The following is a 204659-nucleotide window of genomic DNA, read 5'->3' as shown; positions in this document are numbered from 1 at the left end:
TTCTCACCAGGCCAATCTGCCTCCAGTTCTCAATAGAGTCGTTGTGCCTGAGACTGAAGCAGTCTCGTCCCTGCCATGGTCTCCAGTGGGCCAGCCCAGAGGATCCCCAGTCACCCTGGCAGTCAGCTCCTCAGTCACTTCAGTCTGCTCTGTTAACAACGTGTGTCTTCCGGCCTGGAGGTCAGACTTCTTACATGGAAGCCCCAGCTGGTGAGAGGAGCTGGAATGATGAGGCCTGAAAATTCTTCACTCTTTGTTCTTCTGATGGGTGACAGGATAATTAGTCCAAATGAGAGGCTGCCTCTCCCAGACTATATTTAGTCTAATTGCAGAGCTTTCTTTCCCCTAAAGGAGACTGGGACTCCTCCCTAGGAGACGGCAGTATCAGAAGGGGAATGATATCGAGCAGGCCGCCACTGCCAAGGCAGGCCGTTCTCTCCTCTTTACAGAAGCAGGGCACTGGTGCAGCTGGTGTCCAGGAAACAGGGTTCCTCCCCCAGCTCTGCCACACAGACTCTGCTGACTGAGGACCTTTATTCCCTTTGATTCTCAGATTTTTGTATGTTAAATAAACATGGTAACCTCTTTCTCACAGGACAGTGATGAAGATGAAATGGGATAAATCTTGTTAGCACTTTATGAATTATAGATGTGTGAAACAGATGGAGGAACTGCCATAAATAAGAGAAGCACCCAAATTTCCCCCGTTATAGAGGGCCAGAGCCGCTTAACTCTGACCTGTGAGGTTCTGTCACTCTTATGGAGTATGTCATCATGTTCTTTCTCCTCCATCTCTCTGACCACTGTTTCTCTCAGTCCTCAAGCACATGGTTAATGCTCAATAGGTATTTGATCGCAAATATTACTATTTTCAATATAATGTTAAAATAAAGAAAAATTGATTCAATAAAGAAAAAGATACACTGAATATCTAATTGTCTAAAATATGTATTTGCAAATAATTGGGGAGAAGTGATGTTTAAAGAGCATTTTAAAAATTCCCAACAAGTATACTTAAAAGAGTATATCCTATTGATCTGCCTTTACTTATCCCTTCAACTTTTAAAATTTAGGATAGTTTGACATCAATTTTTTAATATAATTTGAAATTAAAGTATTTAACTCTTCCCTTTTTTCTGATAAGACTTTAAAAAAAACTTCTTTGCCCTTATTTTATTTCTCTCACAAGTGTAAAAGAAATTTTAAAAATTGCAAATTAAGATTTCTACCTAATTCAACATAGATATACTGAACTCCTACCATGCACAAAGAAGTTATAGCTCAGCTTTCTGCTTCAAGCTAGCCTTTTTTTTTTTTTTAAGTTCATTACATCAAACTAAACGGAGAAGGCAATGGCATCCCACTCCAGTACTCTTGCCTGGAAAATCCCATGGACGGAGGAGCCTGGTGGGCTGCAGTCCATGGGGTCGCTAAGAGTCGGATACGACTGAGTGACTTCACTTTCACTTTTCACTTTCCTGCACTGGAGAAGGAAATGGCAACCCACTCCAGTGTTCTTGCCTGGAGAATCCCAGGGACGGGGGAGCCTGGTGGGTTGATGTCTGTGGGGTCACACAGAGTCGGACATGACTGAAGCGACTTAGCAGCAGCAGCAGCAGCACATCAAACTAAAAAGCTTCTGCACAGCAAAGGAAATCATCAACAAAATTAAAAGGCAACTTACTAAGTAGTTGAAAATATTTGTAAATCTTATATCTGATAAGGGGTTAATATCTAAAATATGTAAAAAATTCATACAACTTAATAGCAAGAAAACAATCAGGGTAATTAAAAACTGGGCAGAAGTTCTGAATAGACATTTTTCCAAAGAAGACATACAGATGGGCAAGAGGTGCAGGAAAAGATGCTCAGCATCACTCAGCCTCAGGGAGCTGCAAGTCAAAACGTGAGATATCACCTTACACCTGTTAGAAGAGCTGTTATCAGAAAGGCAAGAGATAACAAATGATGGTGAGGCATGCACTGCTGGCAGGAGTGTAAACTGGTGCAGCCGCTGCAGAAAACAGTATGGAAGTTCCTCAAAAATTAAAAAAATAGACCAACATATGATCTAGCGATTCCAATTCTTGTTATTCATCCAAAGAAAACAAAAACACTAGCTTGAACACATGCACCTCAAAGATCACTTCAGCATCATTTATAATAGCCAACACGTGGAAGCACCTCAGTGTCCATCGATGGATGAATGGTTAAAGTTAAGTTTTATAAAAGACATGCAGAAATCTTAAATGCATATTACTGAAAGAAGGCAATCTGAAAAGTTTATGTACAGTATGATTTCAATACATGACATTCTAGAAAAGGCAAAATAATGGAGTCAATGAAAAGATTAGGGTTTGCCAGGTGTTGAGGGTAGGGAAAGGGATGAATAGGTGGAGCACACAGGATTTTTAGGGCAGTGAAATCACTTTGTACCTCATTTTAATGGTGGATAAATGTCATTATCCATTTGTCAAAACCCATAGAAGGTACAACACTAATGTAAACTATGAACTTTGAGTGATGATGATGTGCCAGTGGATTTTAACAAATACACAGCTCTGTTGTGGGAGGTTGGTAGTCAGGAAGTTTGTGGGAGTATGTTAATGCTCCATACCTTCCCTTCAATTTTGCTGTAACCTCTGAAAGTGCTCTAAAAAAAGTTTATTAAAAATTCACAAATCAAAAGCTGAAAGAATTACAAAGAGAGAGGAATCTACCACTGTAGTTGAAAATTTCCATATTCCTTTCTCAATAACTGATATAGAGCAAGTAGACAGAAAAATCAATAAAAATATGGACAAATTTATCAACCACATTGACTTAACTGACATTTATGGTACATAATGCAGCAGACCACACACTTTTCTTTTCAAACATACTCAATGTTATGAGCCATAAAACAAGTCAATAGATTTAGAAGAATTCAAGTCACACAAAATGTGTTCTCTGCTCTGCTCAATGTTATATGGCAGCCTGGGTGGGAGGGGAATTTGGAGGAGAATGGATACATGGACATGCAGGGCTGAATCCTTTTGCTGTCCACCTGAAACTATCACAACATTGTTAATCAGCTATAGACTCTAATATAAAATAAAAAGCTTTTAAAAACTAAGTTCTCTGGCTATAATGAAATTAAAATAGAAATCTGTAAGAGATTGATATCTGAAAATTCTTCAAATACTTTGAAACTAGGTAACACATCTCTAAATTACCATGGGTCAAAGAAGATATCAAAATCAAAGTTAGAATGTATCTTGAACTGCAGAGAAATGAAGCAACAGCATATCGAAATTGTTGGCATGCTACTGAAGGAGTAATTAGGGGGAAATTTATAAGTACTAAACATTATAAAAAATTAAATTATTAAATTAATGACATCTCTTGTTAAATTAATGACATCAGCTTCTAGATTAAGACATTAGACAAAAAAGAACAAATTAAGCCTAAAATAAGCAAAAGAAATGAAACCTAATAATAAGTATTAGAGCAGGAATCAATGAAAAAACTCAGAAAAACCGATAGAGAAAATCAATGAATACAAAGTTGGTTTAATATTCTGAAGCCAATCAACATAATTCATAATATTAATAAAATGAAAAAGAAAACCCGTATCAAATCAATGGATGCAGAAAACGCACTTGACAAAATCCAATTTCCACTCCTGATTAAAAAGAAAAAACAAAACCCAATTCTCAGCAGGTACAGAAGGGAACATCCTCAGCCTGATGAAGGGCATCTAGGAAAAACTTTTAGCTACCATCAAACTTAATACTCTGTGTGTGCGTGTGCTCAGTTGTGTCTGACTCTTTGTGATCCCATGGACTGCAGCACACCAGACTTCCCTGTCCTTCACTACCTCCTAGAGTTTGCTCAAACTCATGTCCATTGAGTTGGTGATGCCATCCAAGCATCTCATCCTCTGTTGTCCCCTTCTCTTCCTGCCCTCCATCTTCCAGCATCAGGGGCTTTTTTAATGAGTCGGCTCTTCGCATCACATAACCAAAGTACTGGAGCTTTGGCTTCAGCTTCAGTCCTTCCAGTGAGTATTCAGGGCTGATTTTCTTTAGGATTGACTGGTTTGATCTCCTGGCTGTCCAAGGGACTCTCAAGAGTCTTCTCTATCACCACAGTTTGAAAGCATCAATTATTTGGTGCTCAGCCTTCTTTATGGTCCAACTCTCACATCTGTACATGACTACCAGAAAAACCATAGCTTTGACTAGATGGACCTTTGTTGGCAAAGTGATGTCTTTGCTTTTTAATATGCTGTCTAGGTTTGTCATAGCTTTTCTTCCAAGGAGCAAGTGTCTTTTAATTTCATGGCTGCAGTCACCATCTGGAGTGATTTTGGAGCCCAAGAAAATAAAGTCTGCCACTATTTCCATTGTTTCCCCATCTATTTTCCGGGAGGTGATGGGACTGGATGCCACATGATCTTAGTTTTTTGAATGTTGAGTTTTAAGCCAATTTTTCACTCTCCTTTTTCACCTTCATCAAGAGGCTCTTTATTTCCTCTTCACTTTCTCCCATTAGGGTGGTGTCATCTGCCTGTCTGAGGTTATTGGTATTTCTCCCAGCAATCTTGATTCCACTTGTAACTCATCCAGCCTGGCATTTCACATGATGTACTCTCGCATAAGAGTTAAATAGCAGGGTTCCCGGTTGTACTTGGTTCTATTCTCAGCTTAGGTCCGAGGATACTTTTCTGAGCTGTTGCACAGGGTGGTCTCCAAAAGTTTTGCTTCCTCAAAGATACATGGCTTCTTCTAAGATCATCACTAGTTTCTCTAGTGCTATAGAGTTTTTCTTAACTCCATGGGTGGAACTTACGCTATTTCCTTAAAATCTTTCAAATTAATCTTCTCTTTGCTCAGATAAGAAAATGTCACACGTTTAATTTCTCTTTCAGTTTTCTTTTGCTTTTGTTTCCATTGTGGTAAAATAAACATAAAATATACCATTTTAACCATTTTCAAGAGTACAGTTTCAAGTGTACCGTTGGTATTGAGTACATTCACACCATTACGCAACTATTGCTACCATTCATCTCTAGAACTTTAAACACTAACTCCTCATCCCCCTCTAACCTTACTCCCTGGCAACCACAATTCTACTTTGTAGGAGTTTTGACTATTCTATTCCACCTCATATAAATGGAATCCCACAGTATTTGTCCTTTTATGTCTGGCTTATTTAACTTAGCATAATGTCCTCAAGGCTCATCCATGTTGTAGTATGTGTCAGGATTTCATTCCTTTTTTAAGACTGAATAATATCCCATCATATGTATATGCTACATTAGATATTCATTCATTTGAGTCATTCCAACTTTTAGCTACTGTGAATAATGTTGCTTTGAACATTAGTTTACAAATACCTGTTTCTGCCTTTATTTCTTTTTGGTGTACATTCAGAAATTGCTGGACCATTGGGTACTTCCATTTATTTTTTTGAGAAAAATTTTTTTCCATAGTTGGTTTACCTATTTATATTTCCACCACCAATGCACAAGGATTCAATTTTTCTATATTCTTGCCAACAGTTTTACTTTTTGACAGTACATATATCCTTGTACGTGTGAAGTTGTATCTCATTGTAGTTTTGACTTGTATTTCCTTAGTGATTAGTGAGGTTGAGCACATTTTCATTTGCTTCTTGGCTACGTGTACATTTTTTGGAGACCTGTTGTACAGAAGACAGGGATCAAGACCATCCCCATGGAAAAGAAATGCAAAAAAGCAAAATGGCTGTCTGGGGAGGCCTTACAAATAGCTGTGACAAGAAGAAAAGCAAAAAGCAAAGGAGAAAAGGAAAGATATAAACATCTGAATGCAGAGTTTCAAGGAATAGCAAGGAGAGATAAGAAAGCCTTCCTCAGCGATCAATGTAAAGAAATAGAGGAAAACAACAGAATGGGAAAGACTAGAGATCTCTTCAAGAAAATTAGAGATACCAAGGGAACATTTCATGCAAAGATGGGCTCGATAAAGGACAAAAATGGTATGGGCCTAACAGAAGCAGAAGATATTAAGAAGAGATGGCAAGAATACACAAAAGAACTGTACAAAAAAGATCTTCACGACCAAGATAATTACGATGGTGTGATCACTCACCTAGGGCCAGACATCCTGGAATGTGAAGTCAAGTGGGCCTTAGAAAGCATCACTATGAACAAAGCTAGTGGAGATGATGGAATTCAGTTGAGCTATTTCAAATCCTGAAAGATGATGCTGTGAAAGTGCTGCACTCAATATGCCAGCAAATTTGGAAAACTCAGCAGTGGCCACAGGACTGTAAAGGTCAGTTTTCATTCCAATCCCAAAGGCAATGCCAAAGAATGCTCAAACTACCACACAATTGCACTCATCTCACACACTAGTCAAGTAATGCTCAAAACTCTCCAAGCCAGGCTTAAGCAATATGTGAACCGTGAACTTTCAGGTGTTCAAGCTGGTTTTAGAAAAGGCAGAGGAACCGGAGATCAAATTGCCAACATCCACTGGATCATGGAAAAAGCAAGAGAGTTCCAGAAAAACATCTATTTCTGCTTTATTGACTATGCCAAAGCCTTTTGGACCACAATAAACTGGAAAATTCTTCAAGAGATGGGAATACCAGACCACCTGACCTGCCTCTTGAGAAACCTGTATGCAAGTCAGGAAGCAACAGTTAGGACTGGACATGGAACAACAGACTGGTTCCAAATAGGAAAAGGAGTACGCCAAGGCTGTATATTGCCACCCTGTTTATTTAAGTTATATGCAGAGTACATCATGAGAAACGCTGGGCTGGATGAAGCACAAGCTGGAGTCAAGACTGTTGGGAGAAATATCAATAACCTCAGATATGCAGATGACACCATCCTTATGGCAGAAAGTGAAGAGGAACTCAAAAGCCTCTTGATGAAAGTGAAAGAGGAGAGTGAAAATGTTGGCTTAAAGCTCAACATTCAGAAAACGAAGATCATGGCATCTGGTCCCATCACTTCATGGGAAATAGATGGGGAAACAGTGGAAACAGTGTCAGACTTTATTTTTTGGGTCTCCAAAATCACTGCTGATGGTAATTGCAGCCATGAAATTAAAAGACACTTACTCCTTGGAAGGAAAGTTATGACCAACCTAGATAGCATATTCAAAAGCAGAGACGTTACTTTGCCAACAAAGGTCTGTCTAGTCAAGGCTATGGTTTTTCCAGTGGTCATGTATGGATGTGAGAGTTGGACTGTGAAGAAAGCTGAGCGCCGAAGAATTGATGCTTTTGCACTGTAGTGTTGGAGAAGACTCTTGAGAGTCCCTTGGACTGCAAGGAGATCCAACCAGTCCATCCTAAAGGAGATCAGCCTTGGGGGTTCATTGGAAGGACTGATGCTAAAGCTGAAACTCCAATATTTTGGCCACCTCATGCAAAGAGTTGACTCATTGGAAAAGACCCTGATGCTGGGAGGGATTGGGGGCAGGAGGAGAAGGGACGACAGAGGATGAGATGGCTGGATGGTATCACCGACTCAATGGACGTGAGTTTGAGTGAACTCCAGGAGTTGGTGACGGATAGGGAGCCCTGGCGTGCTGCGATTCATGGGGTCGCAGTAGGACACAACTGAGCGACTGAACTGAACTGATACAAGTCCTTTACTCGAGTCCTTTATTCAAGTACTTTTTAAATTGATTATGTTTTGGAATTTCTTATATACTCTGAATATTGACTTAATATGATTTGTTAATATTTTCTCCCATTCTGTGGGCTGTCTTCTCACTGTTGATAATGCCCTTTGATTCACGTTTTTAATTTTTAATGAAACCCAATTTATCTTTTTTCACCTGTGCTTTTGGCATCCTATCCAAGAAATCATTGTCAAATCCAATTATGATTTTTCTTGTTTTTTTTTTTTTTGAAGTTTTAGCTATGTTTAGGTCTTTCATTCATTTAAGTTTTTATGTATAATGTAGAGGAAAGGTCTGATTTTATTTTCTTGCACATGGATATCAAATTTCCCAACATTTACTGAAAGATTGCCCTTTCTCATTGATTTGTCTTGGCACCATTATAAAAAATTACTTGACCACATATTTGAAGGTTCATTTCTGGGCTCTCTATTCCATTTGTTCCCATTTCTGTCATTATGCCAATACCACTGTATCTTTGTAATATGGGTTTCCTTTTAATTTTTGAAATACATTCACTCTTTATGGCTCATGTTGAGTTCTCTGCCTGGCACTCTCTGTAGTACCCAAATTTAGCTAGGACCCAGGAACAACTGTGCAGTCAGGTAGAGGGGAAGGGGAAACAAACAGCTGAGTCATTCAGTATGGTGTCTGGTTTCTTTGGAAAAGAAAAGGCACAGTCACTAGAGTAAAACTGTATGCCTTTATTCAACATAAAATGAGTCATTAAGATAAAATACAGTTTGCCCATGTGCAGAAACAATACTATACATTCAATCCTGAAGGTAGTTTTATACGACCAATAAGAGGAACAGTCTAAAAGTAGGAAGAATAAAGATAAGAGTGAGGAGGAACTAAAAGGCAGGGCTTTATCTGTCAAGGTGCTAAGGCCTATGCGTACAAAAATTTTAAAGTAAGACCAGCTAAGGTCATTTCTTCTATTCTGATTTCTCTTGGTGCTGGTGAAAGTCTTAGGGTATGATGCAATGAGTCACAGAATTAATATGGGTTTAAAAAAAATAGGTCATAGCACTTATGGTTAAGTTTTTAATTTCTAGAGTTTCATTTATCATGTACTCTAGATCTTTCATGGGTTCTAAAAATTTCATAACAAACTTTCTAATAACAAACTTGCTCTTCAATAAGTTTATTATCAGAGTAAAGCTGTCAGGTCCTTTTCAGCACAGATTCTGTCTCTGTATACAACGAACAGGAAACCAATTTTGAGACTCTTAAGTTTCATTAATTTAAAGCTTGTTCAGAATGGTTACATATGGGTTCAGCTGGGTTCCTTTCAAACCACTGTCTGAAAACTTAAAATGAAAACAATGGCTGACATGGAGTTCAAGTCCAACTCCAGTGTTTCTAAGCTCTGAAAACATTAGACACTGGTTTTTTAAAAGAATTGACCCAAGAAATATAAGATTTTACATACCACACTTTCCATAGGAAGGACATAGACTGTGTGTATAGTAATAGTTCTAAAGTATCTTCAGGTATTTTAATAGCATTTAGTGCATTGCTTTCTTATTGGGTTAATCTGAATATTAAATATTTACAAAGAGGATCCAAGTGCTCTAATTGGTTTAATATAGAATTTGTCTGAACCAATGTCTGCATCACTTAGCCACAGGTGCACAACCTTAAATGCTGAGCAGTGGCAAAAGCTGTCACTAGATAATATGGTTCAATAGAAAACCATCACTTAGCCCACAAAATGCCTCACATCAAATTCCATGTTCCACTCATGGCAATTCAGTACATTATTAGGAATCCAAAACCTTAAAAAAGTTTCAGTAAAAGGATAAAAATAATTTTAAGTTTTATTAAGTCCAATCTTGGGTTTATCTTTCTTCTTCCCTAGGCACTCACTAAGCTTTGCAGCCAAGATGAAAATCAGGATTTTCCCTTCAGTTTCTTTTGAGCTTGAAGAACCAGGAAAGCTCAATTTGCAGTTATTCTTCATGAGTGCCGGTTATCTAGCCACAGCCCACCTCAACAGCTCATCAGCTCTCTCTTCCAAGTTTAGTCTGTGACAAGGAAATCTTGGTAGGCATGCCCTTTTTAGGTTAAGACTGAGAGATACACAGTGGTACAGAGATTCCTTAGCTTATACAGTCCTTATAAAAGGAACCCAATCTTCTGTTTAAGGTCATGAAGTATAAGGAAAATACAGGGTATCTAACCTCTTACTTCCTGGAGAGACTTGAGACTGTATTACATGGTGGATACACCTAATACCTTTTTGACTGAAAGGTGAACATGGATATTTTGGAATACAGAAATTCAAGCTTCAAACCCATAATCCAGGTAAACAAAGTCTAAAGATAAGCACTGAGAAAATAAATCTATCCTTTTAAAATCTTTCTACTGGAAAGTCATAAAGAATTAGGATTTAGGCCACTTTATAAGGGCAAGTGTCCTGCTGAAGCCTCTTTTAATTCAAGTTCTGTGTAGAAAGGGGGTGGAAAAAGTCAATTCTACAATACTAGAATGAAAAGAACATTAATTTTATCCATAATGGAGGGGGAAAGGGGATGAAAATATCTTAAGTTTTAAATGAATACACTTCCTTCTCACCAGTCTACAAGATGGAAATCAAACTCTTTTATTTCCTTTAGCTTATTTTGACAGGAAAGCTGATTTACCAAACTGTTAGTTGAGTAAGTTGAAAATAAGAAGTATCTTTACTGACATACTGAACAGAATGACTTTCTCAATCTTGGTATTACCAAGAGATTTCTTGAAATTTCTATTAATCTCTAGATCTTCAAATGATAGTTGTCAAAGGAGGTAAATTTTATCAACCTGGCTCACTTACACACTGAATTCTCATGTAGGGGCAATGCCCCTTTTCTTTCTTCCTGTTTTGCCACTGTGCTTTGCTCAGTGCCTCAAAGACCTCTATTTCATAGTTCATTTACTCTTATTAAATTTCATATATTACTCCTTGAGCTCTGAACTAGACACATGCTATATGGTTACTCCTTTAGGAAAGCCTTTTACATGACTGCTTTTACCTTTGCTTAACTAGAACTTTAGCACAGTGCTTCGCACACAGGTGTTCAGAAGATACTCGAACATCATGATTTATGTACACAAACAACTAGAAAACTGTGAAATTTGACTTGTGGAGACCACTCTTGGTTAACTAGTGGTAAAAAGCAATGAACACAGGTTTCTAAGACTCTGTGATGTAAATAAAGGAAAGCTGGGGATCCAATTTGAAGCTGTGTTCTGGTGTACTGCTTTCTCAGTCAACTGCAGTCCTGTGATGTAAATAAAGGAAAGCTGGGGATCCAATTTGAAGCTGTGTTCTGGTGTATTGCTTTCTCAGTCAACTGCAGTCCTTGAGGTCCTATGTCACTACCTGAATATGAATTTTACTTCCCGTGAGGTAGGTAGGAATAACACTAACTATGCATTAGAAATTGGGGGGGGGGGGGAGGGGCATGGCAATTTTTATAAATGGTTATCATGAATTGGTTCACACACTTGGAAATATTTCACCTTCATTCTTATCTACCAAATATGGGAATTATGAGGCAGCACATGTTCCCTGAGAATTTTTTCCTTTAGAAATAGTGTTTTTTCAGCATAAGATTTAGTGCTGTTCTCTTAGGCGTCTATTTCAACATGTTTGGGCAACCCTATGTATGAGTTTCCAATTTTTTTTAAAATAATAAGGCTATTAGGAGAACATTCTCAGGACTTCCCTGGTGATCCAGTGGTTAAGACTCTGCACCCTGAATGCAGGGAGCATGCGCTTTATTCCTGGTCGGGAAGGTAAGTATGCCCAAAGCGGCATACTCCTTTAAGTATTTTATGTATCTTAATTTCCAAAAATTGCAATTTTTCACCACAGCATTTATGGGGAGAACTAGTAAACTACAATTAAGTGTTTCATAGGTCATTAAGATATATTCTTCAAACTCTGACCTTACTTCCTTTCAGGTCACCAATAAAGCTATATATTATTCATTTTTAAAGAATGGGCTATATATCTTTATTTCCAACGACTGACTAGGTATCCTCCTGCTCCTCAGTCATATCCTAGAACTTAGTATTTACAATCTCAAAATGACTTCTGGAGAGCAGGACTCCAGGTTATCTCTAGGTATGTGGTTAACCTCCCCTCTAATATTTGGCTCAGTCCTCATTTCCATAAACATATTTCTTGGCATTAGGAAGAGCAACATTCAAGTTTTCTTAGCCCTTCTTTCTCCAGATCAATTGGAAAAGACATGAAACTGGCTATGAAATTCACTTCTCAAAGAAGGAAAACAGAATGATTTCTATTATCTTCACAAGATTATTTCTTCATGTAAACCCTATGGCTTGAAGGTGGTAGCAGAGAATGTTAATGAATTATTACCACTGTGGAAAAACAAAAACCTACTTCCCCCTTTACAGGTCTTTTCTTACCATTCTTTGTCTTAGAAGCATACTACATAAAAAAGAATGCACTGTGTTTCGACTTTCCCAGCAGTAGGTGGTTAGGAGAGAAAACAAATTCAAGGGTGAGAGCACAGAGACAGACAGACTGGGAGGACTTAACGTTTAGTAATTCACTAGAGTTCTGAAAGAAACACACTACCCTGATTTATCACAAATTTCTCACTTGACTCTCTTCTGTGCAGTCTGTTGGTAATCTTCCAATAGTAGTATAAGGCAACACCTGAGGGCCCTCACCCACACCACGTTCACATGGATGTCAGACCTCAAGATGCATCAAAAACTCCACGGGTGTTCATTTTCACTTTAATTATCTTTTACTTAATAATAAAATGAAAAATAAGAATATATGAATACATACAATCTATATACATATATTTATTGCAAATACTTAAAATTCTCATGTAAAATGATTTTTCTATACTTGTGAAAAAATATGTTTTTAAATGGTGTTGACACCAACTTCTCTGTACATACCCTCAATTCCAATGTTAACAATTCCTTTAAAAAGGCAAGACACAAAAGTTTAGCATTTACCAAACCAGTCTCTACAAACCTTTAAGCCAGAAGGAAAAAAAATAGCTTGTGGTAAATAAGTCAATTTTCTTTTAAAATAAAAAATAAACTCCAAAACTTCCCCTTATTGCATTTTTTTTTGGGGGAAATAATCTGAGTATCTTTGAGTAACTTTCTTCGAAATAATTTGTGCCTTAACAGTGAGGTCCTACATTAAACATACCTTATATGAGAAATTCAAAGTCTTCCACTGTCACTTTTTACATAGATATTAAAATATATATTACTTAAAATATATTACTGGAAAGCTATTTTTTTAAATTGATCTTTAATAGTTGTATCAAATGTAAAGCATTAAAAAAAATAAAGTAACCAAGAATCTATGAAGCTCTTCAACTTTAGGAACTGTTTTACCTATTGTTCTCGAAATTTCAATAGGTTACGTAGGTATTGAAACACGGTAGGAAAGATCCCTGCTTATTACCATATTTCTCAGAGTCTCTTTGGACTATTCTACGAATTGAGCTGAAAGCTACCCTTGGCCAAGTTTTTTTTTTTTTTACTTAGCATATTGTTGTAATGAAATAGGGAGACTTCTCTCCTTGCTGTGAATTGAAATCCCTAGGTCACAGAGAAAACCCTAGTACTGCTTACTGACAGAGCTCTAAACAGTGATGTCATGACCAGAGAAGACCCCCTCATTTTAACAAATAATTTCACCCAAGAGGCCTTCAGGACTCTTAGGTGAAGAAAGGCAGTAAGAAATCAGGATGGTAAACTACCCGATTATGAATGAGTTTATGCCTTCACCCGGAAGGCAGTAAGGTCTTCTTCTGTTTAAATTTGTGATATCTACACTGTGTGCCTTCCCAGCCCATATAAGTATGCTTCCCCGCCGCAAGAAAAATGTCCTGTCTGCCAGGTCCAATATTTAAAAAATGTTACATGGGGTACTACAGACAGCTTCAGTATCTTCAACATGGGTTATTATGTAGGGCAAACAACTTCAGGTTATTTGGCTTTTTGTTTAATAGGAGGAAGAATTTTAATAAAAAAATCTTTAAGATTCAGGGAGCCTTCTCTACTAGACAACTTAAGAATATTCGTCAGTGAGAATGAGATGATAGATACATCATTAATGCCATCTCCCCAAGGTGACCCACCAAAGTGGAAGGTTATCTGAAGGCAGAGAAGATACCCTGGAGGCATCAGCATCAGGCAGCATGCCTGACTAGTCTCTGGAAATAGTGCAACTTAATACCATAAAAATAAGCTGAGCAGCTTATTAGACACATTCCAGACTGAACTGAAAGGTAAAGTAACTGAAAACCTAAGATTAAAAACTGCTTGAAAGGTACTGGGATATGATATTCTAGTAATTTAAAGATTTTCTTGTTCCTACTGCTTCGTTTTTGAAACAGCCAGATTCTACTTTTTGTTCTTTCAGCTCAGTCAGCATTGTAAGATGACCTTCTACCTGACACCACTGTTTTGAAACAAACTGATAAACAGACTGCATTCAATTTTGTACCAATCTAACAGAATCTATTTTCTCATTTAGCCAAGATTGAGGCAGTACACTTAGCTGATGATTACTATTTTATTAGCTGGGGATTATTTGTAAAGAGAATCTGGTGAACAGTACTGCTTAGGGCCTCTCTTCAAGGGCCTGGGTCAAGATGAATAGGCACGATATGGTTTGCTCTCTAAATGGACCTGAAAATCCCTGATGCCTTTCCTCCTTTCCTGGTTAGTCTGTCCATCCTTTGATGAAGAGAACCATGGAGGAGAGACTATGGTAGGAAAGGCGTGAAGAAAAAAAATCCAAATTGATTGTTACAAGTTCACCGTAGGGTCAGTTCTCAAACAGTCAACCACTGCAGGCAGGCAGGCTATCCCTCAGTCCTGCCACTAAAGTGGGTAGTGAGAAAGCTGGGAATAGAGAGTTTTAACTATCATCAGGTCTTTTAAACACCCCTTGGGATTACCCAGGGCACTGACAATTTGAGAACAGAACCATGGTTTTTGATTTCTACTGGTTACTGGCTGGAGAACTTGCTCCTTATCCCTGGATCCTTGCAGATTTCTTATCTGTTAGCTATGTGTGTGCTGGAATAAAAAGGGAAGTTAGAAGAACATTAAATTGTCTTGGCTGAAATAGAACACAGATACTAATCTTCTATTTGCTTTGAACCATAAAAAACTCAGAAACAAACAAACAAAAAACAGAAGTAAATAGTTTCTTGTGGGGTTTTAAAGTACTGAGTGTATGTGTAATTTGAGAGGTGAGATAGGGAGGGGTGGGTAGTACAATGGGGGCAAAGCTAAGATTATTACTGTCTACTTTCCCCTATTTGGAATGTGACTTCATTAAGGAGTTTAAGCTGTTCTGCATTTTGTATATATCACATCCTGAATATTAAGCACGATGACTGTGCTAGGTGGCACAGATACATGTCCTTTACACACATGAAATCAGGAGATTTGAAATCAATATGCAAACGATGCACACTGACAATCCCCAACTTTTTAATACCAAATTCTGATAAATTGTATATTTATTTTCATGTTCTTTAACCATGACTTAAACACATGTATTCAAAAATTCTTCATTTACGAGAGACAGGATTCAACAAAAAGGAAACAAAAAAAAAGAACAAACAAAAATTTGGAGCTGATTTCTCTTCCTTTCTAGACGTTCCCTTAGTCATTCACTAAAGACCCTTTATATTAGAAACTTCTAATGTGTAGACAGCAGTAATCCAAAACAGGGGACATGTTTTCCAAAATAGGAGAATAGGAAAAAGTGTCTGACTTTTACAATGTGTATGCCACACATATATGTTCAAAGTAATATAATTAAGATGATTTCCATGCTCCTCAAATGCCTGGAGGTCAAAACAGATAAAACAGCATGGGGCAAATGTGGTTTAATGAGTTTTTCTACCTGTAGATACAGCTGACTGTAGAACATTAGGTAACAGGCTGGAGAGAATAGGGGGAGAGAGAGGGGCTACTTTGTTTCTAGTGTTAAAACTGTCTTCCAAAGTTCCTTAAATTCAGTTCAAAAATTTCTGCACCTTAACTCCGCTTACCCAACAAAACACCCTATCACTGACACTTCTCTGTTAATTTTCTACTAGTATTTCAAACTTGTTTGTAAGCTCCCATGAATGACTGAATCCTCAGAGATTATTGCTGGAATCACTGCCCTGCACAGGGGATGGTGACCTGAGGGGTCTAGTGAGGCAACTCTCTCTTCAGGGCAAGAAGTGGGAGTAGGGAATGGCAGGGCCTCACAGACCGCAAGCAGAATGCCTGGCAACAGGACTGGGCTGTGGAAACCAAGAACCAACGCAGAACTTTCAGAGTCAGAAACACTATGAAATTAATGCCTTATCAAAAATAACAACTGGAGCAGGTTCCACCTAGGTAAAGGGAGTGAGTAAACCCTCAATCTAAATTCTGCAAAGGCTTAAGAATCTATATGTAAAGCCTGCAGTCAGACTGTCAAGACATAATCAACATGAACAGTCATTTCCTCAGACCATTCCTCCACTCCTTCCTTTTCCTAGCCTCTTAGGAAAGGGCAGAAGGGAAATCACTGCCTTTTACCAGGTGTGGCATTAAACTTTTCAGTCACATGAAGTGGAACAGCAATCTGAAGTCAAAGTAATACATCATTACCTAAACACCTGGAAAAATGTTAAAACAAGATGTGACATATTTACATGATTTTGTAAGTGCAAACTTGTCACAAATTCACAAAGTCTTGCTTGACTTGGACTTACTATACAAGGTGCTCTTTTTCTAAAATGTAAGATCTGTACTCTGTGTTCCTGATTAAGCAACACTTGTCTCTTAAGACAACTGAAACTGAAACCTAGTTTATTTCTATGATTCCAAAAGAACGGCAAAAACCACATCTGTCAACCCTTCCCCATTCCTGTCTCCTTTACAGAGAGCTCTCCTTCTGATCTCATTACCGAACAACAAGGCAGGAGACACAGAGTTTGGAGGGGCCAATGCAATCGTCGTGGCAGAAGGCTCCGCAGCCCTTGCACATGATCATGGCTTTCAACCGGCAGTAACACTTGGAAGGAGTGTCCTCTACGCTGCTCTCCTCAGGGAAGGCCTGAACAGGAATGGTCTGGCCGCGGCTGCCGGCATTCACGGCCTGGCTGGCAGGGATGGCTGTGACAGTCACTGAAAAGGACATGACATCACCAACATTGCTAGACACCTGACTACAGTCGGGCATCCCCGGGACAGAGGAGTTATGGTCCATGTCTGATGAGGTGGAGACGTTGATCATGCCTCTGTAGCTTGGCCCGATCTGTGTGGGGCTCCCGTACAGCTTTGGGGTTTGCAGTGGTGGGAGGAGGAGAGATTGATGGGTAGGACTGTCTGCAGGCAGAGGAAGAGACGTAGAATTGAAAAGCTCTGGGCTGCTCCGCATGGTCTTACCTCTCACTGCATGAGCCATCTGCTTCTGTGCTGCCTGAATAAAATCTCTGGCTAGGGTCTTCTCGTCAAAGGTTTGGCCTCGAGTGAACAGGTAATTCTCCTTACTTAAAGGGGTTTGCTCAGGCACTGGTGTCTCTGCCTTCACATTCTTTTTAGCGGAACAGTCACTGGTGGACAGGGTTTCTCTACTGTGGGGTCCTAAACTTGCATCACACTTGCCAGAACTCTGAGAAGCCTGTGGCTCCTCCTTTACCGGGACAGATTCTTGCTCATCACCAGTACTTTCCTCGTCAGTATCATCTTCCTTCCCGCTGCTACTATCTCCTGCTGCATTTTTACAGTCTGTGTATCCCATTTTCAAGGCCTCAGTGGGGCTACTCAGACAAAATCGGTCTTCGGGGTTCACAGAATGGGTCCTCCTAAAGCTCTCTGTACCCCGGCCATAGGTGGAAATATTAAGTAAGTAGTGACCTGCCATCGCAGGCTTGGATGTCCTTCTGCCAGCAAAACCTAGCATGAACCTCTGGCTTGTGGAAATGTCCTCTAACGGGAAACCTGAGTGAGTAAAGTTGAACTGTGAGGGCTGCACAAATGAGAGAATGTTCTGCCTCCGAACCCTCTGGCTGAGAGTCTGAAGAATCTGATCTTGGGTGGCCTTACTGAGTCCTTCTTGGTACTGGTGTGTGTCAATGCCAGAGTCCCTTAGATCCTTACCTGAAAAGAGCTGCAGGGGTCTTGGAACCTGGGGGAGCTGCTTACTTTGCAAAGTTTTACCCAGGTGCTGTGCAGCTGGATGGGACTGTCTCTCATGAACTTCCTCTCTGGTGCTGTTCTCTGTCACGCTGGTACCTATGAGTGCTCCTACTCCCTTCTCCTCTTTTGTAGTGAGTGGAACAGTTTTCATTTCAACTTTGGTAAGAGGTTTAGGCAGAATTTGCTCCATGGGAACATCTTTGCCCTGCAGCAGCTGAGTTACCAAAGGATTATTAGCAGGGATACTAGAGCTTGGCCTTGAAATGGGTCCATTCATATGTGAAGAAGTTCCCGGAGTTTTAAGGCTAGAGGCTGCCGGCAAAGTGCTCAAGGATGGAGCTGATCCAGTAGGCGTTGTGGTTACGCTGACCTGCGGCACAGGGAGCTTCTCTAAAGTGGCTGTTGTTAACAGAGATGTTAAAGGGGAGGCAGTTGTATCCACTGAGGCGCTAGCACTTATCTCTGCTGAGGCCGGAGGATTGGGGGCATTCTTACTAGAACCTGCTTTAGGCTCCACTGCGCCAGCAGCTGCAAAATGAACAGGCGAGGCACCCATGATCAGAGCAGGATCTGCTGGAGCTGGAGGTGCTTTCTCCTGCCTACCATTACTGGGCCCTTGGGGTTGGCTGAGAGAGGCCACCGTGCCTGTTACCCTGGGGGGATTTAGTTTTTCATTACTTAATTTTCCTAAAGCTGGCGGGAGTGCATGAATGTGGGCTGGGGAGGGGACACCTGCACATGCTCCACCGACGGCAGATGCGGGAGGCACTGAGGGGGTTTGCTGTAGTTGTGCTCCAGGGCCACTAAGAGGCTGTGGCTGGCCTGCGGTCCTGGTCTCAGACTGGGGCTGAGTGTCTGGCCCAGCGGGTAAAAGCTCTCTCGTACCTCCCCTGCTTCCAGTTCCTGCCAGTTCCAGTGCGGGGCCCTTGCTGGGCTCACTGACTTTGTCTGAGTCAGGATCCCCTCCTCTAGCAGTTCTCCTTTCACCCCCCTCCCCTGGACCCTGTCCACCGCCTGGGCCAGGTCCTGGAATGGTCCCTCCAACTGAGGCGGCAGCAGCGGCTGCGGCGGCGGCGGCGGCGGCAGCCCTCTGTGCTTTGACAAGCTGGGCTTTTGCTTTGATGTCTGCAAGGGTTCTGGCTCCTGTTCTGTTAGGACTAGTGATGGAGATTGGAAAACGAGCCCTGGGAGAGACCTGCGATGTAGGAAACGGCATGGGAGAGATTCTGGAGACCGGGATCTGAAAGAATTAAGGGGAAAAAAAACAACAGAGCTTAGCTTTCTTTTATGAGAGTAACAAAACTTAATTAACACAAATTCTGAGAATAGGGTGAACACTATCACAAGGACGGGAGGCCTGTGGCTAAGAGACCAATCCATGGAGACAGCCACACAGGTCCGTCTCTAGGGTCTTTTCACCCCCTCTACTGGTGCCAAAGACTCTCCTCTGTTGACATTCACTCCCACCCAGTCACAAAGCTCTTTTCTCAACACAATTCTGTCTTAATGTCACTACTACTCACAACAGCTGATCATTTAAGATACAGACCTGTCTATGATATCTGTATTTTAAAATATGCGTAAAAGCAAGAAAAAAGAAACAGAAAAAATAAAGTAGCACACTATTGTTGCTGTTTAGCCATGAAGTCATGTCCATCTCTTTGCAACCCCATGGACTGCAGCCCACCAGGCTCCTCTGTCCATGGGATTTCCCAGGCAAGAATACTGGAGTAGGTCGCCATTTTCTTCTCCAGGGGGGTCTTCCCAATCCTGGGATCAAATCTGTGTCCCCATTTGCAGGAGGATTCTTTACCACTGAGCCACCTGGGAAGCCTGTCTTTCATTTCTTGGCTTTACACGAGGTCCAGGGAAAATTTCTTGTTCTCTTTTACACACTCACACATGTACAGCTAAGCATACAGGCTGAATTATCTCAAATTACAGAGGCCTCTGGATAGCACCAGAAGAAAGACCATGTGTAACCCACCCCACCCACTCAAGAGGGAGTACGTACATATTGTCTATACTGTGAACCGAAGTCATTCTCACCGCCTGCTGGCATTATATTTATTTGTGGAGCTTTAAAAAAATATATGTGCTCTAAGTCCTATCCCTAAAATTAAACATGAGAACTCCCAAAGAAAAAATGCATTTCTAAAAACCTTGTGAGGAGATTCTGAATGTTAGGTCTGAAACCACTGATTTTCATATCATAAAATATATTTGAAAAGACTCTGACTTCTGTTCAAAACAACACTTTGAAATCTATTGGAATGCATCAGAATGCACCAATCTTAAACCTTCTAATAGTTGGTAAAGTTAAAAACAGAAAATAATGGTTACAGATGTTCTAGGGCATTTAACTAAAAAAATTAAGCCACAGAGCCCAAAGATAATGCATCTTTCTGGAACTCCTTAATTGAGAATAATAAAGTCACTAAGGATTTTGCATTACTGGCAATACTCATTTCTGAAAAGGTCAGCAGTCCTGAAAAATTCTCTCTCATTCAGAAGTTAGACCTATGGGATTATGTAACACTTGTCATAAAGCCCATATATTTCTCATCTGGAGATATACTGAACCTCTATCTCAAAGTTCCATCTATTTTACATCCAACTGCACACAGTATTTTATAAGCTGCCCAGAGTAAAGTCATTATTACCCCTTAGTAATACCATCTGGAACAGACAATTAATAGGGAGAAAAAACAGATGAAACTAGAAAATTAAAAACAAGAAAGTAAAAAGCACAGGTGTTTAGAGGAATCATATATAGGATTAGAAACAAACCATCTTACATCAGAATAACCTTGAGAATAACATATCCAGCACAATAAATATCTATCATAATGACTGAAAATCAATAACATGTTGATGAAATAAGGATAATCCTTCAAAGTGGTTAAAATAAAAATTCTTAATGCTTAAAAATAATTTCAGTTATTTATGTAATTAGTCCTACTACCTGTTTATGTAGAATAAATGACATGTAATACTTTTTTTTTTTTAATTATGGAAACCACACAAGGTTTCTAGGTGTTGATAACAATTCCAACAACTTAACTTACTGAGAAGCCCTCTCCTTGTATAGAAAAAGAATAAAGGAATTAGATTCTTTCTGTTATAACTGTATACTGAATGGAAAATATACAATGTATGTCTGAGTTTTCTATCTCTCTCTGTAGATATATATATATATATGTATATATTTTATATTATATATATGTAGGATAGATACATGTGCATATATAATTTTATACAATAAGACATTCATAATAAAATTCAAATTTTGTTTTTCTACTTAAGTTTTGTTTAAAGGATTTGTTCTAAATTACATTAAGCTTTGTCTCAGAAAGAGGGATTTGGATAAGGTCTAAGGTAAGAGAGTTATAATACTAAAGTCACTTCTGCTAGAAAGCTTCGAAATGAGGAAGGAGTAAAAAAAAAAAGGAAAACAGTTAAGTAACATAAATTTGGTTGCAAAAGATTTAAGTTTTCATTGCACAGTCTCTTTGGATTAGCAGATAAGATGTGGAAAGAGTAATGATGGTTCTTACCCAGTGTCATTTATATAAAGTAAAACCTAAACTGTAACTCAGCTCTCAGGTCTAGAGATAAGATAAGCTTTAAAGAAAGGCTTCTCATATTTTTAAAGAAGAATAGTAAGTGATTATTATAAAATGAAAATCTCCAGCAAAGCATGAGAGTGTATGCTAATGGTAGAAAAATATCAAAAAAAGGAAAAGGAAATTCCGGAGTGCTGAAACCACAAAATTTAAAATTAAGAACAGCATAGTATTAGTAAAAAGAAGCAAAATGGAGAGGAGTCTTATAGTGCATGAAACAGGTCAAGTACTTCTAACGGAGTATTTCAAGGGTTATTTCCAGTAGGACTTCAGTTCACCTAAGTTAAATTTAAAACGGGAAAAAAGTATTTCTATTTGGCTTATTTTTAAACTTATATTCCAATGTGAATGAATAATATCCAGTGCCAGAATTCATGCAGACACAATAATACTTATAAATACTATTAATAAAAAAATTAAATCAATAAATATGATTAATGAAGAATGAACTGAAAACTGATGCTAGGCACAAGACCAAGTACACACGAAGGTAGTGACACTGCTACAGAAATTTAAAAGATCTTGATACACAGCAATGTATGGCTGAAGCACAAGTTAATCACATATCCAAAGCAGCAGAGCTTAGTAAGGCTATACCATCTTATAATCCCTCAAGTGACCAGTGGAGATTCATGGCAGCCACACACATTTCCTATAAAAGGACAGAACTAAAAGGGAGTTCAGACCCTCAAAACATCAAATCAGTTATGGCAGCAAGAAAAGGGTCAAGGTACACTTAAACATCATGGCTCTTGATAAAAAGATACATGATCTCTTACATCAATGACCTCCTCCTGTTTACTATTATACTTACAGAATACATTCCATAATTGTCTTAAAATACAAGAGTAGCCAGCAGGGAGGGTGGGTGGAAGTGGATTACATTAGATTTTCAGATATTTGAATAAGTATTCAAATCCCAATAAAGATTTGTAAGGATGCACTTCTAAATGCCTGTTTCTTAATAATTTTACTCATATATGACCATGGTTACACACATATCAAATACATACCACTGCTTCCACATTAAGAAACATCACAAACACTTGAAATTTAGTAGGCAAAACCAAAAACTTGTTCAGACCATCTCTCTTCTTCAATTCTTCCTGCTTTCTTACCTTGAGAGGTGGTACTCTCCGCACCTGGAACCTGTCCCCTCTACTGAGAAAGGGCTGTGGGGAGACTTGAAATGGCTGCTGGTGCTGGCGATGCTCAGTGACACGCGGCCTTTTCTCCCAGCTTGTTGGGGCCTCTTCTTGGGTGAGAGAAGATTTCCTCTTGAGGCTTTCTGGGCTGTGATCAGCCAGAGTTGATGGAGGCTCTTTCATAGTTGTCTCCTGTGGACTTGCTTCTACTGTGGGCTTCATTACTGTTGTTTCTACCCCAGGACTCTTGGGTTTGCTCAGGGAAGTAACTAAAGCTTCCTGGCTTTCATTTTTATTATAATTTGAAGCTGTAGTGAGATGATTCTTTTTCTCAGATTCCTGTTCAGCAGAGGCAACTGGCTTTTGCTCCACAAGAGCCTCATCCTTCGGGCACTTGATGGGAGGAATGCTGCTAAGCTCATTTGTATTGGTAGCTGGGGAAAGAAGGGGCTCTGTGGAGTGTGGCTGCGTCTTATCTTGGCTTTCATGCTCTTCTTTTCTGACTGGTGATGGCATCTGCAGTACTTCCTCTTTAGATTCTAACTGGGGAATTACTGGGACTACACTGACAGGCGAGGCCTCTGAAGGAAGCGTAGATTTTGGTTGCTCAGCTGGGGTTTTCTTTACTTTGGGATCATTGGGTGAAGCTGTCAATTTCTTTGAATCTTCAAGACTCAGGCCAGAACTAAAGGGTGGAAGAAAAAAATTCTGTAGTTGAGAAATCGCCTATGTTATTGAATATATTATGAGATAATGTATATGGCAATATCTGGAAGAACCTGTGATACTTAGTCAGTAATCTTCATATATTAACATCACTATTATTAATATTAGTGAAAGGTCTGGAGCTAGAGCACCTAGATTCAAATCCTGGCTCTGATACCTACTATCCATGTGATATTAAGTAAGTGAGTAGCCTCTCTGTCTCAGTTTCTTTAGCAGTGTTGTTGTTGAGTCACTAAGTCATGTTTGTCTCTTTGCGACCCCATGGACTGCAGTATGTCAGGCTTCCCAGTCCTTCACTATCTCCCAGAGTTTGCTCAAATTCTTGTTCATTGAATCGGTCATACTATCCAACCACCTCATTTCTTTAATAGTACATTGAGGCTAATCACTTCACAGTGTTGCTAGGATGAGTAACTAATGTATGTAAAGTACTTAGAACAGTGTACCGAGGACATAATAAATCCTCAATGTAATGTTAATTATTATTATTATTACTTCTGCTTACAAAGGAGCTACATTGTCTAGAGGCATGCACCACAGACTTCCCACAGAGAAGTGAAAGAAGCCAAAGACCCATGTCCCCTAGGATTGTGGGTTTGGACTGTAATCAGCTTGGACAGTAAGGAGATCAAACCAGTCCAGTCCATCCTAAAGGAAATCAGTCCTGAATATTCACTGGAAGGACTGATGCTGAAGCTGAAGCTCCAATACTTGGCCACCTAATGCGAAGAACTGACTCACTGGTAAAGCCCCCGATGCTGGGAAAGACTGAAGGCAGGAGGAGGAGGGGACAACAGAGGATGAGATGGTTGGATGGCATCACCGACTCAATGGACATGAGTTTGAGTAAGCTCTGGGAGTTGGTGATGGACAGGGAAGCCTGGTGTGCTGCAGTCCATGGGGCTGTAGAGTCAGACACGACTGAGCGATTGAACTGAACAGCTTTGTTCTGAAGTACCCGTAGAAAGGCTGGCCCAAGAAATCTAAGGAAACCAGAGGAAACAGTAGGAGAGCTGACTCATCTCCAGAGGTTGAAAATGAAAACTGAATTTTTGGAAAATCTGTTTAAATTTCACTTGGTATAGCTCTAAAATTCTGAGATTAAATGCCTCTGAGCTATCCTGGGAATGAAGGCCAAGTAGGACTTCCTGGCTAACAGCTAGACTACACTGGAGGGTTCACTACAGATTTCCCCTAATGTCTCAGAATACTGTACAAGTAAAAGTAAGATAGTCCTCTTTGGTGACTTCAAATAATCAGTCCTGTACCCCTGAGATGGAATGGCTAAGGACAAATTTGTACAGTAATCAAATGTAGTCCTCCCCAAAAAGCTGGCAGAAAGTAACAGCTAAAAACATAAAGACCCAAGAATGGCTGTAACGCTTGGAATGAACAATATTTATAGAATAACTGCCACCTGTGATCATGGTCTAAATGTATTCACTTTGATTTCTGTAGAACAGCTCAAAGCTCACACCAAGAAGGTAAAAAAATCAGTGTACTGGGCTCTTCATTTCATTAAGAATCACTTCTGAAATGACCACAGAGAGGATAAGGACTGGGAGATAAGGAAAAGAGCCGTTTGTTCTCAAGCTGTGATTATGGAGTATCCTTAAAGGTTGCCATTAGGTACACATAAGGAAGGAAGAGAAACTAACAGACAATTAAGACTCTGGGTATTCAATTCTATTTCAAACAATACAGCTCCATTGTTATCTATTAAGTGTTCCCATTAAGTTTTTTTTTTTTCTGGGGGGTGGGGGGCGGATGCTTTGTGGCTTGTGGGATCTTAGATCCCCAATCAGGGCTTGAACTTGTGTCATCGCAGTAAAAGTGCTGAGTGCTAACCACTGGACTGCTAGGGAATTCCTCCCATTAAGATTCTGTTAAGGAAAAAACAAGACTCAGACTACAGTGCCTTGAGAAAAGGGTCTGTATCTTGATTACGCTATGTGTATCTCCCAGAGTGTCTTTTAGAGAAGAAAGGCTGTTTAATTACATGTTGAATATCATGGCATGTATTATAGGATTCTTAGTGATTCTGGATAAGTCATCCTATTGTGGGATAACTGCCTACAGTTAAAAAAAAAAAAAGAAGTATAGAACTTCTGTATTCTTATATATTAAAAAGTTACTGGAAAAAAAGCCAATCTATCCAAAGAAAGGACTCGAATTCAAGAAAATAAAATCTTTTCTTTTTTTTAAGAAACCATACCATCTATAATGGCAATGTGTTAAGAGTTCAAGGTTATGAGAAATCCAATTCTGTGTACCTAAGGATTATAAGAAGAAAAAATATTCTTGGTAAAAAAAATGAAGAAAATTGCAGACTAGATTTTCTGGGAAGGTAGTTAGATGAAGTAACACATGACATATATATAGGAATTAACAGATTTGGTTTATAAAACCTGTCTTGATATTACCTCTGACCATAGTAGCTTTCAAAGAATTGTTCTTTCCACGGCTCTACTTTCTTCTCCTTCTCAATCTCTTGTCGAATTCTCACCTGCATCTCCGGTGTAAACTCACCTACAATGTACCAGAAAAAAGAGATGTTCAATAGGAATGTGTTGTTTGCAGCTTTCCACTACTGGCAAATCATGATAGAATCATGAAGGAGTAATATTATCATGTGAAAGTAACAGAAATCTCCCCAAATTCCTCACTGTAAGGGAGAACTCCGTAAGTGCCATAAGTTGAAACATACACACTTGCATCCCACCCCATGTAGTTTCCAGTACTCAGCTGAGTTTAAGTGGGCTTTTTCTCTGGATTTTCCTTGTATCATTCCCTTCCAGCTCCTAATATTCCCTATAGATTTTTTATAAACTTTTTTTCCCACTGGAAAAAAGAGTCATATGCTTTTGGTAAACAATGACACTGAACATTTTATTATTTGAGTTTTATTTAATGTAGGAGACCTGGGTTGGGAAGATCCCCTCGAGAAGGAAAAGGCTACCCACTCCAGTATTCTGGCCTGGAGAATTCCATGGACTGTGCAGTCCATAGGTCGCAGACAGTCGGACACAAATGAACGACTTTCGCTTTCACTTTCTCTGAGACAACTTGTATTTTAGGCCTTTTAGCTTTAACAGCATAATGAACACCTATGGCCCTGCTTAAAGACATTTTGAGGTTCCAGTGAAAAGGTAGAGAGCTATTTTTGGAGTTGTCAGTTTTCTAATTGTTCCAGAAACTGTATGAGTCTAGTGCCCTAGCAACAAGACACTCATTATGCCAAAGACTCAGCTGCTCTGAATATGCCATTTATTTTCATATACTACCAATCACATCTCAATCTTTCCCACTCCATCAGTACAGAACAATGAATGTGCTTGGTAGGCCATCTTAAAACCTGTTCCTGAGACAGACTGCTGCTAAGTCACTTCAGTCATGCTGTTTCCTGTTAATTCTCTAATACCCAGGACATCAAAGAATAAGTGGAAAGAGTATATTTGAAGTATTAGACCTCTTAGGTCTTAGAAGTATAAGAAGAGGGGAAGGAAAAGTGTTAGAGGGCATCTAATACTTACCACTGCTGCTGCTGCTAAGTCACTTCAGTCATGTCTGACTCTGTGACTCTATAGACGGCAGCCTACCAGGCTCCCCTGTCCCTGGGATTCTCCAGGCAAGAACACTGGAGTGGGCTGCCATTTCCTTCTCCAATGTATAAAAGTGAAAAGTGAAAGTGAAGTCGCTCAGTCGTGTCCGACTCCTAGTGACCCCATGGACTGCAGCCCACCAGGCTCCTCCGTCCATGGGATTTTCCAGGCAAGAGTACTGGAGTGGGGTGCCATTGCCTTCTCCGAACACTTATCACAGTCTTGGGCATATGAGTGGAAGAAGAGGGATTTAACCATCAGAATCCACCTAGAACTTCTGCTTTTTGGTTGTGTCTACTGGGCTTAATAAAAAGAGGGATAAATAATACTGAACTCTGTTCACATGTGTACAGTGTTCCAAGTTTTTGCTACTCATAAAATATGATAGCATGTATAGGTATAGCAGTGACTGCTCATATTTTTAAAAAAAGTAACATAATAATAGAGGTAGCACTGTTTATAATATCTACTTTAAAAAGTTGGGGAGTAGGGAACATAAATCTAAATTATTCTTAAAAAAAAAAAAAAAAAGTACTGGTAACAGATATGTTTTAAAGTGCTCATGTGATTCTGACTCCTTCAAAAAAATGGGGTCTCTGTTCATAGAAATCTTCAAGAGAAAGGTCAAAAGTAATCAGTAAGTGATCCCTTCTACACAGTTGTAGTGATCACTTCTATAACAACTATAATGAAAAATACAGATATTAATTAGCTGGTCAATTAGCTCCATCAGTGATCTGACAAAAAATGAGCAATGAATAGCATTCCCAGTGCTCCCCTTATAACTGTATGTATTTTAAAGCTGCTCACACTTGTTTTCACAAAGCTAATTCCTTGGCACAACCTCCCATAATTTTCAAGTGTTATTTTGTATTCTATGTGTACTGACACAGTGACACATACAGTATTTGAAATAAAAATTATACAGTCACATACTACAAAACTACAGTCATCAAAACAGTATGGTACTGGCACAAAAATAGAAACACAGATCAATAGAACAGGATAGAAAACCCAGAAATAAGCCCATGCTGTGCTATGCTTAGCTGCTTAGTCATGTCTGACTCTTGCGACCCCAAAGACTGTAGCCTGTCAGGCTCCTGTGTCCATGGGATTCTCCAGGCAAGAATATTGGAGTGGGTTGCCATTTCCTTTTCCAAAGCTTATGATGCTACTGCTAAGTTGCTTCAGTTGTGTCCGACTCTGTGCGACCCCAGAGACGACAGCCCACCAGGCTCCCCCATCCCTCGGATTTTCTAGGCAAGAACACTGGAGTGGGTTGCCATTTCCTTCTCCAAAAGCTCATGCACCTATGATCAATTAATCTATGACAAAGAAAGCAAGATTCCACAATGTTGGAAAGACAGCCTCTTAAACAAATGGTGCTGGGAGAACTCAACAGTTACATGTTATATGTGGAACCCAAAAAGAAATGATATAAATGAACTTAGAAACAGATTCACAAACTTTGAGAACCAGCTTGATTGCCAGGGGGAAGGGACAGTTAGGGACTTTGGGAAGGTCATATACACTCTGCTATATTTAAAATGGATAACCAACAAGGACCTATTGTATAGCATACGGAACTCAATGTTATGTGGCAGACTGTATGAGAGGGGAGTTTGGGGGAGAATGGATATGTGTATATGTATGGCTAAGTCCTTTCACTGTTCAGCTGAAACTAACATAACATTGTTTGAGTCCTTTCACTGTTTAGCTGAAACTAACATAATATTGTTTGAGTCCTTTCACTGTTTAGCTGAAACTAACACAACATTGTTTGTTTATCAGCTATACCCCAAAACAAAATAAAAAGTTAAAAAAAAAATAGTCAGTGGCTTTAATAATGGCTGAACATTAGAATCACTTGGGGAAAAAATCAAAAAAAAAACCCCCACTGAAACTCCACGCAAAACAAAAACTGAGAGTGAGGCCCAGATGTCAGTATAAAAAAAATACCACAAGTGAGTATAATGAGCAGTCAGGCTTAAGAACTGCTAATAGTGACTGATAATTATACACTATGCAAACACAGTCAATTACTCTTTTTATGCTTTATAATTTACCCTCTGTAAAACCGTTAGATCAGAATTAGAAACATGGCAAACCAATGACCACAGTTAGCAATTCTTGGTTGTAATTTGTATTTATTAAAGCACTCTAGCTGCCACTGAACTGTACACCTCAAATGGGTGAATTTTATAGTACATAAAACATTTCTCAATAAAGTAGATTTTTTAAAAGTTCTTAGTAATTCTTTTTACTGTTAGTTTCATTGATATGGGGCAGTGAGAAAGAAGTTATCTCATTGTTTACCAAACCATGATTCATAATGCCATGAAATAACTCACTCTATCAACTGCCAAGCATGAAGCTAGAAATAATGAAACAGAATCTTTAGAAATAGGGCCTAAAAATCTGTGTATTTTCAGCTTCCCAGGAAAGTTTAAATCCTTGAACAAACATCTTGCTGAACTCCATCTGGAGCCAAACTTGGTTATGGGCTCTAGATAAAAGTCTAGCAATGTATTTCACTAGTTCTTCCCTATGAAATGTTCTGTCCTTTGCCTTCCCAAACTGGGCAAACACCTATTGAGGCTCAGAGCTGCCAATATGCCCTCCCCATGCATACACATTCTAGGAGACACATAAAGTTAACAGTTACCTTCTGAAAGTCTTTCCTTCCAGCCTTGGGCTGCTGAAGTGAAGAACTCATTATTAAGGGCTGAGCCATTTAACTTCATCAGACCATCTGGACCAACCTGGGTCAAAGAATAAGCCACAGAAAGCTCAGGAAGACAACCAAATGTTAACATGTGGAATTTGATGTTCCTGTCTTTTTTAGAAAAGAATGTGTGTACATTAAATTTTACAGAAACAAGACTAAATCATACCATGCTGATTATGGATACTTTGAATATTTTATAATGTAATACTGTTTTGTTTTGTTTTTTCTAAAAAATTTCTTTCCTGTTCATCTCTTTCTTCCTCTCAATTCTATTTCTTATTAATTATACTTAAAGAATCTTCTGCAAATAAATACATATATAAGAGGATTTTTCTAAAAGGTTGTTTGTTTTCTAAAACTGTGACAAATTACACACTACTCTGAAACTTATTTTTCTTACATAATACAATGTCAAAGTGTCTCAACTGGCATAGTTTTAGTTCCACTATAATAGCTGCAGATTATTTCATTGTATGAATGTCCCTCAATTCATGTACCAATTTCCTAATCATAAACATACACTTTGTTTCCAGTGTCTTCCCATAATCAACAAAGCTGCAATAAGCATTCCAGTAAAGATGAATATACTAGTTCTTTTTATCTATGGGACAGGTTTTGAAAGCAAAGAAATATCTGTGTGTGTATAAAACTAAAGACTGTTAGATTATTTTCTAAAAAGGCTAAAACAATTCACATTTCTACTAGAAATATACGAGCATACTCCTTATCTTGTCAACAAGAGATATTAACACACTATTTAACTTCTACCTATTAATGAGTTTGAAATGATAAAAATTTCCTTTATCCTGACTACTAGTTTTATCTGTCTTTCTGGTTGTTTACTGACTACTTAGATTTGCCATCTAGTGAAAGGCTAATTCCTATCATCTGCTCATTATTCAATAAGGCTCCTTATCTTTATTTTGTGAGAATCTTTTTCATGTTTACTTTTGCACAGTAAAACAGCCACATAATTTGAAGGTATTTCCTTCATTTGTCTACTGACCTGATTTGTGATGTCATGCCAAAAGGTTTTAAGATTCTTCTTTACACTTGCAATGTTATTAACCGCCATTCTCTCAAAGGTAACATCTAGATTCCTACCAGAACCCCTATGCAGATTCTTCATTAATAAAATGATTTTAAAATTTATATGGAAAACTGAGAGGGGAACTGCCTAAGTACTAAACATACCACACAAAGTCACTACAATCAAAACACTTATTACTAGCATTAGAGTGAGCAAAGAAATAACTGAAGGAGAAGACTGCCTATAAATACATACTGCATGTAAATAGAAGAATATATAACAAAGATGGTAATTCAAACTGAGAGGAAAAGGATGGTTATATAAACATGTAGTGCTGGAATAGCTGGCCATCTAGTCAGTAGAAAATAAAGCTGAACCACAATTTCAGAGCAACATAAAAAATATTCTTGATGGATTAACAGTTTAAAGTCACAAAGTTTTGAAGAAAATTTAGGTAACTATTGGGACATCTTAGGGATTAAGGAACTCAATTCACTTTACTTTCTAAATCTATCTGGGCCAGGATGATATTCCTCTGGCTCTAGAGCAGAAACTTTTTCTGTTAAAGACAGATAGGTCATATGGTCTCTGCTGCAACAGCTTAACTCTGTTGTAGCTATAGATAATATGCAGAAACTAACTGAAATGTCTGAATACCAATAAAACTTTATTTACAAAAACAGGCAGTGGGCTGAAATTGGCCTGCATGCTAAGAAGCTTGCTGACTGATGTTTTGTATTCTATAGATTTGGCAGAGGAGTAACTGACTTTCCTATGAGAACAGGTCATTCAACATCTCCTTGAACATTCCAGTGTTGAGCAAGTTACTCCAAAACAAGTCAGTCCATTCTACAGTTTAAGAGCTCTATTTTTTTTTAAGGTTATTTTGACTCCAAATTTGTTTCCTGGAGAAACGAAGTTTACCTCTTCCATAGACAGACCTTCAAATATATCTGAAGAGAGGTGTTTTAATCCACACTCCTTCCTTATTCTTTCCTCTGGTCTACATAATGCTTTCCCTACTGTTCATTGTTGGGTACTCCATACACTGAAATATGGTGTCCAATGTTTCATGCTAATAATAACCAGAATTTTGGATAAACTCCAAATTTCATCGGACAATGAGGCAGAATCACTAAAACATTCACTAATAATTTCATTAATAAATTCCATACTCCCTGTTCTCAGATTACCGTGCCTTCCCACCACAGTAACTGAAAACGACAGTCAAGCAGCCTCCTATTAAGCATACACAACAGGACTGCACTCAACAGAAAGCCTGTAAGTTCTAAGGTGCCTTTTAATTTCAAAACTGAAGATAGCAAGATCCCCTCTAACAGAGGACAAGGACCATTAGTCATAAGACAGTTCATTTTAGTCATAAGACAGTTTAAAGAAACCCACAATAAAGTTCTACAGATAGACCTTCTCTATTAGGTCTTGTGTTATTAGCCCCAACCTACAAACTTGAGTCTTTAAAAATGATGAGAGCAATACCAGGCAATAAGAGAAGTTCTTTAAAAACTCTCCCAAAACTTCAGTCTCCTTACTCGTTCTAACCAAGAACTGGGGATCCCCAAATCTGCAATTTCTCCAAGAAATGTTAAGGCAGGGAGAGCAATAGCTGGGAAGGATCCATTTTACTTCCTTTCCCTACTGCTGGTAGTATACTGACTTATCTGACTCCCCAGAAATGGAATCTGACCTTTCACACGTGCTAATTCATAGCAATATAAAAACTGGTATCAATATAGTTTAGTAGAAAGATGATTTTCAGAATAAGAAAGAATTTAGTTTTGACTTTATAGTCAAATAGCTATAATGATCTGTATAGCTTACTTATAATCTCTTACTACAAACTAGAGGACATATCTAGTTCTCTTACTATAATACAGGTAAAACAAATCTCTACCATCCTGTTTTTAAATGATTAGAAAAAAGTGAAATGCCTTACAGATTGCTTAGAACATAGTACATACTTGGAAATAATCATTAATCTTTTAAAGAAACCACAGAATTGAAAAAAACTTTACAAAATCATAATGAACCTTTTGCAGAAGAGGAAACAGAAGATCAAAAAGGAGAATGACTTGCTAGTCACTCCTCCTTCCTCGATGAAAGCCTAGGTCTTGAACCTATGCCTTATTCCTGACCAACTTAAATTTCTCTGGTCCCTGCCAAGATTCTTCCAAACCTTTAGTGTTTCTACTAGGTACCATTTAGTTTTATTAAGGAGTACAAACTATTTTGGATTTTGTTGTTGTTCAGTCACTAAGTCGCGTCCAACTCTTTGTGAACCCATGGACTGCAGCACACCAGGCCTCCCTGTCCCTCACTATCTCCTGGAGTTTGCCCAAGTTCATGTCCACTGAATCACTGATTCTATCCAAACAACTCATCCTCTGCCACCCTCTTCTCCTTTTGCCTTCAACCTCTCCCAGCATCAGGGTCTATTTCAATGAGTCAGTTCTTCACATTAGGTGGCCAAAGTATTGGAGCTTCGGCTTCAGCAACAATCCTTCCAATGAATATTCAGGGTTGATTTCCTTTAGGATATCTAGTTTGATCTCCCTGATGTCCAAGGGACTCTCAAAGAGTCTTCGCCAGCACCACAGTTTGAAAGCACCAATTCTTTGGTGGTCAGCCTTCTTTAGGGTTCAACTCTCACATCCGTACATGACTACTGGAAAAACCACAGCTTTGACTAGACGGACCTTTGTCAGCAAAGTGATGTCTTTGCTGTTTAATATGCTGTCTTAAGTTTGTCATAGCTTTCCTTTCAAGAAGCAAACGTCTTCTAATTTCATGGCTGCAGTCACCATCCACAGTAATTCTAGAGCCCAAGAAGAGAAATCTGCCATTGCTTCCATTTTTTCGCCTTCTATTTGCCATGAAGTGATGAGACCAGATGCCATGATCTTAAGTTTGTTTAATGCTGAGTTTTAGGCGAGCTTTTTCAATCTCCTCTTTCACCCTCATCAAGAGGTTCTTTAGTTCCTCTTCGCTTTCTGCTATTAGTGGTATTATCTGCATATGAGGTTCTTGGTATTTCTCTTAGCAATCCTGATTCCAGCTTGTAACTCATCCAGCCCAGTAATTCTCATGATTTACTCTGCATATAAATTAAACAAACAGGAAGACAATATACAGCCTTGTTGTACTCTATTCCCAATTTGGAACCAGTCTGTTGTTCCATGTAAGGTTCTAACTGTGCTTCTTGACCCATATACAGGTTTCTCAGGAGACAGATAAGATAGTCTGGTATTTCCATCTCTTTAAGAATTTTCCAGTCTTTTGTGATCCACACAGTCAAAGGTGTTCACGTAGACAATGAAACAGAAGTATATGTTTTTCTGGAATTCCCTTGCTTTCTCTATGATCCAACGAATGCTGGCAACTTACTTTGTACATCTGGAAATTCTTGATCCAAGTCTAAAGCCTAGCTTGAAGGATTTTGAGCATAGCCTTGCTAGCATGGGAAGTGAGCACAAATGGCTGGTAGTTTGAACATTCTTTAGCACTGCCCTTCTTTGGAACTGTGATGGAAAACTGACATTTTCCAGTCCTGTGGCCACAGCTGGGTTTTCCAAATTTGCTGACATCATAAGTGTATTATTAAAGCAAAAAGTGTTTTAGAAAAGTTTAACAAAAAATGAAAATAACATTCTTAATCTCATCAAAAGATCCATTGAAACACCCCATGTAATGTCTTAAGACAATTCTTCCTTCTGAATTATACTCTGTGCATGTCTACATCCTAATATGATAGCTAGACAAATTTTATTCCAAATCCTGACATTTCTGATAAGAGGGTTCTTTTTCTTTATAAGCCTTACAGGGCCACCCAATTAAGAACACTTACAAGAAATATTGTTTTTCTTATTAATACCTTTGATATCACTTCTTTACACGTACACACAAAAACCATTTTAAAAATCTTAAGGAGTTCTAAAGGTGATGGCTGAAAGAAGCCCCAGAAGGGTTAGAAAACTGCTGATATGCTTGAAAGAACATACCTGTCGATCCACCTCTGGAAGTAGTAAAAGCAATCGCTGTTGGCAGTCTCCAGGAAGGACTGAAAAGGTGTGTTTGTTGATTAGCGCTCGTAGGTTTGTATTAACCAGAATGGAATCTGGCGTCTCAACATCAATCTCAGCACATTTAGTTCTCTTCATTTGCCCTGTAAAAACATGGAGAAGAATCACCTGGGCCTTCTTCACATTCCTGTTTCTTTCTAAACTATACCTTGCTCTGCAGTGCAAAAATGTCATGGCTGTCATTACTTTAAAATATCACACTATGAAGAAGATAACACTTAAGGTTCTTAGAATAAACAAAGCAAATTTTGTTCATTCATAAGGGATAAAAAAAAAATATGTTATCTCCCCTGCAAAACTGGAATAAACTGTAAAAGTGAATCTTTTGTCATACTAAAAAATGCATTTTATGTTTGAGATTTGATCATTTCACTAATGGAATTGAGAAGTTTATAACACATACATAGAATGACTGAAAAGTAGAAAATTCAAATATCTCTATAAATTACACCGAGGCTCTTTTTCTCTTCCCATAATTATTTTCATCAATTTTCTCTGCATTAGCTAAAAATGTTACGATTGAACAGCTTAGCAGTTACAGAAAGTCTGTTCACAACAGGAAGGTTTCAGTCTTTCTAGACACTGATAGAGTTGAGAACACAGTTTAAAACATAAATGGAATCTGTGGCTTTCAATTCTACAGAATTTTCTCACATTATTTTTCCTGTATTCTTGCATTATTGCCCCCCTTTCAATTTCTGGCCTTTCTGACATTCCCACTATTTAAGACATTGGACAGGCTAGACTCACATTCCCACTTTACCTTCTCTTTTTCAATCTCTCCTTTGACCTATGTACTAGGAAATTTTTCCACCTCTAACTTTAAGTACTTCTACTAGAATTTTTTATCTCTGCTCCCATAGTATCTAATATCCTGGAACTCTTTATTTTCTGATTTTTAAAAACAGTATTATTCTGTTCTTTCATGGATGTGATATCATCTTTTATGTCTTTCTGTGAATACCATAGCTTTTAAAGTTACTTAACATTTTCTCCTTCCTGATTTATCTCTACTTTTGTGAGTCTATATTTCAGATCCTCTCATGATGGAGGTTTTCTTCAAAGGTAATCACAAGCAAAAACAGGTCCTAGAAGACTGACTGAAAATTCTGGTGCCCGGGTGTGTCTTGCAGACTGACGAGCTGCACAGAAGTAGCTTCCAGATGATCTCTTTTAGCTGGCAATCAATACATTTGCCAGCGCAGTTGTTTTTTTTTTTTAGGCTATTCAATTTCTTTGAGTACCAATCCCTCAATCTCCTGCTGAAGCTTAGGTGGGGAGGAAGAACAAAGTAACGGAGATAGAAACATGCCCCACTACTAACATTCTGGACACCAAGCAAGCAGGAGGATCTATTCTATATTTGTGTTTTATTTCATTTCCCTGATTTCAGTATACTGCCTCCTTATCTGTCCTCAGTTATGTATGGTGTCTCTAAACTTAAAGTCTGTAAGATTTAATTTCACCTCAAAATAAACCTCTTGTCTCCTGCTAGGCTAAGGCATCAAACTGCTTCTTATTAACTTTTAAAGAAGGTTCTTCTTTTCAACCCAATGCTTCATCTTCTCTAAGACATGGTATTTCCAATTCTTAAACCCTTCTGGAGTTCTACAGGCTCAGCTGGCTTGCTTCCTACTGGCACCTGCTCCTCAGCTCTGTGAAAAACTCTATCCAGTTTTTATCTTTCAAAATTTGGTGATATTGCCTGTCCATCTGTTATCTTCTTGTTTTCTTTACTCTTAAGGGTTTAATATGGTTTTTCCATATTCTTGCTTTAGTGGGACTTGGAGCAGAAAAGGTGGTTCAGTTTGCCATGTTCAATTATAAGCCCTTCTATGTATACAAAGATAAAATATAAATAATGCTGGATAAAGAAACCCCTTGTCAGAAAGAAAAATTAACCACAAAAACGCTGATAACAGATCTTATTCTGAAATGAAGTTTGATACGCAGGAAAGGAAGAACATGAAAATAGTCAAGTGCTCAAAGGTGAACAGGAAGCAGCAATTAAGCCTCGCAGGTAACAAATTTCAAACACAGAGTTGACAATTTAATGTCTGAGAACTGAGTCCTTAGTAAAGCAACTTACTTGTGTGGAGCCTGTCAGACCTCTGGAATGACTTCTTCCCCAGGCCCAGCAAATGATTTTCCACTTTAACCGAAGAAGAAGAAAAGCTAGAGTTTGAGTTCTGAGGGCTGCTTGACTGTCCATCAGATTGCTTTCCTTCCCATATCGCTAGGGGAAAAAAATATATAACCCTGAAGTTATAGATAGAAACTAATCAATCAAAAGAACAATTAAATTATACAATGCTAACCAAAAGGTTATCAAGGAAATCAAACCAGTCAATCCTAAAGGAAATCAATCCTAAATATTTATTAGATGCACTTATGCTTAAGCTAAAGCTCCAATACTTTGGCCACCTGATGCGAAGAAATGAGTCATTAGAAGACACCCTGATGCTGGGAAAGATTGAAGGCAGGAGGAGAAGGGGATAAAAGACGATGAGATGGCTGGATGGCATCACTGACTTGAGCAAGCTCCAGGAGATGGTGAAGGAGATGGCATGCTGCAGTCAGTCCATGGAGCTGCAAACAGTCGGATGTGACTGAGCAACTGAACAACAACAAACCAAAAGGAGTTATGTTTGAGGCAATGTGACCCTGCAGATGTGCTCTGAGTCTGAGAATTAGGAGTCAAAAGTGAATAAAATCCCTTTTTTCCTCCCAGCACATTTGCTTCTAGTGGTAAATTTCCTTTCTAACAAAAATGCAAAGTTCTACAAGACATGGTTTAAATCTGGCAAACCCATAAATAAGCTGGCATTGAATTGAACTGTGTAATAAAAAAGCCTATAGCTCAACCAGTTTAAATTGAAAAGAAAATAAGCAACAGTAACAAAAAATCCAAAGGCCCGTGGATATGTCCAATGGAAACTCAAAGGTATTATGTACTCTTAGGAAGGATTTATATTTTTAAAGGAGAGAACTTGTAGAGTTCAGCTTGAGCAACTTGGAAACATCAGCTTTATAAGGTTACTAATCGGAGGCTTCCAAATATTATTGTTAGACATTTGGGGAATGAGTCACTGATCTTATTCTAACGTGCAAATCCCAATGATGTACTTTAAAATAACTGTATGATTACACTGCATAAATTTCTCCATTTACCCTAAAAGGATTTATACTGAGCATCTGGCAGTATAAGGATTATGTAAATAAATACAATAATTGAAAAATAAATAACAGACTATATGGGTTTTATATACAAAAATACTGGAAAAGAAACTTTCGCTGAAAAGACACTTGGTCTGCCTACCAGGTTTGGCAGGTACAGGGTCACTGGATGCTTTGACAGTCTTCAGAGAGAGGTGCTGGTTGGAGGAGATGGACATGCTTGGCCTGCATTGCTGCTGCTGCTGTTTCTTCTGTTGTTGCTGTTTTAGTGCCTAGAAAGAGAAAACTGACTGTGAGAAACAAATCAGTTTTTAGTAATAACAAATCATAAATGTCTTCTTTTAAGTGGTAAGGACCATGCTGACTATACAATTTCTGTGAAATCTATCCAAGTAAACAAAAATCTCAATTAAACTAATTAAATACAGGCCTAAATGAGCCTTAAAATTTGGATTTTTTTCCTTCACCAATATTCTCCTGTACATAAATCTGAGAAACTGTCATTAACATTTTTTTAGAACTTAAAAATCACCAATAAGCCAGGGATTTCTCAAACTTGTAGTAACAGAGAATTAGATACGATCATTCTGAAACAGAATTCTAAGCCCTGAACCAAGAACAGTTCTCATTTGTATCAACTTTATCTAGAAATATAAATATTTGCCTTATGTATGCTTCAGAGGTGCTGCAGTTGAACAAAAAGTAGTAAATAACTACTTGAATTTGATCTTGTGTAAGAGCAGTAAGATTTGGCCCAATGATCAAATGAATCTCAGCGATTTATACCAATGTGGTAAACTGAAGGGAGGGAAGATTAGAAAACACTGGTTCTATTAATAAGAAGTGTGGTTCCTTCTGGTTACTTCAGAATATTTTAATTTCTATAATGTTCTTATAGAATATACTAAACTAGAACGAACAGAAAAATAAAGAGCTCCCGAGGTTTTAATCATGAAGATACATAAAGGCAACTGTTTAATTCAAGAGCTTAAAAAAAAAAAAAAAAGACAAACTAAAACTACATTTCAGGAAAAGGCTGAACATCTATGACCTCACTAAAATGTCAGTTGAAGCTTTAACTTTCAAGACCATCATGTAGAAAAGTGTGGAATAACCAACTGCCTACTTGTTTCAGATTCTTTCTTCACAATACGGTTTTCTCCTACTTCACATTCACATGTAGTTCTGGCTATGCCATATAGGCACAGTGGCAACACTTGATTTCCTTGATCTAAGCTGTCAGTGAAGAAAAGAATACTCAGAGTCTCTCATATCTGGCTTACCTTTCACTTATAACATTTATAATAGGTGAGGCAGAAACATAATGTCAGTTTTGTCTGATCATTGATGACAGCTTATTTCTCATTCTTTGCAATCAGAATACAAAATGTTTGTAGGCTTCCTGTGTGGCAGCCACTAGTATTTCTTTCTTTCTATTCGCAGTATGTAGGTCATTCTAGGTTAATGCAAAATTTAATAGAGCTACTTGATCTTATCTGTTTCTGCTATGATCACATAAATTCAGATATAAAATAAAAACGAAACAACTTACAGCTTCTCTGTTTTAAGAACTGCATTCAGTTTCCCCCTCCCTCAGTAGGATACAAACCCTGTGCCTAATTTTAAAATTTAAAAAACAAACAATAAAAACAAATTTCACTGTGGTAAAGGATAACTTATACTGAAATGTTTTCTCACCTAATAATATGAAAAACATACACAGGAGGCAAAAATTTTACTTTACATATCAACAATCTAATTTACCTAATTTCCCATATTGATATTCTTTAAAGAAAATACAGTATCTGACTCCTGAGATTACAAGAAAATAATACAGAGTAGTTTTTATGTCATGAATAAGGTAACAAGTTATAGTCATCAACTTATTGTTCCTTACTGAGTTTCTTCTACACTTACATTATATGTGTGTGTTGGTGCATATATACATATTCATGTTTCCATGAATTATTGTTCTGGGTATGTATGTCAGATATGTGTATGTTTTTAATGAGTGCTGTAACACATCTTGATTTTAACTATTAAACATTATAGTGTGGTGATGTTTATATGTGCAGAATAATTTCATTACAAAGTAAACTTTTAATCCTATATAACTGTCTAATGTATGGATATGCCACTCTTAATGAAGCAACTCATGTATGTATCTCTACTTAAACATTTTTCCTATTATAAACTTTAATCCAAACATTTTTCTGTGTGTGAATGTATGAATACATGCATTTTTCTAAGATAAGTTTCCAAATATTTAACTGCTTAGTCATAGGGTATGTGCACTTAAAATTTTAATAAATATTATAAAATTTTTCTCCAAAACAGCTATGATAATTTATATTCTACCAGCAAACTACAAGGAGTCATTCTCCCATGTACTTGACAGTGCTTTATGTTATAATTAAGCTCTATTATATATACCAATCTAAGGGTAGAAGTGGAGAAGGCAATGGCACCCCACTCCAGGACTCTTGCCTGGAAAATCCCATGGACGGAGGAGCCTGGTGGGGTGCAGTCCATGGGGTCGCTAAGAGTCAGACACGACTGAGCGACTTCACTCTCACTTTTCACTTTCCTGCATTGGAGAAGGAAATGGCAACCCACTCCAGTACTCTTGCCTGGAGAATCCCAGGGACGGGGGAGCCTGGTGGGTTGACGTCTGTGGGGTCACACAGAGTCGGACACGACTGAAGTGACTTAGCAACAGCAACAAAAGGATAGAAGTGGTCTGTGTTCTTAATCATTAGTCAAATTTATACATATTGATAAGCTGCATTTCAAAAAAATGAAAAGCTAGTTCCTTGAAAAGCCCAGTAAAATAGTCAGCAAGTAACACTGAGAAAAGATACATTATAAACAAAGTACACTGAGGAACAAAACACACACATACAAAAATACTATGTACAACTTTATACCAATATTTGACAAAAAAAAAATCAAGTGAACTAGACCATTTTTTAAGAAAAATAAATTTCCAAAAAGAATCAGAAATCAAGAGTAGTACTAAATGAAATTGAAACACCCTAGCAGTAAAAGGTAAGATCTGCAAGACTAATTTTTATTATTTTTTCCAAAAATCTAGAAAAATATAGAGAGCTACAGAACTTAATAGATGCTAAGAACAATCCTGATTCCAAAGCTGTACAAGAAAATAACAAAATCTAAGCTAAACTCATAAAAAAGAAAATTCCACTCATATATTAAAAATGATGTAACAAACATAATAGGGCTTATTTCAGAGAGTTAACTACAGATTAACATTAGAAAATCTAGCCCTGGAATTCTGCATACTGGCTGACTTAAAAAGTTACCTGATGACTTAATAAATGCTGAAAAAATTCAACCTGAAAAAATTCAATACCTACTTGTAACACACACATACACACACACACACCCCTCATAGCAAATTGGAAACCAATGAGGAACTTTTGAAGTGTGATATAAAGAGTATCTACGACAAAGCTATAACGCAGAGATGCATAAATTATTAAAAACAAACTGGGAAACTGTATAAAATTTTTCCTTAAAAGGACTTAATGTCCTTTCAAGAAACTCATTGATTGCCAGAAGCATGCATTTTTAATATACGAGAGTATACTTCTGTACACAGAATAGCATGATTACCTGCTTTAGTGCCTTCTTGCTGTGCTTCTGTGATGAAGAAATGACTTTACCTGCTGGAATGGTAGGAGATGGGCAGCCCGAATGAGGAGAAGATGGCTGTGACAGCCTAGATGATACTAGGGGGAGAAAAATGACAATTCCAAGTTTTGTTATCAGAGGCGATATCAAGCACCATTCCTTTCCCAATCATATAGTGCTACCTGTATTAAGAACTGTGACCAAACACTTTTGAGAAGGATCTTCTTTTTGGAGTTCTACTGCAAACAGCCTCCCCTTTCAGTTTATTTCCTCAGAAAGCTCTAGTGAAGGATGACAGGATGGGGAAGGGATGAATGTTAGTATTCATCACTTCTCATTCTTTAATTTTTTCAATAGAATTGACTGAAGAAGCAGGAAGCAGAATATAAACCATGAGTCATCAACTAAGGTAAAGTTTAGAAAAGATTCTAGAACCCACTGGAACCTACTGTTACCTCTAGTAACAACATGGTATTGTGGAAGAGCCCTGGGTTGATAGAACGGGTTCCAGTTTCCCTTATCTTTAAAATGAAGGCAATAAGGTCATTCCACCTCAAACACTACTGTTCTCTAATTCTTATATTCCTTCAACTCTGATACCCATGTGAAAGGGTGCTTTAGGACTTCTGATGAAATCAGTGTAGGGATACATGGGATGGAACCACTCTCTACTTCATCACTAGCTGTTTTATCAGACTCGGCCAAACCTCAGTATTGCGTGAAGAGTTTTCCCCAGAAAGGGTCTATACTTCTTATAATAAACACAATTAAGATCTTCATGTTCTCTAAAGTTCGACAGTGTATAATTTATGATACAAGATAATAAAGAAATTGCTGACCCAGACTCAAAAATAAAAATGAAGACAACAGTAGACAATATTAAGAAGACTCATCATACTTAACTTCAGCTTTGTATCCCAGCCCTAACTGGGGGTTTATATATGGGAAAGAAAGTGTGGTGTTAAAAAAAAAAAAGTTAATTGTAACATATAAAACAAAAAATGGAGTTGGATAATTCTTGAGATGGTTAAGCAACAAAAAGAAACTAAATTCTTAGTGCTGTTATTTTAAAAAATTGGTCAGCATCTGAGTGCACTAACAGTTTCACTGAGATACAATTCCTATACCATACAATTCACCTGAAGTGTAAAATTTAATGGCTTGTAAAATATTTGCAAAGTTGTGCAACCATCATCAGAATCACTGTACTGGTTAGCTGTCATTCTTCTTTCCCCCTAACTGACTTCCCTCTTTAGTGATGGGCTTTTTTTTTAAAATTAGTGTTTTAAAGATTCATCTATGTTTCAGCATGTATCAATACTTTATTTTTTTTATCACCAAATAACATTCTATTGTATGCATATACCACATTTTGTTATTCATGAGCCGACAGACATTTGGGCTGTTTTCACTTTTTGGCCATTATGAACACTCATTAGCAGGATTTTGTGTTGGACATATGTTTTCAACCCTCCTGGGTTCATATCTAAAAGTGAAATTGCTGGGTTTTTCAGTAACTCTATGTTTAAACTTTTTAAGGAAGTCCTAAACTGACTTCTGAAATGGCTGCACCATTTTTACAGTTCCGTCAGAAATGTGTGAGTATTCCAATTTTTCCACACTCTTGTCAACACTTGCTATTGTCTGTCTTCTTGATTTGACCAATGTTTTTAATGGACATTATGAAAATAAAGCTAAAAAACTATTAAGACTTAACTATATTTACTTTCTTTTTAATAGTTTGCGGAAATCTGAGAATATACATGTCCTCAACTGCCCCAATATCTAAAAATTAACAAAAATCAAACCAACCAAAATGACCCCATTAAAGAATGCAATAATTCTAACTGTGGCCTGGAAAACACACAATAAAGCTATCTGTGATTACCAGGGCAAACCTTTGGAATGTTTCCCTTTAAGGCAAAAGCCCTTTCTAGCAAATGAATCCATAAACATATCTTGAAGCCAACTAAAATAAATCAAGAAAATCTCCCAGAGTTGACTTAATGCCAAATACCGGTCTCACAACTTTAATGAAACTTTCAAATATTAAAGGTTCAGAACTACAAAGAGCAAGCACGATTTAAACACGTTGATAAACTCATCTCTTTTAATCCTTCTAGTGCCTACATTATCTCTAAGACACATTAACTTTATTAGAGTAACCAAGAATTAAACATCATCTATGCGCCTAATGCTGTGCTAGGTTCATTTGAACAGAATTTCACTGAACTCTTACAACCATCCTCTAACGCGAAACTCCGACTCATTGGAAAAGATTGTAATGCTGGGAAAGACTGAGGGCAAGAAAAGAGGATGAGATGGTTGGATGGCATCACCAACTAAATGGACATGAATCTAAGCAAACTGGGAGACAGTGAACTCTGGCATGCTGCATTTCATGGGGCTGCAAACAGTTGGACACGACTTGGCGACTTGAACAATAAGGTAGGTACAACTTCTCTTTCTATTCCCACCCAATCTCCTCCAATTCTACCCTCTGAGATAACTAAATAATATAGTTGGATTGGTATCCTTGTTGACATTTTTCTATGCAAATAAAAATATGAAAAAATTTCAAGGATGTGTATTTATATATAAATATTAAATGTAAACACCTGCATATTGTGATGGTATTATCTAAATTTTCCTTATCTAGAAATTTAATTAGCCTGCAAAAGGACTCAGGTAGTAAGGAGCACAACCAACATTTGAACTTTGCACAGTTTCAGAAGACTGAGTACTTGCAGTGCATTAAGTGGTGTCCACTAAAAGTGTCCATGTCCTAACCCCCAGAAATGTTATACTATTTGGAAAAGGAGACTTGGCAGATATAATTGATTTTGAGACAAGGAAATAATCTTGGATGAGCCCAGTGGGTCTTAAAATCAAATGATGAGTCACCTTAAACACAAGACAAACACAGAGGAGAAGTCCATGTCTTCACAGAGGCAGAGACTGAAGGATCATCGTCCTTTCAATAGCTACATAAAATTCCATTGTGCAGATGTATCATAATTTCTTCAACTGGACTCTGATGAGTAGTTTAGTAATTTCTAGTCTTTTGCTCTTATTATTACACTGTTTTAAACACTGGTTTCTAAGGTATTGTACCAAGAATGATACCATTATTATCTACAAAATGCAAATTACTGAATCCCAACCCAACTCTACTGAACAAGAAACTGTGAAGGTAGGGCCCAGGAATCTGTCTTAATGAGCTCTCCCAGTGATTCTGATGCATGTTCAACTATAATACACCGAGAAACCAGCTTTCCAAAGTGATTTAGAACTTGAGGCTCATCAAAACCAGTTTTACTTATATAGTTTACTGAAGTAGTTTCAGCTCATTGGATCCATCTGTACCATCCACTAGGTATAAGCTCAGAAGGCACCACTTTTCACTATAGCATTGGGAATTTTCCATTTCAACAAATGATTATCATATGGAACAAGGTCCAAAGGGTAATGGACTATTCATATTAAATGCACTTGAATTAAAAGAATTAGTAAATAATCTCTTAGTATTTTATTTTTTCTCCTGAAGATATTCAGTGAGACCCTCTGAAGTATTAGAGGGACTATCAGAAATAATGGAGCAGTAATACCAAAATTGAAACTGAGCTTTATACAGTTAAAGGATTAATCGTTGAAAGACTGATAACAATTTAAGTTCCCCAAATCGTCTTCATGGTCAAAAGGAGCAATACTTCTCTTAAGGGAGAGTTTTAATTTTCACAAATTAATAACAAAAATAATTTTATTATTAAAAATATATAAAGACAATAATAATAAATAATTTTATCAGAAGATAAAAACAATAATACATGTAGATATTTCATGCTGCAATATCATATTTCAGGGAAAAGGCAGACTTCACTTAGATACGATCCTACCCAAAAAGCAACAGAAAAAGTTGATTTTAATCATTTTTCTAGTGTTATTCCATCTTACCTTGACTTGGAATTCCATAAAGCTCTTCTCTGAACATTGTTTCCTGTCTGGAAATTAGGAACCAAAACTACAAACTTCTAAGTTCTTCCACCTTACACAGAAATCAATAAACTAGTTTTAACATTTGACTGAATTTCAAGGTTCTACTCTCTGTTCCTATCTGGCTGAAAGGTATACCTATTTCAAGAGAGTCTCTATCGATTTCCAACTAGAAGTATCAGTTTTGCTGTCAGAGCTCTTTATTTTTGTACATAAAAGGAAGTGGGTTTCGATACTATCTCAGTGTTCTTCCTGTCTTACAATGCATTTGAAATAAAGTGATGTCAGATTGAGAGTAAAAGCTCTAAATAAGAAAACGGAATAGACACATTTGTTTCACCTTTATTAATAACTGCAATTGACTTAGAATTGTTCTGCAGCATGCTACTACTATCACTGCTATCTATAAGTTTTCCACTTTAATTTGCACTTGACTACAAAAATACTCATATGTATACAACAGAAAATTAAAACTACACTTCTATGCCTATGCCATATGCATGACTCAAGAATGAGAGAAGTACATCCTATGAGAGACTAAATCATTCTTCATTATTGCTAGCTTAGCATTTATCCATTTCTTAAGATATCAGAGCTGCCAGAGTCGATGTGAATTCCATATGACATCACATACACTTCTCATCTCCACCTTTCAAACACCACATGACGTTCATCCTAGTCTCAGTTTAACAGGCTACAATCAGAAAAGATCTTAAGATCTCAACATAAACTGAGGCTAAGTAGTTAATACTGTGACAATTTCAAGAAGAATGCATCAGAGGCAGTTAGAAAATAATTTATGTTGACTACAATTTTGAATTTGCTATAACCTTGATGTTAATATTTTCTATTATTATGCCAAGTGTGGGGCACGGTTGTAATATTTTAATCTAGCCATTAAGCTACTGAGAGGAGGAGAAGGGGACAGAGGATGAGATGGTTGGATGGCATCACCAACTCAATGGGTCTGAGTAAACTCCAGGAGTTGGTGATGGACAGGGAAGCCTGGAGTGCTTCAGTCCACGGGGTCACAAAGAGTTGGACATGACTGAGCGACTGAACTGAAGCTACTGAGAATGGGGTTCAACTGTTATTTCTTAAATCCTCCTGTAATCACAACACATTTACCTCATAGATAGCCTTTCACAACCATGTAACAATCACTACCTAAAACAGCTATTCCAGCCTATGAGCTACCAAAAAGCAAAGACCTACACAACCGTGACTTTGTTCCCAGTTTACTGACCATCTTTAATGCTGATTTCCCTGTTTCCAGCCACATCCAGAAATTATGAATCTGTTTCTCTTGCTTGATGACCTGGTTTGGTTTCTAATCCTAGATCAACAATTCCCAAACTTAAAAAGAAAAATGTAAACTGGGGGGAAGCAGAGGAGAGAAAGAGGCCTAAATACTTTTGGCTCCATCTTCCAAAAAAAGAACAGAAAAAAAAAAGGCAGGGGGGGTCCTTTAGTATAATCTGAGAAACATTAAGACACTGGACACACCTCTCTTCACTACTGACTGGGATTACTTTTAAAAAATACGTATCAAGAACACTGAGTATTTCCCTGGTGGTCCAGTGGTTGAGAATCTGCCTTGCAATGCAGGGGACGTGGGTTCAGTGCCTGATCAGGGAACTAAGCCTGTGCACTCTGGAACCCATGCGCCACAAATGGAGTTTATACACTGCAGCAGAGATCTTGTGTACCACAACTAGGAAAGACCCTACACAGCCAAACAAATAAATCTTTTTTTTTTTTTTTTTTTAAGAATGTTGGTCACAGGTCCCAATCTTGCCTTGCCTTTATTCCATTTGTTCATAACACTTAGGGTCTGGGCTGTTCTCTAAGTGGTTGTGATCTTAAAGCTAAGACCCCCTGGTTTCAAAATTTGTCCAAATAACATGTGTAGCAGCTGCTATGAGAGAACTCAGATAACACAACCAGTTATCTAAATTTTCTCCAAGAGTAATCCACACATTAACACAGAAATGGTAATAAACCTGATGACTTTTCTGATACAGTTCAAAAATCAATAGCTCTACTAGCACTCAACATTGAGTCAATTATTCTAATAAGTGTAACTCTAAATTCTAGATTCAAAGACAACTCACCTACAACTGAAACCTGAGAGGATATCCAAGCTAGGGAAATTCTTGGATGTCTATTTTGCTCTGGCATATCACTACATCAGTCCTTATAAAGTAACCAGCATGAGCTGGCTTAAAATCTGTCCTGCCATATATGGCTCAATTTACCAATACTGGGGTAAAAATGATTTTGCCTCTTCAAAAAGACTGTTGAAAAAGAAGCTACAGATAATTAGCAAGACTAGGTAATAAAATGTATCTCTAAGTGGAAAATTCATCCCAGGGAAGCTGCAGCAACAAAGATGTTATTCTCTAAAAAAACAGTTTGGGGTAAACTATAAAGCAGAAACCAAGCAGGAGATGAGGGCAAAGACTAGCAGACTAAATTTAGTCTTTGCTAGTAGAAATGAAAAGCATTCTTTTCCTAGTAAGGAGTGAGCTGTTAAAGCAATTAAGTCCTCAAATTTTAGAAGAGAGTATTAAAGAGGTAAATAACATAATAGCATCCTAAGAAGGGTTACAGGTAGCCAAGAGCTGAAAATAAACCCAGGTAAAAACCTAGAGTTGTCCAATGTGATGGCGACTAGCCACATGTGGCTATTTAAATTCAGGTTAACATAAAGTGAAAATTCAGTTCCTCTGTCACACTAGCTATATTTCAAGTGCTCAAAAGACGCATGGTGCTAGTGACTACTTTGTTGAGTTGTACAATATAGATGTAGAACACTTCCATCACTGCAGGGAATTCCATGGGACAGTACTGATCTAACTAGTAAAGGAAAGGGAATAACCGAGCCGGGGTCTAGAAGAAGAACTATTAACCAGGGCGTTTATCCTACGGCATTCAGTCCTGTATTGAGGGGTCAGGTGGATTTACCTTTCCTTTTCCACCTGCTCTTTTTTCCCTCCTTGTTGCTGCCACCATCACTGCTGCTGCTGCTGTTCTCAGAACTCTGGGAATCTGACTGACCATCACTGCTTTCTTCTGAACCTTCTGAAAGCTCTTTCACCCCATCCGGCACATCTTTCTGAAAATGTAGGCATCCAATTAGGATTAATCATTACCATTTCAGCAAACAGGAATTAAATTTCTGATATGCATTATTGTGACTTGCAATTGTGCTGATTATTTTTTAGGATTGTAAGATTCAGTAGCAGAACCAGCAATTTCTGATTCCTGTCACCTCTCTTCTTTGTGTAGAATTAGCTACTGTTTGCTTCTATACTCAAAGATAAAAATTATACATGACAATCTTATGCACGTACAACACAGAGCCTTAGACAAAAACTTGCTATATATAAGTCCAGGTAAATGATGAAATGAAATCTATAAAAGGTACACAATAACAATTTTTAAAAATGTAAGCATACCCATCATTCATATAATGTATATATATTTGTGTGTATATAAGTGCCATTATGTATTACAAATTCAATTAAGAGTCTGGACAGCAAGAAAGAGATGGCAATTATTTGAATCTATCTGGTTCCAAAAATTCGCTAGTGTAAGTAGCAAGAGTCAAATATAAAAGGAATCATTTAAAAAAAAAAAAATCGTTGAATCTTTGGTTTCTGCACTGCATAGTGAGAATGCTAATCACAAACGATTCCTGTGTCAGCCACAGTATGATAGATATAACAGGGAAGCTGTAAAATTAAGAATCTAGGGTTTGAATTTTGGCCTTATCTTCTCCTAATGATGCAGCTCTGGGCAAAGTCTTAAACGCTCATGCCTCAGCTTCCCTGTAAGATGAGGTAATAGTACCTACCTTAAAAGATCATTCTGAAATTAAATGAGTTAATAAATGTAAAATGCTTAGTATAGTGCCTAGCATATGATAAGGTTCAATAAATATTAGCTGGCTGCTATGTATTTATATAGTATATAAAATATAAATACATTAGTGAATGTTAAGTTATAAAACTAGGAATGATTCTTTTTTCCTCTGAATATATTTTCTGTTTTCCCACATAATTTATTTTTATTATCAGATCAAAAATAATTTTGACACATGACCATTCTACCTACAACTGGCACTCACAACATTATAATCAAGGCAGTAATCTCTGGGGGCTTCCCTTTTGGTTCAGTGGTTAAGACTCTGAGCTTGCACCAGAGGGGGCATGGATTTGATTACTGATGGGGGAACTAAGATCCCACATGCCGCAGGGTGTGGTCAACAACAAAAAAAAGAAGACAGCAACCTCTGATCTGGTAAGGAATTGTTTTTTCTCACTTATGTTTATACTCCAGTGCCATTTCACATGTTATACATTTTCTAAAAATACATATCCCTTATTTTTCTATTCTTTCTTTCAAAATGCAGGAAACTTTTACAGATTAGTTGCCAAAGAGACCTCTTGATCCATAAGTTCAACAAATACTTTAGTACAAATATAACTATGTTCCTAAACTTGTGATCCCTCCAGGATCAACTCACACCCCACATCTTAGAATCACTGCATCCGTTCATTTACTCCCAAGAGTTCACATTTTATTTCTCTAATGTTCCTTGCCTCCATCTTTTAGCAGTCTCATGAAAAATGTTAGTCGCTCAGTCGTGTCTGACTCTTTGCGACCCCATGGACTATAACCTGCCAGGCTTCTCTATCCATGGAATTCTTCAGGCAAGAATACTAGAGTGGGTAGCCATTCCCTTCTCCAGGGGATCTTTCTGACCCAAGGATCAAACCCTGGTCTCCCACATTGCAGGCAGATTCTTTACCTCTGAGCCACCAGAGAAGCCCCAATCACTCTCATAGTACAGCCCAGTTACCACTTCTAAACAATCATAACCATCTTTTTGACAAGTTTCCCTGCTTAATTCTTAAGTGTATCCTAACTGAATTATCTTCCTAAACATGGATTTGATCATGCTATTCTCCTGAAAGCCTCTGCCACTTCCTCAACACATGACTACTCTCCCTCCTCCTCTCTCCAACTCCTCAGTCAGGTTTTCAAAAGCCTCCAAAGTGTGTTCTTCACCTAACATTTACCCCACCCCGACTCCTTACCACACCAGCCCACACACAGATTATGGTCTAACCACTCCAATTTACTCCCAAGTCCATTCTGAATCCTTTTATCTGTGCCTCTGCTTAACCTATCCCCTTGTCCTGGAAGGCCCTTCCTCCCATTACCAAAGTTCAACTCAAATTTTACAACTTTAAAATAGCAAAAATAAAAACAAAAACTTCTAAATTCCTTTACTCAAGATGAATCTTTATTTCTCTACACTGTAACAGCACTTTATAGCACAGTACATTCTGTCACTAATTATTTTAGTAACTATGTGAGATTTAAGAGATCAGGAACCTTAATTTATCCTTCTTTATAGCCTCTATGTGTCCAGTACAGAGTAGGCATTTAATAAATATTTTTAACAATATGGGAGGTCTACAACAGCTCAAACCTAAAAGAAACATAGAAAGCTCCATGTGGGCTAGATCCCTGTAACCCCAAGAAGTTGAACAAGGTGTTTTAAAAGAAGGTATTAAAGGTGAGTTAGATCTTTTAAAAATTAGCATGCTACACACAACCACCAAGCACAGTGATGACTACAGCCAAAGCTAAAAAGGTAAGAGGGGAAAAGAGTTGCACACACATGTGGACATGTCACTGATGATAAATTTCCTTTGAGAAATAACGCTCTCCTCAATCCATCTGGATAGAGAGGGCTTAACCACACCTTCATATCAAGGGTGATCATGAACCTAAGGGCAGCCATCAGAAGATTCAATACATTTGGCAAAGGTGATTGTTTAGGTACAGGCACTTGCGCCAAGCCATACCAATTAAGCTACAACATAACTAACTAAAAGGGCTCCTGCTTCAGTTTGTGAGACTCTTTCCCCTCAGGCTTACAGCATGCAGAATGGGGCTTGGGAGTGAAGTCATGTAGATGAGAAGGCCTGCCTTAGAATGAAGCCAAAAGAAAGCGGAGAGACCCATTTCTGATGACAATCATTTGAGCTCCTGAATTCAGGCCGAGTTTCCCTAAAACTTTGAGCTACATGAACTAATAAATTCTCTGTTTTCCTCAAGTTCATTTGAGTTGGCTTTTCTGTTTATAACTGTAAGGACAATAATAAGTCAAGATCCCTTTTTAGTGCAGGAATTAGAAATTAGCAAGCTTGTTATGGTAAAAGAAAATGGAAATTCAGTCAGATGTGAGTTCATATTCTGGCTCTAATACTATCTGGCTAACACTGGGCAAGAAAATCCAATCTTCTGAACTTCGGCTTTCTCCATTATAATAAAGAAATAATAATCACAATTCTGAATTGTAACGGAGAATTAAATGAGAAAGTAGTATAAAGCATTAAAGCTATATGCTCCACGGTAACACTCATTATTATTTAAATGATGTGAGGCCCTTTAAAGTCACTGGAAATAATTTTCAGTTCATCCTTTCAAAATAATATTGTGGCAGAGAATGAAGTGAAGTTACTTCTCCAATCTATCTACACATGGCTACAGATTAATTAAAGAAAAAAGTACTGGACATTGGATTGAAATTTTTACTTCTTCTTGAAAGTAAGCTCTTCAAGAACAGAATTCTGTCTCTACGATTCAAGTATTATTTATATACAGTCACTTCCTGTTTTCACTTTTAAAATGACTCCCTAACAAAAATATTTACCTTCAAAGTATATACTCCCATTCTACCTGGAACCTTATAGAAGATGCCTTCTTCACCTCGGGAGTTTGTGTGCAGCATGGCATTCAGACATGCAAGAGGGGAAGTTCCACTGTCAAAAAAACAAAACAAAATGAACACAATGATTAGTTTCTAATTAAGATAAAATTAATGGATCAACACTCATTTGACAAAACACATTTTTAAGTCGCTTCAGTCGTGTCCGACTCTGTGCAACCCCAGAGACGGCAGCCCACCAGGCTCCCCTGTCCCTGGGATTCTCCAGGCAAGAATACTGGAGTGGGTTGCCATTTCCTTCTCCAATAAACTATAAAAAGTCTATAAATCTAGAGAGGTGACCATGGAGAAAATGGATGTAAAATTAATTCCCAGATATCTAAAGAAAAAATAATTTTATAATTTTCTTAATCCCAAGTCAGCATCTAACATTTAAGTCAAGAAAAATTTCTCTCACAGAAGTATCACAAAAGCATTCTGTAAAGATTTTATTTTACCTACAATTTTATTTGTTAACACACTTCAATAAAGCTGAAAAAAAAATTTTTTAATATACTTCGCTTAGCACAAGCCTGTTCAGAAGTAAACAGGGAGGAAAAAGAAAACACAAAGAGAAATAAACAATATTAATCTCCTTCCATACTGCTGTACCAGAATGAACGTTAGTCATGGAAAGAACATATTTCCATGGCCTTTTTTAAACCAAGATATAATTGACATAAAATATTACATTAGTGTCAAATGTGTAACATAATGATTCCATATTTATCTATATTATAATGGTTTCTTATATTTAGACCTATCATAAGATCACTTAAAAAGACATAAAACAGGCTTTGGAATATTCATCTTCTATGTAGAAACTTGATTAAAAGTTTACTAATATGTTGTTGTCTATTCACTAAGTTGTGTGGGACTCTTTTAAAAGCAACCCATGGACTGCAGACTGCCAGGCTCCTCTGTTCACGAGAATTTCCAGGCAAGAATACTGGAATGAGTTGCCATTTCCTTCTCCAGGGATTCTTCCCAACCCAGGGCTCAAACTCACGTCTCCTGCATTACAGGCAGATTCTTTACCACCGAGCCACCAGGGAAGTTAATATACATTTATCATATTTTCTGGAGTTTTAGCTATATAATAAATTATCTGTAGAAAAGTTATATATAACATTTTCCTTTCTAATTGCAATCAATTCATTTTCCTAAATGGAAATGTGTGGCATCCTACAGGATAGAGCAAACTTTTGACATAAGAGAGAAAACTCCAACACCACAAAAGAAAACCTTAATAACTAAATAAAAAATAAATATTTCTGTATAGCAAAGTAATATCATCAACAAAATTACACAAAACATACAAAGCTAGAATAAGTAACTGCAAAACAAATGGCAGACAAAATAATGAATAATCCTAAGAGAGCTTCTTTTAGGAAAACACAAACAACCAATTAGAAAAAAATGGATTAAGGATATGAACGTGCAGTAAAAACGGCCAAGAGAATACATGAAAAGCTGCCCAAACCTAACAGTGGTTAAACAAAAACAAATGAAACTGAGACACCACTGGTCAGACTTGGAGAAATCAAATATAGTCAAGTCTCTGTTGGCAGTACTGTACTAGCGTCCGTTTCCTGGCTTTGATATCATACTACAGCTATATTTAAGAGGCTACTACTGGAGGAAGCAGGGTGAGGTACACACGGGACTATTCTTATAATTTCCCATAAGCTTATTATTTCATTTTAAAAAGTGAACTGATAAAACCCATTGCTGGTAAGATTACAGGAAAATGAGCACTCTTAAAGACTGCTGGTGGGACTGAAAACTGCCACCCCCTATTCCCCACCTCAATTCCGTTCTAGGAAAGTAACATGGAAGTATCCACTAAAATTAAAACCATTAGGGGCTACTGATTCAACAACCCCACTTCAATCAATCCCCCCAAAATAAGACCACAAAGACCTACAAACATACATGCAAGGATTAACTTCAGCATTGTTAAAAGTGTCAAAGCACTGAAAATGACTTCAAAGTCAATAAAAGAATGGCTGACCATATGTTAGTAAGGTAACCAACAGGATATGAATCAATAACAGCTACGTTAACAGCAAAAACAGTGCTAAATTCCAGGAAGCATTCTGGTTAGACCTCACAACAATCCTTTGAGGTAAGCAAAATTATTACACCATTTTTACAAATGAACAAACGAATATACTGAGGTGTTAATAAGTAAGCTGGTTCAAGATCACATAGTGCTTTGTAAGTGGTGAAGACAAAATTTCAGTAAGAAGAAAGAAGCAGAAGAGGAAAGAAACTGCTTAAAAAGAACATATAACTAAGTAAAAAGAAAACATGCTATAATCTGTAGCTCAATAACCTATCTAGTAAAAGGTTTGCCCTAATTTTTGGTATTCAATTTCAGTATTAAGTACCCACTCTGTTTAGTACTGTTTACTAAGTATTCAATAAACTAGGGTCTGTGGCTCCAAGGAGGAAAGCTTTCTTGTTCAAAGTTTATCAGGACTGTTAGACAAGGGAACAAACGGCCACGGCACACTGCAACCAGTGCTGCCAATACAGATGCAAGTGCACGATCCCTGACCCCAAAAACTTAAGGCCAATTGCTTCAGACATAAAAATCTGGATTTTTGAAAGGCAACATGATATGTCATATACTATGTAACATCACCAGAGAGATCGGGGGCAGCAATCCTATAACCAAATACAGTAAAATACATGAATATTCACAGGAAGCAGGAAAAACAGTTGAAGAGAATTGTTGACAAAGGGAAGTTTGGTACCAAAAGACTGAAAAACCTTTTTCAAGCATTTTGGATTTTGGCATTATGGAATGGAGATTGGAGGCTTGTACACAGAGCACTTTAGGTCTGAGAGAAAGTAACATATAGTCTCATCTAGAGCTTAGTACCTAGAACCTAAAACAAAACAAACAAAAAAACACCAAAAAACAAACAAAAAACCCCAAGCCAACCAAACCAAAACAAAAAAATCTCTTACGGTAAAACCCATAAAATGAAAGTAAATGGCACACACATCTGGTGAAAAGATGTAACAGATACAGACACCATCATATTTTCCTCACAAATCTGGTGTAATTTTCCTTTGAAGGAAATATGAAAGTTTCAAAAACCCACAAGATATACAGAACACTAACACTGTTTAAAACAAAAATTTAGATCTGATTTCAGGAAAATATAAAAAACCAGAGAACCCTTGAAAAATTCATTTTTATGAATAATGAAGCAATGGCAGAGAAGTAAAATAGGCTACACTGCCCACGATGGCAGGAATATATCTTCAAGGGAAGTAACTCCAGAATGACGTAACTAAATAAAAATAACTGAGTAACTTGAAGGAACAGACAGCCCCTGCATGAGTGATAAAACCCTGGTACAGAGGAAATTAATACTGATGTCAAGTCAAGTAAGTATAATACGGGTTTGAAGCAGCTGAAGCAAGAATACCTCAAAAGATTACATAACTATCATGAGATAATTTAGTTTCTAATTTTTTTGGTCCATGTTTAAGAGATTGGGGTTGGAGTAGGGGTTGGGGGTTGGAGGGTGGGGAGCATTTCTCAAGGAAAGGAGTAAGTGTAGTGCTATAATTTTATGCTGATACACTTCATGAAGGAAATATACCAAGATGCTTCATACACAAGGCCTAAGAACAGAAGTAACTTCAGTCATACTGCCAATAGCCTTATTTGATTCTCTCTGCAGTACAGGGGGTTAACAGTAGCCAGCAGGGCTGAAAGACCTGAGGCCTATAATTAACACTGCTCAGAGGAAACAAACATAGCAACTCATGAAAAGAGACCACTGTGTGGCCTAAGGAGCCAGATTTATATATTCAGACCAATCTTAGAGTTCAGATCTGAGTATATCATGGGCAAGTCAGTAAATATCCTTAATCTGCTCATCTGTGAAATAGAAGAAACACTATCTGCTTCATAATCTGTACAGAATCTTAATTACATATAGCAAGTATATGCAACAGAGAAGTGACTGAGTAACTGTGGTATTTACCTTCACTTATTTCCCACCCCAGTGTCATAATATTCCAGTGTTCCCTACCTATCTTAAGTGACAATAACTTCACTCACCCTCATCAATTCTCCATTCTGAAGCCAGTGACCTTTTAAAAATATGTATGATTGTGCCATCTCTGCCCAGCTGAAAATTGATCCATAATATCACAATGTGCTTAAAATAAAGCCCAGAATTATCAAAATAATCTGACCCCTGCAACACCCTCTCTGCTCTGGCCTACTCTAGTTTTCTTTTCATTTTGTAACTTACAATTCTTCTGACTTCTTGGCCTTTGTACTAGTTAATGCTCCTGCTTGCAATGATAACCCTCACCTTTTCTCTTAGTAGCTCCAATTAATTCACTCTTCAGATTTCAGCCTTAAGTACCTTGTTTATGGAAGCCATCTCAATGTATAGAATCAATACTTCTCCTAAATATATTTCATTTATAACTACACATATTGTCATGAAAAAGTTTTAATTTAACATGTGGCTCTACTGTAGATCAGCCAGATTCAATAGCATGTGATTTTCACTGAAGCTCTGGGAAGCAGATTCTCTCTTTTCTTCTATAGTCAAACCCCAAAGCATACAGGCTCCACCTGCAACTATGATGGATGAACCTGGTGAAAATGGAGCAAAAAGGAAGGAAGTAGAGCCAAAATTCTGATCAAACTGCCAGAGCACCTGGATCAAGTTTTGCCAGGTATTTTCACTTTTATCACATGATTAATTTCCTTTAATGTTTAAGCCAGTTTACATTGCATTTCCTGTTATTTACAAATGAAAATATCGTAACTGACAAAGCATCTAGATCAAAAGCATTCATACTGACAGAGATATGAAAAGGATAAAGAAGAAAAATATAGGAGAATATTCAAAGGTGACAACTCCCTCCTATCAATGAGAAAACATTATGTGTATGAATCAACAGTGTATATTGAACGATGGAAGGAGAGGCAACATGCTACTCAACATGCACAGCCTAACTGACCCAAGATACTCCAAAATATTTATCTTAATTTTTTTCCAAATCTTGAACTTCAAGGATTAAGAATCAAGCTGAAATCTAGGCATGAAAAACAAAAGTGGGCAGAGTACATTACTGTTTTTAGGTAATCATTCACTCCCTCTATCAGGCCACCTTACAGTAAATAAAATGTATTTATTCCCTTGCCCCTCTTGGGCTTGGCCATAAGACTTGATCAATACAATGGTAACATAAATGTCAGAACCAGAGGCTAGCAGCTGCTTGCACAGTTTGACTTCCTCCTGATTGCCATGAGAGCAGGCCACTGATTTCAGAACCCACAGCAGAGAGCCAAGCCTAGGCAATAACTAATCTCCAGCTCTTCTAAAGACATGAAGAAGAAAAGGAACTATCTGTTGTTATAAACCACTGAAACCAAGACAGTTATGCAGCAAAAACTGACTGATAAGCCCAGTATAATGCAGGGAACATCTGCCTTCTTACCAATACTCAATGCCAGACAGTAAAAAAAAAAAAAAAAAAATATATATATATATATCTAGCTAGCTAGCTAGCTAGCTAGCTAGCTAAGATATCACTCAAACAAAGAAGTAATAAAAAAATATTAAGTCCATGAGAACTCAGGGAAAAGATCATCCATTAACTTAAATCTAGCCAAGAAAGAAACTCAGGAGTGGAGAAACATTTAGAGGGGGAAAAAAAAGTTGGAATTATGGTGATAAAAGAGAAATGTAAATACTTTCTATTTTTTTTAGCACGTGATAATGCACATTCAGAATTTTTCTATTCTTTTTCCTCAACTTCAGAGATCATTTAGAAATTAATACCCTAAATGAAGTATATTACTAATCTTCATGGAAAAAATTAGTACAGCAATTATCTTAGTTTCTTCAGTTAAATGTGGTAATCAACCAGTGGTAATTCCTGGTTACTGAATTTCAGGTATTTTCCAGTGTTTATTTTTTCATTACTGATTGACCTGGTTTTGGCTATTATGAACCATTTTTACAAAAATTTTATAGTAAATACTCTAAAATAAATGAATAAATTTTAAAACAATGTAACTTCTAAAAGAGAATAAGGCTCTTTTTCAAAATCACTTCCTTTGTTAACAGCATGCTAGTTAAAAGGAAAACTAGAACAGCAGGTAAAGGGGCATAGAGACTATACACAGATTAAAGTGAGAGACGTCCAAAGAGAAAAGACACATTGACTAGCAAGGTATTTGTTCACTGAGTACTAGAAGAGACACACTCAAAAACAGTCATTGATGCTCACAAATGCAAAGAGTGGGGATGTCTATGCGTAGCATTTAAAGATCAAGAGACAAGCCCAAGGTGAAGAAGCTGGGTGGGAGGATCCAGTGGTTTCAGAATGAGTGTGTTTAGTTCATTATCATCAAAACATTTAATCATTTCAATTATAGGATAGTTATATTTAGGGAGAAAATTAGCGATTCCCTTGAATATTAATATAAAAGCAATGACATTTTGATAACAACTTGAAAAGTTTGTTAAGTCAAAATACATTTTCAATTTTCAAATGTCTATTTTGATAAATGACTCATTATATCACCAACCTGTTTAGGCACCCATGCAAAAGACTTCTCCTACCTGTTTGTGTAGGGAGGGATTAAACTGCTACCTACTACTCAAGCAACAAAATAAAGAAATACAGTAGAAAATAACCCAGAGAATAAACGAACAATCTATGGAGTTCATGCATGAACTCATAAGTGCTAAGTCGCTTCAGTCATGTCCAACTCTTTGCAACCCTATGGACTGTAGCCCACCAGGCTCCTCTGTCCATGGGATTCTCCAGGCAAGAATACTGGAGTGGGTTGCCATTTCCTTCTCCAGGGAATCTTCCTGACCTAGGATAGAACCCGCGTCTCCTACGTCTCCTGCATTGGCAGGGGGGTTCTTCACTACCAGCACCACCTGGGAAGCTCCAGTGAGTTCATACTAGTGTAAATAAAAGAACAAATCAATGAATGGGGGAGAATTCATTGCCATATAATTCTAACAAAAAAGAAATGATAGAATTAGAAAACCACCATGTGTGGCCACGACACTGCAGACAAGTATTATCAGTGGACATTCTGGTGGATATACTCTTAAAGGACCCCTAATTATCACCACTTCTACTCACCTCCTGTGTAACTCCCTCCCCATGATGTAGGCAGGACCTGTGACTTGCTTCTAACCAGCAGAATACAGCAGAGGGGGCAGAGCAGTAACTACATTACGAAAGACTGCAGTATTCTTGCAAGGTGACTCTCCCCTTGCTGGCTTTGGGGAAGCATATTAGGTTGGGGGGGCCCAGGTGGCAAAGAACTCAGGGCAGCCTTAGCCAGCAGCCAGGTGGAAACTGAGGCACTCCATTTTGATAAATATAAAGGATCTGAATCCTGCTAGCAACCACACAGCTTAGAAGTGGTTCCTTCTCCAATCCTTCTCTTATTCTCAAATAAGAACCAAGCCCTGGTCAACACCTTGGCTAGTCTTGCAGAGAACCCAATGAAGCCATGCCCAGACTGCTGACACATACAAACTGAGATAATAAATGTGTGTTGTTTTAAGCTCCTAAATCTATGAATACGCTTAAGCAGCAATAGATAAATAACAATGAGATGCTAAAACTAGTGAGCAAAGACATAATGAGAAGCAAGGTATTTACACAGTCTCAAAGTATCTCCCCTCTGCACAAAAGATACTAATTACAAAGGGGAAAAAATTACACCTTTTTAATGGAAAACCACAGCAGACATCACATAAACTGAGGGACTGGAGTAATCAATCCAATATCCCAATAATGGGATAAGCTGAAATCACATACTTTTGGATATGATGTAGTGAAAATGACATATTTCTCTGACATTCTTGTCAAAAATGTACAACCTGAATCTAATCATGAATAAACATCAGACATACCTAAATTGCAGGACAGTCTACAAAACAGCTGTTCTGAACTCTAAAAAATGTAAAGGTCATAAAAGACAAAGACTAAAAGAATGTTCTTACATTAAAGGAGACTATAAAGATACATAAAAGCTAAAAGGAAATGCAATGTGTGATCGTGGATTGGGACATAAGCAGAAGAATTGTCAAATTTAAATAAAGTCTGTTGCTTAGAAAGTATTATATTAATATCTTGATTTTGACAATTACACTGTGGTTACATAAGAATATATTGCCTTTAGAAAGTATACTCTTGAAGTGTTTAAATGTAAATGGGGCAGCACGTCTACAATTTACTCTTACGCATTTCAGAAACATCAACTAGACAGATAAAGTATATAAAATGCTTACATTCGTGCAACCTAGGTAAAGTAACAAAAATTTTTATATACTGCTTTTTTAATTTTATTGTTTTTGCAACTTTTCTTAAGTCTGAAATTCAAATAAAAAGCTAAAAAATATGCATCATATATAGAAATCTATAAAAACAATATGCACCAATGAAAAAGTATGAAGTGCTGATAAATGCTACAATATGGTGACGGTTGTTGTTTAGTCACCAAGTCATGTCCGACTCTTTGCGACACCATGAACTGCAGCACACCAGGCTTCCCTGTCCCTCATCGCTCAGAGTTTGCCCAAGTTCATGTCCACTGCACCAGTGATGCCATTCAACCATCTCATCATATAATTTATGGTCTTTTGAGGTTAATCCACATGCTACAATATGGATTAACAGCAAAAGACCATAAATTATATGATTCTATTTGAAATGAAATGAAATGAAATGTCTAGAAATGGCTAACCAACAGAGACAGAAAGGAAATTAGAGGATGGCAGTGGAAACTGGTACTAACTGTATACAAGTATGAAAAATCTTATTGGGGACTACAGTGATAGTTGCACAACTCAGAGTCAAAATAGGTGAAATTTATGGCATGCATAATATACCTCAATAAAAGTTTTTTAGAAAAAGATGATGTGGAAAAGAAACTAACTTGATTTCTCATTCACTGAACATCTACCAAATAGTTACCATGTAACTGCACAGCAGTAAGTGCTGGTGATATAAAAAATAAAGTGGAAGTTTCCTAAGTACACATTCTTACCTTTTAATGTAAAAATAAATGAACTGGGACTGAGTGAAGCCAAATGATATGATCTCCTTATTTCCCAATGTGCACTCATACACACACACACTATAGTTATCATTTAATTTATGATTAATTAAGATTTCCCTCCCACCAGGGAGATGAGGAAAGTTGGTACACATTTCCCATGTCCAGTAATGTAAAAAATTTAGCCACAATTGCAATTTTGCTATCAACTTAAGAACTGAACAGAATCAGAAACTTAGGTTTAGATTTTACTAAAGATCTCTTCTAAAAATTAACTGATAATTTTTCCCATAACTAATCATGCCAAATTTCTCCACTGAAAGTCTGGACATTTTCACTATTGCTTTCTTTCATTTTCCGTTTCTTTCTGGAGCTTGAAGATACAAATAAAACTGTAAGTGAAGTCTGCAAAAGTATTCATAAATATATAAGGCCCATCAACTCTCAGTAAAAATCTTTAGCTTTTTTAATCTTGTCTGTAACTCTCCTAATTCTGAAGACCCTTATAGCACTCTTACCACTTGTTATACTGATTCTGTATCATCACACTGTAGGCAGAAATTTTTTTTAATTCACTCATATTTTTCTACAACCTTCTATCACTGCCTATATTTTAAATTTGACAGGGAAAAATTACCGTCTATAAAAGTTTAAAGAAGTAACCTCTGCTCATCCCCTCTCTACCTCAGCCATTTGTCTTCTTTCCTACAGTGGTTGTTTCTCCCACATTATATAAAAATGTACCCCACTCAAATTACAACAAAATCCTACAACTTTATTGTGGCAAAATATGACCCAGATGGTAAAGAATTTGCCTGCAATTCGGGAGATCTGGGTTCGATCCCTGGGTTGGGAAGATCCTCTGGAGAAGGGAATGGCAAGCCAATCCATTATCTTGTCTGGAGAATCACCATGGACAGAAGAGCCTGGCAGGCTATAGTCCTTGGGATCTCAAAGAATCAGACACGACTTAACGACTAACACTTCTGCAGTTTCATAGATAACATAAAATTTACCATCTCAACCACTTCTAAGTGTACAATTCACTTCCACTTAAGTTCATTCACATTTTTACAACACCAGGCTCCAGAACTCTTCTCACCTTACAAAACTACTCCCTATTTTCCCCCTACACCAGCCCCTGGCAACCACCTTCCTATTAATCCTTTCTGTCTCTATATAACTTATACTCTAGGTCTCTCATGGAAGTGAAATTATATGGTATTTTCCCTCTTCTGTCTGGTTTATTTCATTTAGTATAATATCTCTGAAGTTCATTTCATGTTGTAGAATGTTAGAATTTCCTTCTTTTTAAGGCTGAAAAATATTCCATTGACTGTACATGCCACATTTTATTTATCCATTTGTCAATAAACATGAGTTGTTTCCACCTTTTGCCTACTGTGAATAATGCTGCTATAAACACTGGTGTAAAACGATCTATTCAAGTCCTTGCTTTTGATTTTTTTGTGTGTATTCAGAGAAGTGGAACTGCTGGGTCAAATAAAATCCTACAACTTTTAATCATCCTTTACCTTACTTTCACTTTACAAAACCATCTCTCAGGTGCAAACATCTACAGACAAGAATCAGGTAAAATCCATAGGCTGACAAGGAGCTTCACAGGTCATGAAGCCCATTTTCCTACACATGTTATATCCCCTCCTAAAACATCCTAAACAGTCTTTTGCACAAGCTTATAATGTGCTGGTGGAGTCTCTCTGCGTTTGTAATTATTCATAAATTCTTCCTTAAGTTAAGCCAAATGCATCTTCCTCTAACTCCATTTATCAGTCCTGATTTTATGATGTAAATCAGTGGTAATCATGGTGGAAAATTTAGGAGATTCTTTTCTTTCCTCTATGTGATTTTCTCTACTGTTTGAATTTGCTTAAATGACCTTGTAATAAACCATCTTTATAAGTGGAGAGGAAAAGAAATTATTTCTTCATTAATTCAGATGACAGCCCTTCAAGCACTTTAATAAGACTCTTCATGAAGCCCTGAAGTCTACTTTTTCAGATTTTTGGCCTCTTTTTTCCTCACTGGCATCCTCTCTCCAGCAACTAAGCTAAAGAAATCTAATATAATAAACTTCTACAATTCATCCTCAAAATTCACCAGTGTCTTCCAACATTTATTATCCCCAGTTCAAGCCCTTGGCAAAGAGCTTTAAATGACTCCAGTCTTATTTACTTATTCCTAGATACTCCACTTTGCAACAGACCACCCTGCCTTATCTCAACTTAAATCCTAATCTCTTGTTTATTTTTCTGTACTCCTTTCTACAGAATGGCCTTGTCAAAACTAGGACATAATCAGCTTACCTATCTCTCACTCAACTATTACACACTCTATATTTTTCCTTCAAAGTTTAATATCCTGAATCTCAACAGGATTAAATAATAGACTCCTGAGTTTCAAAGTTAAAAGAGGTGTAAAATTATCTAGTTCCCCAAACAGATGCTTGAATAAACCCTATTTCAGGTCAATATTCGAAGAAGGAAATGGCAACCCACTCCAGTACTCTTGCCTGGAAAATCCCAAGAACAGAGGAGCCTGGTAGGCTGTAGTCCATGGGGTTGCTAGGAGTCAGACATGACTGAGCGACTTCACTTTCATACATTGGAGAAGGAAATGGCAACCCACTGCAGTGCTCTTGCCTGGAGAATCCCAGGGACAGGGGAGCCTGGTGGGCTGCCGTCTATGGGGTCGCACAGACTTGGACACGACTGAAGTGACTTAGCAGCAAGCAGCAGGTCAATATTAAATGTGAAAAAACAATAAACTCGTAAGAATCTTTCACTCACATAATATACATACACACACACACTCATTACCCACATACTAACAAAAAAAATCAGCACTACATAACTTTAAAATCAACAGCTGATCTGTGGCATGCTTACCCTGACAGAGCACACAAAGCAAATTGAACACAACAGTGTCCTTATGATGGAAAATGGTGTGTTTAGAAATCATTAAATTAATAGTTTCAGTAGGCTTTAAATTCACTGAAACATTGTGTATGTACTCTTACAAACTCTTTCATTAAAACCTCTTGCTTGCTTTCCCTTGGTCATATTACCTGCAATTCTTCCAATGAGAAGTTCATCTGGGTGAACTACTAATCTACTTCTTAAAAAGAAATAAATGTAGGTTTTAAATGTAAGAAGTAGCATCTACTCATCTATTCTCTAGAGAACTAGTTTCTTCAAACTATTTTCCTTCCCAAACATGTTGTTAAATAAATGGAAATAAAACCCCTGGAGAGAGGGTAAGAGGGTATGCAGATAAACTTTTACACAGGCATGCTGGGAGGAGGAGGCCCAGTTGGGACCACAAAATGAGAAGTCTGAAAAGGGCAGCAAAGGGCACAAAATAAATAAGAGAGCAATCTAGGAATAGCATAGAGAGGGAGGCCATAGAAACAAAAAGATCCTTCAGAAACTGTGTTTATACACTCTCTCTATCCTTTCAATACTTCACTGTAAATCTTCAGTCTCTTCACCTTCCGATTGTTGTCTTTTTTCCCACTATTGCTTTTTAAAAAGTGTAGCTTGTCCATTACCAGTAAGATATGAGCAAAATCATTTCAAAAGGCGGGGGGCTGGGGGGAAGAGTCCAGTGTTTCTGTGCTTTATTTTAAAGTAAATATACGGAATATAATAAAGTGCTTGACTCCTATCAGTCCACAGCCATTTCCTCTACTGGTTTCACTACAACAAGTTGCTTAAAAAGGTCACTCTAACAGCTACATATATAAAAGTATCAACTGCCTTTATTTCAGCTCATCAAGATACTAACATTTCTTAACTGGCTGGGTCAAGTTTCAAAAAAGCAGTATGTTTCTGAACTAAAGAAGTACAGACAGTCACATGTGAGTATATATTACTTGAGGTAAAAGAATTAGTATGGATAACAGAAACTGGAAACAAAATACTGGTCAACATAAGTTACGGAAACAGTCCTGAAAGAAATGAGCTAGAGAAGAATAAAATTTTATCAGGTTTGATTAAGTACATCAGAAAGTAAGAATCTGTTGTAATTTTCTATCTCTGTTCTATTTGGTATTCTTGTTCATTTAACAGTAAAGATTACACACCTAAATGGGCTTCCCTGGTGGCTCAGTAAAGAATCTGCCTGCAATGTAGGAAACCCAAGTTTGATACCTAGGTCAGGAAGATCCCCTGGAGAAGGGAATGGCTACCTACTCCAGTATTTTTACCTGGAGAATTCCATGGACAGAGGAGACTTGTGGGCTACAATCCATGGGGTCGCAAAGAATCAGACACAACTGGGCAACTTTTACTTTAATTACCTAAATAGCTAAAGCTACTGATTACCATTATTCTCTGCTTTTAAACAAGAACTGTCACTCTTGACACTCATTCATATCGAGCTCTAGAGTTCTGAAACAGTAAACTGAAATACGTGAATTGTACCAATTCTTGGCATTTTCCAACTCACAGAAGTAACTTAGAGTTATGGTAAAGCTCATATAGGAAAATGTGGATACGTGATAAATCACATGTGTATACTGTAATACCCAGAGCAAACACTAAGAAAATTATGCAGAGACACAAAGAAATGCAGTATAAACAAGCTAATACAGAATCCTAAAAATAACCCATGGCAAGGCAAGAAAAGAAAAACAGAACCAAGAAGCAGAAGAAACAAATGGAAAAACAACAGAATGGTAAGCATAAACTCTAAAATATCAATAATTATCTTAAATATGGCATAAATATACAAATTAAAAGGCAAAGATAGGCAGAGTGAATTAAAACACATATATACACACACACACACATGCACACCTACATACATAAATGAATATAAATAAAGCCAGGTAGATTGTATCAAAAGCAATATACTCCTGTGATACTGTACTATGGTGATGCACAATGTTACCACTGGGAGAATCTGTATAAACAGACAGTTCTTAAAATTGTTGGGGCTTAAGTTTTTCTGTTGTACTCTTATCTTCTACAGTAAGCCATGTCGTGGACATTTGTTGTCTCTGCCTAGTCAATATATTCTCTCTTCCTCCGGAAAAGAACATGCAATCTTGCTTTGAGGAACTATGCCCTACCCCACTGGAAATAGTCTTTGTAGGACTGTCCATTAAGATGTCTCACCATCCCTGGACACTAGGCCAGTCTTCCTTGAATTTTTAACCTCGAGCAAAGTAGACATAGACTAATTCATCCCAGCTGGAGGGCCCTGATGAGCCCATCCTTCAAGTGTCAGCTGCCTGATCTAACTTAGTTCTCTAAATTCCAGAGCCTGTTTCTTTCCTCTGAAACTGTTAGCTACCCCATATTCAAATAAATCTCATTTTGATAAAGTTATTCACATTTGGTTCCTATTATTCATACCAAAAGAATTTAACCAAGTATAAGACCCCCTCAAAAAAACAAAATTTTTTCTTGCCTATTTAAAATTTTTTAAAATTATAATTTTAACTGTTTGTATGACCTGAAATAAGGTTTCCTCCATAAACTAAAATTCAAAAATGAATAATTTCTTATAAACAAAATTAATGGAATAGAAATTAAACTGGAATTAAAAAGATCTACTAAGCTCTAACTAAAAGCCAAACATGCCATGTCCTAGTGAAATGAAAACACTTGGATGTGGTTCCTACTGTCAAGTGTCGCAGGCATATAACTCCTCTAACATGGGAACTGTTGTAACAGAGGTGTATCTAAAATGGGAGACAAAAAGCCAATTCAGTGAAGACTCAGACTAAGAATTTTAACCTGTTTTGGGCCTGGTTTAAGTGTCATTCCTTTAAAGGATTTACCAATCAGTTCAGTCATGTCCGACTCTCTGTGATCCCATGGACTACAGCACGCCAGGCTTACCTGTCCATCACCAACTCCTGGAGCCTACTCAAACACATGTCCATCGCATCGGTGATGGTGAATTTTAACCTGTTTTGGGCCTGGTTTTAAATAAGTGTTATTCCTTTAAAGGATTTACCAATACTCTCTCTAAATCAGTAAGAGCATAAACATACATTTTTAATCTTACAGCCATACAGAAAGTGTTAGCTCACACATTTCCAACCTCTTAAATATTTTCATTATTAGTCTGTAGAATTTTAGGTATTCCAATGCTAGAAAGTCAAATAATCATCTTGAAACTAAATGTAGACTGAGTTTTTAAAAGTATAACCAATGATTATTACAAATTATAAAGAACAACAAAAAGGCATATACAACCAATATTTACACATTAATATCACTCTTAGTTACTAGACTAATTAGTTTTATAAAGTAAACATCATGCATCCAAAAGTAAGTTCAATTAAACTTGTAAAAAAAGAGTGCTTTATAACTGTATAATACTTCTTTAGAATAAAGTAATTCTTACCTTCTGGAGTTGGAATGCACCCCAAGAAAATCAAAGAAGGAAAAAAAAAAACAAAGAGCTTTTAATTTTTCTTTATAAAGCAACAATTAAGCCAAAAAAATAAATTCTCCCTTCCCTTCCCAACAATATCCGTAATTCTTCAAATTAGTACTCTCCCCCATACTTTGCTATATAAAACATTAATTTCTTTAGAATTTACAAGTTTAGTCTCAAATATCAGCGTCTAAAATACATCAGTTAAAGAGTTTAAATCATTTATAACAATTGCAGTACCTCAATTATGTGGCAGAGTAAAACTATTACAGCAACTTAAAGTTAAATGTGGATACACTGAATATACCCCATTCTTTGACATCCTTCCCATGCATTTCAAATTTCAAGGAACCATCATAAAGCAATCAGTTATAGACTTTAAGGTTTATTAGCATCCCTTTGTTCCATAATGTAACTAACTCATTATGAAGCTAAATAATAATAGATAAAAATACTCTTTTAATATCCAAGTTTTTTGTGTTTTATTAGTTTTTTTCATAATTAATCCTTCTGACATCCCTACAAGGTATGTGGGCTTGGAAGCAGACTAAAATTAGGAGGTAAAGAAAATACAGGCTGAACTCAAAGGTATCAGCTAACCTTAGATAAATACGGTATCAATTTAACTAATAATAATCTTTATTCTTAAACTGAGCTTCTTCTAGTGAAATCATCTCAAGGCAATTCAGTTTCACAGTCAAATTATCTGCTCTGTGGCGATGATTTCTGCCGCAAAGTAGTAGAGAATCTTCATTTCCCTTGCTATACACTTTTATATAAGAGGTGAGAAAAAAATTTAGGTAATTGGATTAGTTTTTGGTGTGAAGTGAACTAAAACATATTTAAATACCACATGAGGAAGAGTATTTTGCACATAAATAAATGAATTCAATACTAATCAGATACAATCAGGACTCCTCCCAAGAGGTAACATTTTAATCTGGAAGATGTTTATTAAGCATAATTTTTGCTAGATGGTTCCCAGAGAGCTTTACAGTTCTAACTCTGAAAGGGCTTGATTGGGATACAAGACTGAAACACAAGAAAAAACTCCCTGTAGGTAACAATTTTGAGCTCTGTAAGATAACACTATAAAGATCTGTTTAAATGTTCCTATAGGAAAAGTTCTTTAAAAATGTACTGGCCCTATGAGGAGAAGGGATAGTCACAGAGTCGGGATCAACAAGTACACACTGCTCTATTAAAATGGATAACCAACAAGGTCCTACTGCATAGCACAGGGAACTTTGCTCAATGTTATGTGGCAGCCTGGATGAAAGAGGAGTTTGGAGAAGAATGGATACATGCATATATACGGCTGAGTCCCTGTGCTGTCCACCAGAAACTATCACAACATTGTTAATCAGCTATACTCCAACATAAAATAAAAATTTAAAAAAACCTACTGGCCCTATGAGAAGACAAGTTATTATAATGGCTGGAGTTTTTACTTCAAATTCTTCCCGAGACCAACTTACAGTTAGATAGCCACTAACCTAATGTTCTATGATAGCACATGGTATAAGTTTTATTTGAAAAACAATAAAGCAAATATACTAGTCAGAGGGAAGGGAGAATGATAGATGAAGAGGCAGTATATACTTAAAAAAAAAAAAGAACAAAAGTCAGCAGTAAGCTTGACTTTTTGTTTCACTGAGGCTAATTGTGCTACCCTGGCCAAGTCTCAATCTCCATGGGCCTTAATTCTTCAATAATAAAATGAGATACAACTGTAATATCCTAATTATCTTTTCCAGCTGTATCATTCTATGACTGAAATCATATGACTGTTTTTGGGAAAGAGGTTGGGAGGGGGAGAAGAGGATGAGGAATGCAAAAGAGAGTACCCCTTCAAGAGTATTATTAATCAGAGGCATAAAGCTGTAAAATAGAACTAGACAGACTCCTTTTGTAAGGAATGCACATCTAAGTAACTAACACTTAAGTCTTCCTTTCCAGTCTTCCTCCATAAAGAATCAATGCTTTTAAATACTTCCCAACTTGTTTCAGAGGCAGCAAATCAGCAATGATCAACCTAATTTAAAAGCTAGGCAGTTGGCTATGCTCATTTATTAGCTGTACAATTTACCCACTCACACCAATTTTACAGTGTAAAAGATTCAAATTCATACAGGCCTCACCAAAATTACTATTATATATCATGAACCCTTGGGCTCACTTGGGACCACTCATAAATGGTCTCAGAAAACACTAAATCTGTGGATAAAAAAATTCATGAATACCCAGAATCTTTTAAATTTCTCTTTCCTCTTCTACTCATGAATGGAAAGACCAAAAAGCAAACAACCAAAAACTAGTAAAAAGAACGGGTCTCAGGAAATGAATACTATTTTCTTCTTTCCTAAAAACTCTTTCTTTACTAGGTGATATATTGATAAAAAAGAGTCAAGATAATACAGCCAACAGAATGAGCAAAGCTGGTAAAAGAATTCGGGGGTGGAGGGGCAGTTATTAAAAGCAATGGCTACTTTAGAAGGAAGGCTTGAAATCCTAAATTCACCGCTGTAAAAGCACATTTGTAAATAATAATGGCAGCCACAGGTGATAGGCAAAGAAAATTTGTACAAAAGACTAAGGATAGAAGTAGTAAAAAATGGTAACATTTTAAGGGTTAGCCAGAATGTTCTCAAAGTATACATAAGCACTTGATTTATGTACTATGTACTATTCTGTATGTTTTATCAATAGTATGTATGCATAATGTCCATGTTTAGTTGGTCTGTTTTTAAAAACAAAACAGAATATCCAATAGCACATAGTCTCTCAAGTTCCTATGTGTTAAGTACATACTGGAAGTAATAAAATATCTGAAATTAACCCTGAAACAGCCTGTGGTGAAGGAACTATTTATAATTTATGTGGTAGATACACACTTTTTAGTGTGGAATTTTCCAAAAGTAAAAATATACATTAAAAAACTGTCTTCAGTACCTAACTTATAAACCTAGACTTGAAAAAGAATTTATTTTTAGATTCTATAACATACCTGGAACTATTTATTCAACAACATCCAAAAAACAGATACCTACTCTACAGCTCCAGTCATCACTACCTTTTTTTTAAACTGCTGTCTTAACACGTATAACAAATCACTCCCCACACTTGAACATTTCTCCTCACCCCTCATAATGTTCAAAACTTTTTTTCTGAATCCACTAAATATGCTCACTGGATTCTTTACTAATTAACCCCCTTCACTTTCCCAGTTTATTCCTCTGTTCTTCCTCCCTATGGTAAATGGCAGCTGTACAATCAAGGAATCCTAGAAATAATTTTTCATTTCTCCCTTCCTTATACCTCCCATATCTAATCCATTAGCAAGTCCTGAAACATGATCTCAAATCTGTCTGTTCTCTTCACCCTAATCTAAACCACACCATATCTTGCATAATCTAGTAAAAGTCCTCTTTGTCTCCTCAATCCCTTCAACTCTCAAAATGCTGCAGCACACCCTTCATAAATTATATCTAAATATCAGACTACATGTCTTGTAATTTTCAGATGTAAATGTTTCAGGGTAGGCTTAGTATTTCCATTTGGACGGAGCCATGCTTAACCATGCCAATGGACTCACACTGGTTTACTGTGTTCTATTCACATCCACTTACTTATTTGGTTTTGGAAAAGCCAGGCTCCAATTATAGAACTAGTTGACACTGAGGTTCCAAACACCTAGTCATAAAACACCTGTGTTAAATGGCCTACACCACACTGTGACAATCCCCCTTACTGCAATTTAAAAATGACTGGAAAACAAAGGTTACACCAAAATCTAGAATTCCATTCAAAGCCAAAGAAAAACACCAGGATTCTCCAACTCAAAATTTGTGGTTCACCATGGAAGATTCCATGAATTTAAAGCTCAATCCAATTTCACGATTTAAAATTGACCAGGACTTCTGGTACTGGTGAAGACAAAGCAGGCCCACAACAGCCAGCCTATCTGCCTGTTACACCAAAAGACTGTAGACAAAAATATAAAAAGCAACTTTTACAAAAAAACTTGTACATGAGTACAAGTAACATTATTACTTGTTCACAGTAACATTATTCATAATAGCCAAAAAGTAGAAACAACCAAATATCCATCAACAGATGAATGGGTAAATAAAATCTGGCATATGTATATAATGGAATATTATTTGGCAACAAAGGAATGAAGTACTGATAAATGCTACCATATGAATGAGCCTTCAAATTCATTATATATGAAAGAAGCCAGTCATAGAAGACCACATATTATATAACTTCATCACACAAAATATCCAAAATTGGCAAATCCATGGAGACAAAAAGCACATTACTAATTGCCTAGGGCTGGGACAGGGGGAGAGTTGCAGGGGACAAGGAAGGGGAGTGGCAGCTTATGAGTACAGGGCTTCTTTCCAGGGTGATGAAAGTGTTTTGGGTAAGTAAACTTTAAAAAAAAAAAAAAACACCTGAGCTGTATGTTCTAAAATGTAGACCACAATGGTATGTGAACTATATGTCAATTTTTAAAATTATCTCAACAAAATGATAAAGTATAGCAGAGATGTAAATGTAAACTCCCAACATTTGAGTTTTTAAAGTTAATCACACAGTGGTGTCTTGGGTTGTGCCCTGAGACAGGTAAAAAGGCCATTTGAAAAAAAAAAAAAAAAAGGCAAAGTCTGAATAAAGTCTAGAGACTAAAAAAAAAAAAAAAAGCAACTACTTAAAACACTGAAAATTAAGATAGCTGGCATGCTGGGAAGTCAAACCTAATTCACATGAGATCATACAGTATAAAATTTACCATTACCCACAGAAGGGTGGCCTTGCCCTTGGCTTAAGAAATAATATCACTAGGCCCTATGACGGAGAAGGCAATGGCACCCCACTCCAGTACTTTTGCCTGGAAATTCCCATGGACGGAGGAGCCTGGTAGGCTGCAGTCCATGGGGTCGTGAAGAGTTGGACACGACTGAGCAACTTCACTTTCACTTTTCACTTTCATGCATCAGAGAAGGAAATGGCAACCCACTCCAGTGCCTGGACTGACACGACTGAAGCGACTTAGTAGCAACAGCAGGCCCTATGAGGGCCAGCCACATAGAAACACTGCAATCTGGATATGTATCAAAACCCTGCTTTGATACATACCAACAATGTGATTTAAGGCGGGGGCTTGGGTCACATGGATTCTATCAGCTGACCACTAGAGGGGCTGGACACTGAAAACTGAATAATGCCTATATGATGGACCCCCAATAAATAAAAACTCTGGACACCAAGGCTTAAGTGAACTTCCCTGGTTGACAATACTCTGCTTACTGTCACACACTGATGCTGACAATTAACACTATCCTAAGTCATGGGGAGAGGATGACTGGAAGCTCTGCGCTGGGTACTGCACCCTGACTCTGTGTGTCTCTTCCCCTGACAAATCTTAATATGTATCCTTCCAAAACCAAATGCTTAACAATTTTCAGTGTTACACAAGTACTTTCAGCAAATTATCAAGCCTTGAGAGTCGTCAAATCTGTGAGGACTTCCCTGGTGGTCCCTGGTGGTCCACTGGTTAAGAATCCGTCTGCCAATGTAGGGGACACAGGTTCAATCCTTGTTCTGGGAAGATTCCACATTCTGCAGAGCAACTAAGCCCATGCACCACAATATTGAGCCCACATGCTGAGAGCCCATGCTCCACAGTGAGAGAAGGTACCGCAATGAGAAGCCCGTGCACCGCAACTAAAGAGTAGCCCCCATTCACCGTAACTAGAGAAACCCTGCATGCAGCAACAAAGACTCAGTGCAGCCAAAAATAAAATAAATACAGACTTTTTTTTTAAAAAAAGGAAATCTGTGAACTACGTAGTTGGTCTAATAAAGTGAGGGTAGTCATGTGGACTATACTCTAACTTCAGTTGGCTAAACTCTCAGAGAGTGAGTTTTCTGGGGTTTATTTCTCACCACTTTGACTAAAAAGCATGACCTAGCTGAGGAGATGTCCTACTGTAGAGGATAGGTAAAATTCTAAGAATGGGTTGTGGGGTATGGAATTCCTAAGAGAAAAGAACCAGAGAAGGGACTCCCCTAATTCCCTCACAAGGCCTGGGCTCATCTCTAAGCTGGCACACAAGACATTTCCCATCAACACAGCAAAGGCTTTTTAGAACTGAATCCCTGTTCACATCTCAGACTAACAAGGAACAGATCCAAAAGAGCAAAGCAAAGGCTTTAAAAGATGAAGTGATTATCAAACACAGAAGAGAGAACATGTAGTCTGTGAATAATTGAGCTATTTACTTTAAAAAAAGAAAAGAAATCAGCATTCTACGGAAGTTTTTAGAAGAAAAACAGAACATAAAACAATGTATTATTCAAAATGTCCAGAATACTACCTTAAATTTCTCAATAATCTAAGGTTCAGGAAAATGTGACAGATTCTCAAGGAAAAAAACAATCAACAGTTGCTAATCCTAAGATTACCCAGATGCTGGACTTAACAGTCAGAAACTTTAAAGCATTATTACTATATCCATGTGGCAAAGATAACTTGAAATTAATGGGAAGACAGAAGTTTTCAGCAAAGAAACAAAAACTATTAAAAAAAAAAAACACACACACACAAATTTTGGAATTAAAGGATATAATATCAGAAATTTTAAAAATATCACTGGATGGGCTCAGTGGCTGAATGCAGAACAATGAGAGAAGTGTCAGAAGATATGACAAAGGAGCAACAGAAATCATCCCATCTGAAATACAGACAGAAAAAGATTGAGGAAAAATGAGCAGACTCATGACACTGGAAGAAGACAAAGAATGTAGTGAAGAAAAAATATCTGAAGAATGGCTGAAAATCTGCCAAATTTGGCAAAATATATAAAGCTACAGATTCAAGAAGCTCAGTGAATGCTAAAGAGATTTAAACACAAAGAAATCCACACCTAGATATGTTTTTAAAAAAATCTAACTGCTGTAAACTAAGCAAAAAGAAATGATCTTGAAAGCAACCAGAGAAAACAGTGTATCAGTATTACTTACAGGAGGGCAATAATTGAAACAAGCATGCATTTCTCACCAAAAACCATAGAGGTCAGAAGGCAGTAGAGCAACATTTTTAAAGTACTGAAATACAAGAGCTATCAATATCAAATTCTGTACCCAACAAAAAAATTCTTCAAAATGAAAGCCTCCCCTACTCTACCCCTCCCAAAGGACATTCTCAAATAAAGGAAAACTAAGAATTCATCACCAGCAGAGCAGTTCTTAAAGAAATACTGAAAAGGAAGTGCTTCAGGCTAAAGGGAGGATGATACTGGAGGGAAATGTGGAACTTAAGGGAAGAATGAAGAGCACATGAAATGGTAAACATCTGGATAAAAATAGTCTTTCAGCTCTTTAGGGCCAGAAAGCAAATAATAACATTGTCTGGTGGGGAAGTCCATGTATGAGATGTAACCACTTCCCTGCTGGCTCAGAGGTTAAAGCATCTGCCTGCAATACGAGAGACCTGGGTTCAATCCCCGGTTTGGGAAGATCCCCTGGAGAAGGAAATGGCGACCCACTCCAGTATTCTTGCCTGGAAAATCCCATGGACAGAGGAGCCTGGTGGGCTACAGTCCATTGGGTAGCAAAGAGTCGGACACAACTGAGCAACTTCACTTTCCACCCCCAAACCAGGAGAAAACATATACACAGGCTTTTCAAGCATGTATGGAACATTTAAAATCCCAACAGAGACCATATCCTCACCATAGTCATAAAATGATTTTTTAAATGGAAAAACAATGACAAAACAATAGAGAAAAAGCAAAGAAACAAAACTCTGGTCGCTTTAAAAAAAAAAAACAAAAAAAACAAAAAAATTAACATATCTCTAGCAAGACTGACAAAGACAAAAGGGAAAATAAAAATCACCAACATCAGGAACAAAACAGGAGACTTTCCTCGAGGTTTGATCCCTGATCGAGAACTAAGATCCTGCATGCCAAATCTTTAAAAAAGAAAAATATTGAGAGAGGAAGATATGTTGAACTGAAGAGGAAAAAGGCACCAGCTTTGTGGAGGTAATATCTCAGTTGACTTTGAAAGATTTCAAGATTCTTTCATAAGAGATGAGGATAAATGATGGCTTAATGTCTTGAGTACAGATAAGAAATTTCAGATCCTAAACAGTCAACAGCACTGTACCAGTTTAGCTGGGGTACAGATGGAAAGAAATCAACTAAACAAAAGTGGTACATGGGACCAGTCAATGACCTGTTACTCAGGAAAAATTACTGACGCTTTCTGTGCCAGTTATCGATTTATTGAGTTTTAGCTCCAAATCCAACCTTCTTTGCCCTTCTCTGTGATAATGAAGTTGGATTCTAGAAACATTTCTCCTTTGCCAGCTGGCTCAGTGTTAAAATTTTGTCAGTAGAGTGCTGGGAGGACACTGCAAAAATAAACAATGGGGTCTCTCCTTTCTGGTTTTAGTGTACTCTAGCTTGCTTCTTCTTGAGCTTGCAGCACCCAACAATATGAGGGACACTCCATAGTGGCTCACCCTTCAGCAATGTTCAGCAGAAAGCCTAAGGGTACCTCCCCAGAAAATTCTGCTGGTGGCTCAGCTGGCTCCCCAGCTGAACACCCAGCAGGAGGCTTTCCAGCAAGTTCTTTTAGTACCCAGAAGGTGGCTTCCGATGTGCCACCTCAGGCTATGGCACCAGTGAACTCTGTCATCCACTGAACCAGAGCCCCACCTTCTCCACGGAGAGCTGAATCTGGGAACGTGAAAGTTATTCTTTCCTAGGGCACACTGCCTTAGTCCTACAGTTGCTTCCCAAGTCTGTAATTACTGTATTCTTCTACGTTATCTTTACCTTTTAATAGTTAATTCTTGGTTACTAGTTAATATTGATCAGTTAATCACCAGTTAACTTCGTAACTTCCCTGTTAAACCATGTATTGGTAGCTTCCGTCTGCTGACTGGACCCTGAGAACTACAGAACTATAACTCAAAGATAGGGATCTTTCACACACCTAATTTTAAAAGATTTTAAAGAATGCCCCAAGTCCCAGAAACAGCTCCAAGAAGCTGTATGAGTATATTCAGGAGGCTGGAGTTTGAATTACCTCTGGGGTTTGTATGCATGCCTGATGGGATACTTTGCAATCACAGGAAGAAATAATGACTCAAGTGAGGAGAAAAGAGGAATAGAGGCGAGGGGAGTACTGAGTTAGCCTTCCTGTAAACTGGAAAATCTACATCATCAGACAAAAAGGAAACATGTTAAGTGTTTGAAAGACTATTTTAAATACTGATGGCTAAGGACAGCCATTTGCTATACAAGTTACACTGGTTCAAGATAAAATAAAACCCTGAATAATTTCTCTTAGAAACTAAAGTAGTCAAATGGTATCATGTCTCTCAAATGGATACATGTCTCTCCAAATCCTTGATTTCATTTGTAGTGTCTTGAGAGGAAAACAAAAATAGCTATCCTTTCAATATTTAGAGTCACCTAAATGTATAGCATGATCTAGAATCAATAACCCATCAGCTAAAGTGAGAATGGGGGTTTTTCAACCAAGTCAACCCAATAAATAAAATCTTTACCCAGTGAACAATACTAACTGTAAAAAGGAAACGATATAGGTAAAAATAAATGATTAAAAGCTTACAGAATTTTTTGTAAAGGTTCTGACAGAACTTCAACTTTGGAACAAGCAATTCTGTGTCAAAGAGCTCAAGACTAGGGAACTATTGCCCAGTTATCATTCCTATGTAAGTTAAGAGAAAAAACAATTAGGCTGTATTTTAGGCATGAAAAATTTAACAAGGAAGTGAGAAGTCACAACAAATTTTTAAAAGCCATTTATAATTTTCTGAAATAACTATTTATTGGCAAACAGTACAGAAACTTTTTTTTAAACATATGACCAAATATCACAGAGCATCTATCTAAATTACCAATAACTGTTACAACCTAAAAGTTCCAAATTCTTCTTTTAAAAAAAATTTTTATCTTTTCTTCTTCCCAAAGGTTATTCCAACTCTTTTCACATCTTCTCATCTGTTCTCAACAGAACTAAGCTACTTTTAGAACACTCCAAAATGTTCTTTTCACCTGAAACAACAAAATCCATATCTTCTTTCTTCCCTGGGACTTCCTTGGGAAACTCTATCTTTAAAAGGGATTCACTTAGGAATTAAAAGCAAACAAACATAATGGAATGCCTGAAATCATAAGTTATTGTGAGGGGGAAAATTCATGGACCTTCTTTTTCTCTGTTTTTTAAAATGCTGGTATGCTTTATAGTTTTAAGGAGCTTTTAATTCAAATGTTATAATATTCTAAGAATACTGTACATGTTTCTAATTAATTCATTCAAAATTCCATACTTTGGGTAAATGATTTTCAATCTTACCACCTAACTTCTCAAAGGGACTACAATCTTCCTCAACCAGGAGCCAATCACTTCATTTTTAATACTTCTTTTTGTTGACTGGTTCTGGCAAAATATATACATAATATACAAGTTACCATTTTAACCATTTTAAGTGTACTATTCAGTGGCATTAAGCGGATTTGCAATGTTGTGCAACCATTACCACTATCTACTTCTAGGACTTTTTCATCATCCCAGAGAGAAACTCTGTACCAATTAAACAGTAAGTCCCTATTCTCCCTACTCTCAGCCGCTGGTAACCTCTATGCCATCTCCTGTCTCTCTGAGTTTGCCTATTCTAGGTATCTCATGTCAGTGGAACTGTACAATATTTGCCTTTTTCTGTCTGCTTATTTCACTCACCATGTGTTTTTTAAAATACATAGGTATCTATCTATATACACATTCTCTTTCATATTCTTTTTTAAAATTTTTGTTGTATTATAGTTGATTTACAATGTTGTGTTACTTTCCATGTATACAGTACAGTGATTCAATTATACATATACTTACTTAGTGTGTTTTTAAGGTTCATCTATGTAGCATATATCAGAATCTCACTCCTTAAAGCTGAACAATATTCCACAGACTGTATATACCACATTTTATTTATCCATTCATCTGCTGACAGACATTGGAGCAGCTTCCATTTTAACATATTTTAAAATGAAACAATATAGTAGGAAATAACTAAAATTAAGCAAGATTCTTCAAAATAGGAGGAACAGAGAAAATGGAAAAAGTGGAAAAACTTGTATTAAGGATTAAGGAATGAAAGTAAAACTGTAAAAAGGAGCACAGCTTCAATAAGCAAAGTATCTATTTCATCTCATAACCTACCTAAAAGTCTAAAGATTGTAAGACTACCATGTGACACGTCATGCAGCAAGAAGGTAAGCTATAACTACTTGTGAATATGACCTTCCAATCACTGATACTTCATATACTCATTAACAAGTAGGTGAGCAATGTCTACTACGTGCCAAGCCTGGGGGGAAAGGGGGAGGGGAAGGAGAATGCCAAGTGGATGGAGATTATGTCCTGCCTTCATGGAGCTACTAGCTTAATGTAAGCTATAGAGAAGATACGTGATTTTAAGACCAAAACAATATGCAATTTCAAATCTTAAGTCCTATGAAAAAAGAACACAGAACACTATTAAGAAACTAAAAATGGAAAATGTGATCTATTAATAGATCAGGAAGTCAAAGATCTCTGAAAAAGACATACTCAAGTTGACACCCAAAAAAAATAAGAGTTAACTAAGTAAAGGGGTCAGCATGTACAAAGGCTAGGTGGGAATGCCCATCCCTACAAAACTGGGAACTAACAAAAGTGACCCCCCCCCACCCCCGACAAAGTTACGGGAATGGACAAAATTGCACTTGAGTTGGAGAGAAGATAATGAACAAAAGAACTGAGAGGAAAAGTTCACAGAGGAAGAAAGAAAATTAGAATATCTGTGGACACTTCAAGTAAGGAAACATTTCAAGAAGGAAGTATTAATAGCAGTCATCTGTGTTAAATAATGCTGAGTGGTAAGACAGGCAAAACTATAAGTTCTGTAAGGTAACAAAATGGAAGTCACTGGAGACTTAAAAAGTACTGCTTTGTGGTCACATAACTGTATTACCACAATAGCTTAATCAAGAACAGCTATTTGTAAGTTGTCACTAAGTGAAGCCAGAAGCTATTTTTGATGACTCCACCATCTTGCTACATTTTTTTAAGTTCTTCCTTTTTTTCCCCTTCTGTTCTTATTTAGTATTCTTTCTTATTCACTGTTCCTGCCTACTCTCTAGAAATAATAATGACAAGTTTACAGCCACAGAGCCTTACTATGTTAGAGATGGATGATCCTGCAATTGTCATTTAGACCTAGGGCATTGTTAAGAGTTTGATCTCTTTATACAGGTTTCCTGGTCTATTTCCTCAGTGTGTATCAAAAGTCTAATTTTATGAAAAGAATTGAAATCTCTTGCTTATTCCTATTCTAGAAAATTCTATTGTGTCACAAAAAAGATATTAAAATGCCTTAGCATAATTTGTTCCTCAAAGTAACTAAAATCACTATCATTTTCTCCTGTAGCCTATACAGATATCTAGGATTAGAGGATTATGCTTTACTCTAGTAAGTCTAGCCAAACTCAAATAAAAATTTTGAATAATGTCATTGATAAATTAAGAGTGATTAATCTTTTAATAATTTACAAGAAATATGTTTAAGACTCATTCTTCACACATTTTAATGGTTTAATTTACAAATGATCACATATTTTTTAGGACATATTAATTATACAGAGATAAACTTTTACTTCATATTTAATATTAACAGAGCAAAGCTAATTTGTCCCCAACCTACTGACATTTGGCCACATATCAAAGTTTTTAACTGTATTACTAAAAAAGAGCCAACTTAAAAAATCTGGAATTTCATGTTAAAGAAAATAAAAATTAAAAAATCTCAAATGTGCAATGGCTATTCATCAAAAAATATACAATCCATCTACAAATATTCCAATATAGCTCACTATTTCTCAACAGCAACACCACTGGCGTCTGAGCTGAGCAGTTCTTCCCTGTGAAGGGCTGTCCAGCACAATGTGCATGGAAGACATTTAGCACCCTTGTTCTATTCCCGTTATCACCACAGTGCTCCCTCCTTTCTAGTCATGGTGATAATCAAAATCTAGTCATGGTCCCCCAAAATTCTGAACACTTTCCCTATGGCTGTTACACAAATTTCACCCCTGACTGAGAACAACTAGTAGCACAGCAACCTCTTTCTCTTAATGAAAATGTCTCTAATGCAGACACCCAGATTTCTGCCTTAACATATAAAGTATATTGAACATAACTTTGGTATTTCTTGATGACAGAGGGTCTTGACTATGAACAGTGACCATTATGTCCTGTTGTAATATAATAAAGCTCTTAAAAATTAAAGTGTGTTTTATCTTTGGTCCTATAATAATTGACCCTGGCTATTTTATTTGAACATAAGACTATTACTTAAAACACATACTGCTTTATATATTTTTTCCACAATTCTTTTTGGCCAAGGTTATTTTTTCCTAGACTACATCAACCATTCTCTGAACTGTTTAGAGTATTTTTTATTTGCTAATGATCAAGCTTATTACATCAAAAGATGTGGATGAAAATGGCTCCAGGCCTCCTAAGAATTAAAGTGCATGGGTGTGGCAATAGCTATCTTATAAGAAATTTTTTCTAACTTACTTTTGGTTTTTTACCTGTGCTATGACTGAAAACTCCAAAGATCTGAATTCAACAAATCATAAATTAATAAAGCAATTATTACTAAATAATCTTTGAAGACTGCTATATACTACAAAATATTCTAATCGAGTATTATAATTATTACAAATAACACTTAAATAACTCACCTGATTTCTTTTAGTCCTTCTCTCTGGATAACTTGAAGAATTTCTTTATGACTCATGGGTGTATTGGGATATTTTTCTAAGACCTGAGAAACAAGTATATAGTAACAAATTATTTACTTAAATTCTTATAATTATGCATGTAAACTATATTTCTTATTCTTATTATAGCTATGTATTAATTTCATCCAGCACATACAAATCCAGAGACCTTTCATCCCTTAAATTTTGGGATAATAAATGAAAAATTAATGGACAGTCTTTAAATAGGACATTCTTTTCTTCAGTCACAAACCATACATCAAATCCCAAAGCAGAAATGAGTCAAAAAAGATTACTAATTATTATGAATGCATAATATGAAATTATGCTTACTTTCTGCCTCCAACACCACATAACATAACTACTTGTAGACTTACTGGAAATAGCTTAAGGAGTATCCACCTTAACATTTCCAAACAAAGTCTAGTACATTTTGGATGCTCAGTAATTTCCTAACCAAAATAAATGAACAATATAATGAAATTAAACAGTATCTGTGTTCTGGTAAAGAGGATATAAGCAAAGTTTATCCTGTCTCTCCTCTTGAATACGACTAAAAACCTGGACAGAGTACACAGAGCAGCTAGTTTTCTGAGGACTCTGAAAATGGAAGCAGTTGGTTTTGAGGAGGAAACCAAAACCAGAAGTACTACTCACCCAGCAGTGAGTTTCCTGGTTTTATTTCCCCTAGGATCACTCAGTCCAGACTTCAAAGCAGCCCCAAATCAGAACTGCACAGTAAGTGCAGACAGAAATGGCTTCAAAAGAAGTCTTCCTTTTTTCTGTCTGAAAAGCAGTCAAGGGGGCCCCAAAAGGGGAGGAAGATCCTCTTGGTTTTTTCCCTTTCTCTCAGACCCCGCTCCCAAGCAATTCAAAGGCAGCAGCTGTGGCAGTGATGATACCAGCAGTGGCTGGACAAGGACCTAAAACTTCAAGAAAGCGGGTTCCGTCCAATCCTATGAATGTGGTGGGAATTCCTAAGGTTTATATCCTTTTTCTACCATCCTGTCGCTTGGCATCAAAGGCAGATGCAGCTGTGGAAGTGTGTAGCAAAACGCTGAGATGAAAACATGAGTTATTTAGCCATAGGACTAGGAAGAAAGTTCTCTAGGAGTCAGAAAGTGTCAGGAAACTTGCAAAGAGAAAGGAACTCAAAAAGTGACACCAAGAAGTTCGACAAACACTCCTGGGGTCACCCAAGAACTAAGCATATGTGGACACAACCCCAAACACACTATCCGGTTCCCAAAGTTAGCACTCAGTGGTGCACATGCAGGACAGATAGAAACAAGTTTTAAAAACTAGACGCTAGAATTTTAGTGCACAGAAGATAGGCCGAAACTTGGGACCTGAACCTAAAAGGCCAAATGCCTGCTTAAAAAGCACCCCCAATCCCTCAAAATAAAGTACCAACAACATTCTCCATAGGACTCAAATGAGACAGTATCAAAGTTTTACTGCAACAGAAATGTCACAAAAGGAAAAAAATGTCTAATACACAAACCCAAATCACTTGACATATGAAGAAAAATCTCAGTAACTCAACAAAGGAAAAGACAACCTACAGACAACAAACTTGAGATGACACAAATGCTGGAATTTTCAGGTAAAGATTTTAAGGCAGCTATTATAACCATGCTGCAAGAAGAGGAAAAAAAAAAAGAAGCGAGAAGACTATTCTTGGGGGGGAAAAAACAGAAGTATTAGCAAAGAAGTAAGGTTGATTATACCATTGTGTGTGTACCTGTGTGGTGCAGAAAACAAAATTAAAATAAAAGACTAAAAACTACAATCCAAAGTAAAATCCAAAATTCTCTAGAGGGGCTCAACTGCAGAATGGAGGTAACAGGGGAAGAGAGTCAGTGAACCGGAAGATTGAGCAACAGAAACTATTCAATTTGACAAACAGAAAAGTTACAGGGGGAGAAAACAAAAAAACAGATGAACAGAGTCAATGGGCATGTCACTAGAGTCCCAAAATGAGAAAATAAAGAGTAGCATGCACAAAACATAATGTAAAGGAATAGCAGCAAAAGCTTAGCAAATTTGGTGACAGATACACACCTACAATTTCAGGAGAACCAATGAATCTCAAACAACAAAATTCAAGGAAATCTATACCTAGATATATCACAACCAAATTACTGAAAACCAAAGAAAATTTTAAAATCTTGAAAGCAGCCAAGGATAAACAGTATTTCACTTAGGAGAACAACAATTCAAGTGACTCAAGTGGGTTTCTCATCAGAAACCATGAAAGGCAGAAACAGTGAAGTACATTTTTGAGTGCTGAAAGACAAGGACTGTAATTAAAACACTCCTGTCCAGCAAAAATATCCTCTAAGAATGAAGAAGAAATTAAGACATTCTTAAAGGAAAATGAAGGATATTTTCCACTAACAGACTTGCTTTAAATTGCTTTCTTGTAAGTCAATTTTGTACTCCTCCTTTTCTTTTTATACAAATTTTAGGCAGAAACTCTTTACCTGAATCATTTTCCATTCTAAACCTGGAACCCTTGGCAATTAGTGGATGAAAGTGAAAGCTAAAATTGAACCAATCTACATTATACTATCAAAGGAGTTATCAATTAGCACAGCAACTGTATCACAAACAATAGATACAAGATTTATGTAATAGATACCACTTGAAGTCAGATATCTCAGATCAGCCACTAAGGTATCAAGATGTGATATCAGCAACTATCATTTATAAAGAAGACACAAACAAGTGCTAATCATTCTCTCAGTTAAATGTCTCCGCAACCTTAAAAGGGAAGCATCATTACTCCCATTTAAGAAGTGGGATAACTAACCCTCAGGATAGTTATCTATTGTTATAGATAACAAATCGTAAATTTGCTAATAGCTAAGCAAATTTCCAAACATAATGCAGCAAGGTAAGTGGGAGTCATAATTCAAACTCAGGTCTACCTTGCAGCTTACAGCGCACTGTGTCCTGTGTCTGCATCTCTTTCCTCATTTGCTTAACCATAAAATCCAACAAATAAACTTGTTTACATCTTCCATGACCTCTCTGCTACATCAGATGTTATTAACCTTTCCCTCTTAAGATACTGCTCTCTCCAGACTCTTTTTTTCCAATATGTTTCTCCGTAGTCTTTTCGTTGTTCTTCAGTTGCTAGACCATGTCTGACTTGAGATTCTATGGACCACATAGCCTGCCAGGCTTCTCTGTCCAACACATTTCCCCGGCAAGAATACTGGAGTGGGTTGCCATTTCCTTCTCCAGTCTTTTTCTATGGCCACCCCCTAAATATTTCACAAGCATCATTTTAGAGCTTTTCCTTTTCACTCCAACTCTCCCTGAATAAAATCATCCATTCCCAAGACTTCATCAATCACTCCCATTTTGATAAATGAAAAGCAGCAGCACAGTCTGTTTATAACTGCTTTTAAACATCAACCTTGTATGTTTCATCTCAAAATTAACATGCCCCAAATTTAACTTACTACCTTTATCCAACTTAAGGCCTATAACAGAAAACTGGACCTGTATTTACTATCTATATATTAAAATCATATAAAGTTACTAAAAATGGAGAAAAATACATCATGGACACAGATAGCTCATAAAATAATTAAAACAACTGAACAGAAAACATAAAGTAACATTTGCATACTGAAATACTTACAGATAAAATTATATGATGTTGGAGATTTGCTTCAAAGTTATAAAGAGAAAATTTAGATAGAGATTAAGTATTGCAAGGCAGGCTATAAGTCAATAATTATAGAAACTATAAGATGGTACAAAAATATTCATTATATTACTGTTGACTTTTATGTACACATTCAATATCCTATAATAAAAATTTATGGAAGAAACAACAAAGAATGCTTGATTTCACAAACGATCAAATGCAAAAAAAAAAAAGTCACATTTCAATGGTTTTTTCCCTGCTACTCTGGACAGCAAAAACATGGCAATAATAAAACAACACCATGAAATGGATATGTACACATAATCCAGTGTACAAATTCAACTTTATTCAACATTCAACTTTAAACTATTGATAATATAAGAAAATATTCATTGTTACTCAATAAAGAAAAAAGTTTAAAGGTTTCTTATCTAATAAAAATATATTAAGAAAACCAGTATATTTACACAATTGAATATTATATAGCTACAGATGAAAAGAAAACACGCACTTAAATCTAGGTGTGGAATCCAAGTACCGGACAACACAATGTGGGGCGGAGTGACTTCAACAACTCAGATTTTCAAAAGTCAGGGACACATCCCTCTTTGGCCCTTCCTTAACCCCGTCTTGAAAATGAAAAAGACAAGTCATTCTGAACCATACAGACAAGGACACACCCTAAGAATGGTGTAAAGTCAGCCACTGTTTCCACCGTTTCCCCATCTATTTCCCATGAAGTGATGGGACCGGATGCCATGATCTTCGTTTTCTGAATGTTGAGCTTTAAGCCAACTTTTCCATTCTTGTCTTTCACTTTCATCAAGAGGCTGTTTAGTTCTTCTTCACTTTCTGCCATAAGGGTGGTGTCATTGCATATCTGAGGTTATTGATATTTCTCCCAGTAATCTTGATCCCAGCTTGTGCTTCATCCAGTCCAGCGTTTCTCATGATGTACTGTGCATATAAGTTAAATAAGCAGGGTGACAATATACAGCCTTGACATACTCCTTTTCCTACTTGGAACCAGTCTGTTGTTCCATGTCCAGTTCTAACTGTTGCTTCCTGACCTGCCTACAGATTTCTCAAGAGGATATGCAGCCAAAGCCATATCTAACTATTAGGTTGGTACAAAAGTAACTGCAGTTTCAGCCACGAATTTTAAATCATAACTCAAACACATCTTTATTAAGCAAAACAGGAACCATTACAATCAACACATTTTTGTCAACAAGAAGTAAGTTTATTATTCCTGTAGCATAAATCCATGCTTCAGGATTTGAGGAACTCTTGGAAAGACTTTTCTGCCTCCTGCTGGTTGTGGAAGCATTTTGCCTGCAAAAAGTTGTCAAGATGCTTGAAGAACTGGTAGTCGGTTGGCGAGGGGTCAGGTGAATAATGCTGGATGAGGAAAACTTCATAGCCCAATTCGTTCAACTTTTGAAGCGTTGGTTGAGCCATATGAGGATGGACATTGTCGAGGAAAAGAACTGGGCCCTTTCTATTGACCGTTGCCAACTGCAGACACTGCAGTTTTCGGTTCATCTCATCTATTTAATGAGCATATGTAATGGTTTTACCAGGATTCGGAAAGCTATTAGGGGATCAAATGGGCAGCAGACCACCAAATAGTGACCACCTTTTTTTGATGAAAATTTGACTTTGGGAAGTGCTTTGGAGCTTCTCGGTCCAACAACTGAGCTGGTTGTCACCAGTTGTCATAAAATCCACTTTTCGTCGCACATCGCAATCTGAGAAATGGTTCGTTGTACAGTAAGAGAAGACAACATTTCAAAACGATGGTTTTTCTGATTTGCAGTCAGCTCATGAGGCACTCACTTATCAACTTTTTTCACCTTTCCAATTTGCTTCAAATGCCAAATGACCATAGAACGGTCAACTTCTACTGTAGTTTTCACAGGATCAGCTTTCGTGACTGCACTCAACTGGTCGTTGTTAACTTCCAATGGCCAGCCACTGTGCTCATCTTCAAGGCTCTTACCTCCTTTGCAAAACTTCTTGAAGCACTTCTGCACTGTACATTAGCTAGCAGTTCCTGGGCCAGATGTTATTGTTGATGCTGCAAGTCGTTCTCCACTACTTTATGACTCATTTTAAACTCAAATAAAAATCACTTAAATTTGCTTTTTGTTTGGCATCATTTCTATAGTCCAACATAAAATAAACAGCAAGTAATAAGTATTAGCTAAAAAATGAAAAATGTGCATTAAAATGATGTATAACATAACTACATTTAAGAATGTATTCCAATATGAAACAGCAAATTTCAACAATGTAAAACCGCAATTTCTTCTACACCAGCCTAAATGAGTCATCAGTCTATTCACATGACAGTTAAGTAATCTTCCTAAAACTTAAATTACATATTCCTCTGATTTTTAACCCATCACTTTTTAAAATGTTAAAATCAAAACAAATCTGAATTCCTAATAGAGTCTAAGAAATTCTACATGAAACTCTCATCTCACTTTTCTCACATTACCCTCTTGCCCTTTCTCAAACATAACCAGTTCATTCCTAATTCAGGGCCTCTGTTCTTGCTCCCTCCTCTTACAATACTTTTCCTCAGGAATTCATGGACTCTCTCCCTCACTTCACTTCTTCAGAGATATTCCTGACCACTCTAAAATACACTCAGACACTCACAAGCAACACCATCCCTACAGACACACAATTTTATTACTTTAGCCAGATTTTCCCCCTACCTTTACTGAAATATAACTGACAACACACTGTGTAAGTTAAGGTGTACAATGTGATGACTTGATACATGTATATATTGTTAAATGACTGCCACACATTAAGGCTAACTTAACACATTCACTGTCTCACATAGGCACCTTTTTGGGTGTGTGGTAAGAACATTTCAGATATGCTCTCTAAGCAAATTTCAAGTTTATAATACAGTATTGTTAATCACAGTAACCATGCTGAACATTATACCCCAGAATGCATTTATCTTAAAACTGCTAATTTGTATCCTCTGACCAATATAGCCCAATTTCCTCTACCACTCAACCCCTGGTAACCATTCATCTACACTCTGTTCCTATGAGTTCAACTTTTTTGGATTTCATATATAAATGAGATGATGCAATATTTGTCTTTCTCTGTCTGGCTTATTTCAATGCCCTAGACTGCCAATAATACTAAACATTAGGCAAGAACTAAACTTTACAAAAATACGAAGCAACATTAAGTTAAATCCCAAGACTTCACTCCCTATAAAGTCACTTATATGTTGTATTAATATTTACATTATAAATATTCAAATGAAAAAAAGACAAAATAGTAAGCTATTCTGCAAGAAAAGCAAGGGTAAAATATCACAGAATAAGCCCCATTCATATGTAAGAATACTTTGGTTAATTAATCATAATGAGGCAGAATATCAGAGTCCAAATCCCAACTCTACCAGAAAGTAGTGATGAGCAAACTGGAGGATGTGGTTGCCCTACTGTTCATGTGAACCAGCGGCTTTCTGTCCAAGGAGCTATGAAGTGGAAATTAATAAAAATTTCTTTGGAATATCAAATCTTAACTGAAAGGTAACAATTAATCCACTATCAGAATGAAACGAACTCTATTTAGAATTTAAAACTTTTATATTATCCATGGTAATGGTAATAATAAAAGTATTTTCTAATTTATTATCCAGAGCAAGGAATTACTTTAATATGGTTGAACTTTACTATTTATATATAAATACTTAATATGCTGACAAGACATTAAGCTACTGGAAATGGAGACCTGAAATTTCTGTGTTTTTTTTTTTTAATTTTATTTTTAATTGGAGGATAATTACTTTATTGTGATGGTTTCTTCCATACATCAACACAAATTAGCCATAAGTATACATATGTCTCCTCACTCTTCAACCTCCCTCCCACTTCCCTCCCCACCCCACCCCTCTAGGTTGTCACAGAGCACCAGCTTTGGGTTCCCTGTGTCATACAGTCTGTGTTCTTTCTTAATGAAAATTATTTTCATTGATTTTCTAGGTGTACTGTTTTTTAATGAAATAAAATAGAGGAAGCCAATTAGTTAAAACTGCTTAAGAGATGTTTACTTTCCTTTAAAAAAATAAAAGTTTATGACCAATACCTTACTAAGCATTTTAAATTAATCTTAATTTAGAAATTTATGCTAAATTTTCTCAATATTTAGAACTATATATCATTTAGTCTGATGGAAAAAAAGAAATGTTGATAAATTAAATACAAGGACTCTATTAACTTTTTTTGGAGGGGGGAGTTGGGGGGCTTCCCAGCGGCACTGTTGGTAAAGAATCTGCTTGCCAGTGCATAAGACACACAAGAGATGCAGGTTCCATCCCTGGGTTGGGAAGATCCTGTGGAGTAGGAAAATGGCACCACTCCAGTATTCTTGCCTGGAAAATTCCATGGACAAAGGAGCCTGGTGTGCTACAGTCCACAGGGGTTGCAAAGTTGGACATGACTGAGTATGCACGCACTTCACTTCATTAACTTTTAAGTATGACCATTTTAAAACATACACAAATTCAGAGAGAACACTACAATCAACAATTGTCAACACATGGCTTATTTTGTTTCAGCCATACCTGCAGCCACGCCCAAGAATACTGGAGGGGGTAGGCTATCCCTTCTCCAACAATCTTCCCAACCCAGGAATCAAACCAGGGTCTCCTGGTGGATTGCAGGTGGATCCTTGTATGTGGGTGGGAAGCATACAAAGTGGATTATCCTGAAACAAATCTCAACATTTCATCCAAAAATACTTACTATAGATTTCTTAAAAAGGATAAGGACTGAAAAAAAAAAAAAAGGATAAAGACTATTTTTAAAAATAAAAAATACCACTTTACTCCTCAGAATGTAACTATAGTTCCTTAATTATCAAATTATTTAGACAATGTCCTCAATTTTCATGGGGAAGAGAAAACTATGTTTATTTATGGATTTCTCCCTTTTTATCTTCCAATTTATTTACTGAAAAAAAAAAAAACCAAACAAACAAGAAAACTATAATTTCCCACATTCTGTATTTTGCTAACTGTATGTACTCTGAACATATTTCCTGAAAATTAGAATTACCTAGAGGGCTGCACAGATCCAGATTTTATTTTACCGAAAGAACATCACAGTGTTGTTTACTCTGCCCCCTCCAAGCCACCCCCGCCACACACACACACGAGAATACACAGGATAGCTATGGTCTCTTTTCTGAGATGTCAAGATGAATCAGGAGGACAACTCATATAGAAAAAAGCAGGATAACTGTTTGAATCTATCCTTCTATTTATTATCAGAATAATTAGCTAGTTTTTCTAGTATACTCCAACAGTGACTGGTGAGTATGGCTTTTTTCTTTGACATACCATTAGGAATATTATGAATACAATTTTATGTAATGCCATTATGAATTTTAATATATTTTACACTTTAATTACTGTGTTTTCTCATTTAACCTATAAACTGGTTATTCACAACCACTATCCCTTGTGTATATACCATTTGTATGAGCTCTCATTTTCATATTAAATATATTAAAACTTCTATTGTCACATTTACTGCAAATACTTTTTCCAGTTTATTCTTCATCTTTTCATTACTGTTGTTTTTCCATGGAGGCTTTTATTGGTTTCACATATTATAGCTCATTAGTCTTTTCTTTTGATTTCTTTTAGCACATCTATGTTTATTCTCCCTTCAATAGCTTAATATTTTTCAATATTTGCATTTAACTTTTAATTCCCTTAATTTTTAATAAGAAAATGTACATAAACAGAAAAATGTACAGACACACTAGAGAAACCCAAATGGGAAAGATGAAGAGGAAAATAAAATGCCCACGTCTATTTGTTAGCAAAAATACCATACTCCATTACATTATTACTACAATACTATTACTGTAGAGCTATTACTATTACATTATTTTACCACGAATTAATTTTAATTGGAAAGACTGCTTGTTTCACAAAACATTTAGTTTACTTTAACCACAGGAGGGCAGTGTTTATCAAACAAAAAATCATTCTATTGGAATTGTTCATGAACTTACAAAACAATTTTTAGAAACTATTTTATAACAAACTGAGTAACTGTTGAGAAGAATTAAAATCAACACTACACAGAATTAAAGTATAAATTTGTTTTTTAAAGTGTACTTAGTCCATCTACTTCTTTACTTGCAGATTCTCACATCCAGCTAATACAAGGATATAAAATTTATACTTTTCAATATTCAAGAATTATATAAACAGGTCCTAAATTTGGGTTTGATTCTCACCTAATTAAAAGCAGTATTTCAATTACTGCTGCATTTCTGAGTTCATTACAAATAGGAGCAGATATGTAGAGCCTGAATTTTGTGGTATCTAGAAAATTTTACTTTACATTTAAAATATACATATGAAAACATGCTAATCTTTACAGATTTACATCAGTGCCCTGTGGCTTATTCACTATCCAAAAGCTTTAATTTAATGTGACAGTAGTGAATGAAGTCCACCAGGAAACATGCAGAATGAGAAGTGGTAAGAGCCAATGATAAAGGGTAAGAGAAGAAAAACTAGCAAATAAACAAAGGAGTAGCCAAAGAAATAGGAAGGAATACAGAAGAATACATTGCCTCAGAAAAGACAGAAGCATTTTAAAAAGGATAAAGTGATCAGCAATGTCAAAACCCCCCTAGAGGTTGAGATGGCAACTTCAAAGTCTTCTGTATTTAGCAACAAGAAGTTCTCAGCTTTACAAGTTCAGATTCCACTTAATCACGAGGGAAGAAATCAAGCTTGAGGAGGTTTAGCACTGAATGGGAGGTCCAGGAGTAGCAACAAGGAGTTAAAGCAACTCTTCTTAAACAGTGAAGGAAAACATGGAATCAAGGAATAACTGTTTTGTCAAATGGACCTGAACAAGTTCCACTGAACAGGATAAGTAAGGAACAGAGGCATCCCTTAGCCATACCAACTCTTCCCATGCCAATTTGAGAGGCAAATGCTTTGGAGAGTTTGACAAATTTCTCTTTTCCCAAACCTGTGCTATTTACAATGTGACACTCAGAAACAAATGAAGTCAGAGGATGCAGTATTCCTCACCTACCAAACTCACTATACAAACACTATGAGTTCATGAGCTGAAAAGATAATATGGAAATATGGAATTAAGGCAGAAGGAATAGCTGATAGAGCCAAACATCTTACCTGCCTACTGAACAGTATCTGTTGATCACTCTGTCCTGAGATGCACTCCTCTGTTCAGCTTCTTTGACACCAGACTCTCCTTGCTTCCCTCCTATCTCTCCACTAGCAACTTTTCGTTCTCCACAAAGTTGATCTTTCTCAAAATTCTCTTATCCCCAGTTTCTACTCTCCTTGGACATTTTCATCCTCCCATAGCTTCCAAATACTGCTTTTAATTAGGTGAGAATCAAACCCAAATATAGGACCTGTTTATATAATTCTTGAATATTGGAAAGTATAAATTTTATATCCTTGTATTAGCTGGATGTGAGAATCTGCAAGTAAAGAAGTAGATGGACTAAGGACTCCATACACATCTGCAGTGTTTATCACACTGTATTTATTATAACTGCATCTTAAATCATCTGTCTTGCCCACTGGTTTAGGCTTCACAAGGGCTGCAATGCCAAAGAATGCTCAAACTACCACACAATTGTACTCATCTCACACGCTAGTAAAGGAATGCTCAAAATTCTCCAAGCCAGCCTTCAGCAATATGTGAACCGTGAACTTCCTGATGGTCAAGCTGGTTTTAGAAAAGGCAGAGGAACCAGAGATCAAATTGCCAACATCCGCTGGATCATGGAAAAAGCAAGAGAGTTCCAGAAAAACATCTATTTCTGCTTTATTGACTATGCCAAAGCCTTTGACTGTGTGGATCACAATAAACTGTGGAAAATTCTGAGAGATGGGAATACCAGACCACCTGATCTGCCTCTTGAGAAATTTGTATGCAGGTCAGGAAGCAACAGTTAGAACTGGACATGGAACAACAGACTGGTTCCAAACAGGAAAAGGAGCTCGTCAAGGCTGTATATTGTCACCCTGTTTGTTTAACTTATACCCAGAGTACATCATGAGAAACTCTGGACTGGAAGAAACACAAGCTGGAATCAAGATTGCTGGGAGAAATATCAACCTCAGATATGCAGATGACACCACCCCTATGGCAGAAAGTGAAGAGGAACTCAAAAGCCTCTTGATGAAAGTGAAAGTGGAGAGTGAAAAAGTTGGCTTCAAGCTCAACATTCAGTAAACAAAGATCATGGCATCCGGTCCCACCACTTCATGGGAAATAGATGGGGAAACAGTGGAAACAGTGGCAGACTTTATTTTTCGGGGCTCCAAAATCACTACAGATGGTGACTGCAGCCATGAAATTAAAAGCCGCTTACTCCTTCGAAGGAAAGTTATGACCAACCTAGATAGCATATTCAAAAGCAGAGACATTACTTTGCCAACAAAGGTCCGTCTAGTCAAGGCTATGGTTTTTCCTGTGGTCATGTATGGATGTGAGAGTTGGACTGTGAAGAAGGCTAAGAGCCGAAGAATTGATGCTTCTGAACTGTGGTGTTGGACAAGGCTCTTGAGAGTCCCTTGGACTGCAAGCAGATCAGCCCTGGGATTTCTTTGGAAGGAATGATGCTAAAGCTGAAACTCCAGTACTTTGGCCATCTCATGCAAAGAGTTGACTCATTGGAAAAGACTCTGATGCTGGGAAGGACTGGGGGCAGGAGGAGAAGGGGAATGACAGAGGATGAGATGGCTGGATGGCATCACTGACTCGATGGATGTGAGTCTCAGTGAACTCTGGGAGTTGGTGATGGACAGGGAGGCCTGGCGTGCTGCGATTCATGGAGTCACAAAGAGTCGGACACGACTGAGCGACTGATCTATCTGATCTGATCTGATGGAAGACAAGTTTCCTTGCTCTTAAGCATTAAGCTATACAGTCTCTCAATCAGTTATACATCCACACTACTCCTAACACTAACTCTTAACAAACATTTACTAAGTGCTTCTTAAGTGCCAAAAACTGGATATACAAAAATGAGTAAGAATCAAGCCCTGTAGTTCACTGCTAGGGTAGAGACTGAGTAGGGGAAAAGAGAGATGGACATTTACAATACAAGAGATGAAACACTGATAACATCTATAAAGAACTATGGAAACAAAGGTAAAGAACATTAATTCTTCCTATAAAAATTATGCAGTATTTCAAATGCAGAGTAAACGACAAAATAATAAAACACTGAAGTATCAACTAACAAGCTTTGTCAAATCCACAAAGGGAAATGAACAGAAATATTTTATACCTTGATTAGGGTGGTGGTTACACCAGTAACCAGAGAACTCAACTTACTCATACCTGAACATGAAACTGTTTTAATACCTAAAATGATCAAAGCAAGAGGAAGTGAACTGATACCCAATAAAGAGGGTTGGGGATGGTAGGCAGGGCAAGTGAGAAGAAAAGATGTAAGTTCTCTGCTTGATAAGTAAATAAATCTTTAGGGTAAAAGATATCACATCCATGTATACACAAACAAAAATAAAAATGGGATGCCAAAAAATGTTGGACAATATACAGCAAGTCCTTACTTTTAAGGAAGTGAGTATTCCTTTTTTTGGGGTGGGGGGTTGGTCATGTGGCATACAGGAACTTTAGTTCCTTGACCAGGGATCAAACCCATGCCCAGTACTGGAAGCATGGAGTTTTAACCACTGGGCCAGCAGGAAGTCCCCAGAAGTTAGTATTCTAATGGTAGAAACACACAATAAATACGTAAGCAAAAAAAAATTTTTTCAGATAGTGATAAATACAATGAACAAAATAAAAGTGATAAGTACAGTAATTTTTTTAATTTTCAGATAGTAGTTAAGTGCAATAAAATAAAACAGGGCGATGAGTTTAATGAGACAATTTTAATGGGAAGAGAGAGAGCTGAGTAGTCAGGATCAATGACCACCCAACATTCAAGCTGACAAATGAGTGACAAGTTGCCAGGCATGGGAATATTTAATATGTATTTGATTAGTTCAAAGGCCATGAGAAGTTTTAGTTTATAGTCACATGGAAAATAAAATTCAAACTAATAATAAACATTTCATCATTTGTAAGAGGTTTCACTTACAAAACAAACAAAAACCAGGTAACATTTTTTAAACAAGCATTAAAGAAAATGTTTCATCTCTCATCTTTCTTTCTTTCCCATTCTTTCCTAGCTCCTCCCCCATGTCCCATCTCCCTCCCATTCTCACCCATCCTCTCCTCCTCAGATACTTACTAGCATCAAAGCAACCATAAACAAGCAAAAAAAATTTTCTCACTTTTACAAACAAAAGGCAACAAGTTATATACAATATTCAATACATGACCTTTTTCACTGAATATATCTTGAAGGTCCTTATGGTATATTGAAAGCTTTTTTTCCCTTACAGCTGCATTATATTCCACTATGTGGATATACCACAACTTATTTAACCAGTCTCCTAATGATGGACTAGATAACTGCTTCCCTTCTTTTGCATTAGTATCCAGCAGAAACAACTGCTGCCCTGTATCACATCTCTTCAGCCCACGGATGAACTCGGCCTCATTTGCTGTAGGCAGTTCCCACTTAACACTTTCTGTCCATTCCACTTCACGCTGATAGTGGCCTATCTCAAGGTTCCATGAGTCTCTCCACTTCTCTGCCTCAGGAACTTCTCTTACCCAAAGGGAGCCCAAACAGCAGCACGGCAGCCCAGTTCAGAACAGCAGGGGAATAAGCATTCTTACCAGAGTTAGCAATTCCAAACCAACTGCTGGGGAGTCAGTATAGCCTTCTTCTCTCAAAACTGACATAGCTTAGCTTCTGCTGCTGCTGGGTATCCAAAACTAGTCATCAGCAAAGGCAAACCCTGAGCCTCCAATTTGGTACAACCGCTCAAAGAGATGAGCTAAACACTGGATGGCAACTTGACAACACTGGGCATCCTCCACCCTCAAAAGGCAGCAATCTGCCCTCACTGCCACTGACAATGATTCTGATAAGTCTGCCCTCCCTGCCTTCAGTGCCTCAGCCAGCACCATTATCCAAAAGTACCTAGTTGTAACAACACGGGGTATAAGACTACCTCAGACCACATGACTCGTGCTTACATTGAGGAAAATTTAACCACGGGCACTGAGCACTCATATCACATATGCTATGCGACCAAGACACAGTAAGCCTTTTAGGGTACACTGCAGTAAGTGCATCCTGAAAGTACAATCCAGTGGTATGAACAGAAATAGGATTGTTCCTAGAACCCTAGTGAGCAAAAAAAAAAAGAACCTGTTTCCCATTCCTGCAACTTTAGGCTCTGCTAAAATCAGAGATCTTTATTCCCATGGGCCAACATTTTTAATCAGAGGACTTTGAATCTGAAGTTAACAACTGTCAGTCACTTTGGGCTCCTCATGCTGATGGACTAAGAGGCAAAAAAAAAGGAGTTATAATGTTGGGGCAACTAACATTACTAGTTAGGTGGTTTTCAATGCTTACAAGGGTGGTAATAACAGGCAACAGCAGCACAAGGCAAAGGCATGATAAGAGAAAGGCAAACAGGGGTTCAGCCCCTTCAGGAACGATAGTCTGGGTCACACTACCAGGCAAGGATCTCAGATTAGCTGAAGTCTGGCCAAGGGTGAAGGAAATCCAGAATAGATGGAATTGGAGGGAAATGAATATATGGTTTTAGAACCTGCTGCTGTCACACAGACCACAGCTTAATCTGTTAACCACCCTGTATTAAGTCATTTTTAGAGACTCCCGTCAGCCTCTATCTTGAGAAACTGGTAACAAGAGTGGGTTTAATACAGAGTGCTAGCTGTGTAAGAAATAAACTGTAACAGAGTCTTCCAATGTCCTGCAACACTCACAATGCTGACGTCCCACCTCTCACAGTGCAGCTCTCTGTACCTGACATAACTTCCTACTCCTTTCTATGTCTGAAAGTTTATCTGTCATCTAACAAAACAGCAAAAATGTCCAAAACTGGTAATAATCAATCCTTCAAGGGTTAAGTAAGAAAGGCACCAACACATTACATACCTGAGAAAGTAAACTGACATACCTTTCTGGAAAGCAATTTAGTGAACATGTAACTTTAAGGGCCTTCCAAAGGCGGACATCCTCTTACCCAGCAACTTTTCTTCTAACGATTACAAAAGCAACAACAGAAATATACAGGAGAGCTAGGCACAAAGGTGATCCCTGTAGTACTATTTGTAACAATGGTAAAAATAAACCATCTTAACTTCCAACATTAAGATAATAAAGTGAATCAATTTAACTCTCCTCATAAAGAGATCTTTAGTTCAAGAGCAAAGCAGAAACCACAAGCCGTTTTATCTTTATGGCCCTCCAATTAGACAATACTTGAAACATAGTGAAAGTGTTAGTCACTCAGTCATGTCTGACTCTTTGTGATCCCTGACTGTAGCCCACCAGACTCCTCCATCCATGAAATTCTCCAGGCAAGAATACTGGAGTGGGTTGCCATTTCCTCTTCCAGGGGATCTTCCTATCCCAGAGATTGAACCCAGGTCTCCTGCAACGCAGGCAGGTTCTTTACTGACCGAGCCACCAGGGAGGAAATCAATAAATTATTTCTACATTGAAAACAATGGTATGTCATCATCAAAGATTTCTTTAACCAGAGCTTTTGATGATTAGGAAATGCTTATGATATACAAAAACTACAAGCAAAACTGGTTACAACATAAGATTTCAGCTAATGTCAAAATGTTGATAGTATTATCTTAGATCAGAGTTATTAACTTACAGTCTAGGCCGATAGAACACAAGTTGGCTTCAGGATTACATGAACTCCTTTGGAGTCTTGTATAGTATTTAGTGTCTGTATCTTTTTCTGAAGAGAAGAACCACAGCTTTCATTAAATTCCAAAGGGGAACTTTGACCCTGAAACGACTAAGAATATGTCTCTTTACACTTTTGTTTTTAAACTTTCCACAAGGCACACTGCTAGCCAGATAATCAAGGGGAAAAAAGGGGAAATTAGTTAAAAGTGTCCACAGTTCACAAAAATAAATAATGAATCCCTAACAAAAAATTAAAGGACCTGCATATTGAGACATTTCCTTAAAATACTTCTATCAGCTCAAGATGTATAATTTTCCTTTGTTTATATTTCTAATTTGCCCAACTCTTGTCCACATTGGAGGAACAAGATTTCATACAGGGTTCAGCCAACAAAGAATAAGGAACCAGAGGAGGAAACCAATGTGGGTAATATCACTCTGCAAATATAATGTATTACTATCACAGAAGAATTTCAGTAAAAGGACTGTATCTCAGCTAAAAAGCAAGTTCCAAATTCTAGGGTTGTTAGGCCATCCTTCAAAAAAATGTCCAATAAAATGAAGTGGCCTAAACCATTCACTAAAAAATGGAATTTGGATAGCAATCATAGATCCTGATTAAAGTTAGGGTGCCTCTCTTATCCCAACCTTCCATCTACTACAGCTCTCATTTATGATTATAAGACAGAAATAGAAGTATATGAATAATAAAGCCAGTAAGGGTGAATTCAAAGATATATCAGACTCTTCAAAAGTTCTTTTTCTCCCATTCACTAATGGAACTGTTAGAAAAATTGCTTATTTATTAGGAAACATCATTAATTACAAAAACCATAAAGAGTTCAGGGTTTCCCAGGTGGCACTAGTGGTAAAGAACTCACCTGCCAATGTAGGAGAATCAGGTTTGATCTCTGGGTTGGGTAGATCCCCCTGCAGGAGGAGATAGCAACCCACTCCGGTGTTGCCTGGAGAATTCCATAGACAAAGACCCTGGCGGGCTACAGTCCAAAGGATTGCAAAGAGTTGGACACAACTGAAGTGACTTAGTATGCACGAAGAGTTCAAACATTTTCTTACTGTTATACAATAAAATCATACATCAGAAAAACTAAAATAATAAAATTCCCTAGTGGTTCAATGGCAAGAAGTTGGTGCTTTCACTACCAGAGCACAGGTTCAATCCCTGGTCAGAGAACTAAGATCCCACAAGCCACCAGGTATAACAACAAAACACACACACACACACACAAAACAAAATAAATAAATAAAGCTCTGGTTCAAAGGATTAAAATACCCTTTTTCTGCCTTTGCACAGTGTAAAAGAAAAAAAAACCCAGAGGCACTATGAAACGAGAACTTTACTAAATAGTGAAGGAAAGTTGTACAATAGAGGAGAAAGAAACTGTAACTTGTAGTCACTTTTATATAAACAGATGTCTGACTCTCACCATGATGACCTTCTAACACCAACACTCCCTGCTCTAGCTTCTGCCCTTCCTAACTCCTTACTACTCAAAAGGAGGTCTAGTGAACTGTGCTAGAGTTCAAGCAAGAAATAAGAGGCAGATCTCCATTCCTCCACAATCAATGAGTGGAGTGTTATCCCCCCAAGGTCAGTGACCAAGTTACAAACCAATGACTCTCCACAAACTGAAACGAGGTTAAGTAGGGGAAAAAAATGGAAAAAAATTAAGCTGAAATATCAATGGTAACTGCCACTGGACTGTGGGTAATTTCTTTTTTCCTTTTTACCCTCCCCATATTTTCTATCATGTACAAGTATTATTCTGATCCAGAAAGGTTTTCTCATTTTTATGTGGTAAAATCTTGTCTTTTATGGATTCTGCTTTTGTTAAGTATGCTTTTCAAAGAATGACACAAAACCCAGAACAATATGAGAAAAAAATCTTACCAAATGGGCTTACATTATATAAAATGAAAAACTTGGTACTGCCTGTACACACATGCACACATAAGCACACACACAAACCTATAAGCAGAGTCTAAAGTTATGACCAACCTAGACAGCATATTAAAAAGCAGAGACATTACTTTGCCAACAAAGGTCCATCTAGTCAAAGCTTTGGTTTTTCCAGTAGTCATGTATGGATGTGAGAGTTGGACCATAAAGAAAGCTGAGCGCCGAAGAATTGATGCTTTTGAACTGTGGTGCTGGAGAACACTCTTGAGAGTCCCTTGGACTGCAAGGAGATCCAACCGATCAATCCTAAAGGAAATCAGTCCTGAATCTCCATTGGAAGGACTGACACTGAAGCATCATTGGTTTGTAACACGGTCACTGACTGACCCTGGGAGGCTAACACTCTACTTTGGCCACCTGATGTGAAGAGTTGACTCATTGGAAAAGCCTCTGATGCTGGGAAAGATTGAAGGCAGGAGGAGAAGGGCACGACAGAGGATGAGATGGTTGGATGGCATCACCGACTCAGTGGACATGAAGGTGAGTAAACTCCGGGAGTCGGTGATGGACAGGGAAGCCCGGTGTGCTGCAGTCCATGGGGTCGCAAAGAGTCAGACATGATTTGAGTGACTGAACTGAACTCAAAGGAAAACTAGTTGAAAAAATTGGGAAACACACCATATACAGAGGAAGATGTTATAAATCAAGGAGAAAAACACCAATTCAAAGAAAAAAAACTGGCAATGAAGACAGTTTAGAGAAACAGAAATACACGTGGTTAGTAAATACCTAAAAAGATGTTCAACCACAGCCATACAACTCTAAATATAGAAATTGAAATCAAAACCATATTTTTTTCACCCACTAAATAGGCAAAGATGAAAAGGACTGAAAGTTCAGCATGGGACAGGGTGTAGGGAGGAGGCACTGTCAGCCAGTGCTGTAAAAAGGAACAACTCTTCAAGAATAATACGGCACTCTCTAGGCTTGGCTGGCTACACCTTTGTCCTGACAATTCCCAGATACAAAAATTAATTTGAAGATTATATTCTTACAAGTACATAAATATGAACAACAATATTTACTAGAAAGCCATGTCTGTAATATCATGAAGCTAAAAATTACCTAAATTCCAATAAGTAATAAAATAGATTGCTAAGTAGCCAAATAATCGTCTATGCCACCATCAAAGAAAAGCAATGTGGACATCAAAAGCACAGCCAACAAACATAGGGAAGGTGAACGACATCAAAACTTAAAACTCTTCTGTATCTAGGGAGACAATCAACACTGAAAGGCACTCTTCAGAATGGGAGAAAATAGCTGGCGAATCGTAAGGCGTTAGTATTCAGTATATAAAGAACTCCTACAACTCAATAGAAAAAACAAATTAAAAATGGGCAAAGGACCTGAATAAAACATTCCTCCAAAGAAGATATACTAATGGCCAAGAAGCATATAAAAATAATTACTAATCATTAGGGAAATGCAAGTCAAAATCACAATAAGAAGTCATCACACCCACTAAGATGGCTGGTATGAAAAAACACACACACACACAACAGGAAATAACAACTGTTCGCAAGGATGTCGAGAAATCTGAACTCTTGTGCTTTGCTAATGGGAATGTAAGATGGTGCAGCGGCTATGGAAAACAGTATGGTGGTTCCTCTCAAAAGACTAAATACAGAATTATTATCTATGATCTGGCAATATCACTTGTGGTTATATATCCAGAACAATCAAATGCAGGATCTCAAAGAGATCTGTGTATACTCATGTGCACAGCAGTATTACAAAATAGCTAAAAGGCGGAAACAAACCAACTGTCCATCAACAAATGAATGGATTTTAAACTGTGGTATACACATACAATGCAATTACTCAGCCTTAAAATGGAAATTCTGAAACATGCTGTAACACGATGAACCTTGAGGACATTATGCTAAATGAAATAAGCCAGTCATAAAAAGACAAACACTGCATGATGCCACTTATATGAGGTAAGACAAAGAAATTCAAGGTAGAATAGTGAAGAACCCCTGGAGAAGGGAAAGGCAACCCACTCAGTACTCTTGCCTGGAGAATTCCATGGAGGAGAGGAGTCTGGTGGGCTATAGTCCACGGAGTCACAAAGAATCGACAAGACTGAGTGACTAACACAACACATTTGTCAGGAACTGTGGGAAGGGGAGCGTTGGTAAGTTGTTTAAGTTTTGCAAGATGAAAATGTTCTACAGTCTATGGACAACAGGCACATACTTAACAGTGTACAGTTTAAAACCATCAAAATGGTAAATTTTATGTGCATTTTACCACATTTTTAAAAGGAGCAATGTGGATAGATAATGTTAGTGAGTAGAATCTAGGTGGTAGGTATACGGTGGGTAAAATTCATTCAAATTTGCTGTGTGTTTTAATTTTTTCTTAATGAAATAATGTAAAGAAAAAGAATAATGCAGCACTCTATGTGCAGACATGCATAGACATTTAGACATCATCAAGTGAACAATGCAAGTTGCAGAATTGTAAATGTCATTTAACTCCTTATGGAGGGGGGTGTTATACATATGTGAAGAAAGTTATCTTAAACCATTATCACTGTTTTCTACTGGTAAGAGAGTTAGATATGTAAATTCTTTGTACCCTTAAGCACCCATTAATTGTACTGTATACATATACATTAATACAGCCCTGTAGATGTGACACTGTACAGGAGACAGGGATCAAGACCATTCCCATGGAAAAGAAATGCAAAAAAGCAAAATGGCTGTCTGGGGAGGCCTTACAAATAGCTGTGAAAAGAAGAGAAGCGAAAAGCAAAGGAGAAAAGGAAAGATATAAACATCTGAATGCAGAGTTCCAAAGAATAGCAAGAAGAGATAAGAAAGCCTTCTTCAGCAATCAATGCAAAGAAATAGAGGAAAACAACAGAATGGGTAAGACTAGAGATCTCTTCAAGAAAATTAGAGATACCAAGGGAACATTTCATGCAAAGATGGGCTCGATAAAGGACAGAAATGGTATGGACCTAACAGAAGCAGAAGATATTAAGAAGAGATGGCAAGAATACACAGAAGAACTGTACAAAAAAGACCTTCACAACCCAGATAATCACGATGGTGTGATCACTGACCTAGAGCCAGATATCCTGGAATGTGAAGTCAAGGGGGCCTTAGAAAGCATCACTACGAACAAAGCTAGTGGAGGTGATGGAATTCCAGTTGAGCTATTCCAAATCCTGAAAGATGATGCTGTGAAAGTGCTGCACTCAATATGCCAGCCAATTTGGAAAACTCAGCAGTGGCCACAGGACTGCAAAAGGTCAGTTTTCATTCCAATCCCAAAGAAAGGCAATGCCAAAGAATGCTCAAACTACCGCACAATTGCACTCATCTCACACGCTAGTAAAGTAATGCTCAAAATTCTCCAAGCCAGGCTTCAGCAATACGTGAACCGTGAACTTCCTGACGTTCAAGCTGGTTTTAGAAAAGGCAGAGGAACCAGAAACCAAACTGCCAACATCTGCTGGATCACGGAAAAAGCAAGAGAGTTTCAGAAAAACATCTACTTCTGCTTTATTGACTATGCCAAAGCCTTTGACTGTGTGGATCACAATCAACTGCGGAAAATTCTGAGAGATGGGAATACCAGAATACCTGATCTGCCTCTTGAGAAATTTGTATGCAGGTCAGGAAGCAACAGTTAGAACTGGACATGGAACAACAGACTGGTTCCAAATAGGAAAAGGAGTACGTCAAGGCTGTATATTGTCACCCTGTTTGTTTAACTTATACCTAGAGTACATCATGAGAAACGCTGGACTGGAAGAAACACAAGCTGGAATCAAGATTGCAAGGAGAAATCTCAATAACCTCAGATATGCAGATGACACCACCCTTATGGCAGAAAGTGAAGAGGAACTCAAAAGCCTCTTGATGAAGATGAAAGAGGAGAGTGAAAAAGTTGGGTTAAAACTCAACATTCAGAAAACAAAGATCATGGCACCTGGTCCCACCACTTCATGGGAAATAGATGGGGAAACAGTGGAAACAGTGGCAGACTTTATTTTGGGGGGCTCCAAAATCACTACAGATGGTGACTGAAGCCATGAAATTAAAAGCCGCTTACTCCTTGGAAGGAAAGTTATGACCAACCTAGATAGCATATTCAAAAGCAGAGACATTACTTTGCCAACAAAGGTTCGTCTAGTCAAGGCTATGGTTTTCCCTGTGGTCATGTATGGATGTGAGAGTTGGACTGTGAATAAAGCTGAGCGCCGAAGAATTGATGCTTTTGAACTGTGGTGTTGGAGAAGACTTTGAGAGTCCCCTGGACTGCAAGGAGATCCAACCAGTCCATTCTGAAGGAGATCAGCCCTGGAATTTCTTTGGAAGGAATGATGCTAAAGCTGAAACTCCAGTACTTTGGCCACCTCATGCGAAGAGTTGACTCATTGGAAAAGACTGTGATGCTGGGAGGGATTGGGGGCAGGAGGAGAAGGGGACGACAGAGGATGAGATGGCTGGATGGCATCACTGACTCGATGGACGTGAGTCTGAGTGAACTCCGGGAGTTGGTGATGGACAGGGAGGCCTGGCGTGCTGCGATTCTTGGGGTCGCAAAGAGTCAGACACGACTGAGTGACTGAACTGAACACTTCTTTAAAAAAAATGTATTCTTAGTCTAACCCAGGTGAGGTTTGATTTGTTTTGTCAGAGTGGAATTGCTTTAAATTTATAAATTTACTTGACAAGAATTAAAATCTCTTTATTATATTGATTCTTCAAATATAGGTGCAACGTCACTCTCTCTGATTTTCCAAGTCTATTCTCCATCCTCTCCCAGGATTTTGTATTTTCTTCACCTAGACTCTATACACTCCTTATTCAACTTTGTGTGTGCATGCATAGACAATAGACACTTCAGTTGTGTCTGAGTCTTCGCAAGCCTATGAACTGAAGCCTGCCAGGCTCGCCTGTACATGGGATTCTCCAGACAAGAATATTAGAGTTGGTTGCCATTTCCTTCTCCAGGGGATCTTGTTGATCTAAGGATCAAAACAGCACTTTTCATCTCTTGCATTGCCAGCCAGGTTCTTTACCACTTAGCGCCACCTGGGAAGCCAAATTATTGGGATATAGGTACTCTATTTATATATTTACTTTAACAATCATCTTTTTAAACTCTTACCTAGATTTTTTTAGTTGATACTTTGGGGATTTCTAATAAATAAGCAGTCACAGTATCTGCAAATAGCAACTTTTTTCTTCTTTTAATGTTTGCACCTCATTTATTTTTCATGCCTAACTACAGTGGCTACAATAACTAAAACAATGTTAAATAAAATAATGAAAGCAAATTTTCTTGTCATTCTTTTCATATGTTTATCTCTAGTGTTTCACTATCATTGTGATGTTGGCTACTAGGCTGAAATTTTCTTTATGTTATAAAAATATCTTTCTGCCCAAACTCAAAAAACAACAACAAAAAAAAACAAAAGCAGTCAGGTAATGGAAGTTTGGGTATGTCCTTCTTTTTTTAAAGGACAATATGCTGAGTTTTATTTCCGCTATTCCCAAGACTGCTATTTTAGAAGGAAAATAAATTTAAATAAGCCAAACACAGAGTCAGTTATATTTAAGTCATCCATACACAGAAAGAAATTCTAATTAAGTTTACCTTCCTGGGTATGTGTATGTATAATCAAAAGGTTTTGAACAGACACTGAATTTAAATAACTGCTTTTTTAACATGTGAGATAATCATATAGCTCATACCTGTGAGGTAACACTAGGTGCTATAACCAAATCCCAAAATTTCATTAGCGTAACACAATACAAGTTATTATTACATTATAAACAGTTATTGAGCTGTGAACATATTATTAACAGTTCAGTGCACCTGATTCCTACTCAGTGGGCACACCCTGCTCTTAAATACCTTGACCCAGAAGTGACACATTATTTCTGCTCACATTTCCCTGCAAAAACAGTCACTTGGCACCACCTAGATAAGGGGGTCTAAAAAATAAAATCCCTGCCTAGGGAGCTGGGCAAGTACCATCTCTACATACAGTTGCTCATTTTTAACCTAATAATTTGATGAATTAATAATTTCCTAATAACAAAAGGAACTTTCATTCCTGGAATACATTCTGATTAATCATGGTGTGTTGTTTTACTATATTGCTGTATTTATAATTTACATACACGATTGCTTAGTAAAATTAGCTTATTTTCCTTTTCTTTTTAGCCTGTTTGTTAAAATATGAGTTTCAATATGAGCACAGAAGAACTGTACAAAAAAGATCTCCACGACCCAGATAATCACGATGGTGTGATCAAAGACCTAGAGCCAGACATCCTGGACTGTGAAGTCAAGTGGGCCTTAGAAAGCATCACTACAAACAAAGCTAGTGGAGGTGACAGAATTCCAGTTGAACTATTCCAAATCCTGAAAGATGATGCTGTGAAAGTACTGCACTTAATATGCCAGCAAATTTGCAAAACTCAGCAGTGGCCACAGGACTGGAAAAGGTCAGCTTTCATTCCAATCCCAAAGAAAGGCAATGCCAAAGAATGTTCAAACTACTGCACAATTGCACTCACCTCACACGCTAGTAAAGTAATGCTCAAAATTCTCCAAGCCAGGCTTCAGCAATATGTGAACCATGAAATTCCTGATGTTCAAGCTGGTTTTAGAAAAGGCAGAGGAACCAGAGATCAAATTGCCAACATCCGCTGGATCACAGAAAAAGAGATTCATGGGGTCGCAAAGAGTCGGACACGACTGAGCAACTGATCTGATCTGATGAGTTAGTTAGCTTATTTCTATTATATACATGGTAGGTGTTCAATATTTTAACAGTAAAAGCACTATCCTGTCAGAAGGGAATTTGAGACAACAAATTCAACAATACCTAATCCAACAGATATACAGATCCTAGTTGCCATTATACAGACAGAAGTAATTTACTATAGAAATAAAGCATAAAGAACACCGAAAAAACCAGGAAGCTGATATATCCTGAATAATGTCAGTATTAAAACTTTTTTTTAAAAAAGTCATAATTTTCTGAAAACCTCTGAAGGACTTTACAGTTTTTATTGAAACCTTGGCCATCACCTGTCACAGAGAAGGATGTTACCTTCCACAGGCCAATGCCAATCCAAAAGTACTCCAGAGGACATTTGGTATGAGAGGAGTTGGACAGTAAACTGGAACAAGAAGACAGGAAAATCTACCCTGAATTCTAGGAAATGGGAGTATAGCCCGAATAATGAACATGCTGCCTCCCAATTCAACTCCTATATCTCTCTTCCTTAGTCACATTACTTCAGCTACACTGGCCTCCTCAGAGTTGCTAGACCAAGATGGCACACTCCTGCCTCAGAGTCCTCATAACGCCTGCTCCCCCTCTGTAGAGGGCTCTCTGCCCGATTATCTGCAAAGCTTGCTCCTTTATCTCTTTCAAATGTTTGGTCAAAAGTCAGCTTCCAGGGGATTCTCTGATGGCTCAGTGGTAAAGAATCCACCTGTCAACCCAGGAGACTCAGGTTCGATCCCTGATCTGGAAAGATCCCACATGCTGCAGAACAACTAAGCCCACGAGTCACAGCTAATGAGCCTATGCTCTACAGCCTGCGTCCCACAACTACTGAAGCCTGTGTGCCTAGAGCCTGTGCTCCACAACAGAAGAAGCCCTCGCAACAGAAGAAGCCACAACAGAAGCAGCAGCCCTCGCGGTAAGAAGCCAGCGCACCGCAACTGGAAAGCAGCCCCTGCTTGCCACAACTAGAGAAAAGCCTGCATAGCAATGAAGATCCAGCACAGTCAAAAATTAATGCAATAGAAGTTAAAATACTTAAAAAAAAAAAACAACTGTGTGCTAAAGGACAAGAAAGTAAAGGGCCTTTCCTGGTGGTCCAGTGGCTGAGACTCTTGAGCTCCTAATGCAGGGATCCTGGTTAGGGAACTAGATCCCACATGCCCCAATGAAGAGTTTACGTGTCGCAACTAAAGATCCTGCATTGCCTAACCAGGACCCAGTGTAGTCTAATTAATTAAGTGATTGATTAAAATATTTTTAAAGACCATTTCTAAAAAAAGTGAAAGAACCTACAAAGACAATATTGTGTGTCTGATAAGGTACATGTATGCAGTATAATCAAAGCTATGGTTTTTCCTGTAATCATGCATGGATGTGAGAGTTGACCATAAAGAAGGCTGGGTGAGTGCCAAAGAATTGATGCTTTTGAACCTGGTGTTGGAGAAGACTCTTAAGAGTCCCTTGGACTGAAAGGAGACCAAACCAGGCAATCCTAAAGGAAATCAATCCTGAATATTCATTGGAAGGACTGATGCTGAAGCTCCAGTACTTTGGCCACCTGATGTGAAAAGCCAACTCACAGGAAAGACATCTGATGCTGGGAAAAACTGAAGGCAGGAGGAAAAGGGGACAACAAAGGATGAGATGGTTGGATGGCATCACTGACACTCAATGGACATGAGTTTGAGCAAGCTCTGGGAGATACTGAAGGACAGGGAAGTCTGGCATGCTGCGGTCCATGGGGTCGCAAAGAGTTGGACACGACTGAGCAACTGAACTGATGCAGTATATGAAGAATTCTTAGAAATCAACAAAAAGACAAATAATTCAATTCCTCAAAAAGTTAAACAGAGTTAACACATGGCCTAGCAATTCCCCTCCTACATACCAGAAAGAATTAAACATTCGTTAACACAAAAAGTTGTACACAAAATATTCACTGCAGCATTATTCATAATAGCCAAAAGTATAAACAATCCAAATACCCATCAACTGATAAACAGATAAATAAAAGGTGGTATAGCCATGAGGGAATTTATTCAGCCACAAAAAAGGATACACACTATAATATGGATGAACTTTGAAAACATTATGCTAAAGTGAAAAAAATGAAACACAAAAGGCCACATGTTGTAGGACTCCATGTATATGGACTGTCCAGAACAGGCAAACCCAAGACACAGAAGGATTAATGGTTACCAGAGGCTAGTGGGGCGGGGGGCGGGGGGGGGGGGGTGGAGTATGAAAAATGACTACTACTAATAATAAAGATAATGAATATCAGTGAGACTGAAAACAAAAAGAGAAAGATTAATGAAACCAAAAGTTGGTTCTTTCAATTGATTTTTAAAAATTGATAAATCTCTAGCCAAAAAAAAAAAAGGGAAAAGACAAATAACCAGTATCAAGAATAAAGAGGGGATATATTACTACAGACTGCAAACAATAAGAGAACACTACCAACAACTCTACAGACATAAACTCAACAACTTAAATGAAATGGACCAATTCCTGGAAAACTGCAAACTACTAAAACTTACACAAGAAGTCTGAATAGTTCTATAATTATACTAGAAATTGAATTCGTAGTTAAAATGCTCCCACCAAGGAAATCTCTAGACCCCAGAATGCTTCAATGGTTAATTCCATCAAACATTTAAAGAAGAAATAACACCAGTTCTATACACAGTCCATTCTCATTATTCACAATAGTTATGCTCTATAAAGTCACCATGAATGTTAAATTAGCAAATACTGATCCACTGCTCCTAAGTGAAATACAAAGTTCCTACAAGCCTCTGGTCATGTTTTTGTCAACGTGACCTTGTTTTACGTGCTTCTGTTTGGAGGTATCTTATTTAATACATGTTACTGACTCACTGACTTTGAACTCATGGCCAAAAGGACTGTAACTCACACCTAAACACAGCTTATCTAACACAGGTATTTTCTCCATGAGGCACAGTTTCCTTGCATTTAAGAATGAATGCTAGACAGCACTTCAGTACTACACTTGGGAGCCATTTTAAATAGTGAGAGCCTAACAAAAAGCACAAAAATGCGCACACCATGACATTAAATAGACCGCCAAAAGGCACGTTTTTCACTATGAGAGCTGTAACAAGAAGGCACAGCATCACCTTGTGTGACTTCAGCAGAGATCTCAGCGTCAGGTGACAAATGTTTTGCCACTCAGCCAATGTCCATGAATAGACCAAAGTGCCACGTACTGATTTTGGGATGAGGAGTAAATTTTAGCAAGCAGGTAAATCCACAAATACAGCTGACCCTCAAACAATACAGGTTTAACTGCATGGGTCCACCTATACAAGGAATTTTTTTCAACAGTAAAAACTACAGTATTCCACAATTCAAGGTTGGTTCAATCTATGGATGAGGAGCCACAGATATGGAGGGCTGCCTACAGGTCACTTGAAGATTTTCGACTGTACAGAGAGGGTTGGCATCCCTAACACCCAAGATGTTCAAGGGTCAACTGTATTGAATCCACGAATAGTGAAGATCAATTGTAATCTCTCTCAGGAAACAGAGTAGGAAGGAAGACTTCCTTTTTTATGAGGTCAACACTATCCTGATACCAAAGCCAGTCATAAACAACACAAAAAAACTACAGATTAATATCCCTTATGAACATAGCTATAAATGTCCTCAACAAACCCAGCAATATATATAGAGTATAATACACAACCAAGTAAGGTTTCTTTCCCCAGGAAAGCAAGGCCAATTCAAAATTTGAAATATCAATGTAATCCACCATATTAAAAAGTCTAAAAAGTAAAGTGTTCACAAAAAACCACACAGCTAACACGTTCATCAAACCTCTGTCATTTGCTACCACCTCTGTCTGCAGGAAACAGACTTGGGAAATACATATGAAGCAAATCCAATACTAAAAAGACTGGAAAAGCTGCCCTTCTTGCTGCCCACCCATCTGTTCTCAAGGTGTGACTTTTCTATCACAAACCTATAATTGTTTTTCTCCTAGCAAAAATATTCTAAATTTGATCAGAAATAAATATACCAGTTGGACACAACTGAGCGACTGTACTGAACTGAAATATCCCAGTATTTTTTCAATTCTTTTATTTTTGGCTGCGCGGGGTCTTCACTGCTGCTCGTGGGCTTTCTTAGTTGCGGTGCATGAGCTTCTCCTTGCCATGGCTTCTCTCGCTGAGGAGCACTGGCTCCAGGTGCGTGGGCTCAGTAGTGCAGCACCCAGGCTTAACTGCTTCACAGCATGTGGAATCTTCCCGGGCCAGGGATCAAACCCATGTCCCCTGCATTGGCAGGCAGACTCCTATCCACTGCACCACCAGGGAAGTCCAAATAAATTAATGTTTAATGATGTTTTCACAAAAAGCATCATGGAACCCAGAGTCACTGTGATACACAACTCTAGAAAGCAATATTCACATAAAATACAATATGTGAATATGAATGGCTCCCCCTGGAGTTGTGCAACACAGACTCCTGATTGATTCTACCACCTCAACAACCCAGAAGACCAGCGGCACAGAGGAGAGCGGAACAGGAAGAACAGCGGCATAAGAATTCAGAGAAAAGAAAAATCAACATGAGCTAGAATGAAGTGGGAAAAGAGTTTGCTTTCTTTTTTCCCTCTCAAAAATCATACAATTCAGTTGTGTTGAAAAACATGCCAGAACCTCCTATTAGGTGAAGATTTCAGGAGACTGGCAGATCTTAAGCATAGGCTTCTGTTGGAGACCTGTAAGCATGAGAGGTGTACGTGGAATGGGTATAAAATAAGAAACACTGAATGATGGGGGGAAAAAATGTATACCCCTAGGCATCCTTTTAATTCAAGAGCCCTACTCTAACCCTGATAACCTCTCTGTAGCTAGACTTTTCAGCTCTCTACAATACACCCCACAAATGGCCCCAAACACAGACAATGATGTTGTCACCTGCAGAAAAACATTACAACTACTAAAATAAAAATATCTGTCAGTTCAACTTCTACAACTCTCCACATTTGGATCCTAGATTGTCTTTTCTGGCCTTATCTTTTACTATACTTCATAAGACTCAAAGGTAAATCAGCATGCATAAAACATACGCTGCATTTTTTCAGCCTTCCTTCTGCCTGGAATACCCTTATCCATATTCACCCCTGAATATCCAGGCCAAACCCTCTCTGAGACCAACCTTTCCATGTTCCTTCCTCCACTAGATTTTAATATTACTTTTAGTTTGCTATTATACAACCCCAACAACTCAAATTTATGGTATGATTATGGTTTATGATGAACTTAGGTGAACCCAATACCAAGTTATCTAATAGTTCTGTGCAGGATTCTGGCCATGGCTTAAGAGGGTCTTCTGCTGAGGGTCTCACAGAGCTGGAACAGAAGTGACAGCTGGGACTGTGAACTTATCTGAGGCTTGGGATTCTTTTCCAGGCTTACCATGAACCTTACTTGTTGGCAGGTTTCAGTCCCTTACTGTTTTATTGCTGACTTTTTGCCAGGAGTCACTCAGAAACTTGAGGCTGCTTGCTCATTGCTTGCTACGTGCTTTCTCCATAGCGGTTCACAAAGTCTAAGTCAAGAGAGTGGGATCTGGCACACAATCTCCTAAAGCACGATATAGAGCTTCCACTGCGTTCCCAAACTTGTCTACAGCTTGTTCAGGTCTCTGTCATTCATTCCACACTGACCTTGGGAAACAAGTGGCAAATGGGGTCCCTGAGACTAGAAAGCTTTTCATTAGAACTGTTTCAAACCTCTACACCTGATAAGAAATAACATCTGTACAATATTCAGTTTTCTCATTCAGAAACATAAGATGATCTACATTTATTAATTTTTCAGTAACATTAACAAACCATGCTTACAACACTTGCAACCCCTTGGACTATACCTGGCTAAGCTTCTCTGTCCATGGGATTTCCCAAACAAGAATACAGGAGTAGGTTTCCCAAACACGAATACAGGAGTAGGTTGCCATTTCCTTCTCCAGCTTCCCAACCCAGGGAGCGAACCTGCATCTCCTCCATTAATAAATGGGTTCTCTACCACTGAGCCACCAGGAAAGTCAACAACATACCATGTATCGTCAAAGAATTTTTCACATGTTCTAGCCTAATCATCGGAGAAGGCAATGGCACCCCACCCCAGTACTCTTGGAAAATCCCATGGACAGAGCAGCCTGGTGGGCTGCAGTCCATGGAGTTGTGAAGAGTCGGACAAGACTGAAGCGACTTAGGGTAAATTCTATTATCTCTATCTTAAAGTTGGGGGAAATTGAGAACAGTTAGTCTAAAGTCCCTACAACTCCCAAAGTGGTCCTTATACCAAAGCACCAGCATCACCTGTGAACTTATTGCAAATGCAGAATCTCTGGCTACACTGCAGACCTACTGAATAATCATCTACATCATAATAAGCTTCCCAGATGATTCTTATACACACTAGTGTTTGAGCACTGATTTAAATGACTTGTCCAAGCTGACACAATAGGCTCAGTAAATTAAACAACCAAAATCAGATCCAGATTGTTAAGGTTATTCCCAAGCTGCTAATAAAAATAGTCTTGGGACTTCCCTGGAGGTCCAATGATTAAGACCTTGGGCTCCCAATGCAGGGGATATGAGTTCAATTTCTGGTCGGGGAACTAAGATCCTGCATATTGCTCGGGAGATGCCAAAAAAAAAAAAAATATATATATATATACACACATATAAATATATATATATGTATATATAGACCTATATTCCTCTTTACATCTTTCATAGGTGTTTAATGATATACATGAAAAGTGTTCATTATCTTTATCTTTATCTTGTAATCCATCTTTTTGACATCTTCTTTCTCCTTCTCTCCCCTCTCCACCACTCTCACACACACACAAACACAATGTCAAAGAGAAAACCTTTCCAAAAATATCAATTTCGTGGGTACCATCCATTTAAACTTACAAAATTTGCCAGAACCACTCAAATTATATAGGAAACTATAAAATCAATAGCAATACATTAAAATTTTTATGTTACTCTTTAGAATAAGTCACTAACATCGTTAAGCACTTTATTTGAAACTGAATATGGCTAAACCAACTACTAAATAATTCAGACATCAGTGGGTTAAAGATTCAAGATGATGTGGGCCACCCCAAGCTATTGAAAGTCCATTCTAAATGCAGTATCAATGATGTTTGCTGCTAAACATCAGCAGCAAAAGAATTTTCAAATGACAAGTGTTTCACAACATAATTTTTACTAAAAGAGCAAATTACCGAGAAGATGCAGTAATTAATTAGGTTTACAGTGTCCCTTGATGTTCAGGACTCAGTACATGTGTTTTTACAATTAACCAATTTTAGTTTTGCCAAGCAAGGTCAGAAGTAAAATTACCACAGAAATATCCAAATGTAATTCAAAAGGGTCTTGGAAGGCAAATACCATGGTGTGTCTTGAAATAACTTTCTTTCACAAACAAGAGAGAGGTACTGAACCAGTTTTCCTGGCAAACAATACTTAATATAGTTGACTAATTTTACTCAAATTGTGCTCTCTTTAAAGTGACAACAGTGTCTTATCGCCAATAAAAAAGGTGAAAAACAACAACAAAGATTTAGCACTCATTTCTGCAGGTAGAAACATTTAAAAGAAAAGTCTCTGCCATCAAGAAGCACAGTCTTACTGATACATATGAACTGAATTTCTTCCTACTTGTTCGTAACAAAATATGCATTTTATGTGGGGAATATACACCTTTACAGCTAAACATTTTTTTAAAGCACTCATTTATAATCTTTGAGAATGTTGTTCTTAATAGGACGTAAAACCTAGAAAAACACAAAAGGTAAAGATTGGCAAATTTATTTATTAATATATTAACATAAAAAAATGTCTGGGCAGAAAAAAAAAATGCATAAATCAGTCAAAGCCAAAATTGGGAAACAGATCTGTGACATGTATCACAAAGGGCCAGTTTTCTTCATCTACACTGCACTCTTAGAAACTAGAATAAAAAAGACCAGGAAGCAAAAAAAAAAAAAAAAAAAAGAGTTTACTGAAAAATACAGAGAAAGTCAATAAGCACAGAAAGTTATTCTATAACAGCCACTAAACAAACGTAGGTATTTAAGCTTAATTAATATTAAGTAAAATTCAAAATTCAGTTCCTTAGTCCCACTAGTCACATTTGAAGTGCTGAATGGCCACACGTAACTAGTAGCTAGTGTACTGGACAGCACAGATACAGATCATTTCCATCAAGTTCTACTGAACAAAGCAACTAAAGAAATGCTCTGTTAATGTACCAAAATGGCAAAGACAACAGATCCAGCAGGGCGTGGCAACCCAATTCAGTATTCTTGCCTGAAGAATCTCCATGGACAGAGGAGCCTAGAGGGCTACATCCATGGGGTCGCAAAGAGTCAGACACAACTGAGTGACTAAGCACGTTAATTTCAGTTTGGTAACTAAATTATTTTCAATATTTGCATATGCATTTAATTCCTATTTTCAGTATAGTGACTCATCCAAGACTCTCTATATACTGCCGTTCTACTTTTTTAAAAATAATGAGTCTAGGACTTCCCTGGTGATACAGTGGGTAAGAATTCGCCTGCGAATGCAGGGGACATGGGTTCAATCCTTGATCCAAGAAAATTCCACATGCCAAGGAGCAACTAAGCCTATGCGCCACAACTACTGAGCCCGCACTTTAGAGCAGGAGATCCGAAACTAACGCGCCCATGTGCTGCGACTACTGAAGCCCATGTGCTTGGAGCCTGTGCTCCGCAAGGAGAAAAACCACCGAACAAAAAGTAGCTCCTGCTCTCCGCAACCTGAGAAAGCCTACAGGCAGCAAGGAAAAGGCCCTCCACACAACCAAATATAAATGAATGAATGAATGAGTTATTTTTTAAAAGAGCCTATATAACTGTAATAGAAAACTAACACTATTGTTTTTAAGTCTTATCTAAAGAATTCGAAACTTAAGTACGCTCAAAAACCTTTTAAAAACATGATAAATCAAACTGTACTAAAAGTACTAAATCGCGTAATACTACAACACTATAAACTATGAGGATGGCCTCTATGAGATATGGAAAGAAAGAAAACAGAACTGGTGGAGCATTCCAAGTCTTCTGGCTTCCCAGGTGGCCCTAATGGTAAAGAACCCGCCTGCCAATGCAGGACTCATAAAAGATGCAGCTTTGATCCCTGGGTCAGGAAGAACCCCTGGAGGAGGGCATGGCAACACACTCCAGTATTCTTGCCCGGGGAATCCCATGGACAGAGCAGTCTGGCGGGCTACAGTCCATAGGGTCACAAAGAGTAGGACATGACTGTAGCGACTTAGTATGCATGCATATATTAATAAAAAGGATAAAGACAGCAGACAAACCTTACTTATCAGGTTCCTGTAGTTCTATCTTCCACACAACTGGCCTCCTTCCAGATAGCTTTTGTAGTGAAAACATAATGCCCTTTCACTGACAGCAAAATTGCACAGTCTTTTAAAAGTAGATAACAGATTTTGTGGATGAGGAAAGAGTAAGGACTTCTGCAAATTTGACATCATTTTCTCAGCTCCTGTCATAATTCTAGGAGATGCAGCAGCAGCACTTTCCACAGAAATTTTTAACTTATATGTTCAAAAAAGATTTTTTTCCTTCCTTTTTCCTTAGTTTGTGGCCTTTCAAGACAGGAACATGAGAAGAGGAGAGAAGGAAGGATGAACTGAAAATAATAATACAAAATATAAGGGCAAAATACAAGGGAACTTTACTTCGGTATTAAAGCAAAAATGAAGATCTCTCAAGCAAAGAATGCCCTAGCACAAACAGACCTGCAGATGGAAATCTCATAAACGTATCTAATATCTTATAATTTTATGTCAATTATACCTCAAAAAAAACTGGTTAATTTTGAAAAGTATGGGTTAGAGCAGTTTCTCAGTTTTTCACCCACGCTCTTCACAATCTTTCTCATTCTATTTTTAACATATTCCAGGAAGATTTTGTCCAGTTTTACCTTCTATAAAACAATATTACAAAAACAATATATTTCTTTAGTATGGTTTTCCAAGATGCACACTCTCCTGGAGATTCTAACATTTACAAGTACAAACATAAGACAAACACAGACATAAAAAGACTCTGGCCAACCAATACAGGTCCAAGGAGATATCCCCAGGCCTGGCCATACTCCTAGCAGAAGATAATTACTTATGGTCAAGATTAAGAGAACTGAAACTTTTAAAGTTAATACATCTGTTTTTTCTAAAGTATATTTTAAGACTTTTTTCTTTCTAATCATTACATGTACTTTATCATTTTACTTTTAAGTAATTCTTTTCTATTTTCAATACTTCCTACAGAAAGGTAATTAGCTTATGAGAGTTATTCCTTTAATACAAATTTTCTTCCACTCTATTCCCTAAAGTTAAGTAACTTTAGGCAAGTGTGGTAAGTCGCTTCAGTCGTATCTGACTCTTTGCAACCCTATGGACTGTAGCCCACCAGGCTCTTCTGTCCATGGGGATTCTCCAGGCAAGAATACTGGAGTGTGTTGCCATAACCTCCTCCAGGGGATCTTCCCACCCCAGGGCTAGAACCTGTGGCTCCTGTACTGCAGGCAGATTCTTTACCACTGAGCCACCAGGGAAGCCCAAATGACTTTAGGTAAATAACATAAATTTTAAAACCTATGTACCTTCCAAACAGTATTAACCACTAAGTGAAGTCTAGATACAAAAAAAAAACACTTTTCCTTCTGTCTAGACATCACATGCTAAAGATCTACACTCGCCTGCTATTCTCCTCACCTCTAACACCCATCCTTCACTTACACTCTGACCACTTCACTCCTCAAAGATAACCTAATGCAGTCTCTAAGGTCTGCTGCTCTCTTTCACCTACAATCACAACAAACTTGTCCAAAAAAGACATTTTTCCCTTTTGATGTGTCCCCAGTTGTGGTGGGTGACAAGGGAAAACGTCAAAAAAAAAAAAAGTATCACCAAAATTATACTCTTTTGAAAGTTCTATTTTGTAAAAACAGCTAAATTCCTCAGGGATGTCACCTAATGTGTACATGATACAATGCTTTGTTTTGCTTAAAAAAAAAAAAAAAAAAATGAGCGGAACTTCGAACACAGTTCTAAAGTCAATGTAAAGATTTTCATTATCTCTGGCTTACTACAAATTTTTCTGTTTTAATTGCACCAAATACTATCCTGCAGGTCTCTCATCCAAATCACATCATCACCACTATCACTGCTACCTTTAAAATTTAAAACACGTATAAGAAGTATAATAAATTAGTATTATTAAATTAGATGATGATCATGAACTCAGCTAAAAGAAAAAAAAGTCAAGTCTAGAATCTTCACTGAAAAGATTTCAATATATAAAAATATAAGCCAACTTTTCTCCTTTTTCAATCCAGAGACTGAAGCATTTCCTCTTAGAAAAATGAATAAATAGAAGTAAATGGTGGAAAAAAAAAAAAAATTTAAAACACATAATGGGAGTTCCCCGGTGGCCCAGGGGTTAGTATTCCAGTCTTGCCATGGCCTGGGTTCTGCCATGGCCTAGGTTCAGTCCCTGGTAGGGGAACTGAGATCCTGCAAGCCACAGGGTGCAGCCAATAAATAAATAAATTTAAAATGTAATAGGGTTAACTAAATACTTGAATAATGCTTTTTATAACTAGTGTATTTATGAGACAAATATAAGATCAGTAGGGACACAATCCAGTGTTGTGAATGAGCATTCAAGTTCAACTGAATCTTAATTCCATTATTTCTCTGTGGGATGTCTTCAGTTATTGGAACTCATCTATTCTCTACATTTAAGCAGACTTTGGCATAATCTCATGATTATATAATAATTATGAATCACATTATTTTTCCTTTTTCAGGTTGTTCACAGCAATCCTGTATCAATTTGTGTAGCTCTCTCACATACACACAAAACCCCAAATCACAAACATATGTGATATAAATACATATATACGTGAGTAATTTTATCTATTGCTCTATTATTGGTCAGGAACACAACCCCATTTTAATAACGTTCTCTAAAACAGGATAGCTCTACAATGTAGGTACCAAGAACATAATAAAATATGAATTAGACATTGCCTATACTCAATGAATAATTTTAATATATCCTTTCTGAAACTCTGTTCATAGAACATTTGGCCTTAATGCCTATGAGGTAAGTTTAAGACTTGCTTCTCCTGGTTCTCTTAATCTTATAAAATATACAGTTTCCTAATTTAGGTCAAAGTTATCTCTGTCAAACCACTAACTTTCTGATCTCATTACTCTGCATCTGAAAATATTAAAGATTTACTTTTGTTTATTCTTCTCACATTTACTTCTACCTATTTCTCCTGTAAACAGAAACCTTTGACCACTGAGGTTTAAATACTTTATAGATGATAAAAAAGAGTAGAGTGTTTTCTAGATTTTGGATACTAGAAAAAAGAAGTTTTAGTGTTACCATTCTCTTTCTAAAATTCATTTTTATTTAGTCTGAGCTCTTATATATTTGCCAGAATCAAATAAAAATACCAAACCACTAATACACCAATCGCTTCAGGAACTCACTCAAAGATCTACTGATTAGCTCCAGTCTTTACATCTTCTAAATATTACTTGCACATAACTAGCTAAGGCTTGAAATGTTTGTTATAAATGAGCAAACATAATTATTTACTATAGGAAAATAGACTGTAGATGCAAATTTTTCCTGTCACAGTCTCCCAAAGATTAGACTGTTTTATCCAAAGAGATAATTCATAAAGTACTCATGAAATTCTAGAGACTTAAAATTAATTAACACAATGAAGACTGGGATCTGGTTACTTATGAATAAAATTTACTATCCTTTAAAAGAGGTCTTGAGGTAGTGTTGATCAAGTAGAACAATTCCTCCTTCACTCCTTTTGTGAAGGAGGAATTTCCCCACCACCCAACAAAATTATTTCTAGAGTTTTTTCTTTGGAGGGAAACGACCAGCAATTACAGTTATGAAGGTACACTGTAAATGAAAGCACTCAACAAATAAAATGTGCTTTTATTTATTCACTAACTTTTACACATTTCCTACTAACCCAGACAAACAAGTTTAAGATTCATGAATCCTCTAAAACATACCATTTACAAAACAAATGCACAAGATTTACAAAGCAAATGTGCAAGAATGAATAAACAAAAATACCCAGATTTGGGGAAATAAAAAAGACGGGGCGGTAATATATCAAATGTTAACAGAGCTTGGTTAAATGCATGACTTATTTCCTTCTTTATACTAAAATACTATAATTTCCCTAACTTTCCCACAGTGAACATTTGTTACTTCAGAAAACTCCCCTTTAAAAAATAAAACATACAACACACCATAAAGAGGGGCTTCATTCAGAGGGGCTCTCCAGGTTGTACAAGTATTACTGTCATGATTCACCATTAAAAATAATGCTTCCATCCTTCTCGCCTCCCAACACTAAAATGCTGCTGTCTCACGTCCTATTACTTTTCTGCTGCACCCTCAGAAGATGGAATGAACCTGACTTTCTCCAAACCTTTCATTTCTAAATATATATACATGGACGCTTTTAACTTTTTCATTAAAAAACATAAAAGTTCTCACTCATCCTCAATACTCTGTTTTTTAAACCTACTTCTAAATTTCGTTAAGATAAATTTAGAAGGAAAAAAAGGATGGTTTTATCCACTAATCACAACTTCGTGAGGCCATCACCACTTTAGCTACGGAAAAATCAAGGCCGGGTAAAACTACAGGTCCCACCATGCATTGCTGCCTTGTTCTGAGTAGGTCTCTACGGAAACAGGAAAAAAAAAAAAATTCTACAAGTCCCACCTGTTACTTCGTTTCTAAACACCTCCTGCACTTTCGGCTCCAACAGCAAACATAAAACAAGAGCCTCGTGACCTCCGGCCGGATCCAGGAGCCCAGACAAGCAGGGGCCCCGGAGTCGAGCGGTGTGCCTGCTACAGCGGGTCAATTCTACCCAGTTCCACCGCTCCCCTCTTCTTTCTGGGGCTGGGTGCATGCACAAGCCTTCTCCTATCCGCATCCAATGGGGGCTCCTCAGCCGCACAAGGGAGAAGAACCGGTTACTGTGCAAGCACAACAGACTTCCCCATGCTGGGGCAGGGGCTACCACAGAGTGGGGGTGAGAGCGCAGTGACTCCAACAGGCAGCTTCAAAACACCATAGAGGAACCACCGCAGACGCGGGGAGAAGCCACAGCCCCGCGGCGACCCTCTTCCGCTAGGCGCCTCCATTCCCACAGGGACCACAAGCCCGACACAAACCGCCGCCCTCGCCGCGCGGTTTTGTGCCCCCCTTAGCCGGGTCGCAGTGCCACTGACCTCCCTTCCCCTGCGACCGAGGGAGGGCGGCGAGGGAACGAAATCCTCCCAGCCTTCCCGTCCGCTCCCTCCGCCTTACCGTCTTGGCGGCCTCCGCCCAGGTCCTGCCCTTCTTCCTACGGCCCTTTTCCCTCATGTCGGGTCTTGAACTGACTGGGAGGCTCCCGTGTCCGGGCTCCGGCCGCCCTCCCTGCCTGCTCTGCTCTGCGCTGTTCTTCCCGCGGTGCCGGGAAAGGTGGGAGAAAGGGGAAGTCAGGCCGGAGGAGCACCGGAGCAGAGGAAGCGACGGGGGTGGTGCGCTGGGGGCGGTCTATGGGGCGGCCGGTCCTCCTGCTGCCGTTACCACTGCTACCGCCGCTGCCATATTGGGTCCTTACTGTACAGGCAGCCGCTACGGTCATGTGACCGCTCCCGCGCGGCCGTCACTACTGTACGCAGCCGGCCGCGCGAACGAGCGTGTGCGCGCCCCCGCCTCCCGCGCGGGGCCACAGGGAGAGCGAGCCGGCCGGCCGCGGCGTCTGGCCACACCCCCGTCCTTCCGTTCTCAGCCTCTCCTCCAGAGCATGCGCAATGGGGAGGTCCGACGCTACGTTGCGTCTGGCGTCCTTCGCTCACGCCTATAGCGAAAACCTGCCTGCGGAAGCGGAACTTGATCCGTCCGGGAAGGTTTATTGGGCGGTTTGTGACCGCGTGCGGGGCGCGGAGGTGTCCGCAGAGCCTGGGAAGAGTTAGGCTCTTCCCTTTGGGGGTGACTCTCTCAGCTGTCATTTTCAATAAGCCTGTAACTTGCCTTTTCTGTTTGTCCATGTTAATTTTTTTAAAGGTTATCTTTTTGAAAATTTGCCACAGTTCTCATCTACTTATTTGCCGCACTTGATAGATGAGGCAATCTGAGATTGAGTGATGCCACACTAGAATGAGGTGAAGCCAAAAATCAAATCACAAACTCAGAGTCCTTTCCGTCACCTCAGAATGCCTCTCAGTCTTAGGTAACCTTTATTTTCAGGCCACCAATAACTACATTCATGCTTTTTCATGTGAATGTCTCATCAAGGACACAAATGGTGTCTTTTTTATCTTGGTGAGCTCATTGCCTGGCTCAGTGCCTGTACATATCAGGCGCCCAGTAAATATTTGCTGAATGATTCAGCTGGATCTGTGGTCAGAAACCATTATTTGTAGTGACCATAACGACCTCCTGAAAGATCCAGAATGTGGCATCTTCCGTCGCATTGTTCATGTCTATATACTTTGCAAAGTAAATAGAATGTATAGTAATGCCTAGTAATCTCCCAAACCCACCTGCTTCCAGAACCTGCTTCTGATCTACTAAATTGGAAAAGACTCTGATGCTGGGAGGGATTAGGGGTAGGAGGAGAAGGGGACGACAGAGGATGAGATGGCTGGATGGCATCACTGACTCGATGGACGTGAGTCTGAGTGAACTCCGGGAGTAGGTGATGGACAGGGAGGCCTGGCATGCTGCGATTCATGGGGTCGCAAAGAGTCGGACACGACTGAGCGACTGAACTGAACTGAAACTTACTATATTCTAAAATAGGACTGAGGGACTTCGCTGGTGGTCCACTGGCTAAGACTCCACTCCCAATGCAGCAGACCAGGGTTCGATTCTTGGTTGGGAACTAGATCCCACATGCCACAACTAAAGATGTAGTGCAGCTATGTAAATATTTTTTAAAAATAAAATAGGACTGAGAGTTGGGCTGACTCTTGGGAGAAAACATAGCTGAGAACAGTCCTTATCTTGGAGTCCAGAATAGATTTCAGAAGTATGTGGCCCCCTGAAATTATGAAAAATATTTTGTGTGTATTAGCTGTGCATTTTCTGAGAAAAGAATTTATAACCTTTCCTCAGTTTTTAAAAGGGATCAGGGGATTTACCAGGTACTACTACTACTACTACTACTACTAAGTCGCTTCAGTCGTGTCCGACTCTGTGCGACCCCAGAGACGGCAGCCCACCAGGCTCCCCCGTCCCTGGGATTCTCCAGGCAAGAACACTGGAGCGGGTTGCCATTTCCTTCTCCAATGCATGAAAGTGAAAAGTGAAAGCGAAGTCGCTCAGTCGTGTCCGACCCTCAGCGACCCCATGGACTGCAGCCTTCCAGGCTCCTCCGTCCATGGGATCCTCCAGGCAAGAGTACCGGAGTGGGGTGCCATTGTGGTAAAGACTTGGTGCTCCCAATGCAGCAATCATGAGTTTGATCCCTGTTCAGGGAATTAAGATCCTGGTTGGTGGGAGGTACAGCCAAAAGAAATAAAAGGAGTCTGTTACACACTAGCAGACAAAGTCTTAATAGGGAGTATGAGAGGCCATCTAGATACTTCCTTATTTTTCTACTTCAGTCATTGAGCAAACAACCCCATAGCAGCAACTGGTAAGAAATATATTTTCACAAATTCCTTTAATAACTCATAACACTCTCTGTAACACTCTAGGTATGTACCATGTCACTCTAAAGCCTAGGTCAGTTCAAGAAGCCTATCTCCATTCCCAGTTGTTGACTGGGATTTGCCATCTAGCCCAAATTTTAAGATTTTTTTTTTCTATTTCTGTGAAAAATGCCATTGAAATTTTGATACAGATTACATAGACTTTGTAGATCACTATGTGCAGTATGGACATTTTAACAGCATTAATCCTTCCAACCATAAGCGTAGAATATCTCCTTTTATTTGTGTTTTCTTCAGTTTCTTTCATCAATGTCTTACAGGGTATAGATCTTTTACCTCCTTGGTTAAATTTATTCCTAAGTATTTCATTCTTTTTGATGCTATTGTCAATGGGATTGTTTTCTTAATTTCTCTTTCTGATAGTTGTTAGTGTATTAAAATACAACAGGGGGATTCCCTGGTGGTCCTATGGTTGGGATGTGGGCTTTCACTGCCATGGACTTGGGTTTGATCCCTGGTTGGGGAGCTAATATCCCACAAGCCACATGGTATGGCAAAAAAAAAAAAACCCAAAAACAAAAATTAATGCAACAGATGTTTGTATTGATTTTGTACCCTGCAACTTTACTGAATTTGTTTATTTGTTTTAATAGTTTTTGGTGGAGTCTTTAGGATTTTCAATTAACATATATAAAATCCTGTCAACCGCAAATAGTGACTGTTTTGTCTCTGCCTTTGTAATTTAGATGTCTTCATGTCTTTTTCTTCCTAATTTTTCTGGCTAGGACTTCAATACCATGTTGAATAAAAATGCCAAGAGTGGCATCCTTGTCTTGTTCCTATTCTTAGAAGAAAAGCATTCAGCTTTCCTCCATTGAGAATGATAGCTGTGGGCTTATCAAATATGGCCTTTATTTTGTTGGGGTACATTCCCTGTATACCAATTTATTGACAATTTTTATCTTAAAAAGGATGTTGAATTTTTTCCAGTGCTTTTTCTGTACCTATTGAAATGATCATATGTTTTTATCCTTCGTTTTGTTAAATGTGTTGTAGTGTAACAATGATTTGTGGATATTGAACCACCCTTGCATCCCTAGAATAAATCCCACTTGATCATGGTATATGATCCTTGTAATATACCATGAAATTAGTTTACTAATATGTTGTTGAGGATTTTTGCATGGGTGTTCCTCAGAGATACTGGTCTCTAATTTTCTTTTGTTGTCGTGTCCTTGTCTGGTTTAGGTTGGCCTCGTATAATGATTTTGGAAGAGTTCCCTCCTCTTCCATTTGCTGTAAAAGCTTGAGAAGGCTTGGTATTAATTCTTCCTTAAATGTTTGGTAGAATTCACCATGAAGGCATCTGGTCCTGGACATTTCTTTTTTTTTTTTTTTTTTTTGTCCTCTGAGGCATTTTATTTGTATGTATTACATCCCTAGAAAAAGAATCCAAGGATTTTCCCTCCTGTATGTTTTCGTCTTGCTTCTTCATGGTCCATGATGCCAGCTGAGGTTGTCAGTATAATGAAACCAAACTGACGGGATGGGAGCAGGTTATTCTGCCATTTTTCTAGATCTTTGAGTTGCACATCAAATCTAGGGCTGATCACTCCACACTTATTTAGCCTGCCTGTAAGGTTCACAACAATTTTCCCAGCCCTGTGATCATCAATGATTTCAAATTCGCCAATGTAACCATGCTTCATCATCACTGTTAGAAACCTGACGATGACTTTGGAGCATGGCCTAATAAGGACCTGGCCGTTTGCCTCTCTTTTCGGCATTGTTGATACTCTTGAGAGCATCGGCCAGGACATTCAAGCGCACCATTCTGGCGGCAGGGAAAGATGGCGGAAAGAGCTGGACATTTCTTTGTTGGGAGGTTTTTGACTACTGATTCAATCTCCTTACTAGTAGTAAGTCTATTCAGATTTCTATCTCTTCATGATTCAGTCTTGGTAGGCTATCTGTTTCTAGGAATTTATTCATTTCTTCTAGGATGTCCAAAATGTTGGCATATAATTATTCATGTTGTTCAGTTACTCAGTAGTGTCTGACTCTTTGCATCCCCATGAACTGCAGCACACCAGGCTTCCCTGTCCTTCACCATCTACTGGAGCTTGCTCAAACTCATGTCCATTGAGTAGGTGTTGCCATCCAACCATCTTGTCCCCTGTCGTCCCCTTCTCCTCCTGCCTTCAGTCTTCCCTAGCATCAGGGTCTTTTCTAATGAGTCGGCTCTTTGCATCAGGTGGCCAAAGTATTGGAGCTTTAGCTTCAGCATCAGCCCTTCCAATGATCCTCAGGATTGATTAATTATTCATAGTTGTCTCATGATTCATTATATTTCTGTAGTATCAGTTGTAATGTCTCCTCTTTCATTTATAACTTTATTTGAGTCCTCTTTCTTTTTTCTTGGTTAGTCTAGCTAAAGGTTTGTGTATTTTGTTTATCTTCTTAAAAAACTGTTCTTCATTTCATTGATCTTTTCTACTGTCTGCTAAGTCTCTATTTCATTCATTTCTACTCTGATCTCTGTTATTTTCTTCTTTCTACTGACTTTGAGCTTAGTTTGTTCTTCCTTTTCTAGTTCCTTGAGATGTAAAGTTAGGTTGTCTATTTGAGATCTTTCTTTTTTCTTTTCTTTTTTTGCCATGCATGCAGCTTATGAAATTTTAGTTCCCCAAATAGGAATTGAACCTAAAGTCCCCAGCAATGAGAATGCCAAGTCCTAACCACTGGACTGCCAGGGAATTCTGAGAGCTTTCTTTTTTCCTTAATGCAAGAGTTTATTTCTGTAGCCTTCCCTCTTGAAACTGCTTCTGCTGCATCCCAGAAGTTTTATTATGTTGTATTTCCATTTTCAGTTGTCTCAAGGTTTTTTTTAATTTCCCTTTTGATTTATTTGACCCATTGTTTGTTCAGGAGGATGTTGTTTAGTCTCAGCATAGTTGTGAATTTTTCAGTTTTCTTCTTTTAATTGATTTCTAGTTTCATATCATTATGGTTGGAAAATATGCTTGATAGAATTTCAGTTTTCTTGAATGTACTAAGATTTGTTTTTGTGGCCAAACATATAATCTATCCTGGAAAATGTTCCATGTACACACGAGAAGAATGTATATTCTGCTGCTGTTAGATGGAATGTTCAGTAAGTGTCTGTTAAGTCCATCTAGTCTAACATGGCATTAAGTCCAAAGTTTCTTTATTGACTTTTCTTTCTGGATGGCCTATTCATTGTTGAAAATCGTATTTTTAAGTCTTCTACTATTATTGTAATGCTGTATATTTCTCCCTTAAAATCTGTTAATATTTGCTTTATATATTTAGGTGCTCCTGTGTTGAGTATGCAAATATTTAAAAATGTTATACTCTTGGTAAATCAATCCTTTTATGATTATATAATGACCTTCTTTGTATCTTGCTATAGTTTTTGGCTTAATGTCTGTTTTGTGTGCAAATAACAAGATTATAGAGATAGAGAATAAATTATTGGTTGTGAGAGTTTGGAGATAGTGGAGGGAGGGAAATAGGTATGACTGTAAAGGGGTAACATGAAAAACCATTGTCCATCAGCTGGTGAACAGGTGAACAAAGTCTGCTTTATGCATGCAATGGAATACTACTGAGCAAGCAAAAGGAATAAAATATTAATACATCCAACAACATAGATGAGTCTTAAATCATAATCAGTGAAAAAAGTCAGATAAATCTCATCACAAGGAAAAAGTTTTAGTTTTATTTTATCTATATGAGGTGGTGGATGTTAATCCATTGTGGTAATCATTTCACAATATATATAATTCAAACAGTCATGCTGTATGCCTTAAACCTATACAGTGATGTATGCCAACTATTTCTCAATAAAAATAGGGGGAAATAGGTAAAACAGTAAGGGGAAAAAAGTCTATTTTGTGTGATATAAGTATAGCCTCTGCTCCTTTTGGCTTTCATTTGTGTGAAAGTGGAGTATCTTTCTCCATCCCTTCACTTTCAGTCTGTGCGTGCCTCTAAAGCTGAAGTGAGCCTCTTGTGACAGCATATAATTGGGTCTTATTATCTATTCAGCAACTCTATATCTTTTGATTGGGGAAGGAAAAAATATCTTAAAGTTACTTTTGTTCATATGTTAAAAAGATAATTAGATATTCTTTGTACCTATGTTTTATGTTTCAGTTTGAGTGTAGATTAGGTAAATAATGCACATGGTAATCAGAATTCATTATAATTAACTGTAGAAACTACCGCACAATTGCACTCATCTTACACTCTAGTAAAGTAATGCAATGCTCAAAATTCTCCAAGCCAGCCTTCAGCAATACGTGAACTGTGAACTTCCATATATTCGAGCTGGTTTTAGAAAAGGCAGAGGAACCAGACATCAAATTGACAACATCCGCTGGATCATCGAAAAAGCAAGAGAGTTCCAGAAAAACATCTATTTCTGCTTTATTGACTATGCAAAAGCCTTTGAATGTGTGGATCACAATAAACTGTGGAAAATTCTGAAAGAGATGGGAATACCAGACCACCTGACCTGCTTCTTGAGAAACCTATATGCAGGTCAGGAAGCAACAGTTAGAACTGGACATGGAACAACAGACTGGTTCCAAATAGGAAAAGGAGTTCGTCAGGGCTGTATATTGTCACCCTGCTTATTTAACTTATATGCAGAGTGCATCATGAGAAACGCTGGGCTGGAGGAAGCACAAGCTGGAATCAAGATTGCCGGGAGAAATAATAACCTCAGATATGCAGATGACACCACCCTTATGGCAGAAAGTGAAGAACTAAAGAGCCTCTTGATGAAAGTGAAAGAGGAGAGTGAAAAAGTTGGCTTAAAGCTCAACATTCAGAAAACTAAGATCGTGGCATCCGGTCCCACCACTTCATGCCAAATAGATGAGGAGACAGTGGAAACTGGCTGATTTTATTCTGGGGGGCTCCAAAATCACTGCGGATGGTGATTGCAGCCATGAAACTAAAAGACTCTTGCTCCTTGGAAGGAAAGTTATGACCAACCTAGACAGCATATTAAAAAGCAGAGACATTATTTTGCCAACAAAGGTCCGTCTAGTCAAGGCTATGGTTTTTCCAGTAGTCATGTATGGATGTGAGAGTTGGACTATAAAGAAAGCTGAGCACTGAAGAATTGATGCTTTTGAACTGTGGTGTTGGAGAAGACTTTTGAGAGTCCCTTGGACTGCAAGGAGATCCAACCAGTCCATCCTAAAGGAGATCAGTCCTGGATGTTCATTGGGAGGACTGATGTTGAAGCTGAAACTTCAATACTTTGGCCACCTGATGCAGAGAACTGACTCATTTGAAAAGACCCTGATGCTGGGAAAGATTGAAGGAAGGAGGAGAAGGGGACGACAGAGGATGAGATGGTTGGATGGCATCACCAACACAATGGACATGGGTTTGAGTGGACTCCAGGAGTTGGTGATGGACAGGGAGGCCTGGTGTGCTGCGGTTCATGGAGTTGCAGAGTCAGACACAACTGAGCGATTGAACTGAATTGAACTGAACTGTAGAAAAATGCCCCAGCTTGGTACAATTATTCAGTTCTGTCTAATGGTAATCCAAGGACATTTCCTTTTTAAGAAAAATTTTCCTGTAGCCTCACAAGTGGTAGAACCTAGATTAATTTCAGGGAGAAACAGTTGTTTTAAAAAGACAATAGTGGATTTCCATGGTGGCCCAGTGATTAAGAATCCACCTGCCAATGCAGGAGACACTGGTTCAGTCCCTGGAATGGGAAAATCCCACGTGTTAATGAGCAACTAAGCCCGTGCGCCACAACTACTGAAGCCTGCACACTCTAGGGCCCGCAAGCTGCAACAAGAGAAGTCACTGCAGTCGAAAGCCTGCACATCACAACGAAAAGTAGCCCCCACTGGCAGCAACTAGAGAAAAGCCCGCACCCAGCAATGAAGACCCAGCAAAGCCAAAAATAAATGAATAAACATTTTTAAAAGATAATATTGAATAAACAGTGTAGCAAGAATGCACCAGAGCATAGGTCTTCTGAAGCCCTTGTTAGCTCTACCCTAGCCATAGACTTCAGCCTTAATCACTTTGTCATTTCAAACATGCTTACCTTGACTTAGGTCATGACCAGGATGCAGGCTGTTAGTGGATCCTGTTCAAAGTCCTTGCCTCTGACCCTACATTGGTCAACAGCAGTGGCTACACAAAGAAAGAGGTGCCAGACTCTGACTGGGCTAGAATTCCTCCACCTAAGTACGTTCTGCCTATCAGAAGTTGGGCAAGTCACTTATACTTTTTAAGCCTCAGTTCTCTCTATTAGATCTGAGTGAAGTATTAGATGTAAAAAGGGCTTCAAATAGCACCTGGTATGTTGTAAGCCATCAACAAATGTTAGCTATTGTATCTTGTATTTGTTTCTGGCTTACAATGTAACGGGTGCTATTGAAGCGCTTTACATCTTTTACTCATTCAGGCCTAATAGAACTGTATGTTACAAGTGATTCCCTGGTAGTGCTTCCCTGGTAGTTCCCTGGTAGTTCAGTAAAGAATCTGCTGCAGTGTGGGAGACCCAGATTCTCCTGATTCTCGTGGTTAGGAAGATCCCCTGGCGAAGGGAATGGCAACCCACTCCAGTATTCTTGCCTGTAAAATGCCATGGACAGAGGACCCCGGCGGGCTACAGTCCATGAGGTTGCAAAGAGTCAGACACGACTGAGCGAATAATGCACACATGTTATTAGTAGATGTTAACTCTTCTTCCCTCCTGCAAAACTTATATATACCCTGTTACCATTTCTCTACTATGCAACAAGATTTAACTTACTTGGTGACTAGCAAGAGGAAAAGACAAGGAAAGAATTGACTTTTGAATGTCTGTTATATACCTGCAATTTATATGAGGATATGAAGATGAAGAACTTCTCAAGAAATATTTCTCTTAGGAGCAATTTCTGCCAACTAGTAATATGATCTTGAAAATACACAAGACAATTCAATTAAACAGATTAATTTAGTATCTTCCAACCATGAGCCAAACACTGAGGACCAGAAATGAGTGCAAGAGGGCAAAACATGAAGGATAAAGACTATGTCTATAATGTTCATTATTATATTTTCAGTCTCTAGAATAACACCTTGTAACAGGAGATGCTCAATATAATTTTATTAAATGAAAAAGTAGGTAAATGAGAAAGACATAGCCCCTACTCCCAAGTAGCTAATGTTAAAGTAAAAAAGATATATAAACAAATTAATGATGATACAGTGCCCTACATGCAGTCATAAACATACATGCAAAACCCTAAAGTGAGATGGATGAAAAGGTGATAAATTCTATGGGGATTAGGGGTGGGGAGGGTGTCCAGCAAGGCTATAGGAAGAGCCCTTTAGATTGTGATTTACAGTGACAGCCAGTGAAGAGAGTAGATGGGGCAGGGATAGTAACTGAGATTAGAAACAGGAAAATCAGTTAGAAGGGCTTTATAGCTGGTCTTCCAGAGGGCATTACATTCTCAGGTTCTAAATCAGGCTTCCTAACCAGGGGCCTAGAGGGGAGCCAATTAGCTTAGATGAAATTACCTCTTTATTTTCACTGCTGCTGCTGCTGCTAAGTCGCTTCAGTCATGTCAGACTGTGCGACCCCATAGAAGGCTCCCCCGTCTCTGGGATTCTCCAGGCAAGAACACTGGAGTGGGTTGCCATTTCCTTCTCCAATGCAGGAAAGTGAAAAGTGAAAGTGAAGTCACTCAGTCGTGCCGATTCTTAGCAATCCCATGGACTGCAGCCTACCAGGCTCCTCTGTCCATGGGATTTTCCAGGCAAGAGTACTGGAGTGGGTTGCCATTGCCTTCTCCGTTATTTTCACTAACTTTAAACTGATTTGTTACCTATGACTTTGTTATGAACAGAAATCTCAGATATTTTCATATTATATTACAGAAATGCTTTTGTATTTATCATAACTTCACAATTTCTGGATTACTAGATCTGCCACTGCTGCTGCTGCTGCTGCTAAGTCAATTCAGTTGTGTTCCGCCCTGTGCAACCCCACAGACGACAGCCCACCAGGCTCCCCGTCCCTGCGATTTTCCAGGCAAAAACACTGGAGTGGGCTGCCATTTCCTTCGCCAATGCATGCTGCTGCTAAGTCACTTCACTCGTGTCTGACTCTGTGTGACCCCATAGACGGCAGCCCACCAGGCTCCCTCATCCCTGGGATTCTCCAGGCAAGAACACTGGAGTGGGTTGCCATTTCCTTCTCCAATGCATGAAAGTGAAAAGTGAAAGGGAAGTCGCTCAGTCGTGTCCGACTCTTCGCGACCCCATAGACTGCAGCCTACCAGGCTCCTCCGTCCATGGGCACAATGCATACATGCATGCTAAGTCTATGTCTAACTCTGTGTGACCCCAGGGACAGCAGCCCACCAGGTTCCTCTGTCCATGGGATTCTCTAGGCAAGAATACTGGAGTGGGTTGCCATTTCCTTCTCCGATCTGCCACTAGATACTGTTATTTGAGGCATTAACAATGAAGCACCTATACCACCATATCATAAATTTGCTTTTCTAATAAACTGATCAATGTATTTCATTGTAAATGTCTTTTATTTTTTGTAATCCTCTGTATTTTATGTACACATAGAAAGAGATTCTGAGAAGGAGTCCATAGGCTTCAACAGACTGCCAGAGGAACCTGTGGTAAACAAAGAAGCAAACAAACATTAAAACGTGTGGTGGGATGATTAAGAACCTCTACTCCAGAGTCAAATCAAATAAATGAAATTCTAATTTCATCAATAGTGTGTGACTTCAGGGCTTCACCAGGGCTTCCCTGGTGGCTCATTTGGTAAAGGATCTGCCTGCAGTTCAGGAGACTGAGGTTCAATCCCTGGGTCAGGAAGATGCCCTGGAGAATGAAATGGCAACCCACTCCAGTATTCTTCCCTGGAGAATTCCATGGATGAGAAGCCAAGTGGGCTATAGTCCATAGGGTCACAAAGAGTTGGACATGACCAAGCGACTAACACTAACATTTAAAAAAAAAAAAATCCTACTTGGCCTCAGTTTTCTCATGTGGAAAATGGGTATAATATTGCTAGCGTCTATTTCATCAGTTTGTTGTAGAGATAAAGTATACATAAAGAGCATATAATAATGGCAGGTATATAAACATTCAATAACTGATAATATTATAACTGTTTTGATCTGGGTTTCTGAAGAAAATCCAAAGAACAAACCCTTAAATCTAGCATTTCTAGGGACTTTAGCCTATATATGAAGCTTTCCCTGAACATTGATTAAGGCAACAGCCAAAAGAGTCCTCATTTTCTCCTCTTCCCCTTTTGTTTATAAGTCCATTTAAGGATCAATGAAGAGTCAGCACAAGGTTTTCATTTTCTGCACACACACACACACACACCAGGGCAACTTCCTGATAATTAGGTTATTGTATAAACACAGATTTAGCTGATAGACCCCCATGGAAAAAATCCTATTCCAGTTTCTCTAAAGCATGAGTCTGGATACTATTGACAAGCATGAACTAACTCACTTCATGGGCATGAAGGGAAAACCAGAGCCTGCACTGAACTGTACTGAACTGCACTGAACTGCAGGTGGTCAGAGACTTAAGAGATGCAGGAAGCAGGAAGGAAGACGGAGGAATTGGAGGCCAGCCAGGAGCAAGCTGGGAATAGCCAGGCTGCGCTGCTCCTTAGTTACCATGGGTTTTGTCCTGCCAGATGTCCTCAGCATCTCCTTGGTTTTCTGCCTGGGGAATTGACTATTCATTCTTATGTTGTCTTAAATGCTGTTCACATTCACAAGTACTCCTCGGAGGTCAAATCCATTTTTAAATGTTCATCCTAGCAAGAGAGATTTTTTACATAGATGGGATAGAGCCCAGATCTAGAAAAATTTAGGCTCAAGTCCCAGCTTTGTCATTTACTACCTGAGTGAACTTAAGTCATTTATTTAGATTGCCTAATCTTCAGTTTCCTCATCTATCAAAAATTGGGATCATTTACTCAATGAAAATTCATTTCGACTCTATTGTGTGACAGCTCAGATTTGGATATTGAGAATACAGAAGTACACCAGAAAAGTAAAGCCCTGCTGTCATGACACTTTATTCAAGTGGAGATGGGGAGAAATAAACAGACAACATAGTATCAGGTGTTGATAAATGTCTGGGAGACAATAAAACAAGTTAACATGCAAGAGAGAGGGGTGGCGGGGGGGTGGCATCTTTAGCTTACAAGGAAAGACCGTCTGAGAATTTGACATCGGAACTGAGACAGCAGATTAGAAAAGCAGAAGGAACCAGTCTTATGAAGATGAGGGTGTGAGCATTCCAATGAGAGGGAAAGAGAATTTCAAAGGCTTCAAGGGAGAGGAAAAAATTTGGTACATCAGTGGAATATAAAGATGAAGAACTGAGGGAGGCAGAGAGGGATCTGGGAAGAAGTGGAAGAGGTAGGCAGGACTGAGGAGGCGGAAGAGGATGTGGGATATTTGAGGAGAGCAGAAAATGTGTGAAATCCTTGTTTTGGAGAATGGGCGAGGAACATACTGGGGAAGTATAGTAGGGTTGCTTGGCAGCATTGAGACTCCTTTTGAGACGTGTGGTCATGAATTTAAACTAGAACTAGTTGGCATAGTAGATGTTGTTCTGAGGACTAGATGAATGGCAGTTTTTGATACATGGTAGATGCTTGAAAATGTTGACTAGCTATCATAAGAGAAGAAATAGATGAGGAAAATGCAACATGCTCAATTATTTTTGTGACCATTTGCAATTCATAGGAGCACCTAAATAATTGTGTATTCTGATATTTGCTTTAAGACTAAGGTTTTCTTCTAAAATAAGGTAGGATGGGGGTTTTTTGCTTTTGAATATTTTAACCCTGAGTGTTTTTGTATACCTAATAAAATACGCTGTAGTTTTTGCTCTTGTGATCTTAATAAACTGAAAGTGAATGTCTTTGGTCAGTCTCTTGTAAAACCACTTCCTTATATTCCAAATACAGGAATACAGCTTATCTTAGTATATACTCAAATTTTGCTCCATCTTTTGGGGTGTTCAGACAAAAAAAAAGAGATTTTTTTCTGGTAACCTTCCAAAGATGTTTTGAAATGTTAATTTACCCACCTCTGGTACCTGGGAACAATTCTGCAGCCTAGGCTATCACATCTATTGCAACTTTCAATGTAACCTCCCTTGCCACACAGAAATGGAAGAAATCACACCTGAAATTTCCTGTAATTTCATCTCACCGACGAGATCTTTTTGGTCAAGTCCTTTTTCAAAACTCTGCAAGGTTTAGAAGTTCTGATACCAAAAAGTACTGATACTGATATGGAACATGGCAGAAACGCTGAATGAACTAGATTTGAACAGGACAGGATCTGCAGTTGGAGGGGTCCTCCAAGGCAGCAGCTAGGAGATAGGTAAGTGTTGAGTGGTGAAAGACAACTGGGTTGGTAGGCTAGTGAGGAGTTCAGCAAGGGATAATAGGTGAGCTCATCTACTGGAAGGCAGAGAGAAGCATCTGAGAGAAAACAAAAGGAGGGATTCTAGGCATGTAGTCTGACAGCAGGCTGTGAGAACTGCAGCTCTTATACAAAGCCAGAGACATTGAAAAGAACAAGGTAGGGAGTCAATCTCAGTCTCTGATAGCCTGAGCTCTGTGTTCTGCAAATTCTTCCCCTAGCTGATCAGATCAGATCAGATCAGATCAGTCGCTCAGTCACGGCCGACTTTTTGCGACCCCATGAATCGCAGCACGCCAGGCCTCCCTGTCCATCACTAACTCCCGGAGTTCACTCAGACTCACGTCCATCGAGTCAATGACGCCATCAGCCATCTCATCCTCTGTCGTCCCCTTCTCCTCCTGCCCCCAATCCCTCCGAGCATCAGAGTATTTTCCAATGAGTCAACTGTTCGCATGAGGTGGCCAAAGCACTGGAGTTTCAGCTTCAGCATCATTCCTTCCAAAGAAATCCCAGGGCTGATCTCCTTCAGAATGGACTGGTTAGATCTCCTTGCAGTCCAAGGGACTCTTAAGAGTCTTCTCCAACACCACAGTTCAAAAGCATCAATTCTTCGGCGCTCAGCCTTCTTCACAGTCCAACTCTCACATCCATACATGACCACAGGGAAAACCGTAGCCTTGACTAGACGGACCTTTGTTGGCAAAGTAATGTCTCTGCTTTTGAATATGCTATCTAGGTCGGTCATAACTTTCCTTCCAAGGAGTAAGTGTCTTTTAATTTCATGGCTGCAGTTGCCATCTACAGTGATTTTGGAGCCCCGAAAAATAAAGTCTGACACTGTTTCCACTGTTTCCCCATCTATTTCCCATGAAGTGATGGGACCGGATGCCATGATCTTCGTTTTCTGAATGTTGAGCTTAAAGCCAACTTTTTCACTCTCCACCTTCACTTTCATCAAGAGGCTTTTGAGTTCCTCTTCACTTTCTGCCATAAGGGTGGTGTCATCTGCATATCTGAGGTTATTGAGATTTCTCCTGGCAATCTTGATTCCAGCTTGTGTTTCTTCCAGTCCAGCGTTTCTCATGATGTACTCTGCGTATAAGTTAAATAAACAGGGTGACAATATACAGCCTTGGTGTACTCCTTTTCCTATTTGGAACCAGTCTGTTGTTCCATGTCCAGTTCTAACTGTTGCTTCCTGACCTGCATACAGATTTCTCAAGGGGCAGATCAGGTGGTCTGGTATTCCCATCCCTTTCAGAATTTTCCACAGTTTATTGTGATCCACACAGTCAAAGGCTTTGGCATAGTCAATAAAGCAGAAATACATGTTTTTCTGGAACTCTCTTGCTTTTTCCATGATCCAGCGGATGTTGGCAATTTGATCTCTGGTTCCTCTGCCTTTTTTAAAACCAGCTTGAACATCAGGAAGTTCACGGTTCACATATTGCTGAAGCCTGGCTTGGAGAATTTTGAGCATTACTTTACTAGCGTGTAAGATGAGTGCAATTGTGCGGTAGTTTGAGCATTCTTTGGCATTGCCTTAAATCTTTTTTTTTCTCCAACTTGTAAACATGTGAAATGGGGCCGGGGGTGGAAGCAAGAGGTTTCTTTTGAGGAACCAAGAACACTGGAGTAGATGATGCCTTTGGGAGACACCCCTAGCTGATAGTGTCTCCTAAAGGCATCGTCTACTCCAATGTTCTTGGTTCCTCAAAAGAAACATCTTGCTTCCACCCCTGGCCCCATTCCACATAATGTTTACAAGTTGGAGAAAAAAAAAGATTTTGAGGTTGTAATAAAAGCAGCTCTCATATCAGCCTAACACTCAGCGTTCATGTATTGCTGACAGCTCCTTCCTGAAAACGTCTGGGACTCTGCCTGAGACTTCTCCCTGATCACTGGAGCGTATTTGAGTCTGGAACAGGGCAGACCAGAAAAGCCAGGGTCTTAATGCCCCTAGGAGCAACCTTCAAACAGTGATTGCAGTTGATGTAGAAACACCTATTTCAGTTACCTATTGCCATATGATAAACCACTCCAAAACCAGTCGTTTAAGATGACAGTGATTTGGTTTTTTTCATGATTCTGTGGGTGGGCTGCATGGTACCTCTTCTAGTTTGCCCAGGCTCACTCATGTAGCAGTGTTCAACTGCAGAGGTAGACAGGCTGAAAGGTCCAAGTTGGTATCACTTACATGTCTTGCAGCTGGCACTGGCTGTTCAGTCGGGACACTTTGATGTTCCTTCATATGGCTTTTTTTTTTTTTTTTTTCCTTTTCCAGGTTAGACCACTTTCCTTGTCCTGTGGAGATCTCTGCATATCAAGGGGGCAAAGGCAAAAGCTGTAAGGTATCTCAAGGCCCTCCACAATATCACTTTTGCCATTTCCATTGGCCAGAGCAAGTCACAAGACCATTCCAGATTCAAGTGACAATGGTTAATAGACCATGGTGTTCCTGGGAATAAGATAGATGGATGGACAATAAGGATATTGCCTAACTTTTAAAAAAAGACCAAGAATGAATGTGGTAGACACACAGACACACTTTAGGGTGAAGCACCTCCTCCCATGAGTCATACTCATATAATCTCCTGTCCTTGAAAACCTACAACCTGCTTCTAGCCAATAGAGAATGGCAAAGGCGATGGGATTGTCACTGCTTTAATTAGGTTACATTATAAAAGGCTTTGCCAACTGGACTAAGATTCTCCTACTGCCTTGAAAAAGCAAGCTGATAAAAGGTGAACTGCCTGTAAGAGCGGAGAAGACAATGGCATCCCACTCCAGTACACTTGCCTGGAAAATCCCATGGACGGAGGAGCCTGGTAGGCTGCAGTCCATGGGGTCACTAAGGGTCAGACACGACTGAGCGACTTCACTTTCACTTTTCACTTTCCTGCATTGGAGAAGGAAATGGCAACCCACTCCAGTGTGCTTGCCTGGAGAATCCCAGGGACGGGGGAGCCTGGTGGGCTGCTGTCTATGGGGTCGCACAGTCGGACATGACTGAAGTGACTTAGCAGCCGCAGCCTATAAGAGAGAGGGCCTTGTACCGAGAGCCACCCCCTTTGTCCTATAACTGCAAAGAGCTGAGTTCAACCAACCACCATGTCAACTTGGAAGAGTACTCTAAGCTCTAGAAAGAAGCTCCATCCAGAAGAGATTTCCAGAAAGGAACAGAGCCCATCTGACACCTTGATTACAACCTTGTGAGACCTTAAGTGGAGGATCCAGCTAAGCTATACCCAGATTTCTGAAACAGGGAAACTATAAGATATTAACACAGGAGTTGTTTTTAAAACTTCTGAGTTTGTGGTGGTTTGTTTGGGAGGAATATAAAACTAATACAAGTGAGTAGAAAGCTGAGTTCTGCCAGTACAATGGAAAAATCACAATCCCTTATGGTTTCTAGACATGAGCTCTCATACCCAGAGCTCATCAATTGAAGGAGATACCAAGTCCCCTTGAGGATGAACCCTAAAATGATGCAACAGTACACTAGCAATTCCCTTATAATCTTTCCCCAAAAGGACTTATGGTCATTTACTAGAATAACTGAACAATGGCAGGAAGAGGATATTCAGATTTTTCAAGAGATCACAGTTCACACTGACACCAAGAGTCTCAAAACACCAGTATGGCCCCCTATTGGAGGAACTACTGGGTTGGAGCAGTAAATTCTCAAGCAAAGGCTGGGTAACCAAGATTCAGGACTCCTCAAGGATGGAGGCAAGCAACCAAGATCGGCAAAAACGTCAACTGAGGGTGAGAGGGATCCAGAATGAGTGGCAGAGGAGGGAAGTGATAAGTAAAATAACACTACAGTCACAGTGCCAGTGCAGTACAGGAGCTGAGACTGCTTCTATTAACTAGTCTCATTTTTTTCTCATTGAAAAAATTTTCTTATTGAGTTATATTTGACATGTAACATTATAAATTTGAGGTGTAAATTTGTTGGTTTGCTACATTTCTATATTGCACTATGATTACTGCAGTAGGGTTGGCTAACACCTTCATCAGGTCACATAATCATTGCTTCTTTTTGTATTGAGAACAATTGAGATTTAACCTCATGGTGATTTTGAAGTTTAAAATATAGTATTGTTGACTATAATCACTGTGTTATCATTAAATTTCCAGAACTTATTTATACACTAGTTGCAATGGAATACCTATTTTATCCCCAGTTTTACCGAGCTATAACTGATAACACAGCACTGTATAAGTTTAGGGTGTACAACGTAAAGAATGCTCTGACTTACAAACATCATTAAACGATTACCACAATAGGTTTAATGAACATCCATCATCTCTGGAATACTTATTTTTAACAGATATTGCCAGATTTCATTCCGCAAAAAATAAACAATTTAGAGTTCTACCATTAAAGTTTGAAAATACTCATTCCACATCCCCAAATCACTCTTTGTGGTTGCCGCTTTTTAAAAATTTGTATCATTTTGACAGGTGCCTTATATCTGTCAATTAATTTTTATTTTAGTTATTGCTGCTGGCTACCAGCATAAAATGTCCATGACAAAATGGACTTAATGTGTGATCCAAATAGATCAGGGTGGAAAAGGTGTTAACAGTTGCAATACACCCATTGCCTTGGCCTAGACCTCCTTCACTCTGATGGCTTTTTCTTGCTGGTACCTGTAACCCTGAGCCTACCTACGAGCTTTCTCTGGGCACAGGTGCATATTAACCCACACTAGGGGCAGACTGTGATTGTTAGTGTGTTAATATACTCAACTTTCAAACAATAACTGAAAGGAATTGGCTTATAAATACCTGAAGTTTCTTTGCTTCTCTGCAGGACAGCTCTGAAACAAGTTCTACACAATCTCCTGGAGAATCCATGGAGACCTCCGTGGAACACCCCCAAGAAGGACCCAGTGGAGAGCCCCCACATGGATGATCCCATGGAGGACCCCCAGGAGAACACCAGCCTGTGGAGAACCTCCAGGGAGGACCCCCATAGAGGACCCCCCGATACCCTGGTGAACCATTCCCACCCCATGGAGGCCCCCCATGGAGAACCCCCAGGTAGGACCCCCTGGAGAACCACCCCCCACTGAGTGGAGGACCCTGTGAGACTGAGCTCCACTGAGTTGCTCCTTAACTCCTCTGCCTGGCTTCCTCCCTTCTGTATTTCCTTCCTCACACCCTGACCAGAGCTTCCTGAAATCAATTCCCAATGGACTATTTACACTTATGTTCTGATCTCAAGCCTGTTTTTGGTAACCTCTACCTAAGACTGCAATGAAATAAGTTTGGGAAGTGTGGCCCATTTCAGAATCTTGGGGTGGGAAGGTCTAAAGTTGAAAACCACAAAGTGAGAAGGCCTCTCCACAGCAAAGTGTAGCAACATGGGTAGATCTCACAAACATAATGCTGAGGGAAAGAAACCAAGCACAGGCGAGTACATAATTCCAACTATATACAGTGCAACAGCAGACCCCAGGGATTGATGTCATCACAAGTTCAGAATAGTGACTGGAAGACACGATGATGGGAGCTTCTGGACAGCTAGAATTCTATTTCTGTAGTGTAGTGACATAAATGATTAAAAATGCCTTCCAAAAATTTGAGAGAATAGCATTGAAACATGTATATTATCATATGTGAAATTGATCACCAGTCCAGGTTCGATGCATGAGACAGGGTGCTCAGGGCTGGTGCACTGGGATGACCCTGAGGGATGGGATGTGGACAGAGATGGGAGGGGGGTTCAGGATGGGGAACATATGTACACCCATGGCTGATTCATGTCAATGTATGGCAAAAACCACTACAATATTGTAAAGTAATTAGCCTCCAATTAAAATAAATTAATTAATTTTTTTAAAATGACTTCCAATAATTTGAGCAACAAAATGAATAACCCAAAGTATAAAATAAATTTTGTGAGTCTACACTGACATAAATAAATGATTAAAAAATAAATAAATATGGGACAAGAGACAGAGTTCTCATGTAGAAGAATTTCAAATAATTTGTGTAGATGACACTCCACCCTCAAAGAAAGGGAATATAACTCAGTTCAGTTCAGTTCAGTTCAGTCGCTCAGTCGTGTCCGACTCTTTGCAACCCCATGAATCACAGCACGCCAGGCCTCCCTGTCCATCACCAACTCCCGGAGTTCACCCAGACTCACGTCCATCGAGTCAGTGATCCCATCCAGCCATCTCATCCTCTGTCGTCCCCTTCTCCTCTTGCCCTCAATCCCTCCCAGCATCAGAGTCTTTTCCAATGAGTCAACTCTTCGCATGAGGTGGCCAAAGTACTGGAGTTTCAGCTTTAGCATCATTCCTTCCAAAGAAATTCCAGGGCTGATCTCCTTCAGAATGGACTGGTTGGATCTCCTTGCAGTCCAAGGGACTCTCAAGAGTCTTCTCCAACACCACAGTTCAAAAGCATCAATTCTTTGGCACTCAGCCTTCTTCACAGTCCAACTCTCACATCCATACATGACCACAGGAAAAACCATAGCCTTGACTAGACGAAACTTTGTTGGCAAAGTAACGTCTCTGCTTTTGAATATGCTATCTAGGTTGATCATAACTTTTCTTTCAAGGAGTAAGCGTCTTTAATTTCATGGCTGCAGTCACCATCTGTAGTGATTTTGGAGCCCCCCAAAAATAAAGTCTGACACTGTTTCCACTGTTTCCCCATCTATTTCCCATGAAGTGGTGGGACCAGATGCCATGATCTTCGTTTTCTGAATGTTGAGCTTAAAGCCAACTTTTTCACTCTCCTCTTTCACTTTCATCAAGAGGCTTTTGAGTTCCTCTTCACTTTCTGCCATAAGGGTGGTGTCATCTGCATATCTGAGGTTATTGAGATTTCTCCCAGCAGTCTTGATTCCAGCTTGTGTTTCTTCCAGTCCAGCGTTTCTCATGATGTACTCTGTATATAAGTTAAATAAACAGGGTGACAATATGCAGCCTTGGTGTACTCCTTTTCCTATTTGGAACCAGTCTGTTGTTCCATGTCCAGTTCTAATTGTTGCTTCCTGACCTGCATACAAATTTCTCAAGAGGCAGATCAGGTGGTCTGGTATTCCCATCTCTTTCAGAATTTTCCACAGTTTATTGTGATCCACACAGTCAAAGGCTTTGGCATAGTCAGTAAAGCAGAAATAGATGTTTTTCTGGAACTCTCTTGTTTTTTCCATGATCCAGCGGATGTTGCCAATTTGATCTCTGGTTCCTCTGCCTTTTCTTTTCTTTTTTTTTTCCTCTGCCTTTTCTAAAACCAGCTTGAACATCAGGAAGTTCACGGTTCACATTATTGCTGAAGCCTGGCTTGGAGAATTTTGAGCATTACTTTACTAGCGTGTGAGATGAGTGCAATTGTGCGGTAGTTTGAGCATTCTTTGGCATTGCCTTTCTTTGGGATTGGAATGAAAGCTGACCTTTTCCAGTCCTGTGGCCACTACTGAGTTTTCCAAATTTGCTGGCATATTGAGTGCAGCACTTTCACAGCATCATCTTTCAGGATTTGAAATAGCTCAACTGGAATTCTATCACCTCCACTAGTTTTGTTCGTAGTGATGATGCTTTCTAAGGCCCACTTGACTTCACAGTCCAGGATGTCTGGCTCTAGATGAGTGATCACACCATCGTGATTATCTGGGTCGTGAAGATCTTTTTTGTACAGTTCTTCTGTGTATTCTTGCCATCTGTTCTTAATATCTTCTGCTTCTGTTAAGTCCATACCATTTCTGTCCTTTATCGAGCCCATCTTTGCATGAAATGTTCCTTTGGTATCTCTGATTTTCTTGAAGAGATTCCTAGTCTTTCCCATTCTGTTGTTTTCCTCTATTTCTTTACACTGATCGCTGAAGAAGGCTTTCTTATCTCTTCTTGCTATTCTTTGGAACTCTGCATTCAGATGTTTATATCTTTCCTTTTCTCCTTTGCTTTTTGCTTCTCTTGTTTTCACAGCTATTTGTAAGGCCTCCCCAGACAGCCATTTTGCTTTTTTGCATTTCTTTTCCATGGGAATGGTCTTGATCCCTGTCTCCTGTACAATGTCATGAACCTCATTCCATAGTTCCTCAGGCACTCTATCTATCAGATCTAGGCCCTTAAATCTATTTCTCTCTTCCACTGTATAATCCTAAGGGATTTGATTTAGGTCATACCTGAATGGTCTAGTGGTTTTCCCTACTTTCTTCAATTTAAGTCTGAATTTGGCAATAAGGAGTTCATGATCTGAGCCACAGTCAGCTCCTGGTCTTGTTTTTGCTTACTGTATAGAGCTTCTCCATCTTTGGCTGCAAAGAATATAACTCTTCACCACTTAAATGTGGGATGTACATAGTGATTTCTTCCAAAGAACATAGAAGAAAGAAAGTTAAAAAAAAAAAAAAAGTAATTTCAGGGGCCTCCCTGGGGATCCAGTGGCAAAGACACTGTGTCCCAATGCAAGGGGCCTGGGTTCAGTCCCTGGTCAGGGAACTAGATCCCACATGCCACAAATAAAAGTATACATTCCATTACTAAGACCCAGGGCAGCCAGATAAATAGATATTTTTTTAAGTAAATTCACAGTGGATAAGCACTACCTTAGCCAGGTTATCAAGGTCAAAACAACAGTGATAAATCATGTTAATAGTAGTATGTACCCTAGGGACTTCCCTGGCAGTCCAGTGGTAAAGACTTTGAGCTTGTTTGGGTTCGATTCCTGGTCAGGGAACTAGAGATCCCACGTGCTGTGTGGTGCAGCTATATATATGGCTTCCCTGGTGGGCTTAGATGGTAAAGAATCCATCTGCAATGCAGGGAATCTGGTTTCGATGCCTGGGTTGGGAAGATCCCCTGGAAAGGGGACTGGTAACCCACTCCATTTCTGCCTACTATGGACACAGGAGTCCTATGGACACAGGAGTCTGGTAGGCTACAGTCCACGGGATCTCAGAGTCGGACGTGACTGGGCAACTAAGACACACACACACACACACACATACACACACCCCGTATCCTTAATATGATGTGATGACAATGATACTTTGCCTCTGTGGTGTTCTTCCCAAAACCCCATAGCCTCAGCTTCCCCAAACCCCACAGTCTAGTCATGAGGAAACCATCAAACAAAGCCCAATAGAGGGACCGTTCTATAAAATACCTGACCAGTAATACTGACAAGTTCATCAAAAACAAGGCAAGTCTGAGAAACTGTGACAGTCAAAAGGAATCAAAGGAGTCGTGCTGACTAAAAGTGATGTAGCATTCTAGATGGGATCCTGGAACAGAAAATTAGGCAAAATCTAAGGAAATCTGAATAAAGAATGGACTTTAGCTAATAATAATGTATTACTATTGATTTATAAATTGTAACAAATATATCATATTAATAATGTGAGATGTTAATAGTAGATATAGAGTATCTGAAAATTCTCCAAACTATCTCCACAATTATTCTGTTATTTAAATCTCTGCTTAAAAAAGCTTTAAAAAAAAATAAAGAAAAATAATTCCTAATGAATCATGCCTCCCTATGTCCATACCACTCTATAATATATCTTGCCACTTCTCCCATCAAAAGAGAGTCTGGGATTTCTCTGGTGATCCAGGGGTTAAGAATCTACCTGCCAATGAAGGAGACACAGGTTCAATCCCTGGTCCAGGGAGATCCCACATGCCGCAGAGCAAATAAGCCCCAGTGCAACAACTTCTGAGCCTACGCTCTAGAACCTAGAAGCTGCCACTACTGAGCCCGCCTGCCTCAGCTACTAAAGCCGGAGTGCTTAGAGCCTGTGTCCAACAAGAGAACCTACCATAATGAGAAGCCCCCACAACTCAACAAAGAGTAGCTCCTGCTTGCTGCAACTAGAGAAAACTAGAGAAAGCCTGCTTTCAGCAAAACAGACCCAGCACAGCAGAAAAATAAAATAAAATATTTTTTTAAAAGATACTCCATGAATTTAAGATACTATTAGCAGAAAATTATGAATAATAATTATAACTAATATGTGCACAATGTATTTCTCCTCCTGTGAATTTTAATACGAAAGAAATACTCTCTAATGATAGTGTTTCTAGTCTCTGTGGTGTTTAGGGGACTTGTTTGCAGAGAGTCTATTCTGAGGTCCCTTCAAATCAGCCATGAGTGGCTCAGTCATCTAGCCTACCTGTAAAGCAGTACAGCCCTGCTTGGGTATTCCAATTTTCCAATGAGACTTCTTTCAGAAAACAGCAATTTGTGTATTCTATATCCACCTTCTCCCACAATCTTTTTTTCTGTTTTTTAGTTTTCCCTAAATGGTAGGTCATAGACCCTGGAGTCTAGATAAGAAGCGTCCCCTCTGCCTACGCTCCACTGACTTTTTCCTCACTTAAGGCCTGTGTCCTAGCTACACCATGTGCAGAAGATTCCCCAGGGATGCTTCTCACCTGCCTGAGCTCGTGTGAGCATTAGCTATGTGCTCAGTCGTGTCCAGCTCTGTGACCCCATAGACTGAGGCCCCCAGGCTCCTCCCCAGGCTCCCATGGGGACTCTCCAAGCAAAAATACTGGAGTGGGTTGCCGTTTGCTCCTCTGGGGGGTCTTACCGACCCAGAGACCGAACCTGTGTCTCCCATATTGTAGGCAGATTCTTTACCATCTGTGCCACCAGGGAAGCCTGAGCTCAGTCCTTGGTAAAAGAGAGAGGCAGACCCTGAAGAGGCTGAGCTGTCTGCCCCTCTGTGAACCCAGGAGCTGGAGCTCCAGCTGAGCCCTGATCAAGTGTGTTTCATCTCTCAGGGTGGCCCTCAGCAGGATCCCTTGGAAACAAACCTGCATTCACTTTGAAGACCAACCACCCCTCCCATGCGTAACAGAAAGCAAGGGCAACTCTTGCGGGGCCATTGCTTCAAACAGTGGGCAACACAACCTCTGGGAAGTAGGACTTGGGTTAGAAAAAGCATCAGTGACTTACCTAGCTTTTTCCTCCAGCTTGTGCCTATAAGTAGTAATATGGTTATCACATCTAATGACACATTCAAGAGCGCGAGAAAAGCAATAAATCTTTGTTGAATGGTTATTACAACAGTAGCTACAGCCCTAGGCAGTCTCTCTCACAGCACCCAACTTCTTTATTATAAAAAATTCCAAACATATAGACATATAAAATATAGTTTATCCATCCTCTGCTACTGCTACTGCTAAGTCACTTCAGTCGGGTCCAACTCTGTGCGACCCCAGAAACGGCAGCCCACCAGGCTCCCCCGTTCCTGGGACTCTCCAGGCAAGAACACTGGAGTGGGTTGCCATTTCCTTCTCCAATGCATGAAAGTGAAAAGTGAAAGGGAAGTCGCTCAGTCATGTCCAACTCTTAGTGACCCCATGGACTGCAGCCTACCATGCAGGCTCCTCCACCCATGGAATTTTCCAGGCAAGAGTACTGGAGTGGGATGCCATTGCCTTATCCATCCTCTAGTTTCAACAAAAATTCAGGGCCAACTTCTTTTCATCTTTATCCCTACCCTCACTTGCCCTTCCCGTACTATTTTGAAGCAAATTCCAGATACCATATTCTTTTAACCAGAAATCATATTTCAATATGTATCACCAAAAGATAAGAGCTCTTTCACAACATAGCCACAAATCATTAATATATCTTTAAAAATTAACAATAAACTTTAATATCAAACAGTCGGTCAGTATTTAAATTTCTCTATCTATATATATCTTGTAACCAATTCAGTCATTTCTCTTAATCATTTTTGAACTCTTCCCTGCCCTTATTCATCTTTGTGCTTTCACATTTGTGTTTTCTGCCTGGACTGCCCTTTCCTGCCTACCCAATGAGACAACAGCTCTCCAGATCTGTTCAAATATCACCTCCTCCAGGAATTTTTCCTTTGCAAACCTTCACAGTCAGTCATCACTTCAGCACTGACTCTCTGCTCTCTTTGTGTACGTACCTGTCTCTCTCCTCAGATTGTGAGCTCCTTGAAGACATGAACCCTACTCTCCTGGTCTTTGTAACCCCGGTACCCAGCATGGCGTCTGCCCTTTAGTATCTGCTTCAAGCCAGCGGATTATTTCTAAGAAGAGGTTCCCAAGGCCTTTCTATTGTTCTCCTTGTTGATCTAACCTTTTCTAAAGTTCAATGTCTTTTGCAAAGATGGTGTTTTTCCTCCTTCATCTGGGCTGGAGGTTGACCTGGTGTTTCAAATTGAAAGCTTTTAGAAACCGCTGGAGGCAGAATTAATTGGTTTAGAGCTCTTTTTTCTTTCTTTTTTTTTTTAAGATTCCAGGATTGATATAAAGCAGAATGACTGAGGGAAGAGAAAGCCACTTTGTCAATCAGCAGCCTGCTCTGGGATTTACGTAGTAAGAACTGTACAGAATTGAAAGAAAAAGATATTTTCCTTGTCCTCTAATCGGATACAATCTACAAAGCATCTGGTTCTCTGAGAAGGACCTTGGAATATGCTCCTAGTTTCCAAACTGTAGTTAATAACATTTTGAACAATACTTTTCAAGCATTTCTTTAACTTCAGAACTCCCTGTTCGGGTTTATCTAGCCTGCAAGATCAATGTGTTATACAGACAAAAGCAGATTCCTGGGGCCTGGTCCACAGGGCTCTCTGCCAAGTCCGTCCCATGTGACCCCCAGACACAGAATTCAGGACACCAATCAATCATTCATTCATTCTGTCATCATTCAACAATTTATTGAGTGCCTGCTATGTGTTTGGTGCTGGTAGCTCTGTGCTGAATAAGACAGATGGACTTCCATTCTTTTAGATTTACATTCTGAGGGGGAAGAGGGAGAGAAGCAATAATTATTAAAAGCCAGTGGTTCTCAAACTTTAATTCTCATCAGAATCACCTGGAGGGTTTGTACAACTACAAATCTCTGGATCCCACCCCCAGAATGTCCGATTCAGTAGGTCTAGAGTAGGGCCTGAGAACAGGCACTTCTAATGATTTTCCAGGTGATGCCAAAACTTATGAACCTGGGACCACAGTAAAAACTATTATGTCAAAAATCAAGCAAATAAAACACCTTCAGATAGTGGTAAGTGCTAAGCTTTTAGAAAATAAATTTAAAAGGGTAATGGTGTAGAAAGAGCAATCAATTTAGACTGAGTGGCCAGGGAAAACATCACTGAGAAGGTGACACTTGGGGAAAACCTCACCGAGAGGGTGACATTTGATGCGAGATATGAATGGTGAAAAGGAGCATCTACAAGTCGGGGGGAGGGTATCCCAAGACAAGGACATAGCAAGTGCAGAGGCCTTGAGCAGGGAACAAGCATAGCAAAGCTGAGGCACCATATACATAATTAAAAGTGCCAGTGTCAATACTGAGTATTTTGAGGTGGGGGATGTGATATAAGATTGTAATAAAAGTATAGATGCAGTCAGTTTGTGTAGGACCTTGAAGGCAGTTGTATAAAAACAAAAACAAAACCCAGTTTTTAAAGGGTAACATAAAACCATTGGAGAGTTTTAAGTAGGGGATTCTTATGATTTTATTTTACATTTTAAATATAAACTCTTTGCTGTGAAATATCTTTTTGGCTATTGTGTGGAGAATGTACCATGGGGACAGGGATGGGGATGGGGCAAGGAGAAAAGGAGGAAGGTAGAAGCTGACAGACCAGTTAGGAGACTTGTAGGATTTGATGGGGGAGGGGAAGTTGCAGTGGAAATAGGGAGAAATGGTAGCTATGTGGGTGGTGAGGAATTGTTGATGGGAATGACATCAACAATGCTAAAGGCTTAGCATAAGCCTTGCTCCTTGCAGGTATTCAGTAAGTAGTCATGAATGAATGAATGAAACTCCCTTCCTTTCTAAAACACCATGACTACAGCTCTGCATTTCCCTGAGGAATTGAAGAATATGGTAAATTATCATTCCTAAGCTAGATTTCATTTTCTAGTTGGGAATGGGGCTTTGGGTAAGTGTGTGTGGGTGTATGTGAGTGCATGTTAGTTGGGTATTTTTGGATATCGTATCCCCTTCCATTCTCCAACTCTCTTTTTAAATATTTCACTGCTACCCTCCCCCACTTTTTCAGATATAATGCAGGTTTCCAACGGCTCCTTAAGAATTATTTTCCCTTTGTAAAGCAAATTGAGTGGGGGCGGCCTGGGAGCTCTGCAGTTCCCCTGGGAGCTGGAAGGAGTTAGTTGAGGCTCTGGTTGCTGGGAGAGGCTGGGGGTGAGGAGTGCTTCTTCCCTGCTGCACTTAGGGCAAAAATCCATTTATTCCTTTGGATCGTTTTCATTGAACTGCTTTTATTACTGTTTCTACCGCATCTCTTGCAACTAGAATGAAATGCAATCAAAATATGAGTTGAGTTTCACAAGGAGAAAGGGCCAGGAACAACTACTGTGGCGTGTGACAGCCCTGAGCTCTGCAAAAACAAAGATGAGTCAAGCAGCTTCTGCAGATCAAAGGGAGCTGTCATACTGCTCCACTGACAGCCATGTTCAGTAGGGAGGAAGATCTCTGAAACACAAGTCGTGCCTTCCAGTGCTAGCAAAACTTTTAGAATTCCCTGGGGAAATAAACCCTTTTTCTCAGCATGAAGTTTCAAAAGTTAAATATGTAATCATAAAAGCAGAAAATCTGTTTTTCTTGCAAAGATGGAATTGAAATACCTGCAAGACGTCAAAAGGACTCAAAGGTCAGCTTCCACTTGCTTTAGGTCCCAGGATCCTGGAGGGTAGAATCTGGTGCATGAACCCGAAGCTCTTCCAGCTGGTTCCTTCTCATTCCCCATCACTTCATCACTTGCTCTTGTACTTTCCTGGTACCGTGTTTTCTAGACGACAGCCTAGGATTGCTCTTTCACATTTTTCTTTCTCTCTTTCCTGCAAACCCATTTCCATTCTCTCTCTAAGAGTATCTTAACCAGCCAAGTACAAAACCAGCTGAATTGTAGAACTGAATTTTTTTATGTTTGACTATTAGTTTTACATAAAAAAGTATACGTTTTATATGTAAACGTACAAACTGTTAGTTCTTCATTCCTCATTAAAAATGTAGACAGGTAAAATATATTATCATGTCTTTCTCAAAAAAATATTTTAAAATCCTGTTTTGTTTGTTTGTTTTTGAGGATTTTTTTCTTTTCTTTTATTGAAGTATAGTTGATTTACAATATTGTGTTAGTTTCATGTACACGGCAAAGTGATTCAGTTGTACATATATGTTGCAGGAAGGGGGACCCCTTCCAGGGCCTGAAACTGGGCCCTTGTCTAACACTCGCAAATGAATTGTCCAAGGGGACACATGTGCTGACAAAGCAAGAGATTGTATTGGGAAAGAGCACTCCGGTGGAGAGCAGTAGGGTAAGGGAACCCAGGAGAACAGCTCTGTCACATGGCTTGCAGTCTCGGGTTTTATGGTGATGGGATTAGTTTCCGGGTTGTCTGAAGCCAATCATTCAGACTCAGAGTCCTTCCTGGTGGTGCACGCCTTGTTCAGCCAAGATGGATACCAGCAAGGAGGATCCTGGGAGGTGGTCGGACATGTGGTGTCTCCTTTTGACCTTTCCCGAACTCTTCGGGTTGGTGGTGGCTTATTAGTTCCGTGTTCCTCACCAGGTTCCTTACCTCCTGTCATAAAACAACTCATGCAAATGGTTACTATGGTGCCTGGCCAGGGTAGGCAGTTTCAGTCAGTGAGCTTCCCTTAACATATATAAATATATTCTTCTTCAGATTCTTTTCCATTGTAAGTTATATAAGATATTGAATATAGTTTCCTGTGCTATACAGTAGGTCCTTGTTGTTTCTCTATTTTGTAGATAGTAGTGTGTATCCATTGATCCCAAACTCCTAATTTATCCCTTCCCACCATGTTTTCTTTTTCAAGTACTGATTTCCCTTTTGTAGGCCATTGGCTCTAGAGACAGAGAGACAGAAACAGACAGACAAAGAGGTGTGGTAAAAAAGGAAGGAAGGAAGGAAGGCCAACCCCAAGCACTTAAATTCCCTACAGTGAGAGCAGCCTGTCTCATCAGACTTTACTCCTATTTTTAAATAAAGATGTTCTCTAATCAGCTGCATTCCAGGTTCGGCACTGGCTTTGGAAACGGTGGTCACACAGGCTTGGCATTAAAAATGAAAGTCTGTGTGAATACCTGGGATCTAGAAACTCTTCCTCATCTTTGGAGAGAGACCAAACACAGGGCTGTGTGAGGAAGCACATATTCAACAGGCATCTTTGAAAGAGGATTGCCAACCAAATAGAGAGCACATTCTCCACAGTACCTGCTGTATAGCATGGGTGTGTATACTTGTGTGTGCCCATACGAGTACACATATGCACACACACACACACACACACACCACAGGTTAAGAAGCAACACTCTGGACAAGTTCAGCCTTCCATGAATGATGCCTTTGAACAGGGCCTGGGCACAGTCCCAGGGTGGGTTGGCCAGCTCTTAGCTGCCCATTGTTAATAGTGGCCTAATTACATAGATAAACTATTAAGATTATTTATCTACATGTTGTTTTGTTTCTAATGTGTGTGCACATGTGTGTATATGTTTGTTTATTTATTTTAACTGTTCTGACTTGGTTTAAAACTTATAGTTTAAAAAGGTTCACATTAAGAAATTTATCTGTGGTGATATTTGCGTATTACTGCCTATCCTCTTTATCGGGAAGAGAGAAATCTTCAGAACGTGGGTTGGAAGGGAAGTGGTATGAAGAGAAGAGCTGGAAAAGCAGGGCTAGGTTACCAAGGGGAATGCAAACTTGGTTTCTACCTTGAATCACTGCCATGAAAGCTCTGTCTACACCTATGGGTACTGAGGTGGATTTACTATGAAGATGTTGCTGTTGTTGTTGTTGTTGTCCAGGCAACAAAGTTGTGTCCGGCTCCTTTGTCCATGGGATTCCCCAGGTAAGTATACTGGAGTGGGTTGCCATTTCCTTCTCCAGGGAGTCTTCCCAACACAGGGATCAAATCTGTGTCTCTTGCATTGGAAGGTAGATTCCTTACCACTGAGCCACCAGGAAGACATACTATGAAGATCAGATCAGATCAGTCTCTCAGCCGTGTCTGACTCTTTGCGACCCCATGAATCGCAGCAGGCCAGACCTCCTTGTCCATCACCAACTCCCAGAGTTCACCCAGACTCATGTCCATTGAGTCAGTGATCCCATCCAGCCATCTCATCCTCTGTCATCCCCTTCTCCTCTTGCCCCCAATCCCTCCCACCATCAGAGTCTTTTCCAATGAGTCAACTCTTCGCATGAGGTGGCCAAAGTACTGGAGTTTCAGCTTTAGCATCATTCCTTCCAAAGAAATCCCAGGGCTGATCTCCTTCAGAATGGACTGGTTGGATCTCCTTGCAGTCCAAGGGACTCTCAAAGTCTTCTCCAACACCACAGTTCAAAAGCATCAATTCTTCGGCGCTCACCCTTCTTCACAGTCCGACTCTCACATCCATACATGACCACAGGAAAAACCATAGCCTTGACTAGACGGACCTTTGTTGGCAAAGTAATGTCTCTGCTTTTGAATATGCTGTCTAGGTTGGTCATAACTTTCCTTCCAAGGAGTAAGCATCTTTTAATTTCATGGCTGCAGTCACCATCTGCAGTGATTTTGGAACCCAGAAAAATAAAGTTTGACACTGTTTCCACTGTTTCCCCATCTATTTCCCATGAAGTGATGGGACCGGATGCCATGATCTTCGTTTTTCTGAATATTGAGCCTTAAGCCAACTTTTTCACTCTCCACTTTCACCTTCATCAAGAGGCTTTTTAGTTCCTCTTCACTTTCTGCCATAAGGGTGGTATCATCCGCATATCTGAGGTTATTGATATTTCTCCCGGCAATCTTGATTCCAGCTTGGGTTTCTTCCAGTCCAGCGTTTCTCATGATGTACTCTGCATATAAGTTAAATAAACAGAGTGACATTATACAGCCTTGACGTCCTCCTTTTCCTATTTGGAACCAGTCTGTTGTTCCATGTCCAGTTCTAACTGTTGCTTCCTGACCTGCATACAAATTTCTCAAGAGGCAGATCAGGTGGTCAGGTATTCCCATCTCTTTCAGAATTTTCCACAGTTTATTGGGATCCACACAGTCAAAGGCTTTGGCATAGTCAATAAAGCAGAAATACATGTTTTTCTGGAACTCTTTTGCTTTTTCCATGATCCAGTGGATGTTGGCAATTTGATGTCTGGTTCCTCTGCCTTTTCTAAAACCAGCTTGAACATCAGGAAGTTCACGGTTCACATTATTGCTGAAGCCTGGCTTGGAGAATTTTGAGCATTACTTTACTAGCGTGTGAGATGAGTGCAATTGTGCGGTAGTTTGAGCATTCTTTGGCATTGCCTTTCTTTGGGATTGGAATGAAAACTGACCTTTTCCAGTTCTGTGGCCACTGCTGAGTTTTCCAAATTTGCTGGCATATTGAGTGCAGCACTTTCACAGCATCATCTTTCAGGATTTGGAATAGCTCAACTGGAATTCCATCACCTCCACTAGCTTTGTTCGTAGTGATGCTTTCTAAGGTCCACTTGACTTCACATTCCAGGATGTCTGGCTCTAGGTCAGTGATCACACCATCGTGATGATCTGGGTCGTGAAGATCTTTTTTGTACAGTTCTTCTGTGTATTCTTGCCATCTGTTCTTAATATCTTCTGCTTCTGTTAGGTCCATACCATTTCTGTCCTTTATCGAGCCCATCTTTGCATGAAATGTTCCTTTGGTATCGCTGATTTTCTTGAAGAGATCTCTAGTCTTTCCCATTCTGTTGTTTTCCTCTATTTCTTTGCATTGATCACTGAAGAAGGCTTTCTTATCTCTTCTTGCTATTCTTTGGAACTCTGCATTCAGATGTTTATATCTTTCCTTTTCTCCTTTGCTTTTCGCTTCTCTTCTTTTCACAGCTATTTGTAAGGCCTCCCCAGACAGCCATTTTGCTTTTTTGCATTTCTTTTCCATGGGGATGGTCTTGATCCCTGTCTCCTGTACAATGTCATGAACCTCATTCCATAGTTCATCAGGCATTCTATCTATCAGATCTAGGCCCTTAAATCTATTTCTCACTTCCACTGAATAATCATAAGGGATTTGATTTAGGTCATACCTGAATGGTCTAGTGGTTTTCCCTACTTCTTCAATTTAAGTCTGAATTTGGCAATAAGGAGTTCATGATCTGAGCCCCAGTCAGCTCCTGGTCTTGTTTTTGCTGACTGTATAGAACTTCTCCATCTTTGGCTGCAAAGAATATAATCAATCTGATTTCAGTGTTGACCATCTGGTGATGTTCGTGTATAGAGTCTTCTCTTGTGTTGTTGGAAGAGGGTGTTTGTTATGACCAGTGCATTTGGAAGCTTTAACCCCAGGAAACCCTGCTTGCAGGGGCCAATGAGGGGCCCTGAGAATGTAATCATATAGTCACATGTTTCTTTAAAAAATTATAAAAGTAAATGGTAATAGACTTATTGTGGTGACCATTTTGCAATGTAGAGAAATATTGAATCACTGTGCTACGTACCAGGAAGTAACATGTGGTAGGTCACTTATACTGTATGGTAGGTCACTTATCCTACAAGATGAAGAAACCAACAAACTCCTAGAAAAAGAGAACAGATTTGTGGTTACATGTTGTAAAGGGGTGGGGAAGTCAGGGAGAACCAGATTGGATAAAGGCAGTCAAAAGGTACAAACTTCCAGTTAGAAGATAAGTAAGAACTAAGGATAAATATAATTAACACTGTTGTACATTATATATGAAAGTTTTTAAGAGAGTGAAAGTAAAAGTTACTCAGTCATGTCTGACTCTTTGTAACTCCACGGACTATACAGTACATGGAATTCTCCAGGCCAGGATACTGGAGTGGGTAGCCTTTTCCTTCTCCAAGGGATCTTCCCAACCCAAGGGTCGAACCCAGTTCTTCTGCATTGCAGGCGGATTCTTCACCAGCTGAGCCGCAAGGGAAGCTCAAGAATACTGGAGGGGGTAACCTATCCCTTCTCCAGTGGGTCTTCCTGACCAAGGAATCGAACTGGGGTCTCCTGCATTGCAGGCAGATTCTTTACCAACTGAGCTACCAAGGAAGCCCATAAAGACTAAATCTTAAGAATACTCATCACAAGAAAAAAAATATTTTTTTTCTATTTCTTCAATTTTGTATCTATAAGAGGTGATGTTCACTAAACTTACTGTAGAAATCATTTCATGATGGATGTGAATAAAATAATCAGGCTATATACCTTAAACTTATACAGTGCTATATGTCAATTATATCTCAATAAAACTGGGGACATTCCCTGGTGGTCTTGTGGTTAGGACTTGGCACTTTCTTTCGTTGCCATGGCCTGGGTTCAATCCCCGGTCAGGGAATTAAGATCCCGCATGCCCCTCTGCCAAAAATTAATTAAATAAAATTGGAAAAAAATTCTAAAAGTAAGATATTTTTACTGTAGTCACTTAAAACCACTGTCTCCACTCCTAATTCCCTGACACCCTCAAGACATGGCTACATGTATATTTTAGATCTAACTAAAAGGAAGTTGAGTTGGGGGCATATTTAGCTTGGTTCAATGGGATATATTTATGTGGTGCACAGTCTAAATGTATAGATGAATATTGCTATCTGACCTAGGGTAGGAAGACCTGCCAAGAGTCCTCTCATGACTCACTCTGCCCACTCACTCGGGTGGCAAAATATTAAAGTGCAGGGCCAGAGACCGTTAACTGGTAACAAAGATTCCTCCGGTGCCTGGCACCAGACATCAGTGGATAGTGAAGGAGAGACAAGGTCTGAAATTTACCCAACCAAAAGCTCGTCTGTAGAAAATTCTTCCAGTTTTCAGACATGCAAAATAGTATAAGCAGACGATTTGGTTCTCATCAATCCCTGATCAAAATGAAAATTCCCTCCTGTCAGGAATATACATAACATAGTGTTTCTAATCATAAACACACAATTCATTTTCCTCTTTTTGATGGAAGTTGTGCAAAAGAGAATTTATTAGAATTCTTGTGTTTACAGACACAGTCTTGCAGCAGTTGTAAAACAGCTAATACATCTGTGTGTATGTTGTATGTTTCTTGCATCCCCCGCAATGCTGACATATGAAGATATAAAAAATTAATAATAAACCATTACAGTTAGGATATCATCAACAAATTGGTCAATGAGTATTATTATTTCAAACAGTATCTAAGATTAGTTATTGTACACATATACCAATAACTTGAAATGCCCTGAAGTCCGGTAGCACATATATGAAAGAAATTTGATAGAGGTTTTCCCAAATTTAGTCATAATTCTAAAATAATATATGACAGCTTCCCCAGGTGACACTAATGGTAAAGAACCCACCTACTAACACAGGAGGCAGATTCAAATTCCATCCCTGGGTCTGGAAGATCCTCTGGAGGAGAGTATGGCAACCCACTCCAATATTCTTGCCTGGAGAATCCCATGGACAGAGGAGCTTGGTGGGCTACAACCCATAGGCTCGCAACGAGTTGGGCACAGCTGAAGTTAGCATGGACGCACCAATAATGAAGTGAAGCAGAAAGAAACTTTTCTAAACTCTCAATAATAATATTTTTAAAATTTCAGTCAACCATTTTAAAAGAGACACTGAATTAATTATGCACCTGGGGTTTTTGTATGCTTTTTAGGCTAGAAAATATTGCAAAGTTATGGTTACTGCAAAGAAAATATTGCAAAGTTATTCAGATGCATCCAAAAAGTGCACAGTCAGAAAATGCAGGGAAAAAGCTTTAGAGAAGTCTGTCAGATTTTTAAACATTAAGCATATCATACTATTTTTCTGAATTTTGTGATATGATATTTGCCAGCTTTTAAATTGTATAATTAGTGCTATGTGTTTTCATTCTGCCTATTCACTTCTGTAGCTAACTTTGTGCTTTTTTCTTGGTTAGAGCTCTCCTTTCTCTCCCCAAAACTGTATAAGGTCCAAGTCCTGCAAATCTTGGCTCTGTTGTCCGTGACAGAAACACACATCTGGAATTTGCAGGAATCCGGAGAATACAGGGCTCACCTTGTGACCAGGAACAGTGCCAGTCCACACAGTTGTGCCATAATAAAATCTCTGATTATTAGCAACCCAGAATAAAGACCCAGACTCCCACCTTGAAGGTGAGCATGACAAAGTTCTGGCCAATGGGATTATGCAACTTCCAGGTCCCACTAAGGATCGGGGCATGCCCTCTACTCCTCCTTTTTTCCCTTTCCAGGGACTGGAACACAGATGTAGTGATGAGTGTCTTGGCCCTGTGGACAAGAATAATGCTCTAAAGATGTTGAATCAACAAGGAGGAAAGAACGTAGGTTTCTAATCCCATGGAATAGCCCTATCAGTCAGCATACCAGCCCAGGTCCACTTATACCAATATAACCATATGGGAGAGTGATCAAACTGTCTTTTTAAACCCCGGTTATTTGGGATGCCCTTTTAAGCAGCTAATCTAATATCCTGATACAACCATAATAATAACCCCTTACACTTACAGGGCTCTTTATTCTTTCTAAATTCTAGAGTGTCTCTTACCATGAGTAACTGCTGGTGAGGGGGTAAAAGCCATTATTTTACATGACCCAGGGAGTTTGATGACTTGACTAGGGGCATACAGGAGAGGGGCCCTGCTACAGCCAATTCACCCATGAGGCCCAGTGCCCGGTGGGAGCCAGGTGTGTGTGCAGAGCTCTTGGGTGGTGAGCACACTGGGTGTTTCCCCTCTTACCATTCAAAAAAGAATTTCTTCCTAACTACTCAATTTGTAAACCCCTAGAGCAGGGATAGTTCACATCCCTTCTTTTCTCATCCTCCTGTGCTTTTCTAAATTTGCTGCAGCACACAGAGAGAAATATAAAGTCAGATCAGATCAGATTAGAACAGTCGCTCAGTCGTGTCCGACTCTTTGCGACCCCATGAATCGCAGCACGCCAGGCCTCCCTGTCCATCACCAACGCCCAGAGTTCACTCAGACTCACATCCATCGAGTCAGTGATGCCATCCAGCCATCTCATCCTCTGTCGTCCCCTTCTCCTCCTGCCCCCAATCCCTCCCAGCATCAGAGTCTTTTCCAATGAGTCAACTCTTCGCATGAGGTGGCCAAAGTACTGGAGTTTCAGCTTTAGCATCATTCCTTCCAAAGAAATCCCAGGGCTGATCTCCTTCAGAATGGACTGGTTGGATCTCCTTGCAGTCCAAGGGACTCTCAAGAGTCTTCTCCAACACCACAGTTCAAAAGCATCAATTCTTCGGCGCTCAGCCTTCTTCACAGTCCAACTCTCACATCCATACATGACCATTGGAAAAACCATAGCCTTGACTAGACGAACCTTTGTTGGCAAAGTAATGTCTCTGCTTTTGAATATGCTATCTAGGTTGATCATAACTTTCCTTCCAAGGAGTAAGCGCCTTTTAATTTCATGGCTGCAGTCACCATCTGTAGTGATTTTGGAGCCCCAAAAAATAAAGTCTGACACTGTTTCCACTGTTTCCCCATCTATTTCCCATGAAGTGATGGGACCGGATGCCATGATCTTCGTTTTCTGAATGTTGAGCTTTAAAGCAACTTTTTCACTCTCCACTTTCACTTTCATCAAGAGGCTTTTTAGTTCCTCTTCACTTTCTGCCATAAGGGTGGTGTCATCCGCATATCTGAGGTTATTGATATTTCTCCCGGCAATCTTGATTCCAGCTTGGGTTTCTTCCAGTCCAGCGTTTCTCATGATGTACTCTGCATATAAGTTAAATAAACAGGGTGACAATATACAGCCTTGACGAACTCCTTTTCCTATTTGGAATCAGTCTGTTGTTCCATGTCCAGTTCTAACTGTTGCTTCCTGACCTGCATACAAATTTCTCAAGAGGCAGATCAGGTGGTCTGGTATTCCCATCTCTTTCAGAATTTTCCACAGTTTATTGTGATCCACACAGTCAAAGGCTTTGGCATAGTCAATAAAGCAGAAATACATGTTTTTCTGGAACTCTTTTGCTTTTTCCATGATCCAGTGGATGTTGGCAATTTGATGTCTGGTTCCTCTGCCTTTTCTAAAACCAGCTTGAACATCAGGAAGTTCACAGTTCACATATTGCTGAAGCCTGGCTTGGAGAATTTTGAGCATTACTTTACTAGCGTGTGAGATGAGTGCAATTGTGCAGTAGTTTGAGCAGTCTTTGGCATTGCCTCGCTTTGGGATTGGAATGAAAACTGACCTTTTCCAGTCCTGTGGCCACTGCTGAGTTTTCCAAATTTGCTGGCATACTGAGTGCAGCACTTTCACAGCATCATCTTTCAGGATTTGGAATAGCTCAACTGGAATTCCATCACCTCTACTAGCTTTGTTTGTAGTGATGCTTTCTAAGGCCCACTTGACTTCACATTCCAGGATGTCTGGCTCTAGGTCAGTGATCACACCATCGTGATTATCTGGGTCGTGAAGATCTTTTTTGTACAGTTCTTCTGTGTATTCTTGCCATCTGTTCTTAATATCTTCTGCTTCTGTTAGGTCCATACCATTTCTGTCCTTTATCGAGCCCATCTTTGCATGAAATGTTCCTTTGGTATCTCTGATTTTCTTGAAGAGATTCCTAGTCTTTCCCATTCTGTTGTTTTCCTCTATTTCTTTGCACTGATCGCTGAAGAAAGCTTTCTTATCTCTTCTTGTTATTCTTTGGAACTCTGCATTCAGATGCTTATATCTTTCCTTTTCTCCTTTGCTTTTCACTTCTCTTCTTTTCACAGCTATTTGTAAGGCCTCCTCAGACAGCCATTTTGCCTTTTTGCATTCCTTTTCCATGGGGATGGTCTTGATCCCTGTCTCCGTACAATGTCATGAACCTCATTCCATAGTTCATCAGGCATTCTATCTATCAGATCTAGGCCCTTAAATCTATTTCTCACTTCCACTGTATAATCATAAGGGATTTGACTTAGGTCATACCTGAATGGTCTAGTGGTTTTCCCTACTTCTTCAATTTAAGTCTGAATTTGGCAATAAGGAGTTCATGGTCTGAGCCACAGTCAGTTCCTGGTCTTGTTTTTGCTGACTGTATAGAGCTTCTCTATCTTTGGCTGCAAAGAATAAAATCAATCTGATTTCAGTATTGACCATCTGGTGATGTCCATGTATAGAGTCTTCTCTTGTGTTGTTGGAAGAGGGTGTTTGTTATGACCAGTGTATTTTCTTGGCAAAACTCTATTAGTCTTTGCCCTGCTTCATTCTGTATTCCAAGGCCAAATTTGCCTGTTATTCCAGGTCCTTCTTGACTTGCTATCACTACGAACAAAGCGAGTGGAGGTGATGGAATTCCAGTTGAACTATTCCAAATCCTGAAAGATGATGCTGTGAAAGTGCTGCACTCAATATGCCAGCAAATTTGGAAAACTCAGCAGTGGCCACAGGACTGGAAAAGGTCAGTTTTCATTCCAATCCCAAAGAGAGGCAATGCCAAAGACTGCTCAAACTACTGCACAATTGCACTCATCTCACACGCTAGTAAAGTAATGCTCAAAATTCTCCAAGCCAGGCTTCAGCAATATGTGAACCGTGAACTTCCTGATGTTCAAGCTGGTTTTAGAAAAGGCAGAGGAACCAGACATCAAATTGACAACATCTGCTGGATCATGGAAAAATCAAGAGAGTTCCAGAAAAATATCTATTTCTGCTTTACTGACTATGCCAAAGCCTTTGACTGTGTGGATCACAATAAACTGTGGAAAATTCTGAAAGAGATGGGAATACCAGACCACCTGATCTGCCTCTTGAGAAATTTGTATGCAGGTCAGGAAGCAACAGTTAGAACTGGACATGGAACAACAGACTGGTTCCAAATAAGAAAAGGAGTAGGTCAAGGCTGTATATTGTCACCCTGTTTATTTAACTTACATGCAGAGTACATCATGAGAAACGCTGGACTGGAAGAAACCCAAGCTGGAATCAAGATTGCCGGGAGAAATATCAATAACCTCAGATATGCAGATGACACCACCCTTATGGCAGAAAGTGAAGAGGAACTAAAAAGCCTCTTGATGAAAGTGAAAGTGGAGAGTGAAAAAGTTGGCTTCAAGCTCAACATTCAGAAAACGAAGATCATGGCATCCGGTCCCATCACTTCATGGGAAATAGATGGGGAAACAGTGGAAACGGTGTCAGACTTTATTTTTTGGGGCTCCAAAATCACTACAGATGGTGACTGCAGCCATGAAATTAAAAGGCGCTTACTCCTTGGAAGGAAAGTTATGATCAACCTGGATAGCATATTCAAAAGCAGAGACATTACTTTGCCAACAAAGGTTCGTCTAGTCAAGGCTATGGTTTTTCCTGTGGTCATGTATGGATGTGAGAGTTGGACTGTGAAGAAGGCTGAGCGCCGAAGAATTGATGCTTTTGAACTGTGGTGTTGGAGAAGACTCTTGAGAGTCCCTTGGACTGCAAGGAGATCCAACCAGTCCATTCTGAAGGAGATCAGCCCTGGGATTTCTTTGGAAGGAATGATGCTAAAGCTGAAACTCCAGTACTTTGGCCACCTCATGTGAAGAGTTGACTCATTGGAAAAGACTCTGATGCTGGGAGGGATTGGGGGCAGGAGGAGAAGGGGATGACAGAGGATGAGATGGCTGGATGGCATCACTGACTCGATGGACATGAGTCTGAGTGAACTCTGGGCATTGGTGATGGACAGGGAGGCCTGGCGTGCTGCGATTCATGGGGTCGCAAAGAGTCGGACACAACTGAGCGACTGATCTGATCTGGTAATCAAAAGGACATCTTTTTTGGGTGTTAGTTCTAAAATATAAAGTACTGGAAGGTTTTTGATTCAAATATAATGTGTCTCCCTCTCCCTCCACACCATCCAGTTCCATCCTCTTCTGCCTCCCTCCTTCACAATCTGGTCATTAAACATGGCTATGCAGACCATGGCCTCCCAGAGATATTGGTACTCATGTGAAAAGGACAGCTGAGCAGGGTGGCAGCCCCGTGTGCTATGTGACAAGTTGCTCAGTCATGTCCGATTCTTTGTGAGCCCGTGGACTATAACCCACCAGGCTCCCCTGAACATAGGATTCTCCAGGCAAGTATACTGGAGTGGGTTGCCATTTCCCTCTCCAGGGAATCTTCCTGACCCAGGGATCGAACCTGAGTCTCCTGTGGCTCCTGCATTGCAGGCAGATTCTTTACCGCTGTGGTGAAAGAGGAGAGTGGAAAAAGTTGGCTTAAAGCTCACATTCAGAAAACTAAGATCATGGCATCCAGTCCCATCACTTCATGGCAAATAGATGGGAAAACAGTGGAAACAGTGGCTGACTTTATTTTGGGGGGCTCCAAAATCACTGCAGATGGTGACTGCAGCCATGAAATTAAAAGACGCTTAGTCCTTGGAAGGAAAGTTATGACCAACCTATACAGCATATTAAAAAGCAGAGACATTACTTTGTCAACAAAGGTCCGTCTAGTTAAGGCTATGGTTTTTCCAGTGGTCATGAATGGATGTGAGAGTTGGACTGTGAAGAAGGTTGAGCACCGAAGAATTCATACTTTTGAATTGTGGTGTTGAAGAAAACTCTTGAGATTCCCTTGGACTGCAAGGAGATCCAACCAGTCCATCCTAAAGGAGATCAGTCCTGGGTGTTCATTGGAAGGACTGGTGTTGAAGCTGAAACTCCAATACTTTGGCCACATGATGAGAAGAGCTGACTCATTTGAAAAGACCCTGATGCTGCGAAAGATTGCGGGCAGGAGGAGAAGGGGACCACAGAGAATGAGATGGTTGGATGGCATCACCAACACAATGGACATAGTTTTGGGCGGACTCCGGCAGTTGGTGATGGACAAGGAGGCCTGGCATGCTGCGGTTCATGGGGTCTCAAAGAGTCGGACACGACTGAGCGAGTGAACTGAACTGAAAGGATGTATTAAAACATAGTGAGAACATTTGGGACTCCCTGGTGGTCCAGTGGGTAAGAATCTGCCTTCCAATACAAGGAATGCAGGTTTGACCCCTGATTAGGGAAACCAAGATCCCATATGCTTAAGGGCAACTAAGCTCACAGGCTGCAACTAAAACCCTACACAGCTAAATAAATAAAGAAATTTAAATATATATATAACAGGAACATTAATTTCAAAAGGACACAGAAGCCAGCTTGATGGCACTGCCACTGATCAAATCTGGGATAATCTGAGTGTCAAAACAACTCACAGTTAAAAAAAAAAAAAAAGAAACTCATAGTAATGATGGATTACAATTCTATGAATATCAAAAGAATCCATGAGTCCATACTGATATAAATAAGCAAAAACCAGATAAGGAGAAGAGAAAGCAAATTTCTAACACATTAATGTCAACTAATAAATATAGGAAAAATAATGGAATTTTAAGGCCACTGTTTGTCAACCATATAACAATAGTTCATTCAAGCAGGAAATTATCAATGGATATTAAAACCATGGGTGAAATTTAGAGCAGTGGAATGTTTACATAACTTCACAGTACCTCCTCACAAGATGCTTATTACTTACAAATGGATAAAGGGTGACTGCTTTACAGTAGAGAAGCCTGGCAGACACCACCTTAGTAAGTGATCAAACTGAACATTATCAGTACAGGACAAAGCAATGTCATCATGTTCCATCTGACGGGATACAATGAAAGGACCACAGCATCACTTCTGTGCATCACCTGACTCTAATCAAGGGAGATTTCAGACAAATCTGAATTGAGGGACAGTCTACAAATTGACTGGCCTGTAACATTAAAGAACGTTAAGGTAGGTGTAAAGATCAAGAAGAAGACTAAAGAGACATGACAGTTAAATACAACACATGATCCTGGATTGGATCCTTTTGCTATAAAGGTCATTCTTGGGACAGCTGGCAAAATTCGAACAGGATCTCTGGGCTTAGAATATGCTGCTGCTGCTGCTAAGTCGCTTCAGTCGTGTCCGACTCTGTGCAACCCCAGAGACGGCAGCCCACCAGGCTCCCCCGTCCCTGGGATTCTCCAGGCAACAACACTGGAGTGGGTTGCCATTTCCTTCTCCAATGCATGAAAGTGAAAAGTGAAAGTGAAGACACTCAGTTGTGTCCGACTCTTAGCAACCCCATGGACTGCAGCCTACCAAGCTCTTCCGTCCATGGGATTTTCCGGCCAAGAGTACTGGAGTGGGTTGCCATTGCTAAGAGTATAGGGGAGTTCTTAGTGTGATTCTTACAACTTTTCTACAAGTTTTAAATTATTTTTTAAGAACACAAAAAAACATAGTGTGTCTAGAAAACAAGTCCTTATGCTCCCCAGGCCCAGCTTGCACACCATTCATGTGACTTTGGGGAAATTACTTTCCTTTTCTGGGTGTGCTGCTGCTGCTGCTAAGTCACTTCAGTCATGTCCAATTCTGTGCGACCCCATGGACGGCAGCCCACCAGGCTCCCCCGTCCCTGAGATTCTCCAGGCAAGAACACTGGAGAGGGTTGCCATTTCCTTCAATATTGCAAAAAGGGAGTTTTGGATATTAACAAATAATCACTTTAGTCTTCTAGCCCAAACAAGGTAGCAGCCCCTCACCACCTCACTCCACTGGTTTGGAAGAGGGGGCATGTGGTTGAGCACAGGGGCTCTGAACTGCCCTCTATGTCCTTTGCCTTTACCACCCTCAAGGGCAGTTCTGGTGTTTATGCAGGCAGGTGGACTTGGTGCTTGAAGGGTAGCCCCATGCATGACTCAGAATCACAAATGGCTTCAGCCACCTTTCTCGGACTTGAGTGAGTTTTCACTGGAATCAGTTGGAGGTGCTTTTCTCACAAGCAGATCCCTGGCAAATCCCCCTAACACTGGCTTAAACCTCTGGGGGTTTGTCTGGCACCATTAGAAGTCTAGAAGTAGACAGACTCAAGCTGGTGCAGCAGCACAACCCCCTGTCCTCCCCCGCCACCCAAGGACTTGGTCTCATGGTCTCTCCACTCCATAAATCTTTACTTGTTATGCTTGTTGCCTCAAGGTTGCAATGTGGCTGCTGCTCCTTGAACAAGTCTGACACACTCTCATCTATGAAGTTTGCATTTGCTTTCTCTCTCCTGGAGTCCACTTCCTTGTGTCTTTCAAGACTCTATTCCAATGTCACCTTCTTAATAAGTGACTAAGGGAATGGCTACAACCCACCATCACCACCTCCATTACCACTGCCATCAGTACCTAGAGCTCCCCGTCTCCTTTCTCTGCTTTTTTGTGGTCATACATATCACCCGAACCTACAAGAGGTTTTTCTTGTTTATGTCATTCTCCCCATCCTAGAGTTAAGCACCATGAAGACAGGGGCTTCTGTCTGCCCTGTTCACTGATGTACACCAAGCACTTGGAACAGAACTTAGAATACAAGGGTCACAGGTGCTCAATAAATGTTTTTTTTTTTTTTCAGTGAAGAATGTACTTCAGGAGGTGTGTTTGAATTCTAGGCAGGAAGAGGAAAACTGGGTGTTCAGGAAAAACAAAAACATTTCCAGAAATCTCTAGCTGACTTCCACTTACATCTCCTTGGCCAAAACCATGCCCTAGGGGTGTCATCGCTGCACAGAGTCTGAGAATATGAGTATTTTCAGTTAGATGCACTGCCCTCCTTGAACAAAATTATTGTGTAAGTAAAGAAGAAGGGAAGAATGGATATTGGAAAGGCAAACTGCAGTGTCCACCATATAGATCTATCCTAGAGGTAATAAGGCAGAATCTCTGAGGGTGGTAATTTTAGTGCAGGTTATAAGAAAAATAGACAGGAAAAAAAAGAAAAAGATGATCCCAGAGCAAATTTTTCTTAAGCCATTCTGTGTGATGGATACACTGGTTGTGAACATCTGTTTTGTTGACTGCCCGGAGCATACTCCACCCTGACTGCTACCCCCGCCAACATTTGTGAGGAATATGTTTCTACCATCATCACCCCATGTACGTGTGGTTACAGAACTAGGACTCTTGGAGGTCACATTCATATATCATGTTCCCATCTATCGGACCTAAACCACTGAATTGGAATCACATTCCCAGGAAGTTGGCACTGGGACTTTAAGTCTCTCTGAATGATTAAGTCATGTAAACACAGCTGTTGGCAGATGTATTTCCTAAGTCCCGGCCTGGAGCAGCTGAGGAGATCATGCACCTCACACAGACAGAAGTGCAGTGAGATAGAGAGGGTCCTTGTGGGGTCTGAGCCCCTGGTACTAGGTTATTCCTGAGAACGCAGTCTGTCCTTACCCTTGGGGGTCCACAGCATGCTTCTGAGTGTCCTTATTTTGCTCAGGCCAGCTTAAGTGAATCTTTAGTTGTGGGGAAGAGTTCTAATTAACACACACTCAGCCTTAGGCAACTGAAAACACAAAGAAGAGACTCTGTGGAGATCAGGTGCCCAGCCATGAAGGAAGAAGAGAAACCTGGCAGTTGCCTTATCAACAACAAAGCTGTCTCCAAGAGACTCCAGCCAAGGGTAAGCTTCTGCCCTCTGGCTGTTTCACTGGAATTCTGGAACCACCTAGCTCAGCCACTCAAGTGAGCCCACAGCTAATAGGAGGAATGAGTGGCTTTAAAACAGGATCTCAAGGATAAGGGTCTGGAGATTTGGTTTATTCCCACCACTCTTCCCTTTTGTCCCAGGCTTGCACTACTTGTAGAACATGTAGGGTGCCTATCAGTTCCGAGGTGCAGATGGGCTAATGAGATGAGGCACAGAATCAAAAATTACAGGCTTCACAGCCTCATCACTAAGCCCACATCTTTAGCCAAGTTAGTTAATTTCCATATATCTCACCTGTAAACTAGGGACAATAACTCCTACCTGGGAGAACAATAGATGTATAAAGATTGGGCTTCCCAGGTGGTGGCACCAGTAGTAAAGAACCTGCCTGTCAATGCAGGAGACATAAGAGACGCTGATTCGATCCCTGGGTCAGCAAGATCCTTTGGAGGAGGTCATGGCAACCCGCTCCAGTATTCTTGCCTGGAGAATGCCTTGGACAGATGAGCCCGGCGGGCTACAGTCCATACCTCTTGGACAGAGGAGCCTGGGGGGATACAGTCCATAGGGTCACAGAGTCAGACACTACTGAAGCAACTTAGCATGATAGCAAATTATTGATACCTAAAAATACCTGACAAATCCCTAAAGCAGCAGAGCCCTAGAACCCCCTTAGATCTCAGGGCTGGAGCCCAGTGCAAAGGAAGGAGGCCCCTGCAGGAAACCATCAGTGTCACCATTTTATTTTTGCTGTGCCATGGGGCCTGTGGGATCTTAGTTCCCTGGCCAGTGATCTAACCTGGGCCCCACCACTGGACTGCCAGGCAACTCCCTGGGCTTTACATTTTTTAGCAGCAACTACTTCTCATTTCCTATAAGACTGCCACACTACAGGGAGCCAGCAGACGAACTCAGAGGGAGGAAAAGAGGCCCTGGGAAGACAGGGTGAGGGAAAGCTAGTTTTTAATTATTTTAATTCAGTACCCACCATGTGCCAGGCATACGGGTGTGCTTTTCCCACATTATTGCCTGTTTTAATCTCTCTTGGCTGATAAACAGAGAAACAGAAGGGGCAGAGCTGTGAAATGATACTGACAGCTAATGTGGACAGCATCTAGGCAGTTCTGAAATCTGCTCATACTCGAACTGGGAGGGGACTGCTAGCCTAGAACACGAACAGCTGCTGCCATAACTCAGGCACAGGCTTCAGCCTAGAGCCCGACCCGTCCCTTTGGCCCCACTGCTTAGATGGAGCCCCTGTTATGAAGTAGCCAGTGTTCCCAGGTGCTGATCACTCCTGCTGGGCTCCAAATACTCTTGAACCCCTCTGGGAAAAAACCAAGGAAGAGAAAGAAGGGAGACCATAAAAAAGAAACGTAGAAAGAGTCAAGGAAGAGAAGGCAGGCAAGCAACTTTGTAACGATACTCATTCCTTTATTATCGACTGTGTTAATTTGAACAGGGCTGGGGCCTGCAGGCTGCTGGCAGCACTGAGCTGCAGGTGCATTTCAGCTTGACAGAGAGATCTCATCCTAAGCCAAGGAGACAGAGGGTAATGTTTTATATATATATTTATATATTACATATGTCCTGTATCGTCAACTGTATAGAGTGAAAAGAACGGGCCACTGCATTGTTAATCGCTGTCCTAAATAAAGACCATAGCAACAGACATGGAAATTTGGTCCTAATCAAGGCCCTTACTTTGTCAACCAAGTGTTGGATACATCAAAAGGAAAAGAAGAGAAAGAGACAGAGAGACTGAGATCCAGCCACCCCGGTGGCCCTGTTCCCAGCATATCTTACACGGAGTGTAAAGTGTCCCCTGTGGAGGTAAACGCACATACACACAAACACACGCACACACACACACACATACACAAAACTGCAGGCAGGAGCTCCTCCTCTGACCACACCTTGGGCCCAGCCCTCCGACTGGGGGTGGGGAAGTTGGGTACATTGTGCTATAAGACTGTGAGGGTCAAGTGAGCAGACAATGCAGAGTTGATGTGTCCAAGTGATGAACAAGGATAACATGTGAGGCTTCACCCACAAACAAGAAAGAGGTCAGTGGGAGAGGCTGCTCAACACAGGCCTGGAGGTCCCTCTGTGCCCAGGCCACCTGGAAAATTTCTACACGCCACTCCTGTCCTAGCCATAGCCAAATCTCTGATCTGAAACCCTTGTCTCAAACCATCTTCTGGGCTCTGATGAAAAATGTTGTTGACCTGAAGGCCAGGAGTCAGTGGAAAATGAATGGCCCAACCACCTGGTGTCATAGTTACAGCAGCAATGACAGCATCATTCAAGTAAACCAAACCACAGCTTGGTCCTCAGAGCAGAAATTGAGCTGTGTGCAAGAAGGGTTCATTTCCTGATGGAAAGAGAATAACCAGGTAGCCAATCCCCACCGCCACCTCCCACACACCAAATTTCAGGCAGCCCTGTCAGCTTCATGCCTTTCCCCAGTGACTAAACTCCTCATATTCTAGTAACTGGAGACTTCATATTAGGTCGTTTTGCAGTCCCAAACTATGTGTTTTCATTCATGACTACCTCTTCACTCTTCCACCAAAATACACACTTAAAAGGTAAGTCAATGAAAATTAATCTTTCTTTTTGGTAGAAATTTACCCGAGATACCCGGAGACATCTTGGGATGTCACAAAGGGAAGTGAGAGGATTTCCTTAGGGACCAATTTGCACAATGCTGAAGGGTCAGTCTTGTCAACAAAACAGTGCCCAACAAATGTGATTCAGGGACAGGGGCAATGGGCAGAGTTGGTGGGTTGTGCCTGGGTCTCCATCTCCTGTGCTCCATGAGCCGGGAGAAGCATCAAATACCGGTACCTTTGTTTAGCCAGAGGGAGGACACTGATCCTCCTACTAGTAGTGGGGATACAGGCAGCTGCAGGGAATGATGAGGGCTGGAAGAAGCAGCATCTCAAAGATGGAGAGTTGGCCTGATTCCTTGTCGGCCAAAATGACTTCTCAGAGGGAACGGAAACAAATGGACGGTCCCTTGATGACTGTCCACACCGTCTCCATTACTGTTCCATGTCCCGGAGGTCCCCAGGAGGCAGCGACTGGTCGGTTCACAGTTCCCTTCCCCGAGTTGGGAAGGTGGGCAGGAAGCAGTTCGGGAAGCCATGAGTTCTTGCCAAAGCTGAAAAGCATGGGCTGTGCGGATGGAGTCACTGGAGTCCTTGATAAGGAGCCCGAGAAGCGGAAAGAGGCTGTTTGAAGCCTGGAAAGCGGAGAGGGGGGGCTCTCCCTCCGCCAGGAGCACACGCTCACCATAAGCAAGATGGATGTCTTCTGTCCTCAGCACACATCTTGTATTTCTCTAGTCCCAGAAAGCGCTCAGCAGCTGCTCATCAGCGGCACAGGAGGAGATGGCAGATTCCGGGACAAGCCAGGTAGAAAAAAATACACACAGGCACCTGCGTCTTCCCTTCTGGGCACAACTGACCAGAAGGAGAATGAGGTCTGACTGGGGCAGCGGGGTGGGATCTAAAGTCAAGAGGAGGAGGTGGCTGGGCGGTGAGCACGGCAGGGTCAGGCGAGGGCTCCTTTCCCACACGAATTGAGTTCCACGAATAAATAACATTAATTAAATAAAGGAGGCTAAGAGCCGGCAGAGGCACGCCTGCCGGGGTCCCCCCCAACATACGCACACGCACATGCGCCCACACACGCACACGCACGCACGCACACCGAGCGGCAGCGAGATGAGCCAGGGTTGGCCACCCCGTCCCTGGGGGTCTGGGCGGGGGGGACGGGGCAAGCCCGACGGAAGGTGGTCACTCGTGGTCGAGCACTGTCGTGGGGCGCAGAGCAGCAGAGGCGGCCAGCGAGGCGTGTGCGGTGGGAGGTGGAGGCCGCTGAGGACTCTGGCACCTGCAGGGGTGTGGATGAGGTTGGGGGGTTGGGGGTGCAGGAAACAGAAAAAGTAAGAACTTTTCTTTCCCTCATCCTGTCGCTGTAGGAACTCAGCCCCTGCAGCCCCAATTATCAGTCTCCCTTCACGCCCTTTGGGTACAACCACAACCCTCCTCAACATCCACCAGCTCCCACCTCACCAACTGTGGTTTCCACGCTAAGTCCATTGCCCACTCTGACCATGATGGTACTGACCAGGATCTGGACTTCCGGACTTTAGACGTGGAAGGTCTTTCCAGAAAGCTGTCCAACCGCATGAGCCTCTCCATGTGTAGTGCACGGGGGTCTTGGTCTTGGTCATGAGAGAATTCCATCTCAAAGACTGCTGGCGGAGACACATCCAACTCCAGAAACATGATGTTCTCAGCCTGCGGTGGGAATATGAGGCCAAAGGTGAGCACTGGTCCTGATGGCCAGCATCTTCTGGGCATTCGGGGAGATAATGGGAGTAGCAAGGGTGATGAGGCAGGTAGAGGAAGCAGCAGTTGCAAGCATCCACCCACCCTTTCTATTTCCCAGCTTCTTACCCTGTACCTGGGGTGGGACCCCATTGCCATGGCAACCCGAGCATACTGGCTGATCGGCCTCTTGTAGCCCACCGCAGAAGTTGGCCGCTTCTTCATTTGGCTGCTATTGCTGTAGGGAAAAGGCTATATTTTAAATCAATTTCCTCTGAACACAAAGGGAGAGTGATATGAAGGCTTACATATCATTCAGGTAGTCAGGAGGCCCCACAGACTGCGAGTTCTGGAATTTGCTTCTCTTTGCTCTAAAACAATCTGACAACTCAAAAGAGTAATAACACAAGAAGACAATTCTTCACTCTTGTTGCTTCCATTTTTTCCCACAGTGAAAAGGTCTGACTGAAGACTGGAATGAAGAAAGGCAATCCAATCTTATTTTAGCTGTCAGACTCACAGACTGACTTCACATACTACACAAAACCATTAATTAGTGGTTCTGCTTTTCATTTTTTTTCATAGGTTTTAACACAATAAAATGATTAGAAACTTAGGCTTGAAATGCAAGAGTTCCAAAATAGCCAAAACAATCTTGAAAAAGAACAAAGGGAGAAGATTCACATTTTTCCAGTTTCAAAACTTATTGGTGGTGGTTTAGTCGCTAAGTTGTGTCCCTCTTTTGCAACCCCATGGACTGTAGCCTTCTAGGCTCCTCTGTCCATGGGATTCTCCAGACAAGAATACTGGAGTGAGCTGTCATTTCCTTCTCCAGGGGATCTTCCTGACCCAGGGATTGAACCCGGGTCTCCTGCATTGCAGGCAGATTCTTTACCCACTGAGCTATAAGGGAAGCCCCTCAAAACTTATTACAACATTGTAATTTAACTATACATTAATAAAAAAATTAAAAATTACAAAGTTACAGTAATGAAGGCTGTATGATACTGGCATAAGGAAAGACATAAGGATCAATGGAACAGAATTAAGAATCTAGAAATAAACCCTTATATTTATTACAAGCAACTGCTTCTCTATAAGGGTACCAAGACTATTCAATGGGGCATGAACAGTCTCTTCCGCAAATGGCACAGGTACAGTTGGATAGCCACACACAAAAAAATGAAGTTGGATTCTTCCCTTGTACCATATACAAAAAACTAACTTAAAAATTAATCATAGACGTCAATGTAAGTGTTAAACCTATAAGACTCTTAGGTAAAACAAAGGAGTAAATCTTCATGACCTTATAAAATGGGAGAAATTATCTGCAAATCATCCATGTGATATATGAGTTGTATTTAGAATCTATAAATAACTCTTATAAATCAACAATAAAAACACAAATAATCCAGTTTAAAACTGGACAAAGGATATGGATAGCCATTCCTCCAAAGAAAATATATAATGGCCAATAAGCACATGAAAAGATGCTCAACACTATTAGTTATTATGAAAATACAAATCAAACCCACAGTCAGATACCACTTCATGATATCTCATTAGCTACTAGGATAACTATAATCCTGAAGACAGATAATAACACATGTTGGTGAAAATACAGAGAAATTGGACCCTCCAGGCATTGTTGGTGGGAATATAAAATGATGCAGCCTCTTTGCAAACAGCATAGCGGTTCTTCAAAAAGTTAAACATGGAGTTACCATATGACCTGGTACTTCCATTACTAGAGGTACATAGTCAAGAAAACTGAAAACATATGCCCTACAAAACCTTGTACATGAATGTTCAAAGAATAATTATTCATAATAGCCAAAAAGTAGAAATAACCCAAATGACTATTCATTTATGAAAAATAAACAAAATGTGGAATATCATAGAATGGAATATTATTCAGCAACAAAAAGGAATGAAGGACTGATGCATGCTACAATGTGGAAGAACCTTGAAAACATTTTGCTAAGTGAAAGACAGTAGATATAAAAGACCACATGTTGTAATATTCCATTTATATGAACTATCTGGAATAGGCAAGTCCATAGAGACAGAAAGTGGATAGACTAGTGGTTTTCTAGGGATGGGGACACTAGGGAGCTAATGGGTTTGAGGTTTCTTTTTGGAGTGATGAAAATGTTCTGGAATTAGACAGTGGCGTTATTACATAACTGTGAATATACTAAAATCCACTGAAGAACATACTTTAAAATGGTGAACTTTATATATGGTTTATATCTCAATAAAGCTATTACTTATAAAACAAACAAAACTTAGGCTTGGCTTTTAAAACATGCATATTCTTTGACCCAAATTCCCATTCCTAGGAATTTCCCTAAGGAAATAATCAGAGAATGGGTCAAAAATTTGGGATGTTTGCTGCAATATTATTTACAAGTGCAAACAATTAGAAACAAACTACATGTGCACCAGGATGGACAAGTTAAATTATTATTCAGTCACGTGAAGGAATATTATGCAGTCATATTGTTTTTGGCTTTATGTAGCCATGAAAAGATTTCTACAACATATTAAGTAAAAAAGCAAATAAAAAATGAAATTTGTTTTGATTTTAAAGAAGTGTGTACATATATGTGGATGCTTAGAAGTTTGGATATTCAATGAAATGTTAATAGTAATGGTCTTTGGATGGCTTTACAATCTTTAAAATGTATAAGTTTATATCTAATAAGTTATTTCAAATACTCAGAAAAGCACAGAAAATAATATATGTTTACCTACCATTCAGTTTTGCTAAATCTTAACATTTTGTTATACTTAACATCAAATCTTTTTTGAGAAGTAAAATGTAGGCACAGTTTTTAAGACTTTCCTTCTCCAGAATTAATCCCTCTCTTGAATTTGGTGATTATTAATGTCAGGCATGTTTTTATATTTACTTATATATGTATATATTCATAAACAACATACATAGTATTGTATGCCTATTTCTAAATTTTGTACTGTATAGTACAGATACATTTTTTGTGTGCCCAAACATGTCTTTTATATTTATCCATACTGCTCTAGATTAGATGATTACAATTTAACTATATTGATTATCTTAAGGTTTCAATATAGCATTTTATGTTTTTTATATATTCCCTTATTGATGGACATCTAGGTCACTTCCTTTTTCTCTCTCCCTTTCTATTTAACACAGTGCTGTTGTAAAGATTTCTGCATGTACAGGTATCTTTAAGTATATATTCAACAGTTTCTTTGGGGTATATACCCAGGAAGGGCATGGTTCCAACGTGCATCTCCAGTTTTACTAGGTATTGCCTAAGTGGCTACATACTGACAAGAACGTTCCCATTGCTGTATATTCTGGCCAACTCATACTATGTTAGACTTTTTACTCTCAGCAACCTAATGAGTGTGAGGTATTTGATTATTCAAAACAAATACAAATAGGAAAGAAAACAAGACAGTTATTTCCACTAAAAAATTAACAGGGTTTATAGTCAGGCAGATCCAAGTTTGAATGTTGGCTCTACCCCCTAGGCTTTGTTACCTTGGGAAGCAGCTTATTATCTCTGAGCTTCAGATATCTCATCACCATCCTACAGAACTGCTGAGATTAACAAGACAAGCACATAGCACCATACACGGCAAGGGCTCACTACGTGGCAGCTGTGATGATTATTTATTCTCAGCTCCACTTGCTAATTTCAAGCAGGGATACGAACGAGCAACGCAAAAAGCCAAAAGGCAGACAGAAGAGAAGAAACAGGCTGAGTAACTCAGAGATAGGACATTCTGTCCTTGACTAGGAGAACAAACCGTGCAGGCCCTGGCAGAACAATGCCAGCCTTCTGCACAGCAATAGTGAAGAACCATAGTCTCAGGTTTTATCTACAAGAATGCTGGACTCCACTTGGGGTTCCCATCAACCCCTCTTCACAGATGAAAAGGAAGGAAGGAGGAGGCTGTAGAAGCCCCAGCTTGCTCTGCTGCTGCGGACCCTCTGAGAGGTGGGGAGGCGGCTTTTGGCGGAGAGGAGCAGGAAAATCAGTAAAATAATAGCTTATCATTTATAAGGTGCATCTCATTCAAACTTTACAACAACCTCCTGAGGTTCAGATGGGACAGACAAGGAGACTGAGGCTCAGAAAAGTGAAATGCCTTGTGCGCCCAAAGTCATACAACTAGAAAGAGACTGGGAACGGAACCTTCCCAAATGCTCCTTTTAGGACACCACTCTGTCTTTCAGGAGCGCACACACAACTGTCTGGGCCTCGGCGTGCCTCGAAGGCTGCAGGCTCTGGGAATGGGACAAGTGAACAGGGCTGGACGAGCAGAGCCGTGGATCAGTGTGAATTGGCAGCCTGACCCAATAAAGATGCCAGGGCTATTCTGGGCGGCAGGAGGGAAGAAGGGGGTGGGGGAGGGGAGTCTGTAATTGGGACACCAAACTTCCCATCTCCTCTCTCTCTGCCCCAGGCCTACTTTCCATGATTGATCCCTCTGTAGTAAGCAGGTTGTGGCTGACAGCCCAGAATGGAGGCCTGGCTCTGGAGTATCCACCCCTCCCGAAAGAAAGCCACAGCAGTTATCCTGTGCTTAGTAGATCCTCAGAGTTCTCTTAGGACCCTCTCTCCACATAGCTTCTATCACAAGATTATATATATTCTCCCCTTAATATTAAAAATATCAGTCCCATCTCAGAGGCTGATCCCAATCTCATTGCCAGCTGTCTGCTCACCATACCTTTCTTCTGTTCTGAAAACCAGCAGTCAACATCACAGGGTATGTTTTCTCCTTGCACATCCATCCTTTACAAGCACCCACCACAGCAAATCTGACTTTTCTCCATGATCGATCAGGTACCCCCTTCCCTGTAGGTCAGCTGTCCACCTTGCAGCGTCCCTTAGCACATCTAAACTCCCCGTGCCCCCTTCCCACGGCCCCTCTGCATGGCTCACCGCCTGCCTGGGAAGGCAAAAACTTCTTTTTTCAGATTCTTTTTCAGTTTTCACAGGCCTGGGAACAAATCTAGGGACTCAACTAGAGAATGTTCTGACTGAGGTAAACTTTGCCTCTGTAACAAAACCAGCTTAACCTTCTATCCTTATTCTGTTTAGAGCAAGGAATGCTCTCTCTAAACTTGGAGGCAGCCTGATTTAAAAATCAAAATCTAAAACAAAAGCAACAAATCAAACTTCCCTTCTATGGCACTTGTAAGAGATGGTGACAAACTGGTTTCTCTGGAGTCCCCAAATCATCATGTTGGCCTCCTGGTATGATAGCAACCATTTATGGACCATCTCCTCTGTGCGAGGTAGTGGCCTAGAACAGCCCCCCACCTCCCCAACACACACAGACACACGTGCATTATTTCATTTCAATCTTGACAGTCCTGCAGGGATTTTTGTTTCATCATCCTGACTTTGCAGGTGAAGAAACTTGGGTTCAGAGAAGTTAAGAAACCTTCTCAAGGCAGAGCAGGGACCAGAATTCCGAATGTTCTACATCCCAAATCCAGTCTCTTTCTACTGCACCATGACACTCTGAAAAGAATCTAGAGCGGCCAGGAATGCAAACAGCAAAGGGCTAAAGTTACAAATAGAATTTTTGAACTGTAAACCATAGGCTATAGACACTGCCAAGTATACAACCCTTAGAAGACAGTTGTGTATAAATGCAATTAAAAACAAAGTCCATTATGAGAAGCCAAACATAAAAGGTTCTACTTGTAAAACTGTGATGGTTGAAGGTGGCTGCCAAGATTTTCTTTTCAAAGTAACCAAAATAATTTTCTTTTCAAAATACCCAAAATTATTTGCGATTGTGGAACAGACCTCACCTGAAATTATTGTATATCAGCGAGAGACAGTGGAGAAAAAAGAAAAAGGGACAGACTTCCAAAATAAGTTGATATGACTGTGTTTCAAGAGCTCCCCAACAATAACTCCTTGTTTTAGAAAGAAGCGCAGGGAAGAGTGTGGGGGTAGATGCCTGCAGCTAAAGGAGGAGAGGAAAGGTTTTTTCCAGCAAAAGGTTTCTAGAGGGACAGCGTGACTTTAGGTAATTTCTTTGCAACAATGCTTTTGTCCTCTCATTTTGAGCAGCCTTCAGTGTCTCATCCCCAGAACGCCACAGGCCAAAGTGAAGCGGAATACTCCACAGGTGAATTGAGCAATCGGGACAATGCCTTCATTAGTTAAGTGTTTTGGGACAGAAGAGGTTCTCGGCCCTGATCAAGTTATACTGCAAACAGTGGGACCCAGTCCTCCCAGAGAGGCAGCTTGTTCCACAGTCTCAGGCCCCAGAGCTCCCCGAAACGGGGGAAGCTGCATCCAAGGCCCTCCCCTCTCTGGCTGTGAAAGGAGGGGCTTGGGGCACAGATCCAGGCCAACGACTCTGACACCAGGATGCTACCCTGGGGCGCTCTGTGCTGAGTCATTATCTCACTTGGGAATTCCAATTAGGAGGAAAGTGTTTTTACTTTAACCACCAACTGCTATGGAAAAAAATTGCTTTCATAAAAATCTTCCTAGATCTGTTACTACTTCTCTGTTGTATTTTTGTGATTTTTTAAAAGCTCTGAGATAAATATTATTTATTGCAGTTATCAGACAATGGACAGGTGACATTAAAAAAGAAAATAATTTGGAGCAGTAATTCAGAATAGCATGTAGTTGACTACCTGGTATTTATTAATAAGTCTTTTTGAAGTAATTTATTTATTGGAATTTTTTCTTAAAGAAATCTATAATACCTGTTTATATCAACCGTATTTAAGTACAGTGGAGAACACTGGGATGTCACAATTGCCTTAATACTTTTTACCCTTACCCAGATTATTTTCTACACAAAATATATACTCTGCATTCCGAAGAGGTACATACAGATTCTGTATGAAATAGCATGGTTGTGAATATACTTAACTGTAACTTTGAAAAAGCTTGTGAAAGTATTTATATGTTTACAATTTTAATATAAAATTTTATGGAAACACAGTCCATTTGGGATCCAGTCAGAAAGCTGCTAATGGAGACATACAAATGCGGGCTGGTGAACAACTCTATGCAGATTTAAGCTAACAGGGTATGTACACTGGTTCTTCCAAAAAAGTTATGGAAATGAAAACACTACAGAATAAGCTAAAGCAAGCAGCTTTTGAGGAATGAGCCAAATTTTTAGGCTTCCCAATGACAAAGAAAACACTGAATCTTTATCTCTTTGCCTTACTAGGCTGCTGCTCCTGCTGCTAAGTCGCTTCAGTTGTGTCCGACTCTGTGCGACCCCACAGACAGCAGCCAACCAGGCTCCTCCATCCCTGGGATTCTCCAGGCAAGAATATTGGAGTGGGTTGCCATGTCCTTCTCCAGGTGCCTTACTAGGCAGGAGAGGGAATAAATCAACAGTAAGCAAAGATACCAAGTAGAGGACTTCTTCTATTTTACAAGCTGTTACTGGTATCTACTCTAAATATTATTTAACATGTGCTATTTTAAGATAGCTGTTTTAATTTTTTTAAGTCTGTGTATGGTTTTTCAACAACACAAGAGAAGACTCTATACAAGGACATCACCAGATGGTCAACACCGAAATCAGATTGATTATATTCTTTGCAGCCAAAGATGGAGAAGCTCTATACAGTCAGCAAAAACAAGACCAGGAGCTGACTGGGGCTCAGACCATGAACTCCTTCTTGCCAAATTCAGACTTAAATTGAAGAAAGTAGGGAAAACCACTAGACCATTCAGGTATGACCTAAATCAAATCCCTTATGATTATACAGTGGAAGTGAGAAATAGATTTAAGGGCCTAGATCTGATAGATAGAGTGCCTGATGAACTATGGAATGAGGTTCGTGACATTGTACAGGAGACAGGGATCAAGACCATTCCCATGGAAAAGAAATGCAAAAAAGCAAAATGGCTGTCTGGGGAGGCCTTACAAATAGCTGTGAAAAGAAGAGAAGCGAAAAGCAAAGGAGAAAAGGAAAGATATAAACATCTGAATGCAGAGTTCCAAAGAATAGCAAGAAGAGATAAGAAAGCCTTCTTCAGTGATCAATGCAAAGAAATAGAGGAAAACAACAGAATGGGAAAGACTAGAGATCTCTTCAAGAAAATCAGAGATACCAAAGGAACATTTCATGCAAAGATGGGCTCGATAAAGGACAGAAATGGTATGGACCTAACAGAAGCAGAAGATATTAAGAAGAGATGGCAAGAATACACAGAAGAACTGTACAAAAAAGACCTTCGCGACCCAGATAATCATGATGGTGTGATCACTGACCTAGAGCCAGACATCCTGGAATGTGAAGTCAAGTGGACCTTAGAAAGCATCACTACAAACAAAGCTAGTGGAGGTGATGGAATTCCAGTTGAGCTATTCCAAATCCTGAAAGATGATGCTGTGAAAGTGCTGCACTCAATATGCCAGCAAATTTGGAAAACTCAGCAGTGGCCACAGGACTGGAAAAGGTCAGTTTTCATTCCAATCCCAAAGAAAGGCAATGCCAAAGAATGCTCAAACTACCGCACAATTGCACTCATCTCACACGCTAGTAAAGTAATGCTCAAAATTCTCCAAGCTAGGCTTCAGCAATATGTGAACCGCGAACTTCCTGATGTTCAAGCTGGTTTTAGAAAAGGCAGAGGAACCAGAAACCAAATTGCCAACATCTGCTGGATCATGGAAAAAGCAAGAGAGTTCCAGAAAAACATCTATTTCTGCTTTATTGACTATGCCAAAGCCTTTGACTGTGTGAATCACAATAAACTGTGGAAAATTCTGAAAGAGATGGGAATACCAGACCACCTGATCTGCCTCTTGAGAAATTTGTATGCAGGTCAGGAAGCAACAATTAGAACTGGACATGGAACAACACACTGGTTCCAAATAGGAAAAGGAGTTCGTCAAAGCTATATATTGTCACCCTGTTTATTTAAGTTATATGCAGAGTACATCATGAGAAACGCTGGACTGAAAGAAACCCAAGCTGGAATCAAGATTGCTGGGAGAAATATCAATAACCTCAGATATGCAGATGACACCACCCTTATGGCAGAAAGTGAAGAGGAACTAAAAAGCCTCTTGATGAAAGTGAAAGTGGAGAGTGAAAAAGTTGGCTTCAAGCTCAACATTCAGAAAACGAAGATCATGGCATCCGGTCCCATCACTTCATGGGAAATAGATGGGGAAACAGTGGAAACAGTGTCAGACTTTATTTTGGGGGGCTCCAAAATCACTACAGATGGTGACTGCAGCCATGAAATTAAAAGGCGCTTACTCCTTGGAAGGAAAGTTATGACCAACCTAGATAGCATATTCAAGAGCAGAGACATTACTTTGCCAACAAAGGTTCGTCTAGTCAAGGCTATGGTTTTTCCTGTGGTCATGTATGGATGTGAGAGTTGGACTCTGAAGAAGGCTGAGCGCCGAAGAATTGATGCTTTTGAAGTGTGGTGTTGGACAAGACTCTTGAGAGTCCCTTGGACTGCAAGGAGATCCAACCAGTCCATTCTGAAGGAGATCAGCCCTGGGATTTCTTTGGAAGGAATGATGCTAAAGCTGAAACTCCAGTACTTTGGCCACCTCATGCGAAGAGTTGACTCATTGGAAAAGACTCTGATGCTGGGAGGGATTGAGGGCAAGAGGAGAAGGGGACGACAGAGGATGAGATGGCTGGATGGCAGCACTGACTCGATGGACGTGAGTCTGAGTGACCTCTGGGAGTTGGTGATGGACAGGGAGGCCTGGCGTGCTGCGATTCATGGGGTCGCAAAGAGTCGGACACGACTGAGCGACTGATCTGATCTGATGGATTTCCAATGTATGCATACCACTTTATTTTTGCAAAAAGAGAAGTTATTTTTAAAGTTTTTACAAATATTAAAGTTATTTGAGTAAAAGGAAGAAAGTAAACTTAAAAAAAATAGAATAAAGAATGGAAATTTATAAACATTAAGCAGAAAGTGTATTTTAGCTTCAGGCAAAGTACCACTATGCTTTGAACTCTGGATTGTGTGCTTAGGCAGTCAAGTAAAAATTGCAGGGACAATGTTTTGAGAAACGAATAAACTCCTCTGAAGCATGAAATTTTCAAAACTCAAATCAAGATCCCTTTTCAGTTCCAGATTAAAGGAAGAAGCATGACTATTAAATGCAATGCACCATCACAGGTGGGCTGGTGCGGGTGGGGAAGAATTGCCTTATTGGATATTATTGAGCTAACTGGCTAAAATTGAATATTGTTTGTTGTGTATTCGTCTGGTGTCAATACAGAATTTCCTGAATCTGATCACTGTACTGTGGTTATGTAAGAGAATGTCCTCGTTCTTAGGAAATATGGGTAAAGGGTTGACTGCCTGCAACTTAATCTCAAATTGTTGGGGGCAGGGGATTAATCAAGCAAGATGTGGCAAGATGCTAACAACTGGGGAGTTTTGGTGAAAGGCACATGGGAATTCTTTGTATTATTCTTGATTTTCAAAATTAAAAATTCAAATATAAATCAACTATACCCCAATAAAAAAAATGTTTAAATAAAGTTAGCCAGTAAGGGGAAAAAAAAAAAAAACCCAACATACCTTTTCAGAGCTTCTCTCATCCATCTCTGTCTAATGTAAAGAAATTCCTCTACCTACAAACTTTCAGCTCAAGAATTTTGTAAGTACAAAATAACCTTACAAAGCAGAAGCTTCACCAGCATCTTCCTCCGGTAGATGGCAATGAAACAGTAGTTTCTGAACCTAGCTTCCCAGTAGAATCAGCTGGAGGCTTTGAAAAAACAATTTTTTAAAAAAAAGTCCTGGGATCCACCCATAAGACCTCTTAAATCAGATTCTCTGGAGCCCAGCTCAGAGGTGATTCTAGATGCAGCCAGGGTGGAGAACATCTGCAATAAATGATATACTACTGCAGGTCTCCACTTAGATTGGAAAGGTGGATTTTAAACCCAAACTGACACCATTGAAAAGTCCTTTACTCGTGAACTGGCTGCTTACCAACTTACACATGGGGTATGTATGTCAAGATTTGTTCTTCCCAAAGAGTCATGGAAATGAAAACACTGCAGAGTAAGCTAAAGCAAGCAGCTTTTGAGGAATGAGCCAAATTTTTAGGCTTCTCAATGACAAAGAAAACACTGAATCTTTCTCTTTGCCTTACTAGGCTAGGAGATGCAATAATTCAACAGTAAGCAAGATACTGACTGCAGGACTTGGGCAGGATCAGCCCTTCAGAAAGCAGGCAAATCAAGTAGGCAATCTGATGCTCCAGTGAGGAGTTATGGATCCCTAAAATTAGCTTCCCACTCCAGCTCTGGAGAGACTTTTGCCCTAACTTGGTATTAATATTCCTAGGATAGATAAAGAATCGCCAGGGAAGTGCACTGGTATCCAGCCTCCCGAGCACCCCTGTACACAGATTTTCAACGAAGGGACAGTGGTTCAGCTGGGTGAGGCAGTCACTCTGATGGGTGTGCCTGTCCAGTCTTGTTCTTCAGGGCCACCAGCAGAGGGAGCTGCACACCCAGCCAATGGATGCAAACTAAGAGCTAGGATGTGGAAACAGGTGGAAATGCTGAATCACCCAGCTGAGTAAGGCTACAAAGACCTCACCTGTCTGTCATTTCTTGATCTGGTTCCTTTTCTGTACTCCCCACTGGACTGTGAGCTCTGACTGTGTCTTATTGACCTTCTGTCTGCAGAGTCTCCCACAGTGTCCGACACACAGTGAGTGCTTGGCAATAGTATCTATCGATGCTGTTTTGGGCATCTGACAAACGAATATTCACCAGACTGGCCAAATGTTAGCCAGCTAGTATTTTTTGGGCCGAGACACTGTATTTGACGTTCCTTCCTTCACGGAGATCCCTGTAATTGGTCCTGAAAAAACCCATCCTCCATCTCCCCCAAGCGCCTGGCCACCCCCAACCAGGGGCGAGCTTGAGAGTCCCTAGGCCCAGACAGCAGGATGAGAGACTCACGCTCCACTAGGCACAAGGGGTTGGAACTTCCACTGCTCCTCTTCGCAGTCTAGGAAAAGCCGGTTCATGATCTTGTTCTTCTCCTCTGGGGGGATGAAGTTCTCGATGATCAGGTACCTGGGAGCAGGAATGAGGTAGAGATGGGGGTGTGGGCAGTGAGACCACGCAGTGTAGGTGAAGGTTGAAAGAGAAGCAGCAAGACACAAAGAGGCAGAGGGAACAGAGAAAATGGAAAAACCAAAAAGTCGGGGGGAGGGGGTCCCTAGAGAAACAACAGAGCCTGGAAATCACTGCTTCTCATGCAAAGATTATAGACTCAGGGCCTTAGGAGTTACCTCTGGGCAACACCCAGCATGACTTTACAAGGTTCATCTAATGCAGGCAGAGGACAGAAAGGAGAAAACAGGAGGTAGAAGATACTCCAATGGGTCCCTCCCCCATCCATTCCTATGGGTCATGGACAGGGGTGAGGAGACAGAACTGAAGCCTTCAGGAAAGAGAGGAGCCTGTCAGGGAGAGACCCGGAGCCTGAGAGATGGCTGTGCGGGCCCCAGCTGGGAAGAGAAGGGGCCCTACTTGAGCTTGAGTTCCCGGGTCTGCTCATTCTGCGCCTCCTCCAGGTCCTGCCGCACGCGGATGTACTCGTCGTGCTGGTCCTGGATCTCCGCCTTCACCGCCTGCAGCTTGGCGTAGAGCTGGCGGGGGAAGGTGCAACTCAGAGGTGGTAAGGAGTGGCACCCAATGAGGCTCGACTCCCCCAGCCTGCAGGCTCAGGGTCCACCAGCTCAGTGCAGGATGAGGCCAGGGTCCCCGTGTGAATGTCCCTCCATCCATCAGATCGGGTTATTTTAAGAGCTGCCCCATCCCTCCTACACCGCTCACTCTCAGCTGCTGTCCACATTGTGCAATGCTCAAGTTTGATGGGACCTGGGGAACCTTCTGGTCCAACACCCTCTTTTTATAGATAGGAAACTCAGGAACAGGTTTGCTCAAGGTCACATACAAGGTGCAGAAGAGCCTGAATCAGGACCCGAGTATCAGGACTACTGGTCCAGGGCTCAGGGGAGCCTCAGCCAGTTTGGAAGGTGGCCCATCCCACTCCAGCCTCTCCAGTGACTCTCAAAAGGAGGGGTGTGGGGAGGGCTGCCCCAACCCCACCGTCTATCCCACTCCTAACACACCGAGAGGTGTGGAAACTGGAAACTGCCGCTGGAGCTGGACCTCTGCCGGGCCTGCTCTGGGGCAGCCACCTCAGCAATCTAAGGGCTTTCCAGGCTCTTCCAGAATCCAGGCTGGAATCTGCGGCTTCCTGCCCTAGGCCCTCAGCTCATGCGCATGCCATTCCCTGGCCATGGACCTCACAGGGTCCTGATGGCCAGTACTCTCATCTCTGGAGTGCCTTGTGCTTCCTCTCTGAGCTCTCCCGGGCTCAAGTCTCCACTCCCCTGGCCTGCTCAGTGCCTGACTATCCAAACGGTGACTCACTGGTGACACCACAGGGAAGGGGCAAGTGACCCAGGACCACGAGGGCAGCCACCCTGCAGAGCGGAAGTGAAGGCATTCCCAGCCTCTCAGGCCCCTCCTGAAGCAAGAGAAAAGGTTCTATTCCACCCAGACCCCCGCATCCCCCGGCTCCTCACCCCAGCACCCAGGCAACGTAACTCAAGGGGTCAGCAGTTCAAGCAAAGTGGGGAGGGGTCGCTAAAGCACAACCCTCCTTGGGCAGGTGACTGCCAGGCCCTCACACACCTGGACCCGGGGTCCTGCTGTGGCAACTTACCTTCTTGAGTTTCTTGGTTTTGACCTCCACCTCTTGCTGCAGGGACGTGTAGGTGCCCCGGAGCTCCATGGTCTCCTCATCCCGGAGCATCATCTCTTGCTGCATTTCCCGCTCACGGCGTTTCTAGGCCAGGGCAGGGGACAGGGCTCAGAGGAGCAGCACATACTGGCAAGACCCAAGGGAGCTCTGCCTGTCATGGAACCTGGCTCTGTCGTGGCCACAGGAGCCAGGAGGACACAGAGAGTTTCTCACAGCCCAGGTCCATCACTCCCACCCCATCCTCAGTGGAGGCCTCTCTGAACCTTCTTCTCAGCTCACAGGGCCGTGCTTTTGCAGGCACTGCCCCACGTGGAAGGAGACCCCGCCCCTAACCACTGGGGCTTCCAGGGGTGTCGACCACATCCACTGATGCCCAGGTACTGGCTTTTCAGCTGTCTCAGCCTCTCCTGTGTAGTATCACAGCTGATGGGCAAGACCAACAAACTGTGGTTCTTGATGCTTTCGGAAACAGCCCTACAGTTGTTGAAGAACTCACACCTTTGTGGAAGGTTTGGGAATTAGGACTGGGTGCCCTGTAGAGGCTGACATCATGGAGAGCCAGCACCTGGGCGGGTGGACCCATGGGATGCAGAGCATTAGGTTCTCAGCACTATAATTCCAGGGACCCTGAGTTCAAGAAGACTCACTGCCCTCAGCCCCCCAGACCTGACCTCAAGGCCATGCACCCCCCCAGCCCCACCTGCTCGGCAATCTCCTGCCTCTTTAGTTCGAGCATCTTCTGCTGCTCGTTGGTGTGATCCATGATGTTCCTGCCCCCGATGAGCAGCTTGCTCTCCATGGCCTGGGGACACAGAGGGGTGAAGAGATGGGTTTTCAAAGGGCCAGAGCAGCTGCAGCTTGAGAGGTTTGGCTTCCCTGCCCTTCAGGGCGGGAACAGAAGATATGTCCCAGATGGGGGCTCATGACCCTCACCAAGAAGGAAGTTTTCCCCTCTAGCTTTGTGGGCCCCAGCACAAGGCTCCCATTGTTAGCAAGACCATTAGGTGAGACAAGGCAGGGAAGCCCTCAGAGAATACAGGGCACCTGATCTGTTTGCTTTGGATACGGAGGGAAGGCTGGTTCACCATGCCTCGGGAAGGGAATGCAGGCGGCGATCTAATCCTGGCAACCAGGACCAGCTGGTGTTCAGGAGGCAGGGAGATGCAGGATACAATTCCTGAGCAGCCTGGCCCTTTAGCTAACTGGCTCCTGACTCAGGAAGGGGGCTCTCATTCAGGCAGCAGGAAAGGGTCTGCTCTTCAGCTGAAAAACAGAAGACAGGGAGAAGACTCCACAGCACTGAAGGGCATTTGGGGCCCCAGAAGCAGCAGGCGTTTGGAGAGGGCCAGAAAGACTTGAGCTCCACCCACTCACTGCAAGGTCTCAGCCCAATTACCCTTCATCTCTCACATCTGTAACCCTGGGGCCACCCCTGCTCTGAGAAAGATAGCCAGCAGACATCCGCTGAGCGTTACTGGCCAGGTGCCTCAAACTTTACCCCCAGAGAGACCTCAATCAACAAGGAAGGAAGCTAAGAGCAACTGGCCTTAGGTCATGCAGCTGGTTAACAAAGAGGTGAACCAGTCTCCCCACTGAGCCCTATGCTATGCACAGCCCCTCACCTGGTGCTTGGCACAGACATTGGGTAGGTGCTTATTGAATCTGAAGCTTAAAGAATAACAGCCACAGATAAACTGTGCCAGTTGTGACCACATAAAATGCATTTTCACTGTTGCTAGTCTGAGGGTGCTGCCCAATTGTTCTCTGATTTCATCCCAGGCCTCCTGGAAGGTTGAAATCACCTTGAGCCACCAAAAGAAACTGGCTGCCTCCCCACTGGAATTCTTTCCAGTGGAAGTTGCTGACCAATTGAGGGCTCTCAAAGCAGTGAGTACTGGCAGAATAGGGGAGCAGGGGGGTCCCTGTGTCCCATACATCATGGACGACAGAGCAGGACAGGAGTTGAAGGTGGCTTTTGGAGGGGGTCAGAGGTGGGGCTTCTCCCAAACCAGATGCTCTAGAGAAGATTTGAGTGAGGAAGGCACAGGGCCACAGCTGATGCCCTGCTTTTTACTACCTGATTTAAAGACTGGGGATGAGGGTGGAGAGAGAAGCAGAGGGCAAGGAATCAAGAAGAAGAAAACAATTCTTTCCTCCGCACCTGCTATGTGCCAGGGGTCTCACACTTATTTCTGCTCATAACCCTTTAAATAATGGATCTCAAGATTTTGGTGTACATTAGAATCACCTGGGGAGCTTTTAAAAGGCTCAATGCCCAGACTACACCCTGAAAGTGTTAGTCGCTCATTCGTATCCAACTAACTCTTTGTGACCCTGTGGACTGTAGCCCTCCAGGCTCTTCTGTCCACGGAATTTTCCAGGCAAGAATACTGGAGTGAGTTGCCATGTCCTACTTCAGGGGGTCTTCCCAACTCAGCGATCAAACCTGGGTCTCCTGCATTGCAGGCAGTTTCTTTACAGTCTGAGCCACCAGGGAAATCCCAGACTATACCCTACCACCAGTTAAACTGGAAATGGAGGCGGGTAGGGAGGTGGTGGGGAGAAGGCAATGGCACCCCACTCCAGTACTCTTGCCTGGAAAACCACGTGGATGGAGGAACCTGGTAGGCTGCAGTCCATGGGGTCACTAAGAGTCGGACACAACTGAGTGTCTTCGCTTTCACTTTTCACTTTCATGCATTGGAGAAGGAAATGGCAACCCACTCCAGTGTTGTTGCCTGGAGAATCCCAGGGACGGGGGAGCCTGGTGGGCTGCCGTCTATGGGGTCGCACAGGGTCGGACACGACTGAAGCGACTTAGCAGCAACAGCAGGGAGGTGGTGAGGTCCAGGCATCGGTGGATTTTAAAGGTTCCCAGGGGATTTGGGGGTGCAATCAAATTGGAGAATCACTGCTTTCTACAGTCCCCAGAACCAGCATTATCTGAGAACTTGTTAGAAATGCAGAATCTCCGGCCCTCCACAGGCCTAGTGAATCAGCATCTGAGACCCCCTCCAGTAACTTGTGTGACATGCTTTAAGGACAAACTATAAGCACCATCATTTTTCTGATGAAAGCTCAGGGAGGTTAAGTAATCCATCCAAGGTCACACCATGGCTGTTGCATATAAACGGAGACTCCAGACCCAAGTCTGCTTGATTCCCAAGCCCAGGCTCTTCCTACCACAGACGCTGTGCAGTGTTTTAGGAAGCAGAACCTGCTAAAAGAAAAGCAGCATTTTCCAGCAAGAGGACTCATGTCTGACTACTCTACAAGAGTTCCCTCAGGGACAGAATAGATTATTCCAGTCCACGAGGAAGCCAATGGCCAGAACTTAAGAGGTTAAAATGCTCCTGGCGCAGTCCTACATCAGCGGTTACTCCGTGGCGGAGGGGGAGAGGGAACAGAGAAAGGGGAGGGGAAGGAGGGGAAGGAAACAAACAGACATCTCTCCAGATGGAAAAATGTTCAAATGTCAGAAATCGCAAGAAAGGGTGCACAGGGTGAAATTCCAGCTTCACAGATGCCCCCAAATCCCTGCAGGTGGGAAAGAGCAGGAGAATTTCTAGGCCATGTAAATGGACCAAAAAATGCTTCAATTAGTTTTACATTGGGGAAAAATTAATCCTAAATCTTCATTAAATGATAGCTGTGAGCAGTCAGTTATAAACCACAAAAAGAGGAAAAGTGAGGAGTAGTTCTCTATGGTTCCCAGAATACAATGGCTTAATATGCTGCCACAGCTAAAAAAGCCCATAGTATCTGGCCAGGTACCATCACCAAGGCTTTTTTGGAAACAAAACAAAAATCATTCTACCCTAATATAAAACCATGATGCAGCTGAATCTGGAGTACTGTGTATAGTTCTCTTACTGCATCTCTGGGGACCTGAAGGAGAGAGAGGATTCAGAAAAGGGCAGCTAAAACCATGCAAGGGCTTAAAAAAGAAAAAATAGGACTCTTTAGTTGGCAAAGACAGAGAAAGGCTAAGAGAATGGACCTGGAAACTATACCATCAAAAGGTGTGAAAAGCAAAGATCTAGACTGTTCTAATCAACGTCTGGTAGGCAGAATAAGAGCTTGAATTTTCAGGACAAAAGGGAAGTTCTTCTTTACAAAGGTAATAATTTTATGCAATGTGATATCTCAGGAGTACTAGATTGAATAACTCACAGTTCATCAAGGGATTATGGGGACATATTTTTAACCTTTTATTGTCTTTCTCTGCTTTCAGAAAAAAAATTTCACTAATGTCAAAACAAGCACAGAAATAAAACAAACTGGAAAAAAAATTCACATATTCTTCATCATACATATTAGCTTTTTACCCCAGATTTTTCCATATGCACACATCATTTTTCCTATCTATAGACATAGAATAAATGTAAGTTTGCTGCTGCTGCTGCTAAGTCGTTTCAGTCGTGTCCAACTCTGTGCGACCCCACAGACAGCAGCCCACCATGCTCTTCTGTCTCTGGGCTTCTCCAGGCAAGACTACTGGAGTGGGTTGCCATTTCCTTCTCCGAAATATAAGTTTATATCCTGCTATTTCCACACTATCAAATAGCTCAAGAATTTCCTGAACTAACACAACATTGTAAATCAACTATGCTCCAACAAAAATTTAAAAACAAAAGAATTTTCTGTTACTTTAATGATTGCATAATATTTGAGCTTCCCTGGTGGCTCAGACAGTAAAGAATTCGCCTGCAATGCAGGAGATCCGGGTTCAATACCTGGGTCAGAAAGATCCCCTGAAAAAGGGAATGGCTACCTACTCCAGTATTTTTGCCTAGAGAATTCCATGGACAGAGGGGTCATAATATTTAGAGTGGATAATTTATAATATAAACCCCATTATAAGAAATTTTGTTTGGCTAGTTAATATTTACAATAAACACTCTTATGCATATAATTTTTTTGGACATGCTGCTTGGCTTATCGGCTTTTAGTTCCCGGACCAGGGGTTGAACCTGGGTCACAGCAGTGAGAGAGTGGAGTCCTAACCACTGGACTGCCAGAAAATTCCCAATTCTTTATCTTTTAGATGATTTTCTTACAAGGAAATTACAGAAGTGGACAAAAAGTTATAAACATTTTGTATATCTTAGAACATACTGTCCAGTTACCTTTCTAACAGTTTTACCACTTAAAACCACTGCCAGCAATAAATAATGGAACCACTTTTATTCATAGTCATGAAGTATTATCATGATTTTAAATTTGGCTTAATAATAGATATAAAATTGAGTCTCCTATTTATATTCTCTGTACCTCTGTGGTAGGCTTGCAAAGGTTTGCTCTCTCCTTTTCCAACATGCTCTTTTATGCTTGCTTTTTTGTGTTTTGGTGATTTTAAAGTGAGGAGATGGACCTGACTCAAAACAATTCTTTGTTTATTCAGCCCCCACGTTCTCTGGCTATGCACACCCAGCTCAAGAAGTTGGACACAGGCAGACTTTATGCTGCCCATCAGGCCTGGAATCTGAAGCATCAGTCGAGGCTACCAGGGCCGCCAAGTCCCGAGGCTCCTCCCACTGCCACCCCCCATGCTATGGTTCCCAGGATTAGTTTCTGTCCTGGTTTTTTCTCATCAGACTTCGTGTTAGGCTTCCTCCTTGGACTTGGAACTCTGTTTCAGGGTTTCTCCTTCTGGCCAGGGCCTGGGCTCCAGGCAGAGAATTTCTGGAAGATGCCTGACTGCCCGCATCACCCCATTTCATTCGTCCACTGCTCCTACCCGTCTCTGCCTGACCTGCCAGGACCCAGCACAGACATGGTCTGAACGACAGCCAAATGTGCCTTATCGATTTCTTGCCAAGTCTTGTCCACTGGCCCAGCCTACACTGTCAGTCAAGCCAGCCTGATAGAACCTGTCTTGTGCTAGAAAAGGGGGCTGGTCCTGGCACAAAAATCTGGGGGTGAGCCCCAATTCAGGTGCAGAATCTGAGCTCCCTCTTCTCTCCAGCCTCAGTCCTTTGCTGCCTGGATCACCCCATGCTCTGAGACATGTCATATGTGACTTCGGTTCTTTGTTTTGAAACAGTTTTCTGGTGGTTTTTTCTTTTTTGCTTTTCTCATTTCTCTGAGGATACCAGTAACCATCTCCTTCTTTTCCTCAGAGATCTCTGCCTTTATCACCTAAGGAGGGCAGGGGACAAGGATGTCTCAAATCCCTGGGCCCACTTCAGGCTGGAAGGGTACAAAGCAGAATATGGGGTTTCCAGTTCCCAGGAAAAGTTCCCCAGAGCTCTTAGTTGCCCCAGTTAATGCTGCCTTTGCGATTTCTCAGGGGAAAAGAGTCCAGGTGGGTGGAGCCTGTAAACAGGGCTGGGTTTGGTTCTACTGGTTCTGAATATGTCCAGTGTAACTAAAAGGCCAGCAGAGGCTGTGGGGGCGGAAAACAGGGCAGGGAGTTGCAAGGACATGGTCTGACTCTTGTGAGAGGGAAACAAATCACGGGATAATTAAGGTGACCTCAGGGAATCATCAACCCCAATGCCCTGTGCTTCACAGAGGAGGAAACTGAGGCCCAGAGATGAAGACTTCTAAGTCTAGAACTCATAATTAAGGAGTCCATATGTGTATCTGTTGAGGCTTTCCAGGTGGTGCTGGTGATAAAAGAATCTGCCTGCCAGTGCAGGAGCCGCGGGTTCAATCCCTAGCCCAGGAAGATCCCCTGGAGGAGGAAATGGCAACCCACTCCAGTATTCTTGCCAGGATAATCCCATGGACAGAGGAGCCTGGTGGGCTACAGTCCATGGTGTTGCAAAGAGTCAGACACGACTGAAGCGACTGAGCACACACGCACATGTGTATCTGTTCCTATACTGACTACACACTTTCCAAATAATTTCCCAATTTGATTAGGGCCTTTGATTAGGGTATTAGAGGCAGGTCAGCTGCTGTGACAATTAGCAACTTACTGACCAGAGACATATTAACACGTCTTTTGTTACCTGAACATTACTGACTGGAGTATTTCAGTATTCACTTAGATAACAAACCACCAGCCACAAGCATTATTAGTTCCTGCAAAATTCCCCCAGTTAATAGCCAGGATCACAACAGGGACCAGGCCAGCCTGCAGATACAGCCTGGGATATTCAGAAGCTCCCCTCTTCCCATCTTAGGATCAACTGAAGTGTAAAATCAGGAGTAGAAAGGAGGCCCAGTGCTCATTAAATGCTGGTCTGGAAAACCAGCAAGGAGACAGCCAGGCGCAGCCAGCCACCCTTTGAGGAGATACCATCAAGTATGATTTTACAGAGAAGCCAAACAGGCTCTGCCTTGTGACTGCCAGCTAACCTACGACATTTTGCAAGAGACAGGAGTCCTGGCTGCCACTTGCCATATGCCTATGGCTGGGTTGGGTCCTTTTTGCATTTATCATCCTATTTAATCATCACAAGACCCTCATGAGATAATGGATCTGATCCCATCCTCAGACAGGTGAGGTGACTAGATTAAGGTTATGGAGATAGTAAATGGCAGAAGTAGTATTTAAACACCAGCCTCCTGATTCCAAGTCCTTGTGCCACAGTTGTCTCCTGGATTTGGGCAGGAAAGTGCCTTGGGGGAAAGCAGCATTTGGTCTTTGCACCTTTGCCAACTTAGGAATCATCAAGAAAGCTCAGGGCACCATTTCTTTCTCTTTCAGATGAAACAGGAGGGGTTCTGCTGAAGATGCTTCTGCCTGTGTGAGGTTCTTATGGGGGCCTCTGAGATGAGTGGGATAGGGCTCTTAAGTGTGTGCTTGTGGGGAGGGCATCAGTATCACTAGGGTCCCTGGGAGAGGGGGAAGCCCAAATGCTCACACGAAGGGCCACCTCACAAGTTCCATGGTGGAAAGAAACAAAGAGCACCAGGCCTGTCAATCAGAGAGCATGAATCCTGGCACACACTCTGCCATCCTATTTGCTAAGAAATCTAGGGCATTAGCTCTTGGAGTTCTGTTTTTCTCATCTGTAAAATGGGGCAAATATTCACTAACCTTGCAGCTTTGGTAAGAATGGTGAGCTGGATAACAGGTGAAGAAATACCTAGTAAATGATAATGTACAATCAAATGTCAGAGGTTACCTCCTGTTGCAGTACCTGATTGACATCTATCCACCACTCATCACACAGAACAGAACAAACAACCAGCGTAGCAATCCTGGGTCCCACCTCTTAGGGAATACAGCCATGCCTACAGTCACAAACCTGTTTCTCCTTCTGTGGCCTCTGGTTATAGATCTTGAGGAACTAGCAGTAAGGGAAGAAGAAATGAAAGAAACAATGGCGAGGGGAAGAAGAATGCTATTTTCAGTGATTCTCTGCCCTCAGGAACATAAATCAGGAAACTGAGTCTGAGTTTCCTGCCTTGGGTTTCCTTGGATGCCTCAAAACACTACATGCTAGTAATTCTCTCATCCAGAAGAAGGAACAATTAGGACTTTCCTGGTGGTACAGTGGATAAGAATCTACTTGCTAATGCAGGGGACATGGGTTCAATCCCTGGTCCAGGAAGATTCCGTATGCTGTAGAGTAACTAAGCCATAGCACCACAGCTACTGAAGCCCATGTGCCTAGAGCCCTTGCTTCATAACAAGAGAAGCCACCTCAGTGAGAAGCCCTCATACCACAACAAAGAGTAGCCCCGGCTCACTGCAACTAGAGAAAGCCCTCGTGCAACAAACACCCAATGCAGTCAAAAAAAAAGGAGGAACCATTAGAGATCAGTTAACATATTGGCCAGAGAATGAGACGAGCTGTATTCTACTTCCAGTCTTGCACTGGACAAGATATGGATGCCCAGAAACGCTTCAGTCCACGTTGGAGAAAAACAGGAAGAAAAAAATCAGCTCATCTGCTTGAGTAGGAAAACCATGATCACTTCAGATCTGATCCTTAACTTTGTCTTTCTCCTCTACTTTGTTCATTTATTTGCATTGTCCTAGAGGGTTTCCCTCCAACACTGGGGAAGAAAATCCAGTCAGACTAAAGAAAGGTATTAATACAATGTCAGAACTGGATGAGACCTAAGGATGCATAAAGCATAGACTCGGTAGTTTACAGACCCTGGGTCATTCAGCCTCCAGCTTCCAGGCAATGCTTGGTCATTCCTTTCCAGCCCTCACTGTTCCTCATCCAGGCTGGTCTCTAAACCTGGGCTCCTGACCTGCTGCTTCCACTGTGAATCAGCAAATAGTGCAGAAAGCAAGGAATCATTGATTGATCATTTCTTACAGAACCAGAAGGGCAATTGACTTGTCCAAGTCACAGGATTACCAAAAACTGAGTACCATTAAGAATTATTCTCGACCCTGGCTCTCCCTCAATTATTCATTTAAGCCAATCTTCCAACCATGTGTTAACACATTTCTTTTACATATTTTTCTCCCTTAAAAATTGTAGATTTGTTTTTAACAAACTAATATAGTGAATGAAAGTCACTCAGTCAACTCTTTATGAGCCCATGGACTATACAGTCCATGGAATTCTCCAGGCAAGAGTACTGGGGTGGGTAGCCTCTCCCTTCTCCAGGGGATCTTCCTAACCCAGGGATCAAACCCAGGTCTCTCACATTGCAGGCAGGTTCTTTACCAGCTAAGCTACAAGGGAAGCCCAAGAATACTGGAGTATGTAGCCTATCCCTTCTTCAGCAGATCTTCCTGACCCAGAAATCAAACCAGGGTCTCCTGCATTGCAGGAGGATTCTTTACCAACTGAGCCACAAGGGAAGCCCTATATGCTTGCTGTTCAAATTTTTTAAAAAAAGTGAAAAAAGCCTCCTTCCTATTATTAATAAAATCCCTAGAGATAACCATTATTAGAGAGTTCCTGTGATTCACTCCAGAAATTTAAACAATTTAAAGACAAAGTTAACCCTACCTATTGATTTATATTCTTGGCCATAGTGTTCAAGAAGATTTGTTGATTATACAAATGAACGGCCTCAGACTGAGGCCTGAGGCTGGGGTTTGCATCATGTGTAAGGACAGAGATGAGTTAAGCATCTCAGCAGACAAGAGCTCCCACTGGGGTCTATTAGCCAGGGATCTGGCATGACGCCCCTTTCTGAGTTGGTGATACAGGATGGAGGGAAGATCATGGGTTTTGGAATCAAGCAGATATCGGTTCATATTCCTGGCTAACATTCATAAGCATGTGACCTCGGATTGTTCTTTCATTACTGTGCCTTAGTATCCTCATCTGTCACGTGGAGATTTAAACACTACTATTTCATGGTGCTATTGTGAGGACTAAATAAAACAACTCGAGAATATATTGAGTACTAGACATTGTGCACGCATGCTCAGTCATGATTGACTCTTTGAGACCCCGTGGACTGCAGCTTGCCTGGCTCTTCTGTCCATGGAATTTTCCAGGCAAGAATTCTGAAGTGGGTTGCCATTTCCTTCTCCAGGGGATCTTTCTGACTTAGGGATCGAACCCATGTCTCCTGTGTTTCCACATTGCTAGGTGGATTCTTTACCATTGAGCCACCCAGGGAGCCCATACTTGACATTAAGCATGCACTAAAGAAATGGTGGCTACTGTTATTACTCCAATTGTTGTTATTATTCTGCTGGCTCACTTGAAGAAAGAGAAAGCCTGCAGGTCCATTCCTTACCACTACAGACACAGTTCAGCCCAGGGCCTGGTACCCCTCAGTTGAGTATATCTGATAGCAAAGGGAAACAACTAGAAAGTAAGTCTTGGGTCTGACCAGAATTTAATGCCCAAGAATTTCTCAGGATATTCAAAATTCTAGATATACACCAACCCCCCTACAAGCTCAGAGCACTGGAATCCGCCTTACGCAGACTTGTCATGGTTGAAAGGTTAGACTGGGTTGGAGGTGAGACCATTTCTTATCTGCTCAGGCTACCTGATTCAGCAGCTCTCAGGCCCAGTCAGCCCCAGAAGTGCCCCCAGACTGGCCAGGGGCAGCAGACTGGCAGGGCACAGATGGGAGGGCGTGCCCTTCTCCTGCTGAATTCCAGGCCCTTCCTCCTAGTCCTCAGTGCACAATAAGAACATTATAATCGCCACTTCATCCAATCTTGTGCTGTCTAGGGGCTGGAGATGACTAAGGGCAATATGATAATACACTCCTCTAGCCAACACACAGAAAGAGAAACCTAAGACTGGACCAAAAGGTCTGCTGAGTCCCAACATAACCTGAATCCCAGAACCTCTGATGGAAATGTCTTACATACTTCCTGCAGGTCAGATCTTTATATTACAAAATGCACCCAGCTCACGGCAATTCTGTTAACTGATCACACCACCAGGGACAGGAAGGAATGTAAGTCACTGCTCTCAGTGGTGCCAAGAAGCCGTGGACTCTGACCTAGATGCCAGACGCAGCCTGGAGCTCTGGTTACTTGCTTCTCTCAAGGATCACAGAGGACTCAGCTGGAATGGGTGGTGGCAGTGGTGGGGAGTGGGGAGGGCAGGGTACAGTTCCCTGATCTCTTGGCCCTATAAGTTTCAGACGGTCTGACTTGGGGCTAGTGTCCCTGGGGATATGGAGAAGGAACCAGACCAGCTTTGGGAACATAGGTGCTCCCTGGATTATTGGGGATTCTTTAGAGACTGGACACACCCCTGTTTGGAGACTAACCTCAAGATCATGCTAGTGGAACAATACTACTTCATGCTCTCCTCTAAAGCACTTTCTCTCCCAACTGGGGTTTCTTCTCCCCAAAAATTGTGTTGTCCATCTCTTCACCCACTCTCTCTCTCTCTCTCCATCTTTCTCCCCAAATCTGACTCCATTTGTCTTTCCTCTCTATTTCTTTCCTGTCTTTCCTCCCATTTTCTTCTTCTCTTTGTCTTTCTCTAACCAGTCATGATGGAGAGCTGAAAATATCTTTCATTATTGGTTGAATTCATATATCAACATTTAAATCTTACCACCTTAATTTTCAAAAAGATGAACTGAACACTCTATATTTTGCTTTTAAAAAAAATACTACTTTTAACAATAAAGAACTTTGAAGAGGAGGGAACTTTAAAGATCACCTAGTTCAGTGGCTTTTCTGGCTTTTGAATCCCTTTAGAGCAACTGTGATGTTCAGCTTCTCCTTGGACACTTCCAGGGATCGGAGACATTATCTCTTGAAGCAGATCAATCCTAACTATCAAGAAGCTCGTTACACTGAGTTTAACCTGCTGCCGTAATTCCCACTCCCTGGTTACCAGGACAACCTGGGATATAACAGCAGAAGGGCAGTGAGAAACATCCTAAGTTCAAAGTATGGGGTAGAGGAATTGGCTGTTAGGTTCTCCTATCGCTTTCTTAGGTAGGTGACACTGGAGAGCGATAACCAGGCTCTGGTAGGTCTTGAATGCCAAACCAAAATGTGATGTGTTTAACATATCAGAAAGATGGCCAAGTGAAGACATCCATTAGGTAATTGAAGATAACAGTAATGAAGTTATTATCCATGAACGCTTACATGCCAAGAACTGTGCAAAATGCTTTAATGTTGACTGTCACCTTCTCAAGAGCACTATGACATAGGTAGTATTATTATCCCACTTTATAGCTGAGGAAACTGAGGTCTCAGAACTGGTAAATCAGGCCGGCCTGACTCTGATATCACCTCTGAATATAGCATTCTAAAAAAAAGGTCAGCAAAGACCTTCTACAGATGACCCCTCAACTCCATTTCCAGTCCTGTGCTTGTTTTTAAACTCCCCTGTTGGGACCTCCCTGGCGGTCCAGTAGTTAAGACTCCACCTTCCAATGCAGGGGGTGTGGGTTTGATTCCTGGTCCAGGAGCCAGGATTTCCATATGCCTTGTGGACAAAAAACCAAAACATAAAACAGAAGCAATATTGTAAAATAATTCAATGAAGACTTTAAAAAAATGATCCATAACAAAAAAATCGTAAAAAAAAAACAAACCTCCCCTTCTCCATCTCCCGCTGTTCACTGGACTCTGTCACTTCAAATTCAACACATTTACACCCACTGCTGTCATTTTTCACCACCTCCCCAGCAACCAGTCCTCGAATTCATAATTCTTTAAGCACAAGAGAGGATCAGAGTTTGTGTCAAACTGACCTGGACTCAATTAGATTTGCCATATACAAACCACGAGGCCTTAAGCAAGTCACAAAATCTTGGTTGTCTCAAGTATAAAATGGAAACAGTAATAACACCTTCTTGGAAGGTGTCTGTGGGGATTTCATGAGATAATCTGGACACAATATATGGTATAGGGCTTGGCACATGACAAGAGCTATGTAAATAGCATGATTCTTGCTATTACTGTTGTTTCTCGAGCGTCAGACTCCTTCTCTTGCAAAACTATCTATGGTGAACCCCAATGCTGAGAAGTGGGAGGAAGAACAGGCAGTGACAGAGAGACAATGAAAATTCAAGCAGTCTGTACTCTCTGTAGTGACCTCATCCCTCTGGCTTCAGGGACGGCTTCTGCAGGGTCTCTTTCCCACACCCACTATAGAGAGAGTTGGGCTCTAGCCAAGCAGCCCCCTCCCTCCACTCCCTCCAGACCTACTTATGTGGGGATCAACAAGCAATGTGTTGTTTCTACCTCTTCCAGTCCTCTCTTCATTTCGAGCCTGCATTTTGTATCATCTGCAGGCCTTGGCTCCCCTACACACCCTTCTTTCCCTCTAAAGATCTAGAACCAAAGCTTTAGAAATCATCTAGTCCAAGCCCTCAAAAAATTAAGCTCAAAATGAAAACAGTCATTAAAACATGTTCCTTGCACAATGAAAGTGGGCTTTCTCTCGATCCACCCACACGCACTGCATATTCTCAAGGTAGTGAGACTGCACTGTGCACAAACACTGGAATTGCTGTCGTGCAGAGCCGTAACCTCAGCCGCGGGTCTTGACCAACTCCCCCTACCTCTCAGGTCTGGTACGCGTTCAAGCCCCCCAGAGACATGGCAGAAGTGTGGATGGCTAATGACTACCCAGAACAGGGTGCTGATGACAATCACAAACCCTCACACGTTTGCACACCTCAAACCCCCTAAGTAAGGCTCAAGGTAAATGTGAGAGGAGATGAAAGGAGACTCCTAGGAGATGGGCATGGTGTTTGTACACAGTGAGGGGAGAACAAAGGGAATGGGGACCCTAGAGGTGGTGGGCAGGAAAAACGGGTGAGACAGACTATAAGATGAGTCAGAGAGAATGAATGAGGGCACTGGGTCGTGTCAGCTCCTGCTCAACTGCCCCCAGCGGCAGTGTGAACGGGAAGAAGGGAATTGGGTTGGGGGGGAATGAGAAGGGGAGCTGATGTCATAACTCAGAAAGTGGGAACTGGAATGTGTCGAACACGGGGAGCAGAAACTCATTTCCAGGAGGGACCTGAGCTCCAGCCTTCTGAGGGCTCCTAGATCCTTCTCACCTGGCTCTGCTCCCACAGCTGCAGGTTTATGGCAAGGCAGCTGAGATGGCAGGGGAAAGAAAGCCTTAAGCCAGAAATAAAGATGTCAGTCCTGGAGATCACTGGACCCCTGCTTGGCAGACAGAAGCCACCCAGTGGCTGTTAATGCCCTCCACTTATTTAGTGCTTTCAACTTATTTCAAATGCCCTCACACTAATGATCTCACTTCATCTTCAGCATAACCCTGTGAACCAGGCAGGCCTGGGATGACTCTACCATGCTCTTCCCCTCATTACCCAGTGGATCCCTCAAGGGGCTTCAAATTGTTTCCTCCATCCTACAAACAGCCAACTCTGAACCAGCAGTGCCTTAGGGAGGCTGGGGTCCTCTGTCCAGCCTCCGTTCTGGGCTTGCTGGCTGCTGTTGGTCCTGGGCTGGGTGTGACAAGAAGTCACAGGATGTGGAATCATTCCTCTCCTGGAATTTCCCAGACGCCCCTCCCCCTTTGCTTATATCCGAAAGCCTGGCACATAATGACCATGTCACCCAGTCCCCAAGGAGCTGCGTCAGACTTCCCCTCATTAGGCAAATGGAAACCTGAGGCCTAGAGAGGCAAAGGGCTTCGTCACGAGTCACACAGACAGCACACATGGAGGGATTCGTGAAGACTTGGTAACAGCACAGCATAGACCTGGTTCCAGTCCTGACTTTGCCACCTATCAATTCAGGTCACTGAGACCGTCACCAGCCTTGGCTTTCATCACTGTCAAATGGAAATAGTAATACTCATCTCTGGAGGTTGCTGCGAGGATTCCATGAGATCAAAATATAAGAGTTACATAAAAATGAATTACTCTGATTATCAAGTAGCAAGGTAACAACAGCAGTGTAACAGAAAGAAGCTGGACCAAGTATAACGAGTCTGGCTCTCCTTAACTCACCTGTGTGGCCCTAGGTGAGTCTGGGCCTCAGTTTCCCAAGGCCTCTGGCAGTTGTAAGAAGGGGGATTCAGTGGGCTATGCCTCTACTGCAAGAATTCTGGCACTGGCCACTGATCTCTTGACTGCCCCATTATCTGTGCTTCAAGAATCTTATGGAGGGAGCCAGGGAGTAGCCAGCAATGGGAGATCCATTGTTCCCAGTGGAAAGGATCCCAGTGGATCCTTCCCTCCATCCCTTCTACCCGTTTCCTAAGGCCAAAGAGCACCCTTTTAGCCTCTTTTGCCCCCTGGCTTTAAGGATGGGTGGAGGCAGAAAGCAATGGGTAGTGGTGGTGAGGCTCTTGGTAATGAAACTGATGACACACCACCCCTGTAAGATTTCCCGGTGGAAAGCACTGGACTGCCTAGATTTCCTTTCTCCTGGGAGAGCTGAGTCTAACTGTCCTGGCTTTCACATCCTGCTTCTTCCAGGAGGGCCCCAATGTGCCAGGCCCCTGATCCTTTCTTTGAGGAAGCGGCTCAGCATAACCCTTGCTGAGCTCCTGGTGGTGAATTAAATATTAAAGAAGCAAGGCCAGAACCCCCAGGGTGCAGCAGCACATTCTCATAACACAGACAATGGTGTGCAGCTCAACTGTCCCTCCTCCAGCTGCTGCCACACTCCCTCCCAGGCGGTGCTTCCCTGAGCTCCAGCCCACACTCATTAGAGGGACTAAGAAACGATAGTGTTTTGCTCTCCCCAGCAAGACATCAGCTCATGGTTCCCTGCATCCTTCCTCCAATCCTCAGTGTTAAGGACTCTATGGACCTGGAAACGCCTGGGACAGGGACTCCTGGCATCTGTGACAACAAAATTTAACAGGTCGGTGGCCAGCCAGGCAGGGGGACCTCTGCAGCTTAGCTCCACTGGGGCCTGGAGGTGTCCCTGGGGCTGGGGGAATGCTGAGGCCCTGAGGCCTCTCAGGGCAATGGGGAATTGGGTCTTACTAGGAGCTAGCTGGTTTGCTGCTCAGATTAGAAGAACCTCAGAGATCACCCAGGCCAACCTTCTATTTTACAAAAAGGGAAACTGAGGCTTGAGAAAAGGAAGACACAATGAACACAGGGTCACTCAATGAGCTATAGTACATCTAGCCCTAGACTCCAGGTTTCCAGTGTAGAGCTGGAGGCGCTCTCCTACCCTCAGCATGATCTCCTTTCTAAGATTCCAAGCAATAGGCCCTGTGGGCTGCTGGACTGCCTTCACAGGGAGCAGGACCCATTCATAGTCCCACTTTGCCATTCAAGAATTGAAAAGGCCCAAGGGCCACTGGTTCCAGCTCAGCTCTGCTACTTTGTAGGATGGAACCTCATGTCACTTTTCTGAGCCTTAGCCCCTCACCTGTAAATATGGGGATTTAACAACCAGGACCCCGGATAGCTACCGTGAGGATCAAATGAGAGCACATACACAGTTATGGAAACCATGAAGTGTTATCCAAATGTCAGGTATTAAAGCAGCGTGAGGTCTGATGGTGCTGCAAAGAGAGGACATCACAAGGGAGGCAGCTAAGCAAGAGTGAGAACCCACACCTAAATGAGGCTGAACGCCTGCCTGGCTGTCCATGGACCTGACCGGTTCTGGGGGCCACCAGCAGAGACTGCCAGGCCGCAGGTGAGGCCAGTCCAAGCTCACTGGCTTGAGACACTGCCTGCCTGCTTTTGCTCTGTGTGTGAGTGTGTGTTTCCTTTTAGGTGCTCCTCAGCAGCTCTGCCTGGCAGCCCAGAGTCACAGAAATTTGCCTGGCTTCTCCAGGGGAGCACTTGGCAGAAGGGCAGGACACTTTGCTTCAGGCCAGATCGCAGACCCTCAAAGCAAAGCCTGCCAGCCCAGATCCCTCTGGGGGCCTCTGGAGAGCCCTTGCTCCCTTGGGGACTCTTACCTTGTACTTGGCAGCGAGCAGCTCTGTGGCTTCCTGCTCCCGCCGCAGGTCTTCCAGCATCTTCTCCTTCTCCTCCAGCAACTTCTTCTTCTCTTCGCTCACCAGACTGCGGTCGTCCTGGATGGCCGCCTTCTCTTCCTCTAGCCGCTCCTTCTGCTCCTGCAGGTAATTCTCCATGTTCTTGTCCAAGGCCGTCTCCAGGATGGGCTGGGGCGGGCGGTGATTGTTGTTGTTGTCATCCTCCTCCTCGGCTACCCAGGCCTCGATCACCGGTCCCTCCGGGTACCCGGCTGGGGCTGACACGGCCTTCTTCCTGCGGCTGCTCTTTCTGCGGAGTCGCTTTCCCAGCATCCCCTTCTTCTCCAGCTGGGCCTTCAGGCGGGCGATCTCCTCCTGGAATTCCCGCAGAAGTGTGTCCTTTGGGTCCTCATTCACCCGGGGCTTGTTCTTGATGTTCTTGGCCCGGTTGGCGAAGCGCAGGGTGGAGAGGCTCTCGTCGTAGCTGTGAGAGGCTGGCCCCAGGGTGGCCACCATGATGGTCTTGGCATTTCCCCCCAGAGAGTCCTGGAGCAACCGGGTCAGCTTGGAGTCCCGGTAGGGGATGTGGGTGCTCCTGTTACCCGAGAGAGCAGCGATCACGTTGCCCAGGGCAGACAGTGACAGGTTGATTTTGGAGGCTTCCTTCGGCCTCTCTCCACCACCGCCACCACCCCCTCCACCACCGCCACCACCAGTGGGCTGTGTGGCGGTCCCTCCAGTGGTGTTGGGGCCTGCTTTGTTCTGCCTCTCGCTACCAGCCAAGTCCACCAGGTTGAGCTTGCCCACACGGATGTGGTCCTGGCCGTCTGAGCCACGCTCACTGCACTCCACGGTGATGACGAAGATGGCATGGGAGCGGGAGCTGACCTCATTCATGTGTGTGCTGCCCACTGCCCGGGTCTGGTTCCCCAGGTTCATCACGTGCTCTATCTCCTTGACATTCTTGGTGACGAAGGAGGACAGGTCCTTGATGTAGACGCCTGTCTCAGGGTTCTCCTTCAGCTCGAGCCTCTTGCCGGGCTCCTTGGAGACCAGGTCTCGAATCTCCTCCTGGTAGATCTCCAGGTAGGAGGCCCGGACCAAGTACTGCTGGTTCTGGGAGCGCGAGATGTGGGTGAAGATATGCTCAAAGGCATTGGGGATGACCCCGCGTTGCTCGGGCTCCACCCAGGTCCCCTGCATGGTGTAGGTCTTGCCCGTGCCTGTCTGTCCATAGGCAAAAACGGTGCCGTTGAAACCTTGAAGCACCGAGTCTACCAGGGGCCTCACGGTTTCATCATACAAGTCTGCCTGCTTGGAGCTGGCATCATACACGGCATCGAAGGTGAAGGTCTTGGGCAGCTCCCCCAGGGCAGCGCGGGGGTTCCGCAGGGTCACCTGGCCTAGTTTCACGTCCATGGTCAAGATCTGCTCGTGACCAGCAGCCTCCTCCTTCCGGCTGAGGGGGCGGCACCGGGCCACCACCTTCAGGGCCTCGCTGGCCTTGGTTTTACTGGCCATCTTTCTGCTCTGTCCTTCCTGCACACCCCCCACCCCCGGACCCACTCCGCAGCCTCGTTAGTCCTGCTGTCCGCCCTAGGTCGGGATCAGCGGGGCCGGCCCAGCCCCCAGGCACCGTTCTTCAATCCGCATGCAGCCTCCTAGGGTGGAGATGCTGGGAGCTGGCCCCGCCGCTGCTGCAGTCCGGGCCTCCACCGCTCTCCGGTCCTCGCTGCACCGGCTGCGGAGGGAGAATTAGGCAGAATCGCCGGGCAGCCGCGGGAGCAGCGCCTGCCGAACGGCAGTACCCAGAGCCCGCCCCATGCTGGGGCAGAGGGAGCGCTGCCGTAAACAGCGACGGCAACAATGAGATAAAGGAAGAGGAAAATGGGATGGGGGTGGGCGGCAGAGCTGTCTTCTCGTCCTTGTCCTCCTCCTCCTCTAGAGATCCATGGCGGGGGGTGGGGGGAAGGGTGCTGCAGGTTCTGGGGGGCCGGGGGTTCCGGCCCTCCCAAGGGCAGAGGCTCACCTGGAGTCCTCTCCCCCAGCTGGGGGATCATTCATTGCAGCCAGAGCGGCTGCTGCAGCCTCTGCCTCCGCCTTCCCCGCCGTCGCCACCGGAGAATGAGAGAGAAAAACAGAAGGGGATGGGGCGGAGCAGCCGCGGCGAGAGTGATGTTGCCGCCGCGCTGCGGCCCCAGCTAAACCGCCCGGCTGGGGTGGGGCAAGGGGCGGGGCCGCGGGGCGGGAGACGCAAGCCCGGCGCGGCCAGTGCGCTGGGGACCCGGGTGCATCGCCCGCCCGCACCGCCCCCCCGCCACGCAGACCGCCCCCCTCCGGAATGACAGGCTCCGGTGCCGACCCAGGTCCTGAGCCCACCAAGCGGGTGCAGCGCAGCCACCGCCCGCCGTCACCCCACTGGGGCGCGGCA

The 204659-nt window shown here is 40.4% G+C and overlaps 2 protein-coding genes and 1 pseudogene across 8 annotated transcripts; all 3 read right to left on the bottom strand.

Annotated features, from left to right (window-relative positions):
- Window positions 1–8351: 8351 nt before the first annotated feature.
- Window positions 8352–121860, bottom strand: ASXL2 (ASXL transcriptional regulator 2). Of its 6 annotated transcripts, XM_059891812.1 has the most exons (13): window positions 121562–121860; window positions 81752–81834; window positions 52370–52478; window positions 48604–48754; window positions 41626–41741; window positions 38132–38261; window positions 36902–37048; window positions 34732–34895; window positions 29623–29719; window positions 25779–25884; window positions 22603–23314; window positions 17820–19098; window positions 8352–17045 (listed from the first exon to the last, which is right to left on the bottom strand). In XM_059891812.1, the coding sequence occupies exons 1-13, from the start codon at window positions 121616–121618 to the stop codon at window positions 16621–16623; spliced, it is 3576 nt and encodes a 1191-aa protein (XP_059747795.1). In that variant the 5' UTR covers window positions 121619–121860; the 3' UTR covers window positions 8352–16620. The 6 variants fall into 6 exon arrangements, with proteins under 6 accessions (XP_059747795.1, XP_005213137.1, XP_059747793.1 ...); XM_005213080.5 differs by having other exon boundaries at window positions 8352–19098; XM_059891810.1 differs by lacking the exon at window positions 81752–81834 and having other exon boundaries at window positions 8352–19098.
- Window positions 121861–125276: 3416 nt separating this feature from the next.
- On the bottom strand, window positions 125277–125741 carry LOC783461 (small ribosomal subunit protein uS8-like; annotated as a pseudogene). Its single transcript, XR_236440.4, has one exon. The product of XR_236440.4 is annotated as a small ribosomal subunit protein uS8-like (transcript).
- A 42533-nt stretch (window positions 125742–168274) lies between these two features.
- On the bottom strand, window positions 168275–204114 carry KIF3C (kinesin family member 3C). The gene is given in 8 exon segments (NM_001078155.1): window positions 168275–170761; window positions 170999–171171; window positions 171331–171439; window positions 183170–183286; window positions 183746–183864; window positions 184950–185072; window positions 185689–185790; window positions 202211–204114. Coding segments are annotated over 8 exon segments (2379 nt in total). The 5' UTR covers window positions 203750–204114; the 3' UTR covers window positions 168275–170664.
- Window positions 204115–204659: the final 545 nt, after the last annotated feature.

This window comes from Bos taurus, chromosome 11 (genome assembly GCF_002263795.3).
Source record: "Bos taurus isolate L1 Dominette 01449 registration number 42190680 breed Hereford chromosome 11, ARS-UCD2.0, whole genome shotgun sequence".
Taxonomy (NCBI): domain Eukaryota; kingdom Metazoa; phylum Chordata; class Mammalia; order Artiodactyla; family Bovidae; genus Bos; species Bos taurus.
This window is presented reverse-complemented; position numbering and strand designations above follow the sequence as displayed.

Excerpts from the sequence above, each read along its gene's own strand:
- ASXL2 (XM_005213080.5), bottom strand. The coding sequence starts at position 121,618 with ATGAGGGAAAAGGGCCGTAGGAAGAAGGGCAGGACCTGGGCGGAGGCC. Across the intron at positions 48,755-52,369 it reads TGGGAGTATATACTTTGAAG|AAAGATGTGCCGGATGGGGT; the intron begins GTAAATATTTTT and ends CTACATTTTCAG. Across the intron at positions 25,885-29,622 it reads GAAGGAAAGACTTTCAGAAG|GTGAGTTTACACCGGAGATG; the intron begins GTAACTGTTAAC and ends GGTACATTGTAG.